The sequence below is a fragment of the Xenopus tropicalis genome, chromosome 1, assembly GCF_000004195.4.
Source record: "Xenopus tropicalis strain Nigerian chromosome 1, UCB_Xtro_10.0, whole genome shotgun sequence".
Lineage (NCBI taxonomy): Eukaryota > Metazoa > Chordata > Amphibia > Anura > Pipidae > Xenopus > Xenopus tropicalis.
In genome coordinates this window covers 107,608,419-107,894,987 of record NC_030677.2, presented here as the reverse complement: position 1 = coordinate 107,894,987, position 286,569 = coordinate 107,608,419, and the positions used below count along the sequence as shown (strand labels likewise).

Below are 286,569 nucleotides of genomic sequence, written 5' to 3'. Positions count from 1 at the left end.
GCATGAGGGGTTTACCAGAGGCAAGAACAAGATATCTGCATAAATAGCTTGCCATGGGTGAAAGGGTAGGACAGTAATGGCAATTTTTAGTTGCTGATATGTTCAGCACACTGCAGGAGCGGTTTATATCATGCACTTAGTTTTATTTTGTTCAAAATGTTTGTAACAACAAAAAAGATCTGGAAGTGCCAGAAATATTTGCCATTTGTTGCTAAATAAGGCCGATGCCACACGTGGCGTTTTTTCGCAGCCTAAAACGCCGCACAAGCCACACAGCCCCTGACTATGGCGTTTTTCAGCCTAGTACTGGTGACGTAAGCAAATCCCGTTTCCACGGTGCTAATAGTGCGAAATAGCAAAAAACGCCGCGTATTTCTGCTAGGTCTGGCAGCTGCCTTTGCGTATACATAGGAATAGCTTGCTTTGCAAATACTGGCGTATTTCGGCCTACGCTTGAAAAATCCGCGTTAAGGCGTTTTCTAGCGTATTTCCGCATTGTGTGGTTTGCTTCGAGTCTTTTCAAGCTATTTCTATGGATGATGATATCAGGCGTTTTTCAGCCGCCGAGAGAATTAGAAAATATGCAGCGGAAAAACGCCATGTGTGGCATCAGCCTAAAGACGTGCCGTACTAACTAGTGTATTCAAATTTAATCCTGAGACCACACAAATCCTTTTCAATAGGGTCACAAACCTCACAAAAAAATAAAAACACAGAGGAAAACATGGTACTTTGTTGCTAGTGAGCATTAGTGGCATTACGGGTGGGTTGTGGGTCCCTGCTAACTTAGTAGCTGGGGCTTCTTGATTCCTGATGGTGTCCATGCATGGGAGGAACCTGGGAATCCCTCAAAAATGAGCACAAGGGGACACAAGGCCCACTATAGCCGTATTCTGCTTAGGGCAGTTCTTTAGTACAGGTTTCCTTTACCTTTATTTGTGGCTCGCATGTCAGATAGTTTGGGACCCCTGCCATATGGCATAGTTTCCTCACTGTTCTTCAACTAATCCAAATACTGGAATTATAGAACTGCAAAAAAAAAACTGACAGTCAGTGGCATGGTATTTAACTTTTTTTCCCTTGCTCAATTACATAGAGCTGAACACATATAATGACACTAAATCCTGCTCTTAGCTTCAAGGATTTAATAGCAATACCAAGGTAGCTTCAGAGTAAATGTATTTATGGTTACCAGGCATTGTGGGACCCTGCAACAGGGTATTTTAATTTTCATAATCATTGAAATCAGAGAGCCAAAACTTATTGCTCTGTGACACTACAATTTTGTTCTTATTGTTATTATTCCTGTTTCTATTGAGGCTCTTAACCACTGCCTGGTTGCTAGGGTAAAATTGGACCCTAGCAACAATATAGCTTCTAAGGATAATTGCTGAACAAAAAGCTAAAAAATAAAAAATTAGACCAATTATACTAAAAAAAAATACATTATACTAAAAGTTAATTCAAAGGTGAAGTACCCCTTTAAGACTAATAAAACAATATAAATACTAAGAGGATTATTTTGCCATTAGCACAGATTTATGTAATTCTAGTTAACATCAAGCACAATTTATTTACATGTATAGTAGTGTTGCATGGGCCAGGCTAAAATCCACGAGTCAGGTGGGTTCCGGCCAGCTACACTTCTATTAAGAAGTGGCAGGTGACACACAAGAGTGTACATGCAAAAGTCTTTACCTGGCATGAACTTGTGGGTGCAGGCTGCTATGTAGATAGACAAAGACAGTGTGCAGAACTGTCAATTCTCCTGCATTTGTTGGGAGTTGCCCTTATTTATATTCCCAGCAGAGGCCATCATTAACATAGGTAGCTGTTGTCCTAGCTAGGTTGGGGAATATACAAGTCCATATGAAGGGGCAAGAGGAGCACTCACCTTCCCTTGTATGAAACATTTAGTATTTGTCAAATTTAAAAACATTTATTTGGTGCCTCCCTAAGGTTTTCCATATCAGCTGAAGCAACTGCAAGTAACTGTCAAGGAATTGTAGCCATCCATCCCATGGGCCTGCCACTCCCAACATTGGTGTAGAGCAGTGCTGTCCAACTTCTGCAGTGCCGAGGGCCGGAATTTCTCTAGCATACATGGTGGAGGGCCGCTAATGGAAGCCAGTTTTGGCCACTCCCCTTTTTTGAACCACACCCACGTCAAACAACACCCATTTTATCACAATGGTGGTAGTGCAGCAAAAACACAAATGCTTGGTCCTCACTGCGGGGATATCAACAGTTATTCATATATGAAAGAATTATATTATGGCATATTAAAACACACCCTTAAATCCATATGCCGCCCCTCCTCCCCTGTGGATAGCACGGCAGCCCCCAGCAACATAATTACACACCTTAGGGACCATTTAATGGCTGTTTCCAACTACTAACAAACTCCCAGAACAAACCCCTGCCAGGTTCACCTCTCACAGGCAGCATAGGGCAGGCAGAGTATGGCATACACAGGCAGCACTCTGCCTCCCTTGTGCTGTCTGTGTGTGCCATACTCTGCCTGCACTATGCTGCCTGTGTGTGCCATACTATGCCTACCCTATGCTGCCTGTGTGTTCCATGCCCTCCCTGCCCTATGCTGCCTGTGTGCCATACTTTGCCTACCCTATGCTGTCTGTGTGTGCATATACACAGGCAGCATAGTCCAGACACTACATACAATGTCTGAGGTGTGAACAGGGGAACAATGGGGGTGATTACAGCCTGAGCCTGAGGTGTGAACACTGCAGGGGGTGAACAATGCAGAAACTAAAAGGTGTGAAAAACAGAGGGGATTACATGTTTAAACAATACAGGGGGATTACAGCCTGAATCTAAATTGAGAACCATGCAGGGGGCCAGTTAATCCCAGTACTGATACTATTTAAATCTTACACAAAGGTAAGCCATCAAAGCAGCCAGACAGGTGGGGGGCCGCACAGAGGGGGGCCCCACACGCGGGCCGCCAGTTGGACAGCACTGGTGTAGAGTATGCACAGTTTTCCATGCCTAAGGCACCCATTTGGTAGATTTTAGTGATGACATATTGGCTACCCATGTGACCTACTTATCATCACTAAATATCCATTGCTAAAGATGGCAGCCCAGATGTTTTTACAGGGGAAGCAATCAGATAGGGGAAACACTTTCTAAATGAACATATAGGACTTATTAATACAATGAAACGGTTGCTAACAGTCCAGTTTCTGCATCTGCCAAATAACCCAAACCTGCCATTACCCAACCTTCTCCTCAACATCACCAACTGGATTAAAAAACAGAAAACGTTTTCTTTTATTTACTGGCAGACTTTTCTATGTGTGTTGCAGTGGTATACAGTGAGCTCAGCTTTGTTTTTTTTCCTCTTATGAACTTTTTTCAGCATTTATGTTGAGGACAGGAAAGGAGAGAGAAGTGACTATTTTCAATCTTCAGTTCTTAGTCCAGTGCAAGGCATAAGTATTCTGGCACCCAAGGTGTTGGCAAATGGTGCAAGGAAACATTTAATAAAAAGTCTTGACACCTAAAACCTGTTGATATGCAATAAAAGTCAATGAAAAGTGTGTCTTCAGCAGTCAAGCAAGTTGAAAATCCATTTCCCCCCCCCCCCCCCAACAGTCGAGGAAGAAACCACAATTAGGAATCAGATGTCATTATTGTCTCTATACACACATATAGGATAAAATGTTATCTAACTTAAATGACTACTAATGCTGCAATAATATTTTATTTGCAGGCACAGTACAAACAGAAATAGCATTTAGTGGCAATTAAAATATTTTAAATAGTGGTGTTATTGCCCCTTTAAACAGTGATAGCTGCACTTTTCCTTTATGATGTATGTATGACCTGCTGTGCATTTTATCTCACTGAATCAGATAAGGAAGTAAGAGCCATGTGCATTAACAACTAGATGAATTTGGTTTGGTGAATAATGTGAAAGTATTTCCTCAATCTGTAGAAAACAATTCCCAACAAAAGAACAATTCAGATGATTGTGGGTTAGCATGCAAAGGCAAAGACTCATTTTTTTCATCTGTAGTACACTGAAAGTTTCTGCTAAATAACCGATACTGGGATGTTAGCTAACATATTTCCTGTGTCTTGCAGATTCGTAATCAATGTGGTTGATAAGAAACAGTGTTCACTATAACAGTAATGTTTATCCTGTACAGTAAGGTGATTGTTTATGAACGTCAAAAAAATTGCACTCAAAAATTTGTATCTGTTTATTTACAGTACATTACAATAAGAGTACAAATGTGTCCCAGTGCAGAAATCAGAGCAACCATTCAGCAATTAGCTTTGATATTTCCACTGACAATAGAATGATAAAAAAAAATATGCAATTGGTTATCGGTTACTGCACTGGGAAATTGTTCCCATTGTTAGTGGGTAACTATAAAGTGGGCCCCCATAAAGTTATATGTGTACTGGCATGCAGTTAGCAAGTGGATAAACAGACGGTGATTGCTCTTGCAGGTATTGTAGAAAGTGGTGTAAGTAAAAGTTAGTATCCCCCCCTGCAAAATTATTTAGGGAGCTCCCTATCACATTCACAAACACAATGGTCAATTAAGTCAGAAGCCAATTAACCTGCCTTTAAGTTTTTGGGTGTGGGAGGAAATTGGAGTAATCCCATACAGACACAGGTTAAACTTACAAACTCCTTGCAGATAGTGGTCGTGTCTGGGATTGAACTCAGCACTGCAGTGCCGCTCACTGATTTTTTACACAGTTTTTGCCATTTTGACACAGTCTCCTGGATAACATAAAATTGCATATCTACTGTATTTTCTTAACAAAATTCATCTGCCAGATGATGCCTGTCTGTTGGTCCCAAAGAATGACATTTTTCTCTCTATGACAAAGTTACAGGAAGATCAGTCCACATATAATTAGTATAATCACATTTTGAGATTATAATTGAAGATAAAAAAAAGTTATAATCTGACTCCATGAAAATTCCAACTTTATAAATTACATCTTCTTATTTCTTCATTATATAAATGGGGTCTGTCATTTGATTCTTAGTAGGCCATTATGTTAATGATGCTTTCCCGTGTCTGCATAAGTTTCTCTGGTCCATCCTATCATCATAAAGGCAGGTTGACTGGCTTTTCCTGAAATCGCAACACACAAAAAGGTTTTGTGTTTCTGCCATTAAGATTTAACTTTTATTTTAATACCATTAAAAATAACCATCCTAAATACTCAAAATAACAGTTAATTATAAATTAGTTAAGAAACCACTTGGCCAACAAAGGTCATAGTAGAAATGATTTCATAATATGTACATTGTAACAATCGGACTAATCAGCAAGTGTATCCTAATTCCTATAGGTATTTATACTATCAAATTCATTAATTATTACTTTAGTAAATGCTAATTAATCCTAAAGAGAAGGTGCAAATATGGGGAGAATGGGGGAAAACGAGAGAATCGCCCAGGGGAGATAAAGACGTCATAAACACTCACCCACAAAGATTGTCCCAACCTATTGACTCATTCTCAGTGGGAGTGGGGAGAGTTAAAAACTGTATGTTTTATTGGTGATATTCTGATACTGGGTAGCGACTCCCATAAATACAACACATATACACAGAGTATATATAGCACGCTCAATGCGGCACCCTCACTGGTTGTAGTCAGCTCCCAAAACTATGTCTACAATGAATATTTGGTAACCGCCGCCATCATTGGCTGACATGCTCGAGTACCTCACGCTACCACATTCACAACGCTTAGAACAGGTGCGCCCGAACCATTAACCCCGCAGACCCAACAGCGTTCATCTTGTAAGGCCTGTACCGGCGCCCACCAGCTAACATGCAAAGCCCTGTGCATAGGCTGAGCGCTCCCTTTAATTACGGGACAGTCACTCCTTGCCTCGCACTCCCGCCACCCAGTCTGTTAAAAGAACAGTCCTCCCCCAGGCTTTTCCCCCTAGTAAATGTGATAGAGGATAGGTGTTTTTTATGTTTATTACGGATAGGATTACCAAAGGATGTGGCATGTTGTGACCCAAAATGAAAGTTGTACATACAAATTTTCATGGCTGACACTTTAGTTGTTGCAAAACAACACACTGGGCTCAATTTTCAACACTGAGCAAATTTGTTGAGGACAGTAACCTATAGCAACTAATCAGCAATTTGATTATTTTCAGCCAGCTGCAATTTCATTTGTTGCCATGGGTTACTGCTCACAGGCAAATTCGCCCACTGTTAATAAATGAGCCCCTAACTGTAAGATGCTTTCAGTACACAGTGTGACATCCCCAAAATGGGAAATGTGTATTTCAATTTTAAAACACACATAGAGAAAATTATCAGCAAATGAACAGCATTGTCTATTTTAAAGCCGTGACGAGTAGCTGCTACTAGTAGCTCTGTGTATTTTTACCCTTGAACGTACATAGAACCAATTACACAGTGAGGTCAGCGTCCATAACCCAGTTCAATTAGACTAACTGTGCAATGAACAATTTGCAGGCAATAAGCAAACAAGCAACAAGCCAACAAAACTTTGCGTAAATGAAATAGTTTCTAAAATGTAATAAAATCACATAAATTATAATTAAAAAGTAATCACACAGCGTGGTAAAGGCTCACACTAGCGAGCAATAAAACAATTTTTAGGGCAAAAAAATCCCAATACAAAAAAGTGTGTATATTTGTGGGTACAGTAGTATACACTTGCCATTTGTATATCTGTGTGTGTATGCGTGTGTCTGCAAAAGCCCCTCTAAAAATTTATGTTAGTGCAAAATTAAAAATTACTTTTAGTTAATGTATAGTGCTATTCTGAGATAGCTTGCAATTGGCCTTCATTATTTATTATTTGCTGTTTTTGAATTATAGAGCTTATTGTTTTGTAGATCTCCAGTTTGAAATTTTGGCAGCTGGTTGCAAGGTCCAATTTAACCTAACAACAGGTATTGGGTTAAATGAGATACAGGAATACGAATAGGTGTGGACCTAAATAGAAGTAATAAAAATTAACACACTGGCACAGTTATAGAACAATATATCATTTTAGCATTCCTGTCACTTTACTGTTGATCATTACCAAATGCATGTGTGGCAGTTGAGAAGTGCCAGCTCTTATTTGCTAGGCATGTCATGTTTTCTGATTGCTTTGCATACAGTGACTCTGTGTAAGCAGGCATGTACTGTGAACACAGACATAACGCATAGCTGCAGTACCTGATTATGGCAATATATGTCAAATGAAAGAGTAGGGAATAAGTGCAAATAACCTGTTCTCTTTACAATTACTTTGTATGACATAGGCTAATAGAATCTGCAAATGCTGTTTTTTCTTTTTCATTCACTTCTTTGCAACTGCTATGTCGTTATTTGTCTTACTGCCCCTAGCTACAAGGCAAAAAGACACCCAGAAAATGTGCAAAGTAATGGCGTTAATTACAGTAATACTCTGGCCTAAAGGCAATAAACACATCTATAAATAATGTGATCAGATCTTTGTAATCAACTGTTTCTGTTACAGTTATACATGGAGTTAATTCCTAAATTTTTTACCCAACCATAACAACTTGTATTCAGCTTTATAACAATGCTGCTTAAAGTCTCACTATTGTTTAGAAAGTTTCAAAATAAAATCATATCTGGTTGCTAGGGTCCAATTTAACCTAGCAACCAGGCTGTGGTTTAAAAGAGAGACAGGGATATAAATAGAGAAGGCCCTAAATAGAAAAATAAGTAGTTAAATTGACAATAAAATTGTAGCCTCACTGAGCAATAGTTTTTTGACTGCTGGGGTCACTAGCTCCCATTTGAAACATGGACACAGTCTGAAGAGGAAGGCAAATAATTCAGAAACTAAACTGGTAAGAATAGGTTGTTATATAACATACTAAAAGTTAACCTGCAAGGTAAACCATCCCTTTGAATTTAGTAGTAAGTAGTGGAAAAGTAATGTGATCAAATAATTTGGCAATGAGGACTGACAGTAATTCTACTTTGCAGGAAAAAGCTTTATTATGACTTAGGCACGTTTACAGTACAATATATCATGTTACAGTTGCTGTCAATTTATTGTGAATCATTAACTAATGCCAGTTTCAATTCAGAGTATAAACTGGTTACAACTGCCGAAAAACAATTATTCATAAAAAGGCAATATCCTTTAGCCAAACAGTGTTGGGTTGGACTGCCAGTGTACCACAGAGCTCTTTTCTACCTGTTCTTGTTTTTTGTTTTCTTCATTCTTCTCACCCATGAGGAAAAAGGAAACAGTTATTTAAAGTACCTTGATGGGGTCAGGGAAAAGTCAGAAGCCAAATTTTTAGGCAAGGCCCTCTTTACCTTTTGTATTGTTTATTGGCTGCTTTGTATGTACATATGTGTTTTCATTGTATACATCTATTTATTGTACAGCCCTGTGGATTATGTTGGTGCTTTATAAATCTGCGATGATAATAATAATTGCTATAGATAAGCAAGAATGTGTAATAATAATAATTTCCACAGATAGGCAAGAGAATCTACAGAGGAGGTTAACTATATAATGCTGGCAGGCTAAGAAAATCATTTGCAAGGGCTTATATATTACCCAAACCATATAATCTATTCTGTAAAGAGCATGGGAATAGAGACTTCAGCCTGCGCACTGTCTGTCTATTATTATTGTACTTGTAATAATGCAACAAGCAGAGCACAATGCAATAAATAGAACACATGGGGAATTACACAAGCAAACACAGAATTTGTCCTGGATATGTCTTATTGAAAGCTGCCACTCTGGTTGCTGTGATACCTCTATGTATAAAATATTTCCATAGACCCGAGTGAGCTTGCATCTTGCGGGCAAATTGTTTTGGCTATATTAATCATTTACATTTAAAAATTTAATCTCTTAAACACAGGGATAACAGTGTTTTTCTCAGAAAGAAAAAAACATTAGGGTTGTGGCTGGACTTCAGAAAAGTAAAGAATACAAATGCCTGAAGGAACTGAAACAGGACTCCTGGGCCGTTTTTCTTGTTCTGCAAGCCCTGCCCTCCTTATGTTTATGCACAGAGATTTACAAATTGGAGGAGGTGACCAAGGGGAAAACACACTGTAAGCCAAGGTGTTGGCTGGATTTCTCAATACACAGCAAGCAAAATCATTCTATGCAGTGTTTTCTGAAAGAGCAGTACAGTTAGAAAACACTAATGGAACCTGAAAACTACAACAACACGGAGACATGGAAGAAAAATGCCTTGATAGCCGCTATTGGTGCTTCTGCAGTCATCTTGTTGAGTGGGTCCACTGTTCTTCTTACCATTGGTTACATAAATGCTTTCGGTAATGTTGGACTGAGTATCCTTGGAGCTGGAGCTGTGCTTTACTTTAGTTCAGTCATGTTACTTTGCGCAAGTTGCATTTGGGTAAAAAATAAGTACTTTCCGGATGAGACAGACTTTACTGTTAAGCCACCTTCTAGAGATGATACATACCTTGTGAAACCAGTCCCTCATTCAGAGATGGTTGCAGCTGAACTGAGAGAAGTGGCTTTCAAGCCAGAAACTTACGAGCCAGTACCTCTGCTTTCAGACAGCACAACAGGAAGCTCTCCAATTTTCTCTCCAACTTCTACAGAAACATGGCTTACAGATAACGATGCGTGTTTTTCAGACTCTGACACCTTCCTCCCTACACCTTTATCGGCCCAGCACAGGATATCTAAGCCTGTATCAGGGCAAAGACTGGAAATGGGTACTCACTTCATATATCCCTCTGCACCTGTAAGGAAATAATAGCAATACTCATGGGGAATTCTAAGAATGGAAAAGCTTTTACAATGTATAGACTGCAGTAACAACACTACAACCTGTTTTTTTCCTGTTGCAACCCTGCAGAATTACAGAAACACAGAATGTATGGTACAGTATTGCTATATGCGGAAACTGTATGTTTTGGAATTTCCCATAGTGAATATCTGCACTTTGGTGTCCATCATCAACAAAAACCTATAGCATCTACATCATCTACGTCAAACAAAAATGAGGTCCAGCTTCGATTGTAAAAATTTGCCAAAATGTTCAATGTATATTAACTGTGCCTCATCTCACTAGGCACCTGATACTGTGTACCATGTAAAGTGTTCTGATTGCTAAGGACATATCAGCCACAACTTCTTCCAAACATAAGGCAGGCTGTAGTCTTACTACAGTCATAAAATACATACTTCTTAACAAATTTCTACCAGTCTACATCACAAGTGGGGACCAACACCTTGCAAGTGTCTAGACAACAGACCAAAATTACAGGTGTATGAAGTTATCACATTAAAATCAGCGACTCCTCAAATCTTGCAGTTAAAGTTTCAAGATGGGGGCAAATATAGATTATACCCCAATCTTGGTAAAATAGAGCTTTCAATACTGGAGCTCTGGAGCAGAAATCCAATCATCAAAATCTACATTCTACATGAATAAAAAAAAAAAACTGTACATTTACTAGGAATAACATTTAATGACTTCTATTTTCTGGCTCAGTGTATCTAATGAAAAAAACTAGAAATCTATTTTTAATTTTCTATTAAATATTTCCCATTAAGTCATCACATTAGAAAAGATAACACTGACAGTGTTTGGCCCACTCTTCATAATCTATGTATAAATCAAGAGTTAAAAGGTGAAATATGAATTAAATTTAAAAATACTGCCCATTTAACAGCTGCCTTATATTTTGCTTGATTTTGCAATTTACATGCCTATTGAAACACTGAAGGCTATGTTTTATCTTGCATATAATAATGAGTATTTAGGATCATATTGCACAGTGTAATTAAAGGGGAACTATGACAAAAAAGAATGTATATATATATAAATATATGTTAATCGTTTATGACATTCTCCTTTGTCATATATATATATATATATATATATATATATATATATGTATTAGAGCTACCTTCGACACATAGCTGCATGCAGAAAGAAATAATGCTTAGCGGGGAATAGTGAAAAAAAAAGTTTTTTTCACTATTCCCCGCTAAGCATTATTTCTTTCTGCATGCAGCTATGTGTCGAAGGTAGCTCTAATACATTCCCAAGGCAAATGATTATACAACAATGTACTGTCAATCAAAATCTGACTCCTGAGTGGTACATAAATTTTAATTGGTAATATTTAGAAAGTTTCTTATTTCCACATGATGAAGTGCTTGTCAATTTTTGTTACAGCTTCCATTTAACGTTTATTTACATATTTATATTTTAAGGGAATTATTTGCACAGCAAAAAACAGGCTATAGAATATTAGGAGTTGTGATCGTTATACTCAGGGACAGCACTGTATGGTGCTGTGTAATATTTTGGTACCTTAAAAATACTTAATATTATTGTGGTTTTGCTATAAACATAGAATGGTAAGCCCTATGCAGACCAGTAAATCTGACAGGATTGGCTAGTTTAACATTTATACTAAATGTTAGTGATTTATCTGACCAGTGGTTTTTAGGTCTTCCTTAAACTAGTAAGCCTTACAAGAATTGGTATGGCCAGAGCTGGAGAACAGGGGCAGGAATGCAGGAAGGTAGCAAAGTGAGATTAAATGAATTTTCTCCAAGGGACCCCTCTGATGATGGGTGACCAGGGCACTTCCTTTCTTGTATTACTGGGATCTGGAATTCAAAGTCTTATAGGAGTTTGTATACTCTGCCCTTGTCTGTATGGGTTTCCTCACTAACTCCAAAAACATACAGGCAGGTTAACTGGATCCTTCCAATTGACTGTAGTATGTCAGGTAAACAGTCTCTGCCAAGTGCCATGTGATATGTTAGTGCTATATAAATATACAATAATTAAGTAAAAACATTGACTAGAATGGGATCAAAATATTTAGTATCCTTAAGGCTAAAACAGATACAGTCTCAGGTGGCATATGCATAGACACATATTGAAAATTATACATTATGATTTTCTTGGGGGTTTTGTCATTGCAACATTTAACATATTTTGGGCATCATGTAGACGTCCTGAATTAAGTTAAATGATTAAATCTCATAGTACATATGAGATTAACAAGTTAATATCAATTCCAGGTCTGGGTGACCTTAATACAATAGAAAATGTTATGTTTTATCTGAAATGTTCTAATTTATTTTCTAACTGCCATTTTAGCATGTTACAAGATCTTATTCAAGTATAATGTAAAACAGTGTCTGGAGAGACTAAAAGCTGATTATTTTGAATTTGTTTTTGAAAAAAACTGTAAAAGAATTTGTAATAATAATAAATATGTTATATGCAAATAATACATTTATTGTTTTAATTGATTAAGAATAGATTAACCATACAACGGGGTATTGGGTAAGAACTTTGGATCCATATGAGTACTGCATTGCCTAGTTTCTGTAGATTCAGGGGAAGTTTCAGAATGGGATAGGCCCTAAGGGCCCCAGAAGCATTACAGTGGCCACCAAAGATTCAGCCCTAGAATGTGTCTTGACCCTCCAAAGGCTGGTAGGTTTAGGATGATGAGAGATGCAGTCCACAATAAGACTGAGACTATGACAGAGGCTCCATAGACGTAATAAATGGCTTGATGCCATGCACTGGAATATATTGCTTCAATGTGCATATTAACAACACAAATCTAGTAATTTCACAGCTGTTAGACTACATTTCCCATTATCCTTAGCAAGTGAAAGAAGAGCCAAAGATGTGAATCTACACTTTGAACCTTTCCGCACCTTGATATGTAAACATCCTTATAGATATGGATATTTACCATAAAAAGTATTGCCTTTCTCATAAAGGCATTGCCTTAATCATAGTTATAACCTTCAGCAATATGATATCAGTAATTTTTATTAGTTTTTATGGGATCAAAGGTAAAACCTGTATAAAAGAGACCTATAAAAATACAGCTCTTTATGCACCTTTTTTCCAGACGCTCCACTGTTTTTTCCAACTTCTTTTGCTGTAGGAGGTTTCTGTTTGTAGTGTTAATAGCACATTAGTGGTATCATAAGACTTGAAAAACATGAAAAAAATTTAAATACAATAATAAATAAAAAAAATAAGTAATACATTAACAGAAGAAATTCAAATGTAGTTTTAACTAAGGCTTTCTATAGACAAGCCCAACTCTTAAAACTAAAATGACGTGCTATTCTTTCAGGAGTCTGTGACCTTTCTTCTGAATATTAGGATCAGTAGACAACAATACACACATGTTTAAGCTTGTTTCATACCACATCACACATCTATTTGCTTAAACAATAGCAAGAAATGAATTAGAGGTGAGTCACCCTTTTACTTATATGTTTTAAACAGAAAAGGTGAAGTAGAAATATGTTTTTTATTCATAAATGTCTGCGCCAATGACACACATCAATGTTTATGCATGCTTCAGTAGATACAAATGCATAAAGTGAATTGATGCTGTATTTTAGGATTCAGCAAAGTCATTTGCTTTCTCAGTTATTTGCATTGCAATAAAATTTTCTTTCTACTAGGATTGGGCTCTTTTGGTATGAAATAGCTTTAATACTTTTTTTTATGTATTTACATTTTTTAATGAGAGCTGCCACTGATGTAAAGTTTTCTATAGACAGCTACACTTCTTATACAGGACCAATAGGGGTGTTATTACTGTAATTTAAGGGTATAATCAAGGTTTTGACTAAATGTATTGTCGCTAAAATACTATTATGAATACATACCCTAAACAGACCAGATACATGTACCCATTTTCTATGCATATCTGTCTCTGTCACCCCATATGGTGCGGATTCAGAAATTACTTTTGGCGGGAGCCCGGTCTAGTAACCTTATGCCACTGCTCAAAGCTGATTATGTATTTAAAGGAAAACGAAAGGCAAAATCACTTGGGGGTGCCAAAATGTTAGGCACCCCCAAGTGACTTTAACCGCTTACCTCGTACCCCGGGCTGGTGCCCCTGTTAGGAGAAAACAGCACCAGCCCGGGGTACCTGGAGTGGATCGCTTCCTTCTTCCTGCTTCCGTTGCTGAAATGCCAGTGGTGGGCACATGTGCAGTAGAGTGAAAAGCCGACTTTAATGTTTAAGTTCGGCTTTTCACTCTACTGCGCATGCGCGCGCAGCGAATCAGGAAGAAGGAAGCGCCGGCAGCTACCCCAGGCTGGTGCTGTTCCCTCCTCACAGGGTCACCAGCCCAGGGTAAAAGGTAGGTGGTCAAAGTCACTTGGGGGTGCCTAACATTTTGGCACCCCCAAGTGACTTTGACTTTCTTTTTCCTTTAAGGGATACTAAGTGACTTTATAATAATAATAAACTGCTACAACCCAGAAGGGATGTACATTTGAGACCAGCTTCCTGTGAAAATGTTTTTCATCCATCCCCTTTGCTGGAAATCGTGGTTTACCCACAACATGTGCAAAACTGTGGTTTACTTATGCTCCCCCCCATTGGGGACTGCCCCAGTATAGTTATGCCACTATAATGCAGTACTGGAATCTTCCTATAAAAATCTTCTCATGTGGAACAGGACATACACATATTCCTGCTTAGTATTATTTTTTTTAAATGGGTTATTCAGGCCTCAGGGCTCTTTACTTGGCCCTCTGCTGTTCTTCCTGAACACTCTTTCTTTAAGAGAACTTATTTATTCAGAAAAGGAGTGGGTTGGAAGGGGTGAAGTCATATTAAGCTGATTATTTTTGTCAAAGGTTTTCCCAGACCAACAGGATTATTTTGATTGTTGTTCCTTGACACAACCTGGGTGGAACTGATATTGGATCTGTTATCCAGAATTCTTGTAACATAATGTTTTCTGGATAAAAAAAATATACATGAAATAAACCCAACAGGATTATCTTGCCAACAACAAAGATGTGATGCTATACAGTACAAGGGTTTTTCAGATAAGGGATCTTTCCATAATTTGGATCACAAAACTTTGTCCACTAAAAACATTTAAGATTGTTTTGCCACCAATACTGATTCAAGCAGCTTAGTTAATATCAAGAACAATGTGTGTTTTAATATTAAGAGAAAAGGAAAATCATTTGAAAATTTGAATTATTTGCATAAAATGTGCTGTATTGGAGATATGAATTATTTGCATAAAAAGTGCTCTGTTGGAGATACCCTTGCTCTAATTTAGCACTTTCTGGATAACAGGTTTACTGATAAGGGATGGCATACCTGTACTGTTTATTATTATTCTGCTTGTTTAAAATGAATTCTTTTGCAGATTGCATTCCCATATTTTAGAAATTTCTGGTATAATGGGTTCCCAGATGAGTGACCCTACACCTGTACTTGGCTTTGTTTTATTATTATGATAAAAGTGTCCCTTTATATATAAGTGGAAACTTTGGTCCCAGGGCTAGCATCACTCACTCTTTTGCCCAGATTATTTTTAGAGAGAATACTTTATTTTTTTAAACAGAGTGAAAGTGATGTGTGTTTAAATAAAATGAAGATTAAGCAGTGAGGTGTGTATTTTACTAGAATTCCATATGCATATAAATCTAAATGCTGCTTTCATTAAGAAGTCTGCAATTCTAGAAACTGCTAGTTTTTAATGTGTCTAACTTGTCAAGTTATGCAAAGTTTCTTTAACAGGTAAAAGGGCATTTACCACACTATCAGTCATTTACAACCGCACAGAGTTTCAACATAAGCTATTATACAACTCCCCTGGGTTTTAAATGAGATCCCCTTCCCTCTTGCCTCCCATCACTATATGGATACCCACGTCATAGTACTTCCCCATGTCCATTTAAAGCATGCATGTGCAGTAAGCATTCAGGGACATATAAAAGTGTTTCTGCATGTTCGTGCTCCCCTGGTAGGCCACACACATTTTCCCCCTGGGTGTTGGCAGTTCCATGTTGATGTCTCTGGCTGCAGTAAAAACTGCAAATCCTTTATAAAATAAAAAATGTGTTTTTTTTGCTCCCAGCACACTTGCTCACACAGGGGTGTTGGGAGAAGAATCCCCTGAAGTTATTCCCCCATGGGAGGTGGTCCCAGGTCCCCATAATATTGTTTCATTGTTCAGACAGATATGGAGGTAAAAGTCAGTGGGTTGCAGGTCTCTACAACAAAATGAGATCAATGAATAAGATGCTTGAAAGATTAAAGGGGATCTAAAGGCAAAATATTTTAATTGACCTGTGCCTTCTGTATGACATATGCAACCATTTTGCAATTAAAAATTCTCTACTGTTTTTATGTAAGAAGTGTTTGTAGTTCACATCTAATGAAGTCCCCTGGCATTAGACAGCTGTTGGTCATGTCTTTCTCCTGCTTGTCCCAACTCAGAAAGCAAACAGCTGTTCCTGTCAGCAGCAGATGCTTCTCATGAGGTGACAGGTGGATAGTCTTGTTTTTTTACACTTTCCATTCTGTGCCCATGATAAACCTGTATAAGTATGTAACCCATATATAACCCTATATGGCCTTTAAGCTAGGCACTATACCAACTGCCTTGGGCAGGTTCCAGGTATGCACTATGAATCTTTTTGAATGTGATATAGCAGTGGCAGATTCTGGTACTTTTCAAATAGCCGAGAGAGTACATCATGTACTCAGTTATTGCTAGTTATTTACATGTTCTATACAACATTCTCAGTGCTTTACATTCCATTCTCATTGCAATGCATTTTTTATTTTGGGTTGCATACTATAGTACTGATCATCTTTATATATTTTGCAGTGAAGGAAGCTTATTTCATCCTGTGTTAAAAATGTAAGCATTTTTATTATTATACAACTGAATCATTATATCACTGAACTTTTGATGCACTTGTGAGTGTCTTTATGCACCTACAATAAAACTGGGACTCCCTATTTGTCTCTATCTTACTTTTGTGGAACCTTGCATATAGGTGCAACCCCTGTTTGTAAGAAACATAAGTGTACAAGCAAACATGGACAGTGTACCACAGACTGAGCAAAAACTATATTTCTTGAATAGTTTTTTTTTTTAATCTGAAAATTAATTTAATTAAATACATTTGCTAGGGCCCGTGAACTGAAACATACAAAGCATTTTTTTAAAATGCTATTTTTACAATTAGTTATATTATGCCCTCTCTTCTTAACTAGAAAGGGAAGTTTGAGAACAAACTTCATGTTGGGTTGAAAAGCGTGAAGTCACTGAATGAAATCTGATCTGTTGTTGGCTCCACCCACTTTTTCTAACCTTGGACCACAGTTATATAGTAAATACCACTGTGCAAAGTTTGGGGCCCCTGGTTTTAATAGTGTCTGAATGGCAGCAATATAAATTTCCCCACTGAAAGTCAACGAGTGACATCTGATTGGTGGCTCCACCCCTTTTTCTAACCTGGAACTTCAGTTACCCAGTGACTAACTCTGCAAAGTTTGGATCCTAGGATTAATAGTTACAGAATGGCAGCAGTTAAAATTTAAACCAATAAAAGTCAATAGGTAAATTGTGATTGGTGGTTGGTGGGTGTGCCCACTTTTTCAGTGACAAACAGTGGGCACCCTGGCATAAATAGTGTGAGAATGGCAGCATTTTAAATTTAAATGAATAAAATTCAATGGATGGAATCTGATTGGCTGTTAGTGGCCCAACCCACTTTTCCTATTTTTGAACTGCAGTCCCCCAGTGACCAACTGTGCAAAGTTTGGGGACTCAGGCATAAAAATTGTGAGACTGACAGCATTTTACACTTCGCCATTGAAAGTAAATAGGTGAAATGTGATTGGCTGTTGGTGGCTCCGCCCACTTGTTCTAACCCTGAATATGTAGTCATCCAGTGGCTGACTGTGCAAAGTTTGGGAACCCTGACATAAATAGTGTGAGAAAGGCAGCTTTTTAAATTTAAACGAAAAACAAAATCAATAGGTGAAGTCCGATTGGCTGTTGGTGGCCCCACCCACTTTTAAGAACCTAAAAATGCAGTCCCCTAGTGACCCTGGTATTAATACTGTGAGAATGGCAGCAGGCTGAATTTCCCCATTGAAAATCAATAGTTAAAATCTGATTGGCTGTTGGTAGCTCCACCTACTTTTTCTAACTCTGAACCGCAGTTACCTGGTGACTAGCTCTGCAAAGTTTAGGGACCTTAGTACTAATATTTAAAGAATAGCAGCAGTTTAAATTTAAACATACAGTATGAAGTCTATAGGTGAAATCTGATTGGCTGTTGTTGGCCCTGCCCACTTTCCCAAACTTGGAACATAGTCACCCAGTGCCAAATTGTGCAAAGTTTGGGGACCCTGACATTAAACATGTGAGAATGGCAGCAGTTAAAATTTTCCCCACTGAAAACAACGAAAGAAATGTGATTGGCTTATGGAGGCCCCGCCTACTTTTTCTAACCTTGAGTGCATAGTCACCCACTGACTCACTGTGTAAAGTTTGGGAACCCTGGCATCAAACCAATACAATTTAATAGGTGAAATCTTATTGGCTGTTGGTGGCTCCGCCCAACTAACACTGCAGCCCCCTAGTGACCAACTGTGAAAAGTTTGGGGACCCTGGTGTTAGTACTGTGAGAAAGGCAGCAGGTTAAAATTTCCCATTAAAAGTCAATAGGTAAAATCTGATTGGCTGTTGGTTGCTCCGCCCACTGTAAAAAAATAAAAAAAACTTGAATACGTAATTACCCAGTGACTGACTGTCCAAAGTTTGGGAACCCTGGCATCAAATCAATAGGTAAAATTTGATTGGCTCTTGGTGGCTCTGCCCACTTTTCAAAACTAAAACTGCAGTCCCCTAGAGACCAACTGTGAAAAGTTTGGGTACCCTGGTGTTAATACTGTGAAAATGGCAGCAGGTTGGATTTCCCCATTGAAAGTCAATAAGTAAAGTCTGATTGGCTGTTGGTGACTCTGCCCACTTTTCTTTAAAAAAAACAAAACAAAACTTGAATGCGTAGTCACCCAGTGACAAACTGTGCAAAGTTTGGGGACCCTGACATTAAACATGTGAGAATGGCAGCAGTTAAAATTTCCCCACTGAAAACAATGAAAGAAATGGGATTGGCTTTTGGCAGCCCCGCCCACTTTTTCTAACCTTGAGTACGAAGTCACGCAGTGACTGACTGTGCAAAGTTTGGGAAGCCAGGCACCTAACCAATAAAATTCAATAGGTGAAATCTGATTGACTGTTGGTGGCCCCACCCACTTTTTCAAAACTAAAACTGCAGTTCTCTAGTGACCAACTGTGAAAAGCTTGGGGACCCTGGTGTTAATACTGGGAAAATGGCAGCAGGTTGAATTTCCCCATTTAAAGTCAATAGGTACAATCTGATTGGCTGTTGGTGGCTCCACCCACTTACAAAAATACAAAAAACCTTAAATGCGTAGTCACCCAGTGAAATCTGATTGGCTGTTGGTGGCTCTGCCTACTTTTTCTTACCACTGGTGTTATTACTGTGAGAATAGCAGCAGGGTGAATTTCCCCATTGAAAGCCAATTGGTAAAATCTGATTATGTTATTACTGTGCGAATGGCAAGTAATAGGTAAAATCTGATTGGCTGTTCACAGATCCACCCACTTTTGGGCATCCAACAATCATCATATTTTCATTCAGGCTGAACCCCATGACTATGTGATTCAAGTTTGGGGAGTGTCGCCTCAAAGCTGTAAGATTGGCATCAGTTTCAATTTCCCCATAAAAGTCAATGGGTAAATTTGATTGGCTGTTGTTGGCCCCTCCCACTTTATGGTTTTTAAAAAAAAAAAAAAAAAAACTTGAATGCGTAGTCACCCAGTGACTGACTGTGCAAAGTTTGGGAACTCTGGCATCAAACCAATAAAAGTCAATAGGTGAAATTTGATTGGCTGTTGATGGCTCTGCCCACTTTTCAAATCTAAAACTGCAGTCCCCTAGTGACCAAGTGTAAAATGTTTGGGGACCCTGGTGTTAATACTGTGAGAATGGCAGCAGGTTGAATTTCTGCCAAATCAATAGGTAAAATCTGATTGGCTGTTCACAGCTCCGCCCACTTTTGGGCATCCAGCAATCATCATATTTTCATTCAGGCTGACCCCATGACTGTGTGATTCAAGTTTGGGGAGTGTAGCCTCAAAGCTGTAAGATTGGCAGCAGTTTCAATTTCCCCATTAAAGTCAATGGGTTCAATTTGATTGGCTGTTGTTGGCCCCTCCCACTTTGGGGTCATCCAACAAATGTCCCTGTTTCATTCGGGGTGACCCCATGATTATGTTATTCAAGTTTGGGGGGTGTAGCTTCAAAGCTGTAAGAGTGGCAGCAGTTTGAAAATCTTCCCTGTCAATGGAAAAATTGGGGTGTTCAGAGCGGCGCCACAAAAAGACGGGGGGCCGGATCGCTTAGAAAAGCACAAACAACCTGCTCCGCTATAGGGTTAAGATGTGTGGGGAGTTTGGGTGTTGTACCCCTAAAACTGTAGGAGGAGTAGCGTTTAGAAAATGGGGGGGCGCGAAGAAGAAGAAGTGGAAGAATAAACCAAAGTCAAAGAACAGTATGTTGGGGTTTTCAACCCAACATAATAATATAGTTTTAGGATTCATATCCTACTAATAGCAGGATTATGACATCGCAACTGCTTCTCAGTCACCTGGTGTTGGGTTTCATATCCTACTGAAAGCATGTGAGCATTATGACATCACAGTTATGATCACAGTGATCTAGCTGTACATCCAGTGGAAGCTTTTCAGTTTGTGCTTTTCAACTGAAGGTGCTTTATGTACCTTAGCTGACAAGCACAGACTTAAGCAAAGAACAACTTTATTCCAACAACTACTAAATTTGAATTATTCCATAAAGGTTAGTAAATGCTTCGTATAACTTCCAATGTGATGATAGACAATATAGCTATGGATCACACTTTTTTCAGCACTATATCTAAGTTTATGGTGATTAGTACACATGTTTTTATATACAAAATTAGGTATGGCTATATGCTTTGTAATCGATTTTAGTTAAAAATATAACCAATTCAATAATAATTGAATTGAACTATGTTGCATTACGGTCACTAGCTGTAGAGTCTGTTGTTTTTGTTCAGTTTGTGCTTTTCAACTGAAGGTGCTTTATGTGCCTTAGCTGACAAGCACAGACTAAAGCAAAGAAAAACCTTATTTTAATGATCTATTTGATTGATTAAGGTGAGTGACTTCTCTAAAATACAGTGTGATGTGAGAGAATATAACTTGGAATCACACTTGTTATCTGCACCATACCTACGTTCACTGTAGTTATTAAAGGAACAGTAACACCAAAAAATGTATATGAGTAACTAAAATATAATGTGCTGCTGCCCTGCACCGGTAAAAGTTGCGTGTTTACTTCAGAAAGCCTACTATAATTTATATAAATAAGCTGCTGTGTAGCCATGGAGGCAGCCATTCAAAGGAGAAAAGGCACAGGCACATAGCAGATAACGGATAAAACACTATTGTATTCTACAGAACTTATCTGTTATCTGCTATATAACCTGTGCCTTTTCTCCTTTTTTCCAGCTTGAATGGCTGCCCCCGTGGCTACACAGCAGCTTATTATATCAATTATAGTAGTGTTACTGTAGCAAACACACCAGTTTTACCAGTGCAGGGCAACAGTGCATTATATTTTTATTACTTTAAAGCTCTTTCATTTTTTGGTGTTACTGTTCCTTTAAACAGACATGAAATATTGCACACATAAAATTATGTGGAAAATTGAATACAAATGAATATTTCTATTTTATTGTTATCCATGATTACTAGTGATGAGCGAATCTTTCCCATTGCGAAACGGCAAAACATTTGTGTAACACGAGTGCCGCGTTTTGTTTTCTTTTACACATGCGACTATTTTGGACACACGCACCTTTTTTTATGCGACCTCGCCGATTTTGACATGACTTTTTTTACGCAACCTCGAATTTTTTTGCCACAACTGTGAATGTTTGTGCCAAAATTCCAGAGAAGTTTCGGGAAACAATTCGCCAATGGTGAAATGTGGAATTTTGCTGCAAATCTATGCCTGCTGAAAAAAATTCGCCCATCACTAATGCACTAAATGTGCAAATTCTTTGAAATACTCAAATACTGTGATGAAAGAATAATTCTCAAGAAGCATGAGCAATGCTAATGAAACTTATTCTGTGTAGGTATTTATAACTTGAAATTTATGTTTACCTATATTTTTCTTTCCTTCCCACATTTTGCAACAGAATTATAAACCTACAAACTATAGAATGAAGATGAACTGTACATATTTACTTGTGTACATCATTATCATTGGATTCTGCCTTCCTAACTTTTATCCGGTATTAGGTAAGTAGAGAAATGTTATTTGCATTCATTGTAATCTAAAATATTTTTTGTTAATTGTTACTCTTCAAAAATGATACCTTACAGCTAAGGTATATAAAATACCAAGCAGTATGGAATTTCAACAGGTATCTGGTTGCTAGGGTTCAAATGACCCTAGCAGTGGTTTTAATGAGAAACTGGAATACGAATAAGACAGGGGCTGAATAGAAGGATAAGTGATAACAATAAAATTGTAGCCTCACAGAGCAATAGTTCTTGGCTGGTGGGGTCAGTGACCCACTTTTGAAAGCTGTTAATGTGTTTATTTAAGTTTCCTCAAACTGTGTGTGTGAATGTGTTTCTATGTATATTTGTGTGTACAATGTATTTCTGTGGCTACATTTCTATGTGTGTGCATAAATGTATATTCTGTTTCTCTGTGAATGGATGTGAGTCTGTGTGCATATATGTGAGCTTTGCAATAAGAATGAGGCTTATAGAGGGGTTATGTAGGACATACAAAGGACAACATTTGGACTAGTTGTCTTTTGTCTGTTAGATATTTTGATAGAAAACATCAGTGGTACTTTATGGGGTTAAATATGCTAAAGGTTTAGAGAACTCAAATACCAGTAATAATGATTTTCACTTACTCATGTTTTTTTTAGCCGCGCCTTCTAAAAATAAAAGCAAAGTTAAGGAATCCTACCAGCGAAATGAAATGAATAAAACAAACTTCACCAAGATCTGGCCAAAGGAAGAATTAAACAATACAGCTCAGTCTACAAGTAACCAGTACAATACTATAGTATATATTATTGCTGCAGTTGCTCTGGTAATAACGTGTTTGCAAGCAGCTGCTGCATGGTAAGTTATTTCTCTTTATCTAGCAGATTCTTTGCTGAAAATTCCATGTCTACCTTTATTCTTAACCAGCCAGAAATAGAGAATCATGCAAGAGCTGTAATTGCTTTAGTTTTTAACCATAAGTGCTAGGCTATGGTTTACTGTAATGTCAATATAAGTACTTGGCAACATTTACTGATATGCCAATATAGTTATTGGTTTAGAGTTCTACCAATTTAACAGCAGGGCTTGGGTAACTACTATTCCAATATACTTGCCTCTGTTATGCCATTATAAGTGCTATTCTTGGTGATTATAGTAGTATAAGAGGCAGGGCTGGAGAACTGGATCCCTGTTACACTAATATGTAAGCTGTACTGACTGAAGGGGGGCTTTTGTATGTCACTATGATGCAAATAAATTGCATCAAAGTATCTAATTTGAACACTTTCACCTTAAATATCTGTACAATTCCTTTGTGCAGGTTACTGTATTACAGACTGAAGAAGAAGAAGAAGAATGTGTATGATGAAGAAAAGGCAATAGAGCGGTCTACACTGCCTCAATCTAAAAGCACTACAAGGTTTGTAACCCTGAACTAACCCTTTTGTTACTTTTAAGAGGAATGAGGACATAGCTTTTCCAATTAAAAAATGTATGGCAATAAGCTTATATTAGGGCTTATTCATGGCATAGACACCAACATTGTAGGCACGAGATGGTACTGTTTAAAGTAAAGCATTCTATTTGAGCTGTGATGAAAACATAACAATTTATACATTAGAAATTATACATTTTGTAGCTGCAGTGCATGCAATGGGTGAGGATGTGTGAGCAGTTGCTCGATTAGAGGTTTTAGCAAACACCAAATAAAAGTCCTGTGAAAGTGACATCTGTAGATGTATTCTGTTTGTTTAGGACTAAAGGCAAAAAGCGTAAAAAGAAGAAAAAGAATCCTGTGAAAAAACCTGTGGAAACAATAATGAATGAAGTGAAATCTGATGATGTTTCCATAAAACCTGGTCCTAGCGAGGAGCAAATGCAATCTGAGGAAAGACCTTCTGAAGTGAAGAAGTAAGTTAATCCTAAAAATAAGTTAAAAACCCAAGGTTTTTTATTTGTTCTAGATAAAGTAGGGTAAATTTAGTAGTTCATGTCAAAAAGGGTCTTACAGATACATTTTCTCATCAATGATTGTATTTTTCCCAAGACTTTGGGAGGAATTCACAAGTGTCAGTAAGTACACAGTTCTCAAAGTGTCGGACACCAAAGGTATTTTAGATACAGGTATGGGATCTGTTATCCAGAATGCTCGGGACCTGGGGTCTTCTGGATAATGGATCTTTCCGTAGTTTGGATCTCCATGCTTTAAGTTTACTAAAAAATCATTTAATTATATCTTAGTTGGGATCAAGTACAAGCTACCATTTTATTATTACAAAGAAAAAGGAAATACTTTCTAAAAATTAGAATCATTTGTTTAAAATTGAGACTATGGAAGATGGCCTTTTTGTAATTCGGAACTTTCTGGATAATGGGTTTCTGGATAATGGATCCTATACTTGTAGTAACTATTTGTCGCAGTGCCAGAAAATTCAAAAAAATGTTGTATACATGGTAAAAAAATGCCATTATTGCGCTATGAAAATGTTGTTTGCACTCCAAAAATGTTTTCTTTATACACACGTAAGCCACACTAACCTAACAACGTTTTTATCCCCCAACTTTTTTGTAATGGCATTTTAGTGAAAAAAATGTCTGTAAAAATGTTGTGGGTATGACTAATTCTCAAAAAAGTAATACACAATATCCATGCCCACTTTGACAACTTTTAAACATGAAAATTGTCCATAGAGATAGAAGATTAACAGAAAATTGCTATGTGAATAAGTTGGCACAACAATTTTTGTACAACATTTTTACGACCTTTTCCTTTTCCAACATTTTTGTGAATTCCCCCTTTTGAGTTGTAAATACCCAAAAGTCCAAATAACTTTTAATTATTTATGTGGCAGGGATGAGATATATCCAGAACAGGAATGTGTGGTGCCAGACCATGTTTCAGCTACAGAAGAGGAATGTATGGTGCCAGATGAAGTTTGTGCTGAGAGTGAAATCCAGAGAGGAACTTCACCTAAACCTAAGTTTAAGAGGTAAGATTTTTAACCTGAAATTATTTTTGTAGCCCACCTCATTGCTGACATAACTGTTATATAGTGCTTCAAATGTATCTAGTTAGAGATATAGCAAAGTGTTTTTATTTAGTTTTGTTAGCTTAATTTTAATCATTAACATTACATTTCTTGTGTTTGTACAGGCTAACAATTTTGCAGTGGATAGATCAGGATGATGATGATGAAGAAGATAATGATGAAGACGAAACAAATCTAGAACAAACACTACAGGCACCAGAGAAAAAAATGGTGCCATTGACAGAATCGCAGAAAGAGACATCTGTGATTCTTGACATGTGAGTTTTTCGTTACACTATTTAGATCAAATTATGTTAATATTCTTTATAAAAATACATTTATACAGTGTCAGACTGGAACCTTTGGGGCCCAGGAGAAAACCTTAGACCATAGGCAAACTCTTCAACTATTTTTCCTCCTTTCCTCCCCCAACCTCTTTATTCTCCTAGTCTCTTTAATCTACATACTAGCATCTATTCTTCCATCTATTTCTCCTCTTTGTTCACATTCAGAAATAGGAAATGACATAAAGTAGTCCAAATGATCAGGAACAGGAGGGCCCACTGACCCCTGGGCCCACCGGGAGTTTTCCTGGTATCCTGGTGGGCCAGTCCAACACTGCATTTATAGCATAAATATTAAATATGGATCAGATTATTTATGTTTGCCATTTAAGTGATAGGAACCCACAGTAGATTCCCTTTCAAGAGCTTTTGTAAACATAACTATTCCAATTAGAGAAATAATTCCTAACTTTTTAAAATGGGGTACACACTACAAGAAGAACATTTAATTTTTTTATATACATTTTCAATTTTAGAAGTGAGCCTATGAGATTGCTAAAATATAGTTATATAAATATAATCCTAAAACTAATCCTTTGATTTAAGAATTAAATATTGCTACATGGTCATAAGCTTAAATTGAGGCCGTATTGATTTTTTTTAAGGGCTTTGGAACAAATACCTTTAAAACCAAGTGCAGAGGCACCAACTGAAACCACTTTGCCAGAAACTAGTATAAGCTCTCCTCAGCAAGATATGGAAGCTCAGGAAGAGCCACCTATGGTTTCTAAAGCTAAACTGTAAGTTAGAGTTTTCTAGCAGTACATCAAGAAATAGTTGGAATTTTTTTAAGATGTGGCACACAAAATGCTAGGAGAATATTTTAGTGTATATATGCGTGTGTGGGTGTGTGTTGACAATTACAAAATTACAGGTTATCGGTATGTTTATGTGTTCTAAGCAGGGTATATGTTTTATGTGCTATTTTTATAAATTTATGGGCCAGTTGGCATAGAAACAAAAACAAAAGTAGGGGATACATAGTTTTGTTATAATTCAGATATTATTGTTGTGGCTTAAGCAAGAACATTGGATTATTTTAATAGCTAGTTAAAGGACTGAGAATATGAACACCTTTTTCTCATTTAAGCCAGTGCATTTCTGTATAGTTACATTCAGTATCTTTAAATGTATGGATTTTTTTTATAGCTTTTAACACAGAAGAAAGTAGTTTTGGTAGAAATAATTTGCAGCATATTGAGATATTGTACACACATCACCAGAATATTCTAATATTTGATACTTCTTTCATTTTAGGAATTTACCTATGCTGGATCAAGAATCTTCCAAAGAAGCTGAAAAGACATTAATCGTTCCAATAAGCCATAGAACTGATTTGAACTATAAAGAATCCACTAAGTGAGTTTAACATTTAGAATATGAACATACCTAAAAACACTGAATTATTGCAATGACCAGTGGCTAACTGGGAATATGAATATTTTTTGTTAATTTGTATACAACATCACTAGCCAACAGAAAATAGAATGTAAGAGATATAGAAATATAGCTCTACAAAATCATGCATTTTTTTGTATATTTTTTCTTTTGGGGCTCTTCACAGCAACATAATCATGACATTTATAATTTGAGTTTACTGATCTAAAACAAGGATTTTGGATTCTTGTATTTCCAAAAATGTTACTTCACCTACATAAATATTTAGAATAGGTGCCCTGTCATCATTCTGAATATTTTAGTTCCAAGTGGCTCACTGAACATATAAGTATACTGTAATTTGTGTGTTTGTTGATAACCTTATTATTCAAAGAAAACATGATATAATTACATATTTAGCAAATTAATTTTTTAAAACTGCACTCTTATTTATTTTCAGATATGCTGAACCAGTAAATATTCTGGTATTTGAAGATGATGGAGAAGATCCAATAGAGATGTCAGCTCTGCCTAGTAATATTGTTGAAATGATTACAGCGCATATTCAGTAAGTTTGCTAAAATGAAGATAAGCAATTCTCAGTTCATGTTTTAGTTGCTTCTGGTGCAACTCCCCTGGTTGTTGCAAACCTGCTACAATTGTGGGGGGGGGGAATTTGCTGCATTGTGGGCAGGGGTGTTTCTGGTGCTAGTTTTATCCCCCTCTCCACACTTACCCTTTTCAGTGCCAAGTGGGCCAAAAGGGGGCTTAACTGCTAGAGCAGAGAGCGCTATTGTGCTCTTTGCATTAGAAGTGCCAAATTTCAGTTTTAAAAATATGGAAATTTGGCTCTTAAAGTTATCAGAGGTAGCTTTTCGCCAACCCTGGTAACTGACTGCTCACTGCTGCCAAAGTCAAGGTTCTCACCTTGCCTTATGGCAGGAGTTTCCCTGATTGTGAGTGAAAAACATGGCAGTTGCAGTGTGCACTTTGCTCACTTTGGGTTAGGAAGTAAATGACCTTGGAATGTCATCAACCATCCTAATGCCTCCCTGATAAAGTAAATGCAAAATGAATTATTTCCCTAATAAAGAAAACATAATTCTTAGCAATTTTCAATATATATTCCTTAACAATTTGCAGTGGTTATTTGTAAATGTAATCAAAATTGAAAGTGGTAAAATAGAATAATTTTTAACTTATATGTGGTACTGACAGCACCATAAGAATCATATTTTTGTAATTCTTTTATTTCAGGAAACACCCTTTTGAAGCAATAGAGCATCAAATTGTGGTCTTTGAAAATGGAGAAAAGGCAATATATGTGACAAATATACCTAGAGACGAGGCTAAAATATGCAAAGAATATATAAGGTGAGTTTTCTGAACTGAAAGCATTTTGGATATTTGTAATTCATGAATGTAACTTTACCTCCATAAATTTAGAATAGGCCTCCTGTTATTTTGATGCACTGCACTTTCATAGTTCTGCGTCATGAATGATATTTTACCTTTTATCTCCCTGGTTAAGTCTCTGGGACAGCACTTAAATCTTTTAGTCTCCCCTGAAAATGTCAGCAACTATATTATTAATAACTGGAGTAACTATGCTTTTATTTCAGGAGTCTGCCTGTTGAATCAATGCATGACCAAACAATCAGCTTTGAAGAAGCTGTAAAAAAACTATAGATCGATCAAGCCTTAATATAAAGTAAGTAAACTGAAGATAAGATTTCTGCTTTTTTAAACTGCACAACTGAATACATTTATGCATTAACATTTAGAATATAAGTCTACCTAATAACTGAACTGGCATAATTTGAAAGGCCAGTAGCTCACTGAGAACATGAACATGGTTTGTGCACAAACTCATTAGCCATTAACAGAAGTCCGAAGGTAACAGAAATGTATATGATTGGCTACTTTTTGTGTATTTTGTTTTATTATTACAGAGAAAGAGAAAATCATTTTTAAAATATCAAATTATTTGCTTAAAAGGGACTGTATGGGAAATCTTATCTTGGATTTTATTATTTTTCAAGAAATTCATTAATACGTTTAAATGTGACTTTATACATATATTTTTTATTTTCTAGGTATCCCCAGAAGAGTAAAATAAAATTGCTTTACAGACAATATCTGACCGTTACAGGGGTGTAGCTACATATGTAAGGGAAGGGATATGGGTGGATTGAGGTCCAAATGGTCACATGAAAAAATTATAAATCTACAGCACACAGTTTAAAGGCTACATGGACCTCTAGTTACACCCCCTGGTCTGTTTAGCACCTGCAAGCAACTTAGCTGGATGTAAACTGGAGCATAAGAAAACAAGTGGATAATAAAAACTTATCAGCAAAGTTCTTTTTTTTTAACTGGGATTTTGGCTCCTTTGTGTAGAGACTGCAGTTTTGCTCTCTTTGCACTTCTATTTTTATAATAAATATATATCTATTTTTATCTTGTTCGTGGTATTATGAGAATTTTTCATATAGTATAATTTTTTAGATAACAGAACTAGACTGGATTTTCTAACCTGGCCGATCAATATCTGCCCAATTTCAGGCCAGATGTCGGCCAGGACCCTCGGTTCTGCCCCTACACGGGCCGCTGCTAGATAGTTTCGCTTTAAACTGATCTGTTCAATAGTTTTGCCCATGTATACCCAGCTTAAATGGGTTTTTTTAATGGCTGGACTGCTAGTACTTATCAATACTAGTTCTGTTATCTTAAAAATCGGTCCAAGGGACCGATATCAGTAGCTATAATCGGCCCGTGTATGGGGACCTTAATGAAAGACATCACAGGTTTCTCCACAGATTGTTTCATAGTATCCCAGGGCTAATTCTATTTAAAATACTCCAAAACAGATGGCAGGACAAAAGGGTAAGACAATCATTTATATAGCACTTTTCTTTCATTAAACTCAAAATACATGTAGTGCCAGTTTTTATATACCCCAAAACACATGACAAGATTAATACAGTGTCAACTTTATACATCCTAAAACACATGGCAATATACATAAAGTGTATAATAATGTAATGTAAAATTCCCCCATATGGCAGGGGGGCACACATAGCAGGATAAATGCAGTGCCAAGAGCATGTATAATACCTCCATCTTGTTTGTTGTAGGAAAATTCATTATTAAAATCCACCCATGTAAATGGGAACAAGTTTATAAACTTGCTGCATGACACCTTTATGTCACAGGTTGTTGAGGAGCCAACCAGGAACCATGCTATATTGGATCTAGTGATCTCTAATGACCCAGAACGTATAGCAAATGTGCAAGTGGTTGAACCCCTGGGTAATAGTGACCATAATGTTATTTCATTTGATGTTTGGTGCAGGAAAAAAATTTACACTGGGGCAGACACTGAATTTTAGAAAAGCAAATTTTAGCTCCTTAAGGGCAGCGCTTCAGGGCATAGATTGGGGCATTATGTTTTCTGATAAAAACACAGAGCAGAAATGGTTGTCATTTAAAATGATTTTAAATCATTACATTCTCAATTTATTCCATTAATAAGAAAAAGTAGAAGTGTTAAGAATCACCCTATGTGGCTTAACTCTGAGGTAAAGACGTTAATAGGGAAAAAAAGGAAAGCTTTTAAGAAATATAAGTCAGAGGGGACAGTAGCTGTATTTAATGAATATAAACACTATAACAAGTGTTGTAAAACAGCAATCCGGAAGACAAAGATAGAAAATGAGGAGCACATCGCGGCCGAGGCCAAGACTAACCCCAAAAAGTTTTTTAAGTATATTAATAGTAAAAAGATGCAGGTTGAGGGTGTGGCCCCATTGAGTTATAATAACAATATGGTTACAGCGGATACAGAAAAGGCAGATGTGCTTAACCAGTTCTTTTCTTCTGTGTATACAGTAGAGGAGCCAGTGGGCCAAGTCCCACCCAATAGCTGCACTGTTGCCTCAGCTCCAACTACACAGTGGTTGACACAGGATATGGTGCTTAAAGGGTTACACAAGATAAATGTAAACAAGGCACCTGGGCCAGATGGAATACACCCTCAGGTACTGAGAGAGCTAGGGTCAGAATTACAGTGGCCCTTGTTTCTTATATTCTCAGACTCGCTTTCATCAAGTATAGTACCTAGGGATTGGAAGAAGGCGAATGTCATTCCTATATTTAAAAAGGGAGTAAGATCTCAGCCTGGCAATTATAGGCCAGTAAGTTTGACATCCGTGGTGGGCAAGTTATTTGAACTTGTTATGGGATCACATACAAAATTATGTAGTGGAGAATGCCATTATGAGCAGTAATCAGCATGGCTTTATGAAGGACAGGTCATGTCAGACCAATTTAATTGCTTTTTATGATGAGGTTAGTAAGAAGCTGGACAGTGGGGATGCAGTAGATATAATCTATTTGGATTTTGCCAAAGCATTTGATACCGTTCCCCACAAACGACTGCTTTCTAAACTAAGGTCTATTGGTCTTAGTAAAGTCATTTGCACATGGATAGAAAACTGGCTACAGGATCGGGTACAGAGGGCGCGGTTGTTAATGGTACATTCTCTACTTGGAATAAGGTTCTCAGTGGGGTCCTTCAGGGTTCTGTACTGGGTCCACTTTTGTTTAACTTGTTCATAAATGACTTAGGGGAGGGTATTACAAGCAATGTTTCAGTGTTTGCAGATGACACAAAACTCTGCAGACCAGTCAATTCTATCCAGGATGTGGCATCCTTGCAGCAGGATCTTGACCAACTGGCAATCTGGGCGGCTAAGTGGCAGATGAGATTTAATGTGGATAAATGTAAGGTCATGCACCTGGGATGTAAAAATATGCAAGCCACTTATACCCTTAATGGGACTGCACTAGGCAAATCCATAATGGAGAAGGACCTTGGAGTCCTTGTAGATAATAAACTTGGCTGTAGCAAGCAATGCCAGGCAGCAACTGCAAGGGCAAACAAGATTTTGAGCTGTATTAAAAGGGCATAGATTCACGGGAGGAGGGGGTTATTCTTCCCCTTTACAGAGCGCTGGTAAGGCCCCATCTAGAATATGCCGTTCAGTTTTGGTCTCCAGTGCTCAAACGGGACATTATTGAGTTAGAGAGGGTCCAGAGAAGGGCAACTAAGCTGGTAAAGTTTATGGAAAGTCTCAGTTATGAAGAAAGACTGGCCAAGTTGGGTCTGTTTACACTGGAAAAGAGGCGCTTAAGATGTGACATGATAACTATGTATAAATATATAAGGGGATCATATAATAACCTTTCTAATGTTTTATTTACCAGTAGGTCCTTCCAACGGACACCAGGGCACCCACTCCGTTTGAAGAAGGGAGGTTCCATTTAAATATTCGGAAAGGATTGTTTACTGTGAGAGCTGTGAAGTTTTGGAATTCCCTCCCCGAATCAGTCGTACTGGCTGATACATTATATAGCTTTAAGAAGGGGCTGGATGGATTCTTAGCAAGTGAGGGAATACAGGGGTATGGGAGATAGCTCTCAGTACAAGTGAGGGAATACAGGGGTAGGGGAGATAGCTCTCAGTACAAGTGAGGGAATACAGGGTTATGGGAGATAGATAGATCTCTGGATCAACTAGAAGTTAGGCAGGAGCTGCTTATTATATCTGATCCACTTCTCTTTGACTGATTACAAACCACCGGTCTTAGGGTCAGAAACAGTTCTTAATTAGTTCAGTTTAATTTAGTTTTACCCAAAAAGAAACTCAAATTCTAATTAAAATATCATTAAATAGGTATGTCTGGAAAAAAAAATGATATTTATTTTTGGCAGTTTTTTTTATGTAAGCATGCTAGTATTAGTATAATTTTTGCTGCTAACTAGGAACTGTTATTTAGTTGTTTACAAAGACAGAAGCAGGACCATCATTCGATATGAAGTGCAGATTAAAAAGTTACAGTACTATCCTAAGATCTCTGATCAGGAAACCCATAGTTTAGAAAGGTAAATTATGAGAAGGCCATCTCCCATAGAATGTATCTTAAGCAAATAATTGTATTTCTTTTATTATTCATCAATACACTTACATCCTGACATTAAAGGAACAGTAACACCAAAAAATGAAAGTGTATAAAAGTAACTAAAATATAATGTGCTGCTGCCCTGCACTGGTAAAAGTTGTCTACTATAATTTATATAAATAAACTGCTATGTAGCCATGGAGGCAGCCATTCAAAGGAGAAAAGGCACAGGCACATAGCAGATAACAGATAAAACACTACTGTATTCTACAGAAAATATATCTGTTATCTGCTATGTAACCTGTGCCTTTTCTCCTTTTTTTCCAGCTTGAATGGCTGCCCCCGTGGCTACACAGCAGCTTATTATATAAATTATAGTAGTGTTACTGTAGCAAACACACCAGTTTTACCAGTGCAGAGCAACAGTGCATTATTTTTATTACTTTAAAGCTCTTTCATTTTTTGGTGTTACTGTTCCTTTAAGCTTGAAATTGCAGACTGACTTTTTCCTAATTTGAAAACCAAGTTTCCAAATGCCAACTATAACAACATACCCTTTATCCAAATATAATAATTAGAAAAGTACTTCTCTTACTTAACAAGCAAAATGGCACCAGGGAGCAGGTACTCTTGCAGTTTATCCCATAATTAAACAACCATACCCACTAACGGCAAATGGATACATGTATGGGATCCCTTGTCCAGAAGCCCAATATCCAAAAAGCTTCAAATGATGTGAAGGCCATCCCCCATAGTGTCCATTTTAAGCAAATAATTCTAATTTTTAAAAAACATTTTTTTTTTCTCTGTAATAATAACAACTGAGGTAGACTAAATCCACATCAATCCTATTGGGTTTATTTACATTTTAAATGTATTTTAGTAGAAAAAGGGGATGCAGATCCCAATTATGAAAGAACCTCTTTCCCATACCGTTACCTGCAAATTAAGGGGCATATTTGCATATTTATTATGCTGTGTAAAAAATGGCGAGAAAATTTGCCACACATCGCCAGGCTTCGCAGTGTAAAAAACAGCATAAAATGGGCGTAATTGTTTTACGTGTTTTTTCTTCCACTGGAACTTACATAAAATCTGGCGGCTGAATGGCGATCTTCTCCGTTTATTTTACACAGCTTTTTACACCGTTTTTTCGGTGAATTCGTTTTACACAGCATAATAAATATGCCCCTAAATGTTTTAATCTGTATGTAACAAATTGTGGTCAAGTAGTGTCTGCTGTATTTTGTTTAGGTGTTATAGTTTCTTTATTGTCTTCTTCAACCTCTTTTCACATTTTAAATGGAGGTCACTGATCCTGGCAAATAAAAAACCCTATTGTTGTCTGAGGCTACAATTTTATTGTCACATTTCATTGCTTATTTTTCTATTCAGACCCTAAAGGTGGCCATACACGCACCGATATTATCGTACGAAACCTCGTTTCGTACGATAATCGGTGCGTGTATGGCATGTCAGCGAGCCGACCGATATCGCAGGAAGCTGCTGAAATCGGTCGGCTCGCCGATCGGCCAAGTTAGAAAATTTTGATCGGGCGCCATAGAAGGCGCCTGACCAAAATTCTCCCTTCAGAGCTGAATCGGCAGAAGGAGGTAGAAATCCTATTGTTTCTACCTCCTTACCTGCCGATTCAGCCCTGAATGGTGTGTGGCGGATCTGACGATGTTTCGTGCGACCGACGGTCGTACGAAACATCGTGAGATCGCCACGTGTATGGCCAGCTTTAGGGTAAATTGGACCCTAGAAACCAGATAATTAAATTCTAACATGGAGCGGTACTAACTGAGCTGCTAAATAATTGAATAACAATGAAAAATTAAGGCCAATTCCAAATTATTTCAAAATATTATTCTGTCATACTTAAAGTAAATTTAAAAAAGAACCACCCCTTTAAACAAAATAATTAGAAAAAAGAACATTTGAACAGAGCAAAAGGGTGTTAGTAAATAAGGGAAGAGTAGAATGAGAGTCAATGGGTCCAAAGTGTATTACTTTAAAAAAGAGTTTCAAAAGAGGAATAAAATAAAATTCAGGATTGCATTAAATAAAAAGAGTAAAATGGGGATAGGATAAAAGAGGACATCAATAGAGTATTCTGAAAAAAAAAAAATATGTTACAAAGAGTGTGCAAGGAGGAGAGAAATTAGTCTGGGGTACATACTAATTGATTCATACCTGTACTTACCAAACATTATTTTATTATTTAGTACAGGTATCGGACCCCTTATCCGGAAACCCGTTATCCAGAAAGCTCCGAATTACGGAATGCCCGTCTTCCATAGACTCCATTTTAATCAAATAATTCAGAATTTTAAAACTGATTTCCTTTTTCCATGTAGAAATAAAACAGAACCTTGTAATTGATTCCAACTAAGATATAATTAATCCTTATTGGATGCAAAACAATCCTATTGGGTTTAATTTATGTTTTATTGATTTTTTAGTAGACTTAAGGTATGGAGATCCAAATTACGGAAAGACCCCTTATCCGGAATACCCTTGGTCCCGAGCATTCTGGATAATGGGTCCTATACCTGTATAACTAACTCCACACTCCTTCATATGCTGATATTTATATTACTGACTCACAAAACTCACAGTAAGTTTTTAGATATGAAGTCACTATCCTCATAATCCTAAAATTCATGAATGAAATTAAACTTGCCTTTTGTTGCCCACACTGGCATAGTTGTGCACTTTTTGTGATATTATTGATGTCATTTTTGGTTTTTAGCAGTTTTTGCCTGACAGTCTGTTTCAAATCAGCTTCCATGATGTGTTCATATGTAGCTATATCAACTAGCCTGTACACTCATGATGTTAGCCCTAAAATTGGACTTTTTTTGTAAAAACTGCAACAAAAAGTATATCTTTTTGCAATACAATTCATTTTATGTCATTCAAGTAAAAAATGCTAAAGAATCCCCAATTGATTGGTATTGATAAAATATTAACCAAATAATGGGGTGATAGTTGCAATGAGTTCCATGAAAGCAGTTCTATATTTGTTAATAAAGGCCCCCTTTTAGACAATATTATGATGTTAAATATAAATCTATCAGCTATACTATTGGCTAAGGTTATGTACCTTCAAATTTTTCCCTACCTAGTTGTACTGGACAGGGCTGTCCTCACTCCCAATTATTTTTTGCATTAATTATGGAGATTTTAGCCCTATTATTTGACAATGTTATGTTAGCGATTACAAACCCTTCTTACTCCCTCCCATCTGGGAACCAAACTCTACCCCATTTCTACAATAGTTCATATTATAAAGGTAACAAGACGAGAAACTAAAGCCCTAACTATTCCCCTATGATTTGTATACAGGCAGGTATTAAGCTACTGTAACACTATTTTGGCTACATATGGACCAAAACCAGGCTAGTATTTAGGTTAGACTTAGAGCATAGGTTACATTACGACCCCCTTTCCCTGGAGTGAGCCTTCGCTATATGGAAGGAATTTAGCTGGATGGTGTTGTTGAACTACAACTCCCACTGCCACTGTGTAGTGCAATAGATCAGATTAAAGGATAAGATGGACGCCAGGAGCTCTTGCAAAACAAAGTAGCTGTTTATTTGTCCAAGACAAAGGTGGTAATGCAGGGCAAATCAATACTCACTCAGATGAGGTAAACCGGCATGCAGCAATACAATCGATGTTAAAGCAGATTAAGCAGTTGAAGTATGGTGTCTTCCGGTTTAAGACAACCAAAAGAGTGACAGTAGGCAGCTCACCAATTTATCCCTTCGCTTAGTAGAGGTAGGACAGGGTTAATTGCTGGCCTATATCCCTAGCACTTCTGTGTCCCTAACCTAAGGCAAGTAAGCCTGTTACTACTACTCCTTTACTCTTCTCTCCTGGATGGAGGAAATGAGCTGCTCTTTCTATATAAGTTCTGACTTCCTCACTTTCCTAGAAAGTGCTATGATGTTATTTAACCTGTTCTAGCTTTACCTCATTCACGGGGCCCTGTCCCCGACTTCACTAAGGGTACTTGTCCCCTTAGGGCCTAACACTTCTGGGCCGGTGTGGATCCCAGGCTTCAAGGAGCATCCACACAGAACAGTTGCTGTAACCCAAGAAGGAAGATCCACCCCTTTCCTATCACTATATTAAAGTGTGCTAGGGTGTGGTCTAGCCTTTAACCAATAATAAGGTATCTGTTAATACCAACTAGATACATTTATCCTGCCTAGTGACAAGGAAGAAAAGTAAAGGTAGAGTTTAACAACATAGGGCACATTAACCCTATGGGTCCCTACACTACTTACAAATACAATGAATGATAATAATCTATCTTTAATGGAACAATGAAGTAAATGACCAATATCTACCAATACTTTCATGACCTACCTATAATTGTCTAGTTTCAGAAAACCCAGTTCATTCTGTTGAAACTGAAAGCCTTCTATGCTCTAACTTAATCTCTGTTCTTACTAAAACCAAAATGAAACAATATTATATTGCCCAGAACAATCCACCTGAATCACAGCATCTACAATGGCAACTAGATTAAAACTCGACAATACACCCAACTGACTGGAATTTAGGCTTTTTACACACATAAGCTACATCCAAATCTGCCAAACTTTTGGAATTGAGTATAAAGCTCATTTACAGTTATAATTTATCCCCAACAAAATTAACCAAAAACTATCCTCAAATTGCAAACAGTTTATCTTGGGGAAACAGCAGTCAAGAATGTGTTTTATCCACATCTGGTGGGAATGTACAACTAAAGACATTTTGGCCTCAAGTTTTCAGCCTTAATAAACACCATAATAAAATAAAAATTTTCTTACAGCTGCTACTGCTCTTCATAATGTGGATCTATTGACTTTAAAATTAACCTAACAAAAATATTTCAGCGGGTTGTGGGTCAACCCTCACATCACTAGTAGACATATTACTCAATCATTACACAGTACTAATACATATTTTTCTCTCTCGCTTTCCTCTTCTCTTTCTTATTATTATTGGTATGTAAAGAAACATAACTGACTGTGGAGAATTTTGCAAGAAAATGCTTTTAATAAATCAAAGGCAGGTTACAGCTAGAACATTTTGCGACCATTCCTTTATCGGGCAGTTCACACCAATGGTCCTTTTTGCCAATTTTTTTGCCTAGTATCTGTTTTTTTAAACAACGACTAAACTCCTTGCTACAAATGTCAGTCATTTCTTAAGACAGCGGAAAAAAACAGAAGATGGAAAAAACTGTAGCTTTTTGTATTGTCACACGTAAACCACAATTTTTTAGTATTGTCGTACAAAGGCCGTAAAAAAGAAACCAAAAACCTCTAAAATCATGAAGCAAAGAAAGATCTTCCAGTTGTAAAAGGGACATCTTCCGCTGACTTCTACATGATCTCGACTGAGTTTAGGTGGCATATTTTTGGTTTCAGATTTGTTGTGTGTGTGTTGTGTTTGTCATAATAAATCACAAAAAACCCAAGTTTTTTTCCATGACAGGATTGTATTTTGGTGTCAAAAAAACCTGAATCAAACAAATTAAGCGTTAGTAAATGCCCTCTTACCCATTTCTTAAATGGTCAGTCCACCTGTTTAGGTTTTACAGTCCAGAAATCTGGACAACACTCTGCCTGTGTAACGCAAGAATTTTAGCCAATCCCTGCTTTCTGTGTCACATCCTTAACACCCTTATGTCATAAATCCTTACTCAACCATTATTCACCTGCCCCCATACGTCATCTCTGCTCCTGATGTCATGAGTCTGGACCTGCACAGAAGTAAAGTGGCAACCATAAAGGTTTCACAATTTAATATATATTTATTTGCAGCTCCGTGTTGAGCTTCTCTAGAAAGATGTAATGTAGTTCCACAGCTGGATTGCAAAAAGAGACATGTTGCTGATCTAGATGCAAACAAGGTTAACTTAAGACCCTACAGACACCAGTGCGGTTGCCTGATTGTAGGTTCTCCAAACCCAGACCCTTAGTGGTCTGTTGTTCCTGAATTCCTGTTGTTACCTGACAATCTTAAATCCTAACTGGATGTATACATTGTGGGTATGCACTCAGTGATGTTGTTCTTCAGCAAGCACTAGCCTGGCCTGTGACTGGCCACATTAGAAGCTATATTTTCCCTCTATCCTTTTTCAGATATGGTGTGATTAAAGTTAACTTTATATTTTTATCTGCACTGATGATAATCACATTAGCCTTTGTGAGAGTCAAACATGACATGTTTGGAAATCAATATAGAACTCTGTTTCTCTTAGTGGGAGTGTAAGCATGGAATTATGCTTGCAGTTTCTATTGTAGAATTTAGGGGGATGGTGTTTGCCAAAATTGGTTTCCATGACATCTGGCCATAATCTGCTTGCAAAATTACACTTTTGAGAAGTTTATAGGCCTCTCACTTTATATGAAAAAAAATTAACTATGTTCCTAGTTCTGTGGGTTGCTCATGGTAGAGAGGGAGGGGAATAGGTATGATGCAGCATAGCAAGGCAATTCCAAGGATTGAGCATTGGTGCAAATCTCTGCAAAAGCATTAAAATAAAACAAAACTTTGCTGAGAAATAGATAGGTTAGATAGATAGCGTATTTCTCTGGCCACTTCCATGCAAGTGACATGATTTTTGTGAGGAAATCTCTAGCAGCAGTCTCCAGTGTGGTTCTGGGCTTGGGGACCCTATGCATACACTCCACAGTTAGCTCTACTTGCGGTAGTAGGCCTTTGATTAGATCCATAAAGTAGGTCTTAAAAGAAAACTATAGCCCCAGAATAAATATTTAACCAACAGACAGTTTATATTATGTTAAGTGACCTATTAAAGAATCTCAACAAACTGGAATATATATATCAGTAAATATTGTCCTTTTACATCCTTTCCCTTGATCCACCATTTAGTGATGGCTGTGTGCTCCCTCACATGGCCAGGAATAATGCAGCTCTAACTGTAACAGGAAGAAGTGTGGGAGCAAAAGAGAGAGCTCTGTCCATTAATTGGCTGATGTGGCCTAGCATGTATGTGTGCCTTGGCTTGTTTGTGTGCACTGTGAATCCCATGGTCCCAGGAGGCGGCCCATAATTTGTAAAATGGCAATTTTCTATTTAGGAGTACCCAATAGCACATACTACTAAAAAAGTATATTTTTCTGAAAATGGTTAATTTAGATGAAGCAGAGTTTTAAATAAGAGCTTGCTATGCAATATAGTTTTACAGAGACCTACATTGTTTGGGGGTATAGTTTTCCTTTAAGCTCCTTAGTTTCAGTACCTTCAGGGATTCCCATGATACGTATGTTACACCGCCTTGATCTTGTTTGTGAGCCTAGCCAGTTCTTCTTCTATAATCTATTGTGTGTCCTCTACTTCATTGTGAGCTGTTGCAAATTTTGCCATCTTGCACTCTATGTGATCTGTGTTTGATCAAAGGTTAATTAAGCAGATGCATCACAATAATTTTTTTACAATTTCTTATCATTGGGATTTTATGCCAGAAGCATCTGTAAAAAAACACTCATTATCAACCTTGATCAGTAACTGACCCTTGCTCCCAATTCACTGAAATAAAGCTTGCTTGCCCTAGACCTGTGTTTTTTGGGCCAGAACTTACTTGTTGCTATTGGTTTTTTCTTTTGCTTTAATGTATTAAACAAGGTCTGTAGTGGTGTAAAATAATAGTGTCAAATCTGGTGATTGAATCTGGTGATTGTGTGGTGTTAAATGACAAATTTGCCATTTATTTTATACAGCTTTTTACACCATTTTTCAAACCTAATAATTTTACAGAGTATGATAAATAGGTCCCAAAGTGTTTGTCTCTGATGTTGATGTCACATCAAAATGATATGGTCAAGACGTGAAAGCATTGTAAAATTCTTTTGGGTAAAGAAAGGTAAGGCAGCGGGCAGTTATAACATATTGAGTGACATGTTTCCTTTAGGGCTCTGGCACATGGGCCACTAATCTCCCCGAAATGCCATCCCACCGGCGAAAATGTAAATCGTCAGCGGGACAGAATATACGGTGCCACGATTTCCCCAAAATAGTGGAAGTTGCCCTTAGAGTTTAAACATGGAAATCCTAATACTTAAACAGAGAAATAAACAAGCAAAGAAGTTAACATGGTCCAGCTTTGTTCATTTCTAGCTCTATATAATTACCTGAAACAATGATCAGCGAATTGTCAACGTTGCTTTGGACCAAGAGGGCCCTATCTACCTTAATTAGGTGTGGTCCACTGCAGCAGATAGTAAAGGATTAGTTCCTCACAGGCATTGACCTATTTGGTGAGAGGGCTATTCTATGCTACTTGGGGCTCTTGGCTAGATGTAGTGTTTGATTATATTTTAACATACTCATGTTATTGTACCTTGTTTAAAATGCAAAACTGAAAATAAAAATGTATTTAAAAAAAGTACCCTGTATTACTTGAGTAAATAAGTATTTACAGGAAGTTGGTCCTGTAAAAAGTATTTCTATTAAATGCTGTAACATTTTTGGTGGGTTTTCTTCCATTGAAGAAAGCAAGTGCAAAGTGCTAAAATAGATGCAAAACTGCTTGTGCATTCATGCTATTCAGAAAGGAACTTGCCTACATAGATGCTGTAATAAACTATGTGGCACTGCACACACTGATACAAGGAGACCCTTTAAGCACGGACCTAGCAGAAATTCCAGGATTCCATTAGGTCATAGCTACAACTGACCTGCACCAAGTAAAAGCTGGATGAAACTGCTGTTACTAATTCCCACACAAATTAAAAATGAGTAGTTATGAGTGGCTCACCAAAACATTTTTTTTAGTTTATAAATTGCGCCTTTATTTATACAAACAAATGTATTACAATTGTTTAAAAGCTTGTGCATAAAGAATACAAGGAGCATAGCTAAATGGATCAATAACATATAAAACATTTGTTTTCATCTTAAATTCCTTCCAAACAATTCCAGAGCTTGAATCCGTCTTTCACTTAAGTGAAGAGTAAACAAGGCTTTCTGCCGTGTGGTGTGATATTTAGCCACAGGATTAACAACTGCATGTTGTTTCACCTAGACAATTAAAAGGAATATGATTAAGTTATAAATTCTAATAATTTAGTAAAGTACTACAAAAATCAGCATTTTAAGGCACATTCCTATTTTTAAAGGAGAAGGAAAGATATAATCCCTTAAAGGGGTACTAAACTCTGCTGTGCTGCACTGCTTAACCAAACTTTACTACAAATCCCAGAACAATTTAACATATAATGAAGTTTGAGGCATACTAGGAGCTGTAGTTCAGCAACATCAGGGTATATATCAGGCAATATTGCACAATAAAACTTTTCCAAAACCTTTCCCAAACTCTGCAGGACCAGGGACTCCATTAAAATGTAACAGATACTCCAATGAGAATCCCAGCTAATCTGTGTAAATCTGGCTCCATTTCCCAGCATTGAACAAGTCTGTCCTTTATCCCCATGCCTGATTCCAGTGTCATATAATGAGGAAAAAATGGCATAACTATCTCTATATGTAAGATAACAGGAAGATGCCTGACATAGTGCTGGGAATCAGCATTCCCATTGGTCAGGTATCTTACACTTATAATGAGATTTTTGGTCAGTAGAATGCTCAGTGGAAATTCCTTGCATCTGTAATTACGTTTTTCAGCATCTTCTATAGCAAAACCAGGGGGTGCAGTAGGACAGTGTTATGGTTGGGTTTACAACCCCCTAAAACTACACTGGCCCAGGGTAATACTCTAGGAGAACCAGGTTGCCATCTTTTTCTCTCTTTCTTATTGCCCCTATGTGCTGTGCACAGTAGAGTGGCAAGCAATATTTTGAAGGACAAAGCCAGCTTTTCACTCAACTGTGCATGTCCACCCAGCCACTGGCATCCACAAGGAGGAAGAATACGGCAATGTGGTGCTCCTATAGTAGTACCATGGGTAGTGCAGTTTTCAGTGCAGAGGAGCACTAAACTAGGGTCTCACATAAGTGATTATAATCACTGGGGATGCCTAAAAGATTGGCACCCATCCATCCATCCAAAAAAAAAAAAAATTATAGATCCAAGTGTATGATGCAATGGGAAATACTTGTTCTTTACACAATTTGTCTCCTTGAAGCTAAATTTTCTATATTTATTTCACATAAATCTCAGTACCCAGTACTAACACCATTATTGTTAATTGTTACTTTTGACGTGTTACAGTTTCTGTACATATAAGAATAGATTGTCACTTTTTGAAAATTCTTAATAAATGTAATTTTCTGTGCAGTAAATGTATTAAGGTCTTAATTTATATCCTATAAGAAATGTTGCAGATAGGAGTTTGAGAAATAGAGGACATCTTGGCAAGATTATACTTACAATATTCCTTTTTCTCCTCCTTCTGCGGCCACGCTTAGACGGCATTTTAAATAAGTGTAAATATCTTCTAGCAAAGCAAAAATCTCACTGTCTTTTATTTCTGCTTTCTTAAAGAAGCTGGTAATGACTGTTTAGTTGAGCTGAACCATTGATGCCTGAATATGGGGGTCTCTATAACCTCATCGCTCACTGACATGATTGTTTAGAACTTTTAATAATAAATCTTGGATTAAATCTTAATTCATTACTACACCAGCATAGGTTATGAATTATAAACAAACAAATTAACGTGTTGCTGGACCCTCTTGCAGCCGTACCTGTCAGTACATACATAAAGTGAGATGGGGAATAAAGCAGATCAGGTTAACTGTCTAATAGTCCTGAATCAAGTGGAAATATGCTGTATACAGTATTATTCTAAGAACATTTTTTAATCACATTTTTTTCTGCCACTCTCGGGCTTAAAATTTAAATTGCTATCTAGTTTCTTGGACTTCCATACCCTTAGCCTAGCCTTGCTCAAACTGTTGTTGTAAAATAGAAACCATTGCATTGTCAGGAATATCACTGTTTTTCTGTGCACTGGAAACACTGTCTTTATCCCAAACCATGAAGAACTGCCCTTGACCATTATTGCTACTCTACAAAATACACTACACAATTAGGCAGGTAGTGCTCTCCTGGAATCTGCCAAACCCAGACATGTCCCTCAGGAAATTAGATGGTGAAGGTGACAACTTGCGTTGTGCTTGACAATCGTCACATTTAAGCAAAGTAATTTTTTCCACTATTTTCAGCATGGTGCTGTCTGAACTTTAAGGAGATGGTAACCCATCTGCAGTGCCGGATTTGTAAACCAGGCGCCCCAAGGCCGCCCCGATTCCGCGCCCCCCACCATCGTGCATGCGTGAACACAACCCAGCCCCCCCCCAACCGTGCGATCACGCATTCGCACATGGTTAAACTCCCATACGGAGCAAAACGGGAGTACAGGAGCAAAACTTCAACGTTTCACTGCAGCAGGGCGGCATGCCGCCCCTAAGATTGTGCCATCCTAGGCCCGGGCCTTTGTGGCCTCGCCACAAATCTGGGCCTGCCCATCTGCCTGTCACTTCTTGCTTAAACAAACAGCCTATCATAGCACCACAATCAATGCCTGCAGAAGCACCAGTTTTCAGTAACTACAGTTTACAATTGGAAAGCAGAATAATGTAATTCTAAGCAACTTTACAGTAGTTCTGAGTAGCATAATGTAGCATAAGTCAGCCAGCCTAGCAGGCCTCTTCACAGGTCTATAAATTAGCTGGCTACAATTGCATTGTTTCAAGATCACACTAGAAAAAAAGAAAACAAAAAATAAATACTTCTGTCAAAAGAAATTGTCTTTACAAATAATCTTAAAGGGGTTGCTTGCCTTTAAATTAACTTTTATTATGATGTGAGATGCTATTCTGAGACAGTAAGCAATTGCTCTTAATTTTTTATTATTTGTGGTCACTAAATCATTTAGCTTTTTGTTCAGGAGTTTGGAATTTGAGCAGCTATCTGGTTGCTAGGGTCCCATTTAACCTTGCAACCAGGAAGTAGTTTGAATGAGAGACATAAATATGAATAGAGGAGGGCCTAAATAGAAAGATAAGTAAAAAAAAGTAACAATAAAATTGAAGCCTCACAGATCAATGCTGTTTTGTCTGCTGGGGTCAGTGACATCCATTTAAAAGCTGGAGTTATAAGATAAAGGCAAAAAAATTTAAAAAATAAGAATTATGATTAACTATAACTTACTAAAATTAACCCAAAGGTCAACCACCACTTTAAAACAACTAAAAATGCATCATGTATATTGGTAAATTGTGTCAAATTACAATTTTCTTTATTAGAAAAGTTTTTCAGGTTTTGAGTTACAGTTTCTTTTTATACAATTGTTTATAACATTATAATTTCTATTTTAATATTGTTATAACTTGTATAAGCGTTTTTGATCATTTATGGTTTTATAATTGCACCCCCTCCTCACCATGAGATCCCTGCAAAGTTTCTATGTATTTTGTCAGTTTTGCAAAAACAAGCACATTTACAAGAACTGGGATTTTCACACATAAGACATTTCCCCTAGAAATTAGGGACATTCATTTCTTTGCCTAGTATCTGAAGCCTTTTGGGAATCTGCCCTTTTTAAACATGGCCGCGAACGACTTGTCAATGTCACGTGATACACTCGCTTCACTCTATAATGTGCGAGACGACTGTGATTCAAATTATCTGCCCGCCCCTTGGGTCCTCGCTCAAGGGACCTTTTTCAGCATGTCTAATGTAACGCCTGATGAAAATAATCACGATAACTATGTGCATTGAAATCAAATTAATAGAAACGAACATTAATCTATATTTTGACTGCCTTCTACTACTTCATATTTTACTGCTACATAAGGTATAATATGCATAGCTAAAAATGTTTCCCCGCGGTATCAGGCGTTCTGCTAGACGGACTGTTTCGAATTCACAACGCCTGCTTGTAGTATAGGGCGCCAAAACATCTTGCCTTGAAGTAGACGCGCTGAAGAATTTGCTGTAATATCTGTGTGTAAGTGACTATCGTTACAGTATGGGCACATCGGGGTTTTGTGTGTGATAAGACGCGTTGTGTGTGTATAATTGTACATATTTCATTCCATTGCTATCACTTTCTACGAAGCACTTATAATGCATCTGTATAGTGTTGCCTTTTCTAAAGAGAAACATGTCTGTAAATGAGAAGTATTCCGTTTCTTTGTTGTCCTTTTAATAAGTAACATTGAATTCTATTTTGCCTATGATGTAGTGCTGTTTTATAGTTTCTTGCTTACAGTAGCCCTAGCCATTCTACTATATGGCCTTACTGATACAGCAGCTCCTCCTCTCTTATAGACTCCTCCACTTCTGTCCTGTCAGGTCTGGGAGGAAACTTAAGATGCTAAAGTAGGTAGGTAGGTAGGTAGGTTCAGCATGTCACACCGGCTAGGTATGGATTTTGTAAAACTAGTACCCCAAACATTATTTGTTTAGATGATATTGGTTGGTTGGAAAAAAAAAGCTCTGTTGTTGATCATTTGTGACATTGTAGTTTAGTAGCCTCTGCATAAATACATCAAAGTTGCTGGAAATATCCATAATGATACAGAAGATTATATAAAGTAAGGCATTCAAATATAAAAAGAACAATTTTATATTATTTTTTTTATGTTTTTTAGTCAAAAAACATGTCCATGGTTTATATTTGAGCTTGTCTTGGTCCGATATGGATGGGATAACAGTTCTAAACATTCTGGAACATGCACCAACAATGGCATAAAAATGTTTGGTGTCAAGAGAACTAGTTCATTTTCATATAATATTTTTTGGTATATGGTATAAGATTGATACTATCCCCTTAACTTTAATCTATCAGTAAATAAGTTCATCATAATTTGAAGTGCATTACTGATCAATGCTTCTTTTTTTTTTTTTCCTTTTTAACAGAAGTTGAGAAGATGCATGTCAAATCAATTATAATTGATGGCTTCAAATCCTATGCCCAGAGGACCGAAATCAATGGCTTTGATCCTTTATTTAATGCTATCACTGGGCTGAATGGCAGTGGCAAGTCTAATATTTTGGATTCCATTTGTTTCCTTCTTGGCATTTCCAATCTGACACAGGTATATATTATTTTTAATAGAAAAATGGGAAAGTTGCAAGATCAATAATAATGCAGTGAAACCTTAATTTTACATACCCTGATTTTAAGTTTTACACTTTTACACATTTTACACTTTTTTGAGGTTCCAACAATATATAATGCATTTTCCCAAATTTTACACCATTTTTTTCAGGTCCCTTGAAAAATGTAAAATGGTGGTTCTACTGTAATAGTTGCTGGTAGTATTTGGTAAACTGTCATCATTAGGCTATAGTGTTATTTGGGTTTTGTTTATTTTATTTATTTTTTTGCTGTATACTAATAAAAGGATAGTGATTTATTGTTTATTTCCTCTAGGTGAGAGCTTCCAATCTGCAAGATCTAGTGTATAAAAATGGACAGGCTGGTATTACCAAAGCCACAGTTTCTATTACCTTTGATAATTATGACAAAAAGCAGAGTCCTCTGGGATTTGAGGCGCATGATGAAATTACTGTGACAAGACAGGTAAAGATATGTGTTAAACTCTTTTCTTTGATAAATGTATTTGAACCAATATTGAATAGTGTAATAAGTTCATCATTCCTTGCACTACATTGTTTGCTGTTTAAGCTATCTCTGTAGGCCTCTGGCATGCTAGAAGACCTTTCTCTCACTTAAAGGGGTAGTTCACCTTTAAATAAACATTTAGCATGAAGTAGAGAGTGATATGAGACAGTTTGCAGTTGGGCTTCATTATTGTTATTTAGCTTTTTGTTCAACAGCAAAAGGCAGTTAAGATGTTTCTGTATGAACTACAGTTTTAAATCATAGGGGCTGGAGATTTACTTTGTTACTGATCTGCTTGTAAATATAGTTGCATTGCTGCCAATGTTATGTACTGTTAATGAATGCTGACACTGTTATGAAAAAACTTTCTTTTAAAGGTTGTCATTGGTGGAAGGAATAAATACCTTATCAATGGAGTAAATGCCAATAACACTCGTGTTCAGGATCTTTTCTGTTCAGTTGGGCTCAATGTAAACAATCCTCATTTTCTCATCATGCAGGTAATTTGTTTTTGTTGCCTTTTGTATAGCAGACATTATGATGTCCATGATAAATCCATTTTGTAAAGAGAAAAAGGAGAATAACTAATTTTATTTTCTCATTTATTGGGGATGCCCAGCCATTAAGGGTCTGTATCTCCCTCCTGGGAGGCAGGATACTAAAACACAAAGAATGCCACAGAGGGCTGTACAGCACAATCCATGTTTTTGTGCTCATGTGAAGTAGGGTAAGATGGAAAGGGTGAAAAAAAAAAAAGGTTTTCCATTCAGTTTTTTTTTCTCAGTAAAAGAAGCATAAGGAGTAATTAGTGTGTAAATAACAATATATTTCTTAGCTTTAAAGTGGACCTGTCAACCAGACATAAAAAGCTGTATAATAAAAGTCCTTTTCAAATTAAACATGAAATCCAAAGTCAATTTTATTAACACATCTATACCCATTATATAAGCCTTAGGCATAGGGGTGAGGCAGACAGTTACTTTCACTTTCAGATGTCACTGCACTCCTCACATTCCCCCTTCCTCCTCACCATCTAATTATGTAACCAGTGCGTGGATATAGGTATCAGGTCCCCCCATACTGGCACAGAAACAAGATTTTTTGCAGGATGCACAGCTTGCCTTAATAACAGTGTCCACAAAATGGAGCCTGCCTGTTTTCTGCAATGATGAATTCCAGTGGTGAAGGAAATAAGTTTAAAATAATTTATATAGTGTAATTGAAGTTTATTTTGCTTGACAAACACAATAGAAAACAATTTGTAATTATTTCTTAGGGTGGCAGGACCCCTTTAAGGGACATTTCCATATTATGGAGCTTACCATTTAAGAGAGATCCAAAGCAGTTGATAAAGAGCTATTCTGATGGCTTGTTAGGATATAGGATGCATGCTTATTTATAGTTGTTTATGCTTTTAAATCAAGATAGCTGAGAGATGGTTATAGTGGTTTTTATGTATCGACCATTTTGTTATTGAATTGTATCTTTTCACTTTTGTCTAAACAAAATGCTTATATTGTCAACATTTTTACACTATTTTTTTTCTCTAGGGTCGAATAACCAAAGTCTTGAATATGAAGCCACCTGAGGTACTGATTTTGTGTTGCAAATTGTGAAACTAATTTTTACAGTGGATATACTTGCACAGTTGTTAATATTGACTAATATATAATTGTAATATATCAATTCATCTCTTCTTAATATTCTCTAATGGAGATCCTGCCCCCCTCCAGATAAGGGGAAGCTGCAATTCCCAGCATTACTCTTCCAGTCTTGTGCTGTTGGTGAGATGCTTTGAGTTGCACTTAAACATTATCAGAAGGGTTGCAGATTATATTTTGTTCAGTACAAATAAATAAACCGCTACAGTGTTTATAAGTTCCCAACATATTGATGTTGCATATGTAATGTTGGCCAGTAGTGTGGCAAATGTGTGTTGTTTTTGTTTTCTTTTACAGCGGTGCTGTAAGCCATTGCACACACATACATGTGTTTCCACTGATAAATATGGGGTAGATAGCAACATGCATTCAGATGTTAACTTTAGGATACCTAGTGAATTTTAGCATTTTATTCTGTGTTTTTTTTAGTACTAAAACAACTACCTTTAGTAGATGTCAGCCCTTGTTAATTATGTCAAATTCATTTTAACTGATGCACAGATTCTAGCTATGATTGAAGAAGCAGCTGGTACAAGGATGTATGAATGCAAGAAAATTGCTGCTCAAAAAACTATTGAGAAAAAGGAAGCCAAGCTCAAAGAAATTCAGACGGTAATGTATAGAGTTTTGACTTCTCTGTTTTGTTTAAGGAGACCTGTTATGTATATTTTGACTTCTTTCTTAAGGACTATGCCCGACATATAAATGTTCCCACCTGTGTTAGCTTGTAAACCACAGTGGTAATTTAATGAAAGTCAGAAAGTTCTCCCTAGTTAATCAATCTATGGAGTATGTAGCTTTACTACTATGTATGTACAGTAATAGCATACAATAAGCAATTTTCTCTTTGTTTTTATTTTCAGATTTTGGAGGAAGAAATTACTCCAACAATACATAAACTAAAAGAGGTAAGAAAACTGCTGTGAATGGACACTTTACTTAAACAAAATCGGTACTAAAAATAAAAACACATTTTTAATTTTAAGGTATCAATAACCTTTCCCCCCCCCCCTTGTATGTGTTGAAATCTTACAAAGGGAATGTATTGCTTCTCTGAAGATGCTTATAGCTAAGCTTGTGGTTAGAACCTCTGCTAAAGACTCAATTATCTTCTGACTGTCTGGTCACACCTTTTAATCTCTCTTCCCCTTTCAATAGACCTCAAAAAGCCTATGAAACAGGGCATATTCTCTGCCACCTTTTTTCAGCTGACATTCCCTATAATGGGCACTCAACCTTTGTTCATTACGATCCTTTCTTTTAATACAGATGCAAATAGCCAACTTTGATCTTGCAAGCCTGGTGAAGGGATGAAAATCTAGACTCCGCATTAAACACCTTATATTACTTATAAATTATACAGAAAATGGCATAGGAATTATTCAGCATAGATGTTACCCTGTACTAAACCTAAGTCAGCAGGAAAATGTTAATGCCATCTTTTTATTTTCCTTTTATAATTTTGTGTGTGGTGCTTCATTTTACATGGTCAGAGCATCCCGCTCTTTCAGTAGGTCTAGGCCAGTGATGATAAACCTGTACAGAACTTTTTGCAGAACTCCAATTTGGATCCAGCACCAGTATGATGTGGAAGTTGTAGCTTGACAATTACTAGACTGGCAAACGATTTTAACTCTGACTACAAGATGTTGACAATATTTCTTCCATAGGAAAGGTCCTCCTATTTGGAATACCAAAAGATCATGCGGGAGATTGAACACTTAAGCAGACTTTACATTGCCTATCAGTTTGTTTGTGCTGAAGAAACAAAAGTTCGATCTGCGGAAGAGTTAAAGGAAATGCAGGACTCTATTTTGAAGCTTCAGGACACAATGGCAGAGAATGAGAGGAAAGTGAAAGAATTGGGGAAAGAAATTGCAGAATTGGAAAAGTTAAGAGATCAGGTATGGTTGTTTTTTCTCTTCACGGCTTGTCAATATTCATCTTTTAATGTGATTGCTCAAACTCTTTTGGTACTTATGGTATTTGACTGAAGCATGTTCTCTTGATCAAAATGCCACAACTAGACCTGCTGTTGCCATTGACTCTATTATTATATATTTTTATGAAGTACCAACATATTGAGCAGAGCTATGCAATAGATGCGTGTATACATCAAAATGTATATTATGTACATAAGTGATAGGTACAGGTGGCATAGAGGGCCAAATAAAGCTTACAATATATAATACTTTTACTATTCAGGTAATTGGTAATGGCGTTTGTGGATGCTGTTGTTGGAGCATCATTTTTTTTGTGTGCATTTTCATGCTAATCCCAATTAAATTGAATGGGACTAGATACCCAGTAAGTTGTGGTAGTTTGATGGCTGACTTGTGACAGAAAAATAGAAACTCTGGTGCTCAAAACACATGTTCAAAAAGCCTAATAAAGGTTGTATGAATGTATGTATTTTAAATACTTGTTCAACTCTAAAAAATGTAAAGTAAGGCATGCCAAAATGAACCTATGAATCATTTCCCATTATGTGTCCTGAACCTATCTATACTATATATAGGTTGCTACATACTTTATTCCCCTTGATTTTAGTATTTCAACAAGCCATTATTTTGCAGGTATTCATTTACTGTACATCAGTGATTTTAGAAGGAATTTTTTGATTGCAGGAAGTTGGAGGGGCTCTGCGTTCTCTGGAAGAAGCACTAGCAGAGGCTCAGAGATCAGACACTAAAGTTCAAAGTGCATTGGACCTTAAAAAGCAGAACATGAAAGCTGAAGAGAAGAAACGCAAAGAGCTAGTCAAAAGTATGGAGGAGGTGAGCCATCAGGTCTCCTTAGATTTGGGGAACTGGTAACTGCAGACATAGTTCTATTTAATTATTGAGGTTATGCAACAAAAAACAAGCACCTGGGTATACACTATTATTCTTTGGGCAGCTGACCTGGAATTATTGGTGGAGAATTTTCCTTTAGAAATTTCTACCTGGTGTTAAATAAACACAAGGAATTCTGGAAACTAATTCCAAAAATTGGATTTATCCTATAGGCTAAATGGGATTTTTTTTGGAGCTCTTTGGGATTAGTTCCCAGAATTCCTTGTTTGCATTCGTATATGGGGATGTTTCCTCAACCCTTTTGATTTACCTGGTGTTATGGAACTTCGGTTCTCAGCATGATTTAATCCCTCATTTGTTTTAGTTGTTTTTTTTTAACGTTTTAATTGTTTACCCTTTATTTTAAGTTGAATTATGTTAGGATTTGTAGTGCAGCAACATCTGTGTGGCAAAAAATGATAGTTTGCTCTTTGTTGGCCTTGAAATGCTACCTTGAAGGGAATCTATTGCAAAAAATTGAGTATTTAATTTCATTTTTGAGAGAGTTCCTCTTTAAGTTGATCTAAATATTATAGAAGTATTGGCTGGGCTTAATGAACACTGATTGCATGCAAAGAAATATCCTTAATGGTTTTTAACAGGATGCCAAGGCTTTGACTGCTAAAGAAAAGGAGGTAAAGAAAATCACAGACAGTCTGAGCTCTCTGCAAGAGACAAGTCAGAAAGATGCAGAGGCTCTGACTGGTGCCCAGCAGCATTTCAATGCGGTGTCTGCTGGCCTGTCAAGTAATGAAGATGGTGAAGAGGCAACGCTTGCTGGACAAATGATGGCTTGCAAGAATGAGATAAGTAAAGCTGAAACAGAGGCTAAGCAGGTAGGATTTTTTCCACTTACTTATACTTATGGGCTTTTTTGTATAAAACAAAGGAACATGATGCTACCATAACAAAGTGTATATGTTTATAATGTTTATGGTTCTTATGCAGTCCTGGTCAAATTTTTGTTTAGCTTCTTTCTTGATTTTCCTTAAGTCCTTATTGATAAATAATTGCAAAGTATTGCTAATTAGCAATATCACACTAGACAGCAAGCACACTGTCAAGGGGGGAAATTGGGGTGTTTAAAAGTGAAAGTGCCGTTATCAGCAACAATTTATGATTTAGTACTTGTTCTTGAGATTTGTTTTACAGACTTTAAGTTTAAATTGTTTCTTTTCTTTGTCTGTCTTAACCGCTTGTTTCCCCTTATAAAATTGATCAGATATGTCTCAACTTGGGTTCTTTTACTACTTGTGTTTATTTAGAAGGAACAAGAATAATTCCATGGAAATTTTGCTGGATGCAAAAAAAATGATTTTTTCTGGCCTAGCCTTTTTTTTAATAAATGGTTATTTATAAGTAAACATTAGCAATACACTGAAACTGTTTTCTTTGGATGTGGCCCAATATCTCATCCAAAAGTGAATCCAAACTCTAATATTTTTTTAGATCTAAATATGAAAATAAAAAAGGTTCCAATCATAAACAAAGAATTGTGGTATTCAACTGCAAAGTCACATGACTCTTAAAGGACAAGGCAATGCAAAATATAATTTTTGCCTAATAAAAGAAAACAAAATTCTAAGCAGCTTTGCAATATACATTTATTACAAATATGTAATTATTTTTGAGTTATTTGTATATATAACTGCTATTAAAAGCAGTGTTTTGCCTGTCCTTTTCTATTCTCTGCCCTAGTGGCTCTGACTGTTGAAACAATGTAACAAAAGGCAGCAGATTGACAGACCTGCTTGCTGGAGGAGACTGACCGTTGCAACATTATTTAAAAAGTAACAACCAGGAGTTCAGCAAATGCTGCTGTCAATAGCAGTTACGTTTACAAATAACTTTTAAAGCGCTATTAGCATTCTGACTGAATTACGGATTCAGTGCCTTCATAGAAATTAAATAACATTAAACCAGTGCTTGCCATTTATACATAAAATATATGTAACATGTAAAGAAATGCTGGTATTGTCATTAGTTAGAATTCATTAACACAGCTATTCTCCATTTTTTAAGATCTATGACTGCAACTTGTGGTGTTTTTTAACAAACAGCTCTCTTATATTCTGTTACCATGGTGTGGGTTATTCTAAGTGCCTGACAGTGATCCTGTGGGAGTTTCCTAAGTGTAGACTTTTTGGCAGCCCATTGACTAAAGGTGAAAACCACTGCTATATTGCTATTCCACTTTTTTTAGGCTCAAATGAAGCTGAAGCATGCTCAGCAAGAACTTAAGACCAAACAGGCAGAAGTTAAAAAGATGGACAGTGGCTACAAGAAAGATAATGAGGCCTTTGAAGCTGTAAAGAAGAGCAAAGAGAAATTAGAAGTGGAAATGAAAAAACTTAATTATGAAGGTCTGTGTGTTTTTGCCCTATGACAAAATGCCACTTTTTCAGTGTCTAATTTTTAATGTGAAAAATTGCTCCTTGACCCCTTTTCCAACACAACTTGTATTTGTAAAAAGGCTGAAACAGTGCCCATATGCTTTTTTTTAAGCAACGATGCGGCCCCCGATCCGACTAATTTTTAAACCTGCCCTATCGAGATCTGCCAGATGTCAGACAGGCCCATCGTTTGTGCCCATACACGGGCCGGTAAGCTGCCGAATCTGTCTAGGGGACTGATATCGGCAGCTGGAATTGGCCCGTGTATGGACACCTTTATACCTCTGGCTTCTTGAAGCATAACTAGGGATCAACCTGAGCTGTGATTCAAGTACAGCCTTTTTATTTTAATGCCCATAAGCTGTGGGGGTGGCTGACCTTACAAGTGCAATAGCTTATTTTTCTTGTGTGTGTGTGCCATTCTGTGCACATTAACAGCATTAACATAATTAAATGATAACCCTAATTACGTAGTATGTACAAATGGGACAGAAATACATTTTTAAAAAAGGAATATATTTTGGGGTTGCATTTATGTAGCTATATAAACTAAGTCCAGTATATATACATTTAAAGATGTATACATGTATAGAAGCGAGTGAAGACAGTAAACATTACATTATGTTCCGAAGGGATTATAATACACAATACAAAAAAACATAAAAGGTCGTCCCATTGTTAACAGTTGCTGTTTTTTCTTGAGGCTATATTATACATTTTGGTATAATTCTGCTGATCTTTTCATAGATGGAAGAGAGGAGCAGCTTTTAGAAAAACGTAGGGGTCTCTCACGAGATGTAAATCGACTTAGGGAAGCTTATGAGTCTCTTATGGCACGTTTCCCTAACCTTCAGTTTGAATACAAGTAAGTTACTGGGTGTATAAGATAAAAAAAAACTCCTTACTGAATATGAAAGTATGATTAAGGTACATCTGTGTTCCCATGTTAGTCATGTTGCTGTGTTAAAACTGCTTTGGCAGAGTAGAATGCCGCTAAATTTCCATGAAAAGAAATAATTTTAAGACGCAATCCTGCCCAAGGCACCTCTGCATAGAAGTGTGTGTTCTTCCTATACTTCAGTGGGAATGCTCTGGTTTCTTTACTCAATCCCAGAGCATATGTTTGGGTAAATTGGCTCCTGATTATGAAGTGATCATATTGTCTTTTGTGTGCATGAGTTATGTGATGATTATTGATAAATTAGATTGTAAGCTTCACTTTGGACTGATACAAAAGATTAACTTGCTCTGAAAAACACCGCAAAATCTCTGTTCAACCACACGCATAATGATCATAAAGCAATTTGAAATAAAGCTTTGGCCTCACAAGAGCTGTTATTCCATTAGTTTTCTTTAAATTGCAGCCACTGGCCTATACAGGTCAATGCAGTTGGAAACTTGACACTGTCCAATCTAACCTTAACAGAAAGAGCAGCACAGAAGCAGATAAAACTATTAGTGCTGTCTTAAGCTGGCCATACATGCACCGATAATATCGTACGAAACATCGTTTCGTCCGATATTCGGTGCGTGTATGGCAAGTTGGCGAGTCGACCGATATCGCAGGAACCTGCTGATATCGGTCGACTCGCCGATCGGGCCAGTTAAAAGATTTTGATCAGGCGCCTGACCAAAATCTGCCTGCTGAATCGGCAGAAGGAGGTAGAAATCCTATTTTTTCTACCTCCTTATCTGCCGTTTCAGCGCTGAACGGTTTGTGGCCGATTGTACGATCTTTTGTGCGACCGATGGTCGCACGAAAGATCGCAAATCGCCACGTGTGTGGCCACCTTTAGGTGGACAAATATTGTTGGGTGCCGGTGTTTATTTACCCAGGGAGACATTTATACTGGCAATTATACAAAAGAGGTCTAAGTTTTAATGCTTAACCTTTTCAATATATATAGATAAGAAAATCCAGATTAGCTAAAACTGATTTATGAAATATCAACTTAAACTTGGTGAAATTTTGGTTTGTATACCAAAATGATACCATTTATAATGTGAAAGGAGACATTACTGAATATTGTTTGGGTGGTGTTTATATGGTTTTTTTTTTTTTCTTTCTTAAATATTGATTTATTGTTACTATGACCTTTAAAGGGATCCAGAAAAGAACTGGGATTCAAGCCGTGTAAAGGGTCTTGTTGCCTCTTTGATTTCTGTGAAAGATGTCTCGACAGCAACTGCCTTAGAAGTTGTTGCTGGAGGACGGCTCTACAATGTTGTGGTTGACACTGAGGTAAGGCTGGGCAGGATATGTAATAAAGGCATGGGACCTGGGGTTTTCCAGATAAGGGGTCTTTCCATAATTTGGATCTCCATACATTAAGTCTTCTAAGAAATAATGTAAGCATTAATTTAACCCAGTAGGGTTGTTTGGCCTCCAATAAGGATTAATTATACCCTAGTTGGAATCAAATACAAGGTACTGTTTTATTACAGAGAAAAAAAGAAATTTTTAAAAATGTGAATTATTTGCTTATAATAGAGTCTATGGGAAATGGCCTTTCTGTAATTTGGAGCTTTCTGGATAACAGGTTTCCAGCTAACTGATCCAATACCTGTTAATACACTAAATGGCCAAAATATTTGGCTATAGTGGCAAAAGTATCAGGACACCCTTCTAAAACTGCACATTTGGTACACCCACTGTGGAGTTTCAGACTGTTATCAAGCAGGCAGCCTAATTGCTGTTTGATGCCTTGATAACACTAGGCTGCCTGAATTCATAATGCCTATAAATGTTGGGTAATTTTAATGCATTAGATTTAGGCTGGCTGGTAACCCTACAGCATACAACCTTGTAAAATGTGGCAGCTGTTTTTGGCAAGGCCCTTTCCTGTTTCAGCATAATAATGCCCACCATGCACAAACTGAGGTCTAGTCACAATTGACTTTCTGAGAAGAGAGAGGGAGAACTCAATTGACCTGAACAGAGACCTGACACAACCTAATTGTAGCATGAATTGGAACAACAGCTACAGGACAGACCTGATTGGCCAACACAAATGCCCATCATTATTAATGCTGTGGATAAATCGAAGGAATTAACTACTAACAATTTTCCAACATCTGGTGAAAAACCTGAGAAGCACAAAGGGATTTATAGCAGCAAAGGGAACGGACTACATGTTAATAGCCTTTCCTTTGTTTCTGGAATATATTTTGAAGTCAGGTGTCCTGATGCTTTTGTTAATATATTATAAATCAGATTATGAATTAAGTAGAAAAATGACCGCAGTAGAAGAGAGAGTTTATAGTTCTATGATATCTTGAGAAAAATAATTAATTAAAAGCTCTTTTGCCCTGCATTTTAGGTTACGGGTAAGAAATTGTTGGAGAAGGGAGAGCTGAAACGAAGATTTACTATAATTCCACTAAATAAAATTTCAGCTCGATGTCTAGGCAAGGATACTGTTAATGTGGCCAAAAATCTGGTAAGTTTCATAGCCATGCATCTCTTTAATAACCCACTTCAGTTTGTCTATCACTATAAGTCATTCCACACAATTCTGAGGCGCTCAACCTTTGTAAAAATTCCTGTAGGGTCAGGTGCTATGCAGTATATTGAACCTACCCACCCAAGGTCTTTCAAATAATACAAGTCCAAGTAACCACAGCACAATGGGATTTTATTGGCTCAAAAAGCTAGACCTTTCTACCTTTTTGAGCCAATAAAATCACGTAACAAATATACAGATTAACTGCTGTGGTTACTTGGACTTGTATCACAATAAGTCAAGCAGAACATGCACACATTTGTTAATGAAGTTTGTTTTACCTGTTCTCTAGGTCGGTGCAGACAATGTTCATTTGGCCCTCTCTTTAGTTGGCTATGAATCAGAACTGCAGAAAGCTATGGAGTATGTCTTTGGAACCACACTTGTATGTGATACAATGGACAATGCCAAAAAAGTGACATTTGACAGAAAGATTATGACCAAAACTGTCACTCTTGGTGGAGATACATTTGATCCCCAAGGGACTCTAAGTGGAGGTAAATACAGTTTTAATTTAATAGTATTGTGGGTTTAAAGCAAGGATCCCCAATCTTTTATACCCGTGAGCCACATTCAAATGGAAAGAGTTTGGGAGCAACACAAGCATGGAAAAATTTCTGGGGGTGCAAATAAGAGCTATTATTATAATTGGCTATTTGGTAGCCCCTATGTGGACTGGTGGCCTATAAAAGACTTGGTTTGGCTTTACACTGGGTTTTTATGCAACCAAATCTTGCCTCATAACCAGAAATTCAAAAAATGGGCACCTAGTTAGAGGCCACTGGGAGCAACATCCAAGGGGTTGGTGAGCAACATGTTGCTCACGAACAACTCGTTGGGGACCACTGGTTTAAAGAGACCAGCTTCCCACAACTTTGGCTGACGTGTAATGCAAGCCCTCCCTTACCTTATTCCTTTGTGAAGTGATGAGAGAGAGCGATTTGAGTCCGCTTTCCATAGAATCTGCAATACACATTATGGAAAGCAGGACTTCAAGCCCCAGAATCTATCACTTCACAATGGTACAAGGTGAGGCAGCAGTTCCATTACATTGTCACCATAAGTGATGCTGGGAAATAGTTTCAGTGTGACATAGTTTCCCTTTTGTCTGTGGAATGAACGGGCTTTTGTCAAAAACAGGAATGTATTTTGCTCTTAATGTCACTGACTTCTGGATTGTAGTCGTAGTAAACTTAAAGTAAAAATACATGTGTGGATTACACCTTTATGGCGGTTGTGGAACATGTTGCATCAGAGATAAGCTGAAGGGTTGTAAATGAAAATATGCATGGTTAATGTTCTGGACATAAAATAAACATATTTTAGGGACACTTTATATATAATTTTATTTAATTTACACACACCTTTAAAAACATAATGCATGAATTTTATCTGCTTTTAATCACAGAATTTTAGTCTTCTATATAGGCATATGGAGTGGTTCTTATTTGAATCAGCAATAATAAGCTGGGTGATAAGGAAAAACAAAGGCATAATATTGTGTTATCTGCTCCATATTTTATGTGTTTGTCGCTGTGCTCACGAGGTGGATTTTACCCTGTAAATTCACAGTTGAGGTTATTTTATTGCTCTGGCAATATTGGCCAGTACTGATATTTTACATAATCTCTTCTTGTGGGGAAATTAAAACACTAACCAAAATGTCAAACCCTCTGGTGGCTTTTATCTGTAAGTCATGGATATGTACGTGAGGAAAGATTAGCTTTCTGTAGCAGTGAAAATCTATGGCAATGTTTTTTTTCCAGGTGCCCGATCCCAGAATGCATCAGTGCTAGCCAAACTTCAAGAGCTAAAACATGTTCAGGAAGAACTGAGAGCTAAAGAGACTCAGTTGCAAGAAGTTGAGAAAGAACTGATGAGTCTGAAGAATACAGTTGAAAGGCAGGTGCAATTTTTGTTACACCTTAGTAATGTACAGAATTAAAATATCAATGATAACTAATCCTGATATTGGTCCATCCTTTGTAATATATGCATTTTTTTGCAATTACATTACAGTATATGAATGAGATTGTGGCAGCTCATGTTTATAAGGTCAAAAACATGATGAAAATACATTATCATGGACAGAATGCACTTGTTTTTCTAGGAAAATAAATTAGATGACACTTTTAAGGGTATACTTTCTTTTAAACATTCAGAAACTTCTGTCCTCAGGTGGAAAAGCAAGGGTCCTTTTCATTAACTGGTACAAGGGGCAGCAAGCATGTATGTGCTGAAGTTTACTCATTTAAACAGTTTGTTTGGGGCATTAAGTTCCCCTTTGAAGCGCTATAATATGCTAGTCAGCACCACCACTGATGACATACTACAACTGGGCCATACCTATTTGCTTCTGATAAGGGGGTTAGAAAGGAAACAAAGTCGAGGAGGCCAAAAATAATTGTCTCCAGAGGAGTACATACATATAATAATGGTTGAGCAGATCTGAAAATAAATGCAAATCTTGCCATTATATTGCTACATTATTGTTCAGCCTAAAGTCACCATGCATTGTAGGAGGGTTATGGTGGAAGATGATAAAGGTTGTTATAGACAACCATTGACCAATGTAGGCATAGGCAAGATTGATGTTTTCAAATAATAATAATGAGATATCTATTTAGCTCTTACTACTAAAATAAAACTGAGAAGTAAAAATGTTTAACATTTGTTATGCCTTCTTCGAGTTAAATAGAGATTGTATTAATAGGTATCGTCAACTAAAACAACAATGGGAAATGAAATCAGAAGAAGCAGATCTGCTTCAAACTAAATTACAGCAAAGTTCTTACCACAAGCAGCAAGAAGAACTGGATACCCTGAAGCAAACCATAGGTGAGTGTCTTGAACTTATTTCATTTATGAAGTTTTGAAAATGGCTTCTGTAGTGGCCATTAGTAGTTAGAACCATTCCATCATTTTAAATAGATATTGTACTGGCAATGGTGAGTCGTCATCTGGTGCCATCTAAATACATGGTAGTATAATATTGTTGAGGCTCTCCAGATGCTGCTGAACTCTAGCAATTGGCACATTTAACCTTTAAATTGGTATTGGGGGGGAAAAAAACATTTTGCATGTTAAGCATTGAACACTGGAAAGGAAAGGGTGAAACTGTTACAGGCTTGAATAGGGTAGGGATAAAAATATGCCATTTCTGTGACAGAGGGAAGTGAAGAAACCCTTAAGAAAACAAAAGAGGTACAAATGAAAGCAGAGGAGAAGTTCAAGGTCCTGGAGCACAAAATGAAGAATGCAGAAGCTGAACGGGAACGAGAACTTAAAGAAGCACAGCAGAAGCTGGATGGAGCCAAAAAGAAGGCAGATGCCTCTAACAAGAAGATGAAAGAGAAGCAACAGGTACATGTAATTTTCATAATGTACTTTTGCATGTAAAGGCAGGGGGTGATATCGCTCCAACTTGCTACTCAGCAGTAAAGTTTGACTGGAGTTTATCATAGTACAGGTCACATGGCTGTGGCACCCTGGGAAATAAAGAATATGGCTAGGCCCCATGTGAAATTTCAAAATGATTGAAGGAGAGAAGCTATATTAACTAATTACATGACCGTAATTCTTTAAAGTAAAATACAGGCATATTTCCTGAACGTAATGCAGACACACTCTTTCTGTGCCTTTATATAGATATTTTTGTGGGAATATTGTTGATAGCAAGATTTTTGTTGTGATAATAATGTGATGGCAGTTTTAAGTGTTGGGAAAACTCAAGGTATATCTATTTTAGGAAGTGGATGCATTTGTATTGGAGCTTGAGGAACTGAAGAGAGAGCAGACAACCTACAAACAGCAGATAGAAGTTGTGGATGAAGCAATGAAAGCCTACCAGGAACAAGCTGACAACATGGCATCTGAAGTTGCCAAAAATAAGGTTAGTTGATTAGAAGAAAAGCAGGCCAAGACTTCTGTGATCTATGTAATCCTGTTTTGTTTGGTGGGAGGAGTTTTAATTCTGTGGCATTCTCAATAGGAAGCAAACGAAGTTCCAAGTGATCATGAACAAAATGTATGCTGTTGCTCTACAGAACAAATTAAAGGAACAGTAACATCAAAGAATTTAAGTGTTTTAAAGTAATTAAAATATAATGTGCTGTTGCTCTGCAAAAAACTGGTGTTTTTGCTACAGAAAAGCTACTATATAAATAAGCTGCTGTGTAGCCATGGGGGCAGCCATTCAAGCTGGAAAAAGGATAAAAGGCACAGGTTACATAGCAGATAACTAGTAGATAAGCCCCATATAATGGGGGTTTATCTGTTATCTGCTAAGTAACATGTGCCCTTTCTCCTTTGAATGGCTGCCCCCATGGCTACACAGCAGCTTACTTATATAAACTATAGTAGTCTTTCTGAGGCAAACATACCAGTTGTAGCAATGCAGGGCAACAGTACATTATATTGTTATTACTTTTATACACTTTAATTTTTTGGTGTTACTGTTCCTTTAAATGGCTAGATTGCCTTTTAAAAACTTTTGGCATTATGTGGACTGATTCTGAGATAATGTGCAGTTGGTCTTTAGGGGGGTGAGAACCTTTCTGACTACTATAATTTAATTGAAACTATAAGTTCTATTATTATGAACCCAATACTTTCTTTATACAGTATCCTTCCTAACATTAATACAGTACGTCTTACCTATGAGCTTCAGAATACACTTGGTCTGCTATTTCCCATTGCTATGAAATATATTTGTCCTACCTATTCTTGAGTAGAGATTCTTCTCCAGTGACTTAACTAAGATGTATTTAAAACTGGAAGACTGATTTTTGAGACATGTAGCAATTAATAATATATCAGCACTGATAAGCCCTTCATTTTGCACAAATTGTGCCCAAGAGATCTCGGACACTTGTATATTGTTGCAGTGGTCTTCCTGTAGGTCTAAGTATGGTTGCAGTTTGCAATAATCCCTACACAAGGCTTGCAGGGCTCTCAGCTCAGCATGACTAAAAGATCTGATTCTGTGCACAGTAACACTGACTGTGGGGTTGTTAGGAGAGGCTTCGGGGTTAGTGTTAAAACAAGTACAGAACACTTGTGTTAGTGATGTTAACACGTTCCTCTCATATATATGAATATATCCATCACTTTACAGAGCTAATGGACATATTGTATAAACTGTGTATTTGAAATGTCTGTCCATCAATAATATGACGACTGAACGTTATGAGTTAATTGTGCTCAGTTGTATGTATTTGTATCCTGCTTTTTCCTAGATTAGTCATTTCCCATGTTTATTGGTGCTTATAGTTGTGCACAGTAGGGTTATGCTGTTAAATTCTAATCCCTTTGTGCTCGTAGGAATCTGTAAAGAAAGCCCAAGAAGAACTGGCTAAGCAAAAAGAAATCATTATGGGGCATGACAAGGAAATTAAGACCAAATCAGCAGAAGCAGGAAAGCTCCGAGAGAATAATAATGATTTACAGCTGAAAATCAAGGAGCTGGAACATAATATCAGCAAACATAAGAAAGACAGTGCAGATGCTGCTGCAAAGGTAATTTATAAAAAAAAACAAAAAAAACGAATGATTATACTCATACTTATCTATATCTATACTGTCCCAAGGTAAAGCTCCATAATCTGGCTCATATTTTACCAATATCTTGTCCCCTTTCTAACTGGTGGTGCCAGCAGCTTTCCCATTCTTAAAGTTGTCAGAGGTCTGTCTAATTGTAAGAGTTTATGATTTTGACGTTGAATGTTCTTGAAACAAACACAAAAATAGGTCACAGAAATATACCTCATTATAGGAATTCTATATATAGTAAAACTCATATGGGTTTACACTTATATAGTGTTTTTGTGTTTTTTACAAAATATTCTGCAAACAGTGTGTTACATATGGTAGATTGATCTTTGGTTGATAGATTACATCGCTGCTGGAACTGCTGTAGTATATGGGAACTGTATATGGGGACTGTTTTGCACCTTCATCTAACCTAATAATTCAAAAAACTACCTTGATACATGCAAGAACGGAGCACTGACACCAATGTACTGCTTAATATTCTGGCAGTCCATCAGAAATTAAATATTGTGCATTATCATATTTTCTATTATAATGGTAACATATAACTGTACAATGTGTTAGTTCTGTGTGTAACTGACCATGGATGTTTGTAATAGTACAAAGTCCAACAAAGTTAAAGGGTAAACTATACCCCTGAACATTGCAAGTCTCTAAAACTCAAACTAAATGGAGGGCACTCTGGGGGTAGTAAGGATAGCCCATACAGAGATGATAATATAAGATAGGTGCTAAGACCAATCACAGTCCTCCAATTAGGACCAGTATAAAAATGTACTACAGTGATCTTGCACACTTTAAATAATAGAGACCAGAGGTGATGTATTTATTGATGTAATGACCTATGTTTGTTCTCCTGTACAGCACTGCGTACATAAGTAGCACCATGTTAATAAAGATATACATACATACATACATACTTATAATAATCTTGTTTTTTTTAAAAAGGGTTACATAATTCTCTATATAAATGCACATGCAATTTCTTTAGTGGTCACTGCTATATATACTGATTAACGTCTTCCTCTACAACCATTAGGTTGCAAAAATGTTAAATGATTATGAGTGGATTGCTTCAGAGAAACATCTTTTTGGACAAGCAAACACTGCTTATGATTTCAAAACCAACAATCCCAAGGAAGCAGGGCAGAGACTGCAGAAACTGCAAGAGAAAAAAGAGAAACTTGGTAGAAATGTCAACATGAGAGCAATGAACATGCTCACCCAGGCAGAGGAGAGGGTGAGTGTCCGTTCCTTGCTAATCAATGGGCAATGTTTGAAAGGTTGCTATGTGAATTTTGCAGGTGATCAAGTTGAAATTCAAATTAGAATCAAATTCCCCAGCATTCTTTACACTTTATTTTAGTTTTACTGATCAATTTCGTGCTCCACTAATCCTAAAATATATATAAAAAAAACAATTTTTTAGTTAGTTAACTGTGAGAAAACATGTTTAATGATTTTATCTTTCTCTGTATAATTAGTAGAGGAGTCAGTGTTACAGGCCACACATCGTAGCAGTACAGAAAGTTTAGGCAAATAAGTGTGTGACTGACACTATTACATTTAAACATTAAGGCAAACATAAGTAAGCAACACTCAGTAACCACCAGTTCTTACAGTTCTTAAAAAAAAAAAAAAAAAAAAAAAAAAAAATCAGCCATGCACGTGACAGATATACATAATGGCACTCTCAGTTCTTGAAGAAAGTATTTTACTTAATTCACTGCCATAAAACCTAACAAACCTGCAGAATCAAATAACTGAATATTTGTGTTATTTTTAGTACAATGATTTGATGAAAAAAAAGCGAATTGTAGAAAATGACAAATCAAAAATTTTGACCACTATCGAAGAACTCGATCAGAAGAAAAACGAGGCACTGAATATTGCATGGCAAAAGGTGGGTTGCATTGGCATTGATGGGCTCATCTTTTTGTTACAGTACACTAGGCTATGAAGGACCTGAATAAAGTGGTTACCCATATTTGCCCCCATCATCTTTTACAAATGGCTTTTCTCTCCTATAAGGTGTCATTTATGTGCAAAGTGCACTTTTAGATGAAATTGACAGAACACAATTGTGCTCACACTTTGATGCAATTGTGCTGAAATGCTGGTTGCATCATGAGTGCACAAGTGGCCCACACCTATTGACACAGGGTGCTGTGAAACCCTGGAGCTACCTTCTGGGTTGGAGGTGGCAGTAGCTTCAAGGTTCCCCTGAGCCAAAACAGCATTTGGTTTGGAAAAAAGTGGCAGGGGGAAGGCAGTGGCTACAAGCGCAACCATATGAAGGTGCAAGGAGCCCATGTTCACACAAGTACCTTGAATGAGTGGGGTTTTTCTGCAGTTTTCTTCAACTGTGCAACTCATAAATAAACCCTTCTGTCTTTTGCATAAATGTTGGTTAGAGGGAAAGCTTACAGCTCCTAAAGTCATTTAATTATAGTTTATGATTGCTCATACACACTCTCTATCCATTTTAGGTGAATAAGGACTTTGGATCTATCTTCTCAACCCTGTTACCTGGGGCCAATGCTATGTTGGCACCTCCGGAAGGGCAGAGTGTGCTGGATGGGCTAGAGTTTAAGGTTGCTCTGGGCAACACATGGAAAGAAAATCTCACAGAACTGAGCGGAGGACAACGGTACCTATTCATATATAGTACCTAAAGCAAGCATTTTATCTTTAAGCTTTATGTAAGGCCTTGTAGTGATTTTCACAAATCTTTATATTCTTGGTTTCACTACAATTTATTGATATTCTCATTTCAGCTCATTGGTGGCATTGTCGCTCATTCTGGCAATGTTACTTTTCAAACCTGCCCCAATCTACATCTTAGATGAAGTTGATGCTGCCCTGGATCTTTCTCACACGCAGAACATTGGACAGATGCTTCGCACTCACTTCCGGCACTCTCAGGTAAGGGAGCAGGGGCAGCTATTAATGTAAACTGAGCTTAGTCACAGGACTGTTTAGTATGCTTTTACTTAAACCTACAGTGCACTGGAGTACAAGATAGTGTGTAATAGGGCATCAAGAGATGCTTTTCCTATAAGTTTAATGTTCATTATAAGTTTATAATTCCACCAACAAAGCATGCAGATAAGCTGTTCACCATAGTAATCCTTTGGGGGGGAATCTGTGGTCACCTGTTGTCCACCTTTTAGGGTGAAGAGACACAGACAGAGCTTTTTGTAGCCTTTTCAAGGCTACGAAAATAGACAATGCTGATCATTTACTTATAAGGCAATTCTCAGTATTGTCTATGGCAGGGTATATTCTGGTGTTTAGCTGCTACTAAGTAATTCTGTGTGTCTTCACCCTTAGGGTAAGCACCCACAGAGCGACTTACTTGCCCGCGATAGATTGCTGATATAGTGAGTGAGTAACTGCTCTGAAAAGAGTTTCCACAGGCAACAACAGAAGTCGCCAGTGGAAAGCCCTTCACATCGCTTTGGTTTCTGAAGTCGCGCAACTTTGGAAACTGAAGAGATGTGAAGGGCTTTGAGATGTTTTTCCTTTGAATAAAACAAACACTGCACCACTTTTTGTTATTTGATCCAGTTTTTCTAGTGCCAGCCTTGTTTCTCATTGTTTGAGGCAATCTGGTTTAGGGTAATGGCATGCCCATATTCAGTCACACAAACTGAGGGAGCTGATTGGTAGGATTAATAAGCTCTTGCTGAAATCACCTTAAAGGGAGACCACAACACACACAACTTGAAAAGAGGGACATCATCACCAACTGTGTGTGCAATGCTTAAAGGGAAAATATACCCCCCCCCCCCATTTTGATATAAGCTCATTTAGTTGGATTGATGTAAAAATGTGCCTAAACACATGAAAATCTGAATTTCCAGATATAAATGTAAATGTGTTCAGTACATTTATATTTATAACTAGAAGTTAGGTTAGTCTTTGTACACCTCTCTACAAAAGCCCAACTGTATGAGCTCATGTCAAAATGGGGGGGGGGTGGTACATTTTTCCCTTTAATTGCTCAAGTTACTATCACACCTAAAAATAAATGTACCTTTTAGGGTTTACATGTTTATTTGTCTTCATTTTAACACCTTTTCATCCATTCTCAGTTCATTGTGGTGTCACTGAAAGACGGTATGTTTAACAACGCCAACGTCCTCTTCAAGACAAAGTTTGTTGATGGGGTCTCAACAGTGGCTAGATTTGCCCAGAATCAGAATGGTAGCAGTTCTGCTGGGCAGCAGAGATCCGACAAGAGCAAAGCAAAGGAAAGAAGGAATCGCATGGACATTGATAACTGATTAAATTCTTCTATAAGAGACATTCATATTCCAGAAAAGGAAATGTGGAATATTATTGCCTATGCTTTTCTTGATGTTACGTTAGATCTTGGTATTTCTGCTGCATTTTAGCTACTTACTTATTTTCACCTCTCTTTGCTTTTCATTACATCTAGGAAGAGGCCAGATTACACCTGAAATATTTGTCTTGTGTATATTTATATAAATATGTTTGTGTTCTTTCAATGTGATATATATATATATATATATATATATATATATATATCTCTTCACTAGCTGGCTTATTGTATGCAGAAGCACAATATATATGCCATGTAGGCGCTCAGAAAAACTTACTACAAACACAAGTGTTTATGTTGCTATGAATGTACAGTACAACTGTATATACTGTGTGTACTGTCATTGTGTGCTTTCTTACTTCCCAGAGATTTCTGATTTCAAATTATACATTTTTATAAATAAACTTTTTCCCAATGAGCTGCATTGTTTATTGAAATTTTCTTAAAGCCTTGCAAAATTACAGACAAATTGCAGCATTAGGAAAATAGACCACTGACTTGTATAGGAAGAAGCAGCATGTATGTGTATCCCTTTAAATAGCCGCTTCTTCTGCTGGGGTTGGCAAGTAACACAAATTGTAGCTTTTCCAGTTTTCACCTAAGCAGTGCTTTTCTCATTTTTGTATAATTTTTTGTCTTAATTGTGTTGGATTGCCTTCTAGTTGAACTATTCATCCTCTGATAGCCACAGATTGCTTGGAGACAGGCATTTTTTAACCTCTGTAATTTTTTCAAGTAAATCGGATCCAATGAAACCTGATGAAAAGCACCCCAAGAGAAATTAGCTTAAGCCCTTGGGTTATAGGTTTACAGTGCAGAATATATAATAGGTGTGGTCTGACTCCATTGGGTGATCACCTTAGAAGGTGCAAGACATGAAAGGGCTGTATAAATGATTTATTGTGTTCTAATTGCCTGTCGGAGAGAGAGTGGTGAACTACAGAAACCTCAAGGAGACAGGATCACTTTGCCTCTCTGACTTCTGCGGGCAGATTAAATCTGGCACCAGGGGTCAACCTAAGGGCCTTCATCAGGAGCCCCTATACACACAGGCGTCTTCCTACATGGGACTAAAAGCACTGGGGCTAGTCAGTCTCCCATGGAGCAGGCCATACAGATTACCCTGCATCTTTTATCCTTGAGTGCATAAACTGGTCAGTGCTCTACCAGCCATCCATCCTAACCACAGTCAGTATGTGCCTTGTATGCACCATCTTTCAGTCTCCCCTCCTTCCTAACACTTGACTCCATCAGATCCCATGCATTCCACTGGTTTAGGATGCACAGTGGGTCCTATTCCTACTCTCACACGAGGATGATGTCACTCCTTATGCGGTGCAACTCTCCTTTTGTGTCATTCTTTACTCTCCATCCTGAATGTGCCTATCTTTTACTCACCATCCGGAATGCATCTCTCCTCCACCTTCCACCCAGACAGAAGTCTGGCACTGCGGGAGAGACTGCAGGGACCGGTATCTTTTATGCAGGAGGAGGGCTCTAGCTAGAGGGGGTGATCAGGCTTTAGGCAGACGTTTGGCAATGTGCTTTGCTTACTGCTTTTTAGCTCTGTAGCGCACTATTGACTAGGTGATTCTTTGCCCTAGCATACTTTTGCACTTGTACTTGCACTGTTCTGACTTGATACTCTACTGACCTTGTACTAATGCTATACTGGCCTTCTACTGGCTCTATTCTGGCACTGTACTAACATTGCTTTGGTACTGGCACCATACCGGCTCTGTACCAGCTGTATACCTATCCTAGCCCTCTTTCTCCACCACCACTTTATTTCACCTGGAAGAGGGTAATCCAAAGGGACCCTTTTCTAAGGGTGGGGGCCCTCTAGCTCCTCTAAAGTTAAGTGTCTAGCATGTACCAGATGCTGCAAACACTTCCCATCAGGCAAAAAGGAACCCTTGTATTCTTCCTGTTCTAAACTTCCACCTGAGGTTTCTTCCCAGGTTCACAACTTGCCGGCTCTGGTCTCAACAGAGAATCCAGGAGTGGTTCTTAATCCAATTTAGACCTTAATACATAAAAACTCACCTGTTAATTAATATGGAATTTTATAAAGCTTTACTGATAAATATGGTTCAAAAAAATCTCATAAATGAATACAAAATGGGTAGGTTTTCATATATTAAGCCTAAACTCACATTTTGAGAAATCAACTCCAAACCCTTTATCTGCTTAATTGTAATTAGAATACAAAAATCATGAAAAGCCACTGACACCTGGCCACAGAACAGCTTTTAATTCAACTCTCCAGTTACTTTTGGTCCCTTCAAAATACAGAGACTAAATATAAACAGTGCTGTGGTTTCTAAACAATTCACCAAATTTGCATGTAGATACCCCCAGGTTAACGTTGGCTCCCTGGCTCGTGAGTATGTTTTGGTAAAAAGCTAAAATAACAACTACCAATGTCAAAATATTTATGGAAGTGAAGAACAAGGGTTATAAATGTGAACTTGATTAGCTTCATTAAAATGTCAAATGTGTGTATTTAATATGGCTGATTCTTAATGTACATTGGTAGCCATAACTAGAAAGGACAAAAGCAATACTTTTAGGTCAAACAGGGCATTTGATGCAGTATTTCATTTTTTGGAGTGGCTCCATGCTAAATGCCCCTGCCAGCAGCCAGGCACTTCCCTTACTCACTTGCATGTGCAAGTGCAATGTTGTAGCTGGTAGTCAGTGTTCTTGAGTGATACCCAATTACCAGTGAATGGACTGTTATTTCTGTACCATATTCTCCATTGATCAAAACAGGAACGTATGATACCTTCAACTGACTAACTTAGCAGATTCCAAAATGCAACCATTCAGCACATGGTTGTCATGCCTGAAGAAGAGACCTAAGAAGTCATGAAATCTTGCATTTTATAATGTAAATTAGCCAATAAATGGTATTCTGCTGCTAAAGATTTGAGAAGACTTGTGTGCCACTGGCTCAAGCTTATTAGTACCCTCATGTTTTTGGGAGAGTTTCTCACTGACCTGTACATCTCTAGCCAGTATCCTGCGCTGGGGCCTAGATGAAGAAATAATACACTCTAGGACATTGTAAAAAAAAGTTTTTTTCAGTTATTTCTTTTACCACATTTTGTACATACAAAATAAATCAATATAATGCTTGTGTGGGTTAAACCGGAGCATTTAAACAGACTGTATTTTCACTGTCACTTATAGAAATGCACAGTGATGTTGAAAGTTAATGGAAATCTTTATTTTGGCAATGGAATGATGCATGCTACAGAATAAAACTGATTGAATTCAAAGTACACGGCACATATTTAGGCTGCACAACACATAGTTTTCCATTTCTTCATTTCAGTTCTCCAGCTTTTTCTTGAGTAAAGCTCCCTTTTCCCTCAGTTCAGGCCTAGTGTCCTGTTCCATTGTGGATAAAGATGCCAAAAGGGTGCTCCTGTTTTCTATTGTAAGGCTTCGCCACTGTTCTGAATCTAGAAAAGAAATAACAATAAAACAAAGAACTCAGAAATAAAAACCCAAAGCTACATACAACTACACTTGCATTATTTGCTCCCCCCCCTTGAAGAGTTCCTGTCACCCAATCTGCTTACTGCAAATTGATACCTTCATCAAAAACTGCATCAAAACAATAGGCTGCTGAGATTACTGGCAAGTCATTTTTATATTGTTTTATGATAAAGAGACAGTTGGCTATGCCCATAATGTGACTGACAGCCATACTGACCAAGAGACACCAGAGATTTAGGGAGACAGGGTAAAGATCAGGACACGGTTGTGAATCTCATGAGCCTGTATCTCTGGTTCTACTGATGGTTCTGACCTCTGGCTTTTGATGAAAGCAACCTCTGATCATTTAGTTTTTTATCATCTGCTCAGTTTGCAGTGACTGGGTTGGTCAAAGGGTCTCTAACACTACAACACAATATGATTTCTATGGTCAGTGGCCTGAGGGCAAATAGAAAGCAGACCTTGTCAAATCAGTGTAACCTTGTATGTGAAATAGTGTCACAGAGAGAGCATTATTACACTAGGGGCACCCATGCTGTCATTGCACATATCCTCCATCACATCACCACCAGTTTCCTGGCATTGTAAAGCAATGTTCTGTTGAGCACTCTGATTTTCATGGTTGACAAAGCAGGATCACATACCCTTTACTTAAATGGCTGCCACATTTAACATAATATAACGGTTAAATCTTGTATAAGAAAGTAAATAATAATATTATCCAAGGGGAGAAATATGTTTTAGTATCAAACCATTCATCATTGACTTACCTTCAAGTTTTCTAAGCAGTAGTTCTAACACTGAGACTGCCTCAGTTCTTACAGATGAATAACTTTTATTTTCTGTAATTAAAAAAAAGATTTAGTGAAATCAGTACCAAGGGGGCCAGGGAGTAGCAAACCTCAAATATAGCAACACAAATATATATATATTCTGACTTAATGATTGAAAGATACTTAAGACCCACCACATACTGTACAATTAATAAGCATCTTGCTTTGCCCTCCCACCCCAATCCCTTAGTATCTTGTCTCTGTTTCCCCACATTAAACTCCATTGGCATCTTCTCTGTATCCACCAGTGCCTTCCTTCTCAGAGATATGGCTGCGTCTTTTTTACCCATCCTTACCTGCTAATACATTCACATCTTACCCCCACCCAGCTTGGTGACATGCTGCCTTTTTCCAATACAATGTTTATTGAAAAGTTTTAAATAGAATAAACATGGGGCAAGCAATTATTTCATATTTCTAAGATAAAAATGCAGGGAAGAGGGATTGGACACATGCCTTCCCCTAATTAAATTGCCAATCCTACTCCTGTCCCCAGCCCTGCCCAGTGATCCATATCTAAATGACCAACACAACGAATGCTAAAGCAGATAAACAAGGATAAATAGAGAAGCACAATAAGTTATTTTGCCCTAGTGAAATGTACCTATAAAATCTCTGTGAAGTCATGGTGGGACAGACTAAACTGGCATACAAATAATTTAAAATAAGCCTTTTCATATGGCCACTGGATACTGTGACTTCAACAGCAGTACTAGGTGCCAATGAAAGCAGGCATGTACAAAAGGGCTCCCTTCAGAAGAAATAATAACCATAAGGCGCAGTGTCCCATATTGCCTGCTCAAGCCACACATGTGGTCAAACTGCACAGCATTTAATGAGATACTTGCATTTTCTAGCAGGGAATACTGACAGGTATGAAATAATGTTAGAAAATAAGTCCATTATAAAGCAATATTTACCTAAAGAATGTGCTAAAGCAGGGCATGTTTCTGTGAGGATGTTCATTAGGGCAGCACTGTCCGAATATTCCTTTTCTAAAAGCAGTAACCTAAAATAAAAACAAAAGGGAGTTCTTGTAGAATCTTTGAAACTAACATATTGTGGGAAACAGTATACAATTCACATGGACCATGCAACTGAAACAATTATTTGTGGTATTATAATCATGCATTGCATTTGAATCTTGTTTGAAGTATATGTAGGCTAATGCACCCCCCAGCTGTAAAATAGTGGGATATTAGTGGTCAATAAAAAGTAACATAGTAAGTTAGGTTTTTAAAAAAAAAAAAAAAAAAAAGACATAGGCAGGTTATATATAGACATAAAAGGTTGAACTTTATGGACCTAACTGCTAGATGATCTAGAGAAAAGCATAAAACCCAATCTGAAGCCTCTCTAATTTGCCACAGAGAGGGTAAAACATTGCTTCCAGACTTCAAGATGGCAATTGAACCAGTCCCTGGTTTACCACATCTATATAAAGGCATAAGGCCATGGGACATAGAGACCTCAAGGAACTCCAAGGGTAATTCTAAAGTGATTATATTAAGTCAGGTGACATAAATTACATCGTGTTTTTTCCTTGCAGAGGTTATCCAATAATAATAAGCCTGGTTCAAGTAACTTAGTAGATTTGACTGAAGATCTGAGAATTAGAAAAGCAGTTTAGATCCACCCATAAAAGCAACTGAGCTGCCCATTTCTGGATTGAAACTTACCCTTGAAAATATGCATTCATTGACTGAAGCACAGCATGCTGGACCTTCCAGGTGCTCAGTTTCAACCTCTCACACATTAGTTTGCAAACCTCAAACCGATAGCAACCTGTCATGGCAGGAGAAGAATACAAGTCTTAGTTACATACCCTTGGGCATAGATTTCTACGTCTGCCATTAAATTTGCCACATTAGTGCCACCTAGAACACTATATTTATTTTGCAGAAAGCTTTACCATACCTAAATATAGAGCCCTAGGAGCTCCCTCTGTTTAAGATTGCAGCTGCCATTTCAGCTTGCTCTAAGTAGCTTCCGTGCTGCAGCTCTAGCTGCTGGTAGCTCAGATTATACAGAGTTGAGAGCAGAAGCAAATTCTGGTAGGAGGGGGAGCAGGAGAAGGGAGAGGGAAAGGGAAATAGAAGCAAACTAAGCAGACTTGTGCTGTGCCCTGAAGAATTTTTCTGAGAGCAGGAAGTCTGACACAGAACACAAGCATACACAAATAAATCCTGTGTTCCTTTTGATAGAGGACTCTGTGAGTGCTTATGGCTGTATTTACATAGACCTTTCTGATAAAGCTTACTTAGTTTTTACCTTTCCTTCTCCTTTAAGTAGCGTCATTTTGTTGGAAGAATTATGGTATAAAATGAAAGTGATAAAAATGGTTAACATCTCCCCAACTCTCACTTACCTATATACAGTACAATACATATATAGCCTCTTTGAGCTAACTGAGCCACTGGCAAATATCCCCCTTAACAGGTCCCCTTTGTACACTCAGTCTCAATGCTTTAAGCTGCTGGGCACCTGTTTTAAATCCTGCTTTGGCTTACAGGTCAACAACTTAATCACATTTAAATATTACTATTAGAGCATTTATTTTTTAATCCCGGAAAAGACTCACGCTGTGTATCAGGATTCCGGGGCCAAGCTCTACCAAGGGTTAAAAAGGCACATATAAGACATTCAGTCTGCAACTCCTTGGCTTTCACATTTTCATCTTCATCATCGTCATCCTTTGGTGATCGAGCCCCCACTGTTCCTAACGAAGTCTGCATGAGGGGGAACAGCATGAAAAGGACAGCAGAAAGCAGTATTCTACGATGTATACTCATCTTTTGTCATCTAAAAATATTATATCACTCTCTGCAGACCCGCTTTGTGCAGCCTTGATTACCAGTCAGACTTATGACTAGAGGGGATATTTTAGATTACATTGTAATAATATGGCATGTATTCATGTAAGAATCTTTCAGGACAATTTAAAATTGCCACTACTAGCGGTCTTTTTTTTAATTATTTTATAAACTGTGTTTATTGGAAACCTTTCACTTTCATGTTACCTTCTGTATGAGAGGGAAGAGTATATCTGTCAAGTCTTGGAAACGATCCTCCTTTGTAGATTGGAGCACATCCGCAGCACACTTAAGTGCACTTATCTTATACCTGACATTTTCTTTCCGACATTCCTTCAGCACAGCTTGTACAATGTCATCTACACTGGGCTGGTCAGGTACAGACTTTTGCAACTGATTACTGCAAAGGAAAAAGATAATAGTAAGTGTCCAGCAGCCCCATACGGCCAGTGCATAGATGCTGGGGTTTGTATTTCTGAGCACTGGGTTCATGACAATTTAGAACAATTTTGACTCTTCCTATGATTCCCCATACAAGGAACAATTGCACAATAAGATTCCCACAGTTTTTTAACAGCAGAACCCTAGTAGGAAGGTGGGGTCACAACAAAAGACAGAAATCAAGAAATACAAATATGAACTATGCCCAAACCATCCACTTTAAAAACCTTATGGGCCTAAATATAAATGTAAGTAAAAATACCTTAATTCTAACAACTGGAGACTGGGCAATAGAGCTAAATTATGTAATGCAGACCGAGACAACAATAATCTCTCTACGAGTCATTCAAAGTCTCTTATTCAAATAAATGCCTGGTTGCTAGAATAAATCTGACCCTAGCAACCAGATAGCTCCTGAAATTCCAAAGTGGAGAGTTGCTGAATATAAAGCTAAATAATTCAAAAACCACAAATTGTATTAGATTATCATTCCAAAGGTTAAAGGGGTTGTTCACCTTTGAGTTAACTTTTATAATGATGTAAAGAGTAATATTCTGATAGAATTTGCAACTGTTCTACATTTTTTATTACTAGTAGTTTTTTAATTCATAATTTCACTTTTTGTTCAGCAGCTCTCCTGTTTGGAGTTTCAGCAGCTATTTGGTTGCTAGGATTCAAATTACCTTAGCAACCAGGGTGTGGTTTGAATGAAAGACTCATATATGAATAGGAGTGAACTTGAATAACAAAATAAGTATTAAAATAAAAATAAAAATTAAACTGTAGTTTCACAAAGCAATAGTTATTTGGATGCAGGGGTCAGTGACCCCCGTTTGAAATCTGCAAAAAAGTAGAAGCAAAAGAAAAATAATTCAAAAACTATAAATAAATAATGAAGACCAATTGAAAAGTTGCTTAGAATTGGCCATTCAATAAAAAACTAAAAGTTAACTTAAAGGCGAACCACCCCTTTAATTTAAAGGTGAACAAACAGATGTTGATTCACAAAAAAAAGTTGACAAATAAGCCACTGTCCAGTAACCAAAAACAGCTCTAATTTATACAGCAGAGTACACACCTGCATTCTGAAACCACTGTTCCTATAGCTTTCAGTAGCTCTTCCTAGAATATAAAAAAACAATAATTACATTTGACGTAATATGGATATACAATCACAGAATGCATTAAACAGGAAGTAATTATCTAATGCTAAAGCAGAAAAGCCATCATGTTATAAATCCAGCAGTGAAGAACAGAATCCACAGCCCCAAAAGCTACATTATATATATATGCTCCATTCTTTCAAATAATTCAGTTCCAATATGCTAAGAAGTAAGTGTCTGATCTTGGGTATGTGATAAACAATCTTTCCGCTGAGAGGTATATAGCAAACAAAACTGAATAAAGTCTAAACAGATCGTACTGCTTGTCATGTAGAACTATGAGCACACACCAAGGCAGGACTGCATATACATATACAGAACCCACCATATGCAAAAAGCATTTAGCATATTATATGCATTAGTTCTAAATAAACATTTCTTTGCAATTGCAAAATAGCATCAAAAGGGATAGAAGAGAAAAATGTCCATACCTTGCCAGCCCATGTTCTTCCCGGCAGACCCTGCAAGAGAGCACTAAGCACCATTCCTAGATGAGGGGGCACCAGAGAACCAGTCTGTTGTTTAGCAATGGATGTCATGGCAGCCGCACCCTGGGCTTTCATTTTCCAAGATGGTGATTGCAATGCTTTTTGTGTAATATCTATCAGTTCCTTCATGTACAATCGAATGCCACCACTGATACTACCTGTACAGGTTCAATGGAAATAACTGCATTTAACATAAGAAGTTCCACAGATTTCCAGTAGTTTCATGGATGCAATGAAAGGCATAAAATCCCTAAAGGTCCCCATACACGGGCCGATTCCCTTAGACCAATACGGCAGATAATAGGCCCGTGTATGGGCACTACCGACGGGCCTGCCCGACTGATATCTGGCCTGAAATCGCCCAGATCTCGATCGGCAGGTTAGAAAATCTAGTCGGATCGGGGACTGCATCGGCTCGTTGATGACTTTGTTGTTGTTGACCGACTTTTCCTATGCCCGTCGTTATAATGGGGCCAAACGATCAAATTATCCTGGATTCTCCCGATATCCCCACCTACGGGTGGGGACATCGCCAAGCTAACGGATCAGACCGTCTATGGGGACCTTAACTGTTATACTAAGCAATTTTGCCGATTTTTTTTCCCCCCTATGTAATAAAAGGAACTGTAGCAAACTTTGAACATTATATTATGTGGCTTTGGTGTCCACAGTGATGTCCACAGAGTCCACAGCATCTCTCAAACATAAGATGTAACTCAGTCAGGTGACAGATGACCCCTGGGAGATTACAGGCAACATCAAACACACTTTGGAATTCTTCTAACTAGGTCCACTGAGCTCAATCTCCATGTAGCACTGAAGGAGGCCATTTTCATTCTCCAGCCTCTTTTCTCTTTCACATGCTTACTGTTCATTTTACATGGAATAGTAGTTAAATGTACCTATTTTCTACAACTCTTTACTATGCAATTCATATTGTATACAGTACATAGGCACTTAATATGCTCCAGTCTACTCCTGCACTGTCACCGCTTAGTTCAGACAGCAATATACTGATGTTTATACACCCACTGAGGAAGACACAATAGGGATACTCTTATATACCTCTGTGTCCGCAATCTATGAAGACCTGCCCATATTTAACATTCAGTGGATAAAGTTAAGCACACAAAATATCTCATGAACCCATGAGCATCTTTAAACATTGGATGTACCTGGTACATTTTCCTGCCAAACCTCTTTCCACAGGTTAGAATCTTCTTTCTCTACTATCTCTTCATCAGACACTTCATGCATAGCAAGGAAAGCCAACGGCAAGACTAAATCAGCATGGTTTTTCAATACGTCAGGACTGTAGCGGCTTATAGCATGAACCGTTAATGTGCAAGCTGATCTGTATGTAGGCTCTTTAATTTAAAAAACAAAAGAAACGTATGACTATAAACAGCATATTTATGGGTTAAACAATATCTTACAACTTGAGAATTTACTTTAAGGATGATTATATCCTACAAGGGGTATGGAAGCTCCTAAAGCTTTATTGTTTTGTATACAAATGAGGTGAGGATCTGTAAGGCTAGATCCACACAGTGTCACAAGTCTTGGTATCTCTGCCTATTCTGTGGAAAAAAGTTTTGATATTCTCTGCTTTCATTTTGGATAGCAACAGCCTAATCATTTTAGCCAGGAAAAAAGCAGTAAGGGTTATGCAACACAGGGCATTTGGATATATGTTACTTAGCTGACATTAGCTAGAAGCACAGCGACTAGCCCTACACTGGCATTTATTGTTTGTGAACTACTGGGTTTTGGGTTGATTCATGGCTACCTGCAATATTTTTTTTATTTAAGTCAATGGGAAGACACATATGGTAAGTAAAGGGCAGATTTATTGAAGTGTGAGATCAGAGCACACCACTAAAAATTGCACTCACTTTTAATTCATACCTATGGGATTTTCAGAAATGTATTTATTAAGGGGTAAAGTTAGAGTTCACCATTTGATAAATACACTTCCCATAGGAATCAACAGAAAGTGGGTTGAGTGGGTGAGTTTTTTTGTAGTAAACTCTAATCTAACATTTTAATAAATCTGTCCATTAGTGTTTTAATTGTAGCAATAAGTGTCAGTAATAACGCACCATGTTTGACATTGCCCTGAGGACAGAAATGTGCAAAAGCCATTATAAATATACTGAAACCAGATACAATATCTTCACAACCTTCTGTGTAGATCTCAAGACATAAAATGGCCATACAAAAGGCCAATAAATACTACCGACTCAGTCCCTCCAGACAGAGTGAACAGTATACGTATATACAAAGATTTGCTTGTATTGTTAAGCAGTGACACTCACCCTCTTTTTCCATGTACCAAACACTCAGCTTCTGTAATAATTTGTCAGTGCTACTATCCCTGGCTGTCTATAAAGAGTTGGAAAAGAAGAAAACATTAACTTAATTATCTAATATTAGCATGAAAACCTACAAATATCTTTAAACAACTCACCCGAACTAAATGGCCCAATGCAAATGCATAAGACTTCTGAACCACACTGTTCCGATCATTCAGTCCATTTAATAAAGCACTCATTAGCTTACCTAGGCACAAATATATTTTTGTTTTAAGAGTTAAAGGTGACACAAGATACAATTTGCTAAGATGACATTCCAGGTAAGGGACCTGTTGCCCAGAATGCTGAGCTGGAGTTTTCTGCATAAGGAGACTTCTCATAATTTGGATCCCCATTATATTGTAGTTTGGATCAAATATAAGGTACTATTTTATTATTAAAGATAAAAAGGGAATCATTTAAAAAATATATAATTATTTGATTAAAATGGAATCTGTGGGAGATGGCCTTCCCGTAATTTGGAGCTTTCTGGACAACAGGTTTCCAGATAATGGGTCCCATACCTATACAATGGCATGTGTAACACAAAACAAATTAGTCACTAAAGGTAGTAATAGATACAGTATTATAATTATCTATATGGCCACTATACCATAGGATGTAGCTGCTTAATTCAGCTTTAGAGCAATACCTATGTTGCTAATGTTTTATTGTATTTACAGAATGTGTATAAACTCTAAGAAAACTTAGTGAGTTGTTTCTGCTATGAAGTATTTTATTTATGGTCCGGTTAACTGGCCACGAACCCAATTACATTGATACTTTGCCCTCGTATCCATTAGGCTACAGACACACATGACTTTTTGTATGCGCTATGGCGCACAAGGCGCATTATCCACCTGCATTTTACAGCTACTTAAGGAACAAAACCACAATACTGTAATTGGCATTTATCTTATGTACTAAAAATACTTTTCATGAACAATGACAGGTGATTTCCATTACAGCCAATGACAAGTGGTAAAAGCCAGCAGGGAATATTCCCCATGTGTCATCAGGCTTAGGAGGTAATGAAATGTGGTCAGCCTGAAAACAATAGTGTTACTACTTAATATATCACATAGTTTAATGTGAATTCAATTTAGCTCACACTACAAATGGACTTGTTCTGGCAATATAATTTACATCAAATATGCACTCCTGAAGTAGAAAGCAATACAAAAACAAGTTTTTATTAACAAATTATGAAGTTAACAAGCAAGAGTACAACATGGGAAACATACCAGAGTAAGGCATTAAGTCCCGTGGACACTGTGTAGTTAAAGATACAATGACGCTGGCACATCCTCCCTTTAAGAAAAAAAAAATGTTACATACAGTATAGTAGTACACAAATGGGCAAAACAATTAATTGTTACTAATGCAGTGAAAAAGTAGTTAGTAGTAGATATCATAGGTCCTCTCAAATGTATTAGCCACCTTTAAAGGAACAGTAAGACCAAAAAATAAAAGAGCTTTAAAGTAATAAAAATATAAATGCACTGTTGCCCTGCACTGGTAAAACTGGTGTGTTTGCTACAGTAACACTACTATAATTAATATAATAAGCTGCTGTGTAGCCACGGGGCAGCCATTCAAGCTGGAAAAAAGGAGAAAAGGCACAGGTTACATAGCAGATAACAGACAAGTTCTGTAGAATACAATAGTGTTTTATCTGTTATCTGCTATGTGCCTGTGCCTTTTCTCCTTTGAATGGCTGCCCCCATACTACACAGCAGCTTATTTATATAAATTATAGTAGACTTTCTGAAGTAAACACACAACTTTTACCAGTGCAGGGCAGCAGCACATTATATTTTACTTTTATACACTTTCATTTTTTGGTGTTACTGTTCCTTTAAGTAAACCAGCAGGAAAATGCAATAAATGAGGGAAAGACCATTTTAAAAAACCGAAGAAAATTATGACTCTTCTCGAATTATCGATGTAGGAAGTAGGAAATAACATATCTACTAATGCACCGTCTAAGTGTACAACACTACTGAATATGCAGCAGGAAACACTATTCTTAGGACAAATATAACAGAAATCTGGGTGGTAAAATGTATTTGTTCTGAGCCATTTATTTTATTCAATAAGCTACACCTCAAATGTATTATGTGGGGTCCAGGTGTGCATTCTTTTATTAATGCTGAGGACCACCAATAGTTTGTTATAATTGTCTAGTTTGTAATTGGACATATGTTAGGCCTCCAGACACATAAACTAACACAAACCAGCATATCTATTTCGATACAGAGAGCTACTGGACCCTAAAAAGAGGCAGCAGACATCAATCATTATGTAAGTTTTTTGTTATCATAATAATATATAAATGTCAACACACAATCTTTTACATGAAAGAGCATCAACAGAATAACAGTTATCAGAAAATAACGAAATTCAAACATAGTTTAACGCGAATGCACTTTATGGATTATAGAAACACAATCTGAACACACATACCTTTGTACCGAGGCCAAGACCACCTCTAATCAATTCACATAGTCTAGGGACAAGTTCTCCTAACACAGGCACATCGAGATGCTGTATGCACTGTAAGTAAAATGGAAACAGGGTAACAATAATTATACCTTATCTGTTTCAGCAGATAATGAAAACAGCAGTATAGGTAAATGCTAAAAGGATCTATTTAGCTCGGATCAGACCAATGAAGCCAAACCTCAGTGCATTTATTGACAATTCAGTTACATAGTAATGTTTTTCAGTATGGTTTGATAAAATTAGCATTTAAAAATCTTGCAGAAAATGGGACTATTCTATTCTTTAAAGACACCTACTATTTTACAATTATATTGTTAAAAAATGGTAATATTAATCTACAGCTAGTGCTAGTTGTCATCAGCCAAATTACATACCGTAATTTTTAAGACACATGGTAGCAGTAGTGGCCTTTAGTGAGTACTGCTAAGGTATGCAGAAGTCATCTTTTTTTTACTAATACTCGCCTAATTATGGTATGTATAGAACAGTGATTTCCCAATCAACAGAACAGGAAGCAGCTGACTGCAGAAAAGGGCATTCTGATTGCTGCGCAAAGCAAAAAGCCTTGAATTATTTACCCTAAATGTGAAAAGGAAACTAGTCCTACTGTTCCTGCATTGTACCTTGTATAAAAAAAACCCACAGTAGAAGGAGACATGTTCTTAACAGTTCATCATTTGTATTTTTCCCACACAGAGCCCTGTTTTTCCTGTCTGCATTACTGTGATACCCTTTTTCTAGCAATGTATGCACATATTATATATTTTAGCTATAAAATGAAGAAATGTTACCTTACCATATTTATCGTTTCCATCATTGGTGAGGATTTTGCAGCACTAAGTCTTGCACTGTCCATTGCAGCCTATAGAATAAATAATAAAATGCTCATTTAAGCATCATGATCAGAATTTATATATGATTGTCTCTAGTTATGTCATCTCATTGTATGTAAGTCAGAGGAAGAGTGGTCAGGTCAATAATATCACCTACAGTGAAGGTAACAAGTTAAAGAAATGTCAGTCCTTACTGTCAAAATGTCAAATACTGAATACAGAAACAAAGTTGAAGCACACCAGATTAGTGCAATGATTGTGGGGATTACATTATTTAAGTGTATATACAACATAGTAAATTGGCCCTTGGTCAAGCTGGTCCTCAAATCAGTCCTCACAAGAAACCAATATTGAGTGTTATATACATAACCGCACATCAACACAAGTAAATTAGGAAGTAGCCCTTGTGGATTAACCCCCATATGTTAACAAAAGGTACTAAAATTGCCCAGGTGCAGTAACCAGTAACAACCTAGGCAAATTGTGTTTTCTTTTATAGCATATTGTTCTTTTACTGTATATTTGTTTTTATTATAGTATATTGTTCTATTGCCATATACAGGTGCAAGGCAAAGTAATTTGTACTATTAGTTTTAACAAATTACATCACTAAACCTTATTTATATAGTGAATAATGTACCCACTATTTTAAAATTTAAGGATATGATATGTCACTGAGGAAATCCATGACCATATAGAGACACAATGCCAAAGGCTGTGCTTTTTGTTCAAGTCATGTAACTCTGAGGTGACTTCTAATATCCTTATATTTTACAACAAGAAATTCACTATTTACTATAATACAGAAGTTTCAGTGAGTCATGTGATAGATATTACATCACTAAGAACTGATTATAAGGATATCATTTACAGGCTATACATGGCTTTTGGCCATTGGCCATTGTTATAAATGGTGCACAGAGATGCCATCAGTTATAATCATGTTTAGTGATATAGCTCAAAAAACAACATTACATCACATTATTTGATGTGGATTTCTTGCAGTGCTTACATAACCCAGTGAGCTATGGAGTAGCACTCCATTCTCCATTCTACTCACTTAAAAGAAAAAAAAACTTAAACCCACTGAGACCTATTTGATAATAATTGTATAAAATAAGGCTGTCTTACTTACTTTTTCTTGATCTGTAGCCCTTAAACTCAGATAGTTCAGCACCTGAGGCTCTAGGACACTTAAAGACTCCAACAAAGCTGGGATCAGTTTGGAAGTATGAGGCTTTAGCATCTCTCCTGCACTTTTGCTGATTTTCACAAGAGTGTTGATACTATATTGAGGAAATAAATGGATTAAATGGCCAGTAATATAGTGCATACATAATGGCTCACTGGGGCATTTCTGAAATGAGCTTTGCCTGTCTTCAGTATACTTCAGGCACAGGGTTTCCAGTAAGGAAACAGTTGAAGAGGGACTTTTTGGCCACCCCTGTGTTCACCCACTCAGATACCACTCAAAATGTACAGTTAAAAACATAAATGTACACACAACAAAGGCAACTGTCAAAACACCTGAACATTTACCTAACAGATTAAAGGGAAACAAAGGTCCTTAAGACTTTTAAACAGTAGGGCTAGTGCATAGCACTAACAAAAACAGCTCTTCTTCTCGTACTGTCTGGTCAAATGCAGTGACATTGGTAGTTTTTCTGTTTGGCCAGGTCCCAAAAGTACATAAAGGTTCAGGGACAAATTTGTGCCTAAAGGAAGCTGCACTTATCACTGTTAAGTGATAAATGTCAGCACTATGTAAAGGATAATGATACAGTACTATGGCTAATGGCTAGGATCTTCATATTGTACTCAAACTTTAAGTTTAACTTCTATAATACCACCATTTTAACATAAATTTACTGAATAGGGCTTGTGCTGAACATACTTTTTGACTATAGCTTAAAGTGCAAAAAAACTATGGATTTTTTATTTCTTGAGCAAAAAATATAATTAGACTTCCAGTAAACAGATAAACCCTCTCCCTTTACCCGTTGTTGTGACTGTTTTGCAAGCAGGAGTCCTTTATGAAGAGAGCTTATCTGTGTACTGGTGATCTCATTATCTACTCCCAAGGACCAAACACTCAGTAGCTCCACTTTCCCTGTTTGCTCTTTTTATCTCAAGCAATAAACAGAAAGTATAGCAAAAGTATGTTCAGCTCAAGCCCTGTTTTTGTTGAACTCATGTTGAAAAAGTGTATACTGCCACTTTAACTAAACGGCAAGTAAATTATTTATTTATACAGCAGTTCTTTGTGAGATGTTTTATTGCTTTCCTATAAATGACACTGTATATCTAAATAGAAAGGATGATAAAAGCATACCTAAGAGCTCGCACTTCAGTCACTGTGCTCATCATGCCTTTGTCTAGGAGGCATGGCAGCAGGACAGCAATTGTTCTTTGTCCGGATGCTCCTTTGCAGGGTTCACACATCTTGATGCACACCTTTAAAGGAAAAGGAGATACCATTGCCATAAAAGGCAACACTAGCAGTAACAAGCAATGGCCTTGGAGAAATACTACCAACTTACAACATTACTGTGTCATTTGTTCACTAGAGCCAATGCTAGATAGAAGCAGCTGCATTTCCAGAATAACATGAATTTGTGTTTTTTCTGGTGTCAAGCTCTGTCTTGTCTTTTGCTTCCAAATACAAGCATATTATTATGCGCTAGAAAACCCAGCTTTCATTGCAACATCTTGAGGCAGCAGGTTGGACATTTATTTTACAGAATAAGGACAGTGCAGTAAAACAGAAGTTGAACTAAAGCACAACAGAGCATACTATAGTTCTACTTCAGCTGAGAAGCTGTGTATAGACATCACTGTGAAACAAGTCTAAAGGCAAGTATCATTTCTTCTTAAAAATAAATTTACAAATCATTTACCTTGCTTAATGTCTTGAGAGCAAGCTCTGCAGCTTTCCGGACAGACTCCTGTTACAAAAAAAGATGTTATTAAAAACTAGACAATAAAAATGAGAAATATATAATGCTGTTTTATAAACCACTTGTATGAAACTGTCCCAGAGTTTTAATGCTGTAAATGCAGACATTATGTAATAAAAAATACAAAAGTTGCTCAGATTAATTACCCCATAGCATCCAATACATTAAGGACAGGGATGATCGAGACATAGTTGGCCAGCTTGAATATATTGCAATAAATGGACAAACAATTCCTGTTTTGAGGGGCATATTTAGTAGCTTACTGCACAACATGTCTTTATGTTCTTAATGTATTGATGAAACGTTGCACCTTTAATTGCATAGCTGTTTTGTTTATACTTTTGGAAGCAGCACAAAACAAACAAGGCTATTGGCACCTCCTTCATGATATATAGGCTGGGTCTACCTTTAGTCCTCAAATTGTTGATAAGCTTTCCTGAGTGTAGACAAAACGTAGAAAAGGATGGCAAGAAAGTAGACTGACAGTTTTGCCTAAGGGCTATGGCACACAAGTTTTGTAACAGAGAGCTGCTGAACTCAAAAAAACAATCCACCTACTACTGCTATAGTAATAAATAAATAAAATTTGCCTTACCAAATGCACACTAAACAGTGAAGTCTGAACCTCATCACTAAAATTTATAGATATTGGTTAGAGGATTTCTAAATAAGGATTTAACCTGGAAAATAAACAGGCGTCAAATACATTTTAATAAAACAGAAGAGGAAGCAACTTCCCTGGCGATTATTGTTCAGTTTTCTTACCTTTATATCATCCTGCACTCTAAAAAGTGTCTCCCATATCTCAGGAAGTTTGTCAACAACATCATCCAGCTGGCGACCTCGCAGCAAATCATTAAGGGCTAAACAACTGCAAGAAAAATAAAAACCAGATTCAACTGCTAAAAGCAATAATTGCATATTCAGCTGGGACACAATTCTGATCAAGGCATCACAGCCTTGCAGATAAGAATATTAAAGGGAAAATATACCCCCCATTTTGACATGAGCTTATTCAGTTGGGCTTTTGTAGAAATTCCATATATAATTTTTTTTTTTACACAGAGATACCCAATTCCCTAGATCGAAACCATAATACACTAATGAACAATTTCCCAACATCTTTTGGACTCACAGAGTAATGCAACCCCTCCCTCAACTTATTTCATGATAAAGTGATGGATTCTGGGACTTGAAGTCCTTCTACTTTCTATAGCGGGCGATGCACAGATTCTTATAGGGACTTCTTGTGCTCAAACTCATCACTTCGCCAAGGAACAAGAGGGAGGGGTTTTATTACGAAGAGGGGTGGGGAACTGGCCCCTGCGAGCACAGGCAGACTATCATGGTTTCCTTACAGTTTGTAAAATCAGGTATGCAGATAATGTTTTTTCACATAAGCCCATCTGAAGGGGGTATATTTTTTCCTTTAAATGCCCACTCAGTGCCCACATATTGTATAGGGCAGCCAGCCACTGAATTCAATTCTGACTAAATAGAATAATGCTAATATATCTTATATGAAACTTTGCAGGAGCATGTCCTTATGAGTATAGATAAAGTAATAACAGGGGGTTTTATTAAGTTCTGTATTACACCAAAGATCAAATATCAGTTTAGAAGCTGGCAACCATAGCTCTTTGTCCTGCTTTGGTTGGGTTCAGACAAGCTACTTTCTAGCTCCTCCTGCTACCACAAGATGGCTAATAAATTAAAGTATTTGTGTGGCCTATGTCATTATGCACCTGCAGAGGTAAGAGATATAAATACCAACAGTGACAAACACGACTTGTCGCTTAAGTTTAAATAAATGGAACAGAGCAATGAGTCTGCCATGCAGATGCCATGCCTTGTTTTTATCGCTTGGATTAGGATTAGGTTTGGGTAGGATTCAGGGTTCAGCTGAATCCCAAAATAGTGGATTTGGAGCATTCCTACTAAAAATACTTGAGTGCAACAGGTCTACATGATAGATAAAGAATATTGTAACTTCCTGTAATATTAACATTTTGATTGAAACACAAATCTAGATTTAAGTAGACACGTCCCCAATATGTGTATGCTTGTTATCTCCCCTGTCACATATTTCAGAATATATATACCTGGACTCACGGACCCTCCACAAGTTACTCGTTAAGTTATTTATCAGGTCTTGCAGAATCTCTACCAAGTATTTATCCACCTGATGATAAAAAAAAATTCAAATGTAGTAGAATCGTATAGTGAACACTTTAAATTATATTACTAGAAATAGACAATCATTTTCTTGTAACCCTTTAAAGTAGCTTACACTATTCTAGATTTCCCCCCATGCATTGCATCCAGCTGCAATGATTATAGCTATGTCTCCCTGCTTTTGTACCATCCATGTTGTGCTCTTTACAAAATACAGCAGCCAAGTATGGGTGGTCAGTAGTATGTTACTGTGATCTAAGCACTATAATACTTCATTCCCACAGACAGCATAAAGTTTCTGTAAATGGTTCTAACTAGTCAGCACAAACAAGGGAGAGATGAAACAAAAGAGGCTGAGGTATGGTTTGAGGTAAAGGGAAAGCTTTAGACAATCAATTCCCCCCTTGCCCAAAACATCTTAATGAGTTGCATTTAGGGCTCTGGCACACGGGGGAGATTAGTCGCCCGCGATTAACTCCCTGTTCGCGGGCGACTAATCTCCCCGAGTTGCCTACCCCTGCCATCCCACCGGCGAACATGTAAGTCGCCGGTGGGATGGCAGGGGTACTGATTTACACTGCAAATTAATGTGACAGTTGAAATTCATCAATAGAATATAAGTGTTGGATAATGCACATCCTTCATGATCCTTACATCTGCTTTCATGTTACAAAAATCAATATGTATAATTTCCATTTGCTTTATAAAACAACTAACAGCAAAGGTATAGATAGGCGAATGGCATACAGATTACAGTATTTATCAGTTCATAAATGAATGCAAATACAGCAGTACTTTTTTAAGTAAAACTAAGATGGTGTTGTGACCTGTAACTTTTCGTTGCTTGATCTATACAGGTACGCACCATGTTCTTATTAGTGACCAGTGCATTCCAAATGCTGGTCATAGCCTGGCGAATTCCAGTGTTAGGATCAAACTGATAGCGGTAAAGGCGAGGAATAAGCTGGGGCAAAAATGGAGCCAGCTGCTCCCCAGCTTTGGTGGCAATCACATTGAAACCAAATGCAGCACCCTAAGGAGAACAAACAATAGTATTTTTAGCAGCAACTTAAAGACCTAAAAGATTATTTACAAAGCTTCACACAGTGTGAAAAATTAAACAAATGTTTTTTTAGATTAAAAGAAGTGCAAAAGTGCAAAATTACCTTTCGAGAGGTCCACATGGCATGATGGTTAGCTAGGTTCATGAATTTATAGATAAGATCCGGCTGACTAAGGTCACTCGCAAGTGCACACAGCTCTTTGTATGTAGACAAGCTTTGTCTTTATGGAGAAAATGAAACAGGATTATATTATTGGTTACGTCTTTAATGATTCTTTCTCAGGGTTCTCTCTCTCACACTCAGCCAGATCAGCCAGAGGCCAAATACCCAAACTTGCATAACACGTACCGTGGGTTCCTATTTATTGAACTCATGTTGAACAAAGGGGTATTGCAGACCCTTTCATGTAAAAATTGCAGCTTTTGTTTGTCCAGAGCATAAAATCTCATGTTCATATAAGATGAACACTAAAGATTAGTTAAAATAATTCAAAAAGTGCTGTAATTCAGCCAAATCCTGAAGCCATATCCTGTATTCTGTGCACCAGCAACACAAATCTTTCCCCCCTTGTAATTAGAAACACATCTCAGCTTTCTGTTATTACAATTTATAAAATCCTTTCCCATTAAAAAATGCAAAATGAGAGCGGAAATAAGTTCCCAGCGTAACTGAACTGTCTCGACTTGAATATATGTCTATTTCATTAGTAGATGAAGCTTTCAATAGATAACTATCAAAAATAATACTTTAAGTATAAAACACAAGGATTAAAGGAGAAGGAAAGTCATTTTGGCATTTTAATGCCAATAGATTTGCCACATTAGTGCCACCTAGAATGCTATATTTATTCTGCAGAAAACTTTATCATGCATGAGTAAAGAGCCCTAGAAGCTTTCTCTGTTTGTTTAAGATTGCAGCTGCCATTTGAGCTTGGTCTTCATAGCATCCTGCTTGCAGCTCATCGATTATAGCTCAGATTACACATTCCTAAGGGTAAGGGGAAGGAGTTTTATGAATTCTTATAAGAGGGGGGAGCAGGAGAGGGAAGAGCTGCGCAGTCTCTGGCCCCTGTAATGAAGGTTTTTTTCTGAGAGAGGAAGTCAGATAACGAAGAACATGTTTACAAAAAAAGGAGACAAGAAATACTGTGTTTCTTTTGATAGAGGACTGCTTATGGCTGTATTTACACAGACCTTTCTGATAAGGCTTACTTAGTTTTTACCTTTCCTTCTCCTTTAATGAGAAACTTTGGTATTGTTTCCACAGAACCTTTTTTTTCATAACAATATAAAGATTTTCATGAATCATTCTTGGTCCAGTAATGCTCACCAAATATAGATTAGTATGTTGTATATTTATATACAGACTCCTAAACTCTTAAGTGATTTTCCAAAATAACAGTAGAAACCCTGCTCTAATTAGAAATCAGTGTATGAAAAAAAAAAAAAAAAAAAAAAAATACATACCCATCTGGTGTTTTGCCAAGTGATGTACCCTGAAAAACTTCTGTTTCACTGGAAACCTCATGCTTGGCCCTGAAAAATAAAAGTAGTAACAGATATCTTTTATGGCAATAAACCTCTGTGGCCACCAATTCCTATTACAGACACATAAACTTCAACATGAGTTTTAAAATTTAGCACCGATACCAGGGGTCAGAGCAGAGAGTGGTCTACATGTAAGCGAGGAAAAAAGTTCTGCAGGCAAGAGCGGGGGGAAGACCAGCAGTCCAAATGTTTTCTCTTCTAGCTGCTACTTTGATTTTTATTTGTATGCCACAGTATATAGTAGACTGGTAGGGGATTCCCCGGTATTTAAACCCTTGATGGTAGTTCAATCATGGTACCATTGTGACTGGATCATACCTTCTTACACCTGTCATTGAATAAGTTCAATGGAACCATTGTGACTGGATGTCTGTGTCTGAACTACCCTCAAGGGTTTAAATACCGTGGAATTCCCTACCAGTCATTTGAACTGAAGAAGCCACTCGGCTTCGGTATATCATGAACTGGATGAATGAGAATCTTCATAGACATATGGCACACTTGCTGCCTAAAGGTAGACAGCTTTACAGAAAGGTGTGTATTGTAACACAAAAGTGTTACCAAGCATTACTTATCTTTCTTGACACAAGAATATACCACTGCCAGTGCTATTTGTATTAAAATGAGCGGGAAGAAGCTAAGGAAAAAGGCTATTTTAATTTTTGCTCTGGTTCTCCATGAGAAGACTGGGCTATGAAAATGTTCTCTTCCCCACTATCCTAAGGCTGGCTTCTGCTGTATGATGCTGGCTCACAGACTACCAGAGAACACATGCATCACAAGGTAGAATAATTATGGGGGAATGAATGGATAGAAGAGGGTGGGGTTTTTTTTCTGCACATGCTGCTAATTTTTTGTCTATTCTGCTATTAAAGCTCTGAGAAATGAAGCATACCATCATGGTTTTAGCCCAAACTGAAGGCTAGAGAATCATCCCATGTTTGCACCTCATAAAGAATGTGCCAGACACACAGCTTTAGAAAGTGTCTGAAGTGTGTAGATATGATATCTAAATCCCTAATTTCCTGTTGTTAATATTGTACTGCGACATTTATGCATCCAAGTACATGTCCCCAAAAGTTTTCCTGAGCACAGCAAAAGCAGAATTACTGGCACTTCCACAAATCCATATGTACCGGCTCTGGCACTTCACATGCATTTGAAAGCACTGGAAAACCTGTCAGCATTAAGTAATCGGCTCACACATAAAACATTTTGATTTCACGGTACCTTTTCCCAGTCATCAGAGTGTCCACAAGTATGGACACCAGCTCCTGTTGATCTTGATCACTGCCCAGTTCATATACCAACCCAAGACCTTTCGATGCAACATCTTGGCTAAGTTCTGTAACAGATTTTGTGCAATGAGCAATTGGAACTTTTTTTAAGTGTATCAATAAGACAGAATTTGCAAAGGAGTTAGGCTGATAAATGGACTGTGACCCTACTTGCACTATACTGAAAGGACAGCATCCACACACACATAACAACACAAATCTGCTTAAGTAGGAAAGAGTATCCCACAAGACAGAGATAAAATAATTCATATACTGATGTATAAATGTGAACATCGCATTATATACTGAAACCATCTATAATAATATACAATTATTCCAATGGCAAGAGACACATGGAATGTTGGTGTTACACAGATCCCACTTGGTAGAGACATTGCGCCAGAGACTTGCCTTGCATCAGTAGGGGATAGCCAAATTAAAAGACATGTCAACCCCCAAAATAATTTTTTGCCTAATGAAAGAAAACATAATTCCAAGCAACTTTCCCATGTGAATTTATTGAAATGTTTTAGTGCTTTAAAAGTTATTTGTAATTGCTACTAAAAGCAGTATTTGTTGAACAATGCTTTTTAAACAAAGTTGCAAAGGTCAGTTTCCTCCAGCAAGACAGGTCTGTCAGTCTGCTGCCTTGTGTTACATTGTTTCAAATGCCAGAGCCACCAGGGCAGAGAATAGAAAGGACTGGCAAACACTACTTCTAATAGCAATTATATATACAAATAAGTCAAAAACCATTGCAAAGTTGTAATGAACGTATATTGTAAAGTTGCTTAGAATTATGTTTTTTTTTAGGCAAAAAATATATTTTGGGTTGACTTGTCCTTTAAGGGAAAAATGTATTGTAACTTCATAATTTCAGTGCCACATTACTTCATGTAAAAATCCTGTATTATTTATAAAGCTGTGTAATGATTTAAAATAAATACTGTACATAAATTCTGGTGTCAGTTAACAAATAAGAGTTGCCTCCTTTTTCTTTTTACACAGCATTTTACACTACTTTTCATACCAGAAATTTTTGCTTGCCTGAATGTATCTCTTAGGTTATACCAAGTCTGGGGTGGTGCAAAATAATGGCGCATGTGCAGCTAGGCCAAAATTAGCACACACCAAAAACTCTGTCCGTCAGCTAAGTGAAAGAAGAGGATCTAAAGATCCAGAAAATTGCAACAGAAAAATACACATAGGGCACAACATATTTGGGTAGAAATAAAACTTCCTCAGATGTAAATGTCAAGCATTTCTAAAGCTGTTGGGTAAAGAAAATAAAAAAAATCAACATAAGCAACACACCGCTTACCACTGAGATAGGCTACATACCATCATTATCAGAGAGGACTGATATAAACGCACTTTGGATTTCTTTAAGTTTTGACTATGAGAGAGAGGAGAAGTAGAATAAATAAAACACAATATTGTTGCAGTTGGTCTTTATTGTTATTCATTTTTATGGTTTGCTAACTTATTCTTCTACTTTCCTATATAAAAGGTAAACTGCAATTTAAATAAGCAAAATTCACTGCAAGGTCAGCCTTTATTTGAATTACTTTTAAATATATATTCAAGCAATCTCCTATTTACTGTTATACAAATGAAAATGGTCAGATCAGAAGCCAAATAATAAAAGATATGGCTGTGCCCACTGCCAGGGTTTTCTTTCTAATTTAGTAACTACTGGCTTGTGTAACATTGCAAGATAATTACCCTTATTTCTTGATGATCACTCAGCTTCTTCACCAGTGAAAGGAGCCATATGCAAGCAGCCTGTCTGATGTGAGGATTTACACTCACTACACGTTTGTTCAAAATCTGGTCAAGAACCCATGAAACCACGTCATTAACCTTTGCATCTATAAAATGCATGACAAAAAAGCAGTCAGCTTTGTAAAAAAAAAAATTGGACAAAAAGACAAGCCCTCTAAAAAAATCATGCATATGTATAAAAGCCGCATAAAAATTCTGTGTGTATGTAGTGGAGTGTAAACATTCTGTTTTAAAAAGTGCATGTATCTGTTTTTAAAAGCATTTTTTATTAAATCTTTCTGTCAATGTTTCAAGACCACGCAGATTCTTTTCATATGGACATTTGGTTTAAGATAGACACAACAGCTTGAAAAAAGATAAAATTGCCAATGAGCACTGCAACTTTTTAAACTGCATTTTTATTCCTGAATTTCTTGGAATTTTAGTTAAATTTCTCCCACTGACTTCTGTGGGTTACAACTGGTCTGTGGTGGTGAAACATAATGACAACCAATGGGAAGAAGTCTCTCAGAACAAGTATTTAAAGTTACCATAGTTTAAAGTTTCTATTTTTGATAGAAAAATATTTACTAGCACATTATTTACTAGCACTGCAAATAGAAATAGACATGGAAAGCAAAGCTAAATTCATATAGATAAGATACAGACTTTTAAAACTGCTATCAACAACATAGAAATAAGGACCCTAGTAGTATAAAAAGGCAGCGAATACTGTTATTTGCTGCCAAATTGCATATACACATGCCAGGGTGTATTCGACTATTACTGTATTCAAGTGTTTTACCAACTTTTACAAAACAATATATTTGTTTGATAAGAGGATAGCTTCCAAGACAACTTGATGGCAACAGAACAAACGTACGTGGGGGAAGGTGCTCATCCTCTGTAATGACCCAAATGTCTCTCGCAGCTGAAGATTTTGTCCCGACAGCAGCATTAGTAATTGCTTCACCCACGGTAAACTGAAGCTCAATTTGCTTTGCCTATAGAATAAAGAAAACCACTAGATAAAGAGAAGCAAGCTAGTCCAGTAACTTAAGTCACAAAAACCTATTTTAAACCTATGTAGATCTCCTTTAGCATGTTTAGTATAGCAATGCATGTAGCTACTATTTTATGAAACATTATACAAATATAAGAACGTTCAACCCTCCTTCCCACTGACGTCAATGGGAACCACTTAGCCATAATTACTTTTCTTTTTTAATTCAAACACCATTATTACATGTCATATCAATAAACCAATCTATACCCCCCACACATTTTGTAATTATTTTTTGCTAAAAACAAAAAAAGCCATCTCGTACTTCCACTGACTCCATAAGGCCTTCCAGCAGCATTTTCTGATATGGAAAGTTCCCATCTCCAACTGGAAAGTAGCCCAAGGTCCTTATAGCTCGCTCCTTGGCCTAAAAACAAAATTAGGGCACATGGATATCACCTTCATAAACTAAAATATTATCTGATAATAAGAGGGGTATGCAATTAAAATTCTAAAAAGGCTCCTTTCAAAACAGACTATTATACAGACTTTACATTTTATACTTATGTGGCCAATTTATGCTTTATAAATCTGGAATATAGGAGGTCTAAAGGCTACTGTTACAAGGGCTCTGGGACCCAATACAGCATTACATTCTTAAATACGCCCCTTTGGCAACAATAGCCAAGGTCATTAGTGAACAAGTGGGCATGCAATGCCAAGGGGCATGCAAAACAAAAATCTGATTGGATGCTATGGGTTACTAGATGTGGGCAAACGTTAAGGAAAAATATGGCACCACCCCCCATCCCCTTTATTTAAAATTAGCTCATTTAGTTGAGTTTATGTAGAAAAGATGCATTAACACAATCTAAATTTCCAGGAAAGAATATAAATGTATTTCAGTATAAATTTATTTCTTTCACAGACATACCTGCTTCCTCATACTGGAAAAAGCCATGATACTCATAAGAACCATTTTCACCATGTTCTATTGTGCAGTGATAAAATGTTGGACATTATGGCCCTCTGCTTTCCATAGTGGGCGGTGCACAGATTCTCTGGAAAGCAGAGGGACTTCAAGTCCCAGAATCCATCACCTCAAAACAGAACAAAGTGAGGAAAGGTTGGAATACTAAAGTCTAAAGGTGGCCATACACGCACCGGTATTATCATACGAAAAAAAGTTGCGCATATGGTGAGAGACAAAGCGACCAATATTGGTTAAAGCTTTGGATATCGGTCGTCTCGTAGATCAGGCAGGACTGAAAATTTTGATTGGGCATCTTTGAAAGTGCCCGAAAATCGTAGTCTTAATGCATATTAGTGGAGTGGACAAACAATTTTTCCTATGACCAGTGGTCAAAGGAATATCATAATTGTACTGTGTATGGCTTCTGTAAGGGGGTGGGGGACTGATATTTGCAGCAGAGTCTGTGGGAAAAAAAAAATACATACAATACAATACACAATACAATACATGCATATTTACATTTCGAAGTTCATGTTCTACATTATCCTAACTGAATGAGCTCAACTCAAAATGGGAAGTTTATTATTACGGTAATTAGTTTTATCAGATCCTCCATTGCTCTGTGAGACAGAAAGTGACAGGAAGAGCTAGAGTGAAACTGGCTTCATATTCTTAATTAGCACCAGAAATAACAAACACCTTTATTATACTTTCGCTGAATTTATTTAAGAAGGTTACATCATCTCACAGCCTTGGGGTATGTTTTCTGTAGTCATATCCTAGCAATCTATTTTATTATAGGAGCGCTTAGATGTGTAGACATCTTGGCTACACTGGAGTTAATCATACCTTGTTTGTCTCCTTGCCAGACGGAATTCTTGCCAGAAGATTTTCCACAAGGGTTTTCTTGGCAAATCCAGGTCCTTCATCTGGAATAGGCAGTGACCCATTTCTTCCAATCTCCCCCAGTGCAGTGATAGCTGCTATTGCTAGCTGGGGGGATGTATTATCCAAAAATAATCCTAAAACAAAGAATATTAATATATCAATCATATATTTTCTGACACAAAGTACAAAACAAAGTACTAAACATGTGAGGGATCAGTTAAAAACCACAACTGCACTTGCAGTTGCAAGTGAATCCAGTGTAATTAAGGAAATTAATTCTGGGAAACCCTAGCGCAAAGATGGTACTAACACAGACTTCCCACTGCTTGCACATTTTGGTACTGAACACCAAATATGAAGCCTAATCAAGTTTTGTGTGCCACTGCATCCAAGTCGTGTCAAAACCCAACCACAATAGCATGCATTTTGATGCATCAGGCACATTGGCCTTCAGTAAGTACATGAGCCCTGTATAGTTATTAGGTTTACCTATGGTTTCTGCACAGTCCTGGATAATTTTATCATGCTCAAAGAGAGATGTGGGTCCACGCATGTGCAACTCAACGGGATTCCTGTGGAACTTCTCAAGGTACCTTCCAATTAAGTAGCCCAGCGCCAGCAAAGCCCCATGCTGTGCTTCAGGATTCTGCAACATTAGGACATAAGATTATATACAACTATTTCTATCATATCTAATATGTTTACAAAGTGTAATTTAACAATGAAATTATGCAGTTTGAAAAAAAAAAATATGGTGATTTAATAGTGAAGGGATGCGTAAGAGCAATGACACATGGGGCTTTTTGTCACTTGCAATAGATTTTCGCTATTGTGATAATAAAATGTCCCTTGTAATCATACAGAACTTGATAATTTATATCACTGCTGTAAGAGGATGTTTGTTATATAGGATTGTGAATCTCTGAAGCCCTAAATAAAACACTTACTCACCTAATACTATACCCCTATAAAACAGGGCTGTGTGTGTTTCTAGAGTATTATTTAGTCTAAAGTATGCAACTCTATCATTCTAATACCAGAAAGTACTATGGAAGGAACAAAGACTTAGTTCAAACCTCCCTATACTTACATGGTTGTCCTTTGCAATCTTTATCAAGTTTTCCAGTTTAGGCTTTAATTCTGATCCAGATACTGTGGATACCACCACTGCATAAAGTTGGGCAGCTAGCTCACGCATCTCTTCCTTGTTTGCAGTCATTAGGCCCTAATAAATGAACAAGTCAAAGTATTGATATTTTACAGTTTGATCAAGGCAATATGAAATATTGAAAATATAAGATATAATAATAATAATTGTATCTTAATAATATCAAGAGAAACAACCAAGAGCAGAAGAGCTAGTGACATGCATTAATTTCTTCTGTTTGTATACAGTAAACAGTTCTTGTCCATGCATATGCTTGAAGTCTGGACACCAAAAATCCACCAGTTTTATTCAATTTAGCAATCTTAACTTGCATGTACCTTTATCCAGTCAGTTTTATCTTTTAATGAGGCAGCCAGCTTCTGTGGATACACTGAGATAACCTCTAGGAGGCAGTACATTACTTGTAGACCTGCATGGTGAAAATAAATCAAAAAGGGATTGCATTTTTCCTATTTGAACTTCAGTTACTTGTCCATGTCCCTACTCCCTCCTGAATTAAAGGAATGTGTGGTTCAGCTAAATGTTCCTTTCTTTACAAAGATTTAATGACCATTTTTAAACTGAAGCCCCTAGAGCCTCAGATGTTCACATCTAAGCAGAATATCCCATCTAAGCAGAATATCCCATCTAAGCAGAATATCCCACCATTTGCAGGCTGTTCCCAATGCAGACAGCCATTCTTAGTCACATGCATGTGAATAATGAACAAGTCTACCGGCTTCATCTGCATATCACAACAGATGTTAAGATGGCCAGCTGGGTTGCCTACGATGCCCGGCTGTCTTGGCCTCTACTCATAATTTGTATTCTTAGAGTCTCATAATGGGGGTGCATTAATATTACAAAAATCAGTGAAAAAGTTCTGTACTGCACTTGCACTTGTATAGGGAATGAAAGAATATAGTGGGGCAAAGCACAGCGGAAATGTTTTTTGAACAAGTGGTGAACCAGCCCAGGTGTTAAGAAGAATAATTTGCTGGTGCCTGAAAACTCCCAGGGATTCTTCCTCTCAACCTCTCAATATGCTTTAGAGCCATTTTTAGGGAAACTGCACCATAAGTTATGAGCACCTAGCAGCTAATATGAAGGCTAATCAGGTTACAATAAGATTCAGTTTCTACAACGGATTTATCTTGATTTTTGGTTATATTAAAAAAAACAGCTTCATTAAGAATAAGTAAGACTTCATTTTTATTCGAACCTCCAACAGCAGATAACAATTGCTGCAAAAGGCTTATGTACATCTCCACTGGGTTCATGCCTTCATTTCCATTTGATGATTCATCGGATACTGTTAAGTCTGTGGACATCAACTCCCTTATGTAGCGCCCCAGGACTGGAGCCTGGTCTTGCATGTCTGCAATAGATTGGCTGGTGGGTGTCACTCCTGCACTATGGGCAAGGCACATTCTCAGGTACAGCATTATCTGAGAGACAAAGAAATGGAATAGAGATTTAGAACTAAAAGAATTAAGGAAATAAAAAGGGTATGGAACCATACACAAGCCTTTTAAACTGTTGCTAAAGTAATACACTTGCACTGATACTCTGGATACCTAGTTAATATAGGTTTTACCTCTAGAAATGCAGCAGGGTTAAATGGGAGCTCAGAAGTTGCAGTTACAAATTTGACAGGTGTTTTCATCCGACTGGAAGCCTGATGAGAGAAATGATATACATGATATTACTAAATTATCATTATATATTCTCCAGATTATTCACTGATACTGTGTCTTTAATACATATGTTATACTGCGGTAAAACACATTTCCTAACCTTTTCCAGTACGTAGCTGACCATAACAGGGAAGGAGGGAAGTTTTGGAGAAGGAGCTTCTTTATCAGTGCTGCTGGCATATGATCGCAGAGCTCTTTGCGCTTCTCCATGTACCTCTTCTCGCCTTTAATTTAAAACAAACTGGTTAAAAGCCATAAAAAATTTACTTGAATGTCCCTTCTGTAACCTTCCTTTAAAATTATACTGGTACTGCAGCTCCTTGGTATATACTATGATAAGCCAAAACACAAATAATAACTTTAGGCTTTCTACTGCAATTTTGTTATAAACTGATGTCTAGCTATAAAAGTACTTATAAACATACCTGTTTCTAAGATGGATGCAGGAGAGTAGAGTCTTCTGAAGACTCATGCAAGGCCAATGCACAGGGTGTATAGGGAGACATATAATACAGTACCCTCTGAGTTGTGCTCCTGCACTGTTTCACTGTCAGTGTATGCTCAAGTTTTTGTATACCTAAACAGCAGTAGTCACACACATACATGGCCAAAATGCATTAAACCCACGTAAAATACAGTGTAAAAAAAAAAGGACACTGTGAATCAATCAATACTAATATAATTATTGGATTGCATTAATAAGCAATGATGGTTTTTTCCAGGCTTAAATGGTTTTACTTGCCTCACAGTGTAAAGCAATGACACAAAGGATCAGTTTAAAGTATTAGTAAATTAGACACAGCGAGTTTGCATCATTTGCCCTGTGGCCACTCTAGTTTCCTCCGATTTAAAAAGGAAACTCCAGCACTGTCTGGCCTTTATATAAGATAAACCTGGTGCACATTGTGGATAAATGGCACCTTCTGAACCGCAAGCTTTTGGAGAAAAACACCGGCACAAAAGGTCACATGCAAGCGGGGTTAACCCTGCGTTGTTAATGCAAATGTGACGTTTCAAGGACACCAGAAGTCTGATACAGAGGTGTGTCCCCAAACATCACAATTGGAATTCCATTATACAAGAATAATATCTATTTAATAAACAAATAATTCTTACGGGTCTCCAGCTGAGAGTAAAAGCAGGTATCTTGATGGAATATGGTCAGGAGCAAAAACATTGCTTGCAAACTTCACTGCAACTTGTCGTACCTGGACCTCTGGCTGAGAAGAAATAGAAAACTACAGTATTCAATACCACTGTCTCAGCTATTTTAGACTATTTTGTTAAACTTTACATATGTAACAGGCTATGTAAAATGGCGAGCAGCAAAAACCGGCCACACTAGAAAACTGACCCCATTCTCTTTATATGAGATTCTTTTATTGTTCATAGACCAGTCAAACAGACAGTGACTAACAGTGAATGTGTTCTATTACAAATTGCATTGCATGAAGGTAATTACATGTAAAACTAATTACATGTATGTACATCTTGAGCTGCATGAAATTTCAAACCACAGATGTAATTGTTTTAAAAAGTCATAAATTAGATTTATTTTGGTTAATACATTCACCCTTACCTTAACCAAATATGAACCCACAAGTGCCTCCATGAGAGTCAGCTGAGCACCTTCTAAATTGGTGTAAGCCCCAACCATCATGGACAGGGCCTCCTGGATAGAAAGCCTGACATCTGTATCTTCCTGCACAGAAAGATAAATAGGTCTCAAAATGTCTTCTGAAGTCCTAGCTTATTATCTACTATGCAATTGCTTACACATTTTCAGAACAATAACTCAAAATGACAAAAATATTCTTGTTGCATATGCTTGATATAATATGGTTTTCGCCAAGATGGACTGGCCCTGCCAGCGGGAAATTGTTTGGTGACTAATACCCTGGATTACAGTGTGAGGGCATAAGTAAGACATGTAATTTTACATTTTTAAAACAAATATATATTTTTTTTTATTACCCACTTGAAAAAAATGTATTCGTTGAAACATTGCTGTCACTTTTGAAACTGTTGCTCTGCTAGTCCAATACATGGTCAAAACCAAAAGTGTTTGTTACCGTATGCATGCATTACTTTACATGGACTGTGAGAATACAATACAGGGGATGAATAAATCATCAGAGTAAAGGAAGAATTAATTTAAGTGCATTCACAAGAAACTTGAGGAAGGGACAACAAAAAACAGCAGGTATCAGTTTAAGTACATATCAGAAATGGCTGCAGGGCAGGTAACATTAATTATATCCAGTAATGAGTAGCATCTAAGGATAAGGTAAAAGATAGTGATGCTAAACAGGTCCATTTTGTACTGTAATATAACATGCAAAATCAAAAAATATTTCAACACTGAGCATAATTTTTAGGAGGATCCCATTCAAGCACCACATTTTATGGTGGAGAGGTTCAAAAAAGTTCTTAATTAACTACACTTAACTCCTGATAATATATACTTTCTTTTTCAGCAGACCAATGATAGAATGTAGAGAGCCGTGGCTGTTATGATTTTGCAAAACTGCGAAAAAATTCATGAAATGTCAAAAAATTTCTGCAGGTACCATGCAACTTTAGACACGACCACACCCTTTTTTACACAACACCAAATTTTTCATGGTGAAACTTTGCAGAAGCTTTGCAAAACAATTCGCCAATAATGAAATGCAAATTTCGCTGCAAATTCATGCCTGGCGAAAACATTCGGTCATCACTACTTGCAACAGATATACACATAAAAATTCAATGAATGGAATCACCAAAAATGTGTTCCTTCTGTACAGGCATTTAGGGAATTGGTGCAATAATTTGTAAGGTTTAGGAAAAGAAAGACTTGCAACTTGTTCACACTTTGCATAACTAATGGCAAGACAAACTAGGCGTACCCCGCTAAACAAGGGCACTTCATTTTTTTCACTAAAACATTTGCGGGTTTAATCAGCTGTGAGTTCTACACAAGTTTAACAGAGTTTAGTAAATGGATGCCTCTAGAAGCAGCATTTATAAACAAAACAGCTGTGACTAGCATTATGAAGGTAAACATGCCTACCTTTCGCATGGCTTCAAAAAACTGCTGAACTAGAGCAAGGTCCTTTGTGAAGAGCTGTGGCATGCGACTGGAATAAAACAAAAACGCCATATCAAGAAGGGCAGCAAATAGTTGATTCCTGTCTTCTGGACCACAGCCATTTGAAAGTGTTCCTCCCTCAATGTAGTCAGGGAATATGCCTTCAAATAACATTTTAACAACAATACCAATGTATTTAGTCCATACCAATCATTTAAATGGAAGTGCTCTTCAGAAGGCCTTAAGGGGAGTGGTATGTTGACCCTAATCTTTAAAGAATCAATATATCAATACAGTTACACTATGCTGTCATGGTTTTATTATTTTTTGCTTTAAAAGACAGAGTTTGTGCCACAGGTCAACTCTAAAAGGGGGTAATACCACAGATTAGCCAAGTATGGTATAAATGGTAAATCTGGCCCTGGTTGTTGCTAAAGATTATTGGTTTTTAAGTAAAACAAAAATAAAACAAGACAAACTGACAGAAAAGCTAGACTGAGCAAGGGTAATATTTTTCTCTAATTAAGAAAGATCTCTTTACATGTGCTTATTTTGACATTACCTCCTGTGATGGACAATTACTATAAAAATAAATTTTTTGTATACTGTCTGCTTAACCATGCTTAAAAAAAAATTATACACATACCCAGAAAGCTTCCCAACAGCAGAATATGCCAGTGACATTAATTTTGGATCCTTTAAAATGTAAAGAAATCAGTTTAGCAAAAAGTTCAGTTTAGAATATAACCAAATACTGAGAATCTGCATGCAGGAAAACACCAAAAATAAATAAATAAATAACAGTACCATGGGGCATGTCACACGGGTAGCTTTGTTGCCTGGTGGGAAATCTGGTCTCTAATGGACGAAGAAGTGCCTGACAATACCTGCCCCTTCACTTTCCGTTCAATCACCTCATATAATACACATTACATGTGTAAATCACCAAAAAATTGCGGAAGGAGGCATTTTTGAGAGTTTAGCTAGAATTGCCACACATAATATGTTTTACATGAAGTGAATGAACAGAAAGTAAAGGGGTGGGTATTGTCTAGTGCTTTACTGCCCACAGGAAAGAAACTTTCCCACCATAAAGTCTGGGACTTTAAAGTGCCCAGTGCGACATCGCCCATAAATGTATCAATTACATTTTACACGTCTTTTTCTGTTTACATATTTATATACATATTTAGATTTCCAATCAGCTGTAGACTAATTTCTCTAAAATGGGACAAGGCCCTGATGCAACTTGAGCACCCGCTTTCTAAAGCGATAGAGTATGAAACCGCAGACACGCTTGAAAGTTTTATTTCTATACACACAAACAAGGTCATGACAGGCCACTAACCAAAAATGAAAGGACTTTGTATAGGTATAAATATAATGTACTGCTACACAGCACAGCTACTCCCATGGTTATGGTTATGTTTGGGTTGTATGCAGAACATTTAAAAAAGAGCATAGATTAAGAGAGATTAGGACTGTAGGAGTCATTTCATAGACATTGGCACTATCAGGTTGGCATTGCTTGGGAATGTAAGCCACTTCTAAAAACAACAGCTGCAAGCCAGTAAGAGTTTTGAAAGCCCAAATTCTCCCTTTTCTTCAGATGTAGGTACAGAATTAACTTTCTGTGCACACAGTTTCCTTGAGGTGTGTTGTATTCCCCTGCATTCATGTCACTGTCACGTGTATTGATTTATTACAGAATTCTGTCCTTTTTGTTGTGTGGAATTGTTGCATGCTTGCCACAGTCAAATATTACAGTATGATAAATTTAATTTTTAAACAGGATATATGCCATATGCGTGGGGCTTGATCAGTAAATAAAATTGCATTAGATGCATTTAACTACAGGCAACAAGTGCATTCTGTAGGCGTCCAGATTAAAACATATATTTTGGCGAAACCTGACAATAGATTATTTTCTAAATCCAACACTAAAAACTGCTGCGACTCATCTATAATATATAATAACATATTAAAGATGGAGGTATTCAAGCTTTTTATTGTGCATAACATTGTTTGTAGTAACAAAACATAACCATACTTGTGTTGTGCTGTACATTTAAATCACAACTTACTTCTTTGTATTCATTGATCAGTTTGGTGAGACCATTGAGTAACATTGGACCAAGGGGTTTGATTTTAGCATCAGGACAACTGAAAAGAAAAATAATGAATTCCTACAACTAACGTGAGAACAGTTAACAGTATGTATATCCGCTGCAGACCCAAACCACAATACTGGGAATTGGGAAAAATATAATTTTAAATCACTATTTGCAACAGGGTTTACAATCAAAATATATTTAAATCAGTCCCTTTTAATACTTAAATGTCCATTTCTGAAAAATTTAAAGGGCACTTATCACAGAAAAACTGTTTAACCAACTGATGTGGTCTAAAAGTGCCAGTCTTCCAGTTAGAGAAAAAAAATTCCTACATCACATGCATGCACAAAATGGGCCCTCACTCTTTATTTGCTGTATGTGCCCCAACATTTCTTGCACAAAGATAATGGCATTAGCAACTGATTCACTGCTATTTGTATCATAGAATTACTGTTAGATCAAGACTGGAGGCAGTTCATTTGCTGGTAGATTTCAGTGCTATTTATCACAACAGATTGCCCAGGCACTAGAACATGTGGCTAATTTGGCACTCCCCAAAGTAGCCACGAATTTCTATAAATATGTATGGGAACATTTTTGAAAAGTTTTGATTCCAAACTACAGAATCACTTTAAACTTGCGCTTCTAAATGTGCCCATGTATCTGTGCCACTGTCGTAAACAGACAAGAGCCTAGGTTTAGATAAAGATGGGTTATGCTAAGGACAGTCTTAGTTGTCAGCTTTTGTTACAAAGTTCTCGGCTGCCTACTGAAAGGAACTTAACCGGTGTGTTCTCCATGTAACCCAATGGGACATATGAGAAATCCTAATGAAAGTATAAGAAGTCAGGGCTGTATTTGCCATATAGGCACTCAAAGCCACTGCCGTTCGCACAGACCCTTAGGTGGGCAGCCCTCAGGTAACTATATGGTAAAAAAGAGCTGAGCAGTATCTCAACCTCTGTGTCTGTGCTGACCAGGTTAGGGACAGGGGCACACTGAGGTTCAAATGCCTAGGACAGCACTTCTTTCCATTAGAAGTAAAAACTTAATTCTGATGATGTATCCTTTTAGCAACCATATAATTAGTAAAATATCAGCCCCAGTGCCCAAACTTTGAATGGTTTATTCACTTTATCAAGTATATTTCAGATGTGGGAGCACCCCTGATTTCTTAAGAAAAAATATGCCTTTAATAAATGTAGGGTACAGCACAGTCTTATTCTACTATTGCTTAAAGGAGAAAGAAAGGTAAAAACTAAGTAAGCTTTATCAGAAAGGTCTATGTAAATACAGCCATAAGCACTCACAGAAACGCTGCACTGACTTCTCTGTGAAAAGATTTTTTGTGTCTGTAATTCATGTGCCAGAGACACGAAGCTTTCTCTTTCTCCCCTCTCCCTCAAGAATGCTAAGAACTCACCTCCCCCCCCTTAGGAATGTGGATCTGAGCCAATCAGCAGGAAGCTTCCTCATAGTCTAACTAACTGAGCATGTTCACTTGGTCTGGGTGTCTGTGCAGGAGCGAGGCATTATGGGAACTTTCTTTACACAGCTCAGCGTTTTTTCTTCCTGATTGGCTTCTGATCATCTGAACAGGTGAAATATGGGGAGACTTAAGGGCACTATTGAGACAACTGAAGGTATGCCTGCAGCTTGAGATTAACTCTTTATTAGCCTTTCCTTCTCCTTTAATAGAAGCCCACAGCATCACACCCCAGGACCCCTTTAATAGACCTATAACCAATGATTTGATTGAGCCTGTGTGTTGAAAATCAGTATTTATTAGATTTTTTTACAATGCCTCAATTACTTATCAGTTTTGAAAGTTAGGTCTCAGCTTAATATGTGATAATAAAGTGTGGTGTTTGCAAACATTACTTATACACAATTTTACATTACCTTCCCTGTAAAAATAATTAAAGAAAGTAGTCTAGAAGTAGCAGCTGTTGCTGCCATGTACAGTATGACAGCATACAGTCAACTGCAGTCCCATCAGATTTGCACAAGTTACATAAAACAGTTACTGCTATAGGTTTGGAGATATTCTACATAATGACAGCTATTAAATGCAAAATAATGTTATGAAGGCAGAAGTATAAGCAAAATGACTTACGTGCTACAGATGTGATGAACAAATTGAAGAGCTAATGTTCTTAACTTGGCATTTGTATTTCCCCCAAACAGGCCATCATACACTACCTGCAGCAAAATCAAATTGATTCATTAATAGAAGTTTTGAGCAATAACATCAGCTCTTAGCGCTTATCTGACAGACAAATAAAAAAAGTATTAGTAGAGATTATACCTGTACATTAGCTGGAAACAACTCTGCAGCCAGCCTTGATCGCAGGAGATGGGGGACAATCTTTAACTTAACCCGAGTGCTGACAGGATCTCGTTTCAGTTCAGGCTTTAACAAACTGCCCTACAATGAAGAATTAATTGTGCTATATAATGATGTAATGCAGACAGAAACATTATCATAAAAAGATCTACTGCTGGCACAAAAAGAAAAAGTGGGCTTAAGGAAAATTTAAGGGAAGGCCAAAAGCACTATCCCATATAACAGAGCTTGTCGATACGACCCCACCAATGCAGCCCTACTATACTCTATTTCCAGGGTACAGCAAATGTTTGGTGGGCGACCCCCGTGGTAAGCCTAAGGGTACCAGTAAGCTTTAAGTACCGTACCATGTAACAAAAGGAGGCATGATGTGCATGTTCTATTCCAAGATGCAGGTATGGAGGGAGTTACCCTAGAAACCCTGGAATGCCAGTGTAGGCTAAACAAGAGGATCTGTACATGTTATAAGGCTAATGACGACAATAAGCAGCATTAAAGTATTAAAATAAACTGGCCAGAAGGTTTAAAAACCCCATCAGACAAGAACTGCATAGGACTGTTGAGTAGTCTGCATAGGTTGGGTTAAAATCCAACCATTGACATTATATTTGGACATAGATCCACTACAACCTTGACAAACAACCTGATCTATGTGAGTATGCCCAGTTTAAAGCAGCTTTTCACCATGTAAACAAAACATCTTACCTCCTTTGTTTTAAGTGGTATGTCTCCAAGATACACTTTGTACATCTTGCTTATAATGGTAGGATCATTCCAGTCAATTAAGCTGCAATATAAAAATACATTTTTAATAATGTATTTATTTACAAATATTTTTATTCTTATATAAAGGATAATATATGTATATGGCATCCGATAACCAGTAACTCGAGAGTCGAGATTTAAAGTTAAATGCTGTTTGGTTAACCATATAGTGGAATGCCCCATGGAGAGAGAAATCACCCGCAATAAATCTCTGCTACTGCAGGCAACTAATCTCTGAAATGCCTTTCCACTGGCAACAAACTGAATCGGGCAACTTTGGGACGTCAGAAAATAAAACGATGCATATGCCTTTCCGCCAGTGATTCACTTTGTTGCCAGAGGAAAGGGTAAGTCACCTACGATGAATCAACTTTTACGGTAGCAGAGAATTATTGTGGGCAACTAATCTCTCCATGGGGCATTAGCCTAAGAATACATGATCATTTATCTGATAGCTAAAAAGGCTGGTTGATAAGTGCACTAAAAATTCTACGTTTATCTGTGATATAAGTCTGACCTTTGCTTGCTTTTCAACTCCAAGTCTGCTGCAGTAGCCACGCTGTGTCTCGTGTCACTAGAAGCAATAACCAAATGAATGACTACTTCCAACTCAGGAACCTGCTCAGCTTCGAGAAATTTCACAATTCCAAGCTTGCACTGCAGACAGAAGAAAAATAATGGGTAAAAGGAAAGTGCTAAAATGAAGGATATTTACTAAAGCAACATATTTTTACATATACATAAAAAAAGGAGCAATAAGTAATTATTAAAAATATATATTGCTATCAAGACAAATCAAGGAGGTGAAGCTATAATAAAAGGAATGCAGCAAAAAAGGAAAATCTTTCCTTGAAGCACACCATGTAGCCTTTAGCATATATGACATAGCAGCTTTTGAATTTGACTGCGAATAATCATATTCAATTTTAGCTCTCGAACCTGCGTTCCAGGTACCATGACTGACCCTTAATATTGTCATTAAAGACATCCCTGAAATCCAAAATGTAAGCAAGTAAGTATCAGTAACAACAAGATATTAATTAAATTTCCCTTTACTCTGCAAAGTGCTGCAGGAAATGATAACATGATATAAATAATTGAAGTAATATTAGAATATGCAAACCTGTTCCAACTGTTCAGCTGTCCAGGGATTGTCTCCAACAACACGCTTTGCAGCATAAAAGCTCAAACCAGGAGGAGGCTGTGGGATCCCCACTCCACTTGTGCCGCTTGGGGAGGCGGATCCTTGTCCTGATGGCGTACTTTGGCGGTTCTGAGGTTCGTTTAACACAAAACTACAAAAGAATATATAATCAGATTATCTCAAGCCTAAAAAGAATTATCCTAATATGTCCTATTCTTTTTTAACAATAGTTTTTGGTTAATTTTGAGTTCAAAAAAGCATAACAAAGATAAGGAATAAACAAAAAAAAAAAAGGAAAACAGAACTCATATTTTTGCCTCACGGTATATACTTGCAGCAAAAATACTTGAGTATACCATGAATATTTACATCTTGAATTGCAATTACTACAACTAAAATGAAAAATATTCAATGTGCGAAGTAAAGAGCTCAATCACAGAATAAATATAATCAAAGAAAATTTATCAGAAAAACAAAAATAACTATGTGTCCATCTATGCCAGTAACAAAAAAAGAATGAAAGGGGGAGGGAAAGAAAGCTATTTTTGTGGTGCACGATACTGAACGGGATGTTAAGGCCATAGCCTCTTAAACTCTCAAATTTGTTAGGGCAGACTCACTGTCCGTATGCTATATGAAACAGGGCAAAATGTATATTTACCACATTTATCCATTCCTCCAGTGTGGGGGTTTCAGAAGATTTCCAATTAATGGTTGTTGAAGTCTTTTAAGAGATGTGATAGAGCTGAGTAGAATTGGTAGGGGATTCCTAGGAACTGGCATATAGCAGGGATCCCCACACTCAGAGAAAAAATGTGAAAGAAGTTCTGTGGGGATTCCAAATAAAGACTGTGATTGGCTGTTTGGTAGCCCCATGTGGACTGCTGGCCAGCAAGAGGCTCTGCTTGGGGTAAAACTGTGTCTCTGTTCCTAAAACTTGTCTTCAAGCTAGAAATTTTAAAATGGGCACCTACTCTGAGGCCACTGGGAGCAACATCAAACTGGGTAGTGAGCATCTGCCTCTTTATAGATGTCAAATGAGGCTTCAATTTTGTATTGTTCCTTTCTTTTTATGTATTTTTTTATTCTGTTTATTTGCAAGTCTGTAATTCAAACCATGGACTGGTTGCTATATTAAATTATACTTTTATAATAACAATACATTATGGAAGAGAGAATTTATGGAAGAGAGAATGTGAAACCGTAAGGAAAAAAAACTCTAGTCTATAGACTAATGTACTTTTATGAGTCTTAGCAAAAATAACTGTTAAATTCAAATGGTGGCAGACCTTTCTTTGAGAAGGTCTACTTTCAGCCTACACCTAAAATTGGTTTAGAAGTTATGATACCTAAAGCTAAAGTATTATTAATGAAATATATGGCTAGGTTCTGTACTTACATGTATGTCTGCATGCGTGATTTCTATATTTTTTTTATATTATACAGTAAATGCTTTTTTAAGTCCTGACAACAACATCTTACTACTGGATAAAAAAAAATCATGAATCTGAATTTGTAGGCATATTTTCCTTTTACACCAAAAAAGGCAGAGTGGTGATAATAGGATAAGATTTTTGAGAATTGCATACCCATAAGGCATCAGAAGGACATCCAAGAAAAAGTCCAGAAGTAAATGCACTGTCTTTGGTTTCTCAGCAAGGTTAAACAGAGATGTAGACTTGGAGGTTTCAGTGTGGTACTTCATGTGATAGAGGGTTGGTATTAGAAGGTGTATTAAACTGAAAACAAAAGGCGATCTATTAACAGGAAGTCTAATTGCAGAGAATTGAGCAAATCAGTGAAAAATAAAAATAAAGAATTGTTTAAATAGGATTCTATACTAGATGGTATTCCCATATCTTAATGGACATATTAAGATTTTTATGAAGAATGTCATGCAACATGGTAGTGCCAGCTCATTTAACAGAATGAATATATTGTGTATACAATAAGTTATGCCCTGACATTTCAGTGTCTAACAAGAGAAAATCAAAGAGAACAAACACATATTAGATGATACCCAATTTTTAATGAGATTTTAGCAGTTATTTGCTACAGGCCGGAGAAAAACATGCACTAAGGTAACACTCATTCCACAAAAACTTCTAACCCCTGGTTTGGCTGTGATCTGCATCCTGCCGCTGTTAAAAGTAATCCAGTGCAAGGTGGAGACCAAGGTGTGATGGGGTGTAAGCTAGCCCTTTATTTACCACCTGCTGCTCCTTAACTTGTAAGTCTAAAGAACATCCAAGTTAGGGGTTGGGTAGGGGATAGGAGGAGGTGCCTCACCCTCTGCCCTTCTTTAATACAAAACTGTCAAAGGGGCAGCTGTATGTTTCTGTGCTCTAAGACAGAGAGCAAAGGTTTTAGGCGAAATGCAGAAATCCATGCCTGGCAAATTAAATTAATCAATTGCCCATCACTATTAATAAGATTCCTATTGTGATTACATATATGCCAGATTTGGGTCAATCTGGTCCACTGTATAATTGGCCAGTGATCTACCCTTAGCTTCAAAAGAACAACCTTGCCAGCTTAAATGTGACCAGTTTACCCAGAAATTCTGGCACTAAATTTAAATTATAAGAGAGTAGAACCCCTATGAAATGTCACCCTGTAATTAATAGCAGAAACTCCAGTTCGCATCCATTTTATTGCCAGTACCTTATTAGAACTGAAGAGTAAAATTTTCACCAATGCAGTTACATTTTAACAACGCACCTTCCCCATCAAAATTATTGCTTAATAATAAAAGTTTTCCTCCCAATACTTTACAATACCAAAAAAATTTAAAGGGGTGGCCGCAAAACTGCAATTGATCATGTGCTTCTCAAGGAGAACTTTTTACCTGTCTTGCTGAGGTTGCGGTTTACCTTCCATGGCTGTGAGAAGACTCTGTGCCAATTCGCACTGCTTTTCCAGGGGTAGTCGAGGGTATCCCATTTTAATATAGATTATTGTAAAATTCTGTAAGCAGAAAAGCAGTATTTTTTATCTTAAATGAAAAAGGTGAATTAAACAATGAAATTGAATGTTTCTATAAAAAATATTTATGTACAGTTTCCACATTATTTATAAAGAAAACCCATCATGTTTAATTATTTATATAATATGATGCACTTATAGAACAGGCCTTACCTGGCTTCTCAGTTGGTAAACTTTTAGTCCTTCATCACTTTTCTATAGAGAGATCATAACAAAATAGACAAACAAATATGTGCACTGGTAACAGTGCAAAAATTTTTTACACTTTTTCTGCCAACAATGTATGGCATACGACGTGGCAGAAAAAAGGCTTTATCTGCCAACGACGTGTCTCGTACGGCATTGGCAGAAAAAGCATGCCGCCGCTGCAGAGAGTTTCTAGTGATGACAAGCCAAGGGGACTGTCATGTCGGTCCTGTGACGATCGCCTTTTTTTGCCACGTCGTTGGCAGAAAAAGTGTTAAAAGTTCTTGCACTGTTACCAGATTGCATCACGTCTGCTGCTTGTTCCTGCTTCCTCCTTCCCCACCAGCGGCCCAGTGACTTCCTGCTCCCAGGACTGCAGATGGAGGACAGAGCAGCGATCCCTGCTTCAGGACAGGTAAGGTTGTTTTTTTTTGTTTTTTTTTATTTTATTATTTTTACACACTTACATACATTTACACACACTTACAGCACACAATTCTGACCACTAATTACACTGTCGTGTGACTTATTTTGCTGTTTTACTGATTTGCACAATTTTTGTGGTTTTATTGCATTTTTATCCCTGTATAATTGTGCCTAATCTGTTTTTAGCATATCTTTGCCATGTGTAACTTTGGTGTACAAAAATAACTTTACCTATTTTGAATTCATCAGAATGTGTACTTTCCAAAACTATATGGTTTTCTGGGGGTCTCTGTATAGTTCTCTCTGTGTGCGAAAGCTGAGCTCGCAGGCGAGAAATCTATATCCACTATTTTCATTTTGGGGTCAGTACATACCACAGACTTTGGTATATCTATGCATATTGGGCATCAAACTGCTCAGTAGACCTTAGATGTTCCTATTTGGGGTGATTTGCCTTTGTACGCAAGAAATGCGGCAAATTGCAAAATTTTTAGGCTATTTTCTGAAATTTCATATAAAACAATAACTTTAGGAAAGCTTTGCAGAATGGTACTTTGGTGTAGAAAGGACTCTTTACCCTTGTTAGATTTGTCAAAATGTGTACTTTCCAAAACCATATGGTTTTCTGGGGGTCTCTGTATAGTTAGGGGATCTTACGGCACATAATACCCTGACAGGGGGCTCTGTATGCAAAAGCTGAGTTGGCAGATGAGAAATCCATATGCGCTATTTTCATTTTGGGGTCAGTATATACCACAGACTTTGGTATAGCTATGCATATTGGGCATCAAACTGTTCAGTAGACCTTAGGTGTTCCATTTGCCTTTATATGATTTTTATCAAGAAATTGTGAGAGATAAATGCGGCAAATTGCAACATTTTTATGTGATTTTCTGAAATGTCATAAAAACCTGCAAACTTTACGGAAAGCTTTACGGCTTGGTACTTTGGAGTAAAAAGAAATATGTACCCATTATAGATTTGGGGAATGTGTACTTGTCAAAAATATATGGCTTTCTGGGGTTAGTGTACTTTTTTGTAGCATTAGCCCACATAAAGGATGTAAATGTGTTGATTTTGCAGGAGCTGAAATGATTTATCATTTGGGAGTATGTTCCCATTGGGGCCCCTACATGCCACATATTTAGGTAAACCTATACATATTTGGTATAATACTGTTCAGTGGACCCCTGCGTTCAAATTTACAGTGTTTTACCTTGGTATCTAATGCTATGCAAAAATATATGACTTTCTGGGGTGAGCATACTTTTTACTAGCTTTATCCCATATATAATGATGTAAATATGTTGATTTTGCAGGAGATGAAATGACAGAAATGATAGATCATACGGGGGTATGTTCCCATTGGGGCTCCTACATGCCACATACTTAGGTAAACCTATACATATTGGGCATCAAACTGTTCAGTGGACCCCTGGCGTTCATATTTAGGGTGTTTTATTTGGTTACTTTATGACCTGTAGGAGATAAGATACTATAGACTGGAAGCTTTGAAGCGATTTTTTTTAAATTTCCCAAATTTTGATAAAATCCACTGACTTTAGGAAAGCACTGCGACTTGATTGTTTTGGAGTAGACAGATTCTCCAGAATCTGTTCTTTCCAAAAATGTACAATTTTCTGGGATAAACCTTCTGTTAGTGGAATTTTTGGCCTTGAAATCTAAAGTATGCAGCTTTCTGAAGCAGTGCTTTGGAAATTTGGTAGTGTACTGCTGGGAGTTTTTGACCTATACAAGTGAGATATCTATAAACCCATATATATTTGGTATTGGCACATTCAGGAGACATGGGGCATTCCAAATCAGTTGTATTTTCGTGCATAAAATAATTTTTGTTTCTAGTATGTGTGTTTATATTATGGAAAATTTGAAAAAAAAATTTTTTTTCATTTTTAGACATTTAGAAGCCTATATCTTGTTACAGAAATGGAATTACACAAAAATTCTATCCTATTTTGAAAACTTAGGTTGTCATAGGTTGCTCATATAGAAAGGGTGCATATTTTCCCTTTAAGGGCTGTGACAGACGGGGAGAGTAGTCGCCCGCGATGGGATGGCCCGCGACTAATCTCCCCGTCTGTCACAGCCCTTACATGTTAAACGCAAAAATAAAAGCCCCAGAGATCATAAAACCGATTCCATGGAGGACATAAGGAAAAAAGTTCTACTGCAAAGAAACTTACTGTCACAAAGGAGACTGCAGCAGGATCCTGGTATTGTACTAAAAGAGTCTCAACAGGTAACTGTATTTTGGGCCTGCTCTTAATTCTTTTATTTAGATGAACAAGCAACTCCATAACCTGCCAAAAGAAACAAACATTTTTATTACATAATTAGACCCTTTGGGACATGACTTTAATATACTGAGAAAAATACACAAAGCTAACAAGCTTTGTATATTTTTCACAACTGCAAATCAGTAAACATGGAAAATTTTATGAACAACATTGTTTTCACTTTACATAAAAAGGGAGGTGCATGGGATCACTTCAAGGCCAGGTAAAATATACACTGGAAGTGGAACTGAACTGGCCAAATTAGCTACAAGCATACAAAAGAGAGGGAGGGATTTCTCAATGCACATTTTCTTGGTACCCTGTTTCATAAGTAATTTAGTATCTATGCAAGTGCATGTAACCAGGGTTTTAGTTACAAAAATTATGATCAAACCATGTCAAGGTAAACCCCATATGGTGGGATTATTTATCTCAGGAGAAAAGTGTCTCTGGATACACTTCCCTTTAACTCCAAGGGCATGTCGACAAGTATTAGCTGGCATCAGTCACAATTATTTTCACAAGTGTCTTCATAAAAACTGTGAAAAACTGAATACTTGCAAAGCAAATCTTTGTCAGTTGTGGCCATCCACGTGCTGAGCCAGGATAATCTAATTACTGGCCTAGGAGTTAACAACTGACCCTAATGAGGGGCAATGCAGTCATCACATGACAGGGTTTTCCTGATAGATAAATATCTGGATGATTTTCTGAAAACCCTAACAAACTGAAAATGTACATTTACCTCTAAATACATAAATTAGAGAAATTCATTAAGAGAAACAAAGTACCATAAAAATAATGGTATACAAACGAAATGGCTTAAACCATCTTCAAAGCCCAATCTGGTATGGTCTAACCAACAGCCAATTAGTTACATCAGACAATACACATTGTGGGCTAAACCCCTAACAACTAGTTAGTGGACAACAGATTATTGATCTGAATTTGCTTGATTCCGTTTTTGACACTTTGTACTGGTCAGACTTATCTGTCCTTGTGTCGATAGCTTTAAAACATAAAGGGGGACATGCAGCATAACTTAAAATTCACCAAATCTGGCAGGCAATAATAAATACCATAGGGTGCTGGGTTCAATCTGGGCTGAAAATTATCATTCTCTTTAAAATTACTCCTTTATTGGAACTTCCCATATAGCCTCTTTGTGTTAAATGAGTGGTGGGTGTTTTCTAATTCTGCTTGCTGGAAGTGCAGGAGGAGGGGGGGGAGCCAATCAGAGTCCTGCATTCACCCAGGCAAATATAGGATGCAGTTCCATGTCAGGACTGCCTAGGTGGCATTTTGTAGTCTAAAATGCTGAGAACAGCTGGCTCTCCTGCACAGCCTGAGAAAGCAGGAAGTGGAAAATATGGGCAGCACTAGTAAATTTGGGGAAATTTTCCATAAAGCAGCATAAAACACAACTTTTCTAAGCACATTCTGTCTTAGAAGAGCATAATGCACTGGTACATTCTTGTTCTTGACACAATATGTCCATTTAACATAACTGATAAAAGTGAAACAGAAAACAAACCTTCTTCCGTACTCCCTCCTGGGCACTTGAAAGCTTGAGGAGTACTGGAGGCAAAAACTTTGATATAATACTCTGCAGTTGTTCATCTGTCTCTGCATGGCCGAGCCGCAGAAACACTCGCTCCAGCTGATCTGTTGAAGTGAAAAAAAAACTCTTCAGTTACTTGAAGATTAAATATTTGGTATAAGGTTTACCTATTCCAAAACAGGACTTTTAATTTTGTGGCAAAATTTGATTAAAATTTGATGTAACAGTATTTCTGCTTTCCTTGCCTAGTAAATGCACCGTGCTCCATCACAGAGTAAATTGCACTGGTGAGCATGCACATCAACTTCTCTATGCTACCTGGTAGTGCACTGTATGTATAAGAAATCCTAGCTGTCTAGGGCCGGGCTCTGCCATAGGAACTCTGGTTTATGCAGCACAGCCAACAAGGTCTGGTTACTAGGGTAACAAATCCCTAGCAACTAGATATCTAGATATATGTCTAAATTCCAAGCCTTGGAGTTGAAGAACAAAATAACTAAATAATTCTAAAACTACTAAAAATAAAAAACAAGTAGTAAACTGTTTTATAATATAAGTATGGGGAATGTTATCCGGAAACCCAATCTAGGAAGCTTTGAATAACAGGATGGTCATCTTCCATTCATCACAATCAAATAATTAAAATTTAAAAATTATCTTTTTCTCTGTAAAAATAAAACAGTACCTTGTACTTGACCCTGACTAAGATTTAATCAATCCTTATTAGAGTCAAAACAATTCTACTGGATTTATCTAATGTTTAAATGGTTCTTTAGCAGACTTAAGGTATGGAGATCCAAATTACGATCTGGAAAACCCCAGGTCCCAAGCATTCTGGATAACAGGTCCCATTCCTTTACTAATATCTAAAAAATTACATAAGTTTATGTAAGGTGAATTGCCCCTTAAAATGATATACATATTCTAATTTTAGTAGAAAAATGTTTTGAAGACACAGCATGTTTCAGGCAAATGATAAAGGACTTTGTCCGAATCATGCTGCATTTCCACTGCTCAATAAAGAAGAGTTGCATTTGTACACTGCTTGGCATGTTTCTTCCTAAATGTCTTGGCAAAAGGACTTCCATTATGTGCTGCTACATAATAATAGATAGGAGTATGCTTACTCCTCACAGTCTGCAATATCATAATAAAAGTTAATTTTAGAATGACTTCCCCTTTAAAGACACACTAAAACAAGCTAAAGTCAGGCAGAGCACTTAGATACACTTTTAACAAAGCCAAAATTACAGCTAGCACCTGTCCCTTTCATCATTCATCTAGCAATGTGATACACAGAAGTATGCGAATGGCGAACAGTAATTTCTTCGGTTGTAATGAAACTTCTAAATATGTGACAGGAAAAAAATTTATGTAATTAGGAATGCCATCTCCTCATAAGGAAAAACCAAAACCTTCCCTCAGTCTGTCTAGCCCAATGGCCAATTTAAAGAACAGGATTAATTAAAAAAAACACTTAACACAATTAAAGCATATTCGAAGGATGTACAGAGTCTACAAAAATGTATCTTGGTTTTTCATTCAGATAAGGAGTATTCCCTAATTTGGAGTAACGTGCAGTGAAGCTACTAAAATCACGAAACCCCTTACACGCCACAGATCATAAAATCAATGATGCTGGCACTCTTCACCATGATTGTGTGTTTCTGGCTTCCAGTGTACATTGCCACAGGGTTTAGGAATACTACCACAGACAGGTCAGAAATTAATTAGGCTTTGACCATGAAACCACACAGGCCAGTAAAATATTACAAAACTCTTTCTATATAATTCTAGAGAAACTTGTAACTAGGGCAGTGATCATTGTGCATATTCACTCAAGACTAACACGTAGGGCCGCCATCAGAAAACATGGGGTCCTGTACATGTCCACAACCATTACTTATTATCCCACCCACTCTGTATCCCTTCACACTGCTACCCACTCTTCTGGGAGAACAGGGGCAAGCTATGCAGGGACATGGATCAAGATATGCAGTGCTGGATCACATATGAAAATAATCTGCACTAATCCTGCATAAATATACTGTACATATATAACCCCCATTAACCTTGCCACATAATTCTCAGCAATCCTGCTACACGTCTGCAGAGAATGCTTTGGTAATCTACTAATGAATATTTACTTCATTACCAGTACTCCTTCATGCACATATTTGCCCGAAATCCTGCAGAAATATTTATAGTATAATACCTAAAAGTTCAGCCAAATATATTTACTTAATCCTCAATAATTCTGCAGGTGTAGAAATACATAATAACCAATACTTCTTCATTCACATATTTTCTAATAACCCCGCAGAAACATTTATAAAAAATCACCGGTGAACCTGCAAACACAGTTTTCAATATAAAAAAAAAATGTAAAGTATGTAGTGTATAAAGTGGATAGCACTGCTGCTATGTAGAACTGGGGCCCTGAGATCAATTCCAACCAGTGCAAAGAGTTTATGCAAACTCATTTAGGATAAAGTACAAGGCACACTTGCATAGAAAGGGGAAATAATTATAAAAATAGATGTATTTGCTTAAAATAGACTCAATCGGAAATGGCATTCCTGTCATTTGGCACTATCGGGGATATCAGGTTTCTGGACAAAAGCTCCCATGCCTGTATTTTCACTTCTCATTTGTTGTACCATTTTCTTCATTCTTATTCATTTTCTCCACTGTATGCACTATTTTTTGTTTAACAGGGACAAGATTTAGAGTAAGGGATTCTACCCTTCCCCAGTCCTAAAGTTCAACTGGCCCCTTCTATGCCAATATTCCAAACCCCCCAGTTGATGATAAACTCCTTTGAATCATTTATATTGCACTGCCGCTTCCTGCACTCACCTGCCCTGACTAAGCATGACCTCAGCTGGTCGCACCAAAACAACCATTTCATTAGTGAAATCATGTCTACAACAGGACATAGCACATCAAAAATAACATTGTGTGTGCTTTTTTGTGTACTAGTGCTGTAGAGGAAGTGGTGCAGTCACCGCTGGATCTGTTTCATACATGGACACATTCTTTATACTGGGTTAAATACCCAGTATACCCCCCCCCCATTGAACTGCCTGATTTACCCTACCCTTGAGCCTTTATAATGTGATGACAGCACACTTTTAAAGAAAATGTAAGAATTTGGGTACATGTAGACAACATGCTACACAAAGTTTTTTGTATCTAAAATACAGGATCACATTTGCAAAATATAGGCTAATAAATAGCTACACCTTATCAAAATACCCTCATTTCAGATATGTAACACTGTAACAATAGTTGCAGAGTGATATAGAAGGAAAGGAGGACCCAATCACAAAATAAATGGCAGAAGTGTTTACATGGTGTTAGCTGGATACATTATAATGAAAGGCTCCTGCTGGCTAATTTATTCTAAGGCTCACCATAGGTTGGCAGCAAGTTCGGCACAGCCAGTGGCAGCTGATTTTGCTTTCACTTCATACTCATGACTATGCAATCCCTGCAGAAAGGCCTGGAGAAAGACACACAAGGAGGGAGGCCTGCCTTGCCTACGTCTCATATCAGCACCCTAATAAAAGGCTTGTCACCAAGCACATTTATGATCGCAACATAGCAATGCCAAGGCCATGCCCTCATGCCAGCCGTGGTACTTGCAGAAATAAACAGGCTTTCCCCGACCACCCATACCTGCCGGCAGCACACATAGGTAGCACATGCCGGCTGTTGCCATCACCTCCAACCACCTTCTCTAAGTGCAATTAGCTCTGCTACCCCCAAAACACTGCTCTCAAGCAGCCGTAACTTACTCAGCTCGTCCTGGGCAGCAGCAGAACAAGAAGCAGCCATGTTCGCCGGTAGTGCTAACACAGGGAGGAGCCGGGGGCGGGGCCGTTCTAGTTCCTGGCTGCTGCACGCAGATATTGTTGCTGCTGCTGCTTTCTGTGACACGGATATATTTAGAAAGAGATTGCTCTGCCCTGCCAAACGCCTTTTTAGTCATAGGCAGTAGGGAGAGGCAAGGAAGACTGCACATATTCAGAGAGGGGGATCTAGCCCATTAATATAAACCATGTTGGTGTTTGTGTAGAGATACCCAGCACAGTGCTGTACTCGGATGCATGCCCCTGCTATCCCCTACACTAACATTGTGGGTCTGCTAAACTAAATACTGGGGGTGGCAGGAAGCTGGAGGGTTTAATAGGAGTGATTGGCACAAGGGGGTGGGGAGAGTGCGAAAATTGCTGGAGATTATGTGCAGGATTTTTGTTGTATGATTTGTGTTTTATATTGTAGAGTACACTTAGGGGCACATTTATTAAAGTATGATTGTTTCCAATGACAAAAAACGCAGTGTACGAAAAAAAAAGTTTTCATACACTGCGTATTTTTTGCGACTTTTTTCGCACTTTGCAACAATTTGTGCGTCAAAATCGTATTCGGATTCATTAAAGCTTTGTTATTGTGACTTTCCTTGGGCCAGGTTGGAGCTGCAGAGTGCCATTGAGCCCTATGGGAGACTTTCCTTGGGCCAGGTTGGAGCTGCAGAGTGCCATTGAGCCCTATGGGAGACTTTCCTTGGGCCAGGTTGGAGCTGCAGAGTGCCATTGAGCCCTATGGGAGACTTTCCGTGGGCCAGGTTGGAGCTGCAGAGTGCCATTGAGCCCTATGGGAGACTTTCCTTGGGCCGGGTTGGAGCTGCAGAGTGCCATTGAGCCCTATGGGAGACTTTCCTTGGGCCAGGTTGGATCTGCAGAGTGCCATTGAGCCCTATGGGAGACTTTCCTTGGGCCAGGTTGGAGCTGCAGAGTGCCATTGAGCCCTATGGGAGACTTTCCTTGGGTCAGGTTGGATCTGCAGAGTGCCATTGAGCCCTATGGGAGACTTTCCTTGGGCCAGGTTGGAGCTGCAGAGTGCCATTGAGCCCTATGGGAGGCTTTCCTTGGGCCAGGTTGGAGCTGCAGAGTGCCATTGAGCCCTATGGGAGACTTTCCTTGGGCCGGGTTGGAGCTGCAGAGTGCCATTGAGCCCTATGGGAGACTTTCCTTGGGCCAGGTTGGAGCTGCAGAGTGCCATTGAGCCCTATGGGAGACTTTCCTTGGGCCGGTTGGAGCTGCAGAGTGCCATTGAGCCCTATGGGAGACTTTCCTTGGGCCGGTTGGAGCTGCAGAGTGCCATTGAGCCCTATGGGAGACTTTCCTTGGGCCAGGTTGGAGCTGCAGAGTGCCATTGAGCCCTATGGGAGACTTTCCTTGGGCCGGGTTGGAGCTGCAGAGTGCCATTGAGCCCTATGGGAGACTTTCCTTGGGCCAGGTTGGAGCTGCAGAGTGCCATTGAGCCCTATGGGAGACTTTCCTTGGGCCGGTTGGAGCTGCAGAGTGCCATTGAGCCCTATGGGAGACTTTCCTTGGGCCAGGTTGGAGCTGCAGAGTGCCATTGAGCCCTATGGGAGACTTTCCTTGGGCCGGTTGGAGCTGCAGAGTGCCATTGAGCCCTATGGGAGACTTTCCTTGGGCCAGGTTGGAGCTGCAGAGTGCCATTGAGCCCTATGGGAGGTTTCCAAAACCATGCACAGAAGGATCAAAGTCAGAAAGGTTTTCCCGCCGTTTATGATCGCTCAGATATGAAAATTTTGTGACTTTTGGATTGCCAATACGATATTATCATAACTATTACGATTTTTTCTTAAGCATTTTCGTGACATTTTCTATCAGAAATTATCGTATCTAATCTGAATTTTACCCATTTCGGGATTCAAACTCGTACTTTGATGAATCTGCCCCATAGTAAACACAATAGCTGCATATGTGGGAATTATGTCATATGTCAGCAGGATTGCTGGATATTTTGTGCAAAATTACTTGGGGATTATGACATAATGGTGACATATGTGTTGTCGAATTAGTGTGGATTATGGATGTATGGGTTCCAGGGTTACTGGTAGTTGCATGCATAATCCGTCCTGTGTTCAAGATTACCTGCATGTATGGTGTAGGGCTACTGGAGATTATGTGCAGCATTACTGGGCATTATGCAATATGTATTGCAAGATTATGTATGGTATGTTTATGCACATATGTGTTTTAGAATTATTGGGCATTATGTGTATAATCCTTCATTATCGGGATTATTGGAGATTATGTGCAGCATTACTGGGCATTATGTCATATGTGTTGCAAGATTATGGGAGTTTATGCCCATATGTGTTGCAGGATTACTGGGAATTACAGGCATGTATAGCACAAGATTACTGGAGATTATATGCAGGATTACTTACCATTATGTGCATATCCCATACCTTCCCTATGTCTGTAGGCAGTGACATCAATGGAATGCATCTGGCACTTTTTTGTGCCAAAATCTGCCCATTGTGCATAGTGATTCCTACCAGGGCTGCTCTTGCTCTTGCCTCAGACAGCAGTGTGTACCAAGAGCAGCAAAAAGCTGCCTTCAGTAACTTTAAGAACCACATTTCAGTTTTTTTAAATGGAAGTTTGGTTCTCTAGTACAGAAAGTGCTATTGCACTCTCTACACTAGCTATGTGCTCCCCCCCCAACCCAATTCAATGTCAAAGAGGTAAGCAAAAGTCAAGGAAAGGGGCAGATGTTGGAGTCTCCCCTCTTGGAGTTTTCTGCCAGAAAATGTTGCCTTAAATGTCATGGTAAAACATGTTTTTTTTTCAAAACAAATCAGTTATTAGAGCTTTACCAGCAGAATCCTGAACTGATCTTTTTTTAAACAGCTGTCAATAAGCAGAACAATGGGAACGGAGCAAGATGGCAGCTCCCTACTAAAAGTGGTAGATATCAGAATAGCACTCAGTAGTAAAAAATAATTGGGACTTCTCCAATTACATGGGAGTAGGAGAAACAATAGGTTATTTGGAAGCTGTTCTAATCTGTAGCACCTTTTGAAAGCTCAGAATCAGATAGAATCAGATATAATGCACTAAGAAGACTGCCTACACACCTATACATCTCCATACTTAGGATTAGGCTATCTGTTGATCTCCCCTTTGTAGCCCGACATTTGATTTCTCCACCTTTGCTTATACAGTATAAGCTAAATTCTTTTTCTCAAAAAATTCCAGACATGTTATAAAGTTATTTAAAAATCTCAGCTGTTAACCATATATTGCCTTTCCTGCCTCTAAGCCTCAGGCATAGATGCAGGGCAGGCAGGCAGTTACTTTTCTCATTTCACTCCTCTTATTTACTCACTGCTTATAATTGCACAGCCTGGGCATGGGCATCAGGTCCCCCATTCTGGCACATAAACAAGATTGTGTGGTGATACAAGATTTGCCTTAATAACAATATACACAAAATGGTGCCCGCCAAAATCCAAAAATGAAACCCAAATTCAAAACTGCATTATATGGCTATTGCTCTCAATGCTACTTTTCCTTTATTTCCACAGAGACAATCATACAAGCTTTGAATCATGTCAAGAGCCGCTTAACAAAACTAGGCCAAATATGATTAATATACCTGTCCTGAGTACATATTAACAATATATATTCTGTTAGCTACATACAAGCATAAGGGGTTAAAATAGGCATATTTTTCTCCAAGTTGTCAACTTCAGCCAGCATTTTATCAGAGTTATCTCAATAGAAGAAAGAAATAGCAATATGAGAAATTGAACTTTTCTGATGTTGGTCTTTATATGAAAGACATGGGAGGTATTCTTTGAGGATTCTAAAGTCTTTCCTAAAGAGAGCAACAAGAACAGTATTCTTTCTTTCTTCTGACACATAACCTTGAATTAATCACATTTGGAATAGTGCTGTTGTTACAAAAAGGTATTATATTAGAACTACATATTTTTGCTAATACCTTAGAATCTTAGAAAAAATAAATAGTGTAAATTGCAAAAATGCTTAGCATGGCATCCTGATGAGTTTACTTTCCCTTCAAGGTAAACTGCCCTTTAATATAAACCTGATCTAGTTCCCTAATTGGTCTTCAATACTGGTGGAAGTTTTTCATCATCAATAAAGTCACAAGACACAGGAAGCATGTCTTTTGCTGTTAGCACTTCTCTCTCTCGTGGCTATTACTTTCTACGGTACAATGGAAACAGTTATATGGGTGCTAGGAAATACAATAGCACCATAACTGACTATACAACATTTTTAGAATTAATTTTCTTAAAGCTCTTAATTTTTATTAAAGATGTTTTTAGGTGTATACTGTCCCTTTAAAATTTACATTATATTACATTACAGTATTATGTAGATAATACTATTCTAAAAGAACTTACTGCTTTCTGCTTGCAAGGACTGAATTACCCTAGCAAAGAGGCAGCAGTTTGGATGTGGGACTGAAAGATGAATATTAAGACAGAAAATAAAATATACACCATAACATTTTAGCCTTGTATTCTGTATTTTTTTTTTATTTTTCTTTTGCCTGGTTCATTGATCCTGGCAATCAGATAGCATCTTCCTTTGCAGGCTGGACAGAAACATAATAGGAAGGCTGATCATTTGAAAACCACACAGACAAAAAAAACCAACTGAAAAGTGTCTTAAAACAGATTTAAAAGCATGCAATATTTATTTAAAGGCAAACTCCCCCTTTAAGAAAAGTTTACATTGTGATGAACCTTATCATATTTAAACTAACAGTTCTCACTTCATGACAATTTATACTACTCAAAATAGTCCAGGTAAACATCCAGGTGTTCCTATGTTATTCATGGAGATTTTAAATACAATGAAAGTAAAATTCACTAGCAAGTGCTTATTTTTACAATGGCTTAGTTTTGACCCCAGGCTAGGTCTCCTCATACAGTATGTAAAAACACAATCGACTAGGGTAATTTTACCCTGAGTTCAAAGCCACTATATTCACTCCTTTTTCTACGGATGCTTTACAGATGGAAAGTATAATTAAGGGAGCAATTGTTCCTTCACCTTTAATAGGATTATTATATGCATGTATATCACAAGGGAGAGCTGTTGGTCTATTTATGGTAGAACAGGTTCTGAAGGTTGAAGTCATAGTGACACCTATTGATTGTAAATGGAACAGCACCAGTTTTCCTACATCAATGAAGTAACAAATGAGGATGGGAGACTTCAATAAATTATCTTTAGCTGAATTAGTCTCCCAAGACTAGGAATATTAAGAGATGTCAATAAATATTGGATTTATTATTTGTTTGTTAAAAAAACATCATAGACTGTAGATACCATTTGGCAACTGGAAGTGATGCCAAGTTTCCAAAAGAAAGTGGAAAACAATACAGGACCAATGAACTCTAAAATAAACTGGGACAGATCTGGAAAAGTGAAACATAACTGTCCTTGATCTGCATGTACCTTTCCACTTCACCCGCCTTCGAACTCCTGTTTTCAAGCATCCAGTGCACCTCTCCGCAATAGTTGTGATTGTTGGACTTTTTTGGTTCAACCCACACTTGCAGATTAAACCTTGGGAAAAAAGAATATGGTCTATTAGACTTTTAGCAATAGTTCCAAGAATGTCATGGACAGCAAAAATGTGTTCACCCCAAATGTCGCCCTAACCTCCGAGCTGCACTGTAGTGATGTCCCCTTTCCCAAGCCCAACACATTGATTACTTCATGCTGACATGGGGGGTCCAATATTTGGAAAAGATCAATGTAGCAAAAAGAAGCCACCATGCAGTGAAGCTAAAGGTCATCAGCTTTATTGGGTTACTTGTTCTCTACCATGATTAGGAGGACCTAGATACCAAGCATTTCAGAGATCTAAATCTACACAAATAATCCAGTCATGTAACGTATTTTTCTTTTTTGGCCTTAAACCGGGGCACTTGATAAAAGTAACCCTGGTCTATTTTTTTTTGCAAGAACAAAATATAGTGAAGGCCATAAATGCCAGAATAGTTTTGATCAGTTCAGTGATAGTTTGATGTTTTCTACCTTCCCTATGTGTTTTGACCATCAAAAACGTATCTAGACCCCCTTGTCAACGCATTCTTTGGTAAGACTGGGCTTCCTTAACTCTGGATGTGTACTCACTTTGCTCTGTGGTTCTCTCCAGTAGCTTATGGTGCTCTACTGAGGCTAGAATAGGCATGCACTGCATTTGAATTCTTGTATTAATTTGCTTAACTGATTCATAAAGGGCTAGACCTCAAGGTTGTGCTGTGCTCAGATGCTGCTCAAAAGCTACCATCAAATGGCAACTAATGCCGAGTGAGTCCACTGAGCAGCTTGCTGCCTAACCTTCCTTATCTCTCTAGTGCAAGTCTACTTCTGTTTTTCCAATGAGCAGAATATGTGCAAGCACTGCCCCAAATTGCAGTGTGCCACTGTAGATATGCACTGAACATGCAATAAATTCTGGATGTGGAAGAGGACTGCACTAGAGTAACATGGAGAATAGATGGGGCTACTTAGCAAAGAGCTCTATATCGTGTAACACATGGCTTCTAGCCAAGGGAAGAACAGCAGCCATATGCCATAAGAGTAATTAAACACTTCTTCTTCTTGCTGCCGTTTGAATCTGCTACCTGATCACATACCTCAGAGATGAGCTCCAGAACAAGTGAAAACCATCTGTATCTGAGATATGATCAGCCCCTAATATGTGAACATTACCTTAGAGTGTTATGTAATGTCAAATCAACACAGTCCAATATAATGTAAAGTGGAGCTGCAGTTACAGAGGCGCCCCATGGCTGTGCACCTCAGTAAATGCCTTAAGCGTTACAAATGACCCCCCTTTTGTTTATGGGTCTTTGCATAAGGCCAGAACCATGCTAAAAGGTGCATTTGTGTTGCATTAATATAGGTTATGACGTAAACCAGGTGGTGAGAACTGGTATCTTTCAGCAGTATTACTTATCTCTTTAACTGCTCAGCAAAGAAAGTGTGAGCCTTTAAAGGAGACATATTGGATAAATGGAAAAACCCTACTTTTTTAGGCAATTGTGAATAATATATGGTGCTGGTTTCACTTTGTGCTAAAAATTAATCCTATCTGTAAAAAGGACCCCTTTATTGGAGCTCCCTATATATCCTCTCAGGTCTCTGTCAGTGTTTCAAATGAAGGGTGGGTGTGTCCTAACGGTCTCTGCCTAGCTGCTGATTGGTTCCTATCCTACAGTGCAGTGTACTGAGTGCAGCCGCCCCCCCTGCACATCCAGAGAATTTAGCCAGCAGGAAGTGGAACAGATGGGCGGGACTAGTGGGGTTTTGGGGGAATTTCTCAATAAACACAACTTTTTTAAGCACAATCTTTCTATGTTTAGATGAGTATAATTCACTGGTACATTCTTAATTTTTAAATGATATGTCTCCTTTAAAATAAATTGATATGAAATCGATCAGAGTGCTATTCTAAGCACTTTCGCTATTACCAACATAATTTATTGTTTTTTTTTAAATTCATCTATTAAGAAAAATATGCATTTCTAAATAATACATTTTGTACCAACAGCACCACCTACTGGAAAGGTTTCTGATGTGCATATGTGTCAGAAGAATCGACTTGTTTTGATAATAACTCTATTTTAGGAAAGACTTCAGAAATCTTTACAAGTATAATAGAGGGGGTTATTGACAGATATGTGATGTTCTTTTTTCCCCATAAAAAGGATCAGCGCACCAAAGGCCACCCATTTAGATTAGAGGAACAGAACTTTCATTTGAAGCGGAATAGGGGGTTCTTCACAGTGAGGTTGTTAAATGCCCTTTTTAGTGATGATGGCAGATTCTGTTAATGCCTTTAAGAGGGGCTTGGATGATTTTTTGAAAAAGCATAATATCCAATGCTATTATGATACTAAAATCTACAGTTAGATTGATGTTGCTATATATAGTTTATGTATGTGAATTTATAGATAGGTCAGTATAGATTTATGTGTGCGCTGAAAGGGTTGAATTTGATAGACTTCGGTCTTTTTTCAACCCAACTTAACTATGTAACTATGAGAGCAACATCAGAACAGTTCTCTCTTCCTTTTTCTATTTCATCCACCAGTTCACCATTTGACAATTGACCAGCAGGTGGCGCTGTTAGTACAGAAGTAACCATTAACAGTAAATATTTACCTTGATTACTTGGATAATACCTTGGACTCTTCAAAAAAATATAATGAATGTACATTGTGTATGTTCTTAGAATAGCATTCAGCTCAACTGTAATACATTTATTTCAAAGGCTTACATTTCCTTTATTAAACAAGGTAATCTCTTGGAAGATTAGGCATTTTGATTGTCGCTTCCTGGAACACCCTAAGTACTTGTTACTTAGACATTATTTCCAAAAATCTATATTGTGTGCAAAAAGGTTACATCATAGTCTTACTGTACACATAAAAAATGCGACGTTTCGAGTCCAGCCGGGGTCTTCCTTAATGAGGAACACCCTGGCCGAGCTTGAAACATTGCATTTTTTATGTGTAACCTTTTTGCACACATATAGATTTTATAGATTTTTGCAAATAATATGTGTGCTGTCCATTTTGGTATATGTATAGGTGAAAGGTGGTGCACTCAGATTTAATTTAAATTAAGCAAATGCCCTGGTGCTATCACCTATCACCCTGGCGCTATCACAGAAAAAGAAGATCTCCATATAGTCATGCAGAGATGCACTCAAGAACATTATATAAGTCAAGACAATAAACTTTTGATTTTTCTCTCATATTATGAAGTCCTTGAGTGCAGCTCTGTGGATGACTAGATAAATAGATAGATGAGACAGATCTTTTTTATTTTTTTTTACATATATCTACTAATTATAAGACCACAGCTTGACGCTATAGTTCCAAATTGGAATTCTCTCCTTCTCAGTGAATTCTTCTTTTGCCCTAGTGAACTAAAAGCTTCCCCTGACTGGCAACCTGTTGTCCTATTCTCTCCCTAACCACACCCTCCTAATAAATATGAATTTCTTGCCCTGGGGAGGCTCCAATGACTGGCTGCACGCTTCCTTGAGCACACAAAGGAAGGGATTAGAGCCCTCTCTCCCTTCCTTTATTCACATTATCCCTAGTGCCCAGCCAACCCCAGTGCATCCTGTAACCTCACACTGCCGGCGTTTGCACAGCCTCCTGGCTGCTGTTTATATACTCTATTTCCTCATCATCTCTTCAAAAAAAGAGGATTAAAAAAAAAAAGAAACGCACACACTTGTCATGATTTATGAATGAACGTGACTGGCTGATTCTGCAGGAGCTGCAAGAGGATACAGCTCAGTCCCAACAGAACAGCTCTATGTGAGTGTGTGTAACACAGAGCAGTGCATTGGAAGCGCAGGGAGAGAGGGGCTGGCCTTGCCTCGGTGCTGGGGACAGAGCATTGCTGCGACGAGCTGGACAGTAGACCTGGGACGGGCCGAGCACCTGGATTGATTCTGCATGACTATAGCAAAGGTAAGACGCATGTGAGTCAAGCTTAAAGTCGTATGGGAGGAAGGGGGTTAGCTGAGCAGCTGTCCCCTGTGTCTGTACATAGCTTGTGTACGTTGTTGCCGGTGCGGCATGTTCTCTCATATACAGCAATACCAGCTCAGCTCCCTTCAGGTGCTCACCCTTATCCCGGGCGTGTCCATGGAACTCTGAGAAAGAGGGGTTCCATATTCGGGCGCGTCCAATCTCTGCCAGGCAGGTTGGTTGGAACTAGTGTGCAGTGATATGGCCAGGGCACAACTACCGAGAGCTGGCACCTTGCGTCATAACCGGGGCATTTTGCTGCTCTCTGGACGGTTTAAGAAGGTTGCGTCCGGCATTAAAAGGGTTAATGCATTGACCTGGCTCAGAGAGATAACAGTTGTGAGTGCGTTTGACACATAGCATAAACATTCTTTTTTTTTTTTTATCTCCTCATAATCCCCATAACCGCTCCCGAAATGCCGTGGCGCAAGTTCTAGGGAAGAAGTCGTGTTCTACAGTACAGTTTATAGCAATGGTTTATTGTTAGAACTATGGCTAATACAGCAATGTATTCATATAGCTGGACCCGGATTAAGAGCTAAGGGGTGCCTCCCTCAAGGGCTGAACCTTGATGATATTTGTACTTGTGCCTGCCTGGAGACAGCAATTATTAAAGGAAATGTATGGCGTCCTAGGTATAATATAAGCTTTTGCTATTCAATTCATTGTATTATACACCGGAAAGTTTAGTGATGCCTATACTTTAGTACATGGCACTGGAACTTTCTTGTCAAAGGCACTTTAAGCTTGGTGCCATACCACATTTCCACAAAAAGGCCAAGCTGTAAATGATTTTAGTTGGCACAAAGGAAATGTATGAGATCTTTTAAAAATGACCTTGATTCAGAAACTTTTATAGAGGGCAGTGTGCTAACTTTTTATGGTGGATCTGAATTATCTACATGTTTGTCACCTGTTGGTGACACATGTACACAGTATTAACTGTCAGGAATCAGAATATGGATTTGTTTCACTTTCATGTGGTGGGGCTCTGGTAGGCCTGTCTCTTAGTTGGTATTTTACTAGTCCAGCACATAAAAATGGCAATTCATGTCAATGTTAGTAACAGGGAGGAAAGAGGTAGGAGGACTGGTATTTGTTCACAAAATAGAAGTGACCACCCTAGAAAGAGGTACTGGTACACTTAATATTTAGTTTCTGTGTCAAGTATCTCTGTTCTGCTTGTGATCTTTTCTGATCCCAACAACTAAAAACACATTGACTGCGAGGCCCCCAGTTTTATTCTTACATTTACATACTTTATTCTATTCCATTCTGACTTCCTAACTGCTTTCTGGCTTCTAGGGTAATTAAGCCCAAGTAATCACATAGCAGTACACATTTTAAGCCTCAGAGATTCAGAAAAAAAAAAAGTCAGATATCAGACAAAATAAAAGTGAATATCAATTTGCAGGTTGTCCTTAGAATATTGGTGCAACAACAGGCGCTGGCCCCTGGTGGGCATTATCTTAGTTTCTACCATGAATTTGTAGTTCACTCTCTCAGATCAACCAGTGTGTCAGCACCCAATCATATATAACATGATATATATAAATATGCAGATAAATTAGGTTTACTTATGCCCATGTTTTTCATTGGATACAGAGAAAAGTAAAGTGAAAGTAAACTACAATTAAAATAGAGTATATTTTCTTACTTTCTTAGTTAATACACCCTTTAGTTCAACATAAGCCGTTTTGTTAACTAAGTGCTGCACATGGCTCTGCAGAGCTTGGTAGAATGACATAGGAATACTCCTGTCCCACTTTCACTTTTTCCTGCAAGTCTTGTCAGTGCTGTTAAAAATGACATATGATCCTCTGGATTTACTCGCTAACGTCTTTCAAAGGCATTAGCATTGTGTGTCCCTCATTTCTATTAACCCTATCAAATTATACTGCTGAGTGGCCATATTATGATGCATGCAGAAGCAAAGCAGAAGCAAATAGACATATAAAGAAATATACAGTTTGTGAAGTGATGCATGCTAGGTGTGCTTTTCTTCAAAAATAACTCATAACAGATTAAGACAAATTAAGATATAATTTATAGCACAAATTAAAGAAATAAAACCTAGTGAAAAAGTGAAAAATTGAAACACCTTTGTTGTGGCCTGTGCCTACAAAGCAAGGCTGAAGATGCCCTCAGTATGCTCCCTGAATGGACTTTTGAAATGCTTTATTAGAGCAAACACAAAAGGGTAGTTAACGATCAAAATTTTAATCCTTTCCTCGTGCTGCAAGAGGGCCCTGGAAAGAAATGAAATGTTATCTTACTGTATCTTTGCTGCTTCAGTGAACTGATATAGTCCAGTAAGTATGCTGGTTTACTCTCACCCTCTTTTTCCTTTAGCACGTGTTCATACCATCTGTGTGTTTGTTTGCTAACATGAACATGGTAAGGGGCCAAGCCACGCTCAAGGACTAAAGTTGCATACAATGTCTTTCATACTGATGCGTTTACAAAAATATCCCTGGAATCTTAAATATTTGGATGTCAAAAACTGGCAAAAGTAACCCTTCCACATAGTTAACATGATAGATGTAATGTTTTGGGAGTAGATTCAAGACTAAAAAAATTTAAAAAGTACATCTCCTTTTAATTTATTGTGTCAGTTATAGATGTCTCTAAAGAAAAATTTATGCACAAAAATGGGGAGTGTTCATCTTGATTCTGCCATGTGTAGTCATTTGTATAGGGTACTGAGAGTTGTGTGTGTCTTTAGGTTGTTCAGTAATGAAATATACATGTCTTGGAAACATGTAGCAAACCCCTACTTAACACAGGGGGTCAACAGGGGAGCTATTCACAATGTGTAGGCTGTCAATAGGTTTTCTTCCTTTTCTAAACCTGGTATATTTGCTACAAATTTTTCTGCCTTCTTCCAACTGCATGACATGCATCAGTGTGTTTGTTTATAAACAGTATGGCGCCCAATCAAAATTTTCAAACTGGTCCGATCGGCGAGTCGGCCGATATCGGTCGACCCGCCGACATACCATACACGCACCGAATATCATACGAAACGAGGTATTTTCTGTCAGATACAGGTATGGGACCTATTATCCAGAATGCTCGGGTTCTGGGGTTTTCCAGATGTGAGATCTCTCAGTAATTTGGATCTCCATACTTTAAGGGGCACATTTACTTATCCACGAACGCCCTGAGGGTTCGTTCAATCTGTTCAATCGTATTTTCCGCAACTTTTTCGTACCTTGCGCAACTTTTTCGATGCTTGTGCGACTTTTTTGGCGATTGCATGACTTTTTCATATTTTTAGCGCACAAAAAATCGGATTGGTTTTTCCGCTGTTTACAATCGTTCGGTACGAAAATTTTGTGACAAATTCACTTCTTGAATTTGAGTTTCACAGGGTGTAGACAGAGAGAAATGGGAAGTCATAAATGAAATAAAACACAGAAAGTATTGATATACAGCAGTGCTCCCTTTTTATGGATACCCCTTTCTGACTTCCCGAATAGGTTAGAGATGTTACTGGGGTACTTTTCAGTGCAGCTAAACAGACACAATACTTTCTGTATTGTGTCTGTTAAGCTGCACTTAAAAGTGCCAGAGTAACATCTCTAAGCTTGTGTCTTTGTTGTATCTGGTGTCAGTACTGTAGTTATAAATGAAACCTGTGCTCAAACCTGCCATTGACCAGCACATAAAAAACAGATTCCCCTATGCTAACTGTGCTTACACATGCTCCGACTGCATCCAAAGGCAATCAATAATTTTCAGGTATGCATGTTTGCATTCAATAAGCCAATCAGATCTACTGCATTAGTGATTGTGCTATTTTTAAATAAAGAGTTTACTACCTGTGAACAAAGTGAATGTGTCTTTAATATAGATTTTTTATGTACCATTACAGGCACGATTACCTGATCCATTCACTGTAACCAGGTGCATCACGTTGCCAGAGAGGTGAACGTTAAACCACAGGCCATTGTATAATTTTCCTAAATGATGTGCTACAGCTGCATGGCTGCACTGTAATAGGATAGGCCTCAGCCTTCAACTTGTTTAATGCCATGCTTTTTGTTTGGATGTATATTTGTACAGATTAACCATTGCAGGTCAGAAATTTCAACGAGCAGCAATAAATTACTTATGCTGGCCAGCATTTTCTTGATATCTGAGCAGACAATCTGCCTGTTGATTTGATAGTAGTACAGTTTGAATACACAAACATGGGTGTCCAAATCTCATTTATCTAAATGACTTGGCCCACAGGTCAGATTACTAAGAGGAGATGCAGGGTCAGTTAATTTCTAATTGTGTGTATACATACAAGCACAATTTAAGTAAATAATTATAAATTAAGGCTGAGGGTGTATGAAGTGTTAGCTCTGCTGCTCTTAGCCTGCATTTTTTTTTCACTAAAGGTGGCCATACACGAGGCGATTTCGCTCGTTGTGCGATGAACGATTATATCGACAAACGATCGTATGGCGATCGAGTTCCCATACGATATGCCATCCACGGGCAACGATAATTCGGGAAAGATTTCGTCGCATCATTATCGTAAAATACGTACGATCGTACATCTACGTACGATCGAATGTCGTTGACTTCCGCTGCTGGCAATCGTGACATGTGCAGAGAACAATTGTTGAAAGACAAATGTCTGACACTCACACCAACTGGCAGATTTTATCGTTAAACGACCAAAATTTTTAAACCTGGCCGATCGATTTTGGGGACGATAATGTCGGCTCGTTTAGTGGGCCGACGATCGTTCGTACACCACCAACTATACGATAACTTAACAATAGCATCGGATCGTTCGGGAATCGGTCGTTTGTAAGTAAAAAATCGGTCCGTGTATGGCCACCTTTACTCAGTTCCACTGAACTGAAAAGTACAGCTTCTGCTTGTGTGCAAGCACACAGTGGAACAGATGTCGGGCCGAAATACGGAAGTGGCCATTTTTGGCCCGACCTCCACTCTGCTGCATGTGCCTGCACACAAATGAAAGCTCTACTTTAAGTACAGATCAACAGGCCTGGGGAAGAGAGCAGATCCATTTTTCCCAGCTTGAAAAAAAAAGCAGTGAGCACTCAGCCTAAGGGCAAGGACATACAGCAGATAGTCTGCTTTCCTCTGTCTGCATTTTTTACACAGGCACAAGAAGCCTGAAAATTGATAGCAAGGCCTGTCAATAGAGCTGCAGGGACAAGCACATGAAAGCGCATGTGCTTTCAACCACCTTTGTACATATTGCAAGAGGAGCAACTCTGTGTGCCCTGGCCCTAAGCTAGATATGGCATAAAGTTAAACCATGAAAAATGTGTTTTTTAGTAGTCTACAGCAGAGAGAATGAATCTATTGACCATAGTTAGTTTTTCTTTAGGTAAGAATAGCTGTAGAGCTTTAGGAAGTCCCTTGTCTGATGTGTTTTTTTAAGTGGGAATGGCTGGGTGACCCCACAGTGTGACTTCTTCTATAATAGTATATGTAGAAGGAGGAGTTACTATAATTTCCATCCCACTTTTGTTATGGGGGCATTGAAGCAAAACACCTGGGCATTGGTGGGACCTAAGATGAGTCCTGATATAGTATTCATTTGGCCCATGGAACAATGGAGAGAATAAGCTTTTAGTGTTTGATAACATAGTATTCACAGATAGTAATAGTTATTCAGCTGTATGAGTAATTGGCAATATACTGTATATATCGGCAGAGTATACAGAATGATTTAGTAGCCTGTTGGCCCAGCAGAAATGAAGCACTGTGGCTCAGTAGTTTGGATTGTCTTGTAGTGCTGGGGTCCTAGATTTCATTTGATCCTTCACCATCTGGAAGGAGCTTGTATCTTCTCCATGTGCATAGGTTTCCTCTGGGTACTACAGTTTATGCGCATACTTCAAAAACACTGATGTAGGTTAATTAACTCCTGATAAAATTGATCAATATCTGTGTTACAGGGACCATGAACTCCACTCAGACAGTGACTGACATGAACAATGTACATAATTTGTGTAAATTGCTGTGGAATTTGTTGGTGCTATATATATAAATATATTTCACTTGGGCGTTTTTAGGTATTGATTTGAAAGGCTGATAAATATAGTTTGGTAAGGACTAAAGCTGGCCATACACGTGGCGATCTGACGATGTTTCGTGCGACCATCGGTTGCACGGAACATCGTCAGATCCGCCACACACCATTCAGGGCTGAATCGGCAGGTAAGGAGGTAGAAACAATAGGATTTCTACCTCCTTCTGCCGATTCAGCGCTGAAGGGAGATTTTGGTCAGGCGCCTTCTATGGTGCCCGATCAAAATTTTCAAACTGGTCCGATTGGCGAGTTGGCCGATATCAGCAGCTTCCTGCGATATCGGTCGACCCGCCGACATACCATACATGCACCGAATATCGATATTATCGGTGCGTGTATGGCCACCTTAATTGTGCCATGAATGCAGTCATAACCCGCTTAGTCTACATGAGTTTCTCAAATGAACTGATTGTTTGTGCAGGGCATAACCATTGTGTCAATTTGATTTAGCTTATCGCCCTGCACAGTTAGCAGATGAGAATGAGACTGTGTTTTATCTGTGTGATACCCAATTATTCTAAGTTTATTACCATCACTGTGGCTGAAATTAGGAAAGTGAAATAAATATATATGTTTGCTATTGGTCATACATAGAAAACATAATAACGGCAGTCTCACAGTTCATCAGGTCACTTAGATCCTCATAACAGCTGGTGCCAAAGCCAGCCTGCTGCTTCCTTGGGCACCACAAACAATCAAAAAAGAAAGAAAGGCCTACTGATATTAACTTAAACAAGTACATGAGAGGCTTTCTCAGGTACCTGTTCTCAGCTGCTACATAACTTGATACCTTGTGTTGCTGACATTAAGGGCCATGGCAGACGGGGAGATCAGTCGCCGCGCGACAAATCTCCCTTGTTGCGGGTGACTAATCTCCCCGAAATGCCATCCTACCGGCTAGAATGTAAATCACCAGTGGGATGGCATACGCGGCGCTGCGATTTCCCGAAATCACGGAAGTTGCCTTGAGAGGAGACTAATCTCTCTGTCTGTCACAGCCCTAAGTGGAGCAACCCATTTTTGCAATTGTATTCTTGAGTGACCATCTAACTTTTTTGGCTTATTTGCCATCGAAGAAACCTAAGAAAAGTCCCTTTCATATTGTTGGTATTAAAGGGCTATACCTGCTTACTATGCCAACATAGATTTATGGGGTTCTCATAACAGGATATGAACAAGCCTAGGATGTTGCCCCAGCCATGACAAGTGCAACTTATGGCTCATTTGGCTGGCCTCAAACTCTTGCCCTATACAGAGTTGCCTTTAGAGGTCAGAATAGGTGTAATTGCCATGTGCCACCTACGTAGTGGGGCCTAACATTTATAAAAAGGAAGAGCTGGGGAATGGTAGATACAACACAAGATGGCCACAGTGCAATATGGCAGCAGTATTATTTTATAGAGGTAATTTGTTATATGCAGGGCAGATTATTTATCTGGCCTGAGATGCAGAGTGCAGATGCAGCTAGACCCCCAATAAGTGCCTTGAGGGAGCAGTAAGGGGTGCATTTGCATGAGTAAATGACTCCTTATATTAGTGTTGCCACCCTGTAGCCATTCATTATTGCTGAGGCACAGGTATTTGAATGCCTTTGGAATTTTTTAGTGGATTTATGTAGCTTAATTACCATCAAGTACAAGGTACTAAAGTATGATTAAGGAGAAAAAGGAAATCATTGAAACAAATTTTTGTCCAAATTATTTGCCTTTTCCATTTAGCAAGTTTTTTTCTCCCAATGGTGGCAAGTGAGTAATTCTTAAATGCCTCTTTTCTTGACACAAGCTAGTGAACCTCAGGGCCACAAGGTGCAGTTGTGAACAGGACTCCCTTGTGCCTACAACATGGTGCAGAGTCCAGCTTACACTGCCAATCCTGTAGGTGTAAGTGCTCCTAGAAGCACACTCCCTGTTTCCCTTGCACACTTGTTAAAGGCCAGAAGGCTTGCTTACAGCAAGAATGATCCCTGATCTCAGTTATTAATAAGTTCTATGCAAGCTGGCACTGTCTTCTAGTGGTCAACACAGTTTGGGCACACTGCTGAGTACCAATGAGGAATAAGCTCTAAAAGCTACAAGCCTGCGTTGAAAAAAAGAAAAAACATCACCATTCTAGACATAATAATTTGGCCTTAATTAGATATTTTGTTGATTAGTTAACTCAACGCAATGCCCTGGTGAGTCAGATACATGATGAATAACTCATGATTTAAGTATGCTTTCATGCAAAAAATACCATGAGTTGCACATGAGTTAGAGGGTGGGACAGAATTTTCTTATAGACATGTAAACTAAAGTGAAAAAAATAGACAAGCCTTCCCTTGAAGACTATTGAAAAAATGATTGCTTGGAACAAATGAATGGGCCATTGGGGTAGATAAGGAAAGCACAATATAGGCACTTTGAGTTGCTAATTACATTTGTTCTTCAGAAAGAAAAAACAAGTGACTCACGGCCAAGTACCAAATTTCCCTCTAATTTGTTTGTAGTGTCTGCATGCAAACATTTTCTTTTGTACCTGTTTTGTACCCAGTGCGCTCTCAGTCACCGCTGCAAGTTACTGTTGCATATATTAATGAGCGGCTGTGGGAGACAAATCTGTGGCCCAAAGGGTTGAGTACAAATGTTTGTGACTTCATTTCTCACAGCAAATTTTGGAAGTGGTAATATTACAGCAAGGTAGTTTTAGTACAACATACTAAAATTCACAATAGTTCAAAGAACAATATAATCTGTTTGTAAATATGTTCTTTGAACAAAATCCTTAAGGGCTCTGGTACACGGGGAGATTAGTCGCCCGCGGCAAAACTCCCTGCTCGCGGGCGACTAATCTCCCCGAGTTGCCTTCCCCCTGCCATCCCACCGGCGAACATGTAAGTCGCCGGCGGGATGGCAGACGCGGCGGCGCGATTTCGCGCAAATCGAGTCTTTTTTGGCGATTTCCCGAAATCGCCCCGCCGCGTCTGCCATCCCGCCGGCGACTTACATGTTCGCCGGTGGGATGGCAGGGGGAAGGCAACTCGGGGAGATTAGTCGCCCGCGAGCAGGGAGTTTTGCCGCGGGCGACTAATCTCCCCGTGTACCAGAGCCCTTAAACTGTTCAACTAAGATTATTCAGCACTATGTATCCTTGTAGCACTTTATAAATAAAGTTATACATACATACATACAAACAACTAATTTTAAACATATATAGCCAGCTTTTGAGAGTACAAGCTCCATCAGTACTCGAGATCTACAGTAAATGACAGGATAACATTAAGAAGGATGGTTTATAAACTTCTACATTTACTAAAAAGTCTGAACTGAAAAAGTACATGCAGAAAAAGCCACAAAACTACAACTTTTTCAAATTTCGAGTTTCAAGTTTTGAGGCAAAGAAGGATCTTCCAGGGAAGGGAAGAGACATCTGCCACTGATTTCTACATGATCTCAACACATTTTTGCTGCCGAATTGATGGATTTTTAGCCATTTTGTTGCACAGTAAAAGGCCGCTTAATTATAATGTGAGTTTAGAGCTTAATACATAAAAATGCACTCATTTTCTATTCATTCCTATGGGATTTTTGGAAGCATATTTATCAATGGGTGAAAGTTAGAACTCACCATTTGTTAAATATGCTTCTAAAAATCCCATAGGAATGAATAGAACATGAGTGTGTTTTTATGTATTGAGTTCTAAACTCACATTTTGTTAAATCTGCCCCTAAATTTTAAAAAATTTGCAACTTTTTTATCTGTGACTTTTAGCGCACAAAATCTGAATTACAAAAATCTGACCATTAGTAAATGAACCCTGGAAAGAAAGCCAGTTCATCATCATGGTGGATATATGCATTTGTAATGCTCTGTTATATTGACAAGATGATTAGTTTTTGACAGAAAGGAAGCACAGACACAAAATTACCAATGCAATGCCCTGCCCATTATAATTATTGCTAATGTTGGTAAGCTATTTTGTTTTAAAAACTGTTGTAAATTCCTGAGCAAAAAAAAAATCTTTATTTTGATTAGAGTGTCCCTTAAAGAGTGTTCTAAGAAAATATCTACTGTACATTAACTGAAAATGAAATTAAAGTTTAATTGAAAATTTGTATGCAGCTGAAAGCTGTCTGTTATTTCTTCACTGCTGCGTCTGACACTTAAAACAATGTAGCAGAAGTCTGCTGCCCTCTGTAACAACCTTACCACCTTACCACCATCGGCGGGGACGCCCGCCGCGCCGTCTGCCCCCTGCGCCAGTTGCTTCCTAGTGTGCGCGCGCACTTCCGCGTTGTTTAAGCGCATGCGCGCTGGCGTGATGACGTCAGCGCGCACAATGGCGCGAAATTCAAATGTATTTAAAGGGACTTTGCCACTTTTTCATTGCCCGTGATAGGATTTCATTCCTGGTGCCTTTCTGAGCCTTGTGTATTTCGTTCCTGTATCCTGCTTGTTGCCTTCCTGTGTTTTTGACCCGGCTTGCTCCTGACTATTCTGATTATCCATATCTGACCTCGGCTTGTACTTCGACTACGATTTCGTCTCATCCTGCTGTATTGATTATCCGGTTTGACCCTTGCCTGTCTGACTATCCTTGATTACTGCCTGCCCCGACCTAGCCTGCCTGACGACGACCTTGTTTAACCCTATTTGTACCGTGATCTTCGGCCTAACTGACTTTATCTACAGTCGTGCCCCTTTGCTTGCCAGAACTCCTGCCTTGTCCCCCTCGTTAAGTCCAGGTGGCATCTGAGTAGCTGAGGGCTCCTCCCGAAGCCAAAGGCGGTCACAATACTGGTGAAGCCGAGCCGAGACAAGGGAACTTGGCATCTGTTCTGGTTTAGGGTGCCGACCGTGACACCCTCTATCCAATGCTTAATTTTCTACAGTATGATTCTTCTTGTATGCTTCTTGCAAGCTCTTTCACAGGTCTGTCAGTGGCTGGATTCTGCTACATAGTTTCAGCAGAACAAAGAATAATAATAAGGGGCAGACAGATACTGTTTTCAGTAGCAGTTACATTAAAATGTGTAATTCATGTATATTTCAGAATTGCTTAGAGTTATATTTTTTCATCAGACAAAATGTTATTTTTGGCTTTACACTCCTTTAAGTAATACTAATAAAAGAAAGCCCATCTACTTCACAGAATTAGAAAATGGTCTTTATCGGGGTAGTTTACTGACCAGCCATTATCTGTCTGCATTTTCATTGATTTGGTAAAGGTACATTTGCACTCGAGATGAGTTTGAGTGACTTTAATTGTTATATATGCTACATGTATTGATGTGGGCTAATATCCATTATCTGCCTTAATGTACATGCACTTTATGCTTAATACCTGTTTTCGTGAGGATGTAGTGTTCCTAATTCCTGCTGAATAAATCTGCTGATGTATGCTTTTTAGGTTTATTTTCAAATGATTGGTGCACTAATTGTATTTTTTAGACAACCCTAATTAAAGACTTTTTTTACCGGATGAGCGTTTTCCTTCAGTGATGCTTGGCTTTCTGTTACCCTTAATGCTGTGTTGTAGGAACTAAATATTTTTGGCACATGAATCAATAAAGTGCCTTTTGTTAGTGGAGTGGGACACTATAAGGAGCTATGGTGGCCCTGTTCTTGCTATCAGGTTTTTTTTCTAGTTTTTAGAAAACACACATAATTATTAATAACATAAATCAGTTAGAACAGAGATAACTGCTTTTAAAGGTAACCTCATTAACAGACTTTTATAAGACACCTTCTTCCATATTATTAGAATGATGAAATCACCGGGGATGCCAATTTGTTGTGCAGTGTACCTCTTTAAAGAAAACTTGTATCTTGTATCTCAGGTTTTCAAGTAGAGGCACTTTCCCTCAAGATCACACAAAAAGACCAGCATAAAAAATGGAGGTGGTGCACTCCACATCAGATAACCTTGGGACAGTGCTTGGGGCAGATACGTGGCCTGTAGTTATGCGCAGGCCGAGAATCCACCAAATGAGGCAGGGGCTTAAAGCAAAGGCCCTTTGTACGCTTTAAAGCTTGTTTGTGGTATAGCTCTTTCCATGTGCTCATATTTGTATCCTTGGAACTAGCAAAGATCTACAGACTGAGCAAATAGAATTCTGACAATGTGTGATCTTTGGTCATGTTATCTGTATGCAAAGTCCAGTGAGACATAATAACCCAATAAACACCTAATCAGTCATGGCTTTGACTATGTTACCATAGCTTCATCATTTTATAGCTATCCAATAAAACCACTTTGGTACTTGTAACATTTCCTGGGACAAGGTCTGTAAAAAAATACTTTACATACTTTTAGCATAAATAAATTACATGCTGCCATCCTGAAATTAGTGTGTAAAAATGAACTAAACTACTAAAGCTTTCAACCCTTTTGTTACTGTGCCAAAGTAGAGTCCCATTGCTTTCCAGAGAATCTGTGCATCACCCTTTATGGAATGAGGAGGGGCATTAAGACCCAGAAACCATCACTTCACAATGGAAAAAGTTGAATGCTAGCCCAAGTGAGGAGTGGAGAAATGGTTTCTTCTAGTCAGAAATAGACTGTCATGGTTTCTCTTTCTGTGTAAAAAAAAAAAATATATATATATATATATCCTGATGACGATCCTGTGGTGATCGAAACGCGTAGATGGTATGCTGAAATAAATCACTGACCTGATTGATGCTGTAGCTGTGAGTGCTTCCTACTGTTGAGTTTTATATATATATATATATATATATATATATATATATATATATATATACAGTGGAGGAAATAATTATTTGACCCCTCACTGATTTTGTAAGTTTGTCCAATGACAAAGAAATGAAAAGTCTAAGAACAGTATCATTTCAATGGTAGGTTTATTTTAACAGTGGCAGATAGCACATCAAAAGGAAAATCGAAAAAATAACTTTAAATAAAAGATAGCAACTGATTTGTATTTCATTGAGTGAAATAAGTTTTTGAACCCTCTAACAAAAAAAGACTTAATACTTAGTGGAAAAACCCTTGTTTGCAAGCACAGAGGTCAAACGTTTCTTGTAATTGATGACCAAGTTTGCGCACATTTTAGGAGGAATGTTGGTCCCACTCCTCTTTGCAGATCATCTCTAAATCCCTAAGGTTTCGAGGCTGTCTCTGTGCAACTCTGAGCTTGAGCTCCCTCCATAGGTTTTCTATTGGATTAAGGTCCGGAGACTGACTAGGCCACTCCATGACCTTAATGTGCTTCTTCTTGAGCCACTCCTTTGTTGCCTTTGCTGTATGTTTTGGGTCATTGTCGTGCTGGAACACCCATCCACGACCCATTTTCAGTTTCCTGGCAGAGGGAAGGAGGTTGTTGTTCAGGATTTCACGATACATGGCTCCGTCCATTTTCCCGTTAATGCGAATAAGTTGTCCTGTGCCCTTAGCAGAAAAACACCCCCAAAGCAAAATGTTTCCACCCCCATGCTTGACGGTGGGGACGGTGTTTTGGGGGTCATAGGCAGCATTTTTCTTCCTCCAAACACAACGAGTTGAGTTAATGCCAAAGAGCTCTATTTTGGTCTCATCAGACCACAGCACCTTCTCCCAGTCACTCACAGAATCATTCAGGTGTTCATTGGCAAACTTCAGACAGGCCTGCACATGTGCCTTCTTGAGCAGGGGGACCTTGCGAGCCCTGCAGGATTTTAATCCATTGCGGTGTAATGTGTTTCCAATGGTTTTCTTGGTGACTGTGGTCCCTGCTAATTTGAGGTCATTAACTAACTCCTCCCGTGTAGTTCTAGGATGCTTTTTTCACCTTTCTCAGAATCATTGACACCCCACGAGGTGAGATCTTGCGTGGAGCCCCAGAGCGAGGTCGATTGATGGTCATTTTGTGCTCCTTCCATTTTCGAACAATCGCACCAACAGTTGTCACCTTCTCTCCCAGCTTCTTGCTAATGGTTTTGTAGCCCATTCCAGCCTTGTGCAGGTCTACAATTTTGTCTCTGACATCCTTGGACAGCTCTTTGGTCTTTCCCATGTTGGAGAGTTTGGAGTCTGCTTGATTGATTGATTCTGTGGACAGGTGTCTTTTATACAGGTGACTAGTTAAGACAGGTGTCCTTAATGAGGTTGACTAATTGAGTAGAAGTGTCTAACCACTCTGTGGGAGCCAGAACTCTTAATGGTTGGTAGGGGTTCAAAAACTTATTTCACTCAATGAAATGCAAATCAGTTGCTATCTTTTATTTAAAGTTATTTTTTCGATTTTCCTTTTGATGTGCTATCTGCCACTGTTAAAATAAACCTACCATTGAAATGATACTGTTCTTAGACTTTTCATTTCTTTGTCATTGGACAAACTTACAAAATCAGTGAGGGGTCAAATAATTATTTCCTCCACTGTATATATATAAAACTATTTATTTTTAGAATTTCGGATATTGTTTAAGCACTTTTTTTTTACATTACCTTTAATGTAAGCCTTGTATATTTCACTAAATGCATTTGCCTCAGTTTGGGTGAATATTGGTATGGTACATTATGGAAAGCAAAACCTAAACTGCTGTGCTTTGGCTGTTTTGTCAAAATACAGATGACTTTTGTTATTGTTTTAAGCTGATACTTGGTGTTCATGAAAATTTTTCTTGGCTGTATGTACAAAAATGTTTTGTTGGTACTTTTAAAAACTGTGTGGGAAAAAACTGTTCAATATTATAATTATGTGTGTGCCAGCCTTTACATTTGTGTGTGAGAGCACACAAGCACACATTGCTTATACTGATGGTGTGTTAATGCTCTGGCTAAGGACATACCATAATCAGATTTATTCTATGGTCCTCACCCAGCAATTTCTTTGTCTCCTCCGTTTAGGTAGGTGTCAGGTTAGTTGATTCTGACTTTTCAGTGACACTTATATATATTAAGTGACTAGCACCACTATGCTAAATACAGGTATGTACAGATTTGCTCATACAATAATTATACTTTCTTCTTAGTTTCTGATTGCTTGCTATTGGTTACTATTCTAAATGTTTATCTTTGGTAGTAAATCACCAAGTTATTTAGAGCTTAAAATACAGCTAATAGAGTTTCTGTGGTGATTTTCCATTTCTATAAAAAAACAAAAGACACTCACAAACACACAAGACACTTTAAAAATATCAGGTCTTGTATTTTATGGCTGAGGCATTCCTAGCAGCTAGATATATTATCATTATGTTACACTCTCAGCATAGTTGCTGTTTGTCAATCAACATTTACCAAAATAAATAAGATATTATCAGCAAATAAAAACTGCAGACACAAGCCTGGTTGGGATTGGTATCTGCTATAAATCCTTCTATCAGTACTGAACTCCTCACCCTTATTGAATTCCATTACCTGGGGACTTTCTACCATTCGTCAATAACCTCAGGCCTCGGGTTATCCAGGTTCCACAGGTCTGGGGAGGGGCATGTTTGACATGCAAAATAACACAATATGTTTAGAAATAGCCAGTTACTAACAGTAATTGACCCAAACAAGCTCATCAACTGGCTGGATTATTCTTAAATACACTGGCTACTAAGGTAAAAAAAGGTAATTTTTAAATTATTATTAATAGATTATTTAAAAAAAAAAAAAATTCTTGTAGGTAACTAACCCAGCTTTTTTGAGTACAAAAACTGCTTTCCACTTTTGAAGATCATGGAATATTTTCCTTTAACTTTTTTGCAAATGTATCCAATCAAAGTTTTCCAAAATCACACCAAAATAAAATTTGCATATTGCCATAGTCTCCGTTGCAACTATGGCACTTAAATAGGTAATCACAATCACTTAAAGTTGTGGAAAATAATCATATTTTTGTTGCATTTTTAAGGCAGTGAGGATTTCCATGGAAAAACAACCTGATTATCTACATGCCAGAATTAAGATAGTAGATCTGAACTGCTGTGTTGTTTGTACTGTGCAAGTGTAACCATGATAATGCAACAAAACATCCAATTTAGGATTCACCAGAGACACAAACCAAGATCTCTTGTGTGTTGCACATAATTATACTAGATAATACCTAACAGCTTATAAAAACAATTCCCATAATTCTGTTGAAAAGTATTATATTAATTTATATACCTACATTGATTTGACCTAGACTATATATCATTTGCATTTCCAAATAAATAGTTTATCCTACGAACATTGACACTATTCAACGCCTCTTAATACAATGTACTATAACCCATGTCACTGATATTGAAATTTTTTTTTTCTGAAAAATTGATAAAGAGATTATAAAAAAATAAATAGTTTATTAGAAGATTGCTTCATGAGCTTTTATCTGAACTGACTGTATATCGCATTTATGTTCTCTTTAAACTCAGTTGGGCTGCAGTTCATAGTGTGAGTGAGGTACAAAGAACTAAATCATCAGTATGGGTTTTATAAAGATGAAAATAAATTGGAAATATTCAGCTGTAACTAAAATCATTTGGGCACATTAGTGGAAACTAATTATCAAGCTGTATGATTTATTTTAACATTTGTTGATATAAAGTTAGGATTAGTGATAAAATCTAAAGCAGTTTGTTGACAGATTAGAATTTAAGTTTATCAGTTAAAAAGGTGTAGCTGTATGTCTGCCAAGGTACTTCAGGGTAAGGCCCCACAGAGCGTTGGCTCTGCAGCTATCAGCCTGGCATTTTTTACAGCCTAAGAGAAGTAAATCCACAACCCTCTCTGGCAGTAGCCTAAAGCCTGGTTTCCACAGTTATTTAAAGTTCCTATAATGGCAGGTACATATAATAAAAAACTAAAGGGACAATGTAATAAATGGTCTTACCTTTGTTACTTGTCTAGTAAAAGGTAGGTAGAATTTAGTGGTAAGCTGTTAAAGAATAAAGATCGAATTAGTTGTTATGGGATAATAGATGTGGTAAAACTTCAGACTTTATTATATTACCCCCTAAAAGTTGTTTGCCCTAGTTGCAAGTGTAGCTGTAATTTCCAAAAAAGTTGTACTAGTGAGAAGTGGCATATACTGTATGTAGAGCGAAAAATATTGTCATTCAATATCAATGATTGGAAACCATTTTAATATAGTCATAGTTCTGTTCACATTTATTTTATATGGCTAATGCTACAGATTTGGGGCTAGAGTGGGTGGGTAGGATGGGTCTGTTAATATTTCTTAACTGGACTTTGATAAAAGGTTTTTGCTGCTGTTTGACATCAAATGTAATCTTTAACTTGAATTAGAAGGGCATTATAATATAGTATATTGGATATGTCATTCAGTAGCTGAGCGGTGCCATGTATGCCATCCCACCGGCGATTTACATTCTCACCGGTGGGATGGCATTTTGGGGAGATTAGTCGCCCGTGACAAGGCAGATTTGTCGTGGGCAACTAGTCTCCCCGTGTGCCAGAGCCCTTAAAGGAAATATATACCTCAGATCACACATTCCTAAGTGGGGGAGGGAGTTCTTAGCATTCTTGAGGGAGGGGGGGCAGGAGAGAGGAGAGAGCTGTGTGTCTCTGGCACAGGAAAACAAAGAGACAAGAAATCCTGTTTCTTTAGAAAGAGAACTCAGTGCATCGTTTCTGTGAGTGCTTATGGCTGTATTTACATAGACCTTTCTGATAAAGCTTACTTAGTTTTTACCTTTCCTTCTCATTTAATACATAGTATTGCTGTATTTTGTATCTAAAGTTTACTTTATCACTGCATTCATGTTCTCAGTTGTCTACAGTGTGGAAATGAGGATTGAGTTTCTAAATAGTGATCTTAAATATAGGCAGATGTACATATCAAATAGCAATATAGATATGGATTAATTATGTTTGAAGGGAATTACCAAAGCAGATCTAAGAATAATGTAAAGCACACCAACACATTTTAAAGCAAAGGGGAGGAAGAGAGGCTACAATCAGTGATTGTTGTGACCTCATGGTAACTGTACATTTATTGACATGAGCAGACAAGGTTCAAGCTGTAAAGAAGACAGTTTCACATTGGAAAAAATTGATTGCAGTATATTACACTGCTATGCTTCCTTGTTTTTGAGACTGCATGTTTGTGCTGCTTAGAAGGTGTATAATAATAATACGAGTCGTGGGATTTACAGTAATTCAAGTAGACGGGAAAGTTTCTCCTTGGGACGTGACCTGGAATTGGTGCATTAGTCATCTTAGACTTTTGCCAAGTGTAAATAAGACGTTTGAATGGCTTTGAAACATATTCCAAAGATGAATTCCTTGCAGGTATGTGCCAGCTATTATGTCTCTGGAGTCTTTTTATGAAGATTCTTTAACCGGATTCACACAGATCATTTTAAAAAGGTACTTTGTGAATTTGTTTAAATATACGCACGCAAATCCAAATACAGTTCCAAAGTCCAAGTAACTTGCAAAGTTTCATTGATAAAGGTTGTTTGAGCCTGGACACTCAGCTGCTTCCTTTGAACTGAATGTGTAAGAAATTGCAAAGGATAACTATTTATAACAACCTCCAGCATTTAGGTACTTTCATGTACCTTTCTTATGCAAGCAAAATGTGAAAAAGTCAAGCTATAAAGATACAAAAGGGGCATTTATTTGGCATAACTACTGCAACAGTGTCCTCAAGGAAAAAAAAATACACCAGGTTTCACCAGTGGTGAAAAATAACCTGTTAATTATTAAGCAAAATATGTTTTTTACTACATGTAAAATTCCGCCACTCTCTATTCATTCTTATGAGATTTTTAGAGGTGTGTTTATCAATTGGTGAAAGTTGTATTACATACTGCAGGAATTTTAGGGGTATTATTCCTTTAAGGGACAGTTTCTAGTGCAACCAAGAGCCACAAGTAGAGACATGTTGAAGCTGTTTAGTGTAGTTGCCTACTATGTAATTATGCCAAATTAATCTGAGAAAGGCAAATACTGGTGTTTTGTTTTATGTTCTACCATGTAGATTGATTTATTTTAATGAAGAGGGTTTGCCAGTGTTTGTTATAAACTGAAAGCTTGCTCTGAAACTGTATGGAAATTTCCCTTAGAAATGCTAAAGGTGTATGCGCTTGTCTAGAAAAGGAAAACTATATCTTATATTTACAATTCGTGATAAGTTGAACTTAATTTTTTTATTTAAATAAACTTTAACGATGTGTAAGAGATGCCAAACTGCAACATTTGTATTTATTAAATATACTGAATTTTTTTCGCAAAGTATATACACAAGAAAAGTCAACACATTACTCTCACAAAATCGTAATTGTGATATTTAGTAAATATGAGATGTGTTGATTGAAAAAAAATGGCCTGATTGAGGTGTGCTTTGGTGAAGTTCTGTCATGATTTTTATGGTGTACTTTTTATTTCTAAATTGCACTGTTTACATAGCAAATAATTCACTTCACCATTTATTCATGAACCAACGAATATATTTTTTTCTACCTGTAATATTGGCGTGTAGGCAGTAATCTTAGTGCATTGTGCCTCTGTGCTTCTGAGCTTTCAGAAGGAACCAGCGATACACATTAAAACTGCTTTCAGGTAACCTATTGTTTCTAGTACTCCATGTAACTGGAGGAGTCCCAAACCAGACTTGGATTTCCTACTATTGAGTGCTATTCTGATATCTACTGGGAGCTACCTACCTATGTTCTGCTGATCGGCTGCTAGGGGGAAAGGAAGGTGGGGGATATCACTCCTCAGTAGTAAAGTGTGACTGAAGTTTATCAAAGCACAGGTCACATGGTTGTAGTACCCTGGGAAATGAAGAATATTGATAGCCCCGTATGAAATTTAAAAATTAAATATAAACAAAAAATGGATTTCAATGCAGGATTCTGCTGGAGAAGTGCTACCCTAATCTTATTACATTTCAGTGTGGCTCACAGGTGAACAAGGCTTCGGGACCCCTGCTTTAAAGGAACAGAAAATTCATACTTATGTAAATATGCCACAAATAGTCCATCAGCTGGTCTGTATGCTAGGAGTAGTAAGCAATTCATTTCTAAGTAATGATAAAAGTATGCTTTTTTGGGTCCTTTTGTTTTATACTAGGAAACTAAATGTGATGCACTGGCCTTGTCCTATGTTGCCAGACTCGGCAAATCGGTTGAAACAATTACTTTAATCCAGATTGCCTTTATGACAAGAGATCTTCTCCACAAAATGTGGAAAATGTAAACAGAAACAGTTTGGTAACTGTGATATGAGTACATTACTTTCTTTTTCAAACATTATCCACCACTCCCCATTTTATTCTTCCCTGTTATTCCGACCATTATATGTAATGTACTTTGTTTTTATGGAATTATGCAGACCTTTAAAATCTAGTTACAAAGTCATTGGCCATCATCTTTTTTATTATAATAACAAAGTGAAGTAAGAGAACTTTACCCTCAGTGCTTACTAATTAGCCTAAAAGTATTAATTATTAGATCAGCTACACAAAGTATTTGGTGGCGCGTGTACTATTAGAGGTGCAAATCTGCCAGCCCAGACTGCTAGGCATTTCCTGACTGGCATCTCCATTTTAATGGAAATCGGTTTCAGGCAGAATAGAGTGCTTTGGCCACTGCTTTAAAATCTATTCTACCTGTTCTGTTAATGTACAATATAGACTTTAATTAAAAGGCAATCTGTATTGGTTTTAACACATGAACTTTCTTGTGACTTATGAAGGTATGCCTGAGGTCAGGTACAGAAAACCAAGTAAACAAAGAAACACTTAACTGTATTACCACACCTGACATAATTGTTATATTTAAAGGACCAGTAACACCAAAAACTGAAAGTGTTTTAAAATAGTTTTAAAGTAATTAAAATATAATGTGCTGTTGTCCTGAACAGGTAAAATTGGTGTGTCCCTTCAGAAACACATAAACAAGCTGCTGTGTAGCTATGGGGGAAGTTTAAACAGGGCTTCATAGCACAGGTTAAATAGCAGTTAACAGATAAGCTCTGTAAAACATTGAATGGCTACCCCCATCACTATACAACAGGGTATTTATAAAACCTATAATAGTGTTTCTAAAGCAAACATACCAGTTTTACCAGTGTTTGGCAACATTACATTATATTTTACATTTTTTAAAATGCTTTCATTTTTTTGGTGTTACAGTCGAATTTAGGCTCCTCTAACAAGCAAATTGGTCAGTAAACCTCTAGAGTGAACCCGCCTGTTTGGTCAGGTAAACTATGCATTATTCCATTGGGTTACTGAGCAGTCTGTGGCTATGCAGGGGCTTCTGGGGTTTTAAGTCCTAGTAATTGATGCGCAGATTCTGTCGAACACAGAAAGACGTAAAGCCCTAGAATTCATCAAAACAAAACAAGCAGGGGTGGGCCAAGCTGACCAGGGGCCGTAGGCAACCCGGTCAGCCACCTCGTTTTGATGCGCATCGGGGTGTGGGGAGAGACGCGATAATTGATTGCCCCTACTGCGTAATAACAAGCAGAGGGGGCAGTCACAAAGGAGCTAGGGGTAGGCAGGAGAGGCTCCTGCCTGGCACTCCCCCAATCATTGCACTCTAGGCAGCTGCCACTTCTGCCTACCCCTAGTTCCGGCCCTGAAAACAAGGTGGGAGGGGGGAGTGCATTACACTGTGAGCCTAAGGATGGGGGGGGGGAAGAAAAGCTGGTTCAAATGAGCACAGAGATAGACTATCATTGTTTCCTTACAATCTGTGGGATCGTGTATATATACAACTTTTAATTCCTTTTCTTCTACTTGCATAAGGGTGTATATCCTTGTACTTGTGTGGTCATCTCTACTTCTTTTCTTGCAAATAACAAAAGTCTTGTCTTGCTTTATAGTAGCGATTCTAAATACAGGTATAGGATTTATTATCTGGAATGCTTGTGACCTAAAGTTTTCCAGATAAGGGATCTTTTTTTTTTGTATATTCAGAACCCCATACTTTTAGTTTGCTAAAAAAAATCATTTAAATATAAAATAAATCTGATAGATTTTTTTTTGCCACCAAATGGATTCATTCAAACAAGTTAACCTTAAGTGCAAGGTACTTGAGAAAAAGGAACTTGTATATATAAATATTGATTGTTTAATATGGACTGTATGGGGCACGGCCTTCCTGAAATTCTGAACTTTCTCAATAACAGGTTTCCTGATGGGGGATACCATACATGTGCACCCTCTAGATCAGCGTAAGCATGCCACCAAGATACATAAAATGATTAACTACAAATCTGAAAGACCCATCCATAATGTATTGATGACTAAAGGTATCTGTCACTGGATTCGACTAGGAGAAGTAAAGCTACGCTGAATTGTTTAAATAAATAAAACACAGACACCTAATGAAACATACCACTGCACTGTATTAATTTAAAATATGAATTAAAAATGAAAATTGGAGTAAACTTTTTTTTCATCCATTTTTAATATAAAAGAGCCTTTATGCTTCTGAAAGGTTGTTTTATCTCAGAAGTTCCACTTAAGAGCTGCTGAGGCTGCAGCCTTGGGTTCACTTTAATATGCAGGAAACATCTTCATTGAGAGGTGGCTCTGCATATGGCATTCACAGTCGCTAGGGATTTTACATTTATATTGAAAGGTGGAGAGAGTGAGCTGCTTTTTCAAACTCTGCACAAAAATGAAGAACTTTGTAATAGTGAGGTATGGAGCAACAAAATGTCAACCCGCACCTAACCTGCCCGCTCCCACCCATGCCAAACCCAGCCCAGCAATCTTGAAGTCATGAACGGGGTGGGGTGGAGCAGGCACGAGTCTATAAATAGGGGCTGCCAGAGGTGGAAGCAGGGCATCGTTAGGTCGTGGGCAGGGAGGGTGGAAGGAGGACCTTAGCCTGAACGTGCCCGTGATCCAAGGGTTTTGGGCAAGCCCACACATCACTACTTTCTAAGTGTCCATCCTACTTGCAGTTGGGTACTATTAGCAGTCTGTCATAAATCAGATGCTGTCACTCTCACTTTGTGTTAGTCAGGCGGATGACATATCTGCAGGTAAGGGGAGGGGCCTGGAAAGCTGTGCTGGACAAGAGGGAAACAGTTCCTTTTTTCTGCCTGTTAGTACCAGTATAGGACCTGTTATCCAGAATTCTTGGGACCAACAGTATTCTGGATAAGGGGTCTTTCTGTAATTTGAATCTCCATACCTTAAGTCTACTAAAAAATCAATAAAACATTAATTAACCCCAATAGGATTGCTTTGCATCCAATAAAGATTAATTATGTCTTAGTTGGGATCAATTACAAGGTACTGTTTTATTACTACAGAGAAAAAGGAAATCAGTTTTAAAATTCTGAATTATTTGATTAAAATGGAGTCTATGAGAGATGGGCTTTCCGTAATTCGGAGCTTTCTGGATAACGGGTCTCCGGATAAGGGGTTGGTACAGCAGTAAAATTAATTCCCAGTGACTGAGAAAGTGATTTCACACTGTTTGGTGACAACACTGCATGTATGTATAGACTCACTGGCAGAAAGCTTTGTATATTTGTAAAATGTGATGTAAAGGCCCAATCGCTATGCCAATATGTGGACCCAGGCGTTCTCATGTCATCTTATGAAGTCATACACACTGCACTTGGGGTCACCATTCCACTTGGTTTTCCATTTTTTGTCATTGGTCACATCACCTTTTAAAGGTTATGGATTACAGTTCAGGAACTGAGCAAATTGCATTTTAAAATTGAGAACTATGTGGCATGTTCAGTGACTTCTGACTTCACAGAAATTATCCAGGAACAGAAAGATCATAGGTAATACTACTCTTATAATGATCTCACGGTATCTATTTTTAAAGGACAAGCTGATGGAATATTTTTGTTTTACGGTCTCTGTGTACCACTCCTCAATTGTGACATTTTTCACTTAAAGAATAGTTACTGACCTCTCCCTGTTAATTCAGTGGTATATAAGTACTGTACTGTATAATCAAGTACAGCACTAATAATGATTTTATTTGCCCATCAGTTATGTAAGGGGTCATGATTCCCAGTGCAGTTACAGTCACATTAAGTTGACAGCAGTTGTTGCGCAAAAAAAATTAATTAATCAAAGATACTTGTGTCAAAAGCTGCTCCATATATTTCAATATAGGTGAACTCGGCACCACTTGGTGCTTCTCATACATGTAACACATAGATGTAACACCAGCTTGCACCCACAATTATTCTGTAATAGGGGGAAAATTGTGGGAAAAATACATGGCAATTGTGCTGGAGAGAACACTTTGCACACTGTGCTTTCGGATCGTAAATTAGCCCTGTAGTGTACTGGATTCCTGGCATTTATAAACATCTGTTATTAAAATGTGCATTGCAGAAAGACCATTATTGATAAGTGACATGATAACGTTTCTATGTTTGACGAAGTGGTCATTTCTGCTGGTGTATGAGAAAAACATGTAAATCCTGAGCAAAATGATTGCTTCTACTGAAGATGCTATTGACAAGAAAACTGGATAATTAGATGTAGTGCAGATAATTATTTTTAAAGAGTCAGTGAATGAAAGAATAAGTAAAGGAATGAGCCATGAACATAGCAAAATTAAAATCTGTTCTACCTTGTTCTGCTTAGTAATCACTGTACAACGCCCTATAATTTGCTTGTGCTTTATCACTTTGAAGCACTGATAATATCTTCTCTTCATATAGCTATTTGATTTTTTTTTATAATGTTTGATTGTGACTTTCTGTTTTCTTAAGATGTCTGAATCCTTTTAAGGGCTCTGGCACACGGGGGAGATTAGTCGCCCGCGATAAAACTCCCTCTTTGCGGGCGACTAATCTCCCCGATTTGCCATGACCCGCCATCCCGCCGGCGAACATGTAAGTCGCCGGCGGGATGGCGCAAGTCTTTTTCGGGAAATCGCACCGCCGCGTGTGCCATCCCGCCGGCGACTTACATGTTCGCCGGCGGGATGGCGGGTCATGGCAACTCGGGGAGATTAGTCGCCCGCGAAGAGGGAGTTTTATCGCGGGCGACTAATCTCCCCCGTGTGCCAGAGCCCTAAGGGCTCTGTCACACGGGGAGATTAGTCGCCCATGACAAATCTCCCTGTTCGCGGGCGACTAATCTCCCCGAAGTGCCATCCCTGCGCAGGCGATTTGGGCAAATCGCCGAAGTTGCCTCGCGAGGCATTTTCGGTGATTTGCCGAAATCGCCTGTGCAGCATGTGCCATCCCACCGGCGACTTACATTTTCGCCGGTGGGATGGTAGTTTGGGGAGATTAGTCGCCCGTGACAAGGGAGATTTGTCGTGGGCGACTAATCTCCCCGTGTGCCAGAGCCCTAAAGAGATTTTTTTATGTTCTTAAGACACTTAACTGGTAAATTTCATCCTCTTGGACCTACCAATCTGCTCTACCAATGCCGTAACAAGTCTGAAAACCTAGTCACCTAGTCCATTTTGTTCCTTTTGAGAGCTTTCTGAGTTCTGTGCACCACACATTTAGCTTATTTCATAACAAAGTTAGTCTAATGCATAGATTTATGAAGGATGCATGGGGATATAAAAAGGTATGCTCAGTAAACATTATGTCACTTCTTAAACATGCTAAGTTTACTTTGGTTCTGAATCCAGTTTACCTCATGTATTCTATAAGTGCACTTAGCTGTTATGAGTAAATGATTTGCTAGTAACGTGAGGGCCAGCATATACATCAGTATTGTTTAGACTGAAACAAAGGAGCCCGGCTGATTGGGTTTATTTGTATGTCAAGTAACAAATGATTTCCATTTTTTCTACACATAGAGCTATTCCACTGCAGTTATAATCAGTTTCACATGGCATCTAAGAAAGATGTTGGAGTTACATGATCTGCCACCTCAGTGCAGTTTATTACAAAAAAAAAATATTCTGCTTTAGTATACCTAGCTGTAAAGTAGCTCATATACATAATATACTAGATTGCATTAGGTTCAGGTATGGGATCAGTTATCCAGAAAGATCAGGACCTGGGGTTTTCTGGATAAGCAATGTTTACATAATTTCCATACCTTAAGTCTACTAAAAAAAACATTTAAATATTAAATAGACCGACGATTGGGACGAAATCATTGATAATCTATACCAACCCCTAGTGAGTGTTAGAGACAAGCTCATACAATTCAAAATCATTCATCAAACATACTTCACACCTTATAAATTGCATTCCATTGGAAGACTTGCCTCTCCCGCTTGTCTGAGATGCCAGGCCCCCTCCGCTAACTTTTTCCACCTGATATGGGAATGCCCCGACACTCAGCAATTCTGGAGACAAATTGTACACTTTATGGCCACAGAACTGTCGCTCCCTCAAGTCTATAACCCAACCACATGCCTACTAGGCTTACTTGACTCCCTGGTACCCAGAACATATACTAGATGCCTCATGAGACTGCTTTTCTTCTACGCCAAAAAGACTATAGCCATGCACTGGATGGGCGCAACCCCACCAACACTTGCCAAGTGGATTGCCCTGGTTAACTCACAGCTACAGTTATACAAACTCACCTATTTGGCCAGAGGCTGTATAAACAAGTTCGAAGGTGTCTGGTCCCCATGGCTCGAATCCTCAGCAACGACTGCGGAATGAAGAAAGTGACCGTCCAGCTCCCTTCCCCCCTCCCCTCTTTCCTATCTCCCTCTAACCTTTCCAGTTAAAAAACAAAATCAATAAAAATACTTTAAAAAAAAAATATTAAATAGACCCAATAAAATTATTTTGCCTTCAATAATGATTAATTATATCTTAAAGTGCAAGTCAACCCAGAATATAATTTTTGCCTAATAAAAGAAAGCACTGTGCTAAGCAACTTAACAATATACATTCAATACAAATCTCTAATGGTTTTTTGACTTATTTATATATATAATTGCTATTAGAAGAAGTGTTTGTCTACCCTGGTGGCTCTGGCATTTGAAACAATGTAACACAAGCCAGCAGACAGACCTGCCTTGCTGGAGGAGACTGACCTTTGCAACATTGTTTAAAAAATAACAACCAGGAGTTTAGCAGATGCTGCTTTCAGTAGCAATTACATTTACACATAACTTTTAAAGCTCTAATTTTTTTAGGCAAAAATGTATTTTTGGGGTTGACATGTCCTTTAAGATCAACTACAAGGTACTGTTGTTGAGACAAAGCAAATATGTTTTTAAATGTTAAATTATTTGATTAAAATGGAGTCTATGGTAGAACTAGCAATTTATACTATTATATCAGCACAATAAAATAAATTGTTACTATATACTGTCTATTCTTTTAATTAAAAAAAAAATTATTTTTATTGTTTTTACTTTTGTAAAGCATAATTGTTTTGTTTTTACCCTTACTACACCCCCTTCCTGGCATCATCAGTAGAGCTGTTTAAATAGAAATAATGAGCTCTATATAATCTAGCCTCTACCTTCCCCTATTTACAGCCTCAGTAACATATTGTAGCCTTTGCCAATTCCCCACCCTTTTTTCCTACTCCTTCCCCAACCAGCCCAGCTCCTCTTCTGTCTGCATCTATCCCTGTTCTATGATGCTGTTCCCCCTAAATATTGGGCTCCACCGCCTGGGCTACCCTTATAGTAATCCGCCACTGTGATGCCTGTGTCCCAGGATTACAGATAAATCATTCATTATCCCCAGGTTTAGCTGTGAACTGGTAATTGGACTCTTCCCTTTCCCACTATAGCTTATGAAGATTCTGTAAGTACTTTCAGTACTATAGATATCATCATTATTTTCAGCTCCCATAAATGTACTGTTTACCCATATTAATATTAATTAATGCTTTTTAGACACCAGATTTCCAGACATAAATTGTTGATGGACGTTACCACCATTTCAGAGTAGCTTATATAGTCTCGTTTACACTGTCCAGTTCGGTGGGATCAACTTTAAAAACAGGATATTCCTTTTTTGTGAGATTGTTTTTTAGAAGCTTTTGCTGTTAAAGGAACAGTAATATAAAAAAAGAAAGTGTTTTAAAATATAATGTACTGTTGCCGACACTGTTTGCTTCAGAAACACTAATATATATATATATATATATATATATATATATATATATATATATATATATATATGTATGTATACACTACTTATAAATAAGCTGCTGTGTAGCCATGGGAGCAATTTCAGTTAAAGTAGGGCTAAATATCATAGCCTGTTGTATTCTACAAAGCTTGTCTGCTACATAACCTGTGCCTTTTCTCTTTTTCCAGATTGAATGGCTGCTCCCATGGCTATGCAGCAGCTTATTTATATAAACTATAGTAGGGCTTCAGAAGCAAACATACATGTTTTACCAGTACAGGGCAACAGTACATTATATTTTCATTACTTTAAACATTTTCATTTTTTGGTGTTATTGTACCTTTAAGGATAGTTCCATTTACCCTCTTAATTTTTTTTATATGCCCTTGAAACTGACAATTTTAATGAGAAAACAATGTAAACAATTTTTTAAACTAATTAGTAAATTAATACAGGTATGGGATCCCTTACTTAAAACTGATTTCCTTTCTCTCTGTAGTAATAAAACAGTACTTTGTAATTGATCCCAACTAAGATATAAATAATTCTTATTGGATACAAAATAATCCTATTAAGTTTAATTAATGTTTTATTGATTTTTTAGTAGACTTAAGGTATGGCGATCCAAATTACAGAAAGACCCCTTATCCAGAATTCCCTTGGTCCCGAGCATTCTGGATAACGGGTCCTATACCTGTACTGCAGAGTAAAGTAAATTGCCCCAGCCATACATTTTTTTATGAATTAGGGTGAATTTAGGGAAAGGTACAAAATTATCTGATTCTTTTTCCTGCTGTCACTGTAAATTTCTAGTCGGAAATCAATGCAATACATACCATCTGGTTTTGCCATTCAGCAAAAACAAGAAAAATACTCACAACTTCTTGAGACACGAATGGCTATTTTATTACTTCTTTTAATTAGTTCACATATTATTAATCTTCTAACAGACACATTTTACCTATCATCGTTCTCTTTTTTTCCTTTTTTTTATTAAGCTATCATTCTCCAAAGTAAAAATAACCTCAATAAATTGTAATGATAACATACTGTATATTGCTATGAAGCCTCCATACCAGTTCGTTACCTTGGAAACAAGGCTTATGCCTAATTTACAGATGCATTTAACTATCTAGCCTCAAGGCCCATATAATTGAGCTTATTTATAAAAAATGCATTTCAGTTTGCTTATGACATATTCAGTTTAGCATGTTGGGTGTTTTCTCAAACTATTTCTTAAAGGAAATAATTAGATGGATTGAACATTATTATTAGTAACAATGGGTACAAAATTAATTCTTTTCATAAAGAAGTAAAATGATAATTGTGAACAGTATATTACTGTCACAGAAAGTCACACTAAGGCTTGTTTAATTTTCCCACCTTATCTAATGCAATATATAATTGTATGTTGTATTTTTTGGGCTGCATTTTACCGTACTTCTATAATGGGGTATCTAAAACCATCTATGTGTACATTGAAGGCATCAGGCCCCCACTTACTTATCAGATCATGTCTTATCTACATACCATATGCATATTTTTTTCTATTTATGCAGACAGACTCTTATCTGATGTGATCGAAAGGTGGCTTGATGTTTGTCAAAGCAACCTTCTGTGGTATCCATAGAATCTCACATGATCAGACTACAAGGTCAATACTGTCTGTACTTGTATGGCCACCTAAATTTCCAGATTCTGCAAAGTGTGTAATGGTAATCCTCCTCAACTAAAAACCTCTATATCACCCTTCAAACAACTTTTCAGCCTACAGCTGTTAGCCCAAAGGCTGAGTTTCTACAAATATGACAGATTGTATAGGGTGACATGTCAAATTCCATGATACAAGGGCTGAATTAAATGGGTGCACAGAGGGCTATGTTACTTCTAAAAAAACCAAGCACACAACACAAAAAATAAACACTGTGTGTATTTTATATAGGATTATAACATATAAGGATTGTATCCCTCTCAGGCAAATTAGAGAGGTTTCCAGTTGGGTTTTTGACTTCCTCTGGGTCAACTAACAGTTAAGCAAGTTTCTTTAGACAAAAAAAGGTTTGATGGATGTGTGTATTTTTTCAACCTGAATTACTGTGTTACTATATAAACCAAGCTGTTGGTTGCCAGGCTGTTTTCTTATAGGTCCCAAGAGAAAAATGTAAAAAATCACTGCTGTATAGGCTCCTAGTCTGCTTTGAGATGCCCATGGGGCTTAATAAAACATACCTAGCTTGGGAAGACATCTCTGTTGAATCTGGGGAGCAGATAATAGTGCTGATTTCTGGGGCTCAGCCGAGTTCAAGCAGTTGCTCCTCATGCTTCAACTATTCTTGTAAACAATGTATTTCATTATTCTAATCACGGCTTGTATTTCTCTTTTTGCTTTGGGAGTTTAAACATGATGTAATCATTGCTCAAGAGGTTATCTGCTTTTATGCATTTGTAAATTAGATTTTGAAGTCCAGCTGGTGGTATATTTGCTACTGCAGAGCTCATAGCTAACAGCTCACAGACATATTCCCATTTGTAACCACCTGTAATGATGATGGACTCAAATGTCTTCACTAAGCAACCCATCTGCTGAGCAAATACAGCGTACTAGAATTTTCAAGCCATATTTACAGTCAAGTGCATATAACAAATCTACAGAAAGCCTGTAATTTTCTGGTGGAATTATAGGCAGAGTTGTATTTTTTAAGCAAGGAATGTTACCAAAGAATAGCCATGAAAGGATAGTTACTGAAATAACAGAGATTGATTCGGGGTTATGGGAGTATTGGGGAAATAATATACCCACATATAAACTGATATTATTGTGGTTCTTCTGAGATCTGCTGTCTATAATCACTGGCAACAATTTTTTTGTGGCCAAATATGGACTCATAAAAGCTGCCTATTCGGTGAGACACTAGCTCATTGTGTATGGAGCTCTCAGGATATCCAGCCAAAAATCAAACAGATATTTATGAAGCAGATTTTCAGACAAGAATCATAGGGGTGTGTTGATATAGTCCTTTATGAGTTTCTGTAGGCCCACTGTATGATCTGATCACTGGCCCTGGGAATAGAAATTGGGTGGCCAAATAAGTGTTCTTTCAATGTGTATGGCCAATTTCAGACACATTGCAGTCACATTTTATGTGCACACACTGAATACATTTGTTAGGTCAAGACAAAGCTGTGTATATGTGCACACACTGAATACATTTGTTAGGTCAAGACAAAGCTGTGTATATGACTAATGTGAATGTCCACCAGGTGGCAGGGCATCAGTGCTCAGAAGATGGTGGTGAGGGGAAATAACCAGTTTTTCATTTGCTGTCATGTTGCTTTTACATGACAGTTGCTTATTTATTAAGTTGTGTAAATTGATATAGGCCAAAAAAAAACTATAAAAAGTAGTGTAAACTTGTGTATTTACAAGCTGTGTATTTCTCCTTATGTGTGATTTTACACCATCCAGCATAATCCCTGAAATCATCCTTTAAATAGAAGTAGTTTCCCTGTTTATAAACATGTTCTTTTTACTTTACACCACCCGGTTTCTGTAATTTATGACTACGTTACACCACCTCAGACAACAGCAGTACAAATAGCAGCTCCCTTTTACCATAAAACTTTACCCCTGACTACACAATCACATAAAATAAATGCTCTACTTGATAAATACACTAGATTTTCCAAAAGGATATCATGCATTCAGATGGTGATGTGTGGTTTATTTTATTTTTTTTACAAAGATTAAAAAAAATAGGCCCATTAAAGGGGACCTGTCACCCAGGCATAAAAAGCTGTATAACAAAAGTACTGCTCATTTTAAACATTAAATGCAAATTCCTTTTTTTATTAATATATCCGTACCCATTATAAAAGCATTTAAAATTCTAGTTGTCAGTCATATATTGCCTTCCCTGTTTCTATGCTTTATTACTTTCACTCTCCATTCAGGACTCAGTTTCCCCCTCCCTTCTCACCATCTATTTGTGTAGCCAGTGCATGGGCATGGAAATCAGGCCCCTGTTCCGGCACATAAACAAGATTTGGCATGATGCAAAGCTTTCCTTACTAACAAAATGGTGCCTGCCTGCTTGCTGTAGTTGTGTAATTACAAGACTAAAGGAAACAAGATCTAAATCATTTATATAGTGTACGTAAAGTTTGTTATGCTTGACTAACCCAACAGAAAATAATTTTGAATTATTTCTTTAATGTACGGTCAATTCAATACATTGGGGGCAAGAAGGGACAGAGATCATATATTATCCTGTAAAGCCATAAAAGCCATAAAAGGCAACATTCTGCTTTGCACAAAAGGAGACTGATTTAGCCCGATATTGGCCACCTTAGGCGAGAAGATCCACTTGTTTGGCAACCTCACCAAATGAGCTGATATTACAGTGTATGGCCACTTAAGTCACCCCTAATTCCCTTTGTGAGACATTAGCCTTAACTTAAAAAGCCAAATTACAGAAAGATCTCTTATCTGGAAACCCCCATGTCCCAAGCATTCTAGATACAATTCCCATACGTGTACCAATTGTGTACCAATTTTAATAACACCTCTGCCTTACAACACAGGCTCCTGAGTTGAATTTTGACTTGGCCACTATAAGTTATTATGCTGTACCTGTGTTTTCTCTAACACCTCTGGGTTCCTCCCATGTTCCAAGAACACATAGGGGTAGATCAAGATAAAAAATTTCAACTTTTTTCTAAAGAAAAAAAAACAACTTTAAAATCTCAAATGTGCGCTTATTAAACAATGCCTAAATACAGGTCCTTTTAAAAAAATTAGCATATTGTGATAAAGTTCATTATTTTCTGTAATGTACTGATAAACATTAGACTTTCATATATTTTAGATTCCTTACACACAACTGAAGTAGTTCAAGCCTTTTCTTGTTTTAATATTGATGATTGTGGCATACAGCTTATGAAAACCCCAAATTCCTATCTCAAAAAATTAGCATATTTCATCCGCCCAATAAAAGAAAAGTGTTTTTAATACAAAAAAAGTCAACCTTCAAATAATTATGTTCAGTTATGCACTCAATACTTGGTCGGGAATCTTTTTGCAGAAATGACTGCTTCAATGTGGCGTGGCATGGAGGCAATCAGCCTGTGGCACTGCTCAGGTGTTATGGAGGCCCAGGATGCTTCAATAGCGGCCTTAAGCTCATCCAGAGTGTTGGGTCTTGTGTCTCTCAACTTTCTCTTCACAATATCCCACAGATTCTCTATGGGGTTCAGGTCAGGAGAGTTGGCAGGCCAATTGAGCACAGTAATACCATGGTCAGTAAACCATTTACCAGTGGTTTTGGCACTGTGAGCAGGTGCCAGGTCATGCTGAAAAATGAAATCTTCATCTCCATAAAGCTTTTCAGCAGATGGAAGCATGAAGTGCTCCAAAATCTCCTGATAGCTAGCTGCATTGACCCTGCCCTTGATAAAACACAGTGGACCAACACCAGCAGCTGACATGGCACCCCAGACCATCACTGACTGTGGGTACTTGACACTGGACTTCAGGCATTTTGGCATTTCCCTCTCCCCAGTCTTCCTCCAGACTCTGGCACCTTGATTTCCGAATGACATACTTTGGACCACTGAGCAACAGTCCAGTGCTGCTTCTCTGTAGCCCAGGTCAGGCGCTTCTGCCGCTGTTTCTGGTTCAAAAGTGGCTTGACCTGGGGAATGCAGCACCTGTAGCCCATTTCCTGCACCCGCCTGTACACGGTGGCTCTGGATGTTTCTACTCCAGACTCAGTCCACTGCTTCCGCAGGTCCCCCAAGGTCAGGAATCGGTCCTTCTCCACAATCTTCCTCAGGGCCCAGTCACCTCTTCTCGTTGTGCAGCGTTTTCTGCCACACTTTTTCCTTCCCACAGACTTCCCACTGAGGCGCCTTGATACAGCACTCTGGGAACAGCCTATTTGTTCAGAAATTTCTTTTTGTGTCTTACCCTCTTGCTTGAGGGTGTCAATGATGGCCTTCTGGACAGCAGTCAGGTCGGCAGTCTTACCCATGATTGCGGTTTTGAGTAATGAACCAGGCTGGGAGTTTTTAAAAGCCTCAGGAATCTTTTGCAGGTTTTTAGAGTTAATTTGTTGATTCAGATGATTAGGTTAATAGCTCGTTTAGAGAACCTTTTCATGATATGCTAATTTTTTGAGATAGGAATTTTGGGTTTTCATGAGCTGTATGCCACAATCATCAATATTAAAACAAGAAAAGGCTTGAACTACTTCAGTTGTGCGTAATGAATCTAAAATATATGAAAGTCTAATGTTTATCAGTACATTACAGAAAATAATGAACTTTATCACAATATGCTAATTTTTTGAAAAGGACCTGTATAGTTTTTAACTTTGTTTTTGTGGAAGGGATTACTGTGCAGTCACATTCTGCATTACTATAACAGTGGTGCAAAACAGATGCTGCTCTAAATTATGTCATCTTGAATCACAAGTGACATTGATCAGATTTCCTGGATATAATTTGCTGTGCATAAGAACACATACAGATCATGTAGAAAATTAAGGATACTTCTAGAAAATTCAGCTAGAAGGACTAGACTGACTGCATTTTTAAATAAATCAGTCTGCAGTCATTGCAGCCTAGCAACTTGCCAAAGAAACACTGTATAAGTTAAAGTAAAGTACATGTTGTATTTAAAAATGTTTTTATTATCTTTTTGCCCAGATAGGAAATGGTCCATGTGAATGTGAAAAGGTACTGTTATGCAATGTATTGAACCATGGGTCCCAGGGGCCCATGGCTTTGTACAGCATACATAGGCCACTATTGGTAAACAATATTTTTAGGGCAAGTTGCAAAGTGCAAACGACCAATGCAGTGTTTTTCTTCACTTTGCACCCTGGGGTTGTGCAACCCTTTACACTTGTAGAATAGTGTGCATTAATGTGTGCCCATCTAAGTATGCAACTATGACTGCACTGCACACTAAAAGGGTATGAATTAGGACATTCATGTCCAGTTGTAGGCTATTGAGCATATTACAAAAACTTTCTCTTTTTTGTTATTTTAAAATAACAAAAAAATATGTAAAATATTTAATTCAAATAAACTTAAATGAATGTCTTACATTTACTAAACAGTCTGAACTGAAGAAGGCCAGGCAGTAAACCTTGCAGAAAAAGTCATGAAAATTCAGAATTTTATCAACCTGTCTCATGAAAACTGTAACTTTCCAGTGAAGGGACATCTGCCATTGATTCCGGCAAGTTTTAAATCTCGGAAAAGTTGAGACTTTTATTTTTCTTAGCGCTAAAAGTCCAAATCAGAAAAAAAAAATCAGTTGGTTAGTAAATGGCCCCTATGTGTATGGGCCATAATGAGCACCATTTTAAAACAAATCTTTCTATCTGCTTTGCAATGAACTATGTAATGAAGCATGTGGTTTTTGATTACGTGTGCACATTCTCTGCAAATTTACCTTTGTAATGATATCTCTAGGCCAAGTATTTCCTCATAAACAGCAATGCTCTCCTGTTAGCAGGCCCTTAGATGAGGCAAACAGTATGGTTACCATGAATACTGTTTCTTATATTTTAAATGTAGATATGTAATGTAGGAATGTGGTGCACTTAAAATAAATTACAAGCTCATACTTTAGTGTATATATAACTATGAAGAAAAAGAAGAAAGACTTAGGGGCACATTTGTGAAAACGCAAGTTTGAATCTCGAATGGGATAAATTCGGATTGGATACGATAAGATCGCAACTATCACGAATATGCTTATGAAATAATCATATTAGTCACGATAATATCGTATTGGCGATCCAAATGTCACAAAATTTTCTTATCCGAACGATCATAAAATGCAGGAAAACCTTTCCGACTTTGATCCTTCTGTGCATGATTTTAGAAGCCTCCCATAGGAATCAATGGCACTGTGCAGTGCTAACCTGGCCCAAGGAAAGTCAAGATACCGAAGCTTGAATGAATCCGAAACTTTCGTACTTGGCACGACAATACGATTTTGTTGCACAAATGTTGTCGTTAAGTACGAAAAAGTTGCGCAGGTACGAAAAAGTCACCGAAAATACGCGGAACGAATGCTTGGTGCGTTCATGGATTAGTAAATTTCCCCCTTAGGGTAGCCATACCGGTGCAGATTTCAGCTGCCGATTCAGGTCCTTCACTGACTTATTCAGCAGCTTATCTGCCTTATCACTATAGGTGGGCATATCGGGTCCGCTCGTTTGGCGACCTCGCCAAACAAGTGGATTGCACCGTGTATTCTAATTAAGTTCTAAAAAAATAGGTTCTAATTAAGGTATATTTTCTTTCTAATTATATTACAGGTATGGAATCTGGTATCCAGAATGTTTGGGACCTGGGTCTTCTGGATAAGGGATCTTTAGGTAGTTTGGATCTCCATGCTTTAAGTTTACTACAAAATCAATTAAACATTAAATAAACCCAATAGGATTGTTTTCCCATCCATTAAGGACTAATAATATCTTAGTTGGGATCAAGTACAAGGTACTGTTTTATTATTACAGAGAAAAAGGAAATCATTTTTAAAAATTAGAATCATTTGTTTAAAATGGAGTCTATGGGAGATGGCCTTTTCGTAATTCGGAACTTTCTGGATAATGGATTTCTGGATAACGGATCCTACACCTGTATATATTTTTGTGTGCTGGTGAACAAAACCAGAAGCGTGATCCTTTTTATAAGAAAGATTATGCTATATGTACTAGAAGTGCTAGTCGGTAGGCACATGTATATTGTTAATATTACAGCCAAAAGCGGTTAACTGAGCAATTCTGCAAAATCAGTGAAAATGTAAGCAATGGCCAGGATATAAAATCAAATAACTCACATTAAAAAAAAGAGAGGAAAAAAAAGTTTAAACCTGTCTTAAAGTGGTACATTTATTTGAGGTTATAAACATTATTTATGACATTTTGATCCATTAAATCTCATCTAGAACTTCTTACTTTACAAGCATGTGGATATCTCACCATTCTGAAGTATCGATTCATTAATCCATTCTCTCTGGTGAGCTTCTGCCTTTCCCATATTCTCTCCTCTGCTTCAGCATGTAATGAAACACTTGGCACTGTTTGTTTTATTGTTCTGTGGTCTATCTGTGGAAGGAATTTAAATAATTGGCCCCTTCCTGTCATGGCAGCACAAATTATTTTGGCATGATTCTTGCAAGACAACTTACACAAGCACATTTTTAGGTGAGGATCACATGAATCGGCCTGTGCAATTTTCAGCCTTCAAAACACCATCATATGGCCACAGACTGTATGCACCACTTTTTGACTGCACATTCAAAAATGATATTTTATGCACAGTTTTAAAATGCTGTGTACGAGAGAGGAGTTTGTAAAACTGTGCACAATTTTGTGTATGATTGTGTCATCATAAGCATATGTTAAAGGTAACACCAGCCCCCAAAAGGCACATGGGCAGTGGATGCTGTATTGAAACACCTGCTTCACCATTTTCTCAAGGCAGTAATGAAAGTATTTAACAAATAATAGGTATTTTTACTTATTTTTGTCCTAGGGCAATGGTGTCATTTATCAATTTGGTTCTATATTTGTTTTTGTTTTTTTCACAGAACATTCACCCAGGTGATGCCAAGTTTACAGGAGCATTTTATCTGGTCCATTGTTTTATTTGAATTGCTTTTGTTTCTGTACAGTAAACAAACACAATATGCATTTCACTACAGAGAGATGAAACTTGATTTTCCTGCCCAAGTTTTTCTGACTATATCTGGATCCCATCCCCAAAAGCCCTTCCAACCTATTACTCTTTAGTGCTTGCTTCAGCTGCTATTTGTGACGGCATTAGATATGTGCACAAGATGAATTTATCAGGGTCATCTGCTTGAGTTGAATGCACTGACCGTACACAATCCTATGCCTGGTATATAAGGGCCGTGGCAGACGGGGAGATTAGTCGCCCGCGTAAGAATATACTGTTCAAAAAGTGAAGTTAAACAATTAACATATTTCAATCTTCAGAAATCAGCATATGGCTGAAGACTGATGCACATAAATATTTTGCAGTGATAAAGTTTTTTCTTGTAGTAAATATTAGAGCTTTATAATGTTTATAACCAAGAAGAGAACAACAAGTTGGGTGTTGGCCACAACTTACAACTAGTTAAAAGTAGCATTTTCACAAATATTCACGATTGTCAATAGTATTTTTTTTAAAAATCATGAAAATGGTAGTGGATGTTTAATAGATCTGTCTCAAAGATAACAATCACACTAAAGTAGCCTTTACAGATATTATACATGAGTCCAAAACAATGTCTCCTCATTGACCCCATCCTAGGTCTTATTTAGATATTGATCAAGCTGGGAATAAAATCCCCATTGATCGAGGATCACACTGTGCTATCATCTTCAGCATCTTAATTTATAGTACAGGTATTGGATCCCTTATCTGGAAACCCGTTATCCAGAAAGTTCCGACCATCTCCCATAGACTCCATTATAAGTAAATAGTTATTATTTTAAAAAATGATTTCCTTTTTCTGTGTAATAATAAAACACTACCTTGTACTTGATCCCAAATAAGATATAATTATTCCTTACTGGAGGCAAAACAAGCCTATTGGGTTAATTAATTTTTTGAATGATTTTTAGCAGACTTAAATTTTGGAGATCCAAATTACGGAATGATCCCTTATCTGGAAAACCCCAGGTCCCGAGCATTCTGGATAACAGGTCCCATACCTGTACGTGTATGGGATCCCTTATCTGGAAACCCGTTATCCAGAAAGCTCCACATTTTAATTAAATATTTCCCATTTTTATAAATGATTTTTTCTTTGTAATAATAAAACAGTACCTTGTACTTGATCTCAACTGAGATATAATTAATCCTTATTGAAGGCAAAACAATCCTACTGGGTTTTAGTTAATGTTTAAATTATTTTTTTGCAAACTTAAAGTATGGAGATACAAATTACGGAAAGACCCTCTTATCCAGAAGACCCCAGGTCCCGAGCATTCTGGATAACAGGTCCCATACTTCTATGGTATAGACAGTAATATTTTTTAGCTTTTTTGTTAGGTTGCTATGGTCCAATTTACCCTAGTAAACATACAATGATTTGAAAGACAGGAAGATGAGTAGGAGGGGGCCTTAATAGAAAGATAGCTAACAAAAAGTAACTACAATAAACCTGACTTTGATTGCAATAGATTTCCCCTGATGTGGTCAGTGACCCCCTTTTAAAGCTTTAAAAAGGAAGAGCAATTAAAAGTGAAAATTTTCTTGTTAATAACTGTTCATGCAAGGTTAAAATGCCTAAGGCTAGTAGCTGTGTGTGCTCCTATCCACTACTTCTTACAAATGCACTGACAGACACAGTGTCAGTGCAGACTCTTAGCTTGTCAGTGCATTTGCAAGAATGAGCAGACAGGAGCTCATTATTTTCTTTTTTTTCCTACAGTGGTGGAAAGAAGCCGATGAACAGCACTGGGTTCCACTAGCCTAACAGCTAGCATTGTAAGTTTACCATGATAAATTTTGCAATTTTGTAACTCACAGAGGCAATACCCACTTTGATTTAAAGTGCACCTTTCACCCAGGCATAAAAAGCTATATAATAAAAGTCCAAACTTTTTTTATTGTAAATTCTTTATTTTATGTAATTTTTTGAGAAGGGGAGAGGTATATTTTTTTAGATGTGTTTTTTTTTTTAAGTCTGTTTCTCGAACAGTTAGGACCTTGATACTTTTTCTCATTCATCAACAAGTGGGATAGTGATTTATGAGGTTTCTAGGTAGGTGATCCATGGTAACCAAATTATCTGGAAAAATTTGCTGTTTCCTTTGGTCATGGCAGCTATTTCTTCAAATGTTTTTATTTCTGTCATTTGTTTATACCATTCTGTAACTGTTGGTGGGTCTGGAGCTTTCTATTTCTTGGGACTATGGATTTGGCAGCTTGGATCATTAATAAGGTCAGTTTGTTAGTTACAATTTGGCCTTTATTTGAATTAAAACGGAGCACAATCAGCGCTGCAATGTTAGGTTTCTTATAAAATGGTGTGATCTTATGTATTATGTTGATTATCTCTTTCCAGTACTTTTTTTTCTCTGTACAGCCAAACCATTTTCAAATTAAACATGAAACCCAAACTAATTTTTTTAACACATTTTTATTACCACATGCCTTAGGCATAGAGGTGTGGCAGACAGTTACTTTCACTTACAATTCAGAACTTCTTAGATGTTGCTTCTCTCCTCACATTTCTCTTCCCTCTTCACCATCTAATTTTGTAACCAGTGCATGGACATGGGTATCGGGTTCCCCCCATACTGGCACAGAAACAAGATTTTGGCAGGATGCAAAGCTTGCCTTAATTACAGTGTCCAAAAAATGGCACCTGCCTGCTTGCTGTGATTGTGAATTCCAAGGCTAAAGAAAAGAAGATTACAATAATTTATATAGTGTAAGTGAAGTTTATTTTGCTTGAACACAAAAGAAAACAATTTGGAATTATTTCTTAGGGTGACAGGTCCCCTTTAAGTCAGTAAGATTTGTCAGACATTTGGAGACACCAGCTATTTTCTCCACTTGGGACTTCCACCGATAAAGTTTTGTGATAGGACCCAAACAGGGTTGCCACCTGGGCAGTATTTCACTTTCTTTGCCAGTAAATACCAGCCAAGCCTGAGGCCAGCTTTTAAAAATTGCTGTACTTATGTACTGTACTTGCTGGTAAACTTGTAATTTCCAGTCATTCCAACTCTGCCTGGCTATGATCCACCCCAATCCCCTCTCCTTTCTCTCCAGCCAAGCCTGAGGCCAACTTTACAAAGTTACTGTACTGTTATGTATTGTTTTTGCTGGTAAATTTACAATTCACTGTCATTCTGCCCCTGCCCAACTATTATCCCTCTCTTTGCTCCCCCACCATACACATCTGTAACCCTGCCCTACTCATCAAATCCCCCACCCTATCCCTCCCTAGTCCCATTATGGTCTCATCCCTTACATCATTTCTCAGCCCATTTTCCTTACTTTAAAAAAAAGGTTTTTTCCTGTGAAGCCATGAAATGCATTTATCTGTTTGAAACAAAAATTTAAATAGTTTGTAAATTTTCTTCATCAGCATAAAACAAAGGCAATGTGACTTGGGTTAGTATCTCTTCCTTTCAGCAATGGGCTCATGAATTGGATTTTGACTTGACATTATCTGTATCCCTTATGCACCCCAAAGACACATAGGGGCAGATTCATCAAAGTACAAGTTCGAATCCCGAAATGGGTAAAATTCGGATTAGATACTATAATTTCTCATGATCGAAAATGTCGCCAAAATGCTTACGGAAAAAATCCTAATAGTCACGATAGTATCGTATTGGTGATCCGAAAGTCACAAAATTTTCGTATCCAAACGATCGGAAACAGTGCGAAAACCTTTCTGACTTTGATCCTTCTGTGCATGTTTTTGGAAGCCTCCCATAGGACTCAATGGCACTCTGCAGCTCCAACTTGACCCAAGGAAAGTCACGATAACGAAGCTTTAATGAATCTGAAACTTTAGTACTCGGCACGACAAATACAATTGTGTCGTGCAAACTGTCACAAGTTACGAAAAGTCGGGCAAATTAACGAAAAAGGTCGCAAAAAATACACACAGTACAAAAACAGAAAAATACTTTTTTTTGTATTCGGGTTCAATCGTACTTTAATGAATGTGCCCCATAGTCAGGTTAACTCACTCCTGATGGAACTGATTCGAGAATGTGTATGAATGTGATATGAGTATTCTACACTTAACATCTGAAGGCCGGAAAATACCTTTCTGTTGAGAGCATTTGAACCATGTAATGGCTCAAAAATGCAGAAGGCAGCATTTTTGCCTGATTATGCAATTCAAGTTTCCATAGTTTGCAATAAAAAGGTCATTTTGGGCATTTTGTCTTCTGCAGGGAAAGTTCTGGCAAAAAAACTGGTCCAGGCCCCAAAACTGCATCAATCAAATACTATAGCAAAGCTATTATTTGTTTAATGACGATCTCCGAACAGCAATATTCCCATGAGAGAATAGCAAATGGTGCTTGGCTAATGTTGAACTTTCTTGTATTAGCCACTGGCAAGTGATTTGTGCTTAGTTTATTCTTCTTATACATTAATTCCTGACAATATCACATGTTTACCTGTACACCTGGGGGACAAATATCATTATATCTTTTAGCTAAAATGTTGTTTAAGCAGATTGTAAGAATAGAATACAAAATATATTTTAGCTGCAGTTTCTTTACTGGATCATTTATTTATATATCACCTGATATAGTTGCTTAGTTACGGTCTTGTGATTTCAGTTATGAGCACTCATCAAATTATTATGAATCCCCCTTAAAAGAAATATTTATTTTCCAAATGCATCATTATCCTTTTGCCAATCTGTATTGTAATCAGGTAAGAGCTTTATCAAAATGTTCTAATTTCTACTGAAAATCTGTTTAATGTAGCATTTATGGCACCAAATCATGTGAGCTTCTACTTCTAAGAAATGCCGTATTGTAGCATGCTAGAACATTCTGTTTGAAGGCTATTATAAAAGTAAGACAAAGTAAATGAAGACTTTAAGGGATTATTTAATTAACATTCTGATTTTCGTGGTTTTAGAGTTTTTTTTAAACCACAAATAAACTAATTTCCACAAATGCCAGTAATTTATCAGAAGATCCGAATAGGAAAAGCACAGAAAGAAAGACGTGGAAGAAACACAAAAAAACATTTTGCACAAATGTAAGCATCAACAAAAAACCCGAAAACCCCTCAAATCACGAAGCAAAGAAAGATCTTTCAGTTGTAAAAGGGAAATGTGTATTTTTGCTTTTGGATTTGGGTGGGGGGATGGGGTTTTGGCACATAATTAATTTGTTAAAAAAAATGTTTTTTTTTTTTAGAGACAAAGTTGTATTTGGCACAAAAAAAACATGAATTGTGAAAAAATCAAATCAAGCATTAGTAAATGCCATCCGAGGTATGATGTAGAGACTGCTATTCTGAGACTATTTGCAATTGGTCTTAATTTTTTAATATTTGCAGTTTTTCAATTATTTTGGTTTTTGTTCAGTATCACTTCAGTTTGTAATTTCAGCAGCTATATGCTTTCTAGGGTCCAACTGAACCTAGCAACCAGGCAGTAGTTTTAAATTAAAATATGAATAGAGGAGGGCCCAACTTGAAAGATAAGCAATAAAAAGTAACAATAAAACTGTAGCCTCACAGAGCAATAGTTTTTTGGCTGCTGGGGTCAGTAACCCCCATTTGAAAGCTGGAAAGAGTCAGAAGAGGAAGGCAAATAATTCAAAAACTTTAAAAAAACCTAAAAGTTAACCTGAAGGTGAACCATCCCTTTAATGAGAGGCTAAAAGATGCTGTGGCTTGTAGATATCCAGTAAGCCTTAGCTCTGCCTTTTTGTATGCCCTTTTTGGGAGCAAAACTGAGGATATTTTGTCTAAATAGTGTCAAATGGGACGTATGCCATATTATTAGATCTTTGTGCTCAGTTTCACATGTTTATGTCTTGTAGCAAATTGTAAATTGTTTGTAATATCATTTGAAACATTCAAATATGGGCGTTACTGAACCTGATATGAGTGATCTTGATGGAACTAGATGTGGCTTATTTTATTCAGATCACTCAGTGGGCAGATTTTATGAAACTAGGTGTGGTTTATTTTATTCAGATCACTCAGTGGGCAGATTTTATGAAACTAGGTGTGGTTTATTTTATTCAGATTTTATTGAACTAGGTGTGGGTAGGGTTGCCACCTGTCAGGTTTTGACCTGGACAGCCTGGATTTCTGTAGGGCTGTCCAGGTCAAAACTGCCTGCCCAGTTTTCCCAATTTTCCCAATTTTTAAAACCAGGCATGATTCTCCAAGATTGACACAGCGATTCACCAATCACCGATCTCAGCATCATGGCCCACCCCCGTGAAGGCAGCAGCCCGCCCCCATGATGTCACTGCCTCACCCAGTGACATCACATCCTGCCTCCCTTTCTGAAGTTTCCGCGCAGAAGAGGTGGCAACCCTAGGCTTACTGTATATTATTCTGATTACTCAGTGGGCATATTTCATTTCCATTTGGGATTCCTTATATAAATAACTATTGGATAGGCCTCTTTATTTCTTGCTTAAGAAATGTAAATGTGATTATAATGTGAATAAACTATTCATTGTGACAAATCCATTGCTACTATTTTCATAAACAAAACTAAAATGTGAGACTCCTGTGTATCAAATATTATATTACTTCTCATTATCAAGAATATCATAACTCTGACAATTTATCCATAGGTTGTCAATATCTGTAGTTTATTCATTTAGTTTATTGAATAACCAGTTTTACCTACACACACAACTCTCCACTGCAGTTCATAATATTCTAATGAAAATTTAACCAGGAATGCTTTTAGTTTTCTGCATTTACCCACCCCTGTATTTAATGATAGCTACATAACAATAGGACATAACAAAGGATAAGATAAGCGCGTTAGTGACTCTTTTCTTAGGAATGTGCCCGTAGATTTTCTAATTTACAAATGTTAAATATTGGCCACCCACCTCCCTATTTTGCTACCTTAAAAATGTCTGTGGGAGCTAATGATAAAGCTTTGGCTTTCCGAAGTTGCCTTGCGAGGAAACAATGCATACAATGAAGCAATGCATATATTTTTCTACCAGCAATTAACATTAACGCCAGTAGGAAAGCATTCAGGAGGAGATTAGTCACCACCGCTGCAGCTCGACAGAGCTGCAGGATATGATCCCAGGGTTACTGTCTTAGCATGATGGTTGCCTGTGGGAAATCTGCACTTCTTGCCGGTGCAAATACATTTGTATTGTAGTCAATGGTAAACACCACTGTTAAAACATATTACCTGCATAATCATGAAATTGCCACTCCTAAGGGCAGAGGCAAACAGAATGTTTTGCCACCCTGACTTCTCCTTCAGCACAGCTACAAAATGTCTGAGGTTCCCTTCCTAAATTGCTGGTGGAAAACATGCATTCCTTCTGCTTCCCTTACAACTTTGGGCAACTATGTAAACAGATAAAGCTCAATGACAAAAAGTCCTGTGTGTCTGTGCCCTTAAATTGACTGTGGGGACCTAATACAAGGTTCATGTATAAAAGATACATGCAAAGGGGTAAATATTTTTGCAGTCTACTGGCTTGTGCAGTCAAGGTTCTTTGGACATTTTTACTGCAAAAAGTAGCAGATATTTGTTCTTGAAACCATATCTCCATTTAAAGCCAAATAGCTGCTAGCAGATTGCTAATTTAGGCTTCTCTGGCTATATGCTAATTGATAAACAGCATGTGCTCTTGAACTTGCCGTAACCCATCCCATCAACTTTACTCCCAATGGCATTTTCATTAGTCAAAATATAGCATTTTATGAAGGAAAACAGCCAAAGGCATGCATTTTGGCATTCTTCTGAAAGATGCTCAATGAGCTACAGAGTCTGCAATGTATGTTTTTAGGGTAAATACTGTATTTACTTTTCTTCATCAGTTTTGTTGCCCCGGCATTATCATAGGTGATTCATATGGTGCTTTGGATAATAAGTCTGATGGGCGGGAAACAACTTACTAATTGTCATACTGGTCCAACAATATGAACTTTTCCAGCACCAACATCTCTTTTTTCTTGCCTGTATAGCAACAGAAGTGTTCCTTTACCCTCAGTACAAACAAGCAACCTTTATGTTCTTTATCTGTGGACTTTATCAGAGTGTCTTTTGTAGATCTGTGCTGCTAAGTTACTTTTTTCATCATATATATATTGGCATTTCCAGTGCTTGTTTAGGGCTCTGGCACACGGGGAGATTAGTCGCCGCGACAAATCTCCCTGTTCGCGGGCGACTAATCTCCCCGAAATGCCATCCCACCGGCGAAAATGTAAATCGCCGGTGGGATGGCATACGCGGTGGCCTGATTTCACTGAAATTGCAGAAATTTCCTCTCAAGGCAACTTACGCGATTTCACTGAAATTGCGGCGCTGCATATGCCATCCCACCAGCGATTTACATTTTTGCCGTTGGGATGGCATTTCGGGGAGATTAGTCTCCCGCGAACAGGCAGATTTGTCGTGGAGCCCTTATAAATAGTTCAGCATATAAATGTTGGGAGCGCAGAGATTACATTGATAAAGTTATTTACTTTTTAGGAGTCCTTTATTAGTAACGGAAGAGTAAAACACATTTTTTCACCCACTTAAAATGCATTGTTCAAACATTGTAAGCTACCCTGAGTGAATTTAAAGCGAGAATTAAAAAAAATTGACAGTTTTTTGTTTTGTAGTATTGTGTCTTTAAACTTGTGTACATACCTCTTCAAACCCATTTGAACTTTCAGCACATTTATTATATTGTTTCATTTCTTTATTCAGCCTACAATGCCTGGGGCCTAGGGTTAATATTAATGTCTCATTGTCTGTTCCCTGTATAGATTTGTTTGTGTTCTCAGACTGAACATTGGCATCCAGTTAGAATATTCATTTTTATGGTTCTACTCTGCAGATTATGTTTCATTGAACCTTGTATTAATATTTCATAGCATGGTTCAAAAAATCTTCTCTTTTATAGTAATACAAAACAATATATTTATACTTCATCCTTATTTATTGTTGTGTATGGAAGATTAGCTGCTTAGCTGGACAAGATACAGACTGACTAAAACAATGATGAAAGCTTGTAAATAGAGACCAATTGGTATCAGAATACCATTTATTTAAACTCAGTGTACATCCTGCTGTACTTGCCAGTATCTGTGTTCTCTGTATTTAATGTCAATCTGTTTAATGAAATACAAACTGACATGTGACAGCATTTCCTTTTCTGTCCATCTTCTTTGAATTGCTCTCTGTGTCAGACCTACAAACTCTAAATAGTATCATTGTTTGGAGATTGAAGCTAAGTAAAAACACAGTCATTTTTCACTATTAGGAATTTGTCCAGGTCATAACTGTTTGCTCTGTATTATTCTGTGTGACCACATTGTAGCTATAGTTTGCAGTGATGGCTATGGATTACATCATTCTAGCAAATCTTTGCTCTTTCAGATGAGCCTTTAGAAGATTAGCTGTACCCTTAAATTATCCCGGTAAGTTGTCTTTAGTAGAGTGTGATGGCATGGATTTATGGGAACTCCCTATACAGGATTTAAGAAAATCGAGTGAGTTTTAATTTTATGAAGAGTTGCATTTTCACCATAGCTCAGCTAGCTACAGTACCTTGAGACCTTTCTACCTGGGCCCCTCCCTTCTGTTTTTTTTAGTGGATTAGTGCACTGTAGTAAGAAAGGTGTACTCAGTCGCCCTTAGGGAAGGCTAAAGCTTTAAATCTGTGCATATTTAAAGAAACTAGGGTTGTAAAGCAAAAGAAAGGTAGTGTTAGCTCAAGGGTTCTTCTGTGGCAACAGGCGCATTAGTGCTTGATTCAGGGCAGGAGGGACTGAGTGACTCTGAGTGCAGCTACACAAGTATGAAGAATGCATTTTGACACAAGCATCTTTAATAAATCTTTGTAATGTATCTTTGAATGAAAGTGGTTTTACGTGCAACTCACTGCGGGGAAAAGTGCAAGTTGCCCAATGCTTGTAGTTGTAAATTATTCTTAATGACATTTTAAACAATTTGCAAGATGTGCCGTCATCAAGCCACGTCATCAATTTAGCTAAGGCACAGTCCCAATCCACCCCAAACACTCCAAGCTCCCTTAGCTAAACTTTTACCACTTTAGGGGTTTGGAGTAAATGGTTATTTATTTGCCCCTATATTCTTGAAAGCTCAGTCCAAGGCCATTTCTGATGAAGCTTGTGGTTTACACTTATATGCTGATGTTCTGGGAACTAAAGCAGCATGACTAATAGAACAAAAGGATCATATTTCTATAATCTTATTTATAAGGATAGGACATATCTCTACAGCATAAACCATACAGATAACCTGATCTGTGGGTTATGGTGGGACTAAGCCATAAGGTTTATTTGATTTATTGGTAATGGTAGGATTAAATCATACAGTTAAACTGATGTATATGTAATAACTGCTGGAGCCAGGAAGTACAAATTATAAATTACATGGTCCTTCCTTTCTTATCAGGCCTATTTTTAATCCGTCACAGGAATATGATTACTCCCTAAAAGCCTTTTCAAGATGCACTTTGTATTGCAGACATTCACCGCAATCATCCAACCTGTGTGCTAGTAAAATTGCTTTAGAAATTGTATTGTAATATTAGTGTAGTGGCTCCGATATGCCGATCAGAAAACTCTGCACTGCACTGATGAGCCCTAAGGGCAAAACTGATCTGCAGTTGGGATTCTGATAGCATACTGCATTGGCTTTGCTGTTAAACCCAGTGGCTAAGGTTCAGACCTTGTGCCAGCACTTAAGCTGTTTGATCCATGTTATTGCAGCCCTGGGGTGGTTGTATGATGGAGGATGTGGTACTGCGATGGAGGGGGCCTTAAAATGTTTTTTTTTTTTTAAATGGGGGATAAAGACTTGCTACTGTACTGAACATTGGTGATCTAGATCGTAGTGCCTAAGTCAGCCCACTGTAACTGTATATTGGTCCAGATACTAGAAGAGGAGGCCCGTGCTCTAGTAAGGGCATGGAATAAGTAAGGTTTAAAGCAATAAATACCCATGCAGACTTCCCATTTATAACAAAGGAAAGTTGTCTGTTATGGGTAGCAGTTTTTGAAAAATATGCATGCAGAACATTTTATAAACCTTAAAACAGAGTTTAAATTGATGCTCATGACATGATCAGAGAAGAATAGGTACCTACCCACTTTTGTATTTATCTTCACAAATAAAGAGCTAGATGGCAAGAGGCCAGTCATTTAATTATGCTCATAGTTAAAATGAACACAATGCAGCTAGTCTTGTTAGATCACCTATTGCTTACAGAGGGATATAATCTGCCTTTATTACAGTTTTTTTGATAAACAGTGACTGTTCAGTTTGTCCTGCAAATTAAACTGCAAATATTAGCTTTTACTTACAGAAGGAACTTATTGCCTTTTTTTAAACAAATGAATGTATACTGATTAGATTAACAGCTCATGCATGAAACAGAATACCTTGGTGTTCATTTACAAGGGAATTATTAAAATTAGGAGCAATTTGTTCATGTTATGTTGTATGTGGGTTCATGTTTGCTATGGGTTAGAGAAAAGCAGGATATCAGTATGATTAATAAATGAATAACAATGATCATTGAACGTGCCTACACCAGTATGATTATTAAATGAATAACAATGATCATTGAACGTGCCTACTTCTGTGGCTACCTGCAAAGTAGTATCTACTGGAGCTAGTTCCATTTAGACATCTCTGCTGCATACACTTAAACAAATGAATAAATGTTTATGGTAACTTTAAATTAAACAAAAGCAGTGACATGGAACAAGTAGTCTTGGCAATGTAAAAGGGATTTTCAGGCTGTCCAGGCCATGGTTGGAAGGGTCATGCATTGTACAATTTAGCTACACTCAAGAATAACCAAATAGAGGAATAGGATTAGGCTATATAAATTGTTTTCCAAAAGTATATTTATTGATGGTCAGGCAATTCAGATGAAACTGGCCACACTTTCCAATGGCATTGCTTTGTATTGGAGGTTTTAAGCTTGGAGAAACACATGGTGGGCGCTGAGAGAAATGTTCGAAATTCACTAGGATTAAGGTTTACAACTGCAGAAAGACTTTTCCTTGTTTTTCAGGGGCTTAACTACAAAGGAAGCAGGCCGAGCGGTTGCAGGGGTGCCCAGTAGTGTAGAGGGCCCAGTAAGGCCATAATTAGTGAGCAATTTCAATATATCTTAATAGAATAGGGCAATTTACAAAGTGCCAGATTTCTCCACAGGGGCCCAGAGCCCCCCCCCCCCCCAGTCGGCCACCCCATTTTCCCCCTAGGATTGCTCGGAATCACATTGGTTTCATTCATTAATTTATCTCACACACGGGACACTGGTGACAAGATGTGCAGAAATCTGTATCGCGCATAGACCCCAGTAGACAGGATCTGAGCAAAGTTCAGGTGCAGCTTGGTGCCTCCAAATTTGCGCCAACCTAGGTCCAGGCCTATGTGGCCTTGCCACAAATCCAGGCCTGAACTTACCAATGTTTTGGGGCCCTTTATTGCATTTGCTGTGGGGCCTAGAAACATCTAGTTACGCCACTGGCGTTTTTCAGAATTATTTCTGTATTATTTGCATACATGTTCTAAATGTTACCATGTTAGAATGTTCATTTTCTAACTTGTTTTAGGGCTCTTGCACACGAGGGTGATTAGTTGCCTGCGACAAATCTCCCTTGTTGCGGGCGACTAATCTCCCCGATATGACATCCCACCGGCGCGTATGCCATCCCACCAGCGATTTACATTTTCGCCGGTGGGTTGGTCGCCCGTGACAAGGGAGATTTGTCGCGGGCGACTAATCTCCCCGTGTACCAGAGCCCTTATACTGTAATTGCTGGTTAGTTGGTAATCACACTAAAGCAATATTGTACTTGTATTAGTAAATGAGGCCTTGTACAAGTAATTCCAGGCAATATCCTTTCCTGACAATGCTTGTTTTTTATTTCCCCCTAAAGCCTTCTAATCTAATGTTGTTTCATACTGAACCATGGCAGCTTGATAGCAGGCTTATTCTTTGTCTTTGCATTTGAGTTTACAAATGCCTTTGCATTCACAAGTACATATGCAAATCGCCATGTGCTTTACCCACAATTCAGTGTTTTCCCTGGAATTCCAGCATAATTGCAGACCCCTGCTAAGTAGCGTGCAGTTCAGCTTGCACACAATCCATCATGTGGAAAGATGCTTATTAGTACCCAGGTTGGCAAATTGTGTGCAATTTGTATTCATGTTTGTTGCTGTCAATGTGGTTACATTAGTGTAGGATTTATGTCAGTTTCATGCCTAGGGGAAACATGCAGAAGAAACCTTGCAAATAATACCCTTTTAACATACATTAAGTGAAAAGGGCCTGTGATAAATATACTTTTGCTATTGCTATAAAATAAATGTATGGGTTTTGTTATTTCTAGAGCTAAACAGGTAAATTGAAGCTACTCCATGTTTTGTCCTTACAAGCTAGTTAAATAGATTAAACAGTGAACAACTCCCTACACCCCTTTGTTGTTACCATTTTGTCTATATGGGGTTATCTGTGCACTGTGGATAAGCGCAGGCTGAAAATACACCCGTACACTTGACAAATCTTCTTGTTGTTCCAGCAACTGGAAGCATTGAATCCACTCAGGTGCAGGCACGCGCAGGCAATATCAACCAACAAACCAAGTCCTGGGTGCAGGGACAACAAGAAGAGAGCTCTAAGAGAGCTGCCGCTATTGGTGCCCTTTAATTTTTTTTCTCAAATAACATTGTTGGAAGACAGAGCCAGATGGCAATGCATTTTCTGGGGTCACCTTTATTGGTGGGCATCAAAAGTCTTCAAAATATAAACTATTGGTTAAGGACTGAATCTGCCAAATTATTTTTTTTTATATTAAGGTGTAACACCATTCTTTACATTGCTCAGAAGTTCATGAAAAGAATTAAAGATCACACTGTTAAATGGGTGGTTCACCTTCAAGCTAACTTTTAGTATGTTATAGAACGGCCGATTCTTAGCAATTTTTTAATTGGTCTACATTTTTTATTTCTTGTGGTTTTTTAATTATTTGTCTTATTCTTTTGACTCCACAGCTTTCAAAAGTGGGTCAGTGACCCCAGCAGTTTTTTATTCAAACTGGAGAGCTGCTAAACCAGCGGTTCTAAACCTGTGGGTCGCGGACCCTTTCACAGGGTTCGCCTAAGACCATCGGAAAACACATATTTCCGATGGTCTTAGGAATAATTTTATAGTTGGGGGTCACCACAACATGAGGAACTGTATTAAAGGGTCATGGCATTAGGAAGGTTGAGAACCACTCTGCAAAACAAAAAACAAAATGTTTCAAAAGCAACACAAAAAAATAAATATATTTTATATATATAATATATATATTTATATTTTATACATATTTTAAACCAGCTTTGCCCAAAAAAATTCAGTATGTTATTCTGTGAGTTAAAATAATTACTTTAAAATTAAATTCTCCTGGATACTTATATATATACATATATATATATGTTGCCACTGTAATTATTATTTATTCTATAATTCTATAATTGTTATTTAAAACTCTTTTTAAAACATTTTCTCAATTTATGGTGTAATAAATGGCAGAAGGGTGATGAATAAAAACAGATTATACTAATTTTGCATAAGCTATTTAATCACAAACCTCTCCTGGGGCTGTTTTATCCTGTGTGTTGGACCTTGTGATTCTTTAGAATTATTTATTTCAGTTTGTTAACACAGCTGTAGTTCTGTAATGGGCTTATCTCATTTTGTGATTTCACTGTACAATTATGTAGACATAGCATTAATCACCCCCTCCTATAGTATTGCTGTCTGCTGATGTCATTTTCTTCTTTTCACTAGCCGTGAAATCTTCCCTAGAGGTAAAAAGGGCTGGGTCCAGATATCCATTTAGCTCAACTTTGCCTTATACTTGATTTTAACCAGCCTAGTATAAACACATTTTAGTAGCAAAAGATTAGTTTTTAGTTGCCGGCAGTAGATCTCTGCAATAACGGGCGACTAACCTCTCAAAATGCCTTTCCATCGGCAACAATAGGAGTTGCCGGTGGAAAGGCCTTTGTATCGCTTTGGCTTTCCAAAGCTGAGTGAAATTTTCTCCTGCAGGCAACTTCGTGTGACTTTGGAAAACCAAAGCAATGCGAAGGCCTTTCCACCGGCAACTCCTGTTGGTGGTGGAAAGGCATTTCGAAGCAGTTAGTTGCCCGCGATAGATCTCTTCTATCATGGACGACTTACATGCTCCATGGGACATCAGCCTAAGTTTTACATGCTTAAATGCTTTAGTAGCAGAGGAAGACTCCTTAAAAAACACAGGTTCCAGGCATTTTGGAAAATAAATCCTATAACTTTATTTCAGATTGTCGGTATAATATAGAAATATATATTTGCAGTCTGTATGCCATCTCTTTTGGCACACTGATTTTTTTTAACACACTTTACACAGGCAATTATAGGCTAAAGACAAAAGCTGAAGTAGCCATTCTTTTAGTCTGTGTTTTTTTTTTAGACAGCAGTTTTAGAAATATTGTGATTAATGACTAGGGGCTCATTTACATCCACAAATACAATAAGCAAAGTGTAATTTAGAGCACAATCACCATGTTTTTTCCCACAATGCAGTGTTTTTCCCAGAATTCCAGCAACATTGCATATGCAAGTGGGTATTGTGCTGTACCTGTTGCAACTGTATCTGATTTGGAAAAAATGAGTGCAATTGCATGTACAGTTCATTGCAAATTGGATATTATCGCACAAACGTCTGCCTGCCATCATATTTTTGATATTCCCTTCTAGATTCTTTTGGTGCAAGTTAACTGTGCCATTGACAATGTACGTGAATGGAACCCTGGAGCTATCCCCTTGTTTGGAGGTGGCAGTAGCTTCAGGGTTCCTCTGACTCAAGTGCAGCAGCTTTTGATTCAGAACCGAAGGCAAGAAGGACTAACTGCAACTATACAGACATTTTGATGCAAGTACCTTCAGTTTTATGCGCAATTGCAGGAACCACTACTGCACTTGTGGTCATAAATAAGCCCTTAGGGTACCAGTGAAAAGGTTGTCATGTTATGTTAATATTCTGGTAGTGAGTATTTATTCTTTCCCACTGCCTCCCCCAAACAGAAGGAAAAATGGCATTTGAGCTTGTCATTCCTTGTTAATTTTTTATCTATGTTTCATAGCTTAAAGTTGCTTCAGGTAACAATAGATTTCCTTTCCACATTAGCTTGAGCCTCATTTTCTGTTAAGTCTATTATACAGACATGGAAACTGTTTTATCTCTCTGTGCTCTTAAGATATGTAACAGGATTTCTTTAACTAACATGAGTAAAAACATTCATGATATGTGGTCTAAAAGAGAAGATTTGTCCAGCTACCTCTTCTAAACAGAGTGATTAAAGAAAAAAGACTTGTCTATACCCTGAGAATTTTCTATTAAGAAACTGCAAATGTAATTGAAAATATCATATGTTTGATTGATAGCCTTTCATGTTAATATTATTATATAATTCTTATCCAAAAAAGGTTTCCCTACATTTTACATAAAGCAATGACACATGGGATAATTTCAGACTTTTTGCTAACTGTGTTTTATAAAAGGGGCACACTCTTGCACCCCTTGCACTTCTGACCGGGGTCTTAGTAAATGTAAATGACCCCTTATAAGATTTAAGAGAATTTTAGAAGCAGTGTGTTATTTATAGCCAGGATGTTATCTGCAGTTACTAAACAGATAATTCACCTTTAAATTAACTTTTTTGTTATGGTTTTTTAGTTATTTAGCTTTTTTTGTTCCGTAGGTAGGTCTCAAGTTTGATATTTTAGCAGCTACCTGGATGCTAAGATCTTATCTTCCCTAGCAACCAGTCAGTGGTTTGAATAAGGGATTGGAATAAGTATAGGAAAAGGGACTAAATAGAAAAACAAGTAATAAAAAGTAACAATAAGTATAAAATTGTAGCCCCACATAACTATAGTTTTTGACAGCTTGGGTCAGTGACCTCCATTTAAAAGCTGGAAAGGTAGAAAAGGAAGGAAAATAACTAAAACAATATAAATAATATATAATGAAGACATTGCAAATTTGCTAGGAAGACATTCCATATAGTAGTGATGTTTAACTGAAAGGTGAACCACCGCTTTAAAAATGTGTAAATTTATTTATGTGTACACATGCAGACATTTATAGCTTCTTGGTTGGGTTCCTGAATTCAGGCCTGGCCACCTGCTAAACATCATTGTTATTTTTATACTGTGTAATAAATATACATGGTGTGTATGATATTCGTGCAATGGGCTAAATATACTTTTTAAATGTGACAATTTAAATTTTTGTGAGCTTTAATAAAAATATTCCAAAGCAGACATTTTAGAATAGCCTTTCAGTCAAGGAGATAATGAGAGACCACTGAATGAGGGAAATTAACCATGATGGATTTTAGGACCTGTACATGTATTAACATGTCATGGAGAAAAGGTAAGAAGTTGAAATGAAAGCTGGATTCCTTACACATACTTTATAGCTCTGTGTTTGGAATATAAGATTCTTTATAGCGAGTAGGAGAGTGTAAGCACTCAGAATTCCTTTACCATTCCCCATGTCTGCGTACCAACAGATCAGTTACCCCCTAGCTTAGTAGGCAACTAAAAAATCTGTATATTTATCTGAATACATCAGCCCTTTGGAAAGTAAAGAAATATGCCTGGATTTTATCAGTTATCTGCAGTCAATGTGAGTGTGTCAGCGTTGTGGTCTAGTTTGAGTCTGTCCTATATTGTTTTAGTTTTTTTTTAGCTAAGAGATTAGGTTGCATAAGCCCATTTTTCAGTATGTATGTAATATATTTACAGTGCAAAGTTTGTAGTTACCATGGCAACATGGCAGTTTAAACTCTATCAATGTAAACATCAACTGTTTTGTGAGCAGCAATTTAGTGAAAAGCCCAAGGGATTTTATCTTATGACAACTTGAATCTTTCATAAACTGCAAAAGTGTCTTTGAAATATTTTAATCAGGAGCAAAGAAAAAATAGTTCTAGGGATAATAATGAATACATGTAAAATCATACAGTGCAACATCTGGTTATGTATACAGTTACCCGTCATCTTATGACTAGTATGTATGTCTAGAAAAGAGTGGAAACCTGGTTTTTATTGAGTGCAAACCCACAAATCATGAAAGACACTATATATAATTTAAGAAGGATTACGTTGGTGTGGAATACATATTGTAAAAGGAAAAGAGAGGGCCTCACTAACCTGAAGGAGAATTCAGAACCCTACCTGTTTCTGTTGAATTAGTTTAGAACATAGAGAATTTTTGTGTGTTTGGCAGGTTTTAAGTGAATGAGCTTTGGGTTCAAATAAATCATTTAAATATCAAAGAACCTTTAAGGGCCCTTACACATGGGCGTCTTAACGCGTGTTCCTCTGCAGTGGATCTCTCCTGTGTTCCACCACAAGGGAACTTGGTGTGCCTTTAAATCCTCCAGGTTGCATGCTAAAGTATGGTGTGCTTTAAAACAAGAAAGAAAATTGCAAGGTACTATAAGAAACCAAAATATTACCTGTAGAGTATATCATAAGTACTCACCCTCTTGGAAGTTTCTACATTTTGTAGTGTTACAAATTCTACATAGTTTTTAAAATTATTTACAAAATGTAAATTGGATATGTATTCACATCCTTTGCAATTAAAGGAGAAGGAAAGACTAAGTCACTTGGGGGTGCCAAAATATTAGGCACCCCCCAGTGACTTTAATCGCTTACCTTGTACCCTGGGCTGGTGCCCCTGTTAGGAGAAAACTGCACCAGCCTGGGGTACCTGTAGCAAGCGCTTCCTCCTTCCGCGTTTCTTCTGCGGCGAAATCCCTGGGCCGGCGCATGCGCATTAGAGTGAAAAGCGACTTTGTTGTTAAAGTTCGGTGTTTAACTATAATGCATGCATGCGCGCCAACGCGGAAGAAGGAAGTGCTCGCAGCTACCCCGGGCTGGTGCGGTTCTCTCTTAACAGGTGCACCAGCCCGGGGTACAAGGTAAGCGATTTAAGTCACTTGGGGGTGCCTAACATTTTGGCACCTCCAAGTGACTTAGGCTTACCTTCTACTTTAAACACCTAAATAAGCTCTGGTGCATCCAACTTATTCAAAAGTCACACAGTTAACTGAAAGGGGTGCTTAAGTGTCTTATGATCGAAATAAATCGATCGAAATAAAGGTTCCCACAGTTAGAGAACACATCTAAATAACAGATATTACAGCATCATGAAGACCAAGTTTTTGTAAATACAAGTCTTGGAAATAGTTCTGTAGAAGCAGCAATCAGGGCTGTGTTAGAAAAACAGATCCCAAACATTAAAAATTACCCAAAACAATGTTAAATCAGCATTACCAAAACTGGGAAAAAAACATCCTTTGACAGCTATAACCTGCCTGCTCCACAAAGTTTGACTTTATGGAAGAGTGGTGAAAAAAAATATTGCTGGACACTTTGTAAACCAGTCCCAGTGTGCATTGACCATTTCTAAAAGTAGTCTACAAATTAGAATGTTCATTTAGTTTACTCCAACCCATGGTGGTAAAAGCATGAAATGTTGCCTTGTGCCTACTTATAAAGGCACTTTATTTACTTTGCTACCACAGTCTGACTGGCTCACCGGGATAATGAGAAAAATGCCAGCGGGCCCAGTCCTGGTGGGCCCTGGGCTTCTCTACCCAGTTACACTGTGGCTGGAATTGTAATAATTTTTTAGTTTTCTGATAATTCTCCCCACTTTTATTGCAGTACCAATGCACTGCTAAAACTAAGCCCCTGTAATGCTGGCACTGCACATCTGCATTCTCCTTCAGTGCAGTCTCCTTTCACGGCAAGGTGCCCAGTCCCACTGAATCTTCTGCTTAAATTAGGACCTCAGAACCTGTGCAAGAAAAAGACACAGCCAGCCGTGATTAAATCAGCAGCTTGCATTCTTTGGGTCCCCAAGCTTCAGTTTTGTTTAGGCCCCATATTTTTTTGTAGAGATGGCCCTGCTCATCTGTGTACATAGTGTATGGTGGGCTGTGGAAGCTGGGGATTGGAGGGCGCAGTGGTTGTGCTTATATGTTTGGTGGGCCCCCAGGGTGTGGTTTTCTGGTGGGTCCCAGGTATCACAGTCCGACACTGTTTGCAACTGAAGTGCTTCAGGTTACTTGTACAGATTTGTATAGATGTAAAGGCTAAAGTATACAGCAGAGCCACTGTAGGATGATCAACTGTTTCACGCCATAGTGAGGATAAAGAATTTAACCCTAGTCTAAATAATGGTCTAATTTGGTGTAATGCAGCCCTGCAGAACTTAATATGTTCAGTGACCCCTTATTGTACATTTGTGTTTTAAAGGCTAAAATGACAAAGCTTCATGTAGATTTCTGTTGGTTACCTCAGCCTCAGCTTGTCAGTGATACACACTATAATGAAAATGGAATTGTGTTAATATAAAAGTAGTTGTGAGTGACACTGCAATTACAGAGAACATTACTGTTCATTTTGTTTTCCCTTCAGGTAACCTGTTGTACCAGATTAATGTCAGCAGTGCACACTTTAGAAACTCCTATACATGTGGAACAACTCTAAAAAATCCCAACTATTACTTTAGTCCTTGACATTTAGTCACTATCTCTTATTTTTGAAAATGCTGTGTTACCAGCCCTTTGCCCTGCTTGTTAAAGCAGCTGAATTATCTCAGGAATGACACTTTTAGCTTTGCTCAGACCTGTCTGCCAGTACGATCAGTTCTTCTTTTTTCTTTTAATCTTTGAACCAAAATCCAGAGACACACCTATAAAGAAAAAAACATGTACAGAATTCAGACTATATTTATCACTTTTCTATTTAGATAAACAGAGAAAATGAAAATGTTTCCCCCTGAACATTGCTTCTCTGATTTAAAGGAGTTCTCTACCCAAAAACTGATTTTTCACATAATGAAACATAATTAACATTCTAAGCAACTTTTTTAATATACATTAATAAAAAAAAATATTTTAAATAAAAAAATACTTATAAGATGGTGGGGGGGAGCAAATATATTAAATATATGTAGTTCTTTATTTCTGTATTTTAAAAAAAATTTAAAAAAGGGAAATAATATGTGTGAAAAGGTGCTGAAAAGAGATGAGGCAGGAGGTTCCAGATCAGTCAGGGTGCAAAGTTTTATTTATGGGCACAAATTGACTTTTCTTTTTTAACCTACAATGAAGCATTTCTTTGGCCAGAATTCCAGCATGATTAGAATAAAAATCAGGCACATAACTATAGAGGAAGCAGACCCCAAGGTCATTAGGGGGGGTCCAGGGGACAGGGGGTCTGCTTAACATAAATCTGCCCCTCCAGACAATTTCTAACGGAAAAATGTAAAGTATGAGCCTTCTCCCAACCTGCTTGTGTTGTACCTGTCAGATGCTCGCTGGGCCCCTCCAAAGATTTTTTTGCAGGGGGCCCAGCTTGTTACACTGGTGTTACGTGGTGTGCAATATTAATGGCATAAAGTCAGTTGCAGCTATTAACATTTACTAAAGAAATCCTAGAATTAATGCCACTGCCAGTCTTGCAGTAATCACTGGGTGTCCATGCAAGCATTTGCATGAGAACAGACTGGGCAAGGAAGACTGGTGTTGCTGCATGTTGTTAGGAGCATGTGCGGAAGCAAGTACCTTTGTGAATATTGCATACAGTTTGCAATTGTGCTCGCAATCATAATATAAAGCTAGAAGCAAATACACTGGAATTCTTAGTGGAGTTTAATGCTTTACTAAAAAGCAGCCTGTGATTCTGAAATAATTTGTCTTTCTATAGAAAAAATTACCTTATAAAATATTGGATTTTTAGCATCTGAAAGCAAAAAACTTTAATCGGGCTGTCTTTGGGTTTCATTTCTTACCTGTTCATGAATCACCTTTCGTTACATAAGTGTTATAACGTTGAGTGCTTGGTTACAAAAACATACACAGAATGAGAAAACAAATAAACATTGTGGTTTTTGGCTAAGAAAGTACGCAGTAATTAACAAAGTGACTCTTAGGCCAACAAAAGCTACAGAAAGTAGGTGATCTATTTACAAAACTTCTGAGTGTGTTGAAAGACAAAAAGCTTATGTTTTTATCCTGAATTGATTGCACAAACGAGCAAGTCCTGCATACATATTCATGGGTATGCGCCATGCGTAGAGTTTCACTATGCTTGAGCTTTGCAGATCTTTGGGAATAAATAAGACCCGTGGCTAGGATTATATGACTTGGTTGGCAAGAACAGCAAGCGCTGATTAAGCAAACACTGAAGTAACAAGGCGATACCCTAGGGTCACAAGTATATCTCAGCAAGGTCTGTTTACTTTACAAGCTCATTACTCCTCTGCATGGTCTCACAGTTGCGCAAGAACAATACCTACTGCTGCAGTTTTAAAGGGGAAATCATATATTTGTTTTCACTGACACAGAGGTGTGACTGTGTAGTTTGTTCAGTAAGGGCACTAGCACATCTGTCACACATGGTAATTCAGAGCTACTGCAGGCGACAGATCTTCTTGTGTACCATTTGTTTGGGTTTATACCTAAGACTAGGAGATACCTTACTTTATAGTTGGGTGAAACATTTTCCATAAACAACAAAAAAAAAGCACCTTTTATTATTATTATTAACATTTATTTATAAAGCGCCAACATATTCCGCAGCGCTGTACAATAAGTTGGTTTCATACATTGGACATACAGAGTAACATATAAAGCAATCAATAACCGATACAAGAGGTGAAGAGGACCCTGCCCAAAAGAGCTTACAATCTACAAGACCTTTTTAAATCCTGTGGTACACAGGAGAGTTCCAGTCCTTGTGGTCTCCTTTGGCCAAACACCCCTGACTCTAAACTGTAGCAAAAAACTATATGTATAGCTGTACCTGCCCTGTTTCCTGTGACAAGTCTGATTTGGGAAAGAAAAGGTTAGGGTTGGGGCAGGCGGGAAGGTGCATGTGCATATGTATGTACATATGTATACACACCTAAGTGGTTGGTCATTGATTGCGTGTTCAAGGTACACATTCCAGTGCTAATGACAACTCCAAGTCATGTGTTTATATAAACAGAAAGTACTCTACTCACTTAAAAACATAAGTGCCAGACTCAGAGGACTGTGCAAAAAATCTGAATTCACTATTTCATCAATTATCAATGTTACTTTCTTCCAATTATATGTAACTGTATTATACACCAGTACATGTAAGTCATTTGCAAAATCATTTGAGTGCACTATATACATGGTAAAATTATTAAATTTTCGTATTGCTTCGTATCTTGTACCTCTGTACCTAAATGACATGCAAGAAAATAAATCTGAAGTATGCATTTTGCGTAAGCAATTTAGTATACTAATTGCACGTGCCACCTTTTGTAGCAGTAAGAGCTTCAAGTCTGTTTGAGTAAGTACCAGCTGTGCAATGTGGTAATTCTGGTCTTTTCTTCCAGACGTATTTGCTCCAGGAAGCTCAGGTTAGTTAAATGACATAGATGCTTAGGCAGATTAAGATTAGGGTTTTGATTGCACCATTGTGAAATTATTCTCCTGCTGACAGATGCAGCTTCTGCCCAAACTTTAGGTTTCTAGAAGACTGCACTATTTCCCTTTATTTTGAACCATTCAGTCCTCTTTCATTCTAACAAGATACCTTTCCCTTTTAAAGTAAAGCAGCCATAGAGCACTATGCCACCACTATATTTCTCTGTAGGTATCTCAACCAATTGAGAGCAGTGCAAAATACTGGCAGGTATGGAAGGGTGGAGCAAGAGAAGCAGTTACTCAAGCGAAACATATTTATAAAATTGAGATACATGTTGAATGTTTGAAGGTCATCAATCCAAATAACACATCAAGCCCTGTTTATGAGTGCGAGTCAGGAATTCCACTAAATTTAATTGTAATGTTGCCACACCTGTTTGCTACCACAGATTGCTGCGTGATTTGTATACTGTATGTGCAAAATGGGCCATTGTGTTATGTATTATCATTGTGCCTCCCTCACGTTCCTCATACCCCTGCTTTACATTTAGGTTGTTTCTCTTTCCCTGTCTTGAAAAGAATGAAACCTTCCTACAGAAATAAATAATTTCCAACAAGGATGGAGAAAATTGGTACCCATAAAATTCTCACTTCCATCATTCCATGACTTTCTTGTTCAGTCCTTCTGTATCTAATGTAATCAAATCTAGGAGCCAACTATTCTATCTTAACTTTGAAAGGGCAGACCAAAAAGTGCAGATAGATGAAAACAAGAGTAATCATTCTTTAACAATTTCAGTCCTACATCTAATTCAGTTAGGGGCAAATTTTCTAAAACTCTAACTTTTCTTATTTTTTTCTTTTCAAATAAACTAATTTCCACAAATGTCTGACATTTACTAAAAAGTTGAAACTGAAGAAGTACATGCAAAAAGAAGTCATGAAACTTTTTCGATTTGTCACACAAAAAAGCAGCATAAAAAAATCTGAAAACCAGATTTCAAAGCAAATAAATTTTCAAAGAATGATCCTCCAGGGAAGGCAAGGGATATCTGCCATTGACTTCTACATGATCCTGACAGGTTTTAGCTGGCGAATTGCCAGATTCAGATTTTTAGCAGTTTTGTCGCATAGTAGATCACTAAAAATCCGCGACTTTTAGAATTTAAAATCCAGATTGGGAAGAAAAATAATCCAACCATTAGTAAATGGCTCCCCAGTCTCTAAGTAGTAGCCTCACCAGCCACAAAAAAAACATTCCAATAAATTGGACTGAGAAGGCAGCAGCTCAAGTCTAACCACAATAATTTGTAACAACCACAGAGCTTTAGCATAAAAAAAATACTAAGGAGGTGATTGGTGGAATTCCCAGCTATGTCTACATGCACAGGGCTAAAGGCACAGAAAAACTGTTAAATTATCCCAGCAAGGTGGTACTCAAGTGTCTGCTGCAAAGTCACAAAAATAGCTTTATACCTTTACTTCCCCAATCTCATAATGAACCTCAAATCCAAATAGTACCTGATGTGTCTGATGACACCATCTAACATCTTTTGTGCATATCCAGGTAAACAATAGTTATCCTTCTGCATCTGACCATTTATAATTTCAGTACTGACAAATGAAGGCTTGATTATAGCACAAAGTAAGTCCCCAGGGCTAGTGTGGCTCATGTATAATGACTAAGCAAGTTTGCACCTTGGAAATAACCTAAGGCAACTAATCAGATGTTTGTTTTAATTGTTTTACCTGCAGCTGGCTGAAAATAGCTAAAACTGATTGGTTGCTATGGGTCACAGGCCAGGCATTAGCGTAACTACCATACAGCAGATTATGTGATCATAGAGGACCCAGACTGTGGGGTCTGCTGTATAGTAGTTTCTCCTCCCAGTCCCATTTGAAATTTAAACTTTTTTCCAGTATTAATAAATGGGCCTACTATAGGCCAGTGCTCTCCATGTTGTGGACTTATTGGAGAAATGACTGAGGGCCTTTTTACAGTAAAATGACAAATTCTGTAGAGCTTATTGTAAAAGTGAGGGTCATTTAAATGTTTGAGAGGGCCTTATTTCAACTGCATGCCTCCAGCTGCACAGCCCTGTTGTAGGAAATAGATCACAATCTGGTCCTTACAACCTGGTTTATGGATGTACAAAAATGTTTCTTTTCTTTCTTCTTCTGATAATATAACATAATATGGATTCTTCATAGGGTCAAAGACCTGATTGTGCTGTAAAGTATATTGCTATTGCAAGCTGGGTTATGAATATTCTTGGACGTTAAATTGCAAAGAGCTGTAAAATATTTAATATAAACTTCAAACCATTCGCTACTGTGAAAATGAAACTGTGGAACAAAATAGCAATCCAGAAATTGGTTTTATTTCATGTTGTTTTATTACAGTAGCATGTTACATTGTGGTTTATGTGTAGCAGTTGTGGATGTATATGTTGGCACTAATGTATATAACCTGAGAAATCCAAACAAGTTCTAAACTGACTTGGAATATCTTGCTTGCGTCTAACTGAAGCAGCCTACACCAAGCAAAGCTGTATGTGGCCAGTATTTGATGAAACTGTGTTTAAGATATTAAGGTTATGGTAAGTTAAAAGGAAGAGCTGTGAGGCAACTGTTGAGGAGCTGTTGTAGTTACAGTGGTTCCACATACTACATAAAGATGTAGTTAACCTTTAAATTAACTTTTACTATAATGTAAACAGTGATATTCTGAGACAAATTGAGGTTGGGTCTTATTTTGTATTTTTTGTTCATCATCTCTGCAGTTTGAAATGGTAGCAGATTTGATTTGCCCTAGCAGCCAGGCAGTCATTTGAATGAGAGGCTGGTATATAAATAGGGGAGGGTCTGAATAAAGAGAAACATAATGAAAAATAATAACAACATCAGTACAGTTGCAGCTTCACAGAGCAATAGAATTTTGGCCCCTGGGGTCAGCAAAATAGGACATTATATAACTTACTAAAAGGTAACAAAGGTGAACTTTGCCTTTAGGAATCTTGCAACACTGTACACAGTAGATACATTTTGAGGCAACCTATTTTGCTTCTGGTGTCACTTTCCACTTCCTCACATGTCGAGAAAAAAAATGTCAAAATAAATAAAAGATCTAAACATCATTACAACATACTTATTGGGTTTAAAATAAATTATTATAATTAGGGTTTTATTTGTGTCTAATCAAAATTTATTTTGTGCTGTATTTTAATAGATGTCATGGCAGCCCCAATATCGAAGCTCAAAGTACCGCCATGTCTTTGGTAAGCCTGCAAACAAGGAGAGCTGCTATGACTGTGTGCCTATCACAAGAAGTGTACAAGACAACCATTTCTGTGCCGTAAATCCAGTTTTCATTGCCGTAGTGACAGAATGTGCTGGTGGTGGAGCCTTTATTGTTATACCTCTTCAACAGGTAACCTTTTCTTATTCATATGCTCAGGAATCGTAGACGAATGACATTCATTATAACAGTATTTGTACATGTTATCCTGTAAGAAGCTTGGGTTATGGTCAGATATTGGGCCACAAAAGAGAGCTTCTAACCAAGATGTCTGAATAAGCTGGCCATATGGCGAAGCTTGCTGACACAAGTTAATATTAACTATGGTACATGCTATTAATCCCTCGCTTTTTCTTAAGGGGGCCATACCCAGCCTGTCTTCATATGGTATCTGTCTGATTGGCCCAACTGATAGATTTTGTACAACATGCCATCTATTGCATGGCCGCCCAACTAATTTTATGTCTGTTCAGGGAAACAGCCAAAACAGCTGGTGTAGAGCAAGTATAGAAGAACTGCGGCTCCTCTTAAGTTTCTTAGCTGCAGCTGGTACATCTGCAGATACATTTTTCAAAGCCTTCCGATCCACAAACTGACAGATATCTATAGTACATGAATATTGGCAGAGATTATTGGGCTACCATACATGCACTGAAATTTACTAAGTAGTTTACTAAGTATTGTGATGTCTTTTTCTTCATATATTTGAACTGTGTATTCTTAAACCCTTTTATCCCCCATAAACATAAATATAAATCACTGCAGCCCCCACATAAAAAATCGCCCTCTGGCATATTGCAGAGATATCAGAATGTCATGCACATCTGTTTGTAAAATGTACCTTTATTATTGGATCTAATCCCTTTTTGGCCAGTTGCAACTCTTGTTAGAGAATACATTATATGGAACCCTTTTTCTGAAAGTGGAGTAAGGGGTAACCGCACTAATATACATGCACACATACACTGATCTTTCAAAAAACGCCAGTGGTTCTTGCAACATATAGGTTAAATGAATGGCATTTACAAGGGCATAGTATTTGCAACACCCAGTGGTTGTAAACTAGTCACCATCTCTAGAAGGGTGCTCAGAGTTAAGCCTTTCTCCAGGAATATCCTGTTCCTGAGCCTGACACCATGGGGTACTAACCCTGTTGGAGCCTCTTGCTGCTCAAATAACTTGATCCTAACTCTCACTCCGGAGTTACCTATTACATAGCTTTTTGTTCACTAACTTCTCCTGAGGCCTACCTCCACCTCAAGCTCTCCAGCACCAACCACCCACCAACCATCAAGTGGTGTCTAAAATAACAGAGCATATGGTGACTTCCCTTTTTGAATAATAGGGAAACCTGAAACCCCTGACCAACTACCATACTGCAAGGGAACTTAAACCTGGATAGGGAAACAACTCTCCTTCCCAATTGTGAAACTGGCTCAGCCTTTGGCTTTATTATCCCGTATGGGGGCTGCCTAAAGAAAAGGAAAACCTTTACTCAACATCATTAGTAGGTACCAGCCTTGATTTACTCTTATGTGCTCAATATAAACAACAGTGTCTCACACCCACTGGTTTTTAAGTTTTTGTAAAAAAATAAACACGATCCATGCTGTTGAAAATCTAAAGACTCTTATGGTATTAAATAATATAGTATATAATTTTGTATATAGTATATTTTTTCCATATTTAACTTAATGTCATATTCCTTGATGCAAATATGCACAATGTGGTAATAATGTTTAAATCTTCATGAACATCCTGCTTTCAGACATAGCAAGTAATATAGTTACAGATTTAGTTGAATGTATAAATAGCCCAATGTAGCCATCTTGTGGCAGCTTCACAAACCATTAACCGGTGACTGACGCAGTTAGCAAGAACTGTGCATTGTTTTTATCCAAACTAACAGTTCAATTTTGTATACAGTCAGGAAAACTCGATCCTCATCATCCAAAGGTGTGTGGTCATAGAGGAAATGTGCTGGACATCAAGTGGAACCCTTTTGATGACTATGTAATAGCCTCTTGTTCTGAAGATGCCACAGTAAGTAAAACTCCCTATGCACAAAATAACTCCTACAAAGGTGCAATAAACTAGCAAATTGTAAATAAAATAACTGCATTTTCTGATGATGTATTGTTTTAATCCCTACTTGACATCAACTAATGTATCTGTTGCAGTAGTAAGCTTTATTAATGCTCAGAGAGCATGCTCAGTAGGGACTGGAGATTCTGCTCTTTAGAAATCTACCAACTAATGTTATTAAGGTTTAACAGTTAAGTGACTAGGTGATAACCAACTTATCAAGCTGCTCCCAGGAACCACAAGAGTGAAAATTAAGCATAAGGCTGAAGGTCAATGGGGAGATAAGTTACCCGTGGTTAAATCTCTGATACTAATCTCCCCAAAATGCTTTTCCACCAGCATTTTGATTCATTTTCCGAAGTCCCGCAAATTTTTCTCCTGCGGGCAACTTTGTGCCATTTCGGAAAGCGAAGCAACACATATGTCTTTCCATGGGTGATTCACTTTGTTGCTGGTGGAAAGGCATTTTTGGGATATTATTTGTCCACGGTATAGTATTTTAAAAAAATACTGTGCTAATAAAATTGTATTTAGTCAGAGATTTAAAGGACAAGGAAAGCCAAAATGTTCGCTTACCTTGTACCAGCCCGGGGTAGCTGCAAGTGCTTCCTTCTTCCACGTTGGCGTGCATGCGCATTAGAGTAAAAAGCCAAACTTTAACAACAAAATTGGCTTTTCACTCTACTGCACATGCGCCGGCCCAGGGATTTCGCCGCAGAAGAAAGAGAAAGCGTTCGCTACAGCTACCCCGGGCTGGTGTGGTTTTCTCTTACAAGGTAAGCGATTAAAGTCACCTAACATTTTGGCACCCCCAAGTGACTTAGACTTTCCTTCTCCTTTAATATTTGTAGTTTTGTGCAATGCATTTAGATCAGGGACGCACATGCCATGAGGCAATGTGAAAACCTTGCCCCAGGCAGAAGTGTGCGGCAGGTTACCAGGGGCGGCAAAAACCTCTTGTTACTTGAAGAGCTGAATTTCCATTTTTCAAAACAGATATTCAGCCCTTCCAGTCTTCTAGTGCACTAGCAATGCAGCCCCCTTTCTAGACCTGCTCCAACATAAAAGAGGTAAGCGCTGGGCAGGTAAGGTAAGGGGTTGCCACACACCTAAGTTAGATGAAAAATTGCACAATGGTTTGACCCAAGAGATAATGTGTACAAAAACATTTGTATTTAAGATTTAATTCTTGTCTAACAGGTCAAAATTTGGGACATTCCAAGGCATTTGTTAAATAAAAATTTAACAGATCCAAGGAAGGAGCTGCTCGGGCACACCAGAAGAGTCGGCCTCATTGAATGGCATCCAACTGCCAGTAATATCATTTTCAGTACTGGCTACGATTACAAAGTAAGGAATTTTCAGTATTTGTTCACCATCTTGCAAGGCAATAAAATTTTATTTTTGTGTGTTTTTTTTGCTATAATTGTTTGTCACACTGAACTTAGGAAGTGGACATTGAAAGTCAATTTATCATATGTCATGTTGGCATAAGTTTGAAATGAATGATTGCTATTCAATGAATGAGGTGAGGCAGTGTAGTAAAAGCAAGAAAATGTATGGTTTCAGGGACTTATTTAAATATAAGAATTTTTTTATTCATAGAATTTTCAAAGGATTGTGCTTGTGATAATAGTGTTAAACTGGCAGTATGTGTCAGTCACATGCCAAGGGCTTCTTGTCATGCACAGTTCCCATTCTTGCATCTGTCAAGTGATCCATGGGGTTCCTCTTATTCCTTAGTTGGTATACTTGTAACAGTGATCATAATGCCTTGTATTCTAAAGACCAGAGGGTGAAGAGCAAATAAAATGTAAATGTAAAAGTTTGCATTAAAAATAAATATGTTCCATAAGACAGATTTCTTTTTTAAAGGAGAGAGCAGTGGTAATATTATATGTATAGCTGAGTGAGGCTATATACTATATAATGTTGCAGGTGCAACTGTATGTACATATGTATATCTTTATTTATATAGCACTACTTTTATATAGTTGTGTTGCTGCTGCAAGTGAATGTAAGAAGTTTTTCTCAGGTGGCACTTTATAGGGTGGGGAGCAGACCAAAGGTGGCAGAAGCACCCCTGCATGTATAAGCGGCACAGTGCATTTTTATAACAGTTATAAATACTGCAATAACTAAAACAAAGGAAAAAGGAATACCCATAGGGCTAGTTTAAAAATTTGAAATTTGTCAATATCTATTAGAATTTTTAAATATTCTTTAGGAAAGACATGCAACAAATAACCTTAAAGAATTGTGGATTGTCAGAATAAAGTGTAGTTATTATGAATGAAACATGTCCCTGATATGCAGACCTAAATGTAGGAGAGATCTTGTTAGATTCTTGTGTGGCCCAAAATTCCCCAAGTTTCCAGCTAAAAATGTTGGGAGGTATACTTTATCATTTTGATTATATTGAAATATTTAAGTTATTGATAACAATCAATATAACACTTTAGTCTCTGTAAAAGATGACTATTGCTAGAAGTTGCAGTGTGTTACTGTGTTTGTCAGTTACTGTCATCCTGGCAATCTGTCCACCAAAGCTTTATAATGACATACATATGGGTAGCATATGAACATGATCATCATCATTTATTTATATAGCAGCAGTTATGCAGCCGTTTATATTAATTTATAACAAACAGAGCTCTATACTAATTTAGCCAAACAAGGGTTACAGAATAAAAATGGGATCACATCTTAAATTCCACTGAACATTGTAACTTGATTTGCGATCAACTTTTTTCTCTGACCCAAAGGTTTGCACGAGTTTTGCTTCATCTTGCACCAGCTCCATCTTTGGCATACAGGAAGGAGCTCATCCTAAGTGGCTTCAAACTGGCATCAGGCTGACATGCCCTCTATTTGTTCCTTTGTAAAAGATGTTCCTCTCACATGTCAGCATAGTTTTTTTTCAAATCTGGGGCAATCAAGAATGCAACTGAGTTTCAATATTCGGTATTCTGTGCAGTGTCGTGGTGAGGGTAGAAGAGATACAATTCATATAATTGTTATCTTTGAATACAAAATCGTCACAAGTTTTCACTGATTTTCTGGTTTAGCAATTCCTTGATCGATTTACCTGTAGGGGTCTCAGTGGGTAGGTCAGTCAGTAGAACAGCAAGGCTACCTAATTGCCCACAAGATTTTTAAAGAAAACAAACTCAGGTAGTCTAGGCAAGTGTCATTCAATTCTTCTCCAGAGAGGAGAAGTAACTGCACTAGTAAATAAGGCTGGTAATTGCTTGTCTTACTATGTCTAGTTTGTTAGTGCTGAAACTGACATGCCAGGTTGAACAGACAGTGTTGCTGTATGGCTAAAGCTCTCTAGAGACAAAGGATGTCTTAATGTTTTTAAGAATTCTTTATGACCTGACCATAGTACTCTTTGGGAATATTTATCTGAGTGTTTATTATTTAACTTCAGATGTGTGTTAAGAAATTATAAAACACCTAAATAGTGAAAGATGGGAAAAAAAACATTATTAAAAAAACATAATTAAAATAGAACAAAAACATGGAAATCAGTTTGGATACATGATTTATATACATGTGTCACAGAGCTAAAAGGTACAGTCATCTTTTAATCCCAGATTCTATCATACTTTCTATACAAATTTCTATAAATGATCCTATCTGTTCTCCTGGGTTTGTTTATCTAAACTACAGATATCAGCTGCTGCGCGAGACTCTGCTGTCCCTGCACATCCCTAGTGGCAGTTTTGGTGTCATATTTGGTGCAGTGTAGAATCAGTCTGGGTGTTTATATCATAATCCAGAGCTTTTATGCAGTGTTTTCAGGGGTTCTGCTGTAAGACAGCTTCTAGAAGATGTCATACAAGCTACATTTCTGGAAATCCTTTTGGATTCCCCAGTTGGAATTTTAATAAACCTGCCCTTTAAGTTAGCTAACCATTTCCAGACTGTTAGTGAACTCAGTTTATTTTTTCATTTTTAAGCTGTTGTCCCATTTAAACATAATGAAGTAATTTTTGTGATTTGTTTCCTGGCATTTTAATCTTGTGTTTTTTTGTGCTCAAATCCAATTGCTTTGCCAATTCTATAATAAATGATAATAATTTCAGTGATGTTCATTGTTGTTTTTCAGATAATGATATGGAATATTGACAATGATGATCCTGTTATTTATAGTCCTGTGAGAACAATTGAGTGTCACAAAGATGTCATTCTTTCCATGTCATTTAACACTGATGGAAGTCTTCTTGCCACATCTTGCAAGGACAGGATAATTAGGGTCATTGACCCTCGGCAAGGGACTATTATACAGGTTAGTATTTCTGTCTCATTGTAAAACGGAAATTATTCTCCAGAAAAGAATGTATTTTAACTGAAAATTATACAATTCTGTAATCAGTATGCCAAGCAAAATTACAAAAAATATAGCAGCAATAATATTCCATGTTTTAGATACTAGAAAATGAAACTACATTTACTGTATATAAATAACCTAGAAGGGTAATTTTGCACAGTATCATATTCATTGTCACGTATAATGAGTGTCACTTGTCAAAACACAAAGCTGAAGAGAAAAAGGTTTGACCTAAAAGTCTAGTTAAGAGAGCTGTCTCCGCAGACAAATATACCAATTATTCTTCTTCACAATGCACCTCATGAACTGATATACTCTCGACAACATAATAATAGTTATTTTGAAGAAAATAATAAAGAATTATTAATAGATTAAATTATTCCATGTTCTCTATCCCAGTGGCATATCCATTGGTCATTTATATTTCACAATTGTGTACTTACAACTACAAACTACTTTGTATATAAAAGTAGGTTAAATCACCAGTCATGTGACTGGAAGAAATACATTACCCGATCCTAGCGATCCAGCGAGGGATGGCCTGGGGGAAGGTGCCCCCATCCAGTTTGTTCTTTTATGCCCTGTAGTGCTTTATCACTTGTGTCCTGAGGTAAAGTAAATGGCCTTTTGTATGTTTTAATAATGTCCCTTTAAGAACATAACAGAAAAAAATGCTGTGATATTTCCTAGCTTGGCGGTATTACTGTAAACTAACCTTAGCTGCATCCTGTGTAAAGTGTAGACAATGCCAAAAAATGCAGTATGTGATGACAATATGGCGCCACATTTCAAAGGTATAGCTCTCAGTATGTTCCTATCTTCTTGGCTCCTGGATTATGAAATTACAAATATTTTGTTTTCTGATAGAAAACATTGATATAATAGAGAGAAAATTATGTAAGGTGCAGTATATATACTATATATATAGTATCTATACTAGTAACTTGGCCAACCATAAATTAAAGTGGCTGCTGGCACCAATGTAAACTCAAATCATGCAGCAAGGAAAAAATGTAACAGATGGTTTCTGCAAGTTCACATGATATTACAATGTAAGGATTAATGCTTTCTTTTAATGGAAAAGGGCATCGATTAAAAAAGGTGCATGAATACAGCTTGTACCATGGTCGAGATGATTATTAACCTTGAGTACTGCATTTTAAAAAATGTGTAATGCTTGATTTTCTAACCAGGCATGTTTTAGAGGGATTTCTGCTAATTAAAATTAGAGGTGAACAACTTGTTTTCAGATACAGGTATGGGACCCATTATCCAGAATGCTCGGGACCAAGGGTATTCCAGATAAGGGGTGTTTCTGTAATTTGGATCTTTATACCTTAATTCCACTAAAAAAACAATAAAACATTAATAAAACCCAATAGGATTGGTTTGCCTCCAATAATGATTAATTATATCTAAGTTGGGATCAAATACAAGGTACTGTTTTATTTTTACAGAGAAAAGGAAATCAGTTTTAAAAATCTGAATTATTTGATTAAAATGGAGTCTATGGAAGACAGGCTTTCCGTAATTCAGAGCTTTCTGGATAATGGGTTTCCGGATAACGGGTCCAATACCTGTACTATACCCTGCAATAACTTTTAACCTAGAAATGTTAGTACAATCATCTACCATAGATTCCATTTCAATCAAATATTTCAAAATTGTAATACATATTTCCTTTTTCTCTATAATAATAAAACAGTACCTTGTACTTGATCCCAACTAAGATATTATGAAGCCTTATTGGGGGCAAAACAATCCTATTGGGTTCATTTAGTGTTTAAATCATTTTAATCATCCTTTTTTGTAGCATAGAAGATGAATAAAGAAAGATCCCTTAACTGGAAAACCCCAGATCCTAAACATTCTGGATAACAGGTCCCATACCTGAATCCGGTAAAATTTAGAGCGTGAATGGCAAAATTGGCAAAGAAGTACATTTTTTGTGCGGCACGGGCGGCATGCCACCCTAAGCCTGGGCCTTTGTGGCCTTGCCACAAATCCAGGCCTGGTCAAGACAGACAATTAGGTTATGTATAGCAAATGCATTTATTTTCCAGTATCAGGCATCATTAAGCAAGAAAAATGTTAATGTTAGAATGCATTCAAAAACCTTTTATCAATGCAGAGTATAATGATTGGATTTCAAACATGTGTGGAAGAATGGTTGCCTCACTAGCTTTAAACATGTCTTCCTTGATGTTGTTTCATAAACAAAGTAAGAGCAAATAAGACAAAAACCCTCTTTATTAACCATAATTTGAGCATTATTGCATTATTGAAACCTGAAAATGAGCACAAGCATAAAGCATTATCCATTAGCCTAAATGTTTCCATAGATTGTAGCTGCTGCAGATTTTGATCGAGCATAGAGTATATTTATTAATAATTAAGCTAGAGAAAGTGAGTGTAATGGCTTCCTTCAAAAGAACTTGTGATAAATTACTAATAAAGAGCCTTTCTCGGCTGCTAAATGTAAAACAGCAAATACCATCAGCACATACTGGCTTCTGTGATGGCTCCAGGAAAACCATTCTTCTTGTAGCTGATAGATTGGCTCCTGCTGATGTACAACTGGAGAACACTGTAGTGGCTAATGTCTATCAAACAGTTCTTTAGGAAGCATATCCTGTTTTATAGATTGTTTCCATTTACTGCATTTCCCCATAAACAACAGGATCACTGACACCAAGGATTAAGAACAGCAAATATGTATCAAAGTGTGAAAAGATATCAGCGATCCGCAAAATTTTCCATAAAACCAATTCACTTCATAGGTTCCTGGCGTGAAACTTGATCCACTACATATATATTGTATGGAGCACATTTCATGAGCATATAGGTGACCTTAAAACACATTGGTAAAGTGTTATGGAATAATAGACATAAATGACACAGAGCTACATATTTGGTTTATCAACATGTGTTCAACTATCTGGAGTGGAGGTTTGCTGGGCCCCTCGCCTTTCTACGTTACGCCACTGACAAAAATTATGAATTTCAGAAAGGCTATATTCCATTAGCACTTGTTTTTAAATTGAGCCATTATACACTTTTTGAAATCTTGATATTTTGAAAAATGAACCTGTACCAATATTGTTGCTATTTGAGTTATATTTCCAAATAAATGCAAGTAGGCAATGAAGTTGTATTAAAAAATTCAGTTTATGGAGATAACATCAGGGCAAGGGATTTATGTCAGTTACTGCCCTACACACCAGACCTGTGCCCTTCACCTTCCCATTGCAGATCAGTGCATGTGCAGGACAGCCAGCACATGTTCCGATCCTGTAGAGTGGAATACCCACCTCACCTTCAGCTCCACTTCTGGATTGAGCCGAAAGTAATGGCAGCGGGCTATGGGGGAATCTTTTTTTTGTGAAGCATTTTTATTTTTCTGTCTATGTTGCTGTACTACAACTTCCATCATGCTTTTATGCATTAAACAGCAAGTGACAATAATTCAACTAACACTATCATCAAATGTTGGCTTTGTGACTAAAAACCAGAAGACTGAATTGCTAAACTGGTTAAATGTGCAAGATGCATAATTAGGACATAAACCACTATGTTTTTAACTCACAATGCAGCATAGTAGTGGCCTCTACAGGCTGTCTGTAAATGGTATCACTTCCCCACACACTGCCTCAATAACAGCGTTTGTGTGCAATTCACTAGGTGCAAGCAGGTGCGACATGCCAAAGGAACCCTCAAAGTAGCACCTAGGTATTAATTCTAGGGCTTCATTGCTGGCCCTAGTTTGGCAGGCTGAACTAAGCAAGCATTGAAAGGATTGTGTATGGGCATAATGGTGTTTAGATGCACACAAAATATTGCCCATTTTTGTGCCTTGCACTTGTTACAGAAATATAATTGTGGGGATAATAGTTTACCATTCAGAAGCTCTGCCCATGGAAATAGATTGGGTAACTCACAAGAAATATGGGGATGCAAAATGGAATAACACTTGTAGACTAATCCAGGGACTATGAACTAACGTGATCTCTAAATGTAAAAGGTTTGTTTGCTTGCAGTGCCAGTGTAAGAAATAATTTTGCTAACTGTCTTAGCTGATCAAATTAGTGAATAATGATGCTAAACAAATATGCCTCTACATGGTCAACTTTAAAAAGGAAATGACACTATTTGAATCAGGCATAAAGTGTATGGAAACAATTCTTTAAAAGTTTGTTGACTAGTGTCATATACTGAAAAAATTGTGTACTGTACTGTTTTTTCCCTTCTACATATCTATTGCTTTAGCATCCGCTATTGGGCCAATACCATAGTGTGGTACCTCTTGTATATACAGTGTATTATAATAATAATAATAATAATAATAATGGTCATTACAGCTGTGTGTATGCCTCAGTGATTTATTTGTTTCCAAGGCAAAGCACAAAAGTTTGGGCTGAATCAGGAACTGACTGAACTTCAATTTAGAAGCCAAAACTACTACATATATACTGTACATCCTTTGAATTGATTAGACATTTTGTATTTTCACTATGCATTGTTTGGTCTTGTTTTCTTGCAGGAGTCCAATTGCAAAACTCATAAAGCCAGCAAAGTTTTGTTTCTGGGAAACATGAACATGCTGCTATCTTCAGGGACATCCAGGTGGAATAACAGACAGGCAGCCCTATGGGATCAAGTAAGTGTGCAGTGATCCATAGTGGGATGTGAAGCAAGACACTAGAGAAGAACTTTTCAAGTGTAGTATGCAGATATTTTGACATTCCATTAACTGGATTATATGAAAATAATAAATTCAAATTCTAACAACAATCTTGGGCCCTTGTGCAATGTGACGCTTATGAGTTATATTAGAAATTCCTGCCACCTAATTCTATAAATTATGGCAGTGGTAGCACTGTAGGCAAAATATTTCTTTCACATTAATAACTTGTTATTGAACATTTCCACTGAATGTCTGAGAATCTGACATATTATTTAAATACTTTCCTGACTGCCAGGTAAATGTTCTTGCTAGTTATGAAAGTCTAATAAATGTGATAAAATTCATACTGATAGAAATCCTTTAGCATTCAGCCCTGTTGTGTTTTCTGCAGGGTTGCTGATACCTGCAAAGGCTCAAGAAATTAGGTGGAATGGGGCAAATTATTAAGGATGTTCCTGTTGTTTTTAAAAAGATTTTCTGTTTAAATAAGGGGTTTACTGGCAGTTTTATTAGATTTATATGTGCAGAAATAAATCACTTCCTGCTAGTTAAATATATTGTGCATTTTATGACTCTGTGAAATGGTGACTGGCAGCTTTATTAGAAAAAACACATACGTTTGCATGATAGAGTTGTTTTTCTGTTTTTAATGTAGAAATATTGCTTTTCCTGTCCTGTTTGCAATTTTATTTAAATTATGAACACACTTTCAACATGTCCCTGCATATCTTCACAGTGTGACAATGTGTCACATATGGTATAGTTGCCAAAGTCTCTGCAATACATAAATAAAATGAATCATATTCCATACATTGTATACCATGTTGTATAGACTGTGTCTTACAAAGAATGTGATCCATACAAGAAATATTACTGAATTACTTCTTGTAAGGAGGATATAACAGCCACTTTGACCCTAGATCAGGCGGTAAAGCTTAATGCTTTTTGGCCATATCCTCTGCTTCAGTCCAGCTGAAGTTTAATTATACAATAAAAAACCCATGGTAGAGGAATGGTCACACTGCAGAACTAAGCTGCAACCTTCAGGGTTTATTTGAACACAAGTGCTTTGCTCGAAACATTTGTTCAAAAAAACACTGAAGGTTGCAGCTTAGTTCCGCAGTGTGACCATTCTTTCACTTATTTTTATTGCATTAAAGAATAGGGGGTTATGGGTTGTGTTAAAGCGATGCACTAAAAATCTACTCTTCAAAATATTGATGTACATAAAAAGTTACTTATAGGTCATGTTCATCATTTTTCACTGATAGGGCTGCTTTTGTAAGTAATTGTTACTTGAAATTCCTAAAACTGACTTCCTGACTGTCCCTTGTCAGTTATAGTTTCCAATGCTAAGAGACTCCTGCTGCACAAATATAGCATCCCCTTCTTAGAGAAACTTGGGGGATCAGATAGGTAATGTAAAAGCATTGGGCAAATACTTCTAAGGCAAAATTATAAATAGCATGCTAAGGCAATGTTATGATAGATAGGTTTCATTTCTGATGTCAGTATCTTTTCAAGAAGACTAAAACAAACCTCATGAGAGTAAGGAGGCTTAGACTGAAACTAACACCTTTCATAGAACACAAGTGTATATATATATACATATATATGTATATATGTATTTATATTTATATATAGTAATGATTTCAGGTAGTAATGATTTCCAGACGCCAAAAACAGCGGCACAGACAGTTCAATGTAGTATAACAGGTTTCTTCAAAGATGAAAAGACAAAACAAAACATAGAATATAAAACACTAAGCCTGTCTGACTCTACCTAATACGCAGGTGGCTTCCCTGTAAGGACCTAATGCCCAGACCCCAGCAAATAAACCCCACAAGTCTATATAACGCAGTCTCTCAGGTTTTACAGTTTCTGCTTTTACCCAGGTTCTCACTCTCAAGGCCCCTCTCAGGCATCTTGGCTTTCTCTCAGGTTTCTTGGCCCCCTCTTAGGTTCCCCCACACACAGGGACCAATCAGGCGTGTGGCTCTCCTTGTCACATTCAGGAAGCACTTTCTCCTTTAGACATCTAAGCGGGAGCACACCACTTTTACCTGCAGTAGCAGCTCTGCTCTCAGTTGCCACCTAATTTCCCAACAGGGTGGTAAAATGAACCCTTTTTCTTCTAGGCCTCTATTTTATATTAGCACTTTTGTTAAATGTCACAGTTGGTTGAAGGGTTATAGTTGTCTTTTAATATAGATTGTTTTAGTAGGCTATGTTGTTAGTAGTTGAAAAAAATACTTCTTAGTCTTCGAATTTGATTAGGGTACTTAATTATATTTTCTTCTATAAAATGCAGAATGATCTATCTGTGCCTTTACATCAAGAAGATTTAGATGGCTCCTCTGGTCTGATCTTCCCATTCTATGACTGTGACACCAACATGCTGTATATCGTGGGAAAGGTATGTATCAGTAGCTTTTATCTGTTCTTAGCATGGACATGTATTTTGAAGATGCAATCTCAAGAATGCACCAGTCAGCAACTACAGTCAGTCCAATATCAGCTTTATATTTGTTCTTAAAAATGTGTAGCGCAGTAGAGAAGAAGTGAAAAAGAGTGATAAAAATTTTGAAAAGGTTATAGCTACTGTTCTGCTTGAATGGTTATGGTGTAAGGCAGTGCTGTCCAACTTCTGTTGTACCGAGGGCCGGAATTTTTCCGACCTACGTGGTGGAGGGCCAATAATGGAAGCCAGTTTTGACCACTCCCCTTTTTGAAACCACACCCACTTGAAACCACACCCATGTTATCACATGACCATACCCATATTAATGGTTGTAGTACAGCAAAAACCTGCCATACTCTGCCTACCCTGCCTGTGTGTGCCATACTCTGCCTTCCCTACCCTGCCTGTGTGTGCCATACTCTGCCTTCCCTACCCTGCCTGTGTGCCATACTTGGCTGGTTTGTGCCATGCTTGGCCTGTGTGTGCCATACTCTGCCTGCCCTACCCTGCCTGTGTGTGCCATACTCTGCCTTCCCTACCCTGCCTGCGTGTGCCATACTTTCACTGTGTTTGCCATTCTTGGCTGGTTTGTGCCATACTCTGCCTGTGTGTGCCATACTCTGCCTTCCCTACCCTGCCTGTGTGTGCCATACTCTGCTTGCCCTATGATGCCTGTGTGTATGGCACACACAGGCAGCCTACAGTGACACAATGCTGGCACTGCTCCTACAGTCTGCACAATAACTATATATTAAAAAACTTTTTAATTGCATTACCACCTCAGTATATGTTCTTTTTGTAGTGTGCAGGGATTATTTGTGGGTTTCTACTGCTCCTGAGGTGTGAACAGGGGAACAATATGGGTGATTACAGTCTGAGCCTGAGGTGTGAACACTGCAGGGGGTGAACAATGCAGAGATTAAAAGGTGTGAACAACACAGGGGATTACATATTTAAACAATACAGCCTGATTACAGCCTGAATCTGAGGTGAGAACCATGCAGGGGGGGCAGTTAATCACAGTACTGATACCATTTAAAGCTTACACAAGAGTAAGCCATCAAAGCAGCCAGTCAGGTGGGGGGCCACACAGAAGGGGGGTCGCGGGCCGCCAGTTGGACAGCACTGGTGTAAGGTATTACTCATGTGGCTTTGCTTAATTCTATTCTCTCAATAATTAACAGTCTAGATATCTTGTATGGCTTTGATTATACAAATTTTTATGTGGTACAGTGTCATAAATCACTGATTAGATTTGAAAATCGTTATTTGAAATAGCATTTAGGCTATGCCACAGGGGTGACAATATAACATGTAACCCTGCATAATATAACTAACCAGCAACTTGTTACAGGTGGAGCACTGTCTGCCATGCCAGGGACCAGTATATAAGTTTAGTGTGAGAGAAAAATCTAAAGAGATAAAGAAATCTATTTGAGATGCTTACTTAAGCAATCTATGCCAAGGGAGAAAAAGTTGACAAAGTTGACAGGGTCTTTAATAGATGGTCATATACTTTTCCATGCAAAATAAGGCAAGCAGGAATTAAAGGGAAAATACCTTTCCCTTGAGCTCATTCTGTTGAGCTCATGTTGAATGGGTGCATAAACACCATCTGAACCTCCATAAATAAATAAAAATGTATGTTTTGTTTTGTTTTTTGCACAGACGTACCTAATTTCACAGACTAAAAGAAGCCATGTTACTCTGACAAACATTTACCAAAACTCCTTAGGCTTATAGTGTAATGCTACCCCCTCACTTTGCTCCCTTGTGAAGTGATTAATTCTGAGACTTGAAGTCCATCTGTTTCCATAGTGGGTGGTGCACAGATTCTCTAGACAGCAGAGGGCCTTCAAGTATCAAAATTCATCACTTCACAAGGGAACAAGGTGAGATAGAAGTTGTCACTCTCTGGGGAATAGGAATCTGGTCCCTGCAGCATAGGCAGACTGGCATGGGTTCCTTTCAATCTGTGGAATCAGGTATGCATTAATAAAGAAGTTCAGATAGTATTTATGCACTTCTACATAGCCAAACTGAATGAGCTTGTGTCAAAATGGATGGTATATTTTCACTGTAGGCTAGCCATCCACAAAACAGATCTGCTTATTTGACTTTTCCTTTGTACCAGGCCCCAATTCCAGTGATTTGATCATAGACAGTTGGGAGAGAACCATATTCATGGCTTTATTTTGGGATTATTGCTCCCATCCACTCATAGCTTGCATCAGTCCCACCTGCTTGCAACCCACTTTCCCCATCTCTCCTACTGTCAGAACTGGTATTGAGCCTGTTGCCAACAACTCACTTCCATAACTCACTTCCACATGCAACAAAACATCCTGTGTGTCATTGCCCTAGTTAATATTCATTTTAAATGACACAATTAAATATACTACTCACCACTCATGGCAGCTTCCTCAAACCTACTATACCAACATTTTACAGATAAATCCAGGAGGTCCAAAAATTATATTAAAATCTCTTTCGTGGGGAGAATTAGTGCAGTTTTGGAAAAACCTGTATTGTAGTCTATAGGGAAAACCTAGAATATAAATCATTATATCTTATAGTTTATGCTACTTATTTTGTTTTTGATATTAAAATCATCCAAAAAAACATGCTTACAAGAAATGAATGAACTTCTGTAGCAAATGGGTTCAGTTCAGCTGTGCGATTTATCTGATACACAGTGGCTTTTCATGCAATTGCTTACTGATGATCTGGAAAAGTTAGCTGCACGAGGAGCTGCAGGTGGATCAATCTTCCTGTTAATTTAGGATAATAGTTAAGTTGTAGGGCAAAATGTATTTTAATGCAATATGGCCTTTGGTTACATCAAAATGACATAATGAGACAGTAGACTCGATGGAGTCCTACTAATCACAATAACTGACACAAGTTCTGGATGTTCCATATAACACAGGTGTCTTTGGCCAATCTCTCCGGTCTAATCCTAGATGGCTGACATCTATCCATGTGTTTGCCTCAAAATGCCCCAGAGCACAGAGCTCCATGAATGGCGTTTGACTTCTATTTATCATCATTAAGATCTGAAACAAATACTCTGTTATTAGTGTTTCCCTTGATTGCTGTGACAGGTGAGCCCTAGAGCTGTACTGAAACCTGTATGGCAGCTTCTGCAGTTACAGGCTATCTCTGTGCAAAGTATTAGAGCTTCTGAGATAATCAGATTGATTGTTAAAGGCTAAAGGTGTCACCCCCAAGAATGACTTATAATATAGCTTGCCCGATTGTCCAGCCCCAGGGCCATTCAGTTTTGCATTTGGAAACCAATGTTAGATAGCTTTGGGATATCATAGTGGATTTCTTGTTTCCACTAGTGACATGTTTAGGTTGAAGTGCCAATTACACAACCAGTTGTCCAAAGAACACTGCCATGATATCAGTGTGAAATTGCAGTGGTCCTACACAATTGCCTATGGGCCAGTCTGTCATGTTACTTGGCTAAAAAAATAAGTGAATTCCAAACTGGACAATTAACAGTGGTTAAAAAGTTTACTATAATTCTTCTTTGAATTTTAAATAAAAAAAAAGATCTTTAATTAGGTTCCTCTTTGGTTGCTATATTGAAGTTAGTACACAAGAGCCATAAATATCTTGTAAATTATATCCTTATAAATAATGCTTAGTGATGTCATCAGTTATTATTGTTGCTCAGTGATGTAATTTGTGTCACATGACTCACTAAAACTTATGTGTTATTGCCTATATATGGGTGTGGAACCCTTCAGTGACTTCTAATATCCTTAGAATTTTACAATAAGGTGTATATTATTTCTTATATAATACACAAGAGCCAGGAATATCCAGTAAATTAAATCCTTTTAAATGGTGCTGTGCAAGTGATGTCATCAGTTGTACACAACTGAAACTTGTTTATTAGAAAAAAATAATGCACTCCCTTCTCTAAAATAGGAGCATATTACTTGCCATGGAGTTCCATTACCTGTATAAAAGCACTGGCTTTATATGGTCATTGAACCCTCTCAGTAAATGATAATATCCTTATGTCCTACAATACCGTGTTGCTTCTTAGCTTTGTTTTATGAAATAAAGACATTATAAGAAACAATGTACCTTCTGTTTATTTTATCAAGGAACTCTGTGGTAACTACAGGTATGGGACCTGTTATCCAAAATGTTCAGGGGTTTTCTGGATCTTGCCGTAATTTGGATCTCCAATCCAGTCTACTAAAAAAAACCTATGTCACATTAAATAAACCCAATAGAATTGTTTGCTTCTAATAAGGATTAATTATATTTTAGTTGGGATCAAGTACAATGTATTGTTTTACTATTACAGAGAAAAAGGAAATTATTTTTAAAAATGTGAATTATTTGATTAAAATGGAGCCTATAGAAGATCACGTTCACGTAATTCGGAGCTTTCTGGATAATGAATCCTATACCTGTACTAATATTCTTATATCTTACAGCAATAATTATAGTATATCATTCTCTATATCTTCTGTTGCATTGGTTTGAAATCTCAGCCCTCACTGTCCTTATCAGATAAGATATTTCACTGCAACTCTTTCCAAACGCTAGCTTATGCCTTCTGCCTGAGATTAGCAGCATAGGTCATTTGGCAGCACAAGCAGATTTAATATTTTGTTGAATTGCAGGTACAGAAACACTGCCACTCTATAATATGTTTTTTATAGCATATAGAGTTGAAAACCTGACATTCAGAGCAGAATACAAAGACTTATAAGTACAAAAAACATTCTGTGTATCTCTCTTTATCTAGGGAGATGGAAACATTCGATATTATGAAGTCTGTTCTCAAAAGCCTTATTTGCAGTACCTTAATGAATACAGATCCAATTTGCCTCAAAAAGGAATTGGTAAGTAAGTAATTTCTGCCATTTCAAAATGTTCACATCAATTATTAAGGTTGTTCATTTGTATCAAAGTAACCCAAAGAGTTAATTAAGCCATTCTGTAAGCAAAAAAGTCAAGTCAATATGAAAAATAGTTTCCTAGACATAACTGATCACTAAATACTGCTGCCAGCAGAGAAAATGACTTGTGTCATATTGAATATATGCAAATACCTGGAATTTATAGAGCCCAATTATAGAGCTGTGCGTAATAGTGCATGAAAACTTGATTGAGCTCAGATGGGTTAGTAATAATGGGATCACTGCTGTCTCTAACTGCAAGAATATTGGTCAATGGAGATCCATAGAAAGTAAAGCTAGTAATTTCCCATTTGTATCATTATACATTGGTTTTTTGATATAACAAAAATGTTTCGACCTGTTTGGTTTGTATAAAACTTGTAAAGCATTCTGAGCTCAAAGCCAGTCATGTCTTGTTTGTGGAGAGGAGTTTTGGCAAAATGCCCTTTCAGTTTGTATGGTTGATGAGTTTGGATGTTCTAGGTTGGCTGTTTATGCAGCTTTAGTTCTTTGCGCACATGGTCTGATTCCAAGCTGAAGCAGGTGAACTAAATTGGGAACTAAAATAATGACCTTTGAGCCTTGGATATTTGGGCCAGAATTTTAGCATTCTGCAATTTTGATCCAACTAGAGGACATCATTGGATAGGAGTTGGATCCATAGTTGGACTTATTCACCATAGGGTCCTAAATTACCTTGTTTGAATGTAACAGATTGTGATTAGGTATACTGGAGGACCAAAATACTTGCTGGTAGTTTTAGTCTGAATTTGCAAGTATGAAGGATTAAAAGACACTGAATGTTACTAGTTTGTGTCTGAAACCTCTCCTGTCAATTACTAGCTGTTTATCCATAAACCATAGTGTTGGTTAGAATTGATTGATGAAGCCCTTACAATTATACAGCAGATATATCATAAAGGATCACTTGTAGGATCACACAGTAACTTTTTGCACATTCAAAGGCTAAATAAGGGCTGCAATTGCCTCTTTCTCTCTATTTGATATTAAATTTGTCTCTAAGGCTTGCCTTGAAGTTAGGAAGTTAGTTCACGTTGTTCAAAATGCATTTTTGCAGGTTTTTTAAGTTATATTATCAAACATTTATTTATAGAGGACGGTAAGATTGCCAGGATTACAAATGCATTTTAACTATTTAATATATGTTTTACCTTTGTTTTTAAATGTAGGTGTTCTGCCAAAGAGGGGGGTCGATGTTTCAACTTGTGAAGTCTTTAGGTTCTACAAACTAGTCACTATAAAAAGTCTTATTGAGCCGGTGTCAATGATTGTGCCTAGACGGGTGAGTACATTTTGAAATATTGTCCCTGTTCACAACAGGTCCCATTGATTCATTTGTTCATTGGTCCAGAGTAGACATGTTTGGGTAAAACCCATGGGAACTGCATTCAAATTACAAATGTTTTCTAGCAGATATTTCTTTGTTTATAAATCATTGTAATCAATATGCATTAAGTTAAATATGTTGTCAGGAGAATAATTTGATTTCATTCGCTCTAAACCCAGAACTTCCTTTGTGTTTTCCAGTCAGAATCGTACCAGGATGACATTTATCCAATGACAACTGGAACTCAGCCAGCCCTTACTGCACGTGAATGGCTGGATGGGATTAACCGAGGTCAGATAGGCATATCTTGAGTCACCTTATCATAGCACTTACTTGCCTTTTATCGTGCATGCTTCTTAAAAATCCAAGGTCATCCCCATTAACATGTATACGAGAAAATAAGGTAGCAAATTACACACAGAAATAAATCATACAAAGTGCAAGGGGATGTTTATTCGCACAGTAATGTTGTTAAGCAAATCACATCTGACGTAATAGCAGTAAAATTTTTATTGTGAAATTTAATAGCACTGTATATAAAACACAGCTTGTTATTTATCTGCTGCAGTAAGTCAGCCTACAGCTCAGCATTCATAAAGTCACACATTATACAGATTTCTGTTATACAAAGCAGGGATGGCTATTCCCTTATCTTATTCTTCAGCTACAGGGAGCACAGGTTAAGAGCAAGGGGAGACATGAAAGCATTAAAATGCTTTTAAGAAATTTCAATAAATGTCAGTGATGAAACAAGCTATTTCTTCCATGTACTATATGATTGCAACCACAGCCCTACCCCCAGCTAAAGGCATTTAGATGGAGGTCAGTTTACATTCCCCAGAATACCCATTCCTGAAGCACTTCCTTCCTCTGGCAGCAGCCTGCTGTAAACCAGCAACACATATAGGCAGGTTTTAAAGGAGAAGGAAAGGTATAATCACTGGGGGAAACCTGCACTGTCCCAGGGTACCTGTGAGCGAGTGATCCTCTTGCTTCTTCTGTCTTTGCACTGCTTGTGCATGCGCAGTAGAGTGAATAGCCAAACTGTAACCAAAAAAGACGGCTTTCTCACTCTACTGTCCATGCTTCGGCCCTGGGAGCACGAAGAAAGAATACAGGAGAAAGAGGATCACTTGCTCACAGGTACCTTGAGACGGTGATGTTTACATATAACAGAATCTTACTGAACATACACAGGTGCCTCTGTTTGTCTTGTGTACATGGTACACTTCAGCTGAACCAAGCAATGTAGTGGCTACCACTCATATGCCTTAATGTAATTATATACATAAAGAATATTCCATTTACAAAAATAAGAAGCATCTTTCACATGTAAAAAGATTACAAAATACTAGCATTGTAAACAATGACAGACAAAATTCATTGTTTTCTGGCCTTCATTGTCGTATAAACTTAGCATAGTATCAATTTGAATTAAACTCGATCATTATTGTATTTATAAAATGTCACAATAATGCTGTTAGCAGTCGTACGAAAATTTCGAGTTTACATATGGACGTTGGTTTCTATGAATCCTCTTTATTTTTCCCAAACAGGAATTGCTCCAGCAGCCATTTTAGGAGCATTGGCACTCATTTTTGGAAAACAATAATATGTTTAAGTTTCACTTGAAACTGGGTGAAGTAGAAAACAATGATTAACTTTCCCTTGAAAATGTGTGAAATAGGAAACAATGATGGGGTTAACTTCCACATGAAACTGGGCGAAATAGAAAACAATGATGGGATTAAATTCCCCTTGAAACTGTGTGAAATAGAAACCAATGAGGTGATTAACTTCCCCAAGAAAATGTGTCAAAGACAGGCTGCCACTGGCTATTCTATTCCTCTACTGTTCTAAGCCTCCATAGGACTCAATGGTACTTAACAGATCAAACCTGCTAAATTTAGTTTTGCCAAAAAAGTTAAATTAAGTACTGGCAAAAACTCATTAGTAAATCTCAAAAATATCTAGAAGTAAAAAAAAAATAATGACAGCAGCATTCTAGAAATATTTAAAAGGGCACAATCATGCATGCATGTGAAAGTGAAAAGTCACAATCATTGCGGGTGCTAAAAGTTATCCCCCCGCCCCCCGGGATTGTAATCACTTACCTGATACCCCGCGCCAATGCTCCTGTTAGCAGAAAACTGCACCGGGGTTCTTTGTAGAGAGCACCACGGAGCGATCCTGTTCTTTCTTCAGTTTCCCAGGGCCATGCACTGTACAGTGAGAAAGCTGGCTTTTTTGTTAAACTTTGGCTTTTCATTCTACTGCCCATTTGTACCTGTTCAAAAAAAGTATATAAAGTATATAAATACATCAAGCAGTTTTTCCAACTATATATATGTTTTGCATGTTTATTATTATTATTATTATTATTATTATATAGCGCCAGTGCACAGCTATTATTGCATGTTGTTAGGAGAAAGTAGTGGGAGGGTCATGTGCATGAGAGCTTACAATCTATATGGGAGTTTGCATTTGTCAAAACACTTTTTTAGATGAAATGTGAGGGTTCATAAATACAAATATCAAAATATAGTTTTTCTCTTAAGAGAACAAATATAGCATGTTTTCTTATTTAAAAGTATGTGTCCAGGAGAACCTTAGTACTAACAATGGGACCAGCCAGAAGTTCCTTAGTGTGTGTCACCAGGCTGCACATAAAGAAAGCTGTGAGAGACCACCGTTATTTTACCTCCCAAACACTTGGGGGCACAGTAAAGTGCATCAGAATGTATTAACTGGCACTTTAGACAAAGGTGGATCCAACCACTTGCAATTTTTTGCTCTATATATTGACCATATATGGTCTGCTTCACATTTTTGCACTTACTACATATATACATAATGCACTGCCATCACCGTTTTTACAGTATAAAAACTACCAAATCATTATGATTATTATGTCTCAGATTGTTGTATCTCATTTGTTGTTACTATATGTAGATGTCGGTTACATTTTTGTAGTACCAGATTTATACTAAATAATTCTAGTAAATAATATATATAAGAGATAAAATGAAACTGATACACTATATTCTTTTTCTCCAGGTCCTGTTCTAATGTCATTAAAGCCAGGATCAAAGTCAGCTCCATACCAAGTACCAGTGACCAAGGAGGAACCCAAGTTTCCTATTCCTATAAAGGAGCCAAAACTAATGTATGAAGGGAAGGTGCCCACAAGGACATTATGGGAGATAGAGTACAAAACAGAGATTATAAGAGAGGACCGGAGCAATAAAAAAGCATTTGAAAGGCTTCAAGACTCCAAACAAGCCATATCTAATGGATTTGATTTCTTTGAGTGTCCAGCACCTAAAACTGAAAATGAGGTAAAATATGTTTCTGTAAGAGGTTGGTTTACTTAATGGTTGGCTTGATAAACATTCTTGTATGTTCACTACATTTGGGGGAACATTAGCTCGTATGTTACAGGCAAGGAAGCTAGCCAGTCAGGGCTAAATTGTTAATCTATCCTGCCACTGGAATGTCAGAATTTCAGCTGAAAAAAAAAACTGGAACAAAGGCCAAATAAACTGCTGATCAGTTACTTACCAGGGATTGGCTGTACTTTTAAGTATTGTGGTACAGCCAGGTGATTGTTGTGTAGTCTGAATCTCAAGCCTCAGAAGCTAGAACAAAGTCCAAGTAAATTAGACTTGCTTTACCATAGCTACTTGTAGAGGGTGCAAATCCTTCACATACATTTCCTTAAAGAAAATCTTTAGTTTCATTGCAACAGCTCACAAAGTTTCGAGTGACACGCCACTGCTTAAGAAAGAAGTTGTGCTACAGTGCTTCCCTGAGCTGTTACCTAGAAAAAAATCAAGGCCTATTTATTGAAATTAAGGAATGCTGTGCTAAGAAATATACTTTCCTAACAAAAGTAACATGCTGTGCTTGAGTTTACCACCCAGTTGCTTACAGAAATGAGTCTTGGTGTAACTTGGGCAAATAGGGGCATGTACTAAAGCAATTGGATGGCACATGCTAGAGCTCTGTGTGACAGTCTCACATCTGAACACAGCCTTTTAGCAAAGGAACAAACAGAAAGATGTTGCTGCAGATTACACAGTATAAACAAAATTGAATGACATGATATAAAAATATCTGATCAACTAAAAGCTGTAGCTTGTGACTACTGTACTGTCTTGGGTCAAAGTTGCCCCGTTATATAATGTGATGGGCAGTGGTGTTTGGTATTAGAAGCTTTATGAGTGGAAATTTAATAAAGTTTTATCACTTTGTCTCTGCAGCTGTTACAGATGTTCTACAAGCAGCAGGAAGAAATCCGCAGGTTACGGGACCAAATTACTCAAAGGGATGTTCAGATTAAACAATTAGAATTGGAAATAAAGAACAAGCGCAACAGTACAGCCAGCTATTGACTATCAGCTACCCACAGCCACTAGAATGTAACACAGAGAGAAAAAAAGGCCTATATACTATTTTTATGTAAAGAAAGAAATTTCAGATACGTAGCAATGCTACAAGGTGCACATAATATTTATCACCTTTTATTATCTGTTTTCAGCTTTTTTATGTTATATTTGAACAAACTGCAGTCAAAGGTTTTTAACACTAAGGGGACTATGACTATAAAATGAGGGAAGTTCTTTAATAAAAATCCCATCTGCCTTAAGTGAGCCAAAACATAATTCTTTGGAATGATTAGTCTGACCTTCGCTTGCCTGTGAAACCCCCGGAAATTAGTAGGCCATAAACCGGCCGGAACGCTATGGAGCAGCGCTTTTAAAAAGCCTGTTGGGTTTTTTGTGATGTCTTTATTGATTGGACGTCAGGAAGGAAAGAATACATTAAAATCTGCACCTATAGCATGTTCCTGCAATCATACATTCTCTGCTTCCTAGCACGGGTGCCAGTATTGAGAGATAGACTGTCTGTTGTGCCTTGCAGCGCATTTAAAGGATGAGCAGGGGAAATTGGCCATGCAATTTGCAAGGCATTATTTGTATTTTTGTATCTATTCAAAAACCATGATAAGCAGCAGTAATTGAGTTCTCAGCTGCATATATTTGACCAAATTAAGGTTGTATTAAATATATGGTCAGAATACTGATTTTAAAAAACTGACACACAAAAGGAAAAAATCTTATTGGTTCTTTATGGTTCCCTGTAATTGAGTAGTTTTGACGCACACATTAAGCATAGTTTGTAGGTCTGCCACATAAAAAACACTTCTTTGCCTTTCCACCGCCTTATTGCATCAATAAATGTGGGCTGTTTTGAAGGTGGCAGTAGGAATGAAACATTGCCCCAAGTCCCACACAGTCCAGAGCAACTGGTGGCTCAAAACGGCAGGGTGCAGAGACCCTTATGTCAGGTACGTAGGTGAAACCTAAGACTGCCAGTGGTTCTCTTTTATAGTCTTAATACTTAATAAGTCTGCTTATTGAAAGAGACATACCTATAGTTTTTATCTGATCTGATTTCAGTGACAATAAATTAAAATATTGGAGCCAATTCAGGGAGCGTACTGAAAGAGTTGTTTCTCCACTATATTCTGCCTACTGGAATCATAAAGGCAGCTATTACAAATGCAGGCTTTATCTTTATTCAAAGGATGCATTTTTTTCAGTTCACACATTACAAAATTCCCAAACATTTTTAATCAGAGCACCATTTGTGTCTGAGCAGTTTATGTTCTAGGTAATATTTCTTTTCTTACACCCTCCACAGCTTCAGTGCCTTTGGCTAAAACAACAGCAAATAGCTAGCTAGGCAAAGCTGCATAACCAACATGTGACTACATGGAAAGAGGAGCCAAACCCTTTTAAAGAAATCAGGTGAAGAAGGTCAGAAGATCCTACTCTATAGCTCCCAGCAACCTATGTGGCACTTCTTTCCCTTTTACTGGGCTGCACCTTTTTATAATAATTATTGTGCCTGCTGTTATCTTTTTGCTTTGTGCCGTGCACAAATCTACACTTTGATATTGAAGCATAAAGCAGCTTTATGTAATCAGGCTCCTCTGGTCTTATACTGTACACAGGTAAAAGTCTTTAGGGTGCAGTTTTTCACTATGGTGATGGAGAGCCAGCAACAGGCACAATTACACAGTCATAGTGGTGGGCCTTCTTTAGGGATTCATAGATTGTTGGAATATACTGCCCTTTTTCACTACAACTCAGGGAACTGTAGTCTGTGCTCCTGCTGCTCTTGCCCATTGCAGTTTGGCCATAGAAGACCAAACTCAGAACCTGATGCAACACGGCTGATTCTTTGTTAAACTGGTAGAATGACAAAAGGAACAGAAAGCCATAGAGATAGTTAGATTTTTTTTTTTTGGGGGGGGGCGGGTTGTCTTCTTGGATCTAACAGCAAATCAGCACATGGCTGAGGTAAATGGCTGACTGCTTGTTCAGTAGTTAACTGGTAATATGTGATGCCTTTAAACAGAAGGCTTGGAATGTGTAATTATTTACCTAGCATCTTTATTAAAATGATTGAAAATGCTAAATAAATATAATGTCTTGCTTTTGTATATAATGTATAGCTGATGCACTACTCTGTAACCCCTCCTATTCTTTGCACAAGAACTCGCACCTTTACTTTGTGTGGTGCAGGACTATGACACCTTCACCCCCTTTCATAAGGTACCGTGGGATAAGCTTCTTTAATAATGTTCCTCTAGCAGCTAGAGGCATCTCTATGCTTTGTAAATTTCTCTGGTAGATAGAAGTCTTATCACTGATGATGGAAACGCTAGTGTGGTATTTCTCACTGAATGTCAATGTGCTCTGTTGGTCACAATAACATAACTGAAGAAACACATTGGACAGGTCAGTGGTCCAGTGTATATTGGGGGGTTAGCACTGAGCGCTCCACCTACCTAACATTTTAGCATTACTATATGTTAGTAGTTAAGTAGGCCTTCAAAATCAGTACATCTGTAGAACTGGAATAAAATGTAAGCCTAACAGACTAGAATCTGTAGAGATAAGCAACATAATGATGAACTACAATTCCCAGGAAGCCACCAATAGGCAAATTTATTTTTCAGACTTGTTATTCTTAGGAATCAACTGTGGAAAGTTGTTCGAAAATGCCCTAACGTAGGAATATAATGCCTCTAGCACCACCACTTGCTACTGTACCCACATGATATTTTTCCCGAAAGACTCATTTTCTCATAGTTTTATTACCCACAATGCACCATTTTTGGATTTCCAGCACAGTAATGGTTGTCCATTAATTAGCAGGCATTACAACTTGCATGTGATTTACCAGTGTCTGTGTTGTAAACTCAAAGGCCGGTTTTGTGCCAAGGTACATGCAAGTGGAATCATTTTCAGTGCACTGATGTGTGTGAAGGCAGAATCGCTGCAATGTATTAGTAAATCAGTTACATGTGTAAGCCAAATATATAGGCAGTTGTTAGCCCCATGGCTTAATTACACACTATGCATGCATCAGAGCAGGTTGAATGACAGTAGGCAGTAGGCAAAAGTTGTAAGGGGTGTAAATGCAATTTTGCATTCTGTTATGCCCCTGCTTGTAAATGAACCCTAAAGCAGCCAAATAATATGAAATAAGGTAAGATCATCCTCAGCCATGTGGACCCTAAGTCTTTTTGTCACAAGATTGCAGTGCACTATTATATTCAGTATAATAGAGAGGGGTCATATAATGAGCTATGTTTCTGTTTCTCATCAAAGAGAACAGGCTGCATCTCTTCATGTGGTTCCTTGTAGAGGAACGCATGAAAGATCCACTGCAAGGAAATGCATGAAGAAAGGCTTGTGTGTAAGAGCCCTTATTGAGCAAATATATATGGCTTCACTACATAGGAGCTATTTAAGTAATGTATGTGCATTAAGAAATAACTACCAATAGTTGGCTTTGCTTGTGAGAGCTTAAAATTATATACATGGCAGTTGGCAGGGCCAGACCTAGGGGTAGGCAGAAGAGTCATGCGTCTAATGTGCAACGGATGGTGCTGGGCACCTGCCTCTTCTGTCTGCCTTCCCTAGTTCTGCAACAATTCTGCCTGGCTGACTGCTAAGAGAGCTGAGTTGGGTTGGCAACTGATGCTCTTCACCTCGAAGGGGTTCTGGTGTGGGAGCTTGCCTGGGGCTCCATTTTGTTTGCCTTGGCATTAGCAGCTGGTGCCTTTTTTGGGAGGCTTGGCCTTCCTAAGCCTTCATTATCCTCTGCTTGTTTAGCACCTGTGTTAGTATATTGGCCATTGTTTATAAAGTCAAATACCCAAAGTGGCGACAGTTTACATAACAAATGGCCATATACAGGTTTCTAAAGGTGGCCATACACATACCAATAACGATCTTTCCTGCGACCATTGGTCACAGGCCAGATCATTCCTTCCCTTCATTGACATTCAGGGCTGAATCGTCAGATATGGAGGTAGAAACAATTCTACCTTCACCTGACGATTCAGCCCTAAACGCAGATTTTGCTAGGGCGTCTTTGCTATCTTTTGTCCCACGCAATTGACGAGACGACTGATATCCGATCCACCATACATGCACCAAATATCGTACAAAACGAGGTTTCATACAATACTATTGGTGCGTGTATGGCCAGCTTAAGAGTAGTCCTGTACTTATGTTTCACCTACAGTAGTACCCACCTCATTCCAATTATAGCCTCTATAGATGTGGTTGTCTTGGATTTTCTTGGAATTATGGCTGATATCAATCCTGTGTATCCTGTATTGGTGATATATATTTGTAACCTTGTTATGAGCTAAGAGCGACCTGGCCAAATGTTGGACGTCCAAAGGGACTGACCACCACTGCTCTGTAGTAAATGATATTATATGAATGATCATGTGCTGCCATGTGATATTCATGATCCTTCTGTTCATATACTGAATAGACTGCATGTTGCTGGCAACTCATTACACCAAGCCAGAAGCACCATGGTTGGGGAAGCATTACCCTTGTAGAACTGGATGTGTTTTTAATGATGCATGATCTCTTTGCTTTCCATACAAATATTTTCACTTAGACTGATATATTTAAATTGTAATCTGCATTAAATAAACAAATTGTAATTTTAAAGATTCATCTCTATTATCTTAAGCTGTATTCCTATAAGAATGAGAAGTAACGAGCAAATCAAATGACTACAAGCCAATTATAACTATGCTTACTGCTAGAAATTACTTGAAGAGAAATTTGTAATTGTTTACGGCAGGTATCTGCAACGCATGTCCCCTTCAGCTGCTGCTGAACTACATCTTCCAGCACACAGGAACTACAACTCCCAGCATACAGCAGCTTTTTGCCTGGGATTTGACAAAAAGCAACAGCTGAAGAACCACTGGTTGTAATTCCTGGCTTTACTATGTAACCTCAGAACAAAGAATATGTAATTAGCACTTGACTATTTTTGCAATACTTCTGTAAGAGCTTTAATTGTAAAATGTTTTTGTGATTACACAACCTTAGATTTTTTTTCTGCTTTTACTGTTGTTTTATTTTGTTTGTTTGTTACTTTTAATGCTCCCTTGTAAAAACAATTAAAAGTATAATAAAGTACAATTTTGAGAAAAATGTGTTGTAGAAATAATTCACAGCAAAATACTTTTGATAAGAAAAAAAATGTGCAGTAATTCTCATTTTACTCAATTTTAAAATCCAAATTCGTCCTAATGACAATTTTGTAAATTGTAATCTTTTTAGAAAAGTGTATAGATAACCAGAGAAATACAGTTTTACTCCATAGTACCTGACTACTAGGTTTTTATTTACACTAGCAAACAGACCAGTGGTTTGAATGAGATAGGAAAATGAATAGGAGAGGGGTCTGCATAGAAAGATAAGCAATAGAAAGTATCAATAAGCAGTGCTAAGTTGCTGGGTGCAGTGACCCCTGACAACCTGATAGTATTTTAAATTAGAAACTGGTAAGAGCAGTATTAAGGTGACATACGCGTGGGCGATATCAGGAGAATCCAAGCTAATTTGATCGTTTGGCCCGATCGAATTATTACGGTGGGTATAGGCAAAGTCGGTCTGACTAGATTTTTTAACCTGTCCGATCGAGATCGGGCAGATTTCAGGCCAGATATTGGCTGTGCAGGCCCGTCGGTAGTGCCCATACACGGGCCAATTAGCTGCCGAATCGGTCTAAGGGATCGATATCGGCAGCTAGAATCGGCCTGTGTATGGGGACCTTTAGAAAGCAAAGGGCGAAAGGTTGCTAAGAGTAGTACAAAGGAGTAGTAGGCATGTATTTGAGAGTACCAAACATATACATATACTTACCTGACTTCTATAATAACAATTCATTGCTGAATAATAGATGAATCATAACAATAACCAACATTCAGATCTCAACATTTCATATGTAAATTATTTTATAATTAACCTTCTTAGCCAGGCACTGTACTTTCAGTGCCCGCCATAACTGGCCACAGCCAGAACCAACATTTACACTCCAAAAACCACCAAAAACTGCACAGCTGCAACGTTATTTATTTATTTATTTTTTTTAAAGTGGTGGGATGGGAAGATCCTCACCTGGTAATGACAGACTGTGTAGATTGCCGGGGTGAGTGCCTTATAAAACCTCTGTATAAACGAGCCTCTGTCTGGTGGGCTAAACAGACCCCCAGCACTCCCTGTACTTGAGCATAGGACTGTCCACAATAGCCCACAAGATTAAGAGCCCAGGCTACCATACTCCATGCCAAACTCCAATGCCAAGCCACAGGGGCGGGCGAAGCTGACCGGGCGCCCTAGGCAACCCGGTCGGCCACCACCCCACCCCCGAGCGAGGAGGGGCGCGATCCGAACGGTCATTGCCTCCACCGCTAATGACAAGGCCATGACAGAGGCAGAGACAATGACAGAGGACGATGACTAGGGGTAGGCAGGAGAGGCTCCTGCCTGGCGCCCCCCAATCATTGCGCCCTAGGCAGCTGCCTCTTCTGCCTACCCCTAGTTCTGGCCCTGCCCAGCCATAGGGGGTTAATCGCCTCTATAACATGCCAAAAATGAACTTAAAGGTGAACTTCCCAGTGAAGGCTTTGGACTTATGTTCACAGGTAATCACTGGAAAACACACACTAGAGGGTTTCTGCAGGATATCCTGAGAATATTATTTACTTGTTTTGTTGCTGAGTGCATCTTGTGTATACACTGGAACTCGGTGTGAAAAATTTATAGTTGCATGTTTTCCTGGGCAGGAGTGTATTGCCTTTTTCTCCACTGGCTAATGCAGGGATCCCCAACCTTTTATACCTGTGAGCCACATTTAAATGGAAAAAGTGTTGGGGAGCAACACAAGCATAAAAAAGGTTCCTGGGGGTGCCAATTACAGCTATAATTAGATACTTAAGAGCCCCTATGAGGACTGGCAGCCTACAGAAGGCTCTGTCTGGCATTATACCTGGTTTTTATGCAACCAAAACGCCAAGCCAGGAATTCAGAAATAGAAAGCACCTGCTTTGAGGCCACTGGGAGCAACATCCAAGGGGTTGGGGAGCAACATCAAGCCACTGTTTGAGGAACACTGGGCTAATGTATACCAGCAGAGAAAACGTCAAGTGTGACATTGGCTTTAAGGAAAACTTCAGCCCTTAATGAAGATTATTTTTCTATAAATCAGCTGCCCATGAAATAACCTGTGACTGACAATTAAATAAATGACTCCTATACCTTCTACAAGTCAAATAAACAACTGTGAAGCAAGATAGATGAATGAAAACATATTCTAGCAAACCTCAAGTGATCCCAATACATTAAGCACCAACCCTGTACTGGTGTAAGATTGAATTTTCACTGAAAACTGCTTGTATACAAATATATTGTTGGCTTCAATCGTTCAAGTGCAGCAGGGATGGCTCAGCACCAGCGCCATCTGTTCTGATCCTCCAAGGGATCGCTGCAGCTTCAGTGTTTGCGATCCCTGAGGGACAGGTGGCAGGTATTTAAACAGTGCTGTGAGGCTTTTCTCTGCTAAAAGTTTTGGTTGGGGGGTTGACATGTCCTTTAAGTGCCTCTTAAGTGTACAGGGTCAGACTGGGGGTGCAGTGCCCCACCAGGGCTGCTGCCCCAGGGTCCCCAACCCCCCAAGGTCCCTTGCACCCCCCTTCCCCCACAGAAAGAAAACACTGATAAGGGAGATCTGTGGGCATTGGGCCTGGGATGACAGGGCCCTCTGGGGCCAGTCTTTCTTCATAACTGACACCCTTTACCAGCTTAGTCACTCTAATTTAGTTTATTTTCAACTAGCAACCCCAAGCCCAACCAGTGGCTCTTGAGCAACAAGTTTTGGAAATGCAGGCTAGCAGTCCACAAACCAAATAGCCAATCCCAGCCCTTATTTGGCATCCCCAAAGAATTTTTTTCATGCTTGTGTAGCTCACAAGTAAAAAAAGGTTGTGGATCCCTGGTCTATAGCATGCTCTGGTATCCTGGGCAGACCCTGGTGTTATCGCACTCCCAGAACCAGTAGTTTTGCCACTGCCAAAGTAATTCATGAAATAAAACTGGACCCGACAGAGAACCCTATTCCAAGTAGAGAATATACTATTGACAATAAAACTCTGCCCACACTTTTCTGTCTAGGTGAAAACACTAGCAAGATCAATAGTTTAGAAGTTTTGTTTATGTGGAACATGTATCAAAACTTTGGGCTAAGTCCAGATAGACCACATCTGCAGCCCCACTGTCCAAGTTCCCACTTCCATAAAAAGTCATTACATTTGTCTGACACAATCTGTCCTTAATAAAGTCATGCTGGTTACTACGCATAATTACAAGGTAGTGTTTTATTATTACAGGAATGGGATCAGTTATCCAGAATCCTCGGGACCTGGGGTTTTCCGCATAATGGGTCTCTCCATAATTTGGGCCAACATATTTAGTCTGCTGAAAAAATAATTTAAACATTAAATAAACCCAATAGGATTGTTTTGCCTCCAATACGGATTAATTATATCTTAGTTGGGAGTCTATTGGAGATGGTCTTTCTGTAGTTTGGGGCTTTCTGGATAATGGATCCTGTACCTGTACAGAGAAAAGGGAAATCATTTTTATTTATTAGATGATTATTATGGACAATAGGTTTTTGGATAATAAATCCCATACCTATACTTTATTCATGTGAATCATTCATAGTTTAACCCAATTTTAGTAGGGGGGTAGCTTAAGGGCCAGTTAATGTAATTTTAGAGGGAGCATGCCTGTTTGCTGTCCTATATACTCTTTTTGGGAATATAATGCAGCATTGATGTATGTACCCCTGTTATAAGTTGCAGGCAGGCCTAAGTTGTGTAGGGTGAACGTCCTCAAAACAGGTACTGTATCAAATCATATAAATACAAGCCTTGGCATAATAACCCATGGCATCAATTCCATACAAGCGAATGGGCATGTGGAGTATTCTTCGGTCACATTTGTATGGAATTGTTTATCATTAAATATACCCCAAGAATACTGACACTAATAAACTTTTCGTGAAATCAAATATCCCATAACAAGGGTGTGCAGTGGCATTGGGTTATAAGAATAATGCGTGTGCTCCATTAAAAAGTGCATCTCTTTACTTTTGTGAGCAGGCTTAATAATACCTATGAATAGGAGGAGTTGTCTTGATTTAAAGAATAAGTAAACCTTTTTTCCTATCTATAATATTACTTTAAAATGTGCCCAGAATAACATACCTTTCTCTTGGCATTTAATCTTGTTTTGTTTCTAAAGGACAAGCAGCTCATTTCAGCTAGACCGCTAGCTAAATAAATGCATGCAAGCATGTACAGTAGACAGCAAAGAAAACATGAGAAGAGCTTCACGCCAGACTAGGAAGTAGCTGAGAGAGCTGTAGTTTGTGATTTAGAAATGAAATAAGACTGAATTCAATTTTAAAATAAAATGCTTGCTTATCCCTTAATCTCTGCTATTGGCTGTATTTTATGAATCTTTGTTGTTTGGCAGTTCAGTGCGTTATAAGATTGAAAATATAGGTATGGGGTCTATTATTTGGAATGCTTGGGACCTGGGGGTTTCTGGATAACAGAGTTTTCCTTACTTTGGATCTCCATAACTTGAGTCTGCTAAAAAGATTTAAACATGAAAGAAACCCAATAGGATTGTCTTGCTTCAAGTACAGGGGTACTGTTTTATTATTGAAGAGACAGAAATACATACAGTACAATACAAAAGAAATTAGAATGATGCCAGCTGCTCTGACTGGGCCTGTAGCTGAAGGTTGATGTTGTCTTGCCGACTGACTCATGCACAGGACAATTTCTAGGAAATGGGCTTACAAGGGGTAATTGGCAGTGGAGTCAGGGCGGGGAAGATTTTTTAGGTAGGGTAGATTGCAACTAGAAGTGCAACCAGGGCAATAATTTAAGGGCATATTATTTAGTGAAAGTTCAATTTCTAAACCTCTAGTAACCCAAGCACAGTAATAAGCATGCTCCATTGCACGCTCCAGTAAAATCTGGGCTCCCATTTGCAGACTAAGTTCATCCAAGTGAGTTTCTCTCACTGCAGAGCTGTGTAACTCCCTCTCCCCACTCCCTTCAGAATCTCATTGTCTGCCTGGCGTGGTGCACATGCCCAGTTCCAAGCCATTTTAATGAGCATGCTCACTTGAGATGAATCTCTTCTCTACACAGCAGACGATTGAGCAGACGATTGCCCACAGTCAATCCTCCAATGAGCCGATCGCATAGGCAGTTGCTATACTAACTCTGCCTTTGTAAACAGAGCTCTCTGCTCACTCTCTTGGAACATGTTCTTCTGACTGCAGGCAGGAAAGTTTAACCTTTTCACCGCTGAATCTGATCTGCAGGCATTTTATAAGTGAGTCTTGCAAGCTTAAACAGTGTTTGCTGAAATACTTAAGCAATGTGCACTTTTTATTGTTGTTTAATGCCCTAACAGTTTCATTTTAAGGAAAAAGCTGTCTGTACAGCTTTGTTTAAAAAAGCAGAAACTTGAAAAAAAAATCCTTGAAGAGGTCAGGCGCGCGCTCTCGATGATGTCATCCAGCAAAATGGCCGCCGGGTGACACGCAAAATGGAGCAGAAAAGAATGCGGTGGTGCAGGCTGTAGGAGGAGATTGAGGGAGCGGCACTTATGCGGTTTAAGTGGGGGTAAGGTGCCCTATCCATTAGAAGTGAAATTAAAATTAGGGTTGACATCTCCTTTGAGGCACAATATCACAACTATGCATAAATATATAAGTGGACCATTAAATAAACACTCAACTAATTTATGCTTTATTTACCCATAGATTCTTCCACTGGATGTTTTGATTAGAATAAAGAAGGTTCCATATTAAGATGTAAATAAGGTTTTTAACAGTAAAGGTGGCCCTACATGCACAAATATTCGTTTCATACGATATTCAGTGCATCTATTGTGGGAGACGGGGCAACGGATATCGGCAAAGACTTGGATATCAGTTGGGTTGTCAATCGGACGGGAAGGAAAATTTTTATCAGGCGCCTTTGAAGCCATCAGAGCAAAGGCGTGCATTTAATGCTGAATCATCAGATGGTGTAGAATTCTTTTGTTTCTACCTGCATATTGGACGATTCAGCTCTGACTGTTACACCGGTAGATCAATGGTCGCAGGAAAAGTAATAATTGTAACATGTTTTGCACCATTAGAGCTGTGAAGCTGTGGTATTCTCTTCCTGAAGTGATTGTACTAGCAGATAGATACAAACGCAGCCAAGATCCTTTACCATGTTGTCATGTTATGTCTTTTCCAGTTAACACAGAGGGAGAAAAAAAAAATCGCCACCAGGTGGCACCTGGTGTTTTCTATTGTGTTTTGCTGGCAAGTCTGCACTCTAGAACCATCTAGAGCAGGGGTCGGGAACCTTTTTGGCTGAGAGAGCCATAAACACCACATATTTTAAAATGTAATTCCATGAGAGCCATACAATGGCCGACGGGAGCTAGGCCGAAGCCGGGGCCTCAATTTTCGGCTGCCTGTGGAGGGCGATGCAGCTTCAGGCCCGTTCGGCCGCGGATGCTGCGGGGCAAGGTAGGGTGGGTGTCATCTTTAGCTGTTCAATATGGCTTGATAGTGGTATAACTCGAGGGCTACCTAGCACAGTGCACAGTTGGCTGCTCTTTGTAGCCCCAACAGAGACATACTGGCCACATTTTATTTTCAATTCAAGCGTGAACTGTCACAGGTTTCTGCTCCAATGTCCCTCTCAGTTTCCTGGTTCAAGTGCAAGTTAAGGATGCCGGATACGATGCGGAGGAGGGCGTGGCCTGCGCTCGGCGGATAGAAGATGTGTTCTAAGGCTTAGAACACGTCTTCTATCCGCCGAGCACAGGCCACGCCCCCTGTTATTTTTTTTATTAAAGATTTGGCAGCGAGCCAGATGCAGCCATCAAAAAAGCCGCATCTGGCTCCCGAGCCATAAGTTCCCTACCCCTGATCTAGAGACACTTAAAAATGCTGTCTGGACATGGCGAGACAAAATGGGAAAACTTGCTGGCTGCATCTGTAAGATAGTATCAGGAAAGGACTGAATGTCTTTTTAGGAGCCAAGAAGGAATGGTTTCCCACTCTAAGCTCAATGACATACAGAGATACTTTTAGCTAGCAATAAAATAGACAATATTGATAATTGTCCTTATGTGTGTTTTAGCAGAGACAATTCTCTGTAATGTCTATGGCAGGGCATTTTCTGGCGTTTTGTAGCCGTGACAAGTAGCTGCTACTAAGTAGCTCTGTGTGTCACTGCCCTAAGGCAAGTTGTAAAGGCTCTGTTTGGCATTTTTTTTTTTTTTTACCTTCCTCTGGATAAGCTAGCAGTTTGTCTAAGTGAAACCTGCCTAAGTTTGAAGTCTACTGACATATCTTTTTTTGAAGCTTAATTATTATATTAGTAAAATACATTTACCTTGAGTAGGATTTTTTCCTCCAGAAATTTACATATACCAAAACATTACTATTTATAGGCCTAGCAGCCATTTGAATCACCACTAGTTAATATAGGATCATCCTGGTGGACAGCACCAACCCCAGGCAAAAATCTCCATCAATAATGCATTCTGGGTAACATAAAATATTATATAAAAGAATGTATTTTAGGTAAAAATAAAATATATACAGTTTAATGTAGAGCATGGCATGGGTATCATGAAACAATGATTTCATATATACTCTATGAGTTATCCCAGTCACCTCCACTGTACCATCGGTCAGAAATAAGGGCTCAGATAGAGAACCACCCTCCCAAGACTGAAAGAAAATGTGTGAAGGCAATCCCATGATATGCAGAAAGTAGACAAACTCTGCATATGTTTGATACTGCTTCTTTTATCCAACAGATAAAATAATTCAAACTGTTTGTCTGGGCAGGGGCGGGCCAAGCCGACCGGGCGCCCTAGGCAACCCGGTCGGCCAACTCCGCCCGGGGGGGGGGGCGGTGCAATTCAATCGGTCATTGCCTCCACCGCTAATAATAAGCGGCGGAGGCAATCAGGGCCGGATTTAACTTCTGGGCGCCCGAGGCCGCCGCCACCGCCCCCGCGAGTGCACATGCGCAATCGCGCGGCGCCCTCTCCCCTGAGTGCGCATGCGCGATCATGTGTTTCCAATGCGCAATCGCACATTTAAACTCCCATGCGGAGCAGTGGGGAGAGGTCCCGACTGCTCCGTATGGGAGCCAAATTTAAAAATTCTGTTGCGGCGGGGCAGCATGCCGCCCCTAAACTTGTGCCACCCTAGTCCCGGGCCTTTGTGGCCTTTCCACAAATCCGGGCCTGGAGGCAATGAGAAAGTAGCACTAGGGGTAGGCAGGAGAGGCTCCTGCCTGGTGCCCCCCAATCGTTGCGGCCTAGGCAGCTGCCTCTTCTGCCTACCCCTAGTTCCGGCCCTGTGTCTGGGTGATGTTGGGATAAAAAGGATTACCATGAAGGTTCCATTTAAAATCACTTATCCATAAGGTTCTACACAATGATATCCCCAAACTAAGAGAAGATAACGCAGACAAATGCCATAACTTAAAAACCAGTCGTGCCAACCATTGTTTGTAAGCAAAAGTTCTTAAAGCTGTTAAGGAACAGAAATGCATTTTAAAGGTCCGTGGGCCGCACAATTAAAAGGAATTTAATCAGCATTGAGAAAGGTAAACATACAACTTGGATTTACCAAATAGTAACATGTTTATTTCACTCATGTTCTTAAAAAATAGTTTATCATCTGCAGTTGTCGCAAAAAACATCCTACTGTAAAAAAATATCGAACTGTTAGAAAAAAAGCAAAGCATGAAAAACAGACCCAAAATGTTAAGATTTTATTTACAAAGGTTTTTTTTTCCCTCTTTTTTTCGTTGTTGTACAGAAAGTAAAAATGTTGCTCCATCTTCTAGTTAACAGGTAGCCACTGATAACCATGACTCCAAAAATACAACCTCAGAGGTCTAACTCAGAAACCCTTAGGAACCCCAACAGAATAGGAAAAGCATTGACCAAAGTTTGAAATTTAGCCAGAAGTTCTGTCTTTTTTTTTTGCCTTTTTTTCAGACTTAATTAGAAATTATGTTGTAAGCTTCCAGTAGGGGTTATTGGTGGTAGGAATGTCACAGTAACAACTCTTTGGCTCGTTGGGTTTTCAAGGACAGGGGCTTGTTTTTAATCACTATGACTGAAACCTGCTTATCAGTAATCCATGGGTGGGGCCAGTTCAATCAATACCATATAATCCATTAAGGTCCTTTATCATTTCATTCTCTATTTTTTGTTTTCTGCCTTAGTCATCCTCTTCATCACCATCATCATCAGTTTCTCTCTTCCTTTTCTCTCCTTTGCCAGATTCTTCTTCTTCTGGTAAGAAAACAAAAAATAGCTTATAAAGGTATTCTAGTTTTTCCCAATTCTAGTTCATAGTGTTATATACCATAGCATTGCATTTGAAATCACTGTGGAAACGGACTCTGCATTAATGAAAAATAAACCTATATTGCAATGTTCTCTTCAAAGCTTTAATGGTCTTGCCAATTTCTGTTACCCACACTATATTTATATGCTTTCCCTCCAAATGGGATGGGCATCATGATACTTAAAAAAAGGAAACCAGCTAAAAATGTGCACTCACTGTAAGGCGAGGAAAACACATACCTTGCTGTGGTTCACAGCATTAAAGTTCACCTTCATATTAACTTTTAGTTACAGAATATAGCTGGACCTAGTCCAAGAAATTCTTCAATTATTCATTTTTGTATGGCTTTTAATTTATCAATGCTCTTTCCAGTCAGCAACTCAAAATGCGACCTGGTTGGTTATTGCTTATATTCATTCTCTACTATTCATCTTTAAACCAATTTACTTCTGGGACTACCAGGGCTGCCTTTTTATGTTTATATTGCACAATTGTTAGTAATTCTGTCAATGTGCAAAGCAGGGCAACTGTGGTTGTCAATAGGAATTTGGAGTTCACTGTGGGTGAAGCTTACAGTAGAAAGGGCAGAAATTTGTAACTTTCACACACTGAGATCAAACATTGATATTAGGAGAAGATCTGTGGCTAGAAATGCAATTATGTTTACGCTATAGGTGAACTATAATATTTGTATACTTTAATGTTGCTCTAATGGAAAAGGCCTAGGTGTTAAGACAAGGGAGCACCTAAAGGAATGAATGATAGAGAAGATCAGCAAAGTAAAGAAGTGGGGAAAGGAAGGCTGAGCAAGTGAAGGGGAATCTCACAAGAGGGAATCCAGTGAATTTGACATCAAGATTTTTAAATTATGCATGTAACAAACCTTCATCCTCTTCATCATCCTCCTCATCATCATCTTCATCTACTTCTCCATCATGTCCAAAGTCTTCTTCCTGCAGACATCAGTGATAGAAAAAATATAACTCAACACTGGACTTTACACACACATTTATATATTATATATATTATGTAGGGCTTTGGGTACGCTTTTTATGCTGGTGTTTATGTGTGTGTATGTGTTGAGCAAAATGTAAATGCAAAAATAGAAAGGTTTATTACTCAACGTTTCGGTCTCACACAGAAACCTTCATCTGGAGTGAAAAACAAAACATATATATACATATATATATATATATATACATATATATATATATATATATATATACATACATATACACACATAAACACCAGCATAAAGAGCTTACCCAAAACCCTAAATTAAAATAAAGAATTTAAAGATGAACAAAAATGGCTTGTATTGGGATAATAATGTCAGATCATACCCAGTGAACAGTGGAGACTCGGCTGTATAAACCCCGAGCCTGTCTCAAATCCCAAAGCACTTAAGGAAGATCAAGCCAAACTTAAATAGCTCACCAAACTATATATAGATTTATTGGTGTATCTTCCTCAGGACAGTGCCTAGGCAGAATTTTTTAACTCAACCATCTATCAGGGTACAAGTCCCTTCCAAATGCCCTTTATACTATAATCTCTAATTTTAGAATTCTTTGGTTGTCTTAGTTTAATAGAAGCTAGATTTTACTGTGAGGGGGGTTGAGGCTGGCCAGTTAATGTGAGAGGTGAAGGGGTCGAGGCAGGCCAGTTAATGTGAGAGTTGAAGGGGTCGAGGCAGGCCAGTTAATGTGAGAGGTGAAGGGGTTGAGGCAGGCCAGTTAAAAGGGCTTTTATAGCTGGGGGGGTATAGTTCTCCTTTAATCGGCACGCTGAACAGTTAAGACACCTTCTACTAAATCTAGCGTTTGAGAAGCTTAACCCATTCTACTCCTATATGCTGGGAATGTATCCTCACAAGTCCTCTATACTATAATCCGTAATTTTAGAATTGCTTGGTTGTTTTAAATTTCTTAATTAAAATCTAAGTTTTAAATGTTAGTTCCTTAATATTTGTTTTCCTAAATCAACTCTGCAACACCATTCACATTGCTTTCTTATAACTGGTTCATTTTTAAATTTTGTGAATACAAAAGCTTTTAGCCACCTACAAATCACAGCAATGTATTTACCTCTTCCTCACCACTGGCATCCTCTTCATCTTCTTCCTCCCCTATCTCCTCTTCATCTTCATCGTCATCTTCCTCCTCATCTACATCTTCTTCCTCTTCACCTTCCTCCTCTTCATCTTCTTCCTCATCTTCACCCTCTAGGAAAACAAACAAGTTAACAAGAAAAGCCTCTATGAGCATTAGATGTATTTAGTGTTATATCAAATTGACAAATATAAGAACTAACACATATATGGTTTCATTTCATTTTGTCAAACTCACTGATGCTTTCATGACTAAACCAAATGGTTTTAGTCTTGCATCCTTAATGAATAAGATACACATATTACACAGGAAACAGCTTTAGGTAAACAAATGGCCCTCGTTTTTACAAAAGTAAAAAGCAAGGTCTCACATAGTGCCACATTCTGAACAAGTGCACTCCCAACAGATATGATATTTACTGAGGTATCCAAATACAAAAATAGTATTGTATTTGCTAAGCTAGAATATTAGCTACAACATTAACTTAAATTGTTTTTTTTTTTTCTTCCTGGTGTTCTGTAGCCATTAACAATCCATATGGGCATCCTCAATCAGATCCTACTCCTCAGGAGGGCTGGGTCAAGGTAATCCAGGCCAGTGTAAGACAACCAGGGACCTCATGTTTTCTAGAACTTCCCCAGTTTATCAAATGCGATTGGATGCTTTTCATTTACAGTTTCATTTGGGTTTTCCAACCCAGGATAATACGTGTTGAACTAATTAGCCCAGAGTTTCTAGGATGTACATATTTATAGATGTTTTTTCTTGCTGTACCATATCCAGTCTCCTGCTGGAGAGACATTTTTTCATAGACAGAGATAGAACAGTGCCACCAGCTAAGATTTCAGTGCCGAAGGGGACAAATAACGTTAAAAATAGAGATTTTGTAGGAATAACCTACCAGAAATAGAACCTGTAAATGCCATTTAACCTCCAATTAAGGTCAGGCAGGTGTCTTGAGGAAACAGGTTAGTTTGTGGTGTGCTAAACTTTTATCAGTGGTTTGTATTACAATGATGTATTATCTAGTACCAAAATATATGATTAATTGGACTTCATCCCCTACCTGGAACTAAGTGTGCTTTTACAATTAACCATTAAATAAAATAATTAGATTATATATATGAATGCCAATTCTGGATGAAACCAAACACTGCTGATATTTCTAAATATATTAGAATAATAACTTTTTTTTGCTAAATTATCCTCCATAAGAGAAAAGCAGAAACTAATGACCTAGAATAGGACAAAAGGCAGAAAAATAGGTGCAAACAAACAGTTGGGAACAAACTTACTTGCTTCTTATAAGACCAATTTAATTTAAGCTTATGTTCCCTACATTCCAACTAGTCACAACCTGAACTATGCAAAATGGAGCTGAAAATTACCCACCTTCATCTTCTTCCTCCTCATCTACACCATCTCCATCAGCTTCAGCATCAGAATCTGGGGCCTCTTTGTCTTCTCTGTCATACCCATCCAGATAAGTCAGTTGTGGGAGGAGCTTGAAAACACTTTCTCTGTAGTCATTTAAATTTGTTACTTCACAGTTGAATAGGTCCAGGCTTTTCAAAGACTCTAATTTTTTCTGAAAAAGACATTAAAAACAAATAAGCAACCCCATCTTATGGATGATCAGTATGCATCCTAAGTCTCTTTGGGACCAGAGTGAAGTCATTTTTGGACTGGGAGACTTCATCCTTTGCCCTAATGTTGCCTGGTAGTTTAAAGGTAGAAGTATGTTATTTAGAGATGTGAGCTAAAGAACAATGTTATTGCTGGATAAAGGGTATTTCTGTAACTTAGTAATTTAGTAAATAGTTGTCAAAACCATTATGATTAAGGCCTCTGGATTACCTAAGTGCAGTGATATTCCCAGACAACCCAAAATGTCCTAGTTAAATTTGTTGTGTTCTGTTGGTGTTCTACTCTGTTCTGAATGGATGTTCAGAAACTGCCTTTTAAATTCATTTAGATATTAAAGTGGACCTGTCACCCAGACATAAAAAGCTGTATAATAAAAGCCCTTTTCAAATTAAACATGAAACCCAAAATATTTTTTTTATTACCACATCCATACCCATTATAAAGGCATTTAAAAATCCCAGCTGTCAGTCATATATTGCCTGCCCCGCCTCTATGCCTTAGGTAGAGGTGTGGCAGACAGTTACTTTCACTTTCAATTCAGAACTTTTTAGATGTTGCTGCACTCCTCACATTCCCCCTCCCTCCTCACCATCTAATTTTGTAACCAGTGCATGGACATGGGCATCAGGTCCCCCCATACAGGCACAGAAACAAGATATTGGCAGGATGCAATGCCTGCTTTGATAACAGTGTCCACAAAATGGCCCCTGCCTGCTTGCTGCAATTGTGAATTCCAAGGCTGAAGAAACTAAAATTAAAATAATTTATATAGTGTAAATAAAGTTTATTTTGCTTGACAACCACAATAGAAAACAATTTGAAATTATTTCTTAAGGTGACAGGTCCGCTTTAAAACCTTCAGTACACTGTAGTGACACCTAGATTTCTCCTGAAGGTCAGCAACACCGCAACTTTTTACTTTTTCTTATTTTTATTTCTTGTCTGCATAAGTACATGTCTGGGAATAGCTCAGATACTATGTAGTAGTGCTTTGACTGAATTACATCATTTTTTTGTAGCAGTACTAAAAGGTGGCCATACACAGGCCGATTCTAGCTGCCGATATCGGTCCCCTAGACTGATTCAGCAGCTTATCAGCCCATGTAGGGGCACTAACGACAGGCCTGCCTGACTGACATCTGGCCTGAAATCGGGCAGATCTCAATCTGGCAGGTTTCAAAATTAGTCAGATCGGGGACCACATCAGCTCGTTTATGTGGTCCCCGAACAGATGGACGCCTATACCGTCGTCTAATCTGAATTGGCCAGATATTGCCCACCCATAGGTGGGGATATTGGGAGAAGAGCCACAAGCAGTTGTTCAGATGCATGAATGGACAGCTTGGTCACACGTATAGTGGATATAACTGAAATATGATTGCTTATCTCTTTGGTCAAGGTCCAGACCTGCAAGGCAGTGTGATTGGTCTCTATTTATACACAGGCCAATGCTGATATCATGAAACCAGATTTCCTGACTTGCCCAAGTTGGGCCAATCAGATATGATGTACTTAAGCCATACACAAAAAACTATGAACTCGAATGCAGGAAAAGCAGGAGCATCTATGTCTCCTGTCACCTTCACATCTGCCAATATCCAATTAATATTCTGAGAAGGGGCACTTTAATTTCAGACAAAATGAATGCAATACTACAACATCACAGGGTACCTTGGTAAAACAGTGTGTCTTACATTAATAAATGGTGGGGCCGCATGGTCAGAGTTGGCCAAACTGACCAAATCTGGGCATGTATGGATACATTAAAACATTTTAAGAACTTTTAACTAAAAGCCACTGAAGTCTCTTACATAGTATGTACTTACCAAAACAATATAAATCATGAAAATACATGTGGGTGGGCCAAAATATTTTAACATCTATTAAAGTTACAATCATCACAGTGAAGCCACCTTTCTTCCATGAGACTGAATTATTGCTTTGCCGTTTCTTTGTAACGCTGTATCATACATATGAAAGTAATGTGGCTGTTTAGAACAATGACTTGAGAAGCAGTGTAACGCTTCACTAGTTAAACAGTTTTAGAAATCTTTGCATGTACAACACAAAAAGGAAGGCAGAATGTTAAGACTGTCACCTCAATCAGTTAATCATTGCAGAGAAAACAATAGGTAAGTACAGCCATGCGCAATACACAAAAATAGAATTTATGGACACCCTTACTTGTGGAGCTTTCAAATGAATAAATAAAGGAAAGGGTGTTACTCTTACTGGTGTACCTACCTGTGTACCTGCTTTAAAAATGCACATTGCATGGCGAGGAAGGCAGGTGCCAAGTCATGCTATCTTTTTTATGGTCGGCGACACACTGCTAAAGGCAATCCGGACATGGCTTTAACTGTGCATGCTTGTGCCATTGATAGTGGTGCGACAGGCTGTTGGAGGGGGCCTTGGGTTGGGGATAGGTTTGTTCTCCATTATATATAAAAACAACTGTAGAAATAAATTATTTTAAACTATTTATGAAACTGATGCATTCAACATTCACTATATTCCGATTTCTCATACTAAAGATCACATAGGACTCTCAGAATAATCTGTTCGGCTGGCTGGTAAAACCTGAGCCTGTTAGGAATCCTGACTGTGGGAGAAACAGGTAAGTGGGGCCAGCATTATTACATGGGATCACTCAGGAAAAGTTCATTCAAATTATATTAAGTTGCTGAATATTCTGCATCTGACAAACCGACATACAGACATGCAGCATTAATAAGTATATAACTATTGTTTATGCTGGAGTTCAGGATAAAATATAGGTCACTCATAAGCATAAATAGTGAAGCCATTAGAGAAGGATAAAACAGTATCATGCACTGTAATGAACAATAATGCAAGCCTGTACTATAAAAGAGGTGGGAAGAATTTATGCCGTGGCCATTAGAGCTCAAACAAGCATTTCATAGTAAATTTTACTGAACTGACATTTGCAGATTCCTGAGGAGGGGTGGGTTGAAGAGGGATTGGCAACAATTATAAGTATTTATCAAATGAATACACATTCTAAACAAGCATGCTGCACCATTCACAGATGCAGATTTTGCAACTGCTGTTCACATTTCATTTGTCTGAGTAATAGAGCAGTGAGGAAACTTGCTTAGAAAGAAGGATTTACTCAAAGACAATCCTAAGCATAAAGTACAGAGAAACATGTCACCCAGTGTATCACCCAGCACCCAGTTGTCCAGTTAATTTTATCAAGAAGTGGTTTGTGAAAGCAGGGATCCAAAGAGGAAGCTCTTGCATACTCTTGCCTTCTTAGGACCAAAAAGGTCTGGTGCAAAGGCATCAGCACCCTCTCAATGTAAGTAAAGTTAATTAAAGCAGAGGACAGGTCAGCAAACAAGCCATTGGAAGCCACTAGTGTGCTGGCAGAACAAGGTAATGGATGACCAATGAGCAAACGAAGACTGATCGCTGTGTGGGTTGGGTATCCATAATATGGATTGATGTGGGAAAGCTTTACATTCTATTTGACTCCTGTTTATCTGCTTGTGTAAAGGTGGCCATACAGGGGCAGATTTCAGCTAATGTATATAGTTGTATATAGTGTGAAACCAACACACAACTACATATACAGCAAACCACGTGGTTGTGGGGGGGGGCCCGGGAACAGGATGGCCCGGACCATAGGGTCTGCAGTATCGTTGTCCCCCCCCCCACCCTTCTCCTGCCTTGAATTTCGCTGAAGGTAGCTAAGTGGCACAAGCAAGCAGGCCAGGAGGGGAGTGGGAGACGTGGGACTTTTTTCACTGGCCCCTGTGAAGATTTTTTTTGTGGAAAGCCCCAGCGCTTGCAAGGTACATTACTAACATGTCCACATTTTGGCCAGTTTTCTAACTGAGTGATCTGATGGAGGGAATGTGTCAGAAGAAAAAAAGAAACGTTCTGATGATGCTCTATTCAGGAAAAACATGAGAGGAGGTATCTGAGGATTCTGACGTCTTCCCTAAAGAAAGCAACACAACTTTTATTGGATCACAGTAGGAAGACTGGTCAGCAGGAGGCTGCTTAACTGGAGACAAATGAAACTGCTTCTAAAAATCAAAAATGGGAGATCACATCTCCTTGTGTGACATAAGCCTTAGCAAGATTTATGATTATCACCACAGATAAAAGTGTACATGTTATACATCTCTTAAAAAAAATTGCACTCTGGACAATGCAGAATAAGGTTTGAGTCTTTTGTCTATGGCTCCGATATTTTAAAAACTCTGCAGAGCCAAGGAATCAGCAGTGGTTATTGTGCACTGTGCAAGGCACCATGCTGTGCTGTTTCCTTCCATAACTAGGAATTCAGATAAGAAAAATAATAAAATCCGGAGAGCCTGCAGAAATAAGATCACTCGGTTGATCTTGCCAATGAAACAAGTAAAAAAGGAAACGTGACAGCCATGCCTGGCATAAGCACTTCCTGTAGCACACTGAATATACATCTTAGAAAAAACTTTGCATTGGTTGAATGGATAAGAATAGAACTGTAAAACTGACTGTGGCAATCATTTATTCTCTGTCTTAACGTTTCAGTATAGCTGCTTGCTCAACATGAGTGCAATGAATAGGGCTTCTGCTAAACAAGCCTTTTGCCTTATTTCTTGAGCTAAACAGGGAAACTAAAGCTACTGCATGTTTGGTCCTTGCAAGGTAGATAATGAGATTCCTAGTATACATCCACCTCCTTTGTTGTTCTGTTGTTGTGACTGTTTTGTTAGCAAAACTCTACTATATAGGGGGTTTATCTGTGCACTGGGAATTTAATTACCTTCCTCAAAATAATTCAAAGCTCACAAGGGTTTTTTTTTCTTGTTTAGCTAAAAACCAGTTGTCCAGTTAATTTTATCAAGAAGTGGTTTGTGAAAGCAGGGATCCAAAGAGGAAGCTCTTGCCTTCTTAGGACCAAAAAGGTCTGGTGCTTGGTGACAAAGGGATCAGCACCCTCTCAATGTAAGTAAAGTTAATTAAAAGCAGAGGACACAGGATACACCAGGAAAAAAGTAAATAAGTAAATAAGAAAAGCTATTTATGACTTTATGTAACTGACTTTGTGACTGACTGACTTTATGTAACTTTTTTTTAATGTCCTCTTTGCACCAATGACATTATATATTAGTCTGCAGAAACTAGAATTTTTTTGCAGTGTGATTAAAGAGATACTGACACATGGTAACCATCCATGCCACTGTGCTGGGGTCCTGGTGATAGAAGGTATAGGAGATAATAAGAATGTGCCAGAAAGTGTCTACTCTCTCACTGACTCAATGTTTATAGGATAAGTAAACCTTTAAATTAAGCGAATGTAAAATTGATCAGGGTGTTGTTCTAAGAAATTTACAAATTATTTTTTTATTTCGAAGATTCCAAGATATTAAGGAAAATATGTGACCTGCTGATAAGTTTCCTGCATTAATCTAGTCAAGGAACTTGACAAAGAAAAACGACTGTTCTTATGTTCCCCAATTTAGAAAAGCCTTCAGGAACCTTAGATAATTTTTCTCACGTGTTTCCAAAAGCAGATTGACACGAGAGCAGTTCCACTGTCAAAATTCATTCTGTTAACAGAACATATTTTCCTTAATAACTTGTGAATTGCAAAAAGTCACAGAATAGCACTCAACAATTTTAATTTATTTAAAATATTTACTTATCCTTTCTAACCCAGGGGTCCCCAACCTTTCTTACTCGTGAGCCACAGTCAAATGTAAAAAGACTTGGAGAGCAACACAATATAAAAGTTCATGGAGGTGCCAAATAAGGGCTAAGATTGGCTATTAGGTAGCCTCTATGCACACTATTAGCTTACAGGAGGCTTAATTTGGTAGGAAATCTTGTTTTTATTCAACCAAAACCTGCCCCCAAGTCAGGAATTCAAAAATAACTACCTGGTTTGGGGGGCACTGAGAGCAACATCCAAGGGGTTGGTGAGCAACATGCTGCTCATGAGCCACTGGTTGGGGATCACTGTTCTAAACCTTTAAAACAAGTAATGAGGGAAAACGAATAAATAAATCTATAGAAGTAAATCTGTATACATATTAACTGATGTGTCTATTATCAGTAACATGCTTGAAAAATGTTTTCTTTTGAGCACAAAAACCCCTCCATATAAAGTTCGAGAAACAATGCGCTATAGCATTTACAGTGGTGTGAAAAACTATTTGCCCCCTTCCTGATTTCTTATTCTTTTGCATGTTTGTCACACTTAAATGTTTCTGCTCATCAAAAACCGTTAACTATTAGTCAAAGATAACATAATTGAACACAAAATGCAGTTTTTAAATGAAGGTTTACGTTATTAAGGGAGAAAAAAAACTCCAAATCTACATGGCCCTGTGTGAAAAAGTGATTGCCCCCCTTGTTAAAAAATAACTTAACTGTGGTTTATCACACCTGAGTTCAATTTCTGTAGTCACCCCCAGGCCTGATTACTGCCACACCTGTTTCAATCAAGAAATCACTTAAATAGGAGCTACCTGACACAGAGAAGTAGACCAAAAGCACCTGAAAAGCTAGACATCATGCCAAGATCCAAAGAAATTCAGGAACAAATGAGAACAAAAGTAATTGAGATCTATCAGTCTGGTAAAGGTTATAAAGCCATTTCTAAAGCTTTGGGACTCCAGCGAACCACAGTGAGAGCCATTATCCACAAATGGCAAAAACATGGAACAGTGGTGAACCTTCCCAGGAGCCTGCATGGCAGATTTCCAAGGCGCAAACCACTTTTAAGCAAAAAGAACATTATGGCTCGTCTCAATTTTGCTAAAAAACATCTCAATGATTGCCAAGACTTTTGGGAAAATACCTTGTGGACCGACAAGACAAAAGTTGAACTTTTTGGAAGGTGCGTGTCCCGTTACATCTGGCGTAAAAGTAACACAGCATTTTCAGAAAAAGAACATCATACCAACAGTAAAATATGGTGGTGGTAGTGTGATGGTCTGGGGTTGTTTTGCTGCTTCATGACCTGGAAGGCTTGCTGTGATAGATGGAACCATGAATTCTACTGTCTACCAAAAAATCCTGAAGGAGAATGTCCGGCCATCTGTTCGTCAACTCAAGCTGAAGCGATCTTGGGTGCTGCAGCAGGACAATGACCCAAAACACACCAGCAAATCCACCTCTGAATGGCTGAAGAAAAACAAAATGAAGACTTTGGAGTGGCCTAGTCAAAGTCCTGACCTGAATCCTATTGAGATGTTGTGGCATGACCTTAAAAAGGCGGTTCATGCTAGAAAACCCTCAAATAAAGCTGAATTACAACAATTCTGCAAAGATGAGTGGGCCAAAATTCCTCCAGAGCGATGTAAAAGACTCGTTGCAAGTTATCGCAAACGCTTGATTGCAGTTATTGCTGCTAAGGGTGGCCCAACCAGTTATTAGGTTCAGGGGGCAATTACTTTTTCACACAGGGCCATGTAGGTTTGGATTTTTTTTCTCCATAAATAAAAACCCTCATTTAAAACATTTTGTGTGACAAATATGCAAAAGAATAAGAAATCAGGAAGGGGGCAAATAGTTTTTCACACCACTGTATATAGTAAAATCAAACCATGAAAATATATTTTTTTCTGCAGTGTGCCTTAGTTATACCTTTATAAACTATAACTTTGCTTATTTTCTTGTTCAAAACATTCATACTGAACCTTGTGTGTGTACAAAAATACTGAATTCTGGCAGGAGAGTGAAAACTTATGCCAAGGCATACAAACATGAGGAATCTTGGAAAACAGGATGTAAAGACTAGCCATTGGTCAAATAAAATACATAAATAAAACTTGTTTCCCGATCTTTGATTACATTATTTTTGGTTCCCTTTTTCTCAGACTTTTTTGATGGAATGTTGTGTCAAAGGTGAATCTGGCTTCCGCTTTTAACTTTCAGTTGGTAGTAGATATAATTTCAACTGTATGCAGATATGTTAATTCCCCTGTTTGTTGGGAGACTCCCTGATTTAAGGCCCTCTCACCTGGTCACCCACAGTATCAGGCCCCAGAACCTAACTTGCCCTTCCCATTTAACTGCATAGAATCGTCACCCAATATCATCAGAAGTAGTGGAGTAGGGCAGGGTGGTCAGTAGTGTCACAGGTGCAGGCAAAAATGCACCTGAACACCTTGGATCTGGGTTAGCATCTCCTTAGAGCTGGCTGCTTTTTGACCCATGTAGAAGCTATAACAAGAGTTTTGGCTTCAGATCAAGGTTTGGTCAGCTACTAATCAAACTTGCTTGAACATCCTATTTCTGGTTCCTATGATGACGACAACTTTTTAGCACTGCAGCACCCCCAAGGCAATGTGAAGAAAAACCAATCAGCATACTGAGTGTGTGCACATGATGAACCCATCAATGAGCAAAATGCATACATATGTTTCCGTGCCTTAATCTGCTCATTAAATAAGACAAAGGCAGCGGACTGGTTTTCTCTGATGGTGTTTACAAGCTAGTGGATGACCTGCGTGTCATTGGTCTAGGGGTAACAAAAGGGATGTTTTGTTGTCCATGCTACATCACCTCCGGTATGTGACAGAATGTCTGAAAATACCAAATTCAATTAGAATTTGCAAGAATTGCTGAAGGTAAAATATTTACATTTAAAATTTTATCAAAATATTTGAATTTGATTGAACGAAAAAGCCTTCTTCTTCATTTTATCAAGTTTACATAATTCAAACATTTTCCTATGCCTATTTAAGAGGTTCTTAAAAGAAAGGCATTTTAATAAGTTTTGAGACCTTGAAGTAATTTAACGTGGGTGACAAAATATCCAGTGTGTTCTTAACCTAAAGATTAAATTCAGGGTGAACCGCCCCAGATATACCTGACACAACAAAAGATTAACAGTCATTCTAGTTGCAAAAGGCATTTGAAACAGTTAAAATAAAGTGTTTCATCTTAGGCCCAATAAATGTAGTTTAGAGGTTATGTAATAAGAGACACTAACATTACAGAGGTGCAGTAACCCATAGCAACAAATCAGCAGGTAGCATGTACTGGTCATCTGTTTAAAAGCAAAAAACTTATCGATTGCCATAGGTAACTAAACCTGGGCAAAACTAGTGCATTTGTTATTTATTATTTGTGTAGAGTACAGAAATGGATAAGAGTTAGTATTGTACATGTGTTCCATTGTACTCTAGTCTGCACCACAGTATATAGAAAATACAGAAAGGTATTGTTAGAAATGAATATGTAGGTATAAACATAGCAAATGTTCTTACCAGAGGTTCCAATGTGCTAATGTCCTTTATTTTATTTCCACTGAGATTTAGATGTGTGAGGTTTGATAATTTTTCTGCTAGTACATCCAGACCTCCAGAGATTCTGTTGTCACTCAGCTCAAGCTTAAAGAAGAACAGAAAAAAAAGCCATGCCTTAAGTACATTGCAAACCATGTTTTAAAGGAGAACTAAACCCTACCCCATTCTCAGCCTCCCCTCTATTTCTACTTCTACTATTACTATTTTACACAAGGAAAGATAAAAATCATTGGGGGTGGCAAATGTTAGGCACCACCAGTAATTGTAAGCACTTACATTTTACCCTGGGCTGGTTCACCTGTTAGGAGAAAAGTGGACCAGCCTGGGGAAGCTGCGAATGAGCGATTTTCTTCATTCTCTCTTCTATCTTTGGGATACCGGGACCCGCGCCTGTGCAGTAGAGTGAAAGCGCCTTTTTTTTGTTAAAGTTTTTCACTCTACTGCGCATGCGCAAGCGGCAAGAAGAAAGAAAAAAGAAAGAAAGAAATAAAGAAGAGGATTGCTGGCTTAAAGCTGATGCAGTTCCTATTGTTTGAATCGTGAAAAATATACAGCAAAACTCAAGCTACTCCATGCTGCACTCATGTTGAACAAGAGGGTGTACTGCCCCTCTAAATCACCCTAAAGCTGAGAAATGAGAAGAATCTATAAAGTGCTGCACTCCCAGGTTCTTTAGTAAAGATATTATTATAGGGGAAAATGCATACTCACAAGAAAATATGCAAACTATTCTTACCTTTTTTAATTTGGGGAGCTTTGGAAGATTTGAGACTGACATCAATAAGACATTTATTAAGCTGAGGAATTCTAGATTCACAAACTCTGCTGTAAGACCCTCTATTTTGCCTTCATGCGCCCGGCAGTTATCCAGAACCAATTCTCGTACCTGCGTGGAAGAACAAAGAAAGCCTTGTGAGCCACTGCCAAAAAGGAAAGGAGAGGGACTGTCAGCCTTAGACAAAGTTTTAAATGGTGGCTCAGACAGTTATAAAAGACAAATCCACTTTATAAAGTTTAGCAATGTTTCGTGTTCAAAATGAAGGTGAAAAAAAAAAATTGCAGGGATTCCAAATTGCTCTGCATATTTTACTGTGGTTATTTAGTGTATGAGTTGGCCTACTGTTGAAACAGGTGGCACTAATTTGTTATTTATATAGTTAATTCACAGAACATCTGCTGAGAATAGAGTTGACAAACTAATGTGAATAGTTAAAAAAGAATATTCTATAAATACTAAATATATTGTGAATAATGTACCCCGTATTATAGTTTCAATCATTTTTATTGGGATTTTTTAAACATTATAGCCAAATAAAGGCATTAAAATATTTTCAAACATTAATATTTACATTATGCAGAAAAATAATCTGCAGTACAAATAATAACAGCCGTTGAAAACTTATACATTCAGTATTGGTCAACATATGATAAAATATGATATAATATAATTTAATATTGTTGGTTAAGAAATTTGTTATGTACACGTATATTTATACCCGTATACTAATCACGCGTTGAAAACGTGCAAAACGAGTATAAACTGACACTACTGTGATTCTAGGGGTCGCATCCATCTAAGGATTGATTGAACATAGTCAAGCTGTATCATTAAGAAATTTTGCTTCACCAAAAATATAGAGCGTACCCCGTATTATAAAATATATATATATATATAAGTCACCAAGGAGTTCCATGACCATAAATATTATAATACACAGGTTTCAGTGAGTCATGTGACACAAATTACATCACTACTGAGCATGGATTATAACTCAGGCTGTCATGATATTCATGGCTCATAATACCCAGATTAAACAATAATACATAATATACATTCAAATCATTTTAGAGATCTCACTTCCTTAATTAACTATTTGGGATGGGCTATATATACTTGATTGTGTGCAGAGACAATTCTAAATCCGGGAGCCCAGTTAGTGTTGCCACCTGGCCGGTAAAAAATGATACTTAATGCCAATGTTATTTATAGGGTGGCTAGTATTTTTTTTTTCCAGAAAAGGTGACAATCCTAGGCCCTGTAAGAACCTGGGATCCATGCTCTCTCTCAGGCTACGGTCCCAATAAATGGTTGGTTTACAAAAATTGATTTTACACATTTAATCTATATAATAGGAACAAACTGCCAAGAGATTACAATACTATATTTATTGCTAAAGAAAATTAGCAATTTCACCTTATTATGGGTTATTTCTGCACAGTCAAATGGGATTGCTCTCAGCAACCAAACCACAAGAAAAAAGGCAGTAACAACTGTAGTCAGCCATGGCATTTTAAATGGCAAGTATGGCACATGGGCAAGATAATATTCCAAGCATGGTCTGGTCAAAAATTTCCAGCAAACAATTGCTGGCTATGTGATACTTATGGGTAATACATTTTGTAGATACAAGGAAGCGAATTTCGAAAGTTTCTGGAGATACCATGATGCAGGAAAATGTGAATAAAGCTCCCCAAGTGGCACTACTCTTTAAAGGAGAACTAAAGATATAAGAATTTGGCTAGAAATATTACACCTTATGTTTTGTGCTTTTGTACCAGTCTAAGGCCACATGCCTTAACGGCTAATATTGGTACCTTCATTTTTCTTTTTTGCCGATTCACAGCACATGCTCTTGACTGCAGTCAGACATCTAAGCTTAGGGACCGACTCTCAATGCTCACAGTATATGTACACACAGTACATAAAGCTCACTACAGATGAATTAGTAATTAACACAGATTCACATTACATGGCAGCATAAAAACAAATGCATCCTGGGCAGGGGACCTCCTGCCATGGGGAAAGGCGAGAACCTTACCTCAGGCGGTAATGCCCCCCGTAAGTTACCATGGGTGTGGCAAAAATCCGCTCCCGATAACTTATTGTGCTACATTAATAGATTCATGGCAAACGTATATTCACTTTTTTTTATGGATTTAGGGACAATTACATGGCTCCATAAGGATAAGCACTGCCATGCAAACATTACAAATACTTAGGTAACAGATTCAAACCATATTTTTGCATTAAAAATCATGAAAAGGCTCCATATTTTTTCAATTTATGTATATTGCAAAGTTACTTAAAATTATGGTTACTATTTAAAAAGCTTAAGCTGAGGTTTTGTGGAGTTCCCCCAGTAAAATCAGACACGCTCTTCCTAAATTGTCTAAGAAAGTTATTCTTGCCAGAAGAGCTTCAGAATTCTCTTAAACTCAGTTCCAAATAATATGGTTAATTCTGTGGTGAAAGTCTGAAAGCAATGCTTCTTCATTTTATCAAAACTTAAAATATATTTAGGAATCTTTACATTCTTAGCTGTGTTAAAATAACACATAAAAATCCACAATTGTTCATGTTACCAACACAAGGGGGCACTTAGATCTCTTGCCTTACTCAGCTTTATTTCAGCATTAAATAAAACAGGAGGTTGCTTGAGAGGATTAGAATGGAAACTGATCTTTATATATAACTGACCATGCTTTATAAAAAGTTAGCAGCTCTAAACCCATTTTCCCAAGATTGTGTATGGCATATTTAGATTTAATTAACAGCACCTCTACCAAATAAATATTGTTTGCCGAGTGCTAAAAACCAACAGTGTTATTAACAATGATGTGCTGCCTGCATATTTTTGTAAGAGCAGCTTTTAAATTAAGACCAACATGTCAGGTAAAAGCATCCTCTCAAGCTTATCTGCATGATTCTCTCAAAGGACATGTAAGCCTTTAACTAAATTACACTTGATGTTGCTTTTAGGATAGACATGAGAAAAGTTAAATAAGGATTCTGATTTTTTTTCTACTGTAAAGAGAGCGACATCATCTTCTGAAAAATTACCTCGACAAAAATTTGACTTTTTAGTCTAAAAACTGGCCAGCAGGTGGCACAGTTGGTACAAAATTCTTTATGTTAGCAATACATATGTTTCTGAATATTTTGTAATAAAACAAAAATGTAAATTAAAATGTGTTTAGCACCCTGATCAATTTGCATCAACTCTAACGGTCTTGAGAGTAGTGATAAGCAAACTTCTTTTTACTAGGTTTCCCAACAAAAAGACACCCACAGACAACAGTATTTTGCAAGAACTTGTGGAACTGATCCACCCATTGACCCATGATTGGCAAAGCTCTTCATTGTAGGCAGCTTATTGGCTTGTGTATAGGGCCTCAGAAGTGCTTGCAATTTCTGTCCCAAACTCTGCCACACATTATATATAAAGGCAGGTTTGAATATCCTGTATGTTGGTCTACTCTGCTCTACCAAAAATTTAACACCTGGCTCCACCCAAAAACCCATGGAGTACTAACTGACCTGTGCAAAAACAATAATTGACAAAGCAGCATGGAATAACTTCAAAGGATAGCATTCACGAGTTCTATAGATTGCAGTAAGAGGTGCAGGGAGAGGTAAAGCTTGAATAAGTAAGCTAAAAATTCTACTCTTTATTTGTTGGCCTTCTTTACAAGGTCAATGTAACCACACAGTGAAAATCTGTGCCTCAGACTATGCTCCAAAAGTTTGTTATTGTATTTTTCTGCTGATTCACTACACTACATTTGCTCTGGGCTGTTATTAGATGCTCGAGACTCAAAATATACAAAATATATAGAATATAAAAAGGCACAGTACAAAGCTAATTAATATTTAATTCATATTCACTTTACATGGCAGTTCAGAAACCATAGCATTCTGCATCAGAATTGAATAATCAGCAGGCAATTAATCTCCCCAAAAAGCCATCCCACCGGCTAAAATGTATGCTGGTGGGATGGCATACGCAGCGCGGCGATTTGCCAAAATCGAGGCAACTTCGGCGATAGCGGCGAGTTTAGAGCTTAGTGCGTAAAAACCTCACCCATGTTCTATTCATTTTTATGGCATTTTTAGTAGTGTACACTGGTGAATTTTGTATGTATTAAACTATTAGGTATTATTTCTTACATAACCAGGGCAGTTTTCCTGCATAACCAGTGCAGCTGCATAGAATAAACAGGCACAAGTGGTCAATTTTTGTGTTTCTTTTAACAGGAAGACCTTCAAAAACATTTGTGTGCGTGAGAGGAAAATCTAGATATGGGTCAGAAACTATATTTTTAGACCTTAAACTCCAGAAAATCCCCTGCCATAGCCAATACTGGGAATTGTCTATACTGAAACACACTTAGGGGCTGATTTACTAAGACATGATTTCGAATCCGAATTGGAAAAATTCCGATTGGAAACGAACATTTTGCGACTTTTTCGTATTTTTTGCGATTTTTTCGGCGTCTTTACGATTTTTGCGTAAAAACGCGATTTCGCCGTAGCCATTACGAAAGTTGCGCAAAGTCGCGATTTTTTCGTAGCGTTAACACTTGCGCGCAAAGTCGCGCCTTTTTCGTAGCGTTAAAACTTAAAAGGCGCGACGTTTCGCGCAAGTTTTAACGCTACGGAAAAATCGCGACTTTGCGCAACTTTCGTAATGGCTACGAAAAACTCGCGTTTTTACGCAAAAATCGTAAAGACGCCGAAAAACTCGCGTTTTTACGCAAAAATCGTAAAGACGCCGAAAAACTCGCGTTTTTATGCAAAAATCGTAAAGACGCCGAAAAAAATCGCAAAATTACCGATCATTACGAAAAAAACGCAATCGGACGCATTCGGCCCATTTGTGGGTTAGTAAATGTGCCCCTTAGAGACAATTATCAGTAAATGATCAGCATTGTCTTTTTTAGTAGCCATGACAAGTAGCTGCTACTACTAGTAGCTCAATGTGTCTTCATCCTCAATACTAGACAGTCATAGTTATGGAAAGGTAGAGAATAAAAAACAAAAAAACACAACATAACATCCCATTTAGAATAGGGAAAAGTTTTCAATTAGGATTAATATGGGCAGGTTGCAGAACTCTTAACTTATATTCCACCTAAACAAAATAAGGAAGTGGCATACCAAGCAATGTAAAAACTGTCAGTTGAGTGACTCATTCTGAACAAGTGGATAAATATAGTACTTAGGGCTGGGCGATATACCGTTTAATACCGAATACCGGTGTTTTTATTTTAAAACTATATTCATTTTTCAGATACCGCAATACCGGGGTGTCAGGGTACTCACCCGTGCGGCCTGGTCTCGCGCGCCTCCTTGCGTGCCGTTGTCCGCGGGATGTTGCGCGCACGCGCGTCCAGGTCCGCGTGCGTCAAAGTGCACGTACATGTCAAAGCGTGCCCGTCCGTGATGCACTGACAGCGCCGGTTCTGCGCATGCGTGGGGGGGTATTTAAAGCTATCAAACGCCTCCTCCTGCGCTACGTTGTCTACGGCCTTGCCTGGGAAACTAAGCCTGCCTGATTTACCTTACGACTTTCTGTTGCCGATCCTTCGCTTGCCTGACTCCGATTTTCAATACTGCAGTAATTATTCTCTAATTTATTAGGAAATGGGGTTAATACCTAATCATGCATGGAAAAAAAAAATACCGTCAAATACCGTGACACCGATATAATTTTGAAAAATACCGTGATATAAATTTTTGGTCATACCGCCCAGCTCTAATAGTACTACCAACATAAATAGCACTGGCAAGCACAAAAATGCAAAGTGCATAAAGCTGCCGATATATATTAAGCGCTCCACTACCAAAGAACAGCTCATTCTTAGCTGGCAATGGAAATGTCAAAAATACATGTTCTAGTTTCAAAAGTTGTCTCAGAATTATTATTGATAAGACACCAATTTTTAGAACAACTGGATAATAATGCTGGATACAATAAATGGCTAAAATTGAAACGCTTTATGACTAAGGGAAAAAAACACAAATGGACAAAACATACTTATAAATGCAAGTAATGTGGCTAGTGCAGGCTTCTCATGCTTGTTATTTGGGACATCCTAAGACTGGTCAAACTGCCTAACCTAGTACTTATATAAAGTGAAAATATTAGGTTATCCGAATCAACAATTTTGTCAGTATCTAATTGTCACACACCAGGGCATACCTGTGGCCTTCTACATTAGATATAGAAAATACATGAATGCTAGCATTTAAAGGAATTTCTTGGTTTACTGAAGTGTCATCCTGCAATTACTATAAACTACTAATTAAGTTATTATACAATCAAACATTCACATCCATTTCCAGAGTTTACCTTTAAAGGGGTAGTACACTTGCTCAACATGAGGTCAAAGAACAGGGTTTGCGTTTTGCCTACTGTTTTAAGTACAAAAAATTCTGTTTTGTTATTTCTTGAGCCTCTATATTTATAGAGGAATATGGAATGGAAGGAACTTGATCTTCACTAGTGGATTCACAGATGCATATTTAAAGTCAGACAGCCAGCAAGGTCCTACAAATAATATTTGGAGACTTTCTTGCTCAAGTCTTAGTAAACACTAGAAAAAAATTGCTTTTTATTTAAGTAAAACTATACCCCCACAAACAATACTTAAACCGTTTATATCATGTTAAGTGTCCTAGTAAAGAATCTTATTAAACCGGAATATATATGAGTAAATATTGCCCTTTAACACTTTTTACCTTGAACCGCCACTTTGTGAGCACCCTCAAACATCACCTGGCCATAAATAATGCAGAACTACCTGCTAACAGGATGTTGGAGCAAAAGACAGAGCTCTGTCCATCCACTGGCTGATGAATGTATACCCTTGGTTCTGTTAGAGTGCACCGTGAATCCTGTGTTTCCAGTGGGCAGCCCTTAGTTCTTAAAATTGCAATTTTCTATTTAGGATTATCCAATAGCACATACTACTAAAAAAAATATATTTTCATGAAATGGTTTATTAAGATGAAGCAGGGATTTACATATGAGCTTGTTTATGCAATATATTTTTAGAGAGACCTACATTGTTCAGGGGTATATTTTTCCTTTAATTTGTAACTGGTTTAATGCTGTATCTGCCATTGGAATCACTGGTTGCCAATGAGCATATCCAGGTACCTAGGAATATAACCAAACAAACCCAAAAAACAGGCCCCTTTCAAAGCCAATAAAAGATTTTTTTTTCTAAGTACATAGCAGTCATTATGGTGGCAATATATTTGGAAACTACCAAGCACATGGCTCTATGTACAATGAGTTGACAACACAAACAATTCACTTGCAAAACGTACTTATAGATTTCAAATGTTTCTTCATATTCAGCTGTTTAATTATTACCATGAGAAAATCTAAAATGAGCATGTTTCAAAGGGCAAATGACAAAAACCTGCATTTAGCATGGTTAACGTTTGATCAAACAGGGTCTAAAAGGGATCTAACATGAGCAACTAACTATTATATAAGGAGCATCTCCAAACTGGCCCTGGGGCCAAACGATCGGATTATGTGGGCGGCAATGGGGTAGTCGGATCGGGGACCTCATCAACGAGCCGATGCGGTCCCCGATCCGACCAGATTTTCTAACCTGGCCGATCGAGATCTGGCCAATTTCAGGCCAGATATCGGTCGGCCAGGCCGCTCTGCTCTCCCCATACACGGGCCGATTAGCTGCCGAATCGGTCCAAGGGACCGATATCGTAGTGCTGGGCGGTATACCGGTATATACCGAACACCGGTTTTTTTTTTTTTTTTAAAAAATGATAAAAATTTTTAACTTACTGGCATACCGGTGTGGGCGCCTCCTGGCAATTTTTCTTACTATTTCCGGGTTGTGCGCGCTGACGTTACATGCGCGCTGACGTCACGCGCGCAACCCGGAAATAGTAAGAAAAATTGCCAGGAGGCTCTGTGAGCTGTCGGGGGTGCCTGCGGCTGCCTGGTCAGTAAGTTATATTTATGTGAAGGGGATGGGGGGGTGTTTGGGGTGGGGGGTGCGGATGGGGGGTGTTTGGGGTTGGGGGGGGGTGTTTGGGGTGGTCACCTAATCATGCATGGGGAAAAAAAAATACCGTCAAATACCGTGATACCGATATAATAAAAAAAATACCGTGATATAAATTTTTGGTCATACCGCCCAGCACTACGATATCGGCAGCTATAGTCGGCCCGTGTATGGCCACCTTAACCCAGCTAAAAAATTACTGGTCACGTGATTATTGTTTTAAAATGTGCCAATCTGCCAAAGGTAGTTCACTTTCCAAACACTTTTTTTGTTTTAGAATAGTACACCAGAAATGACACTTTTCAATAACTTTTTATATTTGACCATTTTTCTAAGGTTGCATTTTAATGTTTAATTCTCTGTAAGGAAAGGGTTACCAAAATTTCATGCATTCATTGATACCATTTTTAACACCAGCAGCTTTTGCCTCTACTGAGCATGTTATCTAGGTATTACTAACATTAAAGGGATTCTGTCTTCTGATGAGTTTTACAGTGTACTTTTTTTCCTCTAAATTACACTGTTTACATATAATTCACTCTCGCATTTGAAATGTTATTCTTAGACCAACAAACATTTTTTTAGTTGTAATATTGGTGTGTAGGCAGTGCATTGTCAGTTTGAAGAGAAATGGCACGGCACTCCTTGGTCCACTAAAACTTGTCTTTACTGTAGAGATCTTAAAACAAAAAGGTCCTTTTTGCTTTAAGATCTCTACAATAAAGACAAGTTTTAGTGGACCAAGGAGTGTGTACCATTTCTCTTCAAACTGATGTTCGCTTAATACCTCAAGCTACGGGTTCAGGGCGCTGCACCTGGACCACCACTTGTCTTTGGTGAGTGCATTTCCCAATAACTTTGCCAGGACTGTTTTAAAGTCGTGTGTTGGAGGTGGAGGGTCCGGGATTTATACACCTGGACCACATAATTTATGGGGTGAGCTTATTACCACTTCATTTGCATTTAGCTTTGAAAGATAGCCTGGGGATTGTACTGAGGCTTGTATACATACATTCCCCCTCCTGTTACCGTAAAACTGAGCCACTTATTATTTTTAGGATTGATGCTGTAATAGGCAGTGCATTGTGTCTGATTCTGAGATTTCAGAAGGAGCCAGTGCAGCACATTAGAAGACTTTTTTTTACTACTAGTGTTATTCCCATATCTACCATTTTTAGCAATACAGGTGTCAGGGAGCTGCCTAACTTTTGGTACCCCCCCCCAGCGATTTTATGTTTACTTCTCCTTTAACTATGAAAAACAATACATAAGATATTGATATTTCTCCTATATTGCTGGAAAATTTATCAAATTGTAACATTTTGCAGTAGCAACAGAATTGCTTACTCAGCTGTTACTGGGAAACATTAGAGGGTGGAAGGGAAATTTTTTTAAAAAAAAAAAGCAATTATTGCTAAGGTACTATTTAAAAACCACTGTCCTAAAAAAATTCTCCTAAAAAAAAAAACTCTTTGTTTTGGCTGCCGAACAGCAGAACATTATTTTTGTTCCAGTTCATAAGGGGCAAGTTATGTGAGTTAGGGCAATAATGAGCCTGCTTGCTTTTTCTGTACTTGGGTAAAATGCTGGTGAAATTAAATGAGAATTTCAGCAACTATTTGAAAACGGAGGTACACAAATTATCTGATTAACATTTAAATCTGCCTGGAAGAATGGGGCACAATCAAAAAGAGTGTGCAGAAGAGGCAAATACTTACCACAAAAGACTTAATGCAATCAGTATTGCAAAAGGTGGCTTTACAAAATACTAAACTGTGCGGAGATAAATTATTTCCTAACACAAGACAGTCACATTAAAAAAACGTATTTAAAGTTTTGAATAAAATCACACCCACTGTTATGTTGTGACATGCTTTTTTAAAAAAAATTATTATTCTGCCTGATTGGTCATATCAGAGGTCACTGACCTGCCCAGAAATGCTGCTGCCTGACCTGCTTAACATCTGTTTGCTGATTTGTCAGATTAGTGCAATTTGTCCATTCACTCACACTAATGTGCATGCAACTGTCACACTAGATTTTTGCTCTTATATTGGGGCATTTGCAGCCATCATTATCTCACAGAGCTGACAGCAACCTATCAGTCAAAATGTGCATGCTCGTCTTTCAGCAGGGGCACAACTATAGAGGTAGCAGACCCTGAGGTTGCAGGGAGACCTTTGAGTGTAGCAAGCCAGTACAGCCCTAATTAAAGGAGAAAGTTCAATAAATCTTGATAGAATAGGTCAAATAACCAATGATTTAGGGCTCTAATTAAGTTTGCTCTAGAGCCCAACAATATCAAGTTACACAACTATCTCCCAGCAAACAATGTGTGCTGCTTTTTGCAAGAAAACATTTTATCATGCTCTCATCAGACCTAAGTTTCAACTGACCTTAGCTATGGCGCTACTATATGGGCATTAATGCCAGCCACTCCTTTTTCAGCTTCTGACAGATAGGTACAAGAGGACATACTTAACTTGCGAATACTTAAGGAATGTGAAAGGCATTTTACTGGAGGACAATGTCTTTTTAGGCAGACAAAATTTTTTTGCAGGATTATTCAATTAAGCTTAAAGATTTGAATGCAGTAAACTGACTATACCAGAGACAAAATAAAATCCCGTCTGGACAGCAAATGTTTATGCCATTGTTTCCTTACAAGAAAAAAGTTTTAGCTTTTTGTGGGAAAACACATGTTCTGCAATACATATTGCCATGCATACTGTCAACTTAACTGTTATGCTATAGAATAGCTCATTCTTAGCAACATTTTCAATTTGTCTTCACGTTATAATAGTTTTTGAATCACATGCCCTTTTCTTCTAACTTCAGCTTTTAAAAAGGGGTCACTGACCCCAGTAGCCCTTAAACCGCTTCTCCATGAGGCTGCAATTGTTATTGCAAAATTTTATTTTTAATACTTTCAAGTCAGGTCCTCTCCTATTTATATTGCAGTCTCACATTCAAACCACATTACCTTTTAGTATGATGTAGAGAGTAATATTCTAAGATAATTTGCATTTGGTGTTTATTTTTTTATAATTTGCCGTTTTTAAAATATTTCAGTTTTTGTTCAGCAGCTCTCCAGCTTTTAGTTTCAGCAGCTATTTGGTTGCTATGATCCAAATGACCTTAGCAACCAGTGTGTGGTTTGACTGAAAGACTGATATAGAAATAGGAGAGGACCTGAATAGACAAATAAGTAATATAAAGTAACAATAACAATTAAAGTGTAGCTTCTCAAAGCAATAGTTTGACACAGGGGTTAGTGACCCTCATTTGAAATCATTTTGAAAAAAAATGTGGCAAATAGTTCAAAAAATATGAAAAACAAATAAGAAAGACTAACTGAAAAGCACACCAAGAGTTAAAGGTGAATCCTTTAAATTACATATCTGTGGCACTATAACAGCAATATGACAAAGCACTTTAGATATGGCAGAACTTTGCTAAAAGTAGACCACACATTGGTAAATCTAGACACCTGGACTGCTCCCTATGTCAGACAACTTTAAATATACCGCTGATCAACCAGGCCTCCAAATACCCACACTACTGGCATAGCTCCTCAGTGGTTCGACTGATTTGGACTGATCGTAAGCAGTGTAGTTCTGGTGGTGATAAGAACTACACTTACCACAACCAGACTTTCAAAACATTCAAACGTCACATTACACAGAATATAATAGGTTAATTTGATAACAAAGGAAAATGAAACCTAAAAATCACCAGGGATTTTCCCAGCCACTATAATTGATATGCCCCTACCTTCATTCAGTGCTGCTCATCTTTAATAAGGGGCACAAGCCCAGAGAACTTTAGTGAAAAGTGTACCACCACAATCTTGTCTGCCATCTCCTGTGGCAACTCATGCTAAGGCATTGCCAATGAAGTTCTGTACTGCATATATGCTTACCCCCAAGGTGGCTGTACACTCTGCACTAAAGTAAGAGGTTATCTAATAGTCACTGGGGTGCCTTACAAACTGACACCACCAGGTAGCCAGAATTAAATTATTTCTCTTAGGCTAATGGTGACAGATGGACCTCCAGTCAAAAAATGCTCATCTGCTTTAGACAAACTGTGATTTCTGTTGTATAGTTGCAAGGGTATATACCCATGCCAAAGGCCTGCTTAATAAGGTGTATAGAAAAAGTATATTTGTGTATATACTGAAAGAAAAAATTAAGGTGGGAAAAAATATATATATTTTAAGTGTGTTACAGTATGCAGAAAGGAATGTTGCAATATAAAATTGAAATGGTTTGGAAGTGGATAATGTAATAATCTTTCCAAATAATGAAGATAATTATAAAGACAAAAAGTTAAATGCTGAGAGGAGCCCAGGACTCCCTTGTACCAGCCAGAGCAGCAGACAAAGAGACAGCTACTGTACAGAGAGAAGGGGGAAGGGTGACAGTTTGCCAGAGGAGCAGGAAAGCCACAATGCTGAGACGAAAAGGAGCAGTCTGCTTAATATCCCAGCCCCATGCCGGGCTGCTGATTTTACCGAGGCTCCAACCAACGTGGAAGAGACATGAGGAGAAAGGAGGGAAAGTCCAGATTAACAAGACGCATTCAACATGGAGAAAGTGAGGAGGGAAGACAAGAGGACAACATGGCGATATCTCCTCGTCTGACATTGCGCGGCACTGTGGGGGTGGGGGTGGACTAGAAAGCGAACTAAATTCGAAGAACCCGCACACCGCCACGCAACTAACCGTTTTATTTACTCAAACCTCCTTAGAGTATGTGCGTGTGTTCATTTTGTGAGAATGTAGGACAGTAGGTTCTTGTCCGCGCCCCCACCCCCATCTTTGCCTTTAAGCTTATTTCCCGCCCGAGAAGTAGAGGAGGGGGGCGCGTCGCCGGGGGAAAATAACATTAGAGTTGATTTATTTCGAATAATACCCCATGAGATAGGAATCCCGTTAGCACTGTATCTTCCCTGTTAGTTCTATGCCCCGCTGAAGGTACTGGCGCACATAAACACCATTACGTAGGGAGAGTGACAGCGCGTCACATGCAATAGATAGGCACAATTATACACATACAAGCACTGGCACAGCGGAGTCTTAAGGCTTTTCCATCACTCTACAAAAGTAGAACCGTGCGGTCTATATGCTAGGAGCCTAAAGCTGATACATTAAAGCCTCCTGGTACCCTTGGCTGTCAAGGATTTCTGGCAGTAATAGTTCAGCCCACAGACATGCTTCTTTCTCTCAATGACACAGGCATCTTGGCGCCATACATTATATGTCCCCTTAAATCCATTGCCTGGAAGGTGCCTAGCTGCCCTAATATTTATAAAGCAACCCCACAGCCTAGCACGTCATTGATATGACTGTCAAATCAGTTTAAGGCAATGCTACTTAGTATAGCCAGACATGATTTGTGTTAAGAACATGGAAAGGGTATATGCTGCACTACATATGTGCACTACATATGTACACTCATTGCTGTAGCAGCTGCCAATGAACTTCATGTATAATGTATAAGTGCCCCCTTTGTAGTAGGTGAAAGTGCGCCTTGCAATGTAGGTCATCTTATCCCACACCGAGCAGACAGTATGCTGAGCTAATCTCCATACACAGTGAGAGTGAAGCCAGCCAGGCTGCTGCTCACAAGCACTACAGAAAGGTTCCATACAAAATCACTGGGGGGGGGGGACGTGAACTCCCCCCGTCCAACCCTTTACAAACACACCCTACTCCACAAAAACATGGATTCTAACCCAAGCACAATCGAGCTGTAACCCTTCGAATGACTGAAAACTCGCAGTTTACCTCAGCTGTCAAGGGTGCTTGGAGTTTAACTACCTTCACGTTTGTACATTAAATGCATTAAACACACCCTAAATACTAACATGGGGAAAAAGTCATCTTCGTCTAAAGTTGACGTTCTCCTGCACTCCCAATACTAAAAGTTCGGGTTTCTCACAGCCGCACCCCCTTCATTTAGCAGCCGTTTCAAAAAGACATGAAGTGCGACCTTTTTTCGTAAAACATGGCTACCATCTCCTACTGGGGATAAAAACAAGCGTAAAGGAAGGGGGCAAAAGAAGCAGTTATGGAAACTTAGAAAACTCAGAAAAACCAACGATATAAATATAATTTTCCATAACGGCCCCCACCCTCCTCTGCTACACACTCAACTCACTCACTACTTGCACTGATCGCCCTTGGGCTACATATGGGCACACAGACCTGCCTCCTGCCTTTAACTTTGCTCTATTTATTCTTGTTTGGGAAGAGAATCCCCTCATTCTATCCCAGGCAATATAGCAGTCCCCCCTCATACACTATACATACAGCAAATTTTCATTAAATGTTATATTTATTAGCTATCATTGTTTCTATTGATATCTGCCCCAAGCAGAGTATTCACGTCTGTTACAATGAAACAACTGTGTAATATAGCAACAAAAAACCCAAGAAATAATGTGCAATATTATCACACTGGCTGCCCACCTCCACCCACTCCCCCTTCCAGCTCCCAGCACGGCATAACCCGCATGGCTAACATATACCGACTCCATCGAGCACAAGGATTAGCAAAGAACGATTGTATTCACATCGGCTATGCTTCCATACAGAGGCTGTCAGGCACAGAGCGAGGGAGAAAATATACAGGGAAGCCAAAATAAATAAATAAAAGCAACCCATGTGGTCACATTTCTGGGCAAGTCATTTGCAAAGAGAAAAAAAAAGTCAACTAAAAAAAGCCGAATCGCTCCTACTTTTCCCCATGCAATGAATAGGGCGAGCTATAGGAGCATGCACTGTGCGATCAGCGGCAAACCGAACTGTAGCAAATGCGCACACATACACAGATACACACACAGATACACACACAGACAGCGAGAGAGATGAGCTCACATCAGACGGCGTCCTGTTCCTCAGCTCCAGGTGGATTCGTTTTTTCATGTCCATCTTGTTGGAACTGTTATTCTTGTTCTAGTCGTGCTGCCCCCCAGCCGATCTGACTATATATATGTTTCCAATCTTTTCCTGCGTCCCTTACTTGCTCTTCTTTCTCAGATGATCAAGCTCAGAAATTATTTAAAAAAAAAAAAAAAAAAAAGTTTGGAGGGGAGGGGGAGGGAGGTTGAACAGTGCGCCCTGTGCTTGCAAAAGAGCAGCCCGAGGTGTCCTTAATGGAAGGAGACAATCTGAGCACCCTCTCTGTATATAGGAAACGTGTGGAAGCTGCTGAGAGCGAACGCCAACTTACTCACAAGAGCAAGGAGGAGAAACCATGGAGGAGAGAGGAGAAAAAAAAAAAAAAAATGTCGTGCGCACTGCCCCTTGAGGTCACAGGACGTTACTGCAGCTCAAAGCAGCAAATGCCGCAGCAAAAAGCAGAGACGAAAAAAAAAAAACAAGCAAACGCAAGGGCAGAATGCATACCAGCCAGTTTATTTGCGCCTTTCACTTTTCTAACCCACCTTGTCAAGGAGAAATGTTATGTTAAAGATGCAAAAGCCAGGATAGACATAAGCAGAATCTAACCACAGAGCATGTACAAGGGGGTTGGAAACCTGTGTAAAAGTTTTAGGTTCTAAAGCAAACTTTGTGAGCCAGTGACAAATTTTTATTCTATACCCTTAATAGTTGATGTAGTTGCATGCTGCAGGTTATGTTCGTTTCTCTACAGTAGTTAGCTAAATGCCAATTGTTTAGCTGAATTTTATGTCTGGTTTTAAGGTGATGGGGCATCCTCCTCCTCAAGGCTTTAGAAAACACAGTAATTGCCCATAAAAGTTTCTGGGCTAATGGGGTAACAAAAGTTGGAGAAGAATAAGTGGGGGCTCAGTAAGGACCCTTAACTTTTTTTTTGGAGGGGGGGTCTTGCCACCCCCCTCTGTGTTACTTGCACATTTGGAGGCCTCATTTATGGGCTAAGGGCTCTGGCACACGGGGAGATTAGTGGCCCGCGACAAATCTCCTTTGTTGCGGGCAACTAATCTCCCTGAAAAGTACTAAGAGCTATCTCCCATAACACTGTATTCCCTCACTTGCTAAGAATCCATCCATTAAAGCTATATAATGTATCAGCCAGTACAACTGATTCGAGGAGGAAATTCCACAACTTCACAGCTCTCACAGTAAAAAAACCTTTCCGAATATTTAAAGCATTAGAGAGGTTATTATATGATCCCCTTATATATTTATACATCGTTATATATTTATACATAGGTGTTTCCTATTTAAGTGAATGGGAAACTGCAGGTGTATTTTGGGGCTCTGCTCCTCTTCCAATATACCATCAGCCTAGTGTCTAATGTGAACAACTGTTCCAATATACATTAATTACATATATTCAATTCTTTTATCATTATTTGTAAATGCAATTGGTGTTTAACATAGAATCTGTCTGTTTATAGTCTCTGTACTACTGGTTCTAACTACTTAATGTAGCGGAATCCAGCTGATTATCTTGTTTCAAGGGAATAAACAAATAATGCTTTCAGTTATAGTTATATTTACACATAACATTAACGCCATTAAACATTTTTAATTAATTTATATTGTAAAGCTGCTTAAAATTATATTTACTTTTAGTCAGCAAAAAATACTATTTGGGTGGAGGACCAGTTTAAATTGAAAATATACATGTAAACATATATATAACAATATATCACATAAAAGTCCAGATGTAAAACACTGCTTCATATATATATAAAGCCTTTTTAATGAAAAAATACTGTTCTTGATCTCTTGGATAATCCTATTTAGAAAAAATGCCATTTCAAGTACTAAATTATTTCCTCTATCCTCTCACACAAACCAAGAGAAACACACACACCAGGTTACACCAGCCAATGAATGGACAGTGCTGAGTCTTTTACTTGTACTTGTATCAAAAGGCACTTCTTGCATTCCTGTATTGTTGTGCTTAGTGCAGCTTGCTTCACCCTGCCTTCTTTTCTAAATTGAGCCAGTGTCCCTACTGACACAGAGGAACCTGAATGCTGGAGATGATGCCGAGCTGATTAAAAATTTTCAGCATGATTTTGTCCAACATGCTGTCTGGAAATGTAGTTTGCTGTTTGATCAGAGCCATATATGTTGCATAAAATGTATTCATACTTTATTGGGCCTCATAAGGATTTGTAATTTCAATATAAGGACATATGAAAGGCATATGTGGCACTTCATTTTCTGAAGCAGGAAACTGTGCACAAAACGTTTGGTGACTTTAGAAAATGAAGTGCCACATATGCTACCACAGACAGCTAACATCCCCAAAATACCTTACCACCAGCGACCAGTGGTGGGAAGGCATTCTGGGGAGATTAGTTGCCCACTGTAGCTGGGATTTAACCACAGGCAGCTAATATCCCTGTGTGTCACTGCCCTAAAGACATCAGAGTTTTTACAAGCACTTAGAAATTGCAACCATCATCTTCTACTAAATGATGCATTTGCTCTCTGTGTGGTAGATGGGACTGCAGCAGAACCTTTAGATCAGGGCCTAAAATAATTTAATCCAGAACTGTCTGTTCATAGTTGTGGAGCTAGGATGTGGTCAACACCTAGGTCAGTGTGGGGCTTACCGCTACTTCTGCTCTGGGTTTTTGTTACGGTTGCCAGAATTCCACTGTCCTAGCAGGTAAAATAGCAGGAATTTAACATTTACCAGCAATGTATTTTCTGGTAAGTTTGTACACTGTCCCACCCCTAATATTTACTGCCAGGTTGCTACTCCCCTTCCGTTCTTCCCCTCCAACTGACTGAACATTTTCTTTATTGCACCCAATCTGTGCAGTCGCCCAACCCTTTATTTCATCGCCCCACCCCTTGTTCATGTCTTGCCCCCCATTTTACATCGAAGCTAGTTGCTGTGCCTCTTCTACAAAAAATTGCACAGGCTCAGCATGCTTGGCTGGGAAACACCATACAGCCATTGTTTTTCTAGGTCAAATATGTCAAACACTTGGCCAGGGGGCGAATAGGGCCCTTCTGGCTGTTTTATGTGGCCCCTGGTGATTGTGCTGACCATGCAGCACCAATCGCCTGACTGCACTGTGACTGTGCCTGACCATACAGTATCTTAATAAAAAGTTTGGCAGCCGATTTAGCCTGTGTTTATATTACTGCCCCCTTATGTGATTGAGTTTGACACCCCTGTTCTAGGTAGTCCATGAGCTGATTTAAATATATAACATGTTCAAAAACGTTATTACTGTAATTGTGCAATTGCTATTAAAGTGCTTCCTTGACTCAGCTTCCCCTTCTGGCATGTTTTTTGCTGGATGATATAAATGCATTTCCTAGCCTTTTTGAAAATATTCTATCAAGGGTAAGAGCATGCGCAGATAAATAATCTAAAGCCCTGCACATGCCCTTTCTATCTTAATTTTTGTTAATTTTAGTGCTGATGCACAACCATGCCAAATACACACTCATCACAAACCATAGACACCTGCTCAAACATCTCTTAAGTTAAGTCGGAAACATTGTCTCATTCTCATAGAGATGAAATATCCCTACTTCTGCTAGCTCTGTTTACAAAAGAAGAATGTAACACTGAAAGGAAAAAACGCTGCCTGTACACAATGCTATAGTGCTTGGGGAAGTAGGCATCCCCAAAGAAGACATAATGTGGAATTTCTTTTGGTTTAAAATATTAAGGTATCTAAAATACTTTGGTGGAATCTATACAGTTAAAGAGAGCATGATTACATTTATCTGAAGGCATAGTATGTAAATTCTGCTTTTTGTTCTTCTTTAAAAGCTTAAAATAAAAGTGTCAAATAGAGCCAAGTGTTGTTGCTAAGCAACCAGAAAGTGTCCTACAGGCCATTTGTGATATTATGACCCAGCAACAAATCCCAATGTGAGTGTATCCTAGTAAGTCACCAAATCCAGCCCAAATAAGCAGGTCAATAGTGTTTGTCCTAATACACTTGGATGCATGCTAGAGGGTAAACATGCTATGCCACGCTACCTAGAATCCTATTCTAGGTAGCGAATAGGATGTGGACTGGCCCTGTGTTCAGAGGGTTTGGGCATCAGTACTACACCATTGCATTGCCTGGTGACCCTTACACATTACAGCATGTGAGTCAAGTGGACTGGTTCACTTCTGCATTAGTATGATAAGGTAGAAGGGTACATCCTGGCACTCACAGAATGTGCTGCCAGTCTGCACTGGTCAGCAAATATTTTGCTGCTATTACATGCTTGTTCCTTTATGGCTGCTTCATTTCTTTGGGAGACAAAGCCAAACATTATTAGTTAAAACGCATCCCTCTGCTACACTGGATTGATTGTATAGCGGGGGTGTCCTCATCATTCATCATCATTCATGGAATAGTGTTTATTGGCACTCCTGCTGTCCCACATAGGAAAACTGTTCAGGGTTACAATTGTCCTAATGGGTTGGCTAAGCAATGACACACAACTATGAACACATATAAACATAGAACACAGGCACATATCTAATAAAGCAGTGGATTATCTCAAAAATCAGGTAACTAGTCCAGGATACAAAGTCACATTTCTGGAAACATAGACAGTGTGACAACTGGTATATAGCCATGTACACATTTAAGAGATAATGTCCCTATGTGGCACAATTGTAAGCAACAGCCTGGTGTCAGGAAACAAGGTTATACAAGTCTTATGTGAAATATCCATATTTCTGTATATCCATTTTGATTCTCTGCAAATTAAGGTCACATCCCTATCCCTGTCCATTTAGAAAATGCTTGACAAGAAGTTACTCAGTTTTTTATTCTTTATGGCTTTGCTTATGTCTGACCAGTGATTATCAATATGTTTCTTCAGCATAGTCACATATGGACAAGTGGTAATATATACCACATGTAGAATGGCAGCCCAGTCTATAATTGATTTTATTGCTTCTGCCACTATACGGATGAGAAAAATCAGGCCCCATTAGCATGCACCTATAGGTGACACAGTCTGGACACCTGTAACAGCCAAGTTGATGTGAGCCAGTCTGTCGTGCCTGTTGTAGCAACCTTAGGGCTCTGGCACACGGGGAGATTAGTCGCCCGCAACAAAACTCCCCGAATCTCCCCGAGTTGCCTTCCCCTGCCATCCCACTGGCGAAAATGTAAGTCGCTGGTGGGATGGCACACGCGGCGACGCGATTTCGCGCAAATCGCCGGAAAAGCCTCGCGAGGCAACTTGTTCATGTGAACAGGTCATCAACTTAACAAAAGTACCGTAGGTAAGGGTCGATTTCGCTTATGTGTAGTTTTACAACAGTGTACCAAGGTACTGCCCATCGCTGTCCCAGACACCTGAAGGTTAAAGGAGTTTTCAAAGAACAAATAATTTCTAGTTAAAGTTAGTTCTAGTAACTGCAGTATTCAGGTTAGTCCTAATTATGCCTTCTTACATGTATTCACACGGTATGAAATGTTAAGACTTTTCACATCCAAAAGGCTGTCTGTGGGGATCTCTCTCAGGGCATTAAATCTCCTAATAACATAAGTAGAGTCTTGTGTCTATTATAGCACATAGTGTACCAGTGTTGCAGGATGAAATCAGTGTAGGTGGAGATAGGATAATATAAGGATATAATGATTTCATTGTATTTTGTGATATTGGCAGTACAAATTATGCCACTTGGGTGGGGGAAATATACCCAACTTACACACACTGTATATCACGGCCAAGGTGATGGGTTGTTGGAAGAATTTGCAGAGGAAGCACCTCTCCTACACCTCCCACTGAGGTTACAACCGCTGAGGATGAGACAGGACTGGACCTAGTGGAGGAGTGGCAGGAGTGCCAAACCGAAGCGTCAGAGCAAAATCGAGAGGCAGAGAGAGTAGTCAGGCAGGCGATGAGTCAGTGCAGGCAACGAGGGTCGGGCCTTATCAAAATTAAAGTCTTGGTAACAGGAATAAGTGCTTGGTGTTTTTCAAGAGAAAAGATCAATTTGCAGTGATTCCAGACCTCAGGCGTGCTTTAAAGCGCAATGCGCATGCGCAGAACATCAGGTGCGCGCACACACGCCAAGACGCACGCACCCGCATGCGACAGTGTAAAAATGGGTGCGTACACGCATGCGCCAGCGTCACAAAAGCCGCGTGCATGCGTGGAACGGAAGGACACCTGTATCGGTGGGCCCGTAACCTGGTAAACACTTTCTTAACATGAACCCGATGTTTCTCTAAGGAAGAGGAAAAAATCAAGATATTGTCAAGATAAACAATGACGAAATGATATAAAAAGTCTCTAAAAATGTCATTGACAAAGTGCTAGAACGTAGCTGGAGTGTTGCAAAGCCCAAATGGCATTACCAAATATTCGAAGTGGCCATACCGGGTGCGGAAGGCTGTCTTCCATTCATCACCTTGGCGAATGCGGACTAAATTATAAGCCCCCCGAAGATCAAGCTTGGTGAATACTCGGGCTGATCGCAACCTTTGAAAGAGCTCTGGTATAAGAGGCAAAGGGTACCGGTTCTTAATCGTAATTTTATTCAAATCACAATAATCGATGCAGGGACGTAAAGAATGATCCTTCTTCTCTACAAAGAAGATGCCTGCTCTGGTGGGTGAGGTGGACGGATGAATAAAACCTTTACTTAGGTTTTCTTCAATATAATCCTTGAGAACAGCGAGTTCTAGTTCAGAAAGGGGATAGATCCGTCCAAAAGGAATAGTTGCTCCAGAAAGGATATCAATAGGACAGTCATAAATTTGATGAGGTAGGAGTTCATCAGCCCCTTTTTCGTCAAATACATCCAGAAACTCGTGATAGGGCTCAGGAATAAGTTTGAGATGAGGGTCGGAGGTTAATAACTGCAAACTTCCCGAAGGAGAGGTATGACGGGAGCACGAGTTGGACAAAAATGAGATTAGATTAGAGTCCCAATTGATAAGAGGGTTGTGTGCCTTGAGCCAAGGAAACCCCAGGATGAGCGGGTATAAGGGAGAAGACACCACATCAAATGACAAGGACTCACAATGCTGCTGAATCTTTATTAACAAAGGAATGGTCTCAATGGCCTGGAAGAAGGCAGTTGAGTCACCAAACAGTGGGCTTTGTTGCTCCAGAAGCCGATGAGCCCAGGTCTGCGGTTTGCCAGATAAAAGAGAAATTGCGAACCCCACCTTGGAGTGTTCTGTAACATAGACGTGGGGTTTAGGGTGAACTCCGACTTGCAACTGTTCATGAAAGCCCGGAACTTCTTCCGATCCCCCGAGAAGCGAAAAGTTTAAGCTTTGTAGCAGGAGCCGGAACTATAATGGGAGTAGAGGCAGCAGGGGCGGCATCTGGTTCCTCGGGCAAGGCCTGTATTTGCTGGAAACCCGTCTGGAGATGCTGTACTGCCTGGGTAAGAGCCGCCAGCTGCTGGGTGAGGTGGTGCATGGCCGAAGCTTCCCCAGATTCTTCTGTTGTAACGAAGTGATACTATCACGGCTAAGGTTATTTTGTGATATTGGCAGTACAAATTATGCCACTTGGGTGGGGGAAATATACCCAACTTACACACACTGTATATCACGGCCAAGGTGATGGGTTGTTGGAAGAATTCGCAGAGGAAGGACCTCTCCTACACCTCCCTCTGAGGTGACAGCTGCTGAGGGTGAGACAGGACTGGACCTAGTGGAGGAGTGGCAGGAGTGCCGAACCGAAGCGTCAGAGCAAAATCGAAAGGCAGAGAGAGTAGTCAGGCAGGCGATGAGTCAGTGCAGGCAGCGAGGGTCAAAGTCGGGCAGGGTCAAAATCAAAGTCTTGGTAACAGGAATAAGTGCTTGGTGTTTTTCAAGAGAAAAGATCACTTTGCAGTGATTCCAGGCCTCAGGCGTGCTTTAGAGCGCAATGCACATGTGCAGAACTGTATTAGTGCGCGCGCCTACACTGTCTGGTGGCGCCGTTGTGGAGCCTGGCAGTCGGCCCCGGAGGACAGCCCCAGGTACCCTACACTGTAGGAAAATGTAGGCTTTACAGACTGGATGTTTCCTTGAGTTAATGCCCCTTTTTATGCAAGACATTACTTTAGTAGCCACTGAATGACACTACTTAAAATTACACAGCTTGTTATCCACAAAAATCCCCAGGTCTTTTCCAATTAAGAATACCCTCAACACACTACCATTTATTGTATAACTATTTTGTTCTAGTTCAGAGTGCATAACCTTGCATTTATCAACAGTGAACCTTTTTTTCCAGTTTTAGTGGCAGCATCCTGCAAATATAGACAGTTCTTTCAATCTCCACCTCAAGGTCATTAATATACAAGTTAAAAATCAAAGGGCCAAGGACAGACCCCTGTTCTCGTCACCTAATTACTATCCTTCAGCCAGTAGTATATCTAAGTACAAACATTATGTTCCAGGCCAAAATACCTTCATTTAACCTGTAACCTTCTGCGTGGTACTGTATCAAAGGCTTTAGCAAAGGCTAAGTAAATCACATCCATTGCCATTCTAGAATCTAGGTTTCTGCTCTCCTCTTTATAGAAGGCAATTAAATCAGTCTGGAAAATCTATTACGCACAAAACCATGCTGGAACAAGCTTATAGTATTGTGATTTGCAATGTATTACATCCCTTATTACCTCTTCCAAAAGCTTTTCAACCACTGATGTCCAGTTGAAAAAGGGATCCCTTTTTAAATAGTAGAAACACATTAGCAATAAGCCAACATCAGAATGCAAAGGAATCCTAAAAAATTATGTAAAGAGATTTAGCAATCACAGAACTAAGCTTGTTTAGCACCTTGGAATGAATACTATCAGGCCGTAGACCTTTGTTTATTTCAACATGTTCAGGTCTATTCTAAGTTTCCTCCCGAAGCATTAGTAGTTAAATTATAAGAATTGGATCTATTAAAAAGGGAACCTTCATTAGCTAGTACCTCAGTTGTGTAGAAAGATGAAAAATAACAGTTCAGAATCTCTGTTTTTCAACTGTTTTTGTCAAACAGCTGACCCCCTCTGATAATAAGGGTCCTGCCCCTTTTTGCTTAATTTTGTTTACTATTTATGCTTTTAAAAAATAATTTTAGATTCATTTTACTACTCAATGCTAAAGCCCATATCTATTTTATCTTGTCTGGTAGTGTCTTGCTTTATTGGCCTCCTTGTACCTGATTTAAGTTTCAGAACAAGTTTAAATTTTATGCATTAATAATGACTGTGCAAATTCCTGTGTGTGCTGTAACTTTGGCACCAGGTAATACTGTATGTTGTGTGACCCAAATAGGGCATTATAAATAAACACAAATATTTTTCTACTATGCATACTGCCAAAGTACAATTGTGAAAGTTAGGTAAGATGAAGGCAAAGTGGTGAATAGTAATGACTAGCAAATTCTAACAAAAAAATTAGTAAAGTAAACTCTAACAAAAATTGTAATGGCTTGTTGAGAAAGCAAATTGCCAAATTGCACTTAACTGTGGTTCTATTCATTACAACTGGTGCTGAGGTGTGACACTTAGGGCAGATTTATTTATTTATTTGTTTTTGTATTCATGTATTGCTGATATTCACCTAAATCACTGCAGGAAAAAAAAGTTTTTTTTGTGACTGCATTCTATGATATTTTGTGTTGCAGTTGCTTTTTTTTTCACCAAGAACATGGTTCATATAAAATACATTTTTTGCCACCTAGAAAACGCAAAACATAGACACTTAAATTTATAGATCTGCAACTTGGGAACTGGTATACACCCACTGGAGTTACTATAATTCATTTTGTAAATATAATATCTTTTAACTCTAGAGGCTGATACCTTTTAATATATTTTCAAAGCCAGGATGATTGGAATTATTCATTTATTAAGCACAATCAATTCTTTACCTCTTGCAGTTTCACTAGTTGAGGCTGATTTAATTAAGCTAAATTTCAGTAATGTATTTGCCCTCAGCAAGTATTGGTAGTATCAATGTATAACACCAAAACTAACCTAAATAATACTAAAAATAAAAAAAATTAAACAAATCAATAAACAAACGTGTCAAGCTAAAATATGCACCTACGGCACCCGAACATTAGTTGGGAAATTTTAAAAAATAACTAATTAGATAGCAAAGCGTATTGGCAGAAGTGCAATACCTAAGGATTATCCTGACCCGGGTGTATAGACCCCGGGCCTGCCGCTGAATGCATCTAGCTGCAGTTTCAAATGAAAAGTCAAATAGTGCAGTATAACTCACCGCCGTTGCTGTGTGGTCCGGGTGCTCAAAACACCTCGGACAACCAGGAAGTCCAATAAAACTTAGTCTTTATTCATGTTCATAAAACCTCTTACGCCTGACGCGTTTCGTGCATGCGCACTTAATCGTAGGCTTACTTCTCAACATACACACGGGGTTTAAATAACCCCTTAATTAATGACATAACATGATATAAAATCACAATCAAGTGAAAAAAGAAAAAAAGAAAAGGCAAATGAAAAAAGCACAAAGTATACTGAACATTCCTAGCAAGCTCACCTGGAGGGAATATAACAATTAATGTCAAAAATGGAATTTAACCCATTTGGTTGGCGCGTGCCTAATACAAAAATCCATTTAACCTCCTTACGTAAAAGCTAGGTCCACATATCACTGCATCGCTCGTCCGGAAAAACTCTATCAATTACCTGGATTTGCAACATAGTTACTTTACCCTTGCAACATTCAAGGAAGTGTCTAGAGACAGGATTGTGTCTATTCTTTGCAACAATGTGCCCTATATGTTCCCGCATCCTGTTTTTCAAAGGACGAATTTTGCAGCCCACATACTGAAACTGACAAGCACCACAAGTAAATAAATATACCACATTATGCGTATTACAGTTAGCATAAAATCAAATTGTCTATTTGTTACAGTGCTTTTAAAAGTAGAAGAGCGCTTAATGTATGTACAAGTAACGCATCTCTGTGCCCCACAGGGATAAGTACCCCAAGTGGTAAACCATGTTGATTTAGTCAATCTAGGAGTTAAAACAGCTGGAGACAAATAGTTTCCCAAAGTAGGGGCCTTGTGGGAAACAAACTTACATCCATCAGCCACAATTGGAGAGAGTTGAGGATCATTATGCAGGATGGGCAATAGATTCTGAATAATATTTTTAACCTAATAAAATTGCCTACTGTAGGAAGTCACAAAAGTGGGAACATGTTGATCCTTAACCAAAGTAGTATCTTTACCCATACCTCCAATACTGACCCTATCCCTACCCGATTTCTTATCCAACAAATGTTGCCTATCAGCACGTAAGGCCTTCATAAATGCTGGTAAGGGCAACCTCATGGTATAACCCCGGTTCAAGAACCGATCTTTCAAAACGCATGCCTGCCTCACAAATGCCTCATCGGTACTGCAATTTCTATGCACTCTAAAGAACTGCCCCGTGGGAATCCCTTTAAAGAGGTGGTTGGGATGGCAGGAGTCAGCCCTTAAGAGGGAATTCCCTGCACAGGACTTCCTATACATATCCGTTTCTATGGACAGACCAATGCCTCTCAGTCCAAAAATGTAATTTGTGTTCCATTAAAATCACTAGTGAATTTAAGATTTAAATCATTATTGTTCAATTCCTCAATAAATTGTGAAAAGCTGCGTTCAGTCCCCTTCCATATAAAGAGGAGATCATCTCTTATATAAAACTATATACTGTGAAAAAAGCGATCTATCTCCAAAGATGTGGGACTCCTCCCACCAACCCATGTAAAGGTTGGCATAAGTGGGCGCGTAGTATCAATGTATATGTTTAATTACATCCAATGTTTTCCTATGGCATTTAATTACATAAGTTTCAGCTGAATCAATATATAGTCAAACAGCATCTGTAGTAATATAAAATATGGGGGTTTCCGTCAATTTAATTTTGTGTGGGCTCTCTGATCCTACATTTTGGGCCAACTGCATAGGTTCTTTGCATTTGCTAATAAGGGGGTGTTGATATGTTGGGATTTTGGGTACCAGGGCAAGTCTGGGGCGGGAGGTAATTTTATTCGGCAGAAACCAATTAGTGATTGAACTAGGCTCTGATTTAACTGTAGTAGTAATGCTGAGGAAACTGTAAAACAGATTACAGTATAGGCATTTCAAGGCAATAAGTTAATATATTACAAATATGGGATCCGTTATCCAGAAACCCTTTATCCAGAAAGCTCTAAATTTATAGAAAGCCTGTCTCCTTATAGATTCCATTTTAATCAAATAATTCAGAAATGTAAAACTGATTTCCTTTTTCTCTTTAGTAAAAACAATACTTTGTAATTGATCCCAACTGAGATATAATTAATCCTTATTGGATTTAATTAATGTTTTACTGATTTTTTAGTAAACAATGTATGGAGATCCAAATTACGGAAAGACCCCTTATCCAGAAAACCCTTGGCCAGTGCATTCTGGATAACGGGTCCCATACCTGTACAGGTATGGGATCCCTTATCTGGAAACCCATTATACAGAAAGTTCTGAATTACGGAAACGCAATCTCCCATAGACTCCATTATAAGCAAATAATTCTAATTTTTAAAAATGATTTCCTATTTCCCTGTAATAATAAAACAGTACCTTGTACTTGATCCCAACTAAGATACAATTAATCCTTATTGGAGGCAAAACAAGCCTATTGGGTTTATTCAATATTTAAATGATTTTTAGCAGACTTAAGTTATAGAGATCCAAATTATGAAAAGATCCCTTATCTGGAAAACCCCAGTCCCAAGCATTCTGGATAATAGGTCCCATACCCGTACTCCCATTATATACAGTACATATGTGGACTGAAAAACCCTTACTGGGTCTGCATAAGAGGATCACTTCTGGACTATGGTCCAGAAACAACAGAATTTTCCACTGCCTATTATGAAGCTCTTGTCACCATATTTATACCAGCATAGTATGGGTAAATACTTGCTTAAATTTGCAATCAATATGTGTCCTAAAAAGATTCAATATTAAAATATCTAAAACCTATCTAAGTTGCCTTACATAAAAACACACACACACATGCAACAAAGGTCCTCTTCCATGCATTTACCAATAGCAGCTGTTGGAGTCAAATTTCTATCAGCCTTAAGACATTACCTGATGACTTTTTACCTTTAAAATTCTTTTACAGGTATGGGACCTACTCTCTGAAATGTTTGGATCCTTGGGTTTTCCAATAAGGTTTATTATTATAATTTGGCCATACCTTAAGGCAGGGGTCCCCAACCTTTCTTACTTGTGAGCCACAGTCAAATGTAAAAAGAATGGGAGAGCAAGACAAGCATCATAAAAGTTTATGGAGGTGCCAAATAATGGCTAAGATTGGCTATTAGGCAGCCTCTATGCACACTGTCAGCTTACAGGAGGCTTTATTTGGTAGTAAATCTTGTTTTTATTCAACCAAAATTTGTCACCAAATCAGGAATTCAAAAATAACTACCTGGTTTGGGGGCACTGAGAGCAACATCTATTGCTGAGGAGCAACATGTTGCTCACGAGCCACTGATTGGGCATCACTGCCTTAAGGATATTAAGATACATTAAACATGTAATAAAGCAAATAAGATTTAAGCAGCTTAGTTACCATAAAATAGGCAAAAGGGTGATTTTTTTTGTTTGGGGAGGCAGAAGCTGTCCATATACAGGTAGTTTCTGCCTCCCCAAACAGTAGTGCATTCTGGGCAGCTGTAAAAATTAAAAACCCTGATCACTAATCACAGATGTCCATCAAATATTAAAACACCCTACTTACCTTCTGTTTTGTTGTTCCCTGCTCTCTCTTTCTGTTCTTCCCCTTCTGTTTTCATGTCTTCTCTCCAGCTTTTATCCACTGTCCCTTTGTCTTTTTTCATTTTGAAAAAAAATTGAATAAACTGCCTAGAATGCAATCCAGGGGACCTTATGGAAGATGGCTTTTCCTTAATATGGGCTGCTTAGTGTGATGGAGTCACCAAGAGTGAGGGGTCACTCAGGGAGGAGTCCACTCTCAGAGCAGGACACAGGGCAGGAAGGTTGCCTGCATGTGTAGGGAACTCCCAGAGGAGCTGGGGGTGCCTCCTGCCACTGCAAGGAGCAGAGAGAGCCGTGACCAGGTGCACGAGAGCTGAGAAGAGTCAGTAGGGCTTAGTGAAAAGCCAGAATGTTCACGAGTGTGAGAGTCACCGTGGATGTTGGGAAACCCCAAAAAAGTGCCAGAGTGTGGAAGGTGAGAGCCCCAAAGAGAGGACAAGTTTTGAACAAGTTTGCTGAACTGTTTCTTGATGAACTGCGTTCCTGTGAGATTTATGTTGGGAAAAAATGTAACTAAATAAACCTGTGTTTTTGCCTGAAGAATTGGTGTCCCTGTCTCTATGCCCCAAATTATCTGCTTACCTGCCTACCACAACTAATTTCCCCCAAAAACTACAGGCAGTCAGAATGGGTAGGGTTAGAACAGGCAAAAACCTATATACCCCTTAGTAATTTACTGTGGGGGAAACACCCCAACATACCCAAATAATTTAAAAAGCACCCTACAATTGCTGCAACTCTTGATATTTGGTTTAGACAAAGGTTCTCATTTAAACAAATGTCCAAAACACCTAACCTCCAGCCCTTAACACTAAATCCAGATTTTGCTCCTAGCTTAGACCCAAAAGCCTACCAGCAATGGAGTATATGCAATAACAAAGAAACCTAATGAATAGATACCTTTAGCAATTATTCAGAAAATATGGGGATATCACCCAAGAGATGAATGGTGTTATTACCAATTACAACATTTCTCAAGTTTTATTCAAATTAACATACTATCACTATTTGGAAAAAAACTATTAGACAAGCAAAGATTACCAGATAAACCGCTCTTGGTAATATATAGGATGCTTTGATGACTGGAAAAAATAACTGAATGTAACACTTCCCCCTATAGCAAGAGAGAGGATATTACAGAATATCCATAAAGCAGCTAGAGTTTCCAGGGTAAGGGAAATGCCATATAAACTTACCACTAGGTGGTACTATTTACCAAAGGTAAAAATGTTCCATCCTCCTCAGAGATGTGCTGGAAATGCAACTCAGATGTAGGTTCTTTCAAACACATATGGTTTACTTGCCCAACAATTAAACAATACTGGGTCAAAATATGTACCGCTATCCCTAAAATAACAGGTATTAGTATCCCTTACACTGATTTAACTCTCCTACTATTTCATCTCGATAGTAAGAAAAACATCACTGTGACACAGACAGTCTAACTCTTCATTTGCAGCTAAAGCTCTTATCCCTAGAATGTGGAAAAATATAACTCCCTCATCCTATACAGACTGGATGCACTTAGTGGAAGAAATAAATACACTGGAAGAAATTACACATCTAATACAAAATAAGGTAGCACAATACTGGGCAATCTGGACACCATGGATAAAAGTTAACAAGTTAATACTCAGGCTATCCAGTTGTTAGAAATGACTTTGTATACCCTTTTAATATAACTGAAGAGTCCTGTAATAGACTGTCCCAATGTACCTTGCATTGTCCTCCTCTTCCCCCCATTTTTTCTTTTCTGTACCCCCTTGTTTAATGAAAATAATAAAGAAAGATTATTTAAAAAAAAAAAAAAAAGAATTATTTGAATTCAAGAAACATAGTTGTATTTTAAAGGCATTAGCATAAAAACAGGAAAAAATGGAGGGTATGGCACGCACAGGCAGCATAGGGCAGACAGAGTATGGCACACACTGGCAGCATAGGGCAGGGAGGGTATGGCACACACAGACAGGGTAGGGCAGGCAGAGCATGGCACACACACGCAGCTAAGGGCAGGCAGAGTATGGCACATGTATGCAGCATAGGGCAGGTAGAGTATGGCACACACAGGCAGCATAGGGCAGGGAGGGTATGGCACACACAGGCAGGGTAAGGCAGGCAGAGCATGACACACAAGCAGCTAAGGGCAGGCAGAGTATGGCACACACACAGGCAGAGTAGGGCAGGCAGAGTATGGCGCACACACGCAGGGTAGGGCAGGTAGAGTATGGCACACACAGGCAGCATAGGCCAGGCAGAATATGGCACACACTGGCAGCATAGGGCAGGCAGAGTACTGCCTGTGTGTGCCATACTCTGCCTGCCTTATGCTGCCTCTGGGAGGTGAACCTGGCAGGGGTTTGTTCTGCGAGTTTATTAGCAGTCGGAAATAGCCAATAAATGGTCCCTAAGGTGTGTAATTATGTGCTGGGGGTTACTGTGCTATACACAGGATAGGAGGAGGCATATGGATTTAAGGGTATGTCTTAATATGACATAATATAATTCTTTCACAAATGAATGACACCATGTATGCTACAGAAGTGCAGCCAAGTTCTACCTGTCACCTGGTGGGCCAAAACTGTCCAACCTACAGGTCTTGAGCTTTCAAACAAGCCAACACAACACTAAGGGGGGCATTTACTAACCTACAAATTTTTCAGGTCAGGGTTATGACATTAAAAAAGTCACAAACTCCAATAAAGCTGCAGGAAAAAAGTTGTAACTTTTTCAAAATGTATTATCCATTTTTTTCCACAGCAATTTAGAATCAAAAAACTCTCCACCTAAAACCTGTCATGGTCATGTAGAAGTTAATGGCAAATTTTCCTACTCTTCCCTGGAAAATTTTTCAGATTTTTGACAATGGTTTTTGAGCAACAATTTGAAAAGGTCTCCGTTATTATGCGCTAAGTACATTTTAATGTATTATACATTCTGTATACAAAGCAGAGTTGGACTGGGGTGTGCAGGACCAACAGGGAAGCGCCACCAGCGATGGGTCTGGGTTGGTGGGGCCCCCTGGGTTTTCCCGATGCCACACAGCCCAGTTGACCCTGGTACAAAGCACTATAAAATAATTTTTAGAATTGGTTTCTATCTCATAAATTCTACCATGGATACCTCACCCATGTTCACCATGAGTTCCTGGGTGAAGGGCACAAAAGTTCCAGAGCAGGGTACCATAGGTGAAATTGGGACCCAAGCTAAACATCCTTGCTTTATATAATATACACTGGCAAAAAAAAGTTTTGTTGCACTCCTATTGTAGAGGTATGGGATCTCCTATCCTCAAAAAACCCATATCCAAGAAAGCTTCTAATTACCTCTGCCACAGAAACTGCAAAAAATGGCAACTGCAACCTTTTTTTTGCTTTTTGGACACTGCATTCTGTTTTGTAATAGGACCTTCAGGCATCACAGTAAAACACCTGGAGGGAAACAAGGGAATAAGAGATTTTATATAACAAACACATCAGACATAATGGTAATAGGACCATCACAGCATTTATTATGTGCAGACAGGTAGGTTTCTCCCCACCTTTCCCCTAACTGGGACAACATTCAGACAACTTGGGGAGTGCTGGCAGACACCCTGCACCTAATGTTGATGCTAGTGCCTGATAATGTACCTGTCAATGTGCACAGAGAGATACGAAGTTGGAATTTTAGTCAAACGATGCACAGAGAGTGCAAAATCTACTCTGTGAGTGTAGTAAAAGGCAGATGTCATGCCTTTCAGTGAGTACTTCAATTTTTTCCACTAGCAGTTTGTTAACCTACATCTAAATGTACACAATGTTAAACAGAAACTATTACTGCACAAGAAATACAAAAATATTTCTACTTTAATTAAATTTCTGTTTTACCATCTGACGTTGTAGAACGTTCCATGGTTTAGGCTGATATATGATATTTTTATCCTCTTTACTGATAATGTGACCCTGACTTAGCATTAACGGTCTCAGTAGTACATGAAGAAGGGGTGTGGTTATTTGTTATCAGTCTGCTTACAAAAGTCATCTGGCTCCTTTTTAGCACAGTCATATTTCTTCTATCATATTTTAGCACTCTCTCTTACTGTAGGCTTTAATATTTAATCTATCATGTTTTGCTCTGTTATGTAACTGTGGTAGAAAATCAGTCCCTAAGTTTTATAAAACATAAGCAGGATACACTTTGGGGCATATTTATCAATGGCTAAATATAAACAGAGCTTGTTACACTTCACCAGGGGGAAATTTTACAGCTCTCTGTTCACTTGTTCTACTGAGACCGTTATAACATTTCCCTTTGGTGAACTGTGGCAAGCTGTATTTTCAGCATTTGATAATTATTCCCTTATTGGTAACTAAAACATTATAATCTCCCCTTAAACACAGTATTGTTGCAAAAGTCAGTGCACAATGATAGGCAATTAAATACTCCACTGCCATTTAAATCAGGGTTATCATACTGCCTATATTGCCATATTTATGCCATATGGCACAAATAATAAACACTCTAGCCCAACACCAGTTTACAAAGCCCACTACAGCCCAGGGTGGCTTATTGTTGAGAATCCCAGTAGTTTGTTAATACAATCTACTAAAATAAGAAGAAAAGAAAACCCATATATTTGCCAAAAGTAAACGGATATGCTAAAAAGTAAACTACAATATAAAATGAAATCTGTCATTTTGTGGTAATAATCTGCATCTGTATTTTAAAAAGCTGGGAAATAGAAATGACAAACTAATGTGGGTAATGCAAATGAAGGGGATATATGTTTTAAGTTTTTCAATTAACATAGATGCCTCATTGATAATAGCTAAATGATTGCTATAATTTGGAACATAGTTTTGTCTGGTTAACGTGTAAGTTGACTTAAAACTTACTTGTGATATGGTGTAGACCAAGGTTTTAAATTTGCTGAATTTTGGTCCAGATGTTTGGTCTCCATTCTGGTCAAGGGCATCGTAGACTTCTTTGCATGACATCAGCATTTTAATATAATGTAGCCCTTGACCTAATGAAATATGAAAGTATTATGTCATTCCATATAAACAGCACCGATTTAGATATGAGCATTCAATTGTAATCAGAATTTTTAAAAATTATGTAATTAAAAGAAATTAAAGTTTTTTCTGCAGGTCTCAGGCTTGAAATTGAAGCTGTCATCAGGCTGCTGAGGTTTAATTACCTTAGTAACCTGGCAGCAATGTTGAAGTCAGAATAGGAAATCTGTTTTATAGGAAGGCTAATAAATCAAAAACTTGCCCTTTATGTGCAAAACCCCAAAAGAATTTAAGGTTACTACATATGCAGATAGCACACATATAAAAAAGTTGGCTACCCTGAGAGGTGGTGCGCCAAACTGGCTACAGTGGCTACAGAGATCAGTCAGGGGTAAAATATAGCGCAGGTTAGGGAGACAAGTGCAAATAACAGACACAATGATTTTTGCACTTTGCACCGTAGATGCGGGTCTTTGCAGGCCCGGATTTGTGGAGAGGCCACAAAGGCCCAGGCCTAGGGCGGCAGAAATTTAGGGACTTGCACGTTTGCGCATTCGCACTAGGTGAGGGGGGCTGCGACCAGCGGGGCGGCCTAGGGGCGCTCGAAACACGAATCCGGCACTGGGTCTTTGTGCTCCATTCTGGACCTGTGCTCCTCATATGAATACAGCACTGCCAGCATTTGGTAGCAAGTATTAGGGTAGGGTTGGCACCTGTCCGCTTTTGACCCAGACAGCCCGGGTCAAAACTGGCTGCCCTGATTCCCCAATTTGAAAAAACGCACAGGACTCGCTGATCATCACTTCATATCCCCCATGATATTACAGTACCACCCATGTACCATCAGTGTCCCACCTAGTGATGTCATGCCCCACACCATTGCCTGAAAATAGCAACCACAAAAGGAAGCAACCCTACATAAGGGGTGGAGGTACATAGGCATCTACCATGCTGCTCCCTAACTTGCATGACATTCAGACACATGTTAGGGATCACGAGCAGGTGCAGGGTGTTAAGAAGGCCTGTGCTTTTCATCTCTCCTATGGATGCCTTGTACTCACTGTACCTTACAGAAGATTCAGTCCCCAGGTGTAGTTCAACAATAACAAAGGGTAAACTACTGCATTAGCCTGATTTATACCTGCTTATACATGGTACAATATACTTCTTAACACTTAAGGGACCTATAACTAACTAGCCAATAACCTTGAAAAATGTTAATACAAATGTTAACTATGAGTTTTACACAGTAAAGCAGGAGGCAGATTACTACAAAGTATGTAATTAGGCTGTGGCATTAGTTCCCTACACCTACCTGTTCTGAATAGGTAAGAATCATATCTGAAATCAGTGGAAAGAGCCCCATTTTGCCATTAATCTATAGTTTTACATCTTGCCACTATATATATATATATATATATATATATATATATATATATATATATATATATATATATATATAATATATATACATGGAGGTAAAATAATAAAAGCATTTTTAAAGACCTTATTTTAAAAGCTGTGAATGCTAGACTAACAAAAATGAGCAGCACTACTAATTTGCCGCCAACAGACCAACTAGGCATGGACAGAAACTCCTATTCTGCATTAGATAACAAAATCTTTATTAACATTCTGTAATGGTCAAAAGAGATAAGACAGCACCGGGTGGCAAAAGTGTGTTAGACACTCCTTTTCCAGAGATCAGCACCATTTCAAAATTACTTGCTGTGGAAACAGTTGAAACTTGGTAAAAATTTTTGGACTATTACTAAACATGGATGGCTTTGAAAAAGACCACCATTATTCAGAAGTACCTGAGATCTCTGTTGTGCCAAGTCATCTCCATGAAGCTCAGAAAGATGTGCCAGGTAAGGACTAAAACATATGTGCAGTAGCTCTGGGTAATGACAAATTACACTGTTGTTTCAATAAAATCCAGTTTTGTTTTTTGAAAGACCATGTCATAAAGAAAACCAACATTTCCTTCAATAAAAATTAATATTCTTCTATTTCAACACAACTTACAAGAACAGTTTAATATATACTAAAGTGTAGTCTTCTAATCCCCCCTTAACAGATAGTGGGGTTTGTAATAGTACCACACAGAAACTAAAGTAACAGAAATGCAAAAGCTATTGTTGATGATATGGCTTCTTTTTTCTCATCTAAAGGATGATCTAAAGTGGTATCTCCCACACATGTTATATGTTGATATCATGATATGTTGAAATCTTGATCATTATAGGAATTTCATACAGTTAATCATGAAGTGTATCTGAGACACTGGGAAGTACCTGTACTGCATACTGCACCCAATTCTCTCTCAAGTGTTACAATGTATGCAGTTTGTGGAATTTGCACTTAGAATATTCCATTTTTATATTTAGTGACCTGCTATTTATTAAATTCTACATGTAATTCCTAACACACTCTAGGTTAAATGGGCACTACAGCTCCTTTTTCAATAGGGCTTGTGCTGAATTTTTTTTGGTAGTGTTTTAATCATTAATCAATTTTTGGTTATATATTGAGCTGAACCACACAAACAGGGAAACTGGACCTACTCCCTATTTGTTTTTTACAAGGTAAACATTGGATTACCAGTATACAACTCCATCTTTTCACCCTTTCTTGTGACTCTTTTGTTAAGGTGCCCATACACGGGCCGACTATAGCTGCCGATATCGGTCCCTTGGACCGATTCGGCAGCTAATCGGCCCGTGTATGGGCAGAACAGAGCTGCCTGGCTGACCGATATCTGGCCTGAAATTGGCCAGATCTCGATCGGCCAGGTTAGAAAATCCGGTCGGATCGGGGACTGCATGGGCTCGTTGATGCGGCCCCCGAACCGACTGCCCCATAAGATCAAATGTAGCCAAACGATCGGATTATTTTTTTTTAAAGCAGCTTGCTACCCGATATCGCCCACCCGTAGGTGGGAATATCGGGTGAAGATCCGCTCGCTTGGCGACATCGCCAAGCGAGCGGATCTTATAGTGTATGGGCACCTTTAGCAGAAGCCCATTATGCAGGGGGATTATCTGCACACTAGTGATCAAATAATCATAATAATAACTCGTATTGAACAAGTGTGTATACTGCCACTTTAATCCCTGTAATAGGGATTTTAGACTGTAAGTGCCACTGTGGCAGGGACTGATGTGAATGATAAACAAATATGAGTCATATGATACAAATAAATCACTATGATCTGATAACTGACAGCACTATTTATATAGTGAATAATGTCCCCCCTATTGTATGGGTCCCCGATCTTTTTAACCTGTGAGCCACATTCAAATGTAAAAAGAGTTTGGAAGCAACATAAGCATTAAAAAAAAAAGTTCCTGGGGGTGCAAACTATGGGCTGTGTTGACTGGTAGCCCACAGGAGGCTCTGTTTGGTAGTACACCTGGTTATGTTGTGATCAACATAAGCCACTTGTTGGGGACCCCAGTCCTATTGTAAAATATACGGTTAGTCATTGAGGAGTTCCATGACCATATAAAGGCACAGGGCTGAAGGTTGATTGCTTTTATACAGGTCATTGAATACCAAGACAACTTCTATTACCCTCATATTTTACAACAGGTGGTACATTATTTATTATAATACACATGCATAATGAGTCATGTGGCAGAAATTACATCACTAAGCACAATTTATAAGGACATTTTACTTCACAGTATTTATTTTAATCATATATTAATGTAACTTTTGTAGAGCTTATGACACGGCGTTTGCGAGATCGAACTCTCCTGAAGAGGAAAAGAGAAGAAGCACAAGAGAAAGATTCTTTCCAGTGGGTTTGGGGGTAAATTTTCAGGTTACACTGGGAAATTTTAGTAAGGAATATACATGATGGTTCACAGGACAACAACTTGATTGTAGTTATATATTTATATGTAAAGTCTTACCCCTGATAGTAGTGGGCCAAGGTGCTCATGCCCCAGACCTTCAGCTTAGGGAGCCATATAGGAATATACAGGAACAAAAACAGCAGGCAGGCACATCTGGTATCCGAAAAAATGCGAATAAAGTCTAGAACAGCAGCTTGTTAAGACCACAAGCTGCTGTTCTAGACTTTATTCACATTTTTTCGGATACCAGATGTGTCTGCCTGCTGTTTTTGTTCCTGTATACACTGGGAAATTGTTAGATTAATTAGCAATTAACTATAGGATTGAAAAACAATGGTTCCAGACTAATTTTGAGACTCCTTATTAACTGGGGTTTTACCTGGCAGGCAGATAGGACAACATTTTTAAAATGAGTAAGTAAGTAATATAGAGGCTCTCTCACATATATTTATGCAGAGTGGGAAAGTTCTTGTTTTAAAATCACTATGGATTATATAATAGATTATATTATGGAAAAATATAAACAATACATGTAAGCACAGGGCTACAACCCTATTTATTAGAAATGTGCATCTATGATCCCCAATAAGAAATAATTAATAAGAAGTAATGTTTGCCAAGAGATTGCAATGTGAAGCGAAACAGAGCAATTCATATGGCTGCTGACTACAGAGAGATAGTCAAATAAATGAATCCTTGTAGCCAAGATTTGCCTTTCACAGTTAAAGCCCATTGAATTAAGCTCAGATCCACTGACCACTACAGAGTCTGGAGACTGAAGGTTTGTGATAACATAGCATTTGTTTTAAAAGGTTCATGTAGGCCATGAAAAATATCTAAATCAGAGATTTCTTGCAACCTTTGCTTTATTTATAAATATGTTGCATTTACTTAATTTTTCCATAATAGTTAAGTAATACATAAAGGTTATTCTGCACAGGGAGCATAATATTTTTGTTTAATCAAATAAGTATATATATATATTCTGCCCTTGATCACCAATAAGGATTCATTTAGAATGCAGTGTCCTATAAAGTCTGCAGATCTTCCCTTCCAGCATGTTTGGGATTAAAATAAGAAATGAGATGGAAATACAATGCCTTTATAGACTAGCACCAGTAGGTGGTGTGCAGGCATTCCGTTAGGCACATTTGGCTTCTTATTTTTAAGGCTAAATGTACAAGTACAAGTTAAACTGCATTTCTTAAAAGCTTTTAAGACTGTGCTACCTTTAAGTGTATTTTCCATTTGCATATGGAACCATAATTCAACATTTAAATGCATACATTTACGTTTTTCTGTTTTTCTTTTTTCATTTTCCCCCATAATAAGCATGGTCCCAAGTTCGGCACTAGTTCAAAGTGTACAAAGCTCTACAACACAACAAAATTTGTAATAACCCATGTTAGCAGAAAAAGCTTGCAAGTATTTGTGCACTTTTTTTCCTTATATGGGCATCTAATTAGCAATAAAATATTGACAAAGGTTTTTTATATTTTTGCCATTTATGTCTGTTCTTTTCCTGTAATGAAGTTCCCATTAATGTTGTAAGAAACTAAGAGATATCAATTCAGATATGTGTTTAACTTATCTTTAGGGGGCAAACTAGCAGTAAGGGACAACGCAAAGGCAAAACTTCAGGACGTGGGAGAAGGAAGGTGCAAAAAGCTGAGCCTGAGCCAGATGTTCAGAGTGAGTTAGCATGTGAAGAAGAACCACAGCCTACACTTGAAGTCTTACAGGAGAAGACAGAAAATGGACAGGAGCTCCTACATTATCATGGAGATCCAGACCTGGCAGTTACTGAAGAAGTTAACAAAGATGTAGCCTATTTAACACATGAAGAGGAGGCTGGGCATGTTTCTCACAGCAGCATCCCTTTCCTATCAGGTACATTATATATACGATTATGAATGGAAAGTCTTAAGGAAAAACATGTACTGGTCTAGGGTAGTAAACAACAGGCTTGTCAAATGCACAAAACCTGCTGGAAAAAACTTAGTACTGCAAGTCTAGTGCAGGAGATGCCTGGGAAGCTGGAGAAAGCTGGAGGAAGCTGGTTGTGGGCCCCATATTGCCCCACCCCTCACAGGGGGCACTTTTTTTTCAGTGAGTGTGATACAAGTGGCATCATTGAATACCGGATGTATTTTTTTAGGCTGTTGGGTATTATTAGGTTAAAAATACAGGAATATATATTGATATTAATAGTTTTTGGGTATTACATGATTTCTGCAGTGGTTATGGTTTGTTATATATGGCTTTTCCCTAACTCAAATGCTGGAAGATGTACAAAAATGTGCCTTATATTTTTTCATTGTATTACTTTAGAAGACAAGGAGCTAGAGCCAGAGCTAG

The 286,569-nt window shown here is 38.1% G+C and overlaps 6 protein-coding genes and 1 long non-coding RNA gene across 10 annotated transcripts in view; 4 read left to right on the top strand and 3 right to left on the bottom strand.

The window, feature by feature from the left end:
- Positions 1–23,872: 23,872 nt before the first annotated feature.
- LOC116412010 (glutamic acid-rich protein-like) lies at positions 23,873–26,336 on the top strand. Its single transcript, XM_031905105.1, has 5 exons — positions 23,873–23,886; positions 23,975–24,130; positions 25,072–25,209; positions 25,374–25,526; positions 26,198–26,336. Exons 1-5 carry the CDS (start codon positions 23,873–23,875, stop codon positions 26,334–26,336), a joined length of 600 nt encoding a protein of 199 aa, XP_031760965.1.
- Positions 26,337–41,727: 15,391 nt separating this feature from the next.
- Positions 41,728–43,425, bottom strand: LOC116408319. Its single transcript, XR_004220867.1, has 2 exons — positions 43,292–43,425; positions 41,728–41,983 (listed from the first exon to the last, which is right to left on the bottom strand). It is a non-coding gene; the product is annotated as an uncharacterized LOC116408319 (long non-coding RNA).
- A 2,231-nt stretch (positions 43,426–45,656) lies between these two features.
- On the top strand, positions 45,657–68,205 carry smc2 (structural maintenance of chromosomes 2). Of its 2 annotated transcripts, none has more exons than XM_002936692.5 (25): positions 45,657–45,875; positions 46,790–46,968; positions 47,307–47,456; positions 47,876–47,998; positions 49,049–49,087; positions 49,661–49,771; positions 50,023–50,067; positions 50,830–51,063; positions 51,787–51,936; positions 52,596–52,829; positions 54,197–54,356; positions 55,134–55,251; positions 56,490–56,628; positions 57,707–57,826; positions 58,182–58,386; positions 59,656–59,791; positions 60,603–60,727; positions 61,059–61,252; positions 61,638–61,781; positions 63,212–63,406; positions 64,479–64,679; positions 65,226–65,342; positions 65,929–66,089; positions 66,217–66,364; positions 67,537–68,205. In XM_002936692.5, the coding sequence occupies exons 2-25, from the start codon at positions 46,801–46,803 to the stop codon at positions 67,726–67,728; spliced, it is 3,609 nt and encodes a 1,202-aa protein (XP_002936738.3). In that variant the 5' UTR covers positions 45,657–45,875; positions 46,790–46,800; the 3' UTR covers positions 67,729–68,205. The 2 variants fall into 2 exon arrangements, with proteins under 2 accessions (XP_002936738.3, XP_012808988.2); XM_012953534.3 differs by lacking the exon at positions 45,657–45,875 and adding an exon at positions 45,918–45,936.
- A 2,647-nt stretch (positions 68,206–70,852) lies between these two features.
- ecpas (Ecm29 proteasome adaptor and scaffold) lies at positions 70,853–120,285 on the bottom strand. The gene is made up of 49 exons (XM_002936685.5): positions 119,915–120,285; positions 116,088–116,218; positions 114,461–114,577; positions 111,508–111,626; positions 110,249–110,398; positions 108,639–108,810; positions 108,033–108,172; positions 107,456–107,537; positions 106,712–106,831; positions 106,520–106,605; positions 104,374–104,452; positions 102,936–102,985; positions 102,272–102,338; positions 100,796–100,918; positions 100,333–100,436; positions 99,317–99,440; positions 99,117–99,197; positions 98,742–98,967; positions 97,858–97,949; positions 97,463–97,597; positions 96,862–97,018; positions 96,334–96,506; positions 94,837–94,938; positions 94,392–94,512; positions 93,470–93,615; positions 93,086–93,140; positions 91,698–91,812; positions 90,387–90,455; positions 89,023–89,140; positions 88,722–88,889; positions 87,784–87,863; positions 86,447–86,552; positions 85,622–85,669; positions 85,057–85,178; positions 83,860–84,010; positions 82,688–82,753; positions 81,853–81,942; positions 80,631–80,697; positions 79,503–79,594; positions 79,351–79,417; positions 78,208–78,399; positions 76,976–77,190; positions 76,460–76,503; positions 75,148–75,340; positions 74,709–74,856; positions 73,807–73,912; positions 73,048–73,136; positions 72,065–72,136; positions 70,853–71,257 (listed from the first exon to the last, which is right to left on the bottom strand). Exons 1-49 carry the CDS (start codon positions 119,952–119,954, stop codon positions 71,124–71,126), a joined length of 5,544 nt encoding a protein of 1,847 aa, XP_002936731.1. The 5' UTR covers positions 119,955–120,285; the 3' UTR covers positions 70,853–71,123.
- An 8,747-nt stretch (positions 120,286–129,032) lies between these two features.
- On the top strand, positions 129,033–222,294 carry coro2a (coronin 2A). The gene is made up of 12 exons (XM_002936684.5): positions 129,033–129,480; positions 194,000–194,200; positions 195,995–196,111; positions 197,354–197,503; positions 200,268–200,447; positions 205,030–205,146; positions 207,486–207,590; positions 212,413–212,509; positions 213,757–213,869; positions 214,115–214,205; positions 216,972–217,252; positions 218,177–222,294. Exons 1-12 carry the CDS (start codon positions 129,466–129,468, stop codon positions 218,306–218,308), a joined length of 1,599 nt encoding a protein of 532 aa, XP_002936730.2. The 5' UTR covers positions 129,033–129,465; the 3' UTR covers positions 218,309–222,294.
- A 9,747-nt stretch (positions 222,295–232,041) lies between these two features.
- anp32b (acidic nuclear phosphoprotein 32 family member B) lies at positions 232,042–261,930 on the bottom strand. 2 transcript variants are annotated; one of them, XM_012963706.3, is made up of 7 exons: positions 261,519–261,930; positions 246,545–246,694; positions 245,770–245,892; positions 236,279–236,474; positions 234,863–234,999; positions 233,659–233,728; positions 232,042–232,717 (listed from the first exon to the last, which is right to left on the bottom strand). In XM_012963706.3, the coding sequence occupies exons 1-7, from the start codon at positions 261,570–261,572 to the stop codon at positions 232,647–232,649; spliced, it is 801 nt and encodes a 266-aa protein (XP_012819160.1). In that variant the 5' UTR covers positions 261,573–261,930; the 3' UTR covers positions 232,042–232,646.
- Positions 261,931–281,964: 20,034 nt separating this feature from the next.
- The window catches only part of hemgn (hemogen), a 6,113-nt gene continuing 1,508 nt past the window's right edge, over positions 281,965–286,569 (top strand). The window contains exons 1-4 of one of the 2 annotated variants that reach the window (XM_002936691.5): positions 281,965–282,219; positions 284,075–284,165; positions 285,809–286,101; positions 286,543–286,569. The exon at positions 286,543–286,569 is cut by the window's right edge and continues 99 nt beyond it. In XM_002936691.5, coding sequence (XP_002936737.2) covers positions 282,126–282,219; positions 284,075–284,165; positions 285,809–286,101; positions 286,543–286,569 — 505 coding nt within the window. In that variant the 5' untranslated portion in view covers positions 281,965–282,125. The remainder of the gene's footprint in view (positions 282,220–284,074; positions 284,166–285,808; positions 286,102–286,542) is intronic. The other variant, XM_004910898.4, reaches the window with a different exon arrangement.

Coding starts and splice junctions, on each gene's coding strand:
- LOC116412010 (XM_031905105.1), top strand. Junction 25,210..25,373: donor CCTAAACCTAAGTTTAAGAG/GTAAGATTTTTA, acceptor GTGTTTGTACAG/GCTAACAATTTTGCAGTGGA. Junction 25,527..26,197: donor ACATCTGTGATTCTTGACAT/GTGAGTTTTTCG, acceptor ATTTTTTTTAAG/GGCTTTGGAACAAATACCTT.
- coro2a (XM_002936684.5), top strand. Junction 196,112..197,353: donor CTTGTTCTGAAGATGCCACA/GTAAGTAAAACT, acceptor CTTGTCTAACAG/GTCAAAATTTGGGACATTCC. Junction 214,206..216,971: donor GCTGGATGGGATTAACCGAG/GTCAGATAGGCA, acceptor CTTTTTCTCCAG/GTCCTGTTCTAATGTCATTA.
- ecpas (XM_002936685.5), bottom strand. CDS start 119,954: ATGGCTGCTTCTTGTTCTGCTGCTGCCCAGGACGAGCTGA. Junction 97,598..97,857: donor ATAAAACTGACTGGATAAAG/GTACATGCAAGT, acceptor TTCATTTATTAG/GGCCTAATGACTGCAAACAA. Junction 79,595..80,630: donor GGACTTAATGCCTTACTCTG/GTATGTTTCCCA, acceptor ATTTGTGCCTAG/GTAAGCTAATGAGTGCTTTA.
- smc2 (XM_002936692.5), top strand. CDS start 46,801: ATGCATGTCAAATCAATTATAATTGATGGCTTCAAATCCTATGCCCAG. Junction 52,830..54,196: donor CTGAAACAGAGGCTAAGCAG/GTAGGATTTTTT, acceptor CACTTTTTTTAG/GCTCAAATGAAGCTGAAGCA. Junction 60,728..61,058: donor TACCCTGAAGCAAACCATAG/GTGAGTGTCTTG, acceptor TTTCTGTGACAG/AGGGAAGTGAAGAAACCCTT.
- anp32b (XM_012963706.3), bottom strand. CDS start 261,572: ATGGACATGAAAAAACGAATCCACCTGGAGCTGAGGAACAGGACGCCG. Junction 235,000..236,278: donor TGAGGAGGAAGAAGATGAAG/GTGGGTAATTTT, acceptor TTGTTTTCCTAG/AGGGTGAAGATGAGGAAGAA. Junction 232,718..233,658: donor GGATGATGAAGAGGATGAAG/GTTTGTTACATG, acceptor TCTTACCAGAAG/AAGAAGAATCTGGCAAAGGA.